Here is a 288358-nt window from a genome sequence, read left to right on the forward strand (position 1 = left end):
TAATTATTATTATTAATACTACTATTATAATTATTATCATGATAAAGATTACTAATAATGAATAATAAAAATAATAATTTATTACTATTATTATTAGGTCCCAATCACTGAAAGTGCAGAAGCCCTATTGTTCTTCTAAGGATTATTATTATTACGGGGCCAAGGACTGAAGGTGCAGGAACCCTATTGTTTCATTAGGATTTTCTTCTTCTTATTTATTTATATTTCTACCCTAAAAGCGAATAGGAAGCAAAGATCATAAGTCATAGAGACACCAAACTTGGCAGGATGGTTCTGAATCCTCACCGCTACTCTAGGTGGTGCCAATAAACACTTTTACATTTTGGCTAATATCTCCACCACTGTAAGGGCTAAAATAAAAAAATAAAAAATTCCTCTGATTCCTTGAGTCAAGGCCATTTCTGTCTATTTCTGTCTATAAATATTTTCTGCCATTTTGAATTTTTTGGAAAAAAAATAATTTTTTGAACTCCTAGCACGTTCGTCTGATTGGCATGGAATTTGGTATACATCATCTACAGACCCCCCTGACAAAAAGTTGTTGAAAAAATTTCAATAAAAATAATAATAATAATAAGACATTAGTGAAAAAGTTCCTTCGGCTGAATGCGATTTGAGTAATTGATCAATATACAAACTTTCTAAAGTAGTCAGCAGGACATTTTGAAGATGTATGCAAAGTTTCTTACAATTGCGCCACTAGGGAGTGTTACAACAAAAAACTGTCATAACTTCACAGCCGTTTGATTGACAATGTTAAAATTAAATATGCATTTTCTTTGGTTCAAGTACTAAGATTTTAAAAATCAATCCAACAAATAAGAAAAATATGGCCGCAAGCAGCCAATAAAATTTCAGCACCTAATAACTCATATGGGGAATAGCCAACGGTCATGACACTTTCTGTTCACAAGCAGGGTGACTACATGAAGCGAATAAATTGTGACAATCAGCCATGAAGTGGTGCTATAATAAGCAAATTCGAATTTTTGCTAATATCTCCAGAACGATATTGGCTAGAATAAAATACTAAAGCTTTTCTGAATCCATCAGTGCCCCCAAATGATATGGTCACATGAATTTCCATTTCCACAACAAACATATTCTATGACTTTGATTTGTTTGAAAAACCTACTTTTTGGAACTCATCCTAGGCTGTTTGACCGATTTGCATGAAACTTGGTATACATCAACTACAGACCCTCCTGACAAAAAGTTGTTTACATTTCGAGACGTCAAATCATTCTGAAGATATAAATAAATATTTGGAGCGTGGCATGTGATGACTAATTAGCTTGTATCTTCTGATTGCAATTTTCTAAATTAACAAAACATTCTGAGGTAACATGCCAAGTTTCATACATTTTTGATTCTAGGAGGCGCTGTACCTTAAGACCTTATTTTTTTTTTTTCAAGGTTTCAGGGCTTTTGGAGCACTTAACATGCTCAAAAACTCGCTTCAGAGACGTCGGCCATTAGGACTTGACAAAAGTTCATACATGGACATGTAGAAGGGGCTCTGCAGCACCATCTAGAAGATGGGCATGTTCGGGGAGCTCTGTAGCACATTTCTTTTTAGCTACAGTTACCAACCTTTGTACATATATAGATCTCATCAAGCCGGACAACATTCGTGTTGACAGTCATAAGCTCCCCCAACAGGAAGTCATTTTGAATTGTTTGAAAAATGCATGCTCTGGAATTTGAAATACTCCTCCTAGGGGATTGATGTTACAGGTACCAAATGTGGGCAACATCATGACAACACATTGATGATGCTAAATTACAAACACATTTCTGATATATTGAGCAGTGTTGTCATGGTGATGCAATACATTAACATAAAAAAACAAGAAGTGTCTTATATCTTCTGTGTGCATCGTGTGATTTACATAAAAATTAAGCTGTCTGTTTGGCCTTGTGGGCTGATCACCATGATGTGGCTATTGTGGGTCACGGTCGTAGTGCCACCAACTGGCGGAAGGAAGTGTGGCACATTTAACAGATGTTGAAATATTCCTCTTATGTTTACCTGAACTGAATAATGTCAAGACAGTTCAGATTTAAAATTCTGTAGGGATTTTTGATATCTTACACTGTGTTGCCATGGCAACGTATTAAATGTCATGATTACTTTTTATTTCTATTCACATGTTTTTGAGGTACTTGGTATGCTTGAAGTTTCATGATATTTTGCACACACATCAGATTTGTCGGCCATTAGGCCTGGACAAAAGTTAACACATGGGCATGGCTGGGAGCGCTTTCCTTTTGAAAAGTGGTGGAGTCAGTACACTGGTGCCGAAACCCGGGACTTTAAAGGAAGCTCAACTTTCGGCACCAGTGTAATGCTTCCCACACGAAGGAGGACAGAAAACAGGTCTTCACCACAAGGTAAGCTTTTAATTTCCGTTGTTTCTTACAACACCGCTATCACACATGATACAACACAATATCAGCGCACTGAGCTTGCTTGTCATCTCTCTCCCCCTGGAGGCCCTCTCGCTGCCTTTTTATGCCGCTCTCCCCGTGCTCACTGAAATTAGAGACAGGTGTTAGACATAATTTAGCTCAGGTGTAAGCGCCCTTACCGCTTTTCTCTCCCGGACGGGCGCTTGACCACGCCCCCGCTGCCACAGTCACCAAACTTAAAATCTTTTAAATACTCCTCCTAGGGGATTCATGAGGCTGTCACCACATTTAGATAATATTATGCCAAGACATTGAAGATGCTAAATTGTGAACAGTTTTTGATACATCGAACGGTGCTGCCATGGTGAGGGATTAAATAGCGGGAAATGGGAAACAGGAAGTGTCTCATATGTTCTATGTGTAATGTAAGATTTAGATCAAAATTTAGATGTATATTTAGTCTTGGGGGCTAATCACATGGATGTGACTATTTTGAGTCCTCTTATATTTACCCAATATTGCTTATAAATTGTTCAGAATAATTTCAAACGCCAAATGCATGTGTCCACCTTACACCTTTTTCCGAAAACCACTGGGTGGAAATGGACCCATGGTGCTTGGGCCCCTCATTGCTGCTTGCAGCTATATTTATTATTATTATTATTCCACCAGTACACCCTCAAAAATGCATTGCTAAATCATATTGCTAACATAATCTTATTACAAACAAACATGAAACAAAGCACTTTGATTATTAATTTATAAGGCATTCAGATTATAAAGATTAATTGTTGGACATTGTAATTTGATTGTATCATTGTAATTTAAAATCTACAGATGGATTGTATGGGATGTAAACTGTTGAGTCTCAGTCAAAGCAGAACACTAAACAACATTCTGCTAGTGTCAGATGAGCAGAGCACTGATGCAGAGGCACAATATTACTCCTATAATAACAAACCAATGGTCCTGAATGGGCATGATGTAAAGCATTATTTCAGCTAAGCACAAAACCTCTGTTGACTCATTTCAGATTGGAGCCAAAAGGAAGATTTAATGGTTTAATAATGTGAGATGGAGATTTCCCATGTGTTCTTCTTTGTGTGTTCACTCCAGTGCTGCTCATCTGCTTGGAGGTTGGGGACATAGATTAAGCCAAAAAATTATCTCTAAATGACTGTCTTAATGCTCATGTCCCCTTATTTACATAATGCTAATGTTCCACTGTGATAATAACAATAGAGCAATGCAACAAATGTTTAATACATAAGTGTTATAAACAAAGAGGCATTAGTGGAAGACTTAAATGCAATTACCGGTACTGCATGCAATAATTTTACAATACATTGGTTACAAATTTTGAAAGTCCATAAAGACACATCACCATAACTTAACCTTCATATCACACATACTGTATAACAATAACACTGTAGCTCAATCTTCATTCATCTGAAATCATTGGCCATGCAAGTGTACATCATCTGTTTACATAAAACAAATATACACATGGATAAAATATACACATGGATAAAATATACACATGGATAAAAAATGTTAGTACAAATTTGCAAACACAATGCAAAATAAAATCAAGTAAAATATAACAAATTGTTCTGCCTTAATTATACAATAATGAACATGCCATGGTTTAATTTTACACCCTCAGGATCAATACATTGTCCTTTTTTGCGAGTGATGCGTTTATGCCTGTGTAATTTAGCATAACACCGAAGCCCTGTGAAAGAGCAAGGAACAGTTTAAAAGATGGTTTCCACTTTGTCAATATGAGTAACGATCAAACTTCAATATCCCCAGGGGGAAAATTATCGCTCACCTTCTTCACACATGCAGCTGTCATAGCACTTGTTATTGAGGCCACGGTTGTGAAGCTCACATACATGATTTCTGAGATTGCAGCAGGAACCTGAGACAGTTAAGGAAATAAATGTTGTGATCATTTATTTGACAACTAGTCTTGTGCTAACTAAAATACTAATAGAGTATACAATGCTCATTGTTGTAAAAGAGATGACCTGGCAGACAATCCAAGTGATGTTTGCAGTTCTCATCTGGTGGAAGTGTCACATTTCCACTGCTGGTGCTCTTTGTGGGCTGGATGTCAGAGCATGGATTACACTTAGCTGGATGGAAAAAGAGTGATGCTTGAGTAAAATTAATAAATAAAGTGTAACTCATTAACAGTAAAACTGTTTATGACAAGTATGTGAATGTTTATTGCCTTATATATATTTTTGATATTATGAATGTTTATTGTCTGATTGTACACTAGTATATTAATGTTTATTGCCTGATTTAGTTCTCCAGTACCTCACACTGTACCAATCACTTATTTATTTCTCTGATCCTTCTTGCATCAGGCAGATATCATATATGTACTGTATATTATGTACTTTGTATATTGAAACGCATCCTACAAATGCCACTCCAACAGACTGTTCAAGTATCTAATTTTGCACACTGTGTTATATGTGTATTATTGTGTATATATTGCATATAATGTGTGTTTAATATGGACATTGTGTAATACTGTGAATAGTGAGTATATTATAAATGGCAGAGGTTATTTGCACTAAGTGTAAATAGCAACAAAAATCATCTTTTTTGCACTATAAGTGCAAATAGTGCAGGTGCTCTGATCACTGCAGTTTATTGAGTTTATTGAGTTTATTTAGAGTCCCACAGACACCCTACACCAATCCCTTCCTCTAAACATAACTCTAACCTTACTTTTCCAAAATTTCCCATGATTTTACTATAGTAAACATAGTATCATCATAGTAAACTCATAGAAACCACAAAATTAAACATGGTTACTATATTAACACTATATTACTGTAGTAACACCATGGTCAATTGCATAAAAACTATGGCTTCAGCCAAAAATAAATAACATTTATATACATTTTTATTAATTATTATTAGTATTATAAATCACTTCCATAAGGTCTTAACACACTACACCAATGCAGCAACACGGGTTGCAGTTTGTCTTTATTTCTTTGATACCACAAGACTATATAAGTGCAAATAGCCATGTTGTGCAGGTGCTATTTACACCTAGTGCAAAGTCATTCTGATTATATACGTATACCGTACATCTTGTGTAACTGTCACTTTCATACTGCAATGTTGATTTGATTCGATTTGTTTATGCACAGTCACTTACATATCAAATTTAAATAGATTTGACCACATTTAATTTTCACATTTAGTGGCATTTTACATTATTTATGAAACAGCTGATTTGTGGGAAAACCCAGGGGTCAAAGCAAAAAGATGATGTGGTCCTGAATGTAAAGAAGTTCACAACATCATTCTCGTAACCAATGTAACACATTCTACAAAATATAAACAAAAAAGAAGCTTTCACCATTTCAAAATAACAAGCAAGTTGAAAACTAAAAAAACACATTTGTATGTGAAATATTTGTCAACCTCTCTTCTTAAAAGATTGCTGTTTGTGTGTAGGCCTCATATCTCCATAATCAGTCCAGTCAAAGAATGCCATATTTAAAGTGGGCGTCACATCCCCAGCTGAATTACTTCTGACCTGGGGTAAAACAAACAGTACATTTTAGTATTCATCATTATGTGTGGTATTGAAAGTTACATTTAAGCTGCTTTTGCATGATGCGTTTTTCCAAACTGATCTTAATAATGAAATTAAAGTGAAAATGGCAACATTTATACAAACCAAAATGACATGCTTCATTACACTTTCGCTGCATTTTCACAGTGAAATGTCCAGCAGAAGGCACCAAAAGCGAGTTAAATTATGTTGTTATCAGACGAGGTTAATTAGACAAGGTGAATTTTAGATAGATGTTTTAATGAGTAAAACTTACCCCCCTAACCTAAAACTTGAACCTGAACCTAATTAATAGTTTCCTAGAAGATAAAAGAGAGGTGAACAAAACATACATCCTTACCCTAAACCAACACCTAAACTTTACCGATAGTGTTTTAAAAGCAAATTCGACATGAAAAGCACATTTACTGAAGCAACCATTTTATTTTGTGTTGCTGCTATGGCAATTTTGCTTAGTTTTCACTTTAGTTTTTTAGAGTTCTGGGCTGGGCTTGAGGCTCGGTCCTCCGAGTCCAAAGTCCAACACTCAAACACTCCATCAAGTCCATCAGGTAAGCTACCACGTAAGATAATCACAAGTGTGTAAATGCAGGTGAATCTTTAATACAAGGTTTAAAATGTATCGTTTTTCTAATGATGCACTACAGTAAAAGTGTTTTGCTATAATAGCATACCAGGATGTGAGTAACAGAGCAAAAAATTAAGTCATAAACAGCGATAGTACCTGTTTTCTGTGTCAGAAGTGAATAAAACACCGTTTTCCTAGCGCCTCTAATGTTAATTTCATCAAGAAACTGCAGCAAAACGTGACAAGCAGCACATAAATGTCAGTTTGCAAAATTTTTTGGTAAAGTTCATTCTATGAGACTATGAGTTTTTCCATGTGAAGTGGGATAATTCATGCAAAAATGTCATTCTAAACCATATGACTTCTTTCCTTTTGGAACACAAAAGATGTTTGGCAGAAAGCTAGGAACTGAAAGCCTCTCATTCTTCACATGTATTTTCTTCACAAAAGAAAGTTGTGCAGGTTTAGAATTACATGAGGTGAATAAATGATGACTGAATTTTTATTTTGGGGTGAACTAACCCTTTGATCACATTTGGCATCTTTTAGATTAATAATTTTCTGTTTAATGGACAATTGTGTTGATCTGCAGTATAGCTTTTGAACCTATAAACAAGAAATAGTTTTATATGAGGATTTCTAGCTGAATGGATGTCATGAACCTATTATCACAGATAATATGGCATAGTGACAATTGCATTTTACGAGACCTGTTACTGACAGATGAGAAGCTGAGATATTTTTTAATCAGCATGACTGAGGACTGAAGACTGAAGCTAGATGATTGGTACCTGTGGTTTAATGGTGGGGGTTGGCTGTGTAAAGGATTTCCCACTGACAGCAGCAGCTACTGGTGATATGAAGGAGGCAATAGTGGCTGCAAGGAATACAGGCTCTGTGGGAGTCCCAAAGGAGTTTTGCCAAGAAGATAATTAAAATGGCAGCACATCCATAAGGGAGATTCAATTATGAAAATTAAAAGTTTATTTTTACCTTTATCATGTAGTCTCTTGCGACCAGTGGGATGTCTCATTACCTTCTCTGGAATCTCAGCACCAGGAGAGCTATTCATTTGCTCTGGAATTAAGGAATCAACCCCCATGAAGGTCCTCTTTCTCAGACTCATCACTCGTCTTTTATCTTTTGGCTCCATCTCTAAGCGGACAGGACTGAGACCCTCCAGCTCTGGCCCTTCATTTTGGGTGTGGACCACAGTAATGTGAGGCCTCTTTCTAAGCTGACCCACTACCATCCTCTCCTTTTGACCTCTGTACTTCCTGTGATGACTGTGTTGATGTATGTATGCCTCTGGCCTGGGAGGGATAATGGCTTTATCACTGAAGATTTCAATGGCTACATTCTGCACTGTCTCAGTGCTCAATGTCATGGTCACCAAGTCAATGAGGAGAAATGGGCAAAAATACCAATATAAAGATGTCATTCTGGGAGTGGAAAAGATTAAACACAAATTATACAATACAGTAATAAGCAATAAAGCATTAGTAATCAAATTCTATCAAAAAATCCTGAACTACATTTTTACATTACATTTAAAAATATTTCATATTTAGTACTTAATGGGTTTGGAACATGAGGGAGAGCGATTGAGGACAAAATGTAAATTTTGGGGTGAATTATCTCTTTATCTTTAAGAAACTACTTCTCATCACTACTATTTGTACTGCATAACACATAGGGACAAATCATCTCTTGAAATAAAAAGGCAAAGCTGCTTGACAGACCATTTGTTACATAGCTCTTCTTTCTGCAAATATTTGTAAAACAAGCTTCGAGAGTAATGCCAGGTGCTACAGTTGGCCTTTGATCTTGGCACCACTGGACAGCACTGAATATAGAGCTGGTTTGTCTATGTTGGGCAATGTTTCTGCATCAGCAATGATGTTTGAGGGAATTTGGAATTTTTATATTCCGTATTTGACTTATTAAAATGAGAAATTCAGACACAGACATGTAAGCACATTTGCTGTCATTTTTGTAAGCATCTTAGAGATGAGGATGAAGCAAACTGATATAAGCCAAGGGACATTTATTCACATAAAATGGATTACACACTCAATGAGCAGATGACTGTGACTAATTAATCAAGTGGACTTGGCTTTCATGCACAGACAGACTAATGTTGTGACAAATCCAGCATTCCCTGATCGCTGCTGCATGAACATATATATAATGACAAATGTCTTTGAAATAACAAGCAGGCTGAATTGCATTGATTTAAAAAATAAACCCATTGCATTAACAGTGCTTGCATTTTTTGGCGATGCAATTTCATATGGTTATTTATTTAAGCTGTGAATATTTCAAATGAAAACATTTTGCACACAAAAAGTAATCATTATAAATTCAATAATAAATATTCACCTTCCAAAATTCAATTCTTAAATTCCATCTTTATAATTCAACAGGTAATATTCTGTCCATTACATTTCCTTTTGCAAATTTGTGTCTAAATTTCAGTAGGAAATTCCACCTTGTACATCCTGGACTTGCAGGAAAAGCAGTAGAGTTCAGATGCACAATCTTCACTCTCTGCTACTTGGCTTCACCACTAGGTGGTGCAATCGAATTTTAACCACTGAATTATTAGAGGCGAATTTGCAAAGCGAAATATAATGAATCAAATATAACCTGTTGAATAATAAAGATGAAATATAAAAAATATGACTTTTTTAGAACTTTTGGAATTTGGAATTTTAATGATGAAATTTTGTGTGAAATGTTTTCAATTGAAATGTTCAAAGCTTAAATATACAACCATATAAAATTTCATCCACAAAAAAAAAAAAAAAAACCCAATTAGTCCAATTCAGTGTGCTTTTTTGTTTCAAAGACATTTGTCATTAATATACTTCCATGCAAAACTTGGAGATTTAATCTTATGAGTTGGATGCTTTAGATGCTATATATCAAAGGGGACACACAAGTCCTGAAAGAGATTTAGTTTAGTTACATTTATTTGCTTAAAACCAACATGAATGCAAGTCTTTCGTAAACTATTGCATTTATTTATGTTTTTGAAATGTATGGATTTCAATGTATATGTTGCAAACTTGTAGAAGCATTGAAACACTTTTAAAGTTGCCAATTAGAAACCCCTCCTATATGGATCCTTGATGAAGCCCAATAAGAGACAAATAGTTTAAATAAAAAACTAGACCAAACAAATAAGCACTTTTTCTTTAGTAGCTGAACATTTGATTGCTTCAAAGCATATAAAAGCATATAAAAAATTATAAAAGCAATAACACATCTATATGCAACACAGCATATTCCTAATTTACGACAAAAGTGAATCCACCAAAGTTTCTCATTGTTTACTTCTCAATGAATTATTCCAATTCTGCAAATGCAACTGATCATGTTAGTATATCTTCATTAATTTCACGACCCCATACTGTGCAAGCCAATGCTTAAAATATCAAAGCTTCAGCCTTTTCTCTCATTATTCTATATATATAGCGACATGATTAATTCAGTAGAGAAGCTGGTCTTGTGTTCTTTCTTATATAAGAGACCATTGTCTATTTATGTATCACAAAAACTATTCACTTTAATAGCTGTAATGTGAAAATCATTTTATATAATTCGTTTGCAGAAATATATGAACGATTGTTGCACTAATGAGTAGGCTACCATTATGTTAAGCATAATAATTATAGCCTTGCTAACTCTTTAATACAGCTAAACAACAAGCATGAATTAACACCAACACATCTGATAATTTAAACACATCAAATGTATTACAAAGATAGCCATGTTTCTCAAAGGACTCAATAATAGAACATTCACATACTTTCATAACGAAAGTTCATGGCAACATAATTAGTAAATGTATTACCTGTTTTTCGCAGTGGGAGCCGTTTTTTCTGGTTGCAGTCCACAATGAGCGCGTGTGAGTTCTTGAGGAGAGTACGCGCGTCTGTGCAGCACCAGTCTCGAGCGCTCAGAGTGTGATGACTGCGAGTCACGTGCGTCACCTAACCTACATACCTGAACAAAAGAAGCGCACTGAGCGAACGGTGTAGGTGTGACACTTTCTAAAGGAACAATGCCAAATGGTTTGACTAATGTTTAGTATTTTTTCCCCAGAGAAAAAAAGGCAATATTCACTCTGGCATTGTTTACATGTCTGCAAAGTGAATGTATGGGCTCTATATACAGTATTTTGTTTATCTGCTTGAAATTAGATTGCAATTTTTAGGAAACGTTTTGTGTTACATTACAAGTATTAATTGTAATTTTTTGTATGTATTTATTTTACAAGTATTAATTATTTGGGAAGACTAACACGTTACAGTAAGGTTGTAATCGTTAACAATTTTCAGCTGCAATAGCTAACATCAACTAACAATGAACAATACATTTATAGCACTTATTAATATCGGTCAATTCATTTACATTTACATTTACATTTATTCATTTTGCAGACGCTTTTATCCAGAGATGGGACCAAGTCACACATGTGCAAGTCTCAAGTAAGTCTCAAAACTTAACCTTCAAGTCTCAAGTAAGTCCCAAGTATTTTTTTCTTGGGCAAGTCAAGTCAAGTCAAGTCACAGGCTATGTCAAGTCAAGTCAAGTCACAGGCTATGTCAAGTCAAGTCCAAGTCAAGTCACCTTATTATTGTAATTTTACCTGCAGAATCTGATCATAATAAAGTGAAAAGACAAGATATAAGTAACTGTCAGTAAATTACAATACTCATGTTCAGTAAAATACATCATGGAATCAAACAAAATTGTAACTTCATAAAATTATTTATTTTTCACTTCTGCCAACAGTGTTTGAAATGTTTTAAATTTTCAACATTGAGTCCATAAAACAAATAACAGCTTAACATCCAACAGACTCTCTCAAACACAGTTACGTACATTAAACTTTGTTACATTTCTCCTCTCTCTCTCACACACACTCTCTCTCTCACACACTCTCTCTCTCACACACTCTCTCTAACACACACTCTCTCTCACACACACACTCTCTCTCCCACACTCCCACACCCACACTCACTCACTCACTCACTCACTCTCGCTCACACACACACACTCACTCTCGCGCTCTCACACTCCCACACCCACACTCACTCACTCACCACTCACACAGATCCATAAGCCTATTTTTGCAATGTCTGTGAGTGGGAAACGTTGAGGTACCAGCGCGCGTGAACGTCATGGCAACGTACAAAACAAAGTACCTCGCGCGGGAAACACTTAACGTAAATGCGCGTAACTAACGTAAATCAAGCAGGCTAGTATGCAGCATAAGCCACCAAGTGTTGGCGAAATAAAAAATTAATGGACAGATTTTTTTTTTCCAGAAAACTTCTTGCACAAAATAAATTCAAGCACTTTCAAGGACCTGTATCTATGTATGTTTATTTTCAAGAACTTTCCAGGGCCTTGAATTTTATTTTTCAGATTCACAAACTTTCAAGGATTTCAAGGACCTGTGGGAACCCTGCTATTATTACATTAGCTAACTACCAACTAACCAGATAAAATTAACAAATTGACAAGCACTTACTGGGCAGAATGGCTCTTCAAATGGCGGACGAAATTGGAGATTGTCGTCTGGCTGTCCGCGATCTTAACGTTGCATGTCTTGCAAAGCGCTGTTTGTCTTTTGCCATCTTGATAATAATTTTTGAAGCCGAAAGCGATGACCCTCGGTAACGTTACCCCTCCGGCTGACATGTTGATGTGTTATCTGATCTAAGTGGGCGTGGTGTGCGTAAGGTACGAGAGGGCATGGCTGATGATAGCCTGTAGTGTCGTGATCCAGTCATGACAAAACTATTCTCAGCCTGCGCTCCAGCTGGATCAATTTTATTTTTTTAAATAATTTATATATTTTATATTCAAACTGAAATCATGATGTGATTAACACTCAAGTCATTCAAGTCTTCGTGTCTCAAGTCAAGTCAAGTCCCGAGTCTTTAACTTCCAAGTCCGAGTCAAGTCTCAAGTATTTTATTTTTTGTCAAGTCAAGTCACAAGTCATAAAAATAGCGACTCGAGTCGACTCGAGTCCAAGTCACCAAGTCACAAGTCCCCATGTCTGCTTTTATCCAAAGCGACTTACAAAAGAGGAAGAACATCAGCGAATCATCTTAGGGAGACAGTGGTACAAAAGTGCCATATTACAAAGTTTCACTATCATCATAATAGTATACAAAACAGATTTAAGTGCAACAAGAAATGTAAATATTTTTTTTAATTTTTTTTTATTTTATTTTTTAGTGACCGGTTAAGTGCTTTTGGAAAAGATGTGTTTTTAGCCGTTTTTTGAAGATAGAGAGTGAGTTAGCTTCCCGGATTGAGTTGGGAAGGTCATTCCACCACCGTGGTATGATGAAACTGAAAGTCCTGGAAAGTGTTTTGGTACCTCTTTGTTTTGGTACAACAAGGCGACCTTCCTTAGCCGACCGCAGGCTTCTGGTAGGAACGTAGCTCTGCATAAATGTTTTTAGGTATGCTGGAGCAGACCCAGTGACTGTTTTATATGCCAGCATCAGGTCCTTGAATTTAATACGTGCATGAACCGGCAGCCAGTGGAGAGAGACAAAGAGTGGTGTAACATGTGCTCTCTTAGGTTCATTAAAGACCAGACGTGCTGCTGCATTCTGGATCATTTGGAGAGGTCTAATAGCACATGCAGGAAGGCCTGCAATGAGAGCGTTACAGTAGTCCAGTCTAGTTATGACAAGGGACTGAACGAGCAGTTGTGTGGCATGTACAGAGAGGAAGGGTCTTATCTTCCTGATATTGTAGAGTGTAAATCTACATGATCTTGCAGTTTTTGAAATGTGGTCTGTGAAATTTAGCTCATCATCAATGGTTACCCCTAGATTTCTGACCGTTTTGGAAGGCGAAACTGTAGTTGGACCCAGCTGCACGGTGATGTTGTGTTCAACAGCCGGGTTGGCTGGAAAGACAAGGAGTTTGGTCTTGGCAGGGTTGAGTTGAAGGTGGTGTTCCTTCATCCAGGCTGAGATGTCTGCCAGACAGGCAGCGATTCGAGCGGTCACTGTGGTGTCGTTGGGCTGGAAAGACAAGTAGAGTTGCGTGTCATCAGCGTAGCAGTGGTAAGAGAAACCATGTGACTGGATGATGGGTCCCAGTGATGTTGTGTATATGGAGAAGAGAAGTGGCCCAAGCACTGGATACTTCCCCTCTCCATGCTACCTCAAAGGACCTTTCTTAGAGATAAGAGTTGAACCAGTCAAGCACAGTTCCAGTGATACCCAGTTTAGAGAGGGTGGAGAGAAGGATCTGATGGTTGACTGTGTCAAAGGCAGCAGAAAGGTCCAGCAGAATCAGAACGGATGATCTCGATTCAGCTTTCACCTGTCTCAGCGACTCAATGACAGACAGCAGGGTAGTCTCAGTGGAGTGTCCACTTTTGAAGCCTGACTGATTGTCATCCAGCAGCTTGTTCTGTGAGAGATAGGCGGAGATCTGATTGAAAACTGCCCTTTCAAGTGTTTTTGCCATGAAAGGGATGAGAGAGACTGGTCTGTAGTGTTCTATCTGTGTGGGGTTAAGTGCAGGTTTTTTCAGCAGTGGGGTTACTCGAGCCTGCTTAAATGTCGTGGGAAAAGTGCCTGCAAGAAGGGATGTGTTAATTATGTGTGTAAGTGCCGGTAGGATGGACGGAGAGATGGCCTGGAGAAGGTGTGATGGAATGGGGTCAAGGGAACAGGTTGTGGGGTGGTTGGAGAGGAGGAGTTTAGAGACCTCAGTGTCAGTTAAAGGAGAGAACATAGGGAAAGAAGGGTTGCATACAGGAGCCAGGTGTTTGACAGGGTGTGGTGCTGTGAATGTATTGCTGATGGCTGTAACCTTATCAGTAAAAAATGTGGCGAATATATCTGCTGTCAGTGATGTGTCAGGTGGTGGAGGGGGAGGGCAGAGAAGTGTGTTAAATGTTCTAAACAACAAATACCCTAATAATATTTTGTTTTACATCAAATGTTGTTGTATACGTTAACCTTGCTAAATGCTTCATGAACTAACAATGAACAATCTTGTTGATTAATCTTGGTTCATGTTAATTTATGAACATACAGTTGTTCGTTGTTAGTTCATGATACTAAATGCATTTACTAGTGTTAACATACAGAACCTTATTTTAAAGTGTTATCATTAGATGCTATATTATGATTATTGATTAAAATTCCTACAATAGGCCTAATTATTTATAGCAACATGTACAATGTGTAATGTTGACACTGGTAAAGTGTTACCGTTAACATTGAAAACGTCTAATAATGACATATAAATTACGCTCACCATTGAACTGTGAAGTTTAAATGTAGCCATTATGTCCTCTTGGCCCCCCCAAAAGGTTTTATTTCCTGCAAGTTAATTATAACACTGTAAGACCCTGACAAATAATGTCAATGTGCAGTCATGCATTAAAAGATAGTTCTGAACTACATACTACTGTTCTGCTCTGACACGTTGCGTTCTTGTAAGTTTGATTAAACTGGGAGGGGTTATTCCCTGTACATCTCCCAGGGGTTTTATCACATCAAGAAACCAGGCCAGAAGCTTAGAGAGTGATTGGTGGATGACAGCAGTAATGTGGAGGTGGTGGTTTTGGGGGTCCAGTGGAACAGCAGTGGAATTAGTTGCCCATGTCTTCTGGGGAATGCTGGTGGGCTGCCCCAGAAAAGGAGGCAATAAATCAACCAAGCACACTGCTGAGATGTACCAATTTAAATTTGAAACACCTTGGAACACAATGATTTGTTGAGCTTGTCGCAGTGTATAAATCTTAGAATATTAAGCTATAAGGATTTCAAGTGAAAATTAGATTTACTTCAAGTCATTTAAAGCTATCACTGTTGTAAGTTATGTGTTTTATTATAAAAGAAAGTTTTCAAATTTTCATGCAGTCAGTCACAATGCATTTTTTGATAAGTCGCCCTGATCAAATGAATAACAAAAATAACAAAAAGTGTAAAGTCACTCAGTACAAAAACTTTGTTACTGTACTTAAGTAGCAAGCGCAAGTTCAGACACGCATGTGCTCACTGAATCTGTGTCAGACGAGGTGTGTTTTATGAAGTACTATTTAGAAGGTCTGAACTTAAATAAGCCTAAACACTTTTCCAAACACTTTCAAACTCACAGATAAGATGCAGTTTACCATAGCTGTGTAAAAACCTGACGGTCTGAATGTATTCATCACTGTTTATAAGCCACAGAATACAAGGAACATAGAAACCATGGAGGACTCTATTAAGATGTTGTAGAATAATGACAGAAGGTGTTTGTGACAGGGCGGATGGCGGGGCCACTGGAAAGGAGGAGGACAATATAAATAATATTTTAATAAAGAACTTAAACAAAAAGACAAACACACAAAGGTGTCGGACAGCTGCCCGTAAATCTCTCTCTCTGTCCCACTGCAGTCTCCAGTCGGCCTTTATCCCTCTCTGAGGCTTATTTAGCCTGATTAGGGGCCGTGTGTGTAGACCTGGCCCCGCCCTCTACCCTGTCACAGTGTTTTTTTTAACCGCATGATTTTTGCTTTTTCAAGAATGATGAATGATTATGAATGGAAAACTGGGTGCCACATGCTTATAGGGTGAGGTTGGCCTTTACGAATATGGAATCAGTTAGTGGGGAGCACAAATTTGGCAGGGAGTCAGATTTCTGGACCTGTGCACTGTTTGGCTTACAGTCGGCTGATTTCAAACTCTCACATGTGTGCGTACATCTGTGTGTGCTGTAAAGAGTGCTCATGTCAAGTTGCCACCCATCCATGATTTCCTAGGATCGTCCCGATTTTTAGCCGTCTCTTCTGTAAAAAATAAAATTCTATTTGCAAAATTTCTCAGAATTCAAACATTTTCCTGACACGTTCACCCATTTGAGCACTTGTTTATGTGCACACTATTCAGGAAGAAGATACTGATCAAATGTGCTCTCCTAAACTGCTCTCTCATATGAATATTTAGAAAGTCTGAATCATTTTAGTGAATCTGTTCGTTTGGTCGATTTATGTTTATGAAGAAAAACCGTCCTCTCCCTCTCATATGAAACGTTGGGAAGTTTGAATAATCTGAGTAAATCGTTTTTTCCCCCCCAGAAGATTTGTGTACATTAACCATATGAAAGGATGATTTATTTGGGTTTTACGCAAAATACCATACGCATTATTTCACATCTTCTTATTTCTTGCTGAATATTTAGTAAAATGCTGCTGTTCACCACTGTTTCAGTTCACTTATTTACATAGATGTGTTTAAATGCTGTTTAATACTGATGGTTAAATATTATGTAATAAAGATAATACATTAGTTAAACCTTATTGTGGTTAAATAGCTTGTAGTGTATCTAACATTTAAAAAAACTTCAACACAGAATTGCTCAGGCCCAGAATAAGTAAAAATGCTACACTTTAAAATAATACAATTATTGATATTATTGTTTGAATTAATTATATTCTGTTCATGTTCATTTCTATGAACTGTAGCTTATTTTCTGAATAAAATGCCCTGTGCTTATCTACTTGCACCCAGCTTTACTCATTGTACTGAACCATCACTTATTGTATCACATTTGACCTATGTGAGACTCAATTAAATGGTTTTTAAAAAATAACAGCATGAATGGATAGCATTTTATAGGATAAACAGATTTAAATTTGCAGTATTTACTTTTACTCTTGATACTTAAGTATTTTTTTTAAAACTGTTACTTTTACGTAAGTATTATTTTAATGGATTCATTTTACTTTTACTTTAGTAATAAATTGGTGTGATATCTGTACTTGTATTTAAGTGTAGAAAATGAGTACTTTTCCCCCCACTGGATATAACATGAATGGACTCCCAAATTCAGTTCAAATGATGCAAGTCATTGTATTGACTTTTGGGACCTCTAGATGGCACTACAGAACAGCTTGTGTTACAACGTCTATATACACACTGATCAGCCACAACATTAAAAACACTGACAGGTGAAGTGAACAACATTTATTATCTTGTTACAATGGCACCTGTCAAGGGGTGGGATATATTAGGCAGCAAGTGAACGGTCAGTTCTTGAATTTCATGTGTTGGAAGCAGAAAAACTGGGCAAGCGTAAGGATCTGAGTGACTTTGACAAAGGCCAAATTGTGATGGCTAGACGACTGGGTCAGAACATCTCCAAAACAGCAGGTCTTGTGGGGTGTTCCTGGTATGTAGTAGTTAGTACCTATAAAAAGTAGTCCAAGGAAGGACAACTGGTGAACTGGCGACAGGGTCTTGGGCGCCCAAGGCTCATTGATGCACGTGGTGAGCAAAGGCTAGCCTGTCTGGCACAATCTCACAGAAGAGCTACTGTAGCACAAATTGCTGAAAAACTTAATGCTGGCCATGATATAATTTTTTCAGAACACACAGTGCATTGCAGCTTGTTGAGTATGGGGCTGCGTAGCCGCAGACTGGTCAGAGTGCCCGTGCTGACCCCTGCCCACCGTCGAAAGCACCTACAATGTGCACGTGGGCGTCAGTTTGGACCATGGAGCTATGGAAGAAGATGGCCTGGTCTGATGAATCATGTTTTCTTTTAGATCATGTGGATGGCCGGGTGCGTGTGCATCGTTTACAGGGAAGATGGCAGCAGCGGAGGCAGTGCGATGCTGAGGGCAATGTTCTGCTGGGAAACATTGGGTCCTGGCATTCATGTGGATTTTACTTTGACACGTACCACTTACCGAAAGATTATTGCTGACCACGTAAACCCCTTCATAGCAACGGTATTCCCTGATTCAAGTGGCTTATTTCAGCAGGATAATGCACTCTGCCACAGTCATAAATTGTTCAGAAATAGTTTGAGGAACATGACAAAGAGTTCAAGGTTTTGACTTGGCCTCCAAATTCCCCAGATGTCAATCCGATTGAGCATCAATGGGATGTGCTGGACCAACAAGTACGATCCAACTTACAGGATCTGCTGCTAACGTGTTGGTGCCAGATAACACAGGACACCTTCAGAGATCTTGTGAAGTCCATGCCTCGACAGGTCAGAGCTGTTTTGGTGGCACGAGGGGGACTTACACGATATTAGGCAGGTGGTTTTAATGTAGCTGAACACACAGATTATTAAATCAATGCAGCATGGCCATGCCACAACTAATTATTGCCAGCAAAAATCCAAGTCTTTAACTTTTTCCCGCAAGTATGCTAAAAATGGTCTCTATAAAGTTGTGTTTGTAGTGAGATATTAAGTTTAGTATGTTTTGATTATGTCCCACGAAGTTAATATTGTATTTGTTGTATAATAGGCCTAATATACAATATAAAAATATGAGCAGGAAGCAAATAATAAACATGAAATGGAAATACTTTAAATCAAGAAAGCTTTTTATTTTCTTTCACTCACATAAATCAATAAAACAATATGATTAATAAATGTGTTTCAGTCTCTATTCTAAGTAATCGACATTGACTTTAACACAGGCATTGCATAAACAGCATACACAATATTCCTTTTTAGAAAGGAATTTAGTCTTAATTTAAAATGTATCATTTAACATTATGTCCACACATTCACCTGCTGAATATCTTTTTTCTCTGTATTGCATTAAGGCAATTACGTGCAATTGTTGTTACAACACTTTCTCTTAGGGTACCATTAATTTCTGCTCAAATTCTGTCTTTACAAAAGACCTTTCAATATTAAAATGCGTCTGGAAGAAATAAAATATAAAAATAGGAGAATAATGCCTCCATTTCAAGCACACACAGTCCAGTTCAGCACTTCAGACAGATCTCGCAGATCTAGATTTGGCAAATTTTACTATTCAGCAGCTCTTCAATGACACTGGTTCTCACTGGAGAGATTATTGCTGAATACACAGAGGAGCCACATCTTCCTCTGGTGCTGGGAATAGACGAAGGGTATCCCTTGAATACTTGGAGTATCCATTGTGGAATATCAAGGTTTTCCTTGGGGTGAAGAAAGAGACAGTCTTTTCCCAAAAGTCAGTGGGAGAGACACCATTGTGCAGTCGGTGCTCCAGAACACCTTTAAGCTGCTCTACACCATCTGAGCATTTCCTGTCCAACCTCATAATTTTACACCTAAAAACAAGAGAACGTTCACTTGAGAATCATGTTAAGAATATGTTTGTAAAATGTTAAACTATAAGAATGCATTATAAGAATGTACAATAACGTTTTACCACTGTTTTACTTACATCTTCTGGAGATCTCTCATGGTAAGGGACTGTGTCGTGTCTCTGTGTGCAGTGATGATATGCATTGACTCTTCTCTAAATTTATACACATGAGATGTACGTTCTCACACTTTTTAGCCAATCAGGAAGCCACAGTTTGACAATGGTGTAAGGGTGGATTGTTTAATAAATAATGCAAAGACTCTGAGAACCAAACGAGCAGGTGGGAGGGAGTATGTTTTTATTTTGTCTGTCATTCAAGCGATTGAGACATTGCTGAAAGAGCATCAATGAGCATTTGAACTGGTATTGACCTCATTCCTGTTGTCCTCAGCCAATAATATATGGTGGGAATGTGCACTTAAACATCTGTCCAAAAATATTCCAAGAGGATGATCTAGAAACTGCATAAAAGTTGACAAAATAATACCCTGGAGGAAATAACCAAATGAATGCTTTAAAGATCAATGCATTCATAGTTCCTTTGGATAACACAAATATAAGATGTTGGACAAACTCTTGATCGTGCCGTAATATGTTCATATGTCATATGTTCATAGTTGTCGCACTGTTAAGTTGTCACAAGTGCTATATCTTAATAATTATAAGGTATTAAACCAAAAGTCCAATTACACAAATCTATGTTTCTCTAGCAGTGGTTTTGTATTTTGATTTTATACATCTTTTTCAAAACCCTCTTAAATAAGAATAATTTTTGTGAATTCTAACCATTTTCATCATATTTTTGCTATAGTTGTTTGATAAACAAGTGGACACAATTTACCCACACTATGGAATGAAGGTAGATTTTAATTGTAGGGGCATGTAGTCACAAATTCAACATATCTTCGATGAACTGTATCTTCTTTCCTGAACAATAACGTGGACAATAGTGGAAATGTTCAATCACTTTTTTTGTAGCCAAGACTTTAAGTATGTGTCTGCCTATACAGAGACTGACTTTTGAAAGTAAACCTTGAGAAATGTTCACTGGATTAAAAAGTGGGACAAATTCCTTTGGTCTACCCTACATAATGATAACCAATTAGTCTTATCATCCTGATCATAGACCTAAGTTAAGGCAAACCTGATGCATACTAACAGGCCCAGATCTAGAATGGTTAGATTAGGGGGCAATAATATATATGGTTATGTGCGTGTCTTCAGTTTATCTTGGTTGTGTCTTCAGTACTGCTAAATTTACAATTTCTGACCTTGCAATAACAGTCACATTTTAATTATATAACAGCAGTCAATAAATGCATAAAACTATGATAACTATTATCAGTGCATATGAGATTAAATGGTATGAAATTATAACATTATATCAAAAACATGTCAGGAAAGCATGTTATCTGATATGGCCTGTGTAGTCAACAATAGAGCTGGGATGGTGTTGTTAATGGGTAATAATTGAATGAAACCTCCAGATGGTTGGCCTGGCTGCCTGTGACCTGCTGTGAGGACAGCAAGAGCTGGGAAATGGGAGGCAGGGTCACTTTGACTTTGTGTAATGGGCCACGCTTCTTTTATCTGGTGGATCAGTGTCATTAATGAATAAGTGTGGGAAGACTTGCTGCATCACTGCTCCTAGATTCTCACTGCTGAGAGTGGAGCGTGTGACCGAGAGCCAGCCAGCAGACAGCAAGCAGACAGCTGTGTGTGTTTCGTAAGTATGTGTGTGAGGAGAGCGTACAACGTGTGTGCCAAGAGAAAGTGTGCTGCTCAGACCTCATAAAGCGGAAAGGCAAGAAGCCTGCACATACTACACTGTAAAAAATGGGAACCTGCAACTGTTACCTTAAAGAGCTATTTCCCTTCAAATGAGTTTTGTTGTTATAACCTAATGTATTCCTAAAATTTGTTAATTTACATTTTGTGGGTTAGGATTTTGTTTAGTGTAGTGTTGCTCTCACACTTCATAAAATGGTTTAATAAGCAACTATTGAAGAACATAATAATTATTATCAAAATTATTATTATCAATAAAATGCTGTATTTTTCTTTTATTATTTATTTATTGTACTGTTATGTTTTCTATGTATCATATTCTATGTTTATATATATATTTATATATGTGTGTATGTATGCGCCTATTGTTAAGTGCTTTGGCTCAACTTCAGTTGTTTTTATGCTTTAAAAATAAAAATGACTTGATTTGATGATTGGCGTTATCAGGGCACTTCTTTGCTCAGCATAGCTTGCACAGAACAACTAACAAGTTTGTTATATATTTTCTGTATCATCCAACAGGATGACTATATGAATAATATGTGACACCAATTACCTTAAATACCTTTAATTGTAAGTAACAAAAATATTTTAAATAGAAATTTGTGGGGGAAAAAACATCTTGTTAATTAGAATAATTTGCAAATCATATAGTATACACTGTGGGGCTAGTTTCTAACCCTCAAGAGACAACAGGACAATTTTGGACCTTGTGTGAGAAAAACAATAAACTGTGCTTTAAAGACTCAAGAGGATTATCATTGTGCAGTCACTTAGATCATTTTACAAGGTCACAAATTTCCCACATTCAAAGGCCACTAGCTGAATCAGTTTTCATCCCTCTTAAAACACCCCTCCACCTGCTCCCTAGAGATGTGCTCATTGTGTTCAGAGCAACAAGGGCTTCACCAGCCATGTGGCTGCCCACACAACCATTGGCTGCAGACTGTGAGAACCTGCAGAAACTCCAAACTCACACATTCATATGGAAATTTGGGAGTATAAATAGAGGAGAGAGTGAAGAGAGTCCAGCACAGATCAGATCTGATCTTCAAAGAGAACTGAACAGAAGAAACACAGCCATGGCACCTACAATCAGTGGACCATTGATTTACACTAGAGAACAAGTTTCATTGACAAATAAGGTAAATGTTTTATCTAATTTATATATAATTTAGTCCAGATTTGATGATATATAAAATATATGATTGATTGAAAAGTGTTTCTAAATATCTGTTTTTAATCTTTCCTCAGCTGAGAAAGCCAGTCGTGGAGAAGGTCCGCAGAGAACGTATCAGCAGCAGCATTGAGAAGTTCAAGTCTCTTCTGGGTCAAGAGTTCCTGATGCAACAGCCCGACTCCAGACAGGAGAAAGCTGATATCCTGGAGATGATGGTTGATTTCTTGAGACGAAAGCAACAGAATCCCTCCACCTGCTCCACTGCAGCTCATGAGGGCTACTCCAGATGTGTACAGGAGGCCGTCAACTTCTTGTCTCAGTGTCAAGTGCAGACTCAGTCCCATACAAGACTGCTGAAGCACTTCTTCAACATGCAGCCTTCCACAGAGAACAGCACAATTGTCCTTTCTCAGCTCAATTCACCAGCCTGCCAGACCAGCAGCAAAGAGCAAACTCCAGTCTGCAGTGGACTCTGGAGACCCTGGTAGAGTCTCAAGGACACCTTATGATTTATGAAACAGAATTCAAAATGCCAGTCTGAGATTGGCATGGAGTGAAATTCTAATGTAGGAATTTATTTCCACTTCTGTTGCATTTGCAGAATGCTTTAACTACTTTCAGAGAAAGTATGTCATTTTTTAAACTGTGTGACCTAAAATATTTGGTCAGAATGTATAGAATAATTTGCCATGTAAAATTATTATTACATTCTTGAAAAATGTGGTACAAAGTATTTGGTCATATTCTGGTCATAGTCATAGTTTGATTCAGACGTTTAAGCTCTTGTAGAGGCCTTTCACCTATATTGGGTTTTTACTTTCAGCATCTGAAGTATGTTTAAACTGCTTCTGTTTACTGAAAGCATGTGATATATATATAGATATTTATATTCTTTGAAACTTCCAATGCTTCTCTTATTATATAAGAAATATTTCTTCTTTGAAGATATTTTACTCTGTGTGAAAAGCACAAATGCTTGACGTTACTGTTTGCATGTGTTTACAAAAATTCTGACTTTTCCTCTGTAAAGTCTTGTTGTTCACTCACTGTTTTACAAGCAGTCAATTTCTTAACTTTTTTGAAGGTGCCTTCTCTGTTTAATAAAGTACAACATGAAAATAAATGTGAAGAACTCAATCTGTAAAGTGTCTTTGAATTCTTCAATCAAATGAACTCACAAATAAACCACAACGCATTCTTCCTTATTGCTGTTTTATCAGTCTGAACATCGTGATGTGGTTCACACCAGTTTTGTACTGGTTGTGTGTTTTTTTTAGCGTGCAAATATTGAAGACATCCCTATAGATAGATTTTTCTTTTCAGATTCATAATCAGGTTTATAGTCTCTCTATTTAGGTCTAATTTGTACTTAATTCATATTAGAATTTATTATTGACCTTTTAGTAAGACTTAATTAATTTATTTAATATAAAATATCCGTTGAGCAATTAACCTCTCTAGTATCACTCAGATCTGAACTTTACCAAGCACACAAATAACAGTATGATATGCACAGAGAATAAATAAAGACCCTTAAGTTACTCAGGGCAAGTAAAAGTTAAATATCCTGGACAGCAGCAACTACAGAATCCTTTTGCTCTATATCTTCTTAATTGCAGCAAATCTGGTTATTCCAGATGTGAACAGAAGACTATCAACAAGTGTCCAGTATGACACTACTGGGCCAATCCCTCAACAAGTCTTCACTCTGTAATAAGGCAGATATATCTTATATATTTTCAGTGATGGTGTTTTCATAGTCTCATGGACTCACCTTCAAAAGAGCACTAATTCTCCAAGGTACACCTGGACACAGTTTTTCTTGGTTGTTGGCAGATAGGACTTCTTGGAGAATCAATTGCTTCTGACTTCATGTAATCCCAGACTGACTTGATGTTCAGTGGGGGGATCTGTGGGGGCCATGCTATCTGTTACAGAGCTCCCTGTTCTTCTATTCTATTCTATTTGCAAAAGGAATATTTGGGAGTGTAAAATTCATATTTCCTATTGACACACTAAAGCTGAAGATATAAATAACTGTTTTGTGAAGCATCTTATGTGCCAAAGACCTTTGCACAGTACTGTATATATATGATAATATGAGTTAATATGATGTTAATATGATTGATGAAGAATCCAAAGACAGTATTTAGATGATATTTTCACATTTATTTTCACATTATGTTTCAAATATGAAGCATTGCATAGAGTATACCTTCAAAGAAGGTGATAACTTGAGTCTCCTTGGGACAGATAAATCTAGATCACTAACTGTGAGTATAAAACTGCCCTGTACAGGGGCAAAGTCCAATACATTCATCTAAATACATGCAAACATAATAAAGAAAATAAAGACATTTTTGCTTTTCACAGATAATAAAACATCTTTCAAATGAAGACATATTTCTTATATAATAAGATAAATAATATATTTCAAACAAAAGAAACAAACTTTGCTAATAAAAGATACAATTCATTTCACTCAGTGAGTAGATATACTGCCCTTTACAGGGAGAAAGTACATTTCATGTAAACACATGCAAACACTAACATGAAGCATTTGTGTGTTTAACACAGAATAAAATATCTTTCAAATAAAGAAATATTTCTTATATGATAAGACAAGCATTGGATACATTTCAAACAATAGAAATATGTATAAAATGCTTTCAGTAGACGAAAGCAGATTAAACATCCTTTAGATGCAGAGAGTAAAAACCCAATATGGGTGAAATACTTGCAAGAGCTAAAATGTCTAAATCAGACTTTAACTTTTCTATGAACAAATACTTTGTATTATATTGTTTGTGAATGTAATAATAATTTTACATGACAAATTATTCTATACATTCTGACAAAATATTATAGGTCACACAGTTTAAAAAATGACATACTTTCTCTGAAAGTAGTTAAAGCATTCTGCAAATGCAACAGAAGTGGAAATAAATTCCTACATTAGAATTTCACTCCATGCCAATCTCAGACTGGCATTTTGAATTCTGTTTCATAAATCATAAGGTGTCCTTGAGACTCTACCAGGGTCTCCAGAGTCCACTGCAGACTGGAGTTTGCTCTTTGCTGCTGGTCTGGCAGGCTGGTGAATTGAGCTGAGGCAGGACAATTGTGCTGTTCTCTGTGGAAGGCTGCATGTTGAAGAAGTGCTTCAGCAGTCTTGTATGGGACTGAGTCTGCACTTGACACTGAGACAAGAAGTTGACGGCCTCCTGTACACATCTGGAGTAGCCCTCATGAGCTGCAGTGGAGCAGGTGGAGGGATTCTGTTGCTTTCGTCTCAAGAAATCAACCATCATCTCCAGGATATCAGCTTTCTCCTGTCTGGAGTCGGGCTGTTGCATCAGGAACTCTTGACCCAGAAGAGACTTGAACTTCTCAATGCTGCTGCTGATACGTTCTCTGCGGACCTTCTCCACGACTGGCTTTCTCAGCTGAGGAAAGATTAAAAACAGATATTTAGAAACACTTTTCAATCAATCATATATTTTATATATCATCAAATCTGGACTAAATTATATATAAATTAGATAAAACATTAACCTTAATTGTCAATGAAACTTGTTCTCTAGTGTAAATCAATGGTCCACTGATTGTAGGTGCCATGGCTGTGTTTCTTCTGTTCAGTTCTCTTTGAAGATCAGATCTGATCTGTGCTGGACTCGCTTTACTCTCTCATCTATTTATACTCCCAAATCTCCATATGAATGTGTGAGTCAAGCGTTTGCTGGAGGTTCTCACAGTCTGCAGCCAATGGCAAAAGACTAAATACACAAGGAACAGAGGCCTGCCACATGCTAAATGACGTGCTTATTGCTCAGAAATCAATGAACACATCTCTAGGGAGCAGGTGGAGGGGTGGGTGTTGGGGATAGAGAGTGTGTGAGAACGTGGAGAACCTTCATTTAAAGCTTTGTTTGTTGTCTGACACTGGGGTCAATTATAGACAAACCACGTGCCTTTCATACTGGAAAATTCCCATGGCCACAATATGCATATCTCAGCATATTTCATATCCTTTTAATTATTTACCATAACTTAAAATTTTACATAGGGTAACCACTTGGATTAACTTCTATAATAAATATTTTGCCATATATTTGAACACCATGAAACTGGTCACTGTGCAGGAATTTGACTGTTTCCACTTAACCAATTCTGTTTTGATTTGTTTCTGCATGGATTTACAGATCGAGTCACTTTTTTCATAAATGTAAAAATGAAATAACTTGCTAGTAAATTTTAAGAACAATATCAACACATTATGCAGAAATGTGATGTTTGGCTGACTACTGTTATTAGTTGTTCACCTTTGAACAGTAATTTCCAAATACTCTAAATACATCTTAATTAAGTATAATGCAACAGATTCCTTTAAAATCTCGCTTGGGGGCTCTGCTGGAATCTTGGGACCATGTGCTGAATTGCTCTTAATGAAGCACAATGAAGTTCAGTTTCCTTTGTATGAAGGAGCAGAGTGTGGGAATGCTCCAGGGAATGGAGTCTCAGTACAACTCTAATCTATCATCCAAGGCTTTATTTAGACAGAATCCTCTACCAAAGTATTTTTTTCCTATATGATAGTTTTTTATCTTACAAAGACAAGGTCTTGTATAAAATAGGCTGTGCACTATACTTTGTGTGATCTCTGTTTATAAACATGACATTTGTTCACTGTGAAGATTTGAGCTTTTGGCCCAAGTTAGCTGGGTTAGCCTCCAGCACCCTCCGCAACCCTACATAGGATAAACAGGTATAGAGGATGGATGGATGGATGGATGGATGTGAAGATAGGAGTTGTCAGCATGATCACATGGGAAATCAACATGTTGCTTTTGAACGTCATGTCCGTGATATCGACCATATTCTTCCAAGTTACTGAAAAGCTCCATTCCCTATTAGACATTTTTGCATCAATTAAAAAGTGACAAACTTGCCTCTGCTTCTACGGACAGCGCACTGCACGAGCAATCTACAAGACATGGGTTCTGGTCCCGTGGAAACCAGGAAGTAATTGCTTTCAAATAATCAATGATGAGTGTAATTTGAAAGTTGCATTTTCCCTCTAAAATTACACTTTTACTCCACTAATGTTTAGGTTTAGGTTTGGGGTGTAGGGTTAATAAAATATGCATTCCTGTTGGCATCATTTACAACTAAAATACAACTAGCTTTTGGCACCACTCTGTGGACATTTCATTTGGAATCTGGAGCTCAAACGTGCCCATATGTTCATCAACGCTTCCGGGTTTGGCCACTGGTGGCAGTAATTTTAATTTCGGTGTGCACAGAATGATTTCAGCAGCAGAACTTTCAACATACTGTTGCTGAATTCATAGTTTGATCATTGTGTATACTACTATTTGAGTAGTACATGCACAGAAAAATTATATTCTGTGGGGACATCTGTTTTCAAGTGGACAGCACTAAATACCAGTGTAAAAAGGGTCCAAAACATTTTGTTATCCAATCGTTCAAACCACAATAGTCAGAAATGCATGTATCCATTTGTAATTGGATCACCCAAGAAGTATTTTAATTCCCAGTATAAACAGGCAATGAGACCTATTTTATTTTAACATCTGTACTTGTCAAAATCTTAAGTTTAAAATATCTGAAGAGAATGTTTTTATCCAATTATCAAGCAAATTATTGAATTGTAACAACCATAGAAATGCTGATAATTGTACCTTTTAACCACTGTCACATGAAATGATGACTTCATGTTACTATTTATCAGCTTGTATTTGTAATTAACAACAGACCTCTTCTGTCCACTTTTTTTCCTAATCTCAAATTTCACTTTTCACTCTGTTTTCAGGTTCATTCTTGGTAGTCTTACTGAAGTTTGGGAGTTATTTAAAAGGCTACTAGCAAGTTTTTTTATGAGACTGAGATACTTTAGTTGTTAAAAAGAAGTAATTTGCATTCATTGCCTTAAGAAGCTATTTCTACCTGCCCTAACCCTTAAAATTATTTTTGTTGGTGTACCCTAATGTATCCAAGCTGATTTATACATTTTAAATAATATTTTTGACTTTGATAAATCAAACCAGTTAATTAATTTCATTGTAACAAATGAAATACAATTATAGTTAAAAATATTTTAGTGTGTGGTAATAAGAAACATCTTAAATAAAACACAATGAACCCGGACATTGATTGTACAATTTATTTGTAGTAATATGATTGCTGTTCTTCACACATGAGAGAATCTAATAATGAACACAAGCAAACATTCAAGTGTCTCAGAGTAACAAAGCAGCAACATCAGTAACATAGTGGCTTACATTCTACATGTAAATACATGTTTTTACCATCATTCAAGTATATTTGTACTTCCCTTGAACTGAGAAGAATGTCACAGACATTTAACATTCAATTAAGAAGCAATGCAAACACAAATGTACCTTCACTGAAAGCAAGATATTGCTTATTACAAACAAAATCCAAATCACTAACAGCGAGTGAGCATTATACAACTGCCCTTTACAGGGGAAATGTCCAGTTCATGTAAACGCATGCAAATATTAAAATAATTGGTGCTATTCATGCATAGTTCGAATTACAGGGGGTACTGGGGGGTACTATACCCCCCAATGAAGACCCAGTACCCCCCAAAGGGACAGAAATATCAGTATTGGGGGGGTCAGATAATTTTTCTGATATTGTGAAAAAATATATTTACGGTTACAATATAAGTCAACTCCTATTTTCACTGTAGGAACATTTTAATGTAAAGCTGATTTCAGACACCCCTATTGTGGACCGTACCATTTTTAACCACCGTGGCGGCTAGAAGCAATGGAGATAGAGAACGGTTTGCTGCTGACGTGCATGGATAATTATAAGTTGCTAGCTGACGTCTAGCTTGTTGATTTTACAACCTTCATTTATTAACGTGTTTTGTTCTTTCATAGCTCATGTCACGTCTTCATACATTGAATTACCGGCTACTTACCTGTAGGGATGGGACGATTACCGGTTTCACTATAAACCACTATAAAATGTATTGACTACATATGGTTACACGTTGGCCTTGTTGACATGCCCTGCTTTTAACCTTTAGTGACACATCTTACTGGAAACAACAACAGTTTACTTTGCTCACCCAACAACAAAACGAGTCATCGCCCATATTTCTGCTTGCATCATCTGATTGTGGAGAACTATGTCGTGGTTTTCTCTCTTCAGGTATGTTTCCACTAAAAAAAAAATTTCTCTTGACCTTTTTTATGCTCAAAGCGCACATAACAAAACAGTTGGAATGTAAGGGCTGGCATATTGAGGTAAACTCATAACAATGTTACCGTGAATAAGACCCTCGGTCATTGTCCATATTAAAACAGAACATGTAAAGAATAACCTCCATGTGTTGACTGAGCAAATATAAATGTCCTTAAAGGAATAGTTCACCCAAAAATTACAATTCTCACATCATTTACTCACTCACTTTGAAGGAAAATCTTCATTTGAGCTCAACAGAAGAAAGTCATGTACATGCACAGCTCTGTAGGTCCATACAATGCAAATGAATTGGTACCAAAAAGTTGAAGCTCAATAAAGCAAAAAAGGTAGCATAATAGTAATCCATACGATATGAAAGGTGTACGTGAGAAACAGATCAATATTGCAGTTGCTTTTTACTATAAATATCCTCCCTGGCCAGTAGGTGGCATTATGCATGAAGAATTTGAATCGGCAAAAACAAAAGAAGAAAAAAGTGAAAGTGGAGATTTATAGTAAAAAAGGACTTAAATGTTGATCTGTCTCTCACCCACACCTATTATATAACTTTTTTTATCCCTTTTTCTACCAATTTGGAATACCCAGTTCCCACTACTTAGTAGGTCCTCGTGGTGGCGAGGCTACTCACCTCAATCCGTGAGGCGCATGACACCACGGAGACTCACAGCATGTGGAGGCTCATGCTATTCTCCGCGATCCATGCACAATTTACCACTCGCCCCAAAAGAGTGAGAACCACTAATCGTGACCACGAGGAGATTACCCCATGTGGCTGTACCCTCCCTAGCAACCGGACCAATTTGGTTGCTTAAGAAACCTGGCTGGAAGGAGCAGTACCCCCCAATTATGGTGGGGTAATTCGCACTCTGTATTCATGTACAATAAAACATATTTTCAATATAAAAAAATATTTCTCATATAATATAAGAGGGATTGGATGTATTTCAAACAACAGAAATGTATGCACTTTCAGTAAATGAAAGCTGTTTAAGCATCCTTTAGATGCAGAGCGGACAAACCCAATATGGGTGAAATACTTGCAAGAGCTAAAATGTCTAAATCAGACTTTAACTTTTCTATGAACAAATACTTTGTATCTCTTGAGATGGCAAATTATTCTATACATTCTGACAAAATATTATAGGTCACACAGTTTAAAAAATGACATACTTTCTCTGAAAGTAGTTAAAGCATTCTGCAAATGCAACAGAAGTGGAAATAAATTCCTACATTAGAATTTCACTCCATGCCAATCTCAGACTGGCATTTTGAATTCTGTTTCATAAATCATAAGGTGTCCTTGAGACTCTACCAGGGTCTCCAGAGTCCACTGCAGACTGGAGTTTGCTCTTTGCTGCTGGTCTGGCAGGCTGGTGAATTGAGCTGAGGCAGGACAATTGTGCTGTTCTCTGTGGAAGGCTGCATGTTGAAGAAGTGCTTCAGCAGTCTTGTATGGGACTGAGTCTGCACTTGACACTGAGACAAGAAGTTGACGGCCTCCTGTACACATCTGGAGTAGCCCTCATGAGCTGCAGTGGAGCAGGTGGAGGGATTCTGTTGCTTTCGTCTCAAGAAATCAACCATCATCTCCAGGATATCAGCTTTCTCCTGTCTGGAGTCGGGCTGTTGCATCAGGAACTCTTGACCCAGAAGAGACTTGAACTTCTCAATGCTGCTGCTGATACGTTCTCTACGAAAAAAAGAGTGTGTGAGAAAGTGTAAACCCTATATTCAGAGAAGCCCTGTTGTTTGCCACCGGCACTAATTACTATTAACAGCACGTGCTGTTTAAACAGAAGACTTAATGAGATTAAATCATCTCTCACTAGATATACTGTAAATAAATGTTCAAATAATATAAGAAAATAAATATGATAATAACAAATACATTTAATATTTTTATTAAAATAAGGCAGAATAGAATTAAATATTACTTTTCTTAATGGTGTTTTTTAAAAATGTCAAACAGAAATGTATTCATATAGTAGTAGCTGCATTAAGCAATCCATTAAGAAAGAGGCAACAGTAAAGGTTTATTTTTTGGGAGTGTGAATCTGAGCCCAATGAACAAACAAATGCCCATCTCAATTAAGGACAGCGTTCCATAAACATCCCTGTGAGGTTTCTAGATAGTCCCTTGATCACATGCCTAATTGCCTTCAGTAAGGCACACTTCTCTTCTACTCTGTGTGAATAGGCAGACTGTGGGAAAGCTCTGGAAATCAAATCCCAGTCAGGCACTATACAATCAGCCTGCATTTCATTCTAAAAGAGGCCATCTTAACGGAATCTTTAAGTAAACCTGTGGCACCTAACTAACATATCTTAACATATCTGCAGTGAATCTTTCAATTAGAAACTAAGTTACTTTTATTCTTGGCCAATTTACCAATCACTAAGGATAGACTGACTGCCAACTATTTGCTTTTTATCCTTATCCTTTTATCCTCTCCTGACAATTGAACATGCAGTCACAAGAACAATGGTCCTTCTCAGAACAAAATGACTAAAGAACTTGGATCTTTAGTTTGAGTTCAGTGCCAACTGAACACTGAGGGAATAAGCAGGTCAATATGTGACTACTTATCAAAATGTCTGCTAGACAATAACATTGACATTACGCTTCTCCAGGAGACTCGTGCCCTGTTGCAGGAAGATCTACAAAAGAGAGGAAAATCTATGGGTGAATTAATAGAAGCTACTTTCACCATGCGTACAGAGTAGCAACATATGTATGCAATCACATTGAGCAAGCGCCACTTCACTCATTGAATATGGCTAACAACATCCATACTGTTTTGTTATAATGGGAGAAATCAGTATCGTGAACCTACACAAGCCACCAAATAACTTATGGCAACAAGAACATTTATCAGTGTCCGTCCATCCATGTATCTATCATCCATATATATTTTAACAGTCACAACGTACAGTGGAAGTATGCTGAAAATAATGCATGTGGTGAAGGACTTGTAGACTGAGCAGAGCAAGAAAACGTATATCTAGTATTTGACGCTAATGATATAGGCACAATTAAATCAGCTGAATGGAGAAGCTATTATAATCCCAACCTCTGCTTTGTTATATATAATATCAATGGCAAACCACTTCCAACTCAGAAGAGTAATTTATGATTTTCCCAGTTGTCAACATAGACCTGTTTTTATTGTAGATTGGCATCACAGTACCATTAGTCAAATCCTTCTCTTTACCTAGGTTGAATTTCCAAAATAGCTTGTTCAGAAAAATCAGCTGCCTATAATGTTAAGACTATTGGTTTATTCCCGATTCATAGTAATCATGACCGCTTTGTGAAGGTAATCTCGACAGCTAAAAAGTACATTCCCAGGGATTCAGAAAAGCCTATAACCATGACGGAGTCAAGAAAGTGAATGTCTTCATGTTTTTTGAAAGTCGAGATCTGGAAATTGCCAACAACCATTCCCATTGTCTTGATGCAGCCAGAAGACACTGTTGGGCAGAGACGGTTGAAAATGTAGACTTTAATGTAGGAAAGCTTGAGGCTGCTAAGTAGGCTTAGAGGATCTACAACAAACTCAGGGAAGAAGCAAATCTTTCCCAACCAGATTGCCAATTAGATAGTCAGAACCTCAAAAAACTCACATGATAAGAGTTGCACAATTTAGATAAAATTTTAAAAGCAAACTTCGTTTTAGTATTAGAGTACTCATGAACATTTAATGAAGAAATTGACTCAGCACTAAAACTAACCAAATCTGGAAAAGCCCTAGGACTTCAAATCCACCCTGATTTTCTTAGAAATATGGGTAGTGGTAAAGTATACTAAGAAGTTGATGGTCCATTTTCTTTTTAATGTCCAGGCAACTGGTATTCTCCCAAAAGAATTTAAGAAGACAATATAACAGCCATATTTAAGCCTGGCAAAGCAGCTGATCAGCCTCAGAATTATAGGGCAAACTCAGCTAGCCAAATTATTAACCATTATGTAACTGCAACGTAATCTTTTGACCAAACATTTGTCGTGTCAATGTAACTGATTACCTTGCGACAACTAGAGAAGTGAAATTCCTGGATTCATTGCCACAGTGTAACTTTGGATCTGTGACAGTCTGTCATTACGACGTTGTGGCAATGTCGAGGATCAATAGTTGTTTGTTGGTAACCAGTTTGTAACTTTTGCTTTTAATAATTATTCTATGTGCGGACATGCAGTAGTATAACTTAATATATGTCCTAATTTGCCCAACATTAATTTAAAGGCTATTTAAACAGCTGTGCATATGAATAAAAAAAACACAGACTCAAAGTTATTGTACTTAATTTATTTTGACAGAGAACAGAGAAAAATGCAACAATAAAAGAAATTAAGACCTATGGCCACAGAACTGCAACGAAATTACAAGCCTAAGTGACTTTTGTGCTCTTATTAAATAGCACTTACACAAGCTTAAAACCTACTGCTTTGTAGGGCTGAAATGATTACTCTACGTTATCGACAACGTCGACAATAAAAAATTGTTACAAAAATTTTCGTTGTTGAACAGTCATTTGATCCTATATAACGTAATATGAGATCACATTCAATTGTAATGATGATGCGTGAGAGGAGCACTGCAGTTCTCGTCTGACTGAGTAGAGGAAGAATTACACAGATCACAGTCCAGATGCACTCTAAACTTTGAATTTTACAAAAATACCAAATAAGTAAATACAGAAGCACTCTCGTTGTGGAATAAGTGTAGCTGGAGCTCTGAAACAAAACATGCGTGTCGAGCATCTTTAAAGGAAACACTCCGGTGTTACAACTTAAATGCAGTTTTAATTTGTCATAGCTTTATTAAAGTTCAAATAATACAGAAGCAGATCATATAAATAACTACAAACTCTGAAACTGGTATTTCTCAGTGCAGTCCGTGCCTCGATCCTCTATGAGTTGCAAGAATGTTCCGATCTATGTCATTTAGAAATATTTTTTAAAGATTTATTTTTCCACTTTATTGTTAGTAAGCACGTTTAATACAACTTTTAAGTCGGGGCACAAGCTGAAAAAATGTTAAGAGCTAAAGATTAATCGTTGCAATAATCGCCAAAACGTCTAATAATCATTTTAATAATCGGTAGATTAATCGGTTATCAAAATGATCCTTAGTTGCACCCCTAGTGCTTTGAAATACATTTCTTCATTTAATTTAAAGCAATTTTAAGGATATATAAAAATAGTTGACTTCATTACAATAGAATTTTCAGAAGATCTACATATTTTTCAATAAATATGTAAAATTATATTAATGATGTATTAAATATATAAAAAAACTTAAAATTAATCAATTAGTAAGATTATACTGTATTATATTGTATGTATGTATGTATATATATATATATATATATATATATATATATATATATATATATATACAGTTGATGTCAGAGGTTTACGTACACCTTAGCCAAATAAATTTAAACTCAGTTTTTCACAATTCCTGACATTTAATCTTAGAAAACATTCCCTGTATTAGGTCAGTTTTATTTTAAGAATGTGAAATAATAGTAGAAAGAATGATAAATTTCAGCTTTTATTTCTTTCATCACATTCCCAGTGGGTCAGAAGTTTACAAACACTTTGTTAGTATTTGGTAGTATTGCCTTTAAATTGTTTAACTTGGGTCAAATGTTTTGGGTAGCCTTCCACAAACTTCTCACAATAAGTTGCTGGAATGTTGTCCCATTCCTCCAGACAGAACTGGTGATCACAAATGTTCTATCGGATTGAGGTCAGGGCTTTGTGATGGCCACTTCAATACCTTGACTTTATTGCGCTTAAACCATTTTGCCACAACTTTGGAGGTATACTTGGGGTCATTGTCCATTTGGAAGACCCATTTGCAACAAAGCTTTAAATTCCTGGCTGATGTTTTGAGATGTTGCTTCAATATGTCCACAATTTTCCTTCCTCATGATGCTATCTATTTTGTGAAGTGCACCAGTCCCTCCTGCAGCACAGCACCCCCACACAGCACTACCTGCAACCCTACATAGAACAAGCAGCTATGGAAGATGGATGGATGAATCTTAGTATTCTTAATCACAAAACATTGAGACTCCTAAGCTTAGAATATAAAAAGATTCATAACAACCCACAACTTCCAATTCGTGAAGACATCCCAACTCCAAGACTTGAAAGTTATGGGTATCTCTCAAAAGAATCAGTATCGGACATCGTAAATTCTCTACATAAGTGGAGAAAAACACCTTCTCCAAAGTGTGACTCTTGTACACCAAACCAAAAAATGTATCACATTGCTAATGAAAGTCGGAGGCAGCGCCATCTACGTTAAAATGGATCAAGCAATTGGCTATTGAAATATGATCATTATAACTATTTTGTGTATTGCATTGCTCATCATATTTGCACGTTTTAGTTTCTACTTTGAATCTTATATACTTATACATGCCATATTTTGGATTTTGTGTTTATACAATGTAATACACATCTTATACTGCATGTTAAGCCATACGGTACTGTAAACAAATACTTAATTGTAAATAAATACCTTAATTGTTAAAATATTGTTTTTATTTTAAACATAATCTACATGTCTTTTGGAACATAGACTGAACTGATTTATCAGGTATAAGAGGAAATTTATGGTATTTGAAAATAACACTCTAAATTACACAGAAAATGTTCTTCCATTCTCTCCCAACTTGGAATGCCCAATTCCCACTAATTAGTAGTTCCTCATGGTGGCACGGTTACTCAACTCAATCCGGGTGGTGGAGGACAAGTCTCAGTTGCCTCCGCTTCTGAGACTGTCAATCCGTGCATTTTAACACGTGGCACATCTTGCATGCCACCACAGAGACTCACAGCATGTGAAGGCTCATGCCACTCTTTGTGATCCATGCACAACCTACCACGCCCCCCAATGAGAGCGAGAACCACTAATCACGACCACAAGGAGGTTACCCCATGTGACTATAGCAAACGGGCCAATTTGGTTGCTTAGGAGATGTTGCTGGAGTCACTCAGCACACTGTGGATTCAAACTCGCGACTCCAGGAGTGGTAGTCAGGATCAGCCACAACATTAAAACTACACACATAACAGCGTGTAGGTCCCCCACGTGCCGCTAAAATCAGCGAATACCCTTGCCATGAAGGGGTGTACGTGGTCTGCAACAATCTTTAGGTAGATGGTACATGTCAAATTAACATCCACATGAATGCCAGGACCCAATGTTTCCCAGCAGAACATTGCCCAGAGCATCCCAATGCCTCCGCCGGCCTGCCTCCTTCCCATGGTGCATCCTGCAGCCATATCTTCCCGAGGTAAATGACCCACACACACCCAGCCATCCACATGATCTAAAAGAAAACGTGATTCATCAGACCAGGCCATCTTTTTCCATTGCTTCATGGTCCCATTTTGACGCGCATGTGCCCATTGTAGGCACTTTTGGCAGGGAACACAGGTCAGCATGGGCACTCTGACTGGTCTGCAATTACGCAGCCCCATACGCCTGAAGTTGCGATGCACTGTATGTTCCGACACCTTTTTATCATGCCCAGAATCTTCTGTGGGATTGGGCCAGACGGGCTAGCCTTCACTCTCCACACACATCAATGAGCCTTGGGTGCCCATGACCCTTTTGCTAGTTTACCAGTTGTCCTTCCTTGGACCACTTTTGGTAGGTACTAACCACTACATACTGGGAACACCCCACAATACCTACCATTTTGGAGATGTTCTGACCCAGTCGTCTAGCCATCACAATTTGGCATTTGTCAAAGTCGCTCAGATCCTTACACTTGCTCATTTTTCCTGCTTTCAACACATGAAATTCAAGACTGACCATTCACTTGCTGCCTAATATATCCCAACCCTTGAGAGGTGCAATTGTAATGAGATAATAAATGTTATTCACTTTACCTGTCAGTGGTTTTAATTTTGTGGTTGGTCAGTGTATATACATTGGAGTACAAAATTCAGAGATCACATTGGAAATCTGGGATTTATTTATTTTTATTTAAACTTTAAATACTACTGTATATTCATAAAGAATAGTTCACGCTCTCTTACTTGATTTCAACCCATGTTTCTTAACATCTGATCAGACTTCAAATGGTGTCTCAACTTTCTCACAAACTTCCTCTCCATTTCTTGTGCAATAAATGCCTCACTGATCATGTGACAACCCTCTGGTCCTTTGAGTCTTTCAGGCACAACCATTGGCTGCAGGCTGTGAGAACCTCCAGCTAACTCTAAACTCAAGCATTCAAATGGAAATTTGGGAGTATAAATAGGGAGTGAGTGATTTGATCGTCAAAGAGAAATTAACAGAAGACACACGGTCATGGCACCTAAAATCAGTGGACTCTTGATTTACACTAAAGAACACTTTTCATTGAGAAATAAAGGTAAATATTAACCTCTTATTTAATTGTACAGTTGAATACATTAGTCTAGTTGTTTTACATTTTAATTTAATTAATTGTCACACATTATACATACATTTCTGCATATACATGGTGAAATTATTTATTTTTCACATATCCCAGCTAAGCTAAGCTAAGCTGGGGTCAGAGTGCAGGGTCAGCCATGATACAGCACTCCTGGAGCAGATAGGTTCAAGGGCCTTGCTCAAGGGCCCAACAGTGGTGTCGGGGCTTGAACCCCTGACCTTCTGATCAGTAACCCAAAGCCTTAACCGCTAAGCCACCACTGCCACTAAATATGATTTATGAATCTTTCCTCTTCTGCTGAGAAAGCCAGTAGTGGAGAAGATCTGCAGAGAACGTATCAACAACAGCATTGAGAAGTTCAAGTCTCTTTTGGGTCAAGAGTCCCTGATGCAACAGCCCGACTCCAGACAGGAGAAATCTGATATCCTGGAGATGACGGTTGATTTCTTGAGATAAAAGCAACAGAATCCCTCCACCTGCTCCACTGCATTTCATGAGGGCTACTCCAGATGTGTGCAGGAGGCCGTCAACTTCCTGTCTCAGTATCAAGTGTAGACTCAGTCCCAGACAGGGGCCATTCTAATTCACTCAAAAAGAAAACAACATGAACACCCATGACTCTGTTATTAGAGTACATTAAGATTCTAGGTCTACTTCTTGCAAGAAAGGTCAATTACTAGAATTCCTTCACTAGGAATTCCCTGTATTTTCACCATGTGCAAATCATACTTCTATAGCTCCAAAGAGAGCTTTTGAAAATCTATGCTATGTTAGGAATACTGCAGTTATTAGAAATCTCATACTGAGATGCAATATTATTTTATAAGTATATTCTTTGTTTCCAAATAGATCCAATGGATCTCGCAATATCTATTAATTTGTTCTTGTTTGAACATATTTTTGTTGGTGTTGTAGATTTTGTATAATCAATTCTGACTGTCAAATTCTTTTATAAAAGACTATTACGTAAATGTATTTTAAACAAGCGAGAGATGTGATCGAAGTGGTGGTACATAACACTGTATAGTATTGAATCAAGATGCTGGATGTGTGAACATCATTTACTTATATTCATTTAGCAGATTTTTGTAAAGCAGAGATTTATAAAGACAATAAACATTAATTTGCACCGATAAGCTAAAACAAGTTCAAAATGGTAGAGATGCAACTAACTATTTAATGACATCAGTTTATTTTATCAATTTCATAATAACAAATATATATTTCCTTTGTTATCTCCTGGCAGCATGCATAGGCCAATTAAAAACAGTTGTATACCTGTCACTAGAAAAACAGCAGTAGTGATGGCATGGTCAGACCCACATTTTACCTTAGAAGTGCAGTCTACAAAACTGTACACATCCTCAAGATTCACAAATTCAATTGCAGAATTTATATTGTTAACTCGTTAAAATTGTCTAAGACAATGACAAAATATGCAAAAATGTTATGCTTATTAGGTATGCCACTGTTCGTCTTTAAACAGAAGAGTACAGATGGTAAAAAAGCCTAATGTAAAATGAATGCAAACACACTTTTATTTATTATATTTGAATGATGTGATCAGCGATTGGAGCATGTTGATGGCCTGAACCAATCATATCAGGGCTGGACTGGTAATCTGGCATACCAGGCATTTTCCTGGGTGGGCCGACGCACTTTGGGGCTGATCAGGGCCGGTGGGTCGGCCACAAAATGGCCGAATGGGACTCAATAAGCTAAAATGAGCCACAACGTTATGCAGAACAGACCACAAAACAGCACTGCCCCCCATAGTGTTGCCATGTAAACTCCCATGCCGATTTCCCTTTCCAGTCCAGCCCTGACCGTCATACTCTCCATGCTAAAGCAAAATGTGCTTATACGTTTAAAGTAAAATGCCAGAGTTCACTACAAGTTGAGCTCAATTGACAGCATTTGTGGCATATTGTTGATTACCACATAAATACATTTTGACGTGTTCCTCCTTTACTTTACAAAAGCAAAACTCAAGCCAGAAAAACCAGAAAGACAGTGAAAGCCAGTGAAACCAGAAAAAACTTCCAAGTAGCTTATTTTTAATTCTTTTTCATGCACAAGTTAAAAATAAATTGGTAAATATTGGTAAAATTTTCCATTGTAAATATTCATTGTAGCTGTATACAAAGCACCACCCACACTGCCAAACTAAGCAACTTCATAATGGTCAACGAGGCAAAGTCACTGGTCGAAGTTCACCAAACTTGAACTCTATGCAAAATCCACAAGGGGAAATAATTCCCCACCAGAAGTCGATCGCGCAGATTTCCGTTGAGATGACTGTATTTTGTCCATGAACTTTCACTGTTCAAAAGGTAAATATGTCTGCACTTACATTAGACTACTTACTCACTGTTTAAAAAGTAGAGCCAAAAAAAGAAGGGACATGTCGAAAATATATTTTTGTAGTAATCAACACTATGCCACAAATGCTTTCAATTTAACTTGACTTGTATTGAATACGGAATTTTCCTTTAACATAAACAACAATCCTAGATCAATAAGACCCCTATATGAGAATAGGGCTAGACTAGATTTATTTTCACAAAAATCAGACAAATGAACAAAATTGCTTTCAAAATGAGTTTGTGTTATGCTATGGTTTAAATCTTACATAAAATGTTTTTATCCCTTTAGACCAAGAAACAAACTATTTTTTTAATCAGACAACTACAAGATTACACCTAACACTACTCATTTTGATTTTCTAGTTTAGTTTTTAACCAATTCAGTAAGAAGGTGGTTCTGTCTTGCTGAGTCTTGGGAACATCCTAAAGTGTTAATATGTGTCTAAACTCTCCACGTCCAGATGGTCTTGCTATGACTAAGGTCCCCCCTAATAAAGAGGGATCAAACACCATGACTAATGTGATGTGTAACAAGACACACTTCTTTTGTTTCCTCGCTGTGGCCAGTCAATGAACAGACTGTGGGAAAGGAAGACTAGCCTCTCATACACAATGCATGGGAACCTCAGTAAAACCCTAGTGCCTCATGTCACATAAGCCTTATGTCTGTGTCTTGAGGTCTGCTACAGGTGGTTCAGCATTTAAAATGCAATTTAACTCACACATATTTTCTATACGGCAACAATAAAATACTCCATAATAGAAAACACACTATTTTTTAATTTATAAACTAGTGTTAAATGTTGTTTTGGAAAAAGACAATTTTGTGTAAAGTCTTCAAAAGGGAGTCTTCTGCACATTATTACACAAAACCTAGCTTGATTTTCCACAAGCTTGTCTATAACACTGAATGACTGTTTGTTTTACAACAAAGATGCAATTAACATTCTCAATGGACCAATTAGTGCATTGTTTTACCTTTAGCGTCACTCATTATATTAAAGCACCCAAGATGGTGGGAATGTACGCAAACACAAACTCACAGTATTACCATATTATGCGAATATACAAGCAGATACAAACGCACATTGGTGTTCTGGGTGAGCTTTATGAGGTCCTTACTGGCTCTCAAGTAAAGCTTGAGTCCCTCCTTCAGTATAAATAGCAATAGTAAATATATAGTAGCTGCATGCAGCGATGAGGGGCCCAAGCACCATGGGTCCATTTCCACCCCGTGGCTTTCGGAAAACAATGCAAGGTGGACACATGCATTTGGCATTTGACATTATTCGAAACAATTTTGAAGCAATTTGGGTAAATATAAGAGTACTATGACACAAAGTCGTCATGACGGACTGGCACCGTTCCAAAGTTATGTTGAGACAATGAATCACTTTTCCAGTTTTGACAACGAAATCTGTTACGTTGCCATGGTGAAAATTTGGTCATCAAATTACGCTGCAGTTATGTGATTTGTGATTGGTGATTTGACTAGCTGGGATTACAAAATTGATTTTTCTGTGGCTTTTCTCAAATTTTGTCATGTAATTTGCTGCATTTTTTGCCATGTTTTGCAATGAAAACTCACAAATCATTATTATTTACCTCTTTAATTGTGTTAATTATATTGTAAATGCAAAAATACCATATATTTAGGTGAAACCTGTGGGCATTGGAATACCCTTAGTTATTTTTTATTATTAAAAAATGTCTATGTTTAAATTAGACGTACATTAAAACTGTAAACTAAAAACACTAATGAGGATTCAAAAATTAGGCCTGTTGCCATTATTACATTGTCTGATATTTAAATCTAGCGTATGGATATGAACAAATACAAATAGGGTTCATATATTTTAGTATTTGAATTACACAAGCATTTAAAAAAATATTTGTCCTTTTTCATATTGTCATATACTGTATATTGCATATATATATATAATTGACCTATTTATAACAGTAAAAACATTATGAACACTCTGAAAAAGTGTTCAGCATATATTGACATTTTCAGATTCGTAGCTTACTGTATTAATAGCATCTCAAATTCTAATCCCATTTTATTACACCACTAATGGGGATTTTAAGTGAATTTGAGGTATTCCTTGTATAAATGCGAGTTCTTGTGTCTCATTTGCAGCATGCAGGTGACGATTAAATGCTAGCTGTGAAGTATTTGTACTGTCATCTTGAAAGTATTATAAATAAAATTTGAAGCAATTCAAGAAAACATAAGAGGGATATTTCAAAGTCTGTTAAACATGCCACACTTCCTTACGCCAGTTGGTGGCACTACAAACATGACCCAAAATAACCATATCAATATGATCAGCCCACAAGATCAAACATTTGGCAAAATATTTATTTAAATCGCACATTGCATGCAAAAGATAGACACGCTTTCTTTTTCCCATTTTCTGACATTACTTTATCACGTCGCCATGGCAACACCATTCAATAGAAGAACAATAAAGCCTCCGCACTTTCAGTGATTGGGCCCTAATAATAATAATCCTTAGAAAAACAATAGGGTCTCTGCACTTTCTGTGCTTGGGCCCTAATATTCCTTAGAAGAACAGTAGGGTCTCCTCAACTTTCAGTGCTTGGACCCATAATCCTTAGAAGAACAATAGGGTCTCCTCAACTTTCAGTGCTTGGACCCATAATCCTTAGAAGAACAATAGGGTCTCCACACTTTCAGAGCTTGGGCACTAGATATTTTGCCTTAGCAAGCAGCAGTAATTCAATCACATATCCATTATGCTGCAGTCAATTTTATGTTTCATAAAACTTATTTTATTATTTATTTCTGTTGATTTTTTGTTTGACAGCTATTCACGTGCTTGCATGACACAGACAGCGTGTATGTGGCATTCAAACACTTGAGGCAATGGAAAGCATCAGTCAAGCATTTACTAATACATGAGACTCAGAACTTCTCTTCTGCTGGCCGTGTGAGAGGGGCAACAAAGCCACAACGGGCCGCACAAAACTCCAACTGATCTACAAACACGAGCCCCTGGCGGGCACAAAGCGACAAATTACTCAAAACTTCCAAGTATTATTTTCCGTCATAAAAATTATTTCGTGACAGAGTAGCTGGCGAGCATACAATCCCAAGGCAGATCTTGAATTCCCCTAAAGGCAAATTTGGAAAACGTTTTATTAATTTAATATTCACGCGTGCCTTCAACCAGTAGTTTCACATCGACACGATAATTTCCGTAATCTGGCACGTGAAAGTGACAGGATCGCCTAACGTCAGTAAAGTTGACAGTCATGTTAATTATCAAAGGCGAACAATTGTGGGAACAGCCCAAATCTGTGTTTGCAACGGTGTCTTTCTGATGCTTTTGATGTCGGTATTTTTACCACGTGCCATTGTCGCAAGTAGGTGTTTGTCACGCTCCTGAAACATTTGCCTTGGTAATCTTGTTAGTAAAAAAAAACCCATTTAGCACTGCTATGGGCTTTCTGTAATATATTTTGTTCACACAAAGTATAAATTAGACGTATGCAAAAACATATAAATAAAGTTTCTTTTTGAGCACTGCATAATTTTTGCAATCTACACTATTGCAATATATTTTGGTTCCACAAAGTAAGTTTCAGATGTATGCACAAACATCAATTGAGTGTTTTCATGGTTTGTCAAATCTAATTGAATTTAGCTTTAGAAATTTAAATAAAAACAGGATGTGCATGCATTCTTTTTCAGCACTGCAGTTTTTGCAATCTAGTGTCTTTGCAATGTATTTTGGTTGCACAAAGTATGAATAAGATGCATGCACAAACACATTAATATGGTTAATCAAATAGCTATTGAATTTTATCAAATGTATTCAAAGGCATTTTTTTATGAAAATGTCCACATTGTACATTCACTTTAACAATGCTTTAAAATATGAAATCCTATTATATTATTCTAATTGTCTGAAAGTCCCCAAAACTTTCACTAAACTTTCAAGATAATCCCTATAATAAAAGTGGCGTCCCTCTGATACCTTGGGAAACATTCCTTTAGTGGAAGACGAGCAGCCAGTTAACCATAAAATTAATGTCCTCTATTGTTATGATGAGCCAGACAAATTGTCTGAAAGTGTGGGAACAGTAACACAGCACAGGCTGCATGGCTTTGTAATGGTAATGCTACAGTATAAATACAGGGGGCTGCTCCTAAAAGAGGCTCACAACTTTTTTTGCTGCAAAGGAAACACAAGCTGCTCCAGCAAGAACATGGCACCGCAATCAGTTACACTTGCCTCTTTTGACCATCTTCATATCAGCGATAAAGACAAAATTAAGGTATGTTTAAATTTCAGATTTTCCAAAGTGTTTAATCAAAACTTTGTTCTGTATACAGCATTAAACATGTTTTCCAATGTTTTACCAATGTTCCCATTTGATTTCAGCTGAGGAAACCAATTGTTGAGAAGATGCGGAGAGATCGCATCAACAGTTGCATTGACCAGCTCAAAAGTCTGTTAGAGAAGGAATTCCACAGCCATGACCCTAACACCAAACTCGAGAAGGCCGATATCCTGGAGATGACTGTCAGCTTTTTAAAACAGCAGCTGCAGCTCCCAGAAGCTCTGGCTCAGAAGGATTATGATGAAGGTCATTCTCATTGCTGGAGGGAGTCTGTACATTTCCTCAATCTTCATTCCACCAGAGGTGGAGGATCTGGCCGGGAGCTCCAGCATCTGTACAACACTCAAGGATCAAGCTCAACTATCAGCTCCATTACACCAGCACACTCCTCTAAACTGAGCACAGCCATTATACAGCAGCCTGATAGGAGGCCCATCTGGAGACCTTGGTAGAGATGCTAAACCGTCAGTTGTAAACCTGAGGGACAGTTGCGTAAATGTCTCTCATATGAGTAGGAGATATTCATTTCCAAAGTTAAAGTTTGTTATGTCTTGTCATCATATTGATTGACAAAAACTTTAGATGAACATGTGTTTGTCAGTGGTTCTGTATCAATAGCTCTTAATGTGATTTTTACCAGACACATATATCATAATTTTTGCAAATGTTATTACATTGTAAATGGCTTTTTATATTTTGATGTATGCATATTTAATTTAGGTAAATACTCCAGTGGAGTTTGTGGCTTATTTATCAGTTTCTTCAGAGTTTATTTCTGTTTGTGCTGAGAATTTTACATTGTTGCTTGTTGTACCTTTGATAAAGGGACAGGTTATTGTCTTAATTGATTATGTGTTTTTATTGTATGTTTTGCAAATATTAGCTCTTATGTCCATTTTGTTTTCTGTTAATAAAATTATACCAGTTAAAATAATTGTTTGCATGTGTCAGACTCTTTTTTTGCTCAATTCACTGTCCAAATATGACCCTTGCTATTTGAACTACTTAAGAAATTGGAACAATATGTGCATGTTCTTTTCAGTTATTTGTAAAAAAAAAGAAAATGCTATTACAAAGGAATTTTAACTATAAAGTGACTGTTAACAAGTAAAAATGTTTAACTACATAGAGGACTGATTCTCTTTTCAGATAATATTTCAGTTTTCCACCGACGAAACATTGAACATTTTAATTTAGTAGACAAAAACCTCGAGAAAAGGAGTTGAAGAAAATTACATCTCAGAGTTTATAAAGCTTTATCCAGTGCATGCCATTGAAGAGATGGCAAGTTCATCCCTCACAGTCTCATTATTATTTATGTAAAAAAATCAAAGATGGCGCTAATGTGAATAAGGTCTATTGTGGTTAAACTGAGCTGTAGGTAAATAGAACTCAAGTCTAGTTAGCTTCATTGTCTTGTGACTTTACAAGTCCTATACTTTGAGATAGTTTTATGATGCAGTTACATAAAAATAAGGAATAAGGAAATGTGCTTAAAACCTTAAAACTCCATAATTTGAGCCTGTTAAATGGCAAGACAAACTTTATAAATATTGTTTTGGTAGAAGAATGAGAGAGTGTGTAAGATAAATTCTGTTTATGTTTTGTGATTTAGAATAGTTGAGTCAAAAAGAGTCAAATAATCCAAATTGTATATAATATGCTTTTAATGTTTTATTTCCTAGAGCAATAGTATAATTTGAACTCAAAGAACTCTAGACTATGTCTATATTAGTTATATACCAACACAGATGCTGCTTTGGATAATGCCAGTGAATAGAATTTCACAGCTTCCCCTCTACAGGCACACTTCTATTGTTCCTTCCTCCTGAGAATATCACACGCACAATGGGAAAGTAGTGTGGGAAACACTTTCACACACCCAACTCACACGTTCCAGAGTCAATGGAGATGACCTCTCTAACAACAGCAATCCTTTTATCCATCTTCTTTTCCCAGGGACTGATGTGAGTGTGTGTCAATGAACACAAGTGAATTAGAAGAGGGGTGGGTACAGTGGGGTTTAAAAGTCTGAGACCACTAGTGAAAATGTTTCTATTTTTCTAATGTTACATTTAAAAATCTACTTAACTTCATTACATAATATTGATTAAAGTGAGCAAGTAAGTTAAATGTTTATAACTTAAATATTTCAATAAATACTTACTTTTACTTACAAATCTGATGTACATGGTACTTAAATAAACCTAAATAAATTTAAATGTTATATATTTTGAACTTTCCTTATAAACACATTTCATCGTGTACCACAGGGGTGCCCACAATCTACCAGTCCATCGCAAAGGCACAAAACGCAAATATGCTTCAGTTTAATTTTTATAAAAATAAATATAATGTCTTTCCTTCTTTTAGTTTCTGTCTGACTAAAGTAGATTTTGAGCAGGCGAGATTTTAGTTTATTCAGTTGCCATAAAAAACAGGTTTGCGCCTTCCAATGGCTTCACAGAACATAGCGCGAAATTGCGAAGCTAGCAGTTTTTGGTAGCTTACACAAATGACCTTCATCCGCAAACCATAAATCTAAAATAAATTCAAACCATCTGAAAATGAGTGCGGTACCCAGGGCCGGCCCGACCCAATAAACAACCTAAACATTTGTTAAGGGCCCCGTGATTGGTTCGGGGCCCCACCCACCACCCCCATTTATTTTATTTTTTGCCCATCAATTACTCTAATCAACAAAACACACAACCATATCAATGAAACTTAGTATGTTTAATTTCGTATATTTTTTCTAAATTAACTAGAATTTTCTAGAAACCTGTAGGGCCCCATACACTATTTTTGTTTAGGGCCCCCAAAACCCTAGGTCCGGCCCTGGCGGTATCAAGCAAAAAGCCAAAAACTGCAGTTACTCACTTCTAAGCTGCAGCGCCACGAATTAGGGAACTTCCAAAACATTGCATCTGAGCTGCATAAGAAAGGAAAGTAGCCTGCACAACTTGACGGTGAGCGCTACATTGAGCAAATTGAAAAGGTCAGGTCATTCTTTGACAAGCGTTTTCAAGACATTGCTTTACTTGAGCCAATCGCTACATTCATGTGCGATTTCATGCTCATTTGGAGATGAGCATGAGGTTGATTCCCAGGCCTCAGACATGGGAAAGCTGTTTCAGATGAACCCATCAGCATTGGAGGAGGAGATTTTAGCACTGCAGACTGACATGAAGGTGAGGCCATCTTATGGACAGTTTTGGAACTTTCTTGCAGAAGAAAAGTATAACGTCCTTTCAGAAAATGTTCCACTGCACTGTTTGGCTCAACTTATTTATGTGAATCAGCCTTTTCTCTCATGAAGATTTTTAAATCAAAACACCGGTCTACCATGACTAATGACAATTTGGAGGCCTGTTTAATGGCACTTTTCCACTGCATGTTATGGTTCGACTCGCCTCAACTCTACTCCTGATTCTACACACCCCGTCCCTTATCAGGCTAATCATGCTCAAATGAATGAAATTACATAAAGATTTGTTCATTTTCCAAACGAGACTTAAAGATCCAAGTCAGTAAAATGATCCAATCCTCCCATCACTACAAAACACTCTGAAGTGTGCTGCACATATAGACTATGTTTTAAAAGAAAGATATATATATATATATATATACATTACATCTCTAAAGGGATTAATAATCCCACTGGGCTATGTAGTGTACTTCTTATCTGGAGGTGAGAATCTACCATCAAAAACACACACGTGTGTATTTTTACTTAAATATCACACTTGTTGGGCACATAAATTGTCCTGGAAATGCCCTGGAAAATTGTGCCTTGAAAAGATTGGGAACACTGTTTAAAATTGATGTTTCCAAAACTATTATTCTTGCAATCCAGCAAGATGACATATTTAAATCATCACAAGTTTAAATTTATCACAGCAAACTTAATATTTTAGCTTGCAAGTCATAAAAACACATGTGCTTAAAGGGATAGTTCACCCAAAAATAAAAATGCACACATTAATTACTAACCCTCATGTCATCCCAGATGTGTATGACTTTCTTATACAGCCGTGGCTAAAAGTATTGGCAGTGACATACATATTGTGTTTTGCAAAGTTTGCTGTTTCAGTAATTGTGGATTATTTTTTCACATGTTCTTTCTTTCTTTCTTTCTTTATTGTATTTATATATCACAATTTATTGCAACTACAGTTGCACCAATGTGCTTTCCAGCGATAACAAATAGAGAGTAAATACATAGACATCACAAAGAAAAAAGAAACAACATAGAACAACAATAGAGGATTTAGCCTCAACGCTCAGTGGAATTAAAAGCCTGAGTTAAAAGGTGGGTTTTTAATAATGATTTAAAACTGGAAATAGTCTGAGCCAATCTAATGTGAACGGGTAACAGATTCCAAAGTTTCGGGGCAGCGATCGAGAAAGCACGATCCCCCCTATGTTTAAGTCTGGATCTAGGGATCGTTAAGAGAGACTGATCAGAGGACAGTAGGGATCTATTTGATGTATAACGTTTCACTAAAGAATCAAAGTATATGGGTGCCAGACCATTTAAGGATTTAAAAACAAACATTAAAAGTTTATATTCTATACGGAAACGGATCGGCAACCATTGAAGAGAGTACAAAATTGGAGTAATGTGCTCACGCTTTTTTGTACCTGTCAGTAGCCTAGCGGCCGCATTTTGGACTGTCTGCAAACGCGCCAACGCTGTCTGGCTAACTCCTGTGTAGAGAGTGTTACAATAATCGAGTCGTGAAAAAATAAAAGCATGAATCACTTTCTCAAGGTCATTAAAAGAGAGAAAGCTCTTTACCTTGGATAGAAGTCTAAGATTAAAAAGCAAGATTTAACTACATTATTTATTTGCTTATCGAATTTGAGGTCTTTATCAAATAGTACGCCTAAGTTCTTCACAAGTGGCTTATTGTACATAGCCAAGGGACCAAGATTGTAACTTAGAGAAACAGTTTTTTCATTTAGTCCAAATAAAATTATTTCTGTCTTATTATCATTTAGTTTCAGATAATTTAAAGCCATCCAGCTTTTCACGTCATTTAGACAGTCCAAAAGCAGATTTAAAGCATTCTTGTTGAATGGCAAATAAATCTGCGTGTCGTCGGCACAACAGTGAAAAGAAACACCATGTTTATTGAAAATAGAACCCAATGGGAGCATATATAACAAAAACAAAAGAGGAGCAAGAATGGACCCCTGCGGTACACCACAGGTAAGTGGAGCTAACGTTGACAAACATTCGCCAAGTTTAACTGCAAAACTACGATTTGTTAGATAGGACTTAAACCACTGAAGGGCCATTCCTCGCACTCCAACATGGTGTTCCAAACGAGAGACCAAGATGTTATGATCCACTGTATCAAATACTGCACTAAGATCCAATAACACCAAAATTGTTGAGGATCCTGAATCGGCACTTAATAGAATATCATTATGAACCTTTAAAAGAGCAGATTCTGTGCTGTGTTTTTCCCTAAATCCAGATTGAAAGGTTTCAAACATAGAATTCTTCTCTAAAAAAGATTGTAATTGACTAAAAACTACCTTCTCTAAAACCTTTGAGAGAAACGGTAGTTTTGAAATTGGTCTAAAATTAGATAAATCTGTCGGATCCAAGTTCGATTTTTTAATTAAAGGTTGCACTATAGCGTGTTTTAGATAGGCTGGCACGGAACCCGTAGCCAGACAGCAATTTACTAGGATCAAGATACTAGGGCCAATGTTTCTATGGTATATTGGCATTTCATAAGTTTTAAAGGCTTTTATTGTCAAAAACATTCAATATATGCAAAGAATCAATATTTACAATGTTGGCCCTTGTTCTTTATAACCTCTGCAATTCGCTCTGGCATGCTGGATATCAGCTTCTGGGCCAAATCCTGAATGATGGCGATCCATTCTTGCCTTTGGTCATTTAGGACACACTTAAAAATATATGAATTTCAAACGAAATATTAAACCAAGTGGCATCTGCAAACAAAGTATTATTTTTTTGAGAACTAACTTTTTACAGCCATGTTTCAATTAAATTTAAGTACATTTAACTGCTCCCAATATCATTGTATATATCTTGTTGCATAGAAGTAACCACATCTATGGTTAACTTAACTAAGGACATATTCCACTAATATTCCACTTGCTTGAAAAGTGTTCCACTAAAGCGACCCATTATTTTGATTGCTTCTTGACCTCGACAGAATAAAAACAAAAAAGACTCATATACCTGAAGAGTGCCCAGTCACACATGCCATGCCAACAGTAAAGCTGATAATGAAGAGGGGCTGTTTGAGGAGGCAGCCGATGTGCAAGGGTCTGCTGAAGTGGCACAGCGTGCTGCTGGAGGCCATGGTAAGAGACGCCAGCATCAGAAGACAGGTCTTCCCTCTGGCTGACTTCACCACAGGGGTACTGAGGTTGAACAGAAAAATGAGAGCTGTGCTCAAGGTGAGAAACAGGGTTACAGCTAGGTATATGAGCAGGGCTTTAGAGAGCAGAGCATCCCATGACAGGTAGATCTCTGTTCCCTTTTGATACACCTCATTCTCTGGTTCAGACCACTCATCTAAGACACACGGTTGGTAGCTAGTGTATCCTAGGAGGAAACAACAGCCAGGTTAGAATGACAAATTTCTATAATGTGAAATAAAAATACAAATAAGCATAACTGGTATGCATGGTTTTCTCAATGCATAGTGGGGCTACATTAAAGGTGCACTCAGTATTTTTTGTTTATGTTGTGTTGACCAATATGGCAGTCGTCTTTGGACTTGGAGCGTTTTGGAGATAGAATAGGGAGTATTTGTCTGGTCATGTGAGTTCCATGTAAAATATAACTACAAATGTCATTAGACACAACTGGCTGTCAAACACAAATTGAGCTACACAAAACACATAAGTTTTTTCAGGAACGTTTTAGTCATAAATTAAAAACTGCCTGCTGATGGCCAAAAGTCCACCAAAACCAGGCGAACGTGAGCTAAAAAGGCCTGAAACGAGTCCATAAAATCTGCTCTGTTGAGTGTCAACCATCTTGAGAACAAAGAAAGTTCTGTGGACGCACTAAGACCCTCCTCGGACATCCATGTTGTAAATCAGAAATGTCCTAGTTGTTAATGGCCATCACATGACTGGCCATTCGCTGAGGGACAACTCCTCTATGAAACACTTGGAAATCCTTTGTTCTTCGATATAACCAATATATACATAAAAAATAGACTAAGGGAGCACGAGACATTTCCTGTGGAATGCCTGGCCATCATATGCATAAAACTCACCCAAAACAAAAGGAGCTTGAAGACTCGAAGAAAGCAGGCTTTCTTTGAAATGATCCCTTTGTATTATCTTTCTAGCAGGACAGAAAACAAATGCTTTGCTCATAACTTCAAATGTACAGATTAATTTTTCAAGTGTATACACATATCAGGACATCTAATCATAATCCAGGAACTTTGACACAATCGCAAAATTTATTGTAATTTTATCTTGCACATAATCTGCCAAAGTGCCTAAAACACTTAATCAAGGTTTAACCTGATAATAACCCTGGCAATTATGTTTGACATAATGTGTAATTTATTAATCATAATTCCCGTATTAAGGAAATTAATTACATATAATTTATGAGCAGATACAACAAGACAGTTGTATTACATATTTAATGGTGGAGAATTTTATTCAGATCTGATAATTTGTAATTTATCCTTCTTATAATGGTGGTCGAACGTGACCAAGATTCCTAAACTAATTCCATTATACATTTTCCTACATATTATTGGTGGAGTTATGAGGGCACGTTAATCCATACCATGTGCATACTACCAAATTTCCTTACAATGCACAATTTATATAGTTTCACAGTAGTACACCCAAATGACAAAAGCAAAGTCAAACTGTTCATGTGTTACACTGGCTATAGTTTACTTCCACTTAGATTTTTTATGCAAATGTAAATCATGTCAATCACTGAAACATTGCTGCCATCTTAGTAAGAAAAATAATGTATAATATGTATGTGTACACGCATATGGGATACTGATAATTCACCATTGTCACACAGAAAATCGATGAAATACTGTAGTAATCATTTGTTTGAATATAGTACTAATTTTTCTTGTAATAAACAAACAAATATACATTAACTGAGCACTTTATTAAGAACACTATGGTTCTAATAAAGGGCCCAACGAGGTCTTCAGCTGTTGTAGACCATCCACCTCAAGGTTCGACGTATTGTGCATTCTGAGATGCTTTTCTGCTCACCACAATTGTACAGAGTGTTTATCTGAGTTACCATAGCCTTTCTGTCAGCTCAATCTGGTCTGGCCATTCTATGTTGGCCTCTCTCATCAACAAAGCATTTCTGTTTTTTGTTTTTGACACCATTTTGAGTAAACTCTAGAGATTATTGTGCGTGAAAATCCCAGGGGATCAGCAGTTACAGAAATACTCAAACCAGCCCGTCTGGCACCAACAATCATGCCATCATCGTAATCACTCATATCAAATTTTTTTCCCCATTCTGATGGATGATGAGAACATTAACTAAGCTCCTGACCCATATCTGCCTGATTTTATGTATTGCACTGCTGCCACATGATAGGCTGATCAGATAATCACATGAATAAGAAGGTTTACAGGTGTTTCTAATAAAGTGCTCAGTGAGTTTATATCCTGTGATAGATATGTAATAAAAATATTTTTTTGGTTTTGTTTTGTTTTATTGTTGTTGTTGTTACATTATTAAGAAGAGAAAGGTTGAGAAATACTAACGAGGTGTGAGCATAACTCCAAAAAAGGGATGAGGTACAGGGAGTGGTATGATGTCCCTGGTTACTAAAGACTCAAGGTATGCATTGAAGGGTTAAACAAGATCAATTTATTCTTGAGGGGGTAAAACAAAAAGTAATTACTGAGTGCACCTTTAAGGAATTTTTTCTTAATTAAAAAGTTTAACTCCTAAAGACATGAATTGTAATTTAGCTAAATATGTAGGAAATCATGAGCACTCACATTAAAATGAAGACTCATTTTAACCTTATAAAAGCTGTTTTATCTACATGGAGAGGGTCCGCAAATGGTGGCTGCCATGACAGAATCACATGAACAGCCGAATACTTAATCTCAGTTATCCGCTTGTTATCTGACACTTTCAGTCATTGATTAAAGTAATACTGGCTGACTATGAAAACTACATTTCTGCAATGGCTTCTGAAACAGAAAACTATTGATTTTAAATGATGCAGCATCCAAGCAGTCAGGTGTCAGTCTCAAGTCCAAGATGACACAAAGACAAAAGTTACTGAGTGCACCTTTAAGGAGATAAAGAGCACAAGTGACTGATCAATGACTAAATGATGTGCGCCATCTGCTGGACATACTGAGAGCAACAGCTTATGTGGTCATTCTGCTTTATGCACTTAAATAATAATATGAGTTAGGTGTGTATTTTACCATTTTTGTTGAGAAAGGCAGCAGCAGGGCATGCTATGCAGTTAAAGCAGCACCTGTGATGTCCAGTTTGGAGCTTTATGTGTCCATACGGACACTCTGGAGAGCACAGGCAAAAAAATGTTGGTCAATTTTGAAACTTGAATTCCAGCACTTCTCATTTTATTGTCTCCCTGCGAATTGCATGTGTTTTAAGATTTCTCATTTGTAAGATGCTTCCAATAAAAGCAGCTATTAAATGAAGACATGCAGATGTAAATGTTCCATTCAGATGGAAAACTACTTGGAATTTTGATTGTATCTTTTTTTTTAACAAACATATAATTTGCCTGGAAATGGTAATGATGAATAAAGGATGAGATTCAGACTTACCTTAGTCACAGGGGACACCTGCCCTGTCCATTGAATCTGAGAGGTGTTTAACTGAAGATTAATGGGATCTGGAATGAAACTTCCCACCACATTAAATGATCACTTTTAAGACTAGTGGCATCTACAAATACAAACAGATGATCATAGACCTATTCTCAGAACTAATGTAACTTTTCTGAGCCATTTTTGCAGTTACTTCTAACTGACTGGTCTTAAAAGGTGCATTGTTAGTGGACATATGAAGTCAGTTTCCCTAATGTTTACACAGGTGTCCTCGCAAAGTAACCACACGTACTGTATGGCTCAACACATTAATTATACTCCAAAAGATTGACAAACAGGAAGTGTCCAAATACTGAATGTTTTTTGTAACACAATTCACAACACATTGCATTTCTGGTGTATTATTTTGGTCATTTGACACTGAAAGCACATACCTGCCATGGTTCTACCTTAGATTTCTGACATTCTCCAGAGCCACAGTTCAGGATCTGGTGTAGACCATGAGCCACTGCATACACAGCCTTGTACATATTGAAGGAGAATACAATGTCTTACTGTTCCAATGAAAAGCCTTTAGTTGCCATTTCATACAGGTCTGTATTTTGCAGACATGGTACACTGAAGTTGAACAGACTGTTTGAAGGTCCAACGTCTATAAGCCAGGGCACAGAATGCCTTTCAAAATCTTCAGACCCACTGAATTCAGTATATTTGACTGAAACCCCTAGTACAGTCCCTATCGTACTGATCCCTGGGATACTATGCACTATTGATGCCACCGAACAATCCTCTGTCCAAATCCACACCTTACCTGTCACGTTTTGTTCAATTACAAAAGGAAAGAAGCCAGCAGCCCGCCTCTTGTTGGAGAAGACAACAATAGTGTTGATTTTGGATTTGATGATGTTTCTGACCATGTCTCTGATGTATTGTGTTGTCTTTGTTGGTTACACCTGGTATAACACCTTGGTATGCATTACATACACTACCGTTCAAAAGTTTAGGGTCACTTATTCATTCTTTATTGTTATTTTATTTTTTCACATTTTAGAATAATAGTAAAGTCATCACAACTATGGAATAATAGAAATGGAAATATGGGAATTATATTGTGACTAAACAAAATCCAAAATAAATAAAACTATGTTATATTTTAGCATCTTCAAAGTAGTCACACTTTGCCTAGAATTTGCAGACATGTACTCTTGACATTATCTCAAACAACTTCTTGAGGTATCACACTGGGATGCTTTTTAAACAGTATTGAAGGAGTTCTCATCTATGTTGGGCACTTATTGGCTGCTTTTCTTTATTATTTGGTCCAAGTCATCAATTTAAAAAAAAATGTTTATTTAAATTTTAGTTTTGTAGTTGCTCGCTGGGATAGGGTTTGCATTCCTTGCAAGCCATATGAATTGTCATTACCAAGAAGGGCGATCCAGGTCCAGTTAAATCAGACAAGAATCAGAATCAATGCATTGACTTGGTTCTTGTCACTTGGGATGGTGCAGAAAAAAGATGGATAGTCAATCTTATTGCTTAGCAATTCATTTGAGGCCTTGTAAGAGATCTACAAATAACTACTTTAAAAACTGTATGTTTTGGTCTAGATCAGGCACTTAAACTTGTTTAAGTTATTTACATAATGGCAAGAAAATTAACAGGATGCCAACCATGAAACCTAACAATAGATGTTTAGATTTACAGTATATTTTATGGGTGTGACAAAGTGAGACAAACCAGCTTGTACTACAAAAAAAATCACAAAATTCATTAAATCCATTGTTTATTATCACATCCTGGAACAAGCTTTTATAAATTATTAATACTACAAAAGTCAAAGTGATATTGGGGATATAGGAAAAAACTATTAATCAAATACAAATTGTAAATTAAATTAAAAGGGAAACAAGTTTTATTTGAAACATTTTGATTAGAGAAAGGAATAAAATGAAGAAACACCAAAATATTTCATAATAAATGGCGTTCAGCATTTCTTCAGATAGTGCAGGACAACATCAAACCATTTATTTAAAATTCACTTAATTCAGCCAGCGTTCACTTAATTTTGAAAGCACTGTATGTTAAAAGAAAACTAAGAAATATGATTCCCATTTTCAAAAATTGTGAGTTATATTTGATCAAATATATTAAGACAAAAATTTACATAATGGGGAGATGAAAAATCCTGCAAAATAGGAATGACACAAACCAGTACACCTACAATATAACCATTATTAAAGATCTTTTTTATTATTTAGAACATAATAATATGGCTCTATATAGAACAGTCTTCCTCTAACTATCAGATCCTCGCCAACTATAGTGACTTTTCAATTTCGTCAAAGGTTTATTTCGGGTTCATTACAAGTTTAACTAAATTGACAGCATTTGTGGTATAATATGAATTACTACAAAAATTAACTTTGACTTGCCCCTCATTTTCTTAAAAACAAATAAATAAATTCTGTGTTCCAGTGAGGCACTTACGATGGAAGTCAATGGGTCCATTTCATAAACGTTAAAATACTCACTATTTCAAATATATAGCCACAAGACATAAAAATATGTGTAATATGTGAAATACATTATTTCTGGGTAAAGTTATAGCAAATTTTACAACTTCATTGCCATGATGATGTAGTCAACAAACCCTAAAACAACTGTACAAATGATGATTTGAACAACTTTACGGCTCAAATAATACAAAAGTTTTAACTGAAGAATTAATTTATGTGCTTTTATAAAATTATAAGCTTCATATTTCTGTCTTTGAACCATCCAAGAATTGTCCCCATTCACTTCCATTGTAGGAGCCTCATTGTAACCCAGATTTTTGCTTCTTCTTCTTCTTCTCTTTTTTTTTTAAAGAACAGGAGGGACAAGTCAAAATAATCTATTTTGTGGTATATTACCTTTATTTAACCAGAAAGAAAACTCATTGAGATTAAAAATCACTTTTCCAAGAGCATCCTGGCCAAGACAGGAAGCAGCACAATTAACAAGGTTGCAGAAATGTAAAAACATATAACATATAAATTGAATTGAGAAATCTTTAAAAAATATAAACTCTAAATATTTTATGTTTTATTAATTTAATTGAGTTAAATATGACACAATTCAATTTGATGGAATTTTTGTTAACACTTTTTATGAAGCCCATATTTAAAATGCACTGTAAAGGATTAAAATGCAATATAATGCATTCATAATGTCTCATAATACACCTTATAATAAATTATAACTTCTCATAAATAATTATAACTACAGTTATAATACATTATAAGACTTCCATTATTCATAGTTATACTTGAGTGTGTAATGCATTATAACACAAGCAATATCCAATTTCCAATATCCAACACAGCAGAAGTTAATAAAGTTATCCTATAAGTGCTGTCATGCAAAATCAACTTAGTGTAAAGAGTGAAAAGGCTTTCATAATATTTCAAACTTTGCACTGAATGTGTGTTATTTCATATTTTGTGTAATGTATATAACTTACAGCGTAACTTGTAATGTCTTATAACCACTTAAAAATATCTTATGCTTAAGCAATATCGTATTGCTTTTGGCACTTTATTTTAAGCATACATATACATATATATATATATATATATATATATATATATATATATATATATATATATATATATATATATATACATTATATGTTCTGCAGATAAAATGAAACGTTTCTTGGGTTAAAATGCGTTATACTCTAAGGCAGTGGTTCTCAACTTTTTTTTTTTTTTTATGAACGTCCACCATACCCCAATCCCGTACCCCAACCCAAAATAAAAACACAATTTATAAACAATAAACGCAAAATATAAATATATATAAGTTGTAACAAAAATCAATTATATATGATACAAGAAATATTCCCTCACTCATGTAGCCTATGACAAATGTAATAGAGCTGAAGTAATTATAATATTTATTTTCAATCTATTTGTGTCTAAAGTAGCTACAGTTCAACTTCAAGTGTGGTGATGTAGAATCTGTGTTGAGTTCAAATGGTTTTTGCTTCTCACTTAGAGCTCGAGCTTTAAGAGCTTTGCGCTCGCGCTGCTCTGTTCATTGAGCCGTATCCTCACAGATTGCATACAAGGCTGTAGACAAATGACAGATGACCACTTAATATTCTTCTTAGTCTGGGTGTCTGCAACATTTTCAGAATTTAATAAAAAAGGACCAAATTATTATTTTTTTTTTTTACATTTTTTTATTTTATAAAATGTAATTCTAATCAAGAAAGCAGACAACTAACACCATTTCCCCCTTTTTTGTTTTGGAAAAGTGATTGAACTTCATTCATATCTAACAAGATAATCAGCATTTTCTTTAAAAGGCTCAAACCCCTCTAGAAATATTTTGTACCTTTTATGAGTGGATTTGGATTTGCCTCTCTCTCTCTGCAGCTTTATCCCACAGCTCTAATCTAAACAACAGAACAGCTTTTATTGCTCTTCTAGACTGACATTGTACACTTAGTCTCTACCCAAGCAACTGGCAAATTTATGTAAAATATGTGAACATTGCTCAATCATGCAAAACTCACAATGAAAAATAATGATACAGGCCAATAGACATTAGCAATACAAAGACCATACATTTAGACTAGTTAACAACAGAAAGTCATTTTTGCAGATTTTTAGCTTTATTTTGAATGGAAAAGCCACTCCTGAGGACACAAACTGACAGCCAGCACTGGGCACTACTACCGGTAACTTTATTTCTTGCTGTCAGACTAAGCATACTGCTTATACTTACCAAACACAATGGTGGTAATCAAAAAAGCTTTCTAAAATAATTTGAAATGTACTGTTCTGACCATTACAGCATGTCATTATAAGAGATTTTCATGTGACACTTCATTAGAGATAACCTCTTTTGTGTGCAATACGGTGACTCTCACCTCTTCAGTCACCTTTTAAGAAGGATTTTGGTTGAAAACATACTCATCAAACATGATAAGGCAAAAATTTGTTTTATTTAAAACCAGACTACAATTACATTAAACTTGCATAGTCCTCCAGATTTCCCATAAAACAATCTCACATCCAAACCTTTTTCAACATGCTGTTTTCAGCACAACATCAATTGAGCAACTGATTTCTTTAGTATACAGCACAAACTATATTTAAAACGGCCCACATTTAAGGAAAGAAATGTTAACTAATGACAATACCAACATAAAACATAATAGAGGATAATAAAAAAGTATAAAATTAAATTTCTAATTTAAAAAGGCAATAATTGCAAACCGCTACTTCATCACCCAGATAGGCCTACTGTTTTTCAGCAATCAATCATTCTATGTAATTAAAAAAATTTAATTAAGTCATAAAAATGTAATCAATAAAAGTAATTAGTCCCAAAACTTATTTGCACACTGTACAGTCCAAAATAAATAAACAATATTTATATTTTCCAGGCACTCTATTGAATAATAAGCCATATATACACAACCAGCCAAAAGTTTTGAAACACTTGCCTGAATAGTTTCTCATGATCTTAAAAATTATTTTTATTTTGATCTGAAGGTGAATGCTTAAATGTTTGAAATTAGTTTTGTAGGCAAAAATATAATTGTGCCAACATATTAATTTATTTCATTATAAAACTCAAATTTAATAAAAAAAAAAAAAAAGTTTTTTAAATTGATGACCAAATAATAAAGAAAAGCAGCCAATAAGTGCCCAACATAGATGGGAACTCCTTCAATACTGTTTAAAAAGCATCCCAGTGTGATACCTCAAGAAGTTGTTTGAGATAATGTCAAGAGTACATGTCTGCAAAATCTAGGCAAAGTGTGACTACTTTGAAGATGCTAAAATATAACATATTTTTATTTAGTTTAGATTTTGTTTAGTCACAACATAATTCCCATATTTCCATTTCTATTATGCCATAGTTGTGATGACTTTACTATTATTCTAAAATGTGAATTAAAAAAAAAAAAAATGATATATATATAAAATAAAGAATGAGTGTTTCAAAACTTTTAACCGGTTGTGAATATATATATTGGGGTGGAGGGTGGGGCTGTATGTGTAACTAAATTGCAAATAATTAAAAAAACTTTTGTAGTTTGGCCAAACCATTCAAAACCTGAGGACAGATATTTGTATGGCTTCCACATCTTGAGATCTTCCACAAAACAGATCTCATTTCCACCATTTAATATTTTAGACATTTTTGGTTGTCTATTTGTAGGAAGGATACGATGATTCATATCTGATTGAATGGTTTACAACAAAGCCAAGCAGGTACTTTTTTTTTTTTCTAGAGAAAAAATATAAGGCAACTGAGAGACTGTATACAGCATATTTGTAGGCACATGAGTTTGAGTTTTACTGCTGTTTTGACATCTGCTACTCTCCAAACACTGAAAGCACTTGCTCTAAACAAAGAAACTGCACTTAATGTAATGTTAGTCCAGGTTAGATTATTGCATAGATCTTAGTGCACAGTAGTTTAGTTGAGTGACAGTCGTACATTGTGGAAACATCTGAATGGACACAGTGCACAGATATTTTCATGAAGCATAAACTGTATAGCTGATTAACAGACTAATATGTGATGTTCATTTAAAATGTGATGTTAAATGTCTGAACTTATTCCAGAGCTTGATGTAGAGTAACACTTTTCTCTATACTGTATTTTAAACATATTGATATTTAAAGTCAACTTGAAATCTGAATGCATATTTCTGTTCTTATTGTGAATGATTCATTGTTGCACATTATTCCAAATATTATAATTTTTTGCCTTTGAAATATTTAATAAAAAAAGTAATAAATTACTCTTTCTCTGAAGTGACTTTCCTTTTCTGCTGATGCCACTTAAGTCTTGCTGACTTAATTTAAAGGGATAGTTCACCCAAAAATGAAAATTCTCATTTACTCGCCCTCATGTGTATGACTTTCTTCTGCTGAACACAAACAAAATTTTATAGAAGAATATTTCAGCTCTGTAGGTGCATACAATGCAAGTGAATGGTGACCAGAACTTCAAGCTCCAAAAAAGGCAGCATAAAAGTAATCCATACTCCAGTGGTTAAACCCAGTGGTTAAACTTCAGAAGCAAATTAATAGGTGCGGGGAGAAACAGATCAATAATGAAGTCCTATTTTACAATAAATCTCCACTTTCTCTTTCAAATTCTATAAGTGAAAGTACAAATTTATAGTAAAAAAGGACTGAAGTATTGATCTGTTTCCTACCCCAAGTGATTGCATCACTTCAGAAGAAATATATTAAACCACTGGAGATATATGGATACTTTTTTAATGCTGCCTTTATGTGCTTTTTGGAGCTTGAAAGGTCTGGTCACCATTCACTTGCATTGAAAGGACCTACAGAGCTGAGCTATTCTTCTAAAAATCTTTGTTTATGTTCTGCAAAAGAAAGAAAGTCATACACATCTTGGAATGCATGAAAGTGAGTAAATGATGAGAGAATCTCCATTTTTGGGTGAACTATCTCTTTAACCAACAGCCAAATAGCTATTAGGGCATTGTCACTTTCAGGTCTGGCTACATTCTGGTATGGCCACTTTTTACAACCCAGTCAGTTCCAAGTGGATACAAGTTTTCAAGTTGACATTAAACTGATTGTTTGCATATATCTTGTATAAAATATATTTTTATAAATCAGTAGAGCTATTACTTCAGGCTTCAATTTAAAAACAACCTGCCTTTTAGATTCATGTAAACAAGTGAGCAAGATAACAGAATTTATGCACTTAATAAATAATGATATCGTATTAGCAAATGTGTCATGTTTTCCATCACAATGTAAAGAGTGTGAAAACCTGTTAGAGTTTGTTGTGAATGCAACTGAAGCAACTATGGAGCAATGTCTTGGCAGTGCTGATAAAGAGGGAACAGCTTCAGTTTGGCTGGTCCCACTCTAAGACAACATATGAAGCACCAATACTTGCTCTTTGGGAATCTGAAACTCCATTCTCATCCATACTATGTAAGAAAAAGTGACCAGAGAGTTCACAAAGGGAGAACTCTGAAAGAGAAGCTGAATAAAACAGATAATGAAGGGCTGATCATCATCTAACTTCCCAATTTATCTCCAGTTGCCACTTCTTTCTCTCCATCTTTCTCTCCATCTTTCACATCATCTTTCACACCATCATGCTCCAGCTCATCCTGGATGTCATCTGTGTTTCCTGAATCACTGCTGGCCACAGAGCTGGGAGATGGGGATTGTCTGTAGCAGACAGAACACAGCACATAAACATAAATCATTAGAATCATCAGCATTGGCATTTCTATCACAATCTAGCTAACCCCCTGCAATTCCATCACAAACCACATGGGATCTCGAACTCCCAGTTGTGAAACCCTATTGTTGTTCAAACAAAGTGAATATCAACGAATTTAGACTTCAGTGAACATAGAGAAACATGGTAAAACGAACCTGTCGGTGGTGGCTGTGCTTTGTATGAGCCTCCGGCAGGTCTCCATCTGTACGTCCAGGCCTCTCTTCATACTGCACATCTCCATGTACTCATGCAGGTGTCTGTTCATGTCATTCTTAGCCGTGGCCAGTTCCAGCTGTGGGAGGGAGATAGCATATATCCAACAAAGAACCAAATAAATATGCGATACTGAAATAAACAGTATAATTCACAAACATGCTCTCACCTCTATCTGTCCGATGGTGTCCTGGTACTCCTGCTCTCTGGTGTTAAAGAGAGACTCAGTCTCATGTATGAGGCTTCCTAGACTTTGATCCTGCAAGGATTAACATATGTATTAAAGTAAGTTCTATGCTTTTAAATACATTTAGAAATGTTATTATTAGTTCTGCCAGATGATTCATTTTGTTAATTGTTTTGTATTTAATCACGATTAATTGCAGATTTTGAAAGAGCTGAAATGTGACTATGGATATAAATAAATTATTTTCCTGACAAAATGCATTTATTTCCTTCTTAGGAAAGAAAACTAAATAATATGCAACAATATAACGCTTTATTAACATTTTCCAAACAAAGCCTTCCACAGTACAAAGATAGAAATTCACATTATCATCATGTTTTGTGTCATAACGTCAATGCCAGCGTCAAGCCCCGGCTGGAACTCCACATAAGTTTGAACTCCGCATTAAAAGCGCTTGAAGACAAAAAGTCTCATTCTGCGTTTTGGTGATAGTTAAGAATTAATTGAATTAAACTGCCAATTAAAATGGCCAAATTCTAAGGCAGCATCGCATGTGTCCTTTACAGGAAAGACAATCTCAAAATGCATTGCAAAAAGTAGACTTTTATCCAAGATGTTGGGCAGAGTCAAGGGGATTCAATGCAGTTTTGAAAATAGCTATATTTTATTAAGTTCTGAAAAGCAGTTATAGAAAATAGTTACATGTAATTTACTAAATATTTATTTGTGCTATGTATATTTATGCTATTTTAGAGTATTACAGTGTTAGCTTTACGGCTGGGTATCGAGTTCAATACATTTTAGGCACTGACCGAATTGCCTCTAAACAATCGAGTATCGTAAAATGTCTTGTCGTTCGGCACCAAACTTCGATACCTAAGGGGTTAATCTAGTCAACGTCAGTGATAAGCATGTAGCATGCTAGTTGTACCCAAATCTAAAAGTGCTGGTGATTGGCTGTGTTTAGGCATCAAGGAAAAACACTAGTTTACGCTGGTTACACCCAGAGACGCGGCTCACACGTGAGGCTGTAGCATCCCAACCCCCATAGATGGAAAAGATGTGGAAAAGATCAAAAGTGAGGCTACATTTCACCAGGCTCGATGCCAACAGCCGGCAACATGACAAATCTGATAAAGCACTTGACAGTGCACGGAATAAATGTAAGAGCAGAAAGTTGCTCCGTCTTCGACTGCAAGAAAACCGAGCCGGTGCAGTCATCCTCTCAGCGTCCTGCCACAGATCCTCCTTCAAAACTACAGATGAATGCAGTGGCACTATGACTGGGACAACGAGAGGTAAGGTTAAAGTTTAAACCAACAAACAAAATCGGCTAACTTGTAGTGGTACATGCTTGTGTACATGTTAAATTAACATTTCTGTGTGTGGTGACATAGTCCTATAAACTGGGACCTACATAATGTTAGATATTGTTTGGATGTATGGCTATAGATAGCGAGCTAAATCAATGCTAAAAATGCTTTAAGGTTGACAGTAACTGATCAAGTTTAATGTACATTAAATTAGTTATCTTGTTGAACTGTACTTATCCTTAGGTTTGGCTGAATTAACAGTTCAGCTTTCTTGTTTTTTTTCCTCTTCACATTAATGTTATAGCCTCTGCCCCTGCCGACCCAGGCATGAGGAGACCACAAGGCTCAGGAGAAGAGTCTTTGAGTCCGTAAAAAAAGTCAACAAACTGAAGAAATAAAACCAAAGTTTTTTTGAGGTAATGATTCTAATCTTGTTAAAATGGATTTCATAAAATTGGTATCGGAAAAAGTATAGTTTAGGAACCGGTATCGAAGTCAAGGTATCGGCATTGATATCTAATTTTTTTGAACGATACCCAGCCCTAGTTAGCTTAGCAACACTGTCTTAATACGAAACACTGTTGTTGATTTAATGGTGACCTGGTGACACACCTGCTCATGGGTTTCTCCGAGTGAGTCGGAGGTGCAGGTCATGGTTGAGATTGCACTAGCAGCAGCTGTGGTGTTCGGGGTGGTGGTGAGGTTCAAGCTGCTGTAGTTAGAAAAATCCTCCCAGAGCAGTAGAGTTTCTCCAGTCTCTTCCCAAGCAAGACTGTCACAGTCATCGTCAAACTCAAATGTTTCACGCCTGCCAACAAACCAATCAGCTGAGCAAACTCTGCACACATGGGAGTCAGCAGACATAGCAGGTAGGACAAGAGGGAAAAGAGAAGACAGAGGAAGAAGGAAAGAAAAGGAAAACCAACAGATCCAATGCCACATTCAAGAGGGTTTAAAACAAAAGACAATAACTCAAGAAATGAGAACGAATATACGGCAGTGAACATAGGAAAAACATGCTAATATTCAGATTCAGTGTATATTATTAAAGTAAGAGCAGTTGTATGAATAAGATTAATGAATTATGTTTTTAAAGGGACAGTTCACTCCAACATAAAAAAATTCTGTCATCATTTATTCACCCTCATGTTGTTCCAAACCTATATGACTTGCTTTATTTCATGTCATACACAAGCAAGAGATGTTAGGCAGAACGTTAGCCTCAGTCACCATTCTCTTTCATTGTATGTAAAAACGTTGCAATGAAAGTTAATGGTGACTGAGGCTAACATTCTGCCTAACATCTTCTGCTTTTGTATTACATGGAAGAAAGTAAATTATATGGGTTTGAAACAACAAGAGGGTAAATAAATGTTGACAGAATTCAATTGTTTTGGGTGAACTATCTCTTTAAATGGTAAAACACAGAACAAAAACAATTTTCACCATATAAACACGAGGTGGCAGTGAGAGACCATATAACAAGCCAATTTAAGTGGGCCATATTCTGTGCTTTTTCCCCCCAAAAAAGTCCACATATACTGTTAGTCAATGTAGTTTTAAATGACCACTTCCTATCCTTTCTCTCTATCTCTCTGTGTGTATGTGAGCAATTTGTTTATACCAGTAGCATAATTTATTAATCGATTTTCAAGTTCAGGACCTCCCATATGTCCCCAAAGGGATGTTCTGAAACATTAACTACCTTTCACACTCACACACACGCACGCACGCACGCGCACACGCGCATGAGAACACACTCTCTAGTAGCTGTGAGCAGACAGACTCACAGCTTGTTGAGCATGCGCTTCATCTCATCAGTAATGTTGAGAGATCCAGGCACCTCCTCTTCAAATTGACCAGAATCAAGATCAGTTTCCAATCGCTCCTGCTCTGATTCACCTTTACACTCCTTCTTCCTGCATGTCACCATCCCCTGCAAAACATACATATTCTCAGATTGCAAAAAGATTCAAACTCCACAACAACAATCAAAGGTTGAAATGGAAAGACTTTACAGTTCAATGTTGTATTGTTAAATCAATTATCAGAAGTTGTGTACTCAAGCGTTATTCAAGTACAATGGAAGGTATAAGCTGACTCTATTGTGAGTGTAATTTTCCATACCAATTTCTGCTCTGGAGGAGCTCTGGAAGGGGTACCCTTCAATATCTTGGTCATATCTTCTGAGTTCCTCTGCTGTGCCACATCACACAGCTTGGCTGTGATGTCGATGCGTCTACAGATGTCCATATCAACCTTCATGGCTTTCTCATGGATTTTAGTGTCCAAGTCAGACACTTCCTGTACAAATGCAATCATGGTAAGAATGTGAGTAAAAGGAAAAGACATTTCGGTCATGCATTGATTCAACAGAGAGACACAAGTAGATTGTGATCCATCCTATGAAAGCTGACAACCTGGCTGGACAATATTAAAAATATGCTCAATATCAGTTGAGCTACTGTACAGTCAACAGTGAAATGCTTAACACTTTACTAGGCATCAATCAAATGTGTTGCAATAGGCACTAATAATTAAACTACAACAGGAATGAATTAGGAATTAATAGAATTAAGAAAAACAAAAATAAAATTAAAAAAAGTTTTTTTTTTACTGTAATAACATTTTTATCATCATAAATATATCAGGCCCCATTATTTGCAATCTTGTATTAACCACAAACTAATACTGGGTAGTTGACAAATAACATGGACATTAAAGGAATATTCTGGGTTCAGTACAAGTTAGTCAATCGATAGCAGTTGTGGTATAATATTGATTATCACAAAAATTTATTTGGACCCTTTTCTTAAAAAAACAAAACAAAAGAAGCATAAATTTGGGTTATAGTGAGGCACTTACAATGGAAGTGAATGGGGCCAATCTGCAAACATTAAAATACTCACTGTTAAAACAATATGCATTTTAACATGATGTTAGTGGGATAAAATCACTAACTCACCTTTTCTAAGTAAAGTTATATCCAATTGTACGACTTCAATAACATGTTGACGTAACGCCGCTAACCCTCAAACGACCGTAAAAACATCACATTCCTGCTTTTAAGCCATCCAAAAATTGGCCTCATTCACTTCCATTGTAAGTGACTCACTGTTAGCGCCATGTTTCCTTTTTTTTTTTTTTTTTTTAAGAAAAGATGGGACAGGTTGAAATAATTTTTTGTGGTAATCAACACAATGGCACAAATGCTGTTGATTGAGCTTAACTTGTATGACATAGCAGACCAAATTAATTTATATTGATGGATGAATACACAACACTACACAGCTTGTTTACAGGTTAGTAAGCCTCGAAAACACCCAACAGGCAGATAAAATACTACCAACAGATGGTACAGCCTTCATTTGAAATTCATTGCAACAGTGTTCATTCAGTGATGAACATATCCAGGGAGACAGCACTCAGCTGTAGTTTATTACTGGGCCTGAGCAAAGTCTGCTCAACATGAGAGAACAATATGCATCTGTTCAGGGGCCAGAAGCCTGACAACCCCACTGCTTATTTGTTCACACAGATCTATGGGCAAATATTCAGTCTAATGCTAAATAAATTGACATTAGAGTTCAGCTTCATTTCCCTGAAAGAGTAAATTATGTAATCTTTATTGAAGGCAATTTAGGGTGAATTGATTATCTCACAGCTGCAGTCAACTGATACTGTTGTTTCACATAAGTGTACTTATGTCACTTGTGTAACTGAATATTTGTATGTTTTACATGCTGAAACTGGTAGTGACAGAATAAACAGCTGATGAACACGAAACTTACCTCATAAGACATGAGGCTTTTGAAGACCACCAACTCTGATTTAAGCCGGTCCATATTCTCAGTCATTTCTGCTTGAATAGCTTCAGATGACTGAACACTCTGTACGGACACAATCAAAAAGTTTTGGAATTTTCATACATGCACTAATACAGCATTTTAATATAGTTTAAAGTGTGATGCACAGCAATCCACCTGGAGAGTGCCAGAGCATATGACCAAGCAAAAAATGGTAATTTACATTTTTGGGTGAACTACCCCTTTAAGGATCCTATTTACCACGTCCAACTTCTTGCTTGTTGTAAAAAATTTGATTATCTTCCATAAGCAAAAGGTTTTTACCAAAATAGAAGTAATGGAGAATGATGCTAAATTCATGAAATAAAAATGTAAAATATAAATAAATACAATTTAAAAATGAAATCAGAGAGAATTGGAACACAACACATGGCTTGAATTGAACTGTAAGAATTACAATGTGACCCTCGCTGATGTAAGAGATTATCGTGATTAAAATTAGATAAACCTCCAGTACATAAAGAATCAGATGCGACATGCACATCTAACATTTACCTCAATGGAAGATTTCCCATCATGAATTTATTTTAGATGTTTAATTACTTTAATTACATGTCAAATATGTAGAATATTTCTCACATTAAGCCTCCAAAATGAAAATATGATGAACAAAACCACAATGGGTTTTTTTCTTACGATTATTTGTTGTTGTGAGATTTACACATTAAGACACAGTAAGGTGCTACGAATAGCACAATAACCTGTGCTGTTTGTCACAAATATTCTAGAAAAAAAAGCTACTGTACATAATTAAATTGTCATAAAACCAAAAATATTTTTAATAAACATAATGCTAAATACAATGTCAAGGCCTGAAAGAAATATTTATGGCAATTACATTTTCACAGTTTACATTTTTCATGCCATTGGCAGGTGGCCTACTGTCTAATACTATTAAGAAAAACCCTGCACTTAGATTACATAACAGCTAGACATGCATCAATGCAGCTGTATGGATCTCAACATCAACAATATAACAATATAAGAGGCATCAGCTTTCACCTCTTGTAAGGTCTCCACCAAGGACTCCATCTGCTGACATTTGGACACCTCCTCCTCCCATCTGGAACACAAAATGAATGTGTATTTGGAATGGCCAGAGTTAGTTCAAGAGTCTGTTCAATGACAATTCAATACAACTTGTTCAGTTGCAGAATTGAGATAAAACCATTCTGTATCCACTGCCAATGGCCACTGAGGAATTCATTAAAACTTCTAAGGCTCATTTAACACACTAATAAGCTTCCTTAAAATCACTATGTGTCATGCTGGGGGAAATACAGGACCCAAACACAGAGGTAAAGCTCACAAATATTTAATTGGACAGTCAACACAAAAGCGCTTCAGTGCCAGATCGATCGAGCTCAATAAGGAAGCCACTAGGGAGAGGACATGTGTTCGAGTGACCCCACTGAAGGGCATGCGTTTGAACTGATCACGAAACAAACCGCTTACATGCTGGGCATATGACGGGCAACGTGGTATTACATAACGCGGTGCAGACTTTAGCCTCCACCTCCCAGGACGCCATGCCCTCCACTGGAGAAGCAGGGAGGATGGTGTCCGCTGGGGCAGTGGAGGTCTTGATTTCGAAACATTGAGAAAGGGAATCGAGCTTGACATTTTTGGAGCCTGGAAGACATGAGAGAGTGAAATCACAAGACTGAACAGGGGAGACAGCAGAGTTTAGACAGTGTGAAGAACAGAAAGAGCTCCAAGACAAAACAGTGCTGGTTGCCCAATCAATGTGAGGGTTGTGTGTTACCAACCATGGCTGTCCAAGAACACCTGGGATAGCGGGAGATCATTTGAGGAGGAATGTGACAGCTGTTCAGTGTGATTCCCGGAAACCATGGTAACAGAACAGGCTTGATAGAGTGGGTGATGACAGAGAGGGGCGTTCCACTAAGCATGTGTGAAATGGTAGGTTTGTTCAGATGGAATCGGGGAAGCCGGCATTTTAGGGCTAATTCTGTGTCAAAGAAATGTCCCTTGGTGCCGGAATCCACCAGAGCCGAGATAGCGTTACAGCTAATCAGATTTTGCAGGGGGGCTGGTAGCTCAGCAAGTATTGATGCTGACTACCACCCCTGGAGTCGTGAGTTCGAATCCAGGGTGTGCTGAGTGACTCCAGCCAGGTCTCCTAAGCAACCAAATTGGCCCGATTGCTATTGAGGGTAGAGTTACATAGGGTAACCTCCTCCTGGTCGCGATTAGTGGTTCTCGCTCTCAATGGGGCGCGTGGTGAGTTATGCATGGATCACGGAGTGTAGCTTGAGCCTCCACATGCGAAGTCTCCGCGGTGCCATGCACGACTAGCCACATGATAAAATGTGTGGATTGACGGTCTCAGAAGCGGAGGCAGCTGAGACTTGTCCTCAGCCATTCAGATTGAGGTGAGTAACCATGCCACCATAAGGACCTACTAAGTAGTGAGAACTGGGCATTCCAAATTGGGAGAAAAGGGGATACAAATTATTTAAAAAAATTATTATAAAATTAAATAAAAATACCACTCAATACAACCGTAAGGAGATTGCGATGTCCGGGGGCTTTGTCTAGGGGGTGTTGTGCTGACGACCGGGGTCCTTTAAACAAACATGCAGCTCAGATGTGACCAGACCGGCCACAAGTAAAACACAAGCCCCTTGAGGAGCCGACGTTGCCTCCCTCTACGTGAAACTGCGAGCCTGCCCACCTGCATGGCCTCAGGAGAAGGATGAGGCTAGAGGGTAGGCCTCGGCGGTCCGAGCGCACAAGTAGCGGCATCGGCGAAGTTCTTAGCATTGAGCCATGAGCTGATTGACTCGAATGGATCCACTAATTCTTCAAATCGAGCAGAAAATGATCCCACATAGCATTCCATTCACTGGAGGCAGCCAGCGTGCAAAACATAATCGCAAAGTCCACTACTGGCTGGCTTCCCTGGGAAAGTCCAGACAACACTCTCCCTGCCTCCCGGCCTTGAGCGGTGTGATCGAAAACCCGGCGGAGCTCAGTAGAAAATGCCTCATAGGACGAGCAGCAGGCATAGCAAAATATGCAATTTGCTTATTGGATCTCACTTTCTTTGATAAAGGATTTCCCTGCCTAATTCTGTGTCCAGTAATACAGTGAGATTCCTTATCAAATGTCAAGTTCATGTGCTTGATAAGCTCTCTAACTCTTTTATTTCTCAAATGCTCATGAACATCATTTGTCTTGCACATTTGTCCTAACAGTCTTTCTGGGTCTAGGCATTAAGACACCTGCCAAGGGCTGTGAAGACATGTGCTGACTCAACAATACAAGATACAGATGGGATGACTTGGTCAGCAGACAATGAGTTGTACATGCTATGTTAAGCTGACCTGTTGGCCAGGCATGAAAAGCATACAGAGGGAGTCATTTTTCAGGGAAACAAAGAGAAAAAAAAGATTTAACACTTATAATGTGAAGCACATTAAATAAGCATTACTACACATTTTCTGCTCTTGAATAACTTTCTAATATAACTTTTAAGGCTGCGCATTGCTCAATACATTTTAATTCTTGCTTTTTACCTTATATTTTAGCTCTTAAAGGTTTACTAAGTGCTTTTTTTTTCATAAATCTTTTTTTACCCCTAAAGAAATTTATATTACTTTATTTATTAATTTATATTTATATGCAAAACTCACATAAGAAAAAAACTCTATAAACTCTATAAACTGTAAGGTGCCAAGAAAAAGCTACCATTTTAGGATGACATGAACATTTTGTTCTTATGAGGGGTTTCTTACGAGGAGTTGTGAACAGTGATTTTAATATTTTTAATGCTGGTTTTAGACTGACAATTTTGAACTTGCACCACCTATTGTACTAGCATAAATTTGATGAGGACAAGTATTCGCTATGTTTTTGGTGTGAAAGGGCTATATCTCAGCAATTTGTCTTGCTTTCTCTCATTGCATTTTGTTTGAAAGGACCTTAAAGGAATAGTTCACCCAAAAATGAAAATTCTTTCATCATTTCATCATATACATCTGGGAAGGCATGAGGGTGAGTAAATGATGAGTGTAACATTTTTGGGTGGACTATTACTACCTTTAATAATACTCATACTTATCTTGGTGACCCCCCACTATTAGATACTTTTGGTTGTAAAACACATAAATCATGGTTAACTGTGAATAGCACATTTCAATAATGAAAATCAGAAACCGAATACTAACTGCTGAAGCGTGATACTATATCCACACAGCTAGGTGTCAGTATAAATCCGACCACTGTCATGTCGATTGTTTATGAAGTGATCAGTTGCGAGAGACATTACAATTAATGACGTTGGGCAGTTGTGATTTGAGAGCTATGGTTCCTTGTACAAAGCTATTGAATGGCTTCAGAAGTGGGGAATAATGACTCTTGGACTAATAAGGTATATTTATGTCCATTTTGGTGCTGGTGGTCACCACTGGAATAACATGATAGTAAATAAATTATTGTTTTGGGTGAAAAAAACTTTGGTGCACTTTTCCATTAACAAATAGAATTTCCTATAGAAACCACAGGTTGACTGGACAGTCAGAACTCTAAAAGAAAGTAATCATTATAAGGTAAACACACATGTTTGGAAATATGTCATAGATCTGGCTGTTCAGACAGTGCTGAGACAGTGTGGAATTATCTGAATGTCACTGAGATCTAGTGAAGCTGACTTGACAACAGCCCAAGGTCATGAGAATTAGACTCCTCTCATTTCCTCTGCTCACAGACTCCCAAAGCAAAACTGCATATGCAAGCTTTCATTTAACAATTTCATTCCTTTTAAAAGGCTTTGGATACAAACTGAAACTCTCACTATGAAAGTGTAATGTGAACAATGGACGAATGTAGAAGAATACTGCACATATTTCTGCTGGGGGGAAAAAATCAATAAATAAAACAAACAAGCCTAAGTTGGTTTGCAGGTCTTAGCTGGTTTAGCAGCAAATTAGTTTAGGCTGGATAGCTTTCTTTTCAGTAGTGTTGTCAAATATAGGCACTGGCTTAAAACTAGTTAGTGAACTGTCTGCTATAATAGCTGCTTTGGGAAAAGAAATATAACAGACACCACAGGAAACAGTTTCTTTGTTCTCCACCATAAGCCATTACTGTACACACTGCTTTGACTTCTGCCATTGTTAGAGCTAGAACCGATCAATTTAAAGAGACATAATTCAGCATAGGAGAGAGTTCAAATGACATTTGCTGCCAAAGTTCCAAAGAGCTATTGTGAAGAAAAGTAGGACATGTATAGGCACAGCTGTTATCAGTCAAATGTCCTGTCTGTGACATTGTTATCATAAACCGCATCAAAAGGGCAGAACTGAATAGGGCAAAAAGAGATCAAGCAAGGTGGCTGTGAAGGCCTGTGAAAGAGATCCAAATCAAGCCACACCCGCAGTCTAAACTGAAATTCCTGCCGTGCAAAGACATGTTAACTTATATTTACTCTCAAAACAGGAGCTCAGAGTGTGATGTTCACAATGATCAAATAAGACATCTGAATATAGAGAAAACTGAGCCAAAACAGACTCCTGATGGGCACTAGCAATGATATTGAAGGCTACATTTTGATCAGCCTTAAATACATAATTTACTGAGCACATGGCAGTTCTGCCCACTGTGAAATCTTATTATGTTTCTGCCATTAACCATTTTCATTTCAGCCAGCACATCCTCAATAATTAAGCATGTGACATCTACAGAGCTCCTGCTGTGTAATTGGTGTTTTTATTTTAACAAAGCAATGACACCTACACTTATTAATCATTTATGCAAATGACAATCGCACAATGATTAATTATGGCTCTTTGTTTAGAGTTCTACAGAGCACCACTGTTTACTTCTCTTGAATGTTGATCAAATTCTTTTTACTAAATGACAGTGATTAACATACAGTGTGCTATATAATATACATTTACTGAAAACTTAATTAGGAACATTATGGTCATAATAAAGTGCCAGATGTGGTCTCCTGCTGTTATAGCCCATCCGACTCAAGGTTCGTGTGGCAAGTCAACTAGAAGGTCGAAAATTGCCCTGTGGCCTAAAACCTATAATACGCGGTTGCCTCCATAACATACTTTGCAGACAAAAATGATGGCAAAAGGCAGAATGGTTGCTTAAGCAATAATGAATTCTCATGCAGTATGTTAGGTATATGAAAGACCTTTTTAACTCCAAAAAGGGACAGATTTGCCACTCTAACTGTGCCTACAGATGCTTTTTGAAATTTCTGGAATAGAGCTGGACTAATTTTTATTTTATTTTTTTGTAAATAAATGAATAATTTAGGGCTAGGAAATTTAACACATTAAGTTCTGCGATTAATAGTTGACTGTTCAATGCGTTAAAACATTTATGTAATTAATGCAGTATCCATTTGCCTTCCTGAAACTTCAATAATGTTTTTCCCCTATTCCTAAAATTGGCATAAATAAATTTCCATGAGGTACACGCTCTACTTGAAGGCACATCCTTCCACAGAAATTGACTGTGTAGAACTGTGAACGCTTATTCATTGTGCCTGACGCATGTCCCAGGCATAATAAACACAGGAGCATTTTACTGTACAGAGAATGGGGAAGCTGTCTATCTCTTCGCATCTCCTGAAAACGCTCACTCACTGTCATATGAAGTAGTTTCAAAAGCGAAACCGCACCAGAGAAACTCAGCGTATGTGCTATAGAGACTGAACGGCAGCCATAATAACAATAACTTTGAGATTTTAAACTTCCGCAAATTAAACTTTAGCAATTAATTTGCTTTATAACTGTATTTATAGTGTCTAATAATGCATTGGCAGTGTTCACTTATCTTGCTAATAAATATTGATATGAATTAAATCTGCCCATCCTTGATCCTATTATTAAAAAATTAACTGGAAAACTCCATAAGAACTTTTAATTGGGTAGCATGTCCAATGATTTGATTGAAGTATATATACACTTGTATCAAAGATTTAACTGTACAAATGTGTCTAATTAACTAAATGATGACTAACCAATTTCTTGCAAGTTCTTTGAGACAAAGTATAAATACTGCATATTTATGATATTTAAATGTTTGTATTAATGTAACATGCACCACGATTAATCACAGAAAACTGCGATTAATTCTTTTTAAAAATGTAATCGGTTCACAGACCTAAAATAAATAAATAAATAATAGCTACTTGAGTTGTCTTAGAACACTCTTTCTCACAAAGGGATTCTCTGTGTCTGATCTTGAACAAATAAGCACCAACACTTTCAAGAAAAATGTGTAGAAAGTGAGAGGGTTGAGATGTTTTTTTTTAAATCATGAGTTCAGTGGTATGTTAGGCATTTAAATGACTACCCTTGCTTTCTATATATGTCTTGGCATAGACTGCAGAATTTGCAGAATTTGCCACTTTCTGTTCATGCTCAAGCACATTTCTTCCACTCTCACTTGAGACAATAATCTATAAACTCTGCTTTGACTTTTTTCAGACTCAGTAGAAGTGTTCAAGTGTTTGATAAAAGAGGTTTACTAACCATTTTAAAACAATGGACTGCAGTGGAACTGCTACAGTTCAATAAATCAATAAAATGACTGAAACGACGTGATCTGGTTAGCACTGGGTGATGAGTCAAATGAAATAACAACAAAAATACTATTATACAAATGGATAGATAGAAAAAAATACTTGGATTTGTGTTGCCTAAGATTTTCAAATCAAAAGCCTTGCAATGGCATTAAAACAAGGGGATAGAATCATTAAATATTGATGTGAAGGCATGTGCTTTCTTTTTCTTTTAGCGTGGAACCATGCCAGGTCTATGTTTGGTCCCACAAGATATATGATGGGCTCATTAATCCCAATACATGGGGGTCAGCAGCAGGATACTGATTCACAAAAACAGAGCCAGAACTGTGAAGATTTCCTGTAAATTGTACTCCCTTTCATTTCACTGAGAGAACATTAATGATAACAGCTGCAGACGGAAAGAAGTCTGTCCTGTACCAAAACCAGCTCTTGGCAACCTCCTGTTTTTTTTATATGAAACATATATAGCTAGATACAAGGTTAGAGACAAAGACTGAATTTGTATTTCTCTACTATTTTTACATCTCAGTTTTTCTTTATCAGACAAATTAGCAATAAGGACCTATTACCCTTTTACTTCTTAGGTTAGACTTTGAGAAAAGGGGATACAGTAGTTTGTCACGACTGAATACTGAATACTGACATGAACAATGAACAATGAATGACAGACATAACTATCTCCAAGGCCATAAATACTGTTATTGATTAATCAGTCTTCTCCAGAACATTTATAATTTACCAGAAATAAGTACCACTGTGGACATCAATACCATCATTAGCTTTGTGAAGTCAAAGATATTACTTGAATTTGCTAATGATTATTTGGCTAATAGGTCAAGCATTTATTCAGTTATAAACACATTTTAAGAGAAAATCCTGAAACACTGTGCACAGTCGATCTAATCACAGACAGTCTCCTATAGGTCTTCAGCAGTGCACATCTGTTTCTGCACTCAGACACCAGGAGACAAGGGAGCTGCATTTCAGATCAATATTCAGACAAGCTCAAGAATCATACACACACATATGAAGATACAGACCCAAACCCCTCCTTATTGTGGTACAGACTTCAATAGACATACAGACAGGTAGAAAAAATTCAGATCAAACAGCAGCCGAGCCAGAAAGACAGGGCATATACAAAAGTATGAATAATTACAGCCATGCATTGATTAAAGCTTTTGCATCACAGGGGCTTTTGAAGGTTCATAATGTCACGGATGCATACATCCACAGCTCCACCACTCTGCACGTCAAGGCTGCTCATTTACAAGGCAAAACAATAAAAACAAACATACAGATATGCATCTATTTACCACATAACTGACTGCCTTGGACCAGCTCAATCTTTTTATCTATCTGACGTAAATAAAGAGTTTTGAGGAAAATTGATCATGTTTATCACTGTGAAATAATTTGCTTGATCACAAAGGCAGAATAGTATCTTTCAGGAAAATTGGCCAGCCTGAATAATTAGTGAGTCATTGGTGTGAAACAACGTGCAAACCACTCTGTGATAACACTGTATAGTGTGTACATGCAAAACATGGCTAAAAGTGACACCTGAACACAACACCTATAGTGTGGACACTATAGTATATTTTCAATATTCTAGTATGTTTTTATATATCAAAATACATATATGAGTTTCCAGGCCTTTGTGTGACCCAGGAGAGAAGAGAGCATGTGAGGTTACTAAAAGTGTTGATGCTGCAGAGAACACAAAGAATGGTATATAACCTTGAAAAACAGGTGGATGAGCTAACAAAAACAAAATATGTATTTCTTCAAAGACAAAATGTGTTTCTGTTGGTCGGCAGTGTTCTGGCATGTACCCTTGATGATATCTCTTATCTCTTATTCTTTTAAACAGTTATTATATGAATGGTGTCTTGTTCTAATAAGCTGAATGTATGATATCGTTGCAGCTGGTGTTTTGCTTTTTCTGTTAATCAGCAGTATTCTAACATATATCCTTGACAATATCTCTTATATGATATGTTTTTGCCATGGTGTTTTGTCTTGATGTGTTAAATATCTTTGCAGCTGGTGTTTTCTTTCATTAGTCAAATGATAATGTGTATGAGCAAACAAGGCCGCCTCATAGGGATATCCCGATACCACTTTTTCCACTTCCGATCCAATTCCGATATCGGAAATCTCAGTACTGGCCGATACCGATACCGATCCCGATCCGATACAGTGTTGTTTTTTTACATAATCAGTTTATAATATCTTTACAGTATTGTGTGGAAATAATTGGGTGTACTCTTTAATAGGCTATGTAAAGAAAAACAAACTGTTAACTACACATTATTTCAATATAAATGTATAGCTTAAGAAACACTTTATTATTAACTAGCATACTGGCACTCCCTGAGTTCTGATTACACGCACCTGCATATCATTAGTGGCTAATCAATGACTGCATAAATAAATACCCCGCTTTCGCACGCGCTCACACACACACACACACATACTCTCTCTCTCTCTCTCTCTCTCTCTCTACACACACACACACACACACACACACACACACACACACACACACACACACACACACTCACACTCACTCACTCACTCACTTTCTCACTCTGTGCCTGTTCTCATCGATAGTATTTCTGAGACTCCAGAACTTTCTACTATGTCAATCATGTGTCTTCATTATTGCCTGCATGTATCATAAAATTGTTTTGAGTTATCTCTTTCATCATATCTATACACTGTCTGGATATTACTTACCTGCTGTTTGCCACTCTGCTTAACTGAATTTACTCACAATATTTACATCACTGTTTCAATCCTCTGCTCAATAAACCCTGCAGAGTTCATATCTCTGCCTCTCCGTGAGTCTCCCGTGACAGCTTTAACTTTTAAACCCTCACCCATTTTATTCACAGTTTAATTCGCTTCTTAATTAAATTCTGGTTAAATGCACCTCCAGTGCCTTTCTAAGTCCATATTATAAGTGAACCGAACTGCTGAGCATCTACATCTGAGATGTTCGTTTGTAGCGCACAAATATTGTGCACGGGTGAAGGCTATAAATAGCCGTGCGCGTGTGTGTAAAAGCACCATTCACTACCGCGCTGAAGCTGCGCGTGCAAGAACATATATGTTTACTTATTAAACACAGCCTATTGCAATTCACAGAGCTATCACGTGGCTTCAAGTGGCTTTGAATAAAATGCACTAGTCATATGAACCGCTTTAATGGTGTTTTAACAGTTATTTTATGTCATTTTTTAAGCTTGACAGTAACGAACATGACTAACACAGAGTATCGGATTTGGGTCGGGCTCGTCGGACCGATACCCGATCCGTCTAAAAACGTCAGTATCGATGCGATACCGATCTAGGTATCGGATCGGGACATCCCTAGTTTTAATATAAAAATAATTAACAGATATAGCAATCAACCACTGTAAATAATGAGTGTTTTTTTATGGAAATAAAGGAGAGAGAGAAGGATAAAAAGAGGAAAGCAAAAGGAGGGGCAGAAGTAACAGGTTTGTTTTAGTATAATATTTTTTGAGAGCTCTGTGTTTATAAAGGCCTTGTGTTTGTAAAAAGTGTGAAAGTTTCTGTGTTTGTGAGAGTATCTGTGTTTGAAATTATGGGAAGTATCACTGAAGTGTGATTGCGTATGGATGTGTATATGAGCCCTATAAATAAAGGGACACAGAGTGTATGTTGTATGAGCCCTATAAATATCCATCCAGATAGAGAGGTTGATCATTTGCTGCATAACTAATGAGGAGTATGTATGCAATTTACATAAAAGAAAGTCTAATTAGACTATTTTCATCAATATAAGAGGCAGAAGAGATCTGATGATTAAAAACAAAGAGGGCACTTAATAAATATTATGATTGTAGAATGAAAACCAATGATAAAAATATATGTGTATGTCTGTGAAAATGTGTGTGTGTGTGTGTGTGTGTGTGTATAAGGATAAATATAATACAGTATAAACAAACAAATAGCTGTAAAAGAAAAATGTGCATGAAATCAAAAGTTAACTCTTAGTGGACTGGACAATGTTTATTCTTGGTCTGTTCTTTTCATGCCATGAAGGAAGCCTGATGTAAGATTAACTAAACTGAAAGGGAGCAGCTGTTGAATGAACATGTGTCAGATCATAACTCCTTTTATGTCAAAGTGATGAGTAAGAATATTTAGATTATAAAAAAGTGATAACTTTAAAGTGATTGAATTGTATTTGGGAAATCACATTATCTGGACAAACAATAAAGCTTTGAATCTAGTGTATTGCGCTAAACTAAAGTCAAATAAGTTATTGAATTTTAAACCAAGGTTGTATTTAAGATAAGTGTTGTTATATTAAAGCAAATGGCAAAAGAGAGCAAATGATATGATAAAATATCTAATAAGAAAATTATATTTTGTATCTTATGCAGTTAAACCTTAAATGTGAAAACTTCACATTCATGTGTCTGTTTTATGTTCTGTCTGGTCCAGTTTATGAGAGAATACTATTTTAACATTATTAAATTAAACTATTAGATTTTTCTATGATTTAAAAAAATGTCTGGAGAACAATTTAAATGTGAGTGCAGCGTTGTCGGTGTAAACTTGATCAACCAACAAAAGATAGGCAGAGATTTTTTATTTTTGTTAGGGACTGTCTGGTGAAGGGATTGAGGATGACTTTGAGAGGAAACAGGCCTCTCTTGATGTCTTCAGACAGACAGAAAGGGGCCCCGACTTTAGAAAAAGATAGAAAGCAGATAGATAGCTATTTTATTTTTATTTTATTTATTTTTTGTTTGGTATACACATAATAGGTCTTGGTTGATCATGGGTACACTGAGAAGCTGCATTTGAGAATAAAATTAAAGGAAAATAAATTTAAGAATGATTTGGATCATTTAAAAATTAGTCTTTGGGGCAGGTGAAGCCCATGGAGAAAGGTTAAGATTAAATTGAACATCATAACTTCCTCATATATGAATGTTAATAAGTTCATATTCATGTGTCTATTCTGTGTTTCTTTTGTCATAATTATGTATGTTGTTTCACTCACTCATTCTGGAACTAGTTTCTCACCATTGCAGATGGCTGAGAAAGATGATTTTATAGAAGTTACTAATGCTGCAGGAGGAAATCCGGAGACAAAGAAGAATGAAAATGATGTGATTGATCTGATATATCCTCCTGCGCTCATTACTGCTGGTAATCATTATTGATTTGCCATTTATAATGTGGATTCAAATTTCTCTGGAAAAGTTGATTTCAGTCTTATACGATCACTTTCTGATTTTCCAGAATGCCATCAATGGGGTTCAATGCCCGTGTCTAAATTGTTCTGAGGGTCTAAATTTAAATCCAGCAGCTAACCACTGATTTATTGATTTGAAGAGTAAATATTACAAACATGTGGCAAAGTTATAGAGTTACCTATTGGATTGGTTACTCCCCCAAATTTTCCAGAGAGTACCCTCATAATAAAGAAAAAAAAAAAAGGAGGTTAGTGTGTGCTACAAAGTGCTGATTGAGTGTCTATTTCTATTACTACTATTTCCATTTGCCATAGTTAATACATGAAAGTGTAATTTTAGAGGTATAATAGTGATAACTGTTAAAAGATGATGAAACATTTGGATAAAAAAAAAAATAATGTAAGAGTCATGAGAAATTAAAAGTACGTAGTGTATCTTACTGAGCAATTATTTCAAAACACAAGAAAAGAGATATGTTTTTAGATATGTTTGTCTTTAAGACTTTATTCTGTTTAATCTTTTACTTTTCTGTTAGTTTAAAAACTTGATTTATATTATTTTATTAGATAGAATGGAAGTTCCTTCACCTGAGAAAGTGTAAGAAATGGAGAAAGTAGTAATAATAAATTATTACTTAATAATAAAAAAGGGATTATAATATATTAATAATAAGATAGGTGTTGTAAATGTAAAGCTCTGCATGAACAGAAGGCTAGAAATAAGTTGTATTGATTATATAGAGAATGTCGAAAAAGACATTGTGTTCTGTTTTATTAAAGATTAGAAAGGTTATTTGTGTGTTGTTTGAACAGACAGATGTAAGTAAGTTGAGAGTAGTTTTTTGTTGGTGTGCAATGAGAAAGTTTGAAAGGAGTTACTATAATCAGTTATTATAAATATAATTTTCTACTGTTGAAGAATAAATTAAATATATTATTGTGAGATTGTAAAATGAAAAAATAAGAAATAGCTGTAATGAGATTAGAAACAGTGTGAGGGAGAGGAATGCCCCCTTCTTACTCTCAGTCTAAAATTGATAAGTGTCTGCTTGAAACAGAAACACAAGAGCAGAATTTGAAGAAATATTCATAAGTGTTTTATTTCATTTTATTTTGGTTTGATTTTATTTTTATTTGTAAAATGATGTGCCTTGACACTAATGTTAGATAGAGTGATATGAAGGAGTTCAAACAGCTCTCCTCATCAATGATTAAAGGTTGTATATATTCAGAGGGCAATCTAAAGTTAAGGGTTTATACTAAAGAAAACAGATTAAGTTGAAAATTCATCTAAAAGAATAAGTGTAGTTTCAAAAACTATCTAGAGACTATTATTGAATTAAGGTGATGTTTTTAATTAAGCTTCTTAGAAGCTTGACAGGGCTTTGATCTGATGTTAGTCCCCACCATGATACATAGTTTTGTGTAACATTTGCTGAAGTAGCAGAAATAAAACCTGAATGGAAATTAATTATCTATAAATGAGTTCAATTTTAGCATATTTTACTTTTACTTTGGACAATTTTAATAGATTGATGAATTTTTAATAATGCTTTTTTGAATTTAACCATGTTTTGAATTGTCTCCATATTTAAGCATTTGTAGATGTTCCATTGGCTGTGTCGGTTCTCTGGTAACACAAGGTCAAGATATGAGAGGCTACCAAAGATACATGTTTCTTTTTCTTTTTAACAGATAGGCGAGGGATCTCCCACCAATATTTAATTAATGAAGGAGATAAAACATATTGGTGGCGAGGGAAAGAAACAAGGCAGTGACCTTGTTAGTCAGAGATAGTGGGTAACAAGATAACAAAAAGGTATATAAACTGAGAACTTAGGATAATGAGTCAGAACGGACAGCTGGCCGATCTCATGTTTGTTGGTGTTCAATAAACTACAACTTTGGCATCTGGAACTCAAGACTCCGAGAGTTTTCTTACAACTTAGAGAGATTCATCGCAATATTCCACGACAACACCTGAACACAACACCTTATACAGTATGTGCTTGTTGAACATTTGGTTTCATAAAAATAGCCATTAATAGGGAGTTGCTGGGAAGGCTTTCCATTAGATGTTGGAACATGGATGTGGAAATCTGGTCCTTCAGACACAAGAGCATCAGTGAGTTTCTTTCTAAACCTTGCTTTGTACATGGACATTGTCATATTAGAACATAAAAAGGGCCCCCTCCAAACTGTTGCAACAAAGTTGTAAGCTAAGCAAAAAATTCTGTAGAATGTCATTGTTTGCTGTATTATGAGATATTACTGAAAGAGTCATCTAGTGTTCTCAGATTACTTGGGTTAGTTCCATCCTTAACCATACAAGTGTAACTTGTTCATCTTCCAGCGAAGTCTAAAACAATGTAACTAACAAACACGGATGTGTATTAGTACTTTTGGCCATGTAGTACGTTTTCCAAGTAATAGATCATTAGTCTACAACCTGTTTCTACTCTCAGATAATTGTAACAAATTCATTAATAGGGTGATTCTCATGAAAGATGTCATGGTCATATTTAACCCCAAATCAAACAAAAAATATTAAACTATATTTTGCTTAAATTATGTTTTACATAAAGAAAACAAAGCCTACATTTAGGACCATTTTTTGTAGTGTGACTAAGGCTGTCACAATTATGAAATTTGCCTGATGATTAATTATCAAACAATAATTGCATACTTCTTAAGGTGTACATGTGTTTCATATACCTAAAGAAGTCATTTATTCATATTTAAATTGGAATCATAATAAAATAATATATATTATTTATTTTAAGGCTTTAAAAACTTTAAACTTTTAAATAAATACAATTTTAAAAATCTAAATATTTCCAAATACTTAAAATAGTCTCTCTTTTTGGTCAACTTTAGTATTGGTCCATTTTACATTTAAACTGTTGTTTTTGAAACACAGTCAACCTGAATAGCCATTACAATATATTACATTATACAATAGTAAAATATTTCTGTCCAATGATCTTTACTTTCACATGTTATTTTAAGTGTCAGAATCACAACCATTATTTTTTCGCATGAAGACTTTTGAGATTGTGTGTGAATATTTTTCATCTTCATTATCTATCAGTTATCGCTCATCTCGATACTGTGTCATTAACACAGCGTTTATAAACCCACGATGACCAAGAGAACAGTTACCTTTATGCAATCGTTTAACTTAAGTTAAACCTGAGCGATTTGCGTTCACTATATAAACCCTTCTTTATATTTTCGCGGGAGTTTGGCACGAACCTCCGCAGACTGCGTGTGCGTCACAGCGCTTCAGAAGCGGTTAAAGATGCGTACACACTGCCAGCGACATCGCGCGCGACAGCGACTCAATACTATTCATTTTCAATGCGAGCACAGCGACTTCCGGCGACACGAGCTGTCGCGACCGTTGGCGCTAGATATGGCGTGTCCAGCGATGCGACAAAGTTGAGAAAAGTTCAACTTTATTCAAATGAAGAGCGACTAACGGAAGCGACAGCCAATAGGAGAGAAGACGGGAGAGCTCACGTGATCCTTTCTCTCTCTCTCAGCTCCTGCAGTAACGGAAAGATGGATGAAAGGCTAATTCTTGCTGTTCTAAATTTTCCAGTGCTCTATGATATGTCTCTTCCCACGTACAAGGACATTTTTAAGAAAAATACTGCGTGGAAAGGTGTATCTGAGATCGCGGGGATTTTATGGACCCAGACAGACCGACTTTTTTACTTTCGCTGTGGCATTTTCGCCACAGATAAACAGCCGCTATGGCAAACAGCACGCCTTCTTCTTTGCATCTTTTTTTCAATACAATGAAAGAGAGTCTAACATTCTGCCTAACATCTCCTTTTGTGTTCCAAAGAAAGAAGAAATTCACAAAGGTTTGGAACAACATAAGGTTGAGTAAATTATGACAGAATGTATTATTTTTGGGTGAACAATCCCTTTAATGATAAACTGAATGCTATATTGATTGTGCTTGATGAAGGAAGCATGCTTTATTAAAAAAAAAAAAAAAACACCCATTGATCAAGATTTTTCTGAAGACACTTATTTTAATGCACGCTAATAACTATGGAGTTATATATGTGCCACAATTCTGTACACCAAAATTGTTCTGTGCATGCATGATATTTTGAGCGCACAAAAAGTTATTTAGCACGTGCTTGAACTCAGTTTTGTAACGCAATGTATCTTCTTGCAAAGATTAATACATTTTTTGCATGTGCAAAAACTCCCTCGCTCACTCTCCTCATATGTGTGCTCTGAACTTTTGACTGCTGGCTTGATTTTAAACCGTCTTCAGACAAGCCCACCTCCTACGTCAGGACTGGCTATTAGGAGCTGCTTAAAAGCCCTCTGTGATTGGACAGTTGAGGTAGCTACAGCAACCATGAACATCTCAGTGTAAATATTGCAGAAGAGCCAACAGGCACAATTCTACAAGTTCAGTACACAATTTATATACTTGTAACACTTAAAGATGGAAAAGGAGGAAGCTGGGACTGGCTTGACAAACACACAGACATTTAATAACACTTTTCAGCATACAAAGAAACAAAAGCATGCACTGCTTTTCAGCCAGCTGCGTCAAAACATAGCAACACTGAAACACGTGGAAAAGCTTCGTATATCTCTCTCCCATCTGCCTCTGTCTCTTCTCCTTAAATACTCCCACCTGTTCTCGCTGGAGCTCGGCTCCACCCTGCTCACAATAATACTGTTTGCAGTTACCATTAAAAAATATCTTTACCCCGTGGATTATAGACATATCAGGAATACTGTAAGGCTTAACATACTGTAATGTAAGTTTTTCAAAATATAGTAGCCTGGGATCATGCAATGCTTCCCTTCCCAATGCTTCCCCTAGGTCCTTGATCATTATGATGCAGTTATACACATGGGAGATATTATATTAATATAATTTCACATAAAAGTGGTAGCTAACATGGCTAAGCTTGTAGTAAATGTAACTTGGTAACCTAGATAACAAATACTAGCCAAGAGAAAGTACTAATATAGACCAAACTAAAAGAGCTAGACGGATATCTAGCTAGTAAGCCTATTGTCAGTGTACACACTAAAAATATATATTTCATAAAGGTTAAAAAAAAAGAGAGTTAAGTCAACAAAAGAACTGCTTTCTTGTGGTTATAGTGTGTAATACATTTCCTTTCTTGACAACAAACTATCCCCTTCTCCTCTTCCTCCTGTATTGATTAGCAGTTTGATCTGTGATCTAGCCAGCCAATCAAAATTTACCACCTCATCTCCGATTGGCTGAAATTCTGGCACATTATAATGCTGTAAACCTCTTGAGCAAGTAAGTGGTCAAATAGGAGCACACGCAGAGTGGGTAGTTGGAGAGAGCAAGTGAGATCTTGCACACGCAAAAAACAGTGGAGTTAAATTTTGATTGAAGCAAAAAATAGATTTTTGTTTGCTCAAAATGAATTCATCTTTGCAAGAAGATACATTACTTTACAAAACTGATTTCACAAGTGTACAAAATACCTTTTAATGCACTCAAAATATAATCTTGCGCACATAGAAAATGTATGCGCGCTCAAAATACAATTTTGTGCACACGGAATTGTGGCACATATATTAATCCGTAGATAACAGCTGTTTATCATATCTGTACAACTGTGCACACTTCTAGAAATGTTTGAGTTCCCATGATCATAGATCCCCAGCTTGCCTGGGGGGACATAACTAATTTCCTGCCCAGTGAGGCAGCACCACTGAATCATTCCCTAGAGAGATGAACACATTCTGCTGTAGGCTTTACCTCCTGTCCACAACATTGATCCCCCACAAACATCACCTCAGATGTGGTGACTGCCAACATCCCTGACCAGACCTGGACAGACATCTTTAGGTCAGCAGAGAGGGTCTGCTGGGGTTATAAAACATCTTCCAGAAGTGTGTGTTCTTCAGAAGTTGGCATCTGCAGAATGCTAGGCTTTTGTGATAGGAAAGGTTTATTGCTTGATTGTTGATCATACAAAGAAATGCATGGCAGCTCTGCTGTCACTGGTGTGTGAATGTGTGTGTGAATGGGTGAATGAGTCACAGTGTAAAGCGCTTTGAATAACGTTAAGGTTAAAAAGACGCTATATAATTGCAGACCATTTACCATTTACAAACGAAATAGAAAGAGAATCCTAGTGTTTTCAGGTTACTTGGGTTAGTTCCTTCTTAACAACACAAGAGAAGCTAATTCATCTTCCAGCGAAGTCTAAAACAATGTAATAAACCTGAATGTGTTTCAAAGCCATTGGAATTCTAACAAAGGATTAATCAGCCTGACAAGCATTCCACATGGCTCAAAGAGTGGGAGGATGGGCGAAGAACACACACACACGGTTGTACAACACTCCAAGGGTGGGATAGAAAGACTCCATAGTCTAGAAACATCAAACGAAGAGTTCATTCAAACATTATACATTTGTCAAAATTAAGTCGTTATTTTTTTTGTTAAAACAAATCCATCTTCCAAACCATGTCTTAACCAAATACACTTTGATAAACCTATAATAATCATATTATATTATAAATATTTTAGAGCTGTCAGGACGGATTTCACAGGAAATTGCATATATCCGTACACAGAGAAAATAAGATCTGGCTACTGCAGCACATGTATGGTGTGAGAGTAGCTAAAGCTGAAAGTTTGTTGTCACGCATCTGTGTGTGTGCATTGAAATACAATAATTATACTGTAATCGTGGCAGAACTTTTCACTTGCTAGCACACGTGTGTATTTTTCTTTATAATGGCAATCGTTTATATAAATTAATCCTTTAGTCCTAGGCTTGCATATGACATGTGAGTCTTGAAATGATGTTGACCACTGGTTGGTAACAATGACAATCTATAAATTAGTTACTACCGTGGTCTATTTGGCCAAAATATCCTGCAGTTATAAAAACTTTACAATGTTTGACCTTATTAAACTAGCCTAGTGTCCCTAGTGTCACTACATCGACACAACGTCTTGTACCCTCCATCAGGGAATGGAGGTTACGAAAGTAACCAGGACGTTCTAATGACCGATTCAAGCACTCAAATAAATATTTCACACAATATGGTAATTTCATCTCTACATCTGCCACTATCAGTCTTGGGATATTGTTAGTCTGTAGATCAATTCATAGATCAGCACTTTGATTAAGATAATGACTGATTGATCTAGTGGTAACTTTTTAGAGGTTCAGTGTACTAATATGACCAATTATAACTTTTTATTTTAATAAACCAGGATTGCATCTGTATGTCAGTGGATTGGTGTTACACTTTAAAATTAAAATTAAATAAAAGATGCGGGAGACGAGAGTAGCAGAAATACAGACACATTTATTGACCGTTCTCTATATGAAAAAACAAAAACAGCGAACTCTGACAGCGACAACCACAAACTCTCCGCACCAGCAGCGGTAATCTGGAAAAAAGTCAATGTGCACCTGAGCACCCATGAACGAGATGACAGCTCACACAGTGTGCCCCATCAACAATTAGCACCTGGTTACCCCACACTTGAGAGGGATTAAGAGAGAGGGAGAGAAAGAGTAAAAGACAACACACACTCTTCATACACACAAACAATCCAGCCAAGAAGGCCATCACAATGGTTGACACGGAAAAGTGCAGGAGGGGTGGAAAAAATGCTAACACTAAGGACACTGATAACAGCCACAACAAACACTTATAATTTACAATAACACATTCCAGCACCGGATCGCCAGTCAAAACACACACAGATGAAATAGAAACTCTTACTCCAGAACTGGAGTCTTTTCAATGGGATTATACACATATCTGACGAAAGCTATTTAAAAAAGTGGTGAGGACACATCTCGCTCATCTCAACCCATAACTGTCAGAGATGTATCTAAAAATCATTCAGTGAATATTTGGAAACAACTGAGAAATTATTATTTTACCTCTTTTTTCCATGTATTTCTTCATGTGGTCATTGTTGTAGTTGTTGAGAAAATAAAAAGAAATAGCTAAATATTGCAATAGCAAGTACACGATTGGTCAGATGCTGTGATTGGCTGTTGCTGTAATCAATAACACAACTGGCCACTGCTGTATTTGAGTCTGGTATGGGTCGGTGTAGTCATTTGTGCGTTATAATGATTTTCGATACTTATGCTGGGGTGGCAGATAGGCATTTGCCACCCTATGCCACCCCGGTAGATCCACCCCTGCATTCCATTTGTGCATCATATTCAAAGTAATTTGAGGGCATACAACAGGTTTTGGTGAGAATTTTATTTTATTTTATTTTTTCAAGTAAAAATCTGGACGTCTGTTGCACATTCACGAGTGCATGAGAGAAGCTAATTTATAGTGCACATTTTTAGCACTAAACAAAGCAAGTTCTCGTGTGGTAAGTAATATGCGCTTGTACATTATATATCTGTCTGAACAGAGTTATATGTCAGTGGGAAACCCACCTATTACAGCACAATTCTGCTGCAGGTCATGATAGAAAGTAAAGGAAACAAACACAGCAACAACTCAGGAATATCTGGAAGTAAAGTGAAGCACCTGGAAATAAAAAAGTGAAGTCTTCTTTGGATACCATGTTTATCACGGGGAAATTACATTGTTTTTGAGGAAGCCACTTACTTAGCGAGCTGCATGTATACAAGAGTAATGAGAACGCTGCTTATACATTGCATGTAAACCGTAAACTCACTTTCTCACAATACGCCGCAGGGCTTGACATTAAGGATTGTCATATGCATGTCCTTTGGAGTAACCAAGCCAGGAGAAGTGAGAAATGTAAATGAAATACAAAAGACAGAATGTTAGCCCCAGTCACAATTCACTTTCATTCATATTTTTTTCTATTCAATGAAAGTGACTATCAATCTGCATAACATCTCCTTTTGTAAAGAATGAATATCATATGGGTTTGCGATACATTAGGTGAGTAAGTTATGACAATATTAAAATTTTTGGGTCAATCTCTTTAAAAGTCACCAGACTAAAGTTGACAAACTGCACTGTAAATTAACAGATGAAATCCTAGCAGGGAACCTTGCTATTAAATCAGTTATGATGTTAATGAAATAAATAAATAAATATTTCAAAATAACTCAACACACAGCCATTAATGTCTAAACCGCTGGCAACAAAAGTGAGTACACCCCTAAATGAAAATGTCCAAATTGGGCACAAAGTGTCAATATTTTGTGTGGCCACCATTATTTTCCAGCACTGCTTTAACCCTCTTGGGCAAGGAGTTCACCAGAGCTTCACAGGTTGCCACTGGAGTCCTCTTCCACTCCTCCATGATGACATCACGGAGCTGGTGGATGTTAGAGACCTTGCGCTCCTCCACCTTCTGTTTGCCCCACAGATGCTCAATAGGGTTTAGGTCTGGAGACATGCTTGGCCAGTCCATAACCTTCACCCTCAGCTAATTGGGCCCAATTAGCCATTTTCCCTCCCCGGTGTCATGTGACTAGTTAGTGTTACAAGGTCTCAGGTGTGAATGGGGAGCAGGTGTGTTAAATTTGGTGTCATCGCTCAAACTGGTCACTGGAAGTTCAACATGACACCTCATGGCAAAGAACTCTCTGAGGATCTGAAAAAAAGAATTGTTGCTCTACATAAAGATGGCCTAGGCTATAAGAAGATTGCCAAGACCCTGACACTGAGCTGCAGCACGGTGGCCAAGACCATACAGCGGTTTAACAGGACAGGTTCCACTCAGAACAGGCCTCGCCATGGTCGACCAAAGAAGTTGAGTAGTGAGGAGTACAAAGACAAGTGTGTCTTGCCTACAGTCAAGCATGGTGGTAGGAGTGTCATGGTCTGGGGCTGCATGAGTGCTGCCGGCTCTGGGGAGCTACAGTTTATTGAGGGAACCATGAATGCCAACATATACTGTGACATACTGAAGCAGAGCATGATCCCCTCCCTTCGGAGACTGGGCCGCAGGGCAGTATTCCAGCATGATAAAGACCCTAACCTCCAAGACAACCACTGCCTTGCTAAAGAAGCTGGGGGTGAAGGTGATGGACTGGCCAAGCATGTCTCCAGACCTAAACCCTATTGAGCATCTATGGGCATCCTCAAATGGAAGGTGGAGGAGCACAAGGTCTCTAACATCCACCAGCTCCGTGATGTCGTCATGGAGGAGTGGAACAGGACTCCAGTGGACACCAGGACTCCAAATTATTGCCAAATGTATAGGACAGTTGTACCAAGGTATTACTTAAACATAAGTCATAGGGGTTTGTAATGATATGAAGGTAAGATAATTATGACAGAATTTTCATTTTGTGGAAATTATTCCTTAAAGCTCTGTAAAATGTTCTGTTAGTCAGTGTAGTGATGATTTGCTTGTTTTATGCTTATTTGATTGTCCTATAATCTCTGAATGGCTGGCTGCATAATAGTTCTTAGCATGCTATGCTCAAGCCAGGAACAGAATTCTTCACTACAGACAGTGTTTCCCATTAATTACCTAGTTTCATAGTGAACCGAAAATATGTGTGTGAAAATATGGGCTGTACGTGTGCATGCACTCTCGCACTCTCGCACACACACAATCTATCGTTAACTTTATGACCAGCGGCTCTAACAAAGTAACTATTTTCAGCATCTGAAGAGCAAGTTCAACACAGGTAACCACTTTTGCTTAATTTCTTTGATGGCTCACAGGGCTTGACATTAACGCTTGTCCGGGACAAGTGGATTTTTGAAGGGGCAAATGAAAGAGAATTTTATATGCCCGTTTAAAATGTCAATAACAACAAATACCAGATATATTTGTGATAGACAGGGCCTGTGTCACTTATTAGAAAGTTCATATTCTTATTCTGATATTAAAAGTAATCCAGCGCACATAATTTTATAATTCGCAAGCGATCTAGTAACAGCTGTGCCCTGTTTGATTGACAGGAGGATATGTGTGTGTGCTGAACATGCGCGTGTTCCCGAAAATGCTCAAGCTAATGCACACCTGAGCGGTCAATTACATTTAAAAATTCCGTATTAAATGTCTGTCTTGGTGAGGTATTTATGTAAACACAGAAAGTGATGTCTAAAGTGAACGTAAACAGCGGAGAAAAAAGCGGATTTGTATTAAAATGTCGGACTTGTAAGTTAAAATGTAAGCTAATAGACCTGCTGCTGTCTAGTGTGTCATTATAATAATCAAACAACCATAACAAGAAAATGAAAACCTCTCGCTGCTCTTGACTGTGTAACTTTAGTAGCTGTGAAGACCAGAAATGGTTTTATGTTGCATTTCATTCTGAATGTTTACTTGAATACTTGAAATGGCTGTTAAAAACGTTTTTCTTTTGCTATTTTATTACTGATTATTACTGATTACTATATAATAATATACAACATAAACTTTGACTTGGTCATGTAACTTTTTTACTCGGACAAGTAAATGACCAATTTACATGCACATGACAATGCTAAATGTCAAGCCCTGTCTCAAATGTATGCTCGAGTCGATTTTGTGTTTTGACCATTTGTGAGCTGCGTTAAAAATCTGTCTAGTTTATGCTTTGTGGGTGTGACTTTTTATATCTATACAACCAATGTATTATGATTAAATTACTACTAGAGCACAAAATTGTTTACAAGAGCACTATGTTCTTCATAGATCTAGCCTAATAATTTTGCTCTCAAAGTGCACCAGATTGATGCACTTAATTTTAAAATGTTCAAAATTAGGGTCCGAGGTCCACCCACCACAGTCTCACAAATTCCTGTGGGAGAAACTGCTTCAACAATGGCATTCTGACCCAAGTCTGAAAATAGCCTATTTTAAAATGGGCTAATGCCAGTACATTAACAAACTGCTATTAAGGAAATGTGTACATTAGAGCAGATGTTGTTTCTATATGAAGCTCCTATTTTGGCACCATACTCTTAGTTTCTAATAGGGGGTATGAGGAAGAGTTTCTCACCCAATATTGTTATCATTTATAATAGTTGGGTCTGTTTTGAGTATGTGGGACACATGACTTAGTTCAAATTTCTGTGATCTTTAAGTCAGCCTGGCCTAAATCCAACATAGTCGCAGAACAAGATGACTTCGTGATAATTCATAATATATTAATCTCACTTTTCTTCTGTAAAAAAACAAACAAACAACAAAACTGCTAATATTAATAGTGAACATTGTCTTGAGATGCAGAAGAAGAAAATAAAGTCATATGTTGTTCATGCTGTTATTTAGCACATTTTGAAGTGTGTGTATCATTGTATTGCCAGATTAAGGGAAGGAAAAGGGTTAATCCCACTGATATATATATATATATATATATATATATATATATATATATATATATATATATATATATATATATGTATATATACATATAATAGAACTGGATTGATTATGACATCATAACAGTGAAGCCACTGTGCCACCATACTGCTATGCCCAAACATTCCAATGTCCCTATTGACTTAATAGGAAATCATCTCATTTCAGCGAGTAAACACAGCGATTCAATCACCGATTTTTTTTTTTATCTGAAATCTGCATGTACAATGCAAAAGTCCTTCACATGTAATTATTTATTTTTCTTGTTTCTTGAAAGCCCGAGCGAGTCATGTATATCTATATCAAACAGTATCCACCTCTAACAAACTTAACTGGCGAACAGATCGGCTGAATGTAAACAAGTTAACTGAAACTGAGGTATGATATCAGCAGACGTTTTCAGACTTATTTATTGTGAACAGTGTTTGTTCATAGTTACTTGTTTTATGTTTTGATCAAAAATGGCCTTGTTCTCGCGGTCACTTGAATAAGAGCACGTGCTCTCTCTCTCTCAATCACACACAACACCTGAGGGAGACACGCAAAGCAAAGCAAAGCTGGTTAAAATTAAACTGATACGGGTTTGACAGGAGGACAATGAATTAAACTGACTACAAAGAGCACTTAAATGTGAAAACATGCAAATCCCGGGGATTTAAGGCCATTTAGAAATCCCGGTCTGCCTTTTTTAAAGTCCTTTCGGGGAGAAGGACGTGTTGTCACTGTAAAAAAGCAGATATTACAGCTTTTCCTACTTGCATAACAATTTGTGGACATTTTTAATATTATATTCAACATTCTCAGATAACACTTTTTCTGCAGATTAGCTACAAACACATACACACACACACGCTCACTAACACACGCGCTCTCTCTCACAAACACACAAACAAACACACACGCTCTCTAACACACTCTTTCACACACACACACACAGTCAAACACACACACACTCTCTAACACACACTCTAACACACTCACACAAACACACACTCTCACACACACAGTCAAACACACACTCTCTCACACATAGTCAAACACACACTCTCTAACACACTCACACAAACACACACTCTCTCACACACTCACACAAACACACACTCTCACACACACAGTCAAACACACACTCTCTCACACATAGTCAAACACAGACTCTCTAACACACTCACACAAACACACACTCTCTCACACACTCACACAAACACAAACTCTCTCAGACACAGTCACACAAACACACACTCTCTCACACACAGTCAAACACACACAGTCAAACACACACTCACACAAACACACACTCTCTCAGACAGTCAAACACACACTCACACAAACACACACTCTCTCACACACAGTCAAACACACACTCTCTCACACATAGTCAAACACACACACAAACACACACTCTCTAACACACTCACACAAACTCTCTCAGACTCAGTCAAACACACACACTCTCTAACACACTCACACAAACACACACTCTCTCACACACACTCTCTAACACACTCACACAAACACACACTCTCTAACACACTCACACAAACACACACTCTCTCACACACACTCTCTAACACACTCACACAAACACACACTCTCTAACACACTCACACAAACTCTCTCAGACTCAGTCAAACACACACACTCTCTAACACACTCACACAAACACACACTCTCTCACACACACTCACACAAACACACACTCTCTCACACACACTCTCTAACACACTCACACAAACACACACTCACACATAGTCAAACACACACTCTCTCACACATAGTCAAACACACACTCTCTAACACACACACTCTCTCTCACACACACTCTCTAACACACTCACACAAACACACACTCTCTCACACATAGTCAAACACACACTCTCTCACACACAGTCAAACACACACAGTCAAACACACACTCTCTAACACACTCACACACACACTCTCTAACACACTCACACAAACACACACTCTCTCACACACAGTCAAACACACACTCTCTAACACACACACACAAACACACACACTCTCTCACACATAGTCAAACACACACTCACACAAACACACACTCTCTCACACACAGTCAAACACACACTCTCTCTCACACACACACACTCTCTCAGACACAGTCAAACACACACTCACACAAACTCTCTCACACACAGTCAAACACACACAGCCAAACACACACTCACACAAACACACACTCTCTCACACACAGTCAAACACACACTCTCTAACACACTCACACAAACACACACTCTCTCACACACAGTCAAACACACACTCACACAAACACACTCTCTCATACACACACACACACTCTAACACACTCACACAAACACACACTCTCTAACACAGTAAAACACACACACAAACACACACTCTCTAACACACTCACACAAACACACACTCTCTAACACCTGCAAACACACACACACTCACTCACACAGTAAAACACACACTATTTAACACACTCACACAAACACACACTCTCTAACAGAGTAAAACACACAAACACACACTCTTTAACACATACAAACACACACACACTCACACAGTAAAACACACACACATAAACACACTATTTAATAAACACACAAACACACACTCACTCACACAGTAAAACACACACACACATACACACTCACTCACACAGTAATACACACACACACACACACACACAGTAAAACACACACTCACTCACACAGTATTTAATACACTCACACAAACTCTCTAACACATGCAAACACACACTCACACAGTAAAACACACACACTCTCTAATACTTGCAAACACACACACTCACACAAACACACACTCTCTAACACACTCACACAAACACACACACACACTCTCTAACACACTCACACAAACACACACTCTCTAACACCTGCAAACACACACACACTCACTCATAAAGTAAAACACACACTATTTAATACACTCACACAAACACACACAAACACACACACACTCACACAGTAAAACACACACTATTTAATACACTCACACAAACACACACTCTCTAACACATGCAAACACACACACACTCACTCACACAGTAAAACACACACTATTTAATACGCTCACACAAACACACACTCTCTAACACATGCAAACACACACACACTCACTCACACAGTAAAACACACACTATTTAATACGCTCACACAAACACACACTCTCTAACACATGCAAACACACACACACTCACTCACACAGTAAAACACACACTATTTAATACGCTCACACAAACACACACTCTCTAACACATGCAAACACACACACACTCACTCACACAGTAAAACACACACTATTTAATACGCTCACACAAACACACACTCTCTAACACATGCAAACACACACACACTCACTCACACAGTAAAACACACACACAGACACACACACACACACTATTTAATACACTCACACAAACACACACACACACACACACACTCTCTTTCTCTCTCACACACACTCACATACACTCTCCTTCCTGTGTCCTATATTCTCTATTGACTCAAGGATGTATCTCAGATATAGCCCAATTATAACAACATGACTATTGTAAGTACAGAATAATCAAAGGATACAGACGCTCAATAGTGTAACTACTTGCTATAGTGAAGTTTCCAGCCCACTCAAGACCTGGAAATGCATCATTGTGTGGCTCATTAGTCTGCTTCTTCTCACAGACAGTCAAGTTCTGTTCAGGCAGCCAAGAAAACCATCTATGGACGACATCTAGACTACTTTTGTGAGGCCAAAATAAGACCATCTATAATCAGACGATTACATTAGTATTAACTACAACCAAGTCAGTTTCACAATCTCAGAAACGATACGGTCATGTCTGGGGAATCACAAAGGCAATTCTTGTGGGTATTGTGGGTTTTTCTCCAAATATAGTCCTGATTAATTCACTCCATGTCTATTAGCTGTTGTAGCAGTGTAAGCAAATGCCTCAGCGTCCTTCATGAGTCTGGGGTTTCTAGAGGGCCGGAAATGCCTTAAAGTTACAGTAACTCTTTTGAGTCACGCAATGAATGTGTGCTAGTCAGAAACATGGAATTTGGCACAATGATTTATGAATCACTATACCAGCAGTAGACATTTAAATCAAGCATCCTTTAGCAACAAGAACTGGGAATTCACACTGACACATAAATAAAACATGGTTCAACCAATTCATCAAATGACATATTAAAACAGAACCCAGAGGGGGAAATTCCCTTCCCACTTATACATGGGTGGAAATGTATAACATGAAGTAATAACAACAGATGTTGGTCCCCATGGAGAAAAAGTGAAATGATGTAAAGAGATTCTGCAGAAGTCATAGACCAGTTCCCAGTGATTCCTATTCAATGTGAGGGCTTTGCACTCCGGGGCTCTTGGTTTTACAGTTTCCCATTTGAAGAAGAGAAAAAGTGAATGGTTTCTGCCACATAAATATCACTTCTGCTTTCTTAGGTTTCAGGTCTGTATGCTTTGTAATAAGACACCGGAGAACATCTGGGGTTACAGATTATAGAGCCCTACTGTAAAGACACTATGAAGAAACATAACCCAGGGAAAACCACATATAAAAGAAAGGAAACGCACACTTTTGTTTACTATGAATACACAAGGGACAAGGATCAACTAACTTCTTTGGAACATACATTAGATATTTGCAATCCAAGGGGCCTTAAAGGTATATTCCGGGTTCAATAGAAGTTAAGCTCAATCGACAGCATCTGTGGCATGATGTTGATTACAACAAAAAAAATTTGACTCGTCCCTTCTTTTCTTCGAGGTTACAGTGAGGCAATTACAATGGAAGTGAATGGGGACCATTTTTGTAGGGTTTAAAGACAGAAATATGAAGCTTATAATTTTATAAAAGCACATAAATTGTTTCTTCTGTTAAAACTCATGTATTATTTTAGTTTAAAAGTTATTTTTTTACATTCATTATTCATATGGTTTGTTGACATTACATCATCATGGCAATGAAGTTGTAAAATTGGCTAAAACTTCACAGAAAAGGTTAGTAAGTGATTTTATAACACTAAAATCATGTTAACACATATTGTTTACTGTTTTTTGTAACCAATGCATATTGTAACCAAGTTATTAGCTTTTTTTTTTTTTAAAGAAGAGGAGGGGCAAGACAGAATACTTTTTTGTGGTAAACAACATTATGCCACAAATGCTGTCGATTGATCTTAACTTGAACTGAACCGGGAATATGTCATTATGAAACCCTTCCTTTACAAAAATATACCATAGTAACTATAGTTTTGACAAAGTACCACAATCACTTGAGTTATTGTTGCTACTGTAAAACCAGCAAAAATCATTTGGGACCTTCAAACAGCTTTCACAATATTCTGTCACTTTGTTATACCTGGTTGGTGACAGTGGCAACTAATACCAAATCACCACAGTGTTGTTGTAGTAACAATAGCAAGTATGACATTTTGGCTTTGTAACCATTTTTGTCAGGATTGATTAAGCAAATAATAATGATAAAAATAATTTAAAAAAACAACAATTCAAAAACAAAAAACACAACACTTCCCAAACATGACTGTAGTGTTTATAATATTTCAGTTGTTTAATTACTGTTAATAAAGAAACAAACTACTTGGCTCTCTGTTTGCGGACACAAGAGTATTATCAGATGAGGACATTTCCAAGAAATGAACTTGAGCTGAACTTACTTTCTTCTGTACTCGTCTCTGTCGCGCTTGACTTTGGCCAAAACATTGTACAGGGCCCTGAGTTCAGGTGTGATGGTGTCAATCTGAACCCCGACACCATCAGGATGAGTCCAGGACACTCCGGGCCCCTGATGAGTCTCGAACCTTTCTCCATATCTGGCGGTGTGTGAGAAACTCCAGATTTGACCGGGAAGTCTGGAATGACACAGGGTGTTTGCATAAGGCAGCTCGAGGTTCGTCTGAACCGCTTTCTCTCGGGAAAACAGCAATCGGTACCGGGACTTCTCCTGCGCGTGCTGCAGCTGGATCTCCAATAACCTGTTTCTGCGCTCTAATTCGTGCACTTTTGAAAGGAAACAGCGGAAGCGGAGATTCAGTGTTTTCAGCACATGAATGTTGGAGCCCAAATCGTTTCTCAGTGCGCTGGATGCCGTAGCGCCGGACCCGGTCCTAGAAGCTACACCGATTCCGTGGGATGCCGCGGTCTCATTGAAGACTATCGGGTTGAGCACCGGGTCCGGAAAACAACGAGGCAAATCCATTTTTCCCTCGAGTAATGTCTCCTTTCATTAAACTACAGATGCTGTAAAGCAGCATACGTCACCCCCATGCTCGCGGAGCCAAGATGCACTCGCTTTATCTAATGTCACACAAATAATAGGCCATACGCGTGCTTCTGTCGGCCAGATAAAACGCAGTGACTGGCCCACATTTCATGAACTCACGACTGCCCTTCTACCATCCGCTGGTGGACGCGGCCAGCGTTTCATCTACTGATGCAACGGGCTGGTTACTAGTGTCAACTTGCGGTAAAGACTCAGATTTCAGCCCAATCTAAGTACCGTACATCCACCCACAAAAGAGAAAACGGGTGGAGATGAAGACATGTCTGCTCCGCCCCTAATCCTTTAAAAATAATAAAAAAAAACGCTTTACTATATTACAGCTTTTTCTGTTGAAGCATAATTTTCCGTAAAGCTGCTTTAAAATTATGTGTGTTGTGAAAAGCGCTATAGGCCTACATATAAAATTACTTGACTTGAAAAAAATTGTACAACAGTAGCATTAGGCACTGTGCCTTTAAGACACGCCCTCTTGGTTATTAGATGTTTCTGATAGATCCTTTGGATTCAGTGCTGTCTTTAAGACGCCCTTTAAATTGAGATATTTAACATTTTGAGTTAGTACTCAGCACTTCATTAAGGGGACTATTATTATATGTTGAGATAACAACATATTAACAACAAAATCTTTAAAAAGTTCATTAACAGACAGTTCAGACATTCTGGCTGTATCATTCCTTAACTTATATTTATTTTCACCAGGCTCTTAATTATTGAATTAGAACTGAATATATTTACAGAGGAGAAAATATCTAGCTTTGTCCAGGCTTTAAAGCTCTTGGAAAAGGGATAGTTGACCCCAAAATGAAAATTCTCGCATCATTTACTCACCCTCATGCCATCCCAAATGTGTATGAATTTCTTCTGCTGAACACAAACACATATTTGGAAGAATATTTCAGCTCTGTAGGTCCTCACAATTCAAGGTACTAAATGTAATCCATAATGCCGAGTTTACTCTACACGATTTTAAGCAGACAGTTTTGTGGATATCGCCGAGAAAAGACAGAAATCATGGGCAAATCAGAGCTCGCTCCCGTGAGTGACGATCGCAATGTATGAATTATCAAAGATGTGATTTGAGAGAATTGCCGACGCGTCGCCGATGTCAGCAAGATATCTAGCATGTTAAAAACTGGACCTGTCTGCGATTCCAAATCGTGCAATGTGAAATATGTTTTTACTGAATACAACTGCAGCGTTGACATACAGCCAATGAGAGAGCAAGAAACGGGGCACGGGAAATTTCAGTGTGAGTCCTGATGTACCTGCAACAGGCTGCGGTATCGAGAAAGTCACATTGGACCAAAGCAATGGAGGAAAAATTTGTGGAACATTGGCAGGAGCACCAGATTTGATGTTTCATCTGAACTGTACCACAACCGGGTGGATAAAGAGAAGATTTGGATAGAAATTGTCAATTCTCTTCAGGACAGACAGGTAAGCAAATAGGTAGATTTTTCAGTATGAGGTACTTCATCATAAGATACATTTATGATAAGTTTAGGTGAGAAACAGACATCCTTTTCTACTATCAGTCCCAACTTTGCCTTTCACATTCACCTTCTTCGTGCATATTGCCATCTACTGGTCAGGGAGGACAATTTATAGTAAAAAAAGGCCTTAAATATTGATCTGTTTCTCACCCACACCAACAGATTGCTTCAGAAGAATGGATTTCAGTTAAGCTGCCTTAATATGCTTTTTTGGAGCTTTAAAATCACTTGCATTTCACAGATTCACTTGCATTATATGGACCTACAGAGCTGAGGTATTCTTCTAAAAATCTTTGTGTTCAGAATCAGGAGAAGAAAGAAAGTCATACACATCTGGGATGGCATGAGGGTGAGTTAATGAAGAGAGAATTTTATTTTTTGGTGAATTATCCCTTTAAATTCTTATTTGTACTTGACCTCATGGCGATTTACCACACTTCTTGCATAGTATCCAGAATTGAACTATTGTATTACTAAAATCAAGGTAATCCCAAGTAAAAACATACTCCCCATTACCAGATGTAATTATGGTTTCTAAAAAACAAATGATAGAATCTGTAATGAAAGACCATGTAAAATGCATAAATATATATATATATATATTTTGTTTCCCATGCGCAGCAGTAAATGGCAGTACTATAGGGCAATTTTGTAGTTGTATGGGTGGGAAAAATCGGTCGCAAAATCCGACCATTTAGTCACATGAGCCCACTACGCGACTGACCGGCCCACTGGGAAAAATCCAGATGCTCCTGATGGCCAGTACATCCCTGAAGTCCTCAACTAGTCCCAGTCTGTGTACACCCACCCACAGAAGTGAAAATGGAAGGAGTGGAAGACATGTCCGGGTACTGCTGTGCCTTTAAGCACCCTCTTGATTTACATATATGATGGGCATCTGTATGTGTGGCCCCACCCTCCTGTGTCATTCACATCGAGCGCCGTCATTAAGAAACTATCCTTTAAGTTATTTCTGAAATATTTTGTGTTTGTATGCAAAGTTTCATTAGAAAATATAACATTTGCTTATATTAAGTCTTGGAAATTTTGACAAAGGGTTAGATGCTGGAAATCCTTTCCACAAAACATATGTACAACAGGATTTTTATAAACTAATATAAACCATTGCAAGAAGGGATCTTCTATAATATATGCAAACATTTCTTTCCTTTGCTGTTGTATTACATCTTACATGACAAATTGAGTCAGATGTGGTATTTCTTACACCTTTATTAAGTTGAGTCCATTAAAAAAGCAGACATTCAGCAACTGTTGAACATTGTAGCAGCGAGAATAGTCCAATTAACACTAACTGTTTTTTTTTTTTTTTAAACAAATGTCACACCATGCATTCAGCTCAAGAATCCCCTATCGCAGGTGTGTTTATATTGTTAGAATAAACGTAAAATCACTTCTGTGGCACAGCTTGCTCTGGGAAAATGTTTATTCTGCTAAGTATTATTTTGTGAATTACAGTCACATGGAAGACAAAACAAAACATTTATTTTATATTGTGACTTCTGATAAAACAAAAACCCAAACAAACAGAAAAACAAAGTGGGGAAAAAGGCTACCAAAATAAATATGCAGACCATTTATTCTGTTTATCTTTGTTTTTCATTGTTGATACAGGTAAAACCTTTTACAAATTAGAAAGTATTTCCATTTCACAGGAGTAACACAAAAGTAACAAGCTTTCATCTCACTCTTTTACCATTTACACAAAAAAAAAAAAAACAATCTTCACACATTTGCATCACATCACACAATCAGTGTCAGGCCTTGCCTTTCTTACAAACTGCAATCAATTCATAGAACACCACAACAACAAAATAAAATGTCCAGAAATATAGAACATGAAAATGAGAGATTAGTTCTCATTTCAGTGAAGCTGTAACTTTATTTTTTGCCAATTTAGAACTTGACCAAAAAAAAAAAAAGGGGAAAAATAAAAGCCATCAGATTGTTTGTGAAATAAGATTCTCAAACAGATCACCTGCAACATGTTGGATCAAAACAGCATTTTGTGTTTGTGTAGTAGGTGTTACAAAACCATTTAGAATAAATGTTCATTAACTCAGGCTACACGTCACTTTCTGGTTTAGGAGAATTATAATGTAATAAACCCAAGGCAGATATCAGGAGCAGAAGAAGAGGTGAATGAGTGTGGGTGAGCCGATAGAAGTTTGGGAGCTTGGGTCCCGATTGAAAGATGTCCCTTTGGAGTTAGTCAGTATCTGGGTCCAGGTAGCAGATGGACTTCGTTGCAAGGAACACCTGCGTTGGACAAAGCGGTCTCAAGTCCAAAAGTGAGATGCATAAATGTGTTATCAGGGCACAGAGTTCAACAGATCCTGCATGAAGGCATCAGGGTCTGGGATGTCTGACAGAAGTCCTGGAGAAAGATACAGCAAAGCAGAGTCAGTTCAAGAGAAAAACTTTGATTGTGGGTTTTCAATATCCACGAATCAAAGTGATCAATATACAGCAACATTATTTTCCACAGGGTGCTGCAAATACAGTAGATAAAGCTTAACTTTTATTGAACCTGGAACATTTCTTTACTTAAACCTAGAACATATGACAAGTTGTAATCTATCCATTTGCCAACTGTGTGTTTAGTACATGGCAGAGAAGTTTGTAAACATTTCTCACCTACGACATCCAGGAACTCTGAGAAGGATTCAGCAGGCATGAGCTCATCCTGGAAGGCCCTCAACACCCTTTCTGAAGCCTCATAGATGGGCATATCATTGTGCCTTATGTACTCTGCGAGTGAGAATGACCAGCCTCCCTCTGTGTTGCTGGTGGGCACTTTCTGAAGTGGGAACATGTACAACAGGATTTTTATAAACTATAATATAAACCATTGCAAGAAAGGATCTTCTATAATATATGCAAACATTTCCTTCATTGACAAATTGAGTCAGATGTGGTATTCTTACACCTTTATTAAGTGGAGTCCATTAAAAAAAGCAGACATTCAGCAACAGTTGAACATCGAGCATCGGTGAATAAACACTAACTGGGTTTTTTTTTTATTTATTTTTTTAAAACAAACATCACACAATGCATTCAGCTCCAGAATCTCCTATCGCAATGTAAAATTACAGAGACACTTCTCAGTGGCACAGCTTGCTCTGGGAAAATTTTTATTCTGCTTAGTCAAACAGAAAAGGCTATCAAAATATATATGCAGACCCTTTATTCTGTTTATCTTTGTGTTTCATTGTTGATGCAGTTAAAACACTTTACAAATTAGAAAGTATTTCCATTTCAACTCATGAAACCCAAACTCATGAAAATAGTGACTTAAATAATGCACTCAAATAAAACATTTCAAACATGTTTAAATCAACATAAATGAATGAGAGATGATGAGAGGATATTTTCCTACCCTGTACATGTCATAGATGAGGTCCACCAGACCCCAGAAGAGAAGTGGTGAGCGGTAAACAGCATACTCCTTCACTGCTTTGTCTGCGAGTCTGAAATGATAAATCAAATCTGTAATTAAATCTCCACATTAATTTAATTTATCATTTTTTTTTCAAAAACATTCTTCGAAAACATTTTATAACTGCACTTTTAACTAAATAAAAAATGTATACAAATTACAGTAAACATCATCATTCAACAGTGTATATGGCCACAAACAATACTACTAACTAAGCAGTTCTAAGACCTAATGCAATCTAACAAAACCAGGCCTAACCACTGCCTCTAGAAAATTAAGCATGATCTTCAAGGCACACTATGATCCTGCTTAATGCCAACATAAGCTGCTTGAGACAAAACACCGGCCGAAACCAAAAATAGAAACCCTAAACAAACACAATGTTTAGCACATTTAAATGTTCTAGCTCTGATATGAGTGGAGTAAAGGTGAAATAATTCATTCCTTTTTTTGATGCATCGATTGATTCCCAATCCTGCTAGTTCATATGTATCAATTGCGAAATAAGATTTTTGAATCGAGAAACGTTAGTGTTGGTCAATACTTTATATCAAATTCTACAAATCTTAAGAAATTGCAATTCATGTAGCTCATTCCAACGGGCCTCCAAAGTGCACATTGTCCTCACAGCTCTTCCCTCATAGACACGTGCTGCACTCTTCTATTGCCCTTCACAGGATTGTGCCATCCGTAACTGTCATTCAGACTTTTTCTGAGCAGCTTTTTGAGGCTTTCAAGCACCTCATGTCAGATCTCTCCTCATGGCAGCCACTGACTATCACATGAGCAAGCCATTTATACAGACACCAACTCATTTTGTGGCCACTACTGAAATAAAATGCTTTCGCTGCAGTGGAACTGTTATTTTCCATAAGATAAAATAGTGCCATTTTACTGGTATCATTTGGGGACTTGCAGACAATATTTAAGGTAAATTCATCTTAAGTAGTTGATATTTCTTTTCTCTTTATTTGCATATGAGGCGTTGAGGAAACTGAATTTAGTCAGATAATGTTACTTTAGTGTTGTACTATTTGGATTAGTTTACGGTTCCCACCATGCCTGTCAACATTTGGGTACCCAATACTATAAATGCATTTTCAGACATACAGATTTGCATTGTTAATATAATAGAATTTCATTGTTTTTGAATAAAATATTTTATTTTAAATAAATCTTTGAATTAAAAACCTATGAATCGTGAATTAGCTTTCAGTCATGCAGAGTCATGCATTGGTCGCTTACTTGTTAGCACCCCCTGGTGAGACCTTACGAGCATGAGCGGTGACCAGCAGCCTGCGCAGGATGTCAACACGTGTAGCCATCCAGCGTTCAGGTGGTAGGATATGCATGGCCAATATGGTGAAGTAGTGCGGCCCGTCCACCTCATAAGAAGTCTCCATCCATTTCTCACAAGGCTGTTCCAAGAAGCTCTGTAGATTCTTCTCCTCCCGTGATGTTGCCCTTGTTCTGAAGTGCAAAAATAAAATACCAAATCCATCAGTAACATATCAAACAGCACTGGAATGGGCCAATAGTAATTTGTGGAATTCAAAACAGTTAATGCAAAAGGTAAAAGCTCAAGTTGGGGCATTCCAAGCATGCCCATAATTAAACAGAGACACCAAGTTAAGTTGTGGCAGAGTCACCATGATTTTTCCAGGCAAGATATTAATCAACATATCCTGGAACAAAATATTTGTCAAAGTAGTCCTACCCTTACTAGAACTGAAGTAGTAACAAAGGAAAAGCGGAGATACGCACGTGTTAAGAACATAGAGAACTGTGTGAATGATGTAGGGGATGAGGTGGATGTTGCTCTCGCGGCCTCCTCCCCCTGTGTCCACACTGAAGGATTGCTCCATGGCAAATCGTAGGAACAGCAGCTTGGTATCATGAATGTTAAGCTGGTATGTGGGTTCCCTCTGGCCTGTGCACTCCTGCAGATATGTGTTGTGCCTGTAAAACAGTACCAAAACAGGATTACAATACAGAATGCTACATTTATATTTATACTGGAATACTTGATTCTGATTGGTCAGTTGCAGCATTCTGTGGTCAAATATTTTTGTACAATGACCACTAATCTGCAAAACTAACTGTTGTCCCAGGCAAACAATTAACAAAGCTAATTTCATGTCTCTTGAAGAACTCTGTGGTCTCTTTCTTATGACATAATTTCAGATCAAATAATGTCCATTTATTAATTCAGTAATTAGGCATGCAATAAGTGGCATATTGAACAATCAGCTGGTCATAATCGCAAAATAAAATCCTTCAGGATGATACAAGACCCGATCACCCTGTGGGGGTCTATTTCGTGATTATGACCGGCTGACTGTATATTATTCCTAATACAATCAGTTACTTGCGCAGGACAACATCTTTGTACTCATTCACTTCAAAATGCAAGCAGGGCATACCTTGCCAGACAGGTGGCAAAGGCAGATTCGGGTACATGTGGCCCCCATACTGGTAGAAGCCCATTGCACTTTGTATTGGCATTTTGTAGTGCGGCACTCTCCCATTCCTCGCGCCCTCTAGCAAGCCTGATCCAGACATAAAAAGATAAATATAAGACACCATGGGGGCTATAAACGTTTCTTGATCAAATCCAATGTATTCACAAAGATACATGCCAATTTCACTCACCTGACAGCAGCAAGGTGACAGTCATAGTGGACTATGTTAAAGTGTGAGACAGTGCTGTAGCCCTGCTGTTTGCGCGGTTTGTTCTCAGACTCCTCAAGGGCTACACGCTTCGTAAATGTATAGATGCCTAGTACTTTGGTAGGCTGTGGGGGTGCAGAATATGTGCAAACATTAGACAGCAAAGAAGAAATCATAACACAATGGCACAACAGATTATGGGACCTACAGTAAAATCAAATGCAAACAATAAGCATACATACCAGGGCTGTCAAATTAAAATGTGAATATTAGTTGAATTTAAGAAAACAAATGCATATTCGAATGCTAAAACTGTGCATTCTTATTTTGGATGTGTGCCAAGCACTGACGATGACTTCAGATCGATCGCATTCTTGCACTAAAAAGGCTAGACACAGCGCAACATATACAGTTTAACAGAAAGTAGGTATCTTGACATGCTTTTTTAAAGTTCTTTTAGATTCGACACAGAATCTACAAAACAGTGCTGCTGCTCAAGACGCTGAATAAACAAGAACATAGCGAAACAAAGATGTTCTCTCTAACATTCGTTTGGTATCTCACTATGGGAATTCGCCTCAGGATTATCCAATACTGGAAGCAATGACATCATATTGGTCAACTGACAGACCAATCACAGCAGTGATAAGGTAGCCCTACCTCCCTATATAACACACCAGCACAGGTCTCTGGTATTTCTCGTTCTCTTCCCCATGAAGATAATTGGAAGCTATCCTCAGCAGAGTGGTTGCTATACAGTTGTTAGACGAGCCATTCAGGTACATCGCAGAGCGCTGCTTTTTTCTTTTGCGAATATATTCACTGTTGAAGCAAATGTGTCAATATTGCTTCACTGGGCATAAACCAGTACGTCAGGACTTTTACGTATTTTTCCAGTAGAGTTATAGCGGTTATAGCTTCCACCCTCTCCTGCAGTTCATAGTGGTGGCTGATTGGCTGGCCTTAACACATTAAGGAGAGATCTGGGGTTTCACACAGAATTGAGTGCCACGTTGTGGTGAACTGGCTCTGTGTTCTTGAGCTCAGTTTTCTGTAATGGCGGTGGAGCAAAGGGGAAGGATCCCTCCCATCAGTGCACGTGTGGATATATGACCTTGCCCAAGGATTCCTACCTGCTCTGCATCACCTTTCTCAGGATCAGACATGAGCAGGCTGCACTCGCTAATCCCGTGTGTTGCCCGCACTATTCCTGGTTCGTACGGTGAGTTTTGTAGGGTACGGGTTGCGGCATCAAACAGTGGGTATCCTTGTTTTTCCTCCATCGCCAGTGGAAAGGGATCCCCACCCCAGCTGCACGAACAGCGCAGCTGGGGCGATTTAATGGACGAAGTTTCCACCAATCTGCCTCCCCTTTTTGAATCTGCCCCTTTGGTGGGGGACAGGGAAGAGGGGGAAGAGGATTGCGAAGATGATCACCTTTTGGATGACGATGGCGAGGAGGATGAGGATGATACTATTATCCCTGCTTTTTCTCGGCCGGGCAGGGCAATGGGCGTGTCCCCCTCTCCTGTCCAGGGAGAGCTGGACCTTGTTGAAATGTGTAGATGGGTGGCAGCCAAACTCTCCATCGACTGGCCGACACAGCAGGTGGGCAAGGGTGCAGAGAGTGACCTGTATGACAGTAAATGGCTGTCATCTCTTGCTGCCCCAATAAAACAATTGATTCCTGCCATCCCAGCGTGCGTCGCAGAGATGCAACATTTTTGGGACAAGCCATTTTCTCACAGAGTGCCGTTAAAGGTTTCTCTAGGCTGGATGTGCATGGGATGGATGATCTGGGGACGTCCAGCCCCCCTCCGGTCGAGGCATCAGCGGTGAATCACCTTCACCTTAATCATTGGGCAGCCTTTTCGTCCACTCCTCCATTGCTGGGACTGACTGAGAGATGGTCTGCCTCCATTTATCAAAAGATCTACCGATCTTCAGCCTTAGTCATGAGGGCACTTAATGCCACCTTGCTCCTCACAGCGAATCAGGTCGAAATAAGGGAGGAAATGTTGTGAAAAATTGATACCGGGGCGCTGGATGCAGCGTTGTTGGAGATCTGTGTCATTGTGGATCTCAACCTGCAGATGTCAAGAGGAGCTGTCCAGAGCGGAGACGGACAGAGACGGTCTTCATGGACACCCTAGTGGAACCAAAAGCCCTTTTTTTTTTTTCATTTGAAACTTGCCTTCGCTGAAAACTCACTGCTTGAGTTCTGCTGCAGTCACATTCTGGGTTCCAGAACTCAGAGGAAGAAGAAAAGGTGGCAACCTAACCAGTGTTCTGGTTCGGGACATGGAGTGGGTGAACAGCACTCACGGAGTCTCCGTTCCACTACTTCCTCAAAAAGAGAGTTTGTGGGAAAATAAACACAAAAATCTCCCAAATAATGACCAATTTAGAGCTGCAATCCCCAGCTCTGCCGCTTGATGGTGCCTTAGCACCATCAGTGAGTCGGGGTTTTTACTCCTGGTATTTCATCACCCCCAAGAAAGGGGAAGGTCTCAGTCCCATTCTGGATTTGCAGAACCTCAACAAACACCTCAGAATGTACAAATTCAAAATGCTCATGCTTAAAACGCTCTCTCAATTTGTTTGTCCCAGAGACTGCTTTATGTCAGTCGATCAGAAAGACGCATATTTTCACATTGGCATTTACCGTCACACAGAAAATTCCAAAAGGTATGGCTCATCAGGGATTAGTTTACGAATTTCTGACAGTGCCTTTCGTTCAGCATTTGAACAGGGTGTCAAAACCGCTAGTTTAGTAATGAGATCTGCCTGTGGTTCTGAACGCGCTTTCTCAGCCTCCCTTTGAGCCAGTTGAAAGTATGGAATTGAAGCTCCTTTCGCTAAAGGTAGTTTTGTTACTGGCTCTGATGACCACAAAGCGAGTAAGTGAACCCAATGCTTTGTTGGTACATCACTCTTGTATACACTTTGTGGTGGATTTGTTTAGTGACTCTTAAAACAAATCCAGCCTTTGTGCCCAAGGAGAGTGACTCCACGCTCAGCTGTAAGCCAGTGAACTTGCTGGCTTTTTACCCGCCACTGTTTTCCTCATCGGAGGACTAGCGGCTTAATTGTCTGTCAATATAGAAGTTATTTTAGTCTGGGGTTGTGACCTCCAGAGAGCTTGAGAGCTCATTCTGACAGATGTGGTTTCATTGCTTCTAGTGTCAGATACGCCTGAGGCTAATTCTCATAGTGAGATACCTCACTCCTGTTAATAAAGAACCGGGGTTATGGGAGTAACCTAAAATTCACCTAGCTCACATGGTTTCGCAGAAAAACAAAAGGATGCTTGCAAAACTGTTCTGAGTGAACAGCCCCTTACAGTAGGTGGAGGTACTTGATAAGTGTTTCCAGATTAAGCAATGAGTTTTTTTAAATGCTTGGTCAGGAAAGATGTTCAACTTGGAAATGTGTGTCTCAAGATCCTCACATTCGGTTTCATTCTGTTGTGTTCCATCTGTTTGAACAGCCCCTGACCTGATAATCTGAGCCGCTTCACCACCGAGTTGAGCTGAATAACACTGCTATCTGGGAATATTGCTACCCTACATAAAACATTGTGCTATTTCGCCGTTATTTAAATGTTTTCCCCCCTCATTTTAATTTTGACTTAACATTTGAATATACTAAATGTGACTAAAACATTTTATTTATTTATTATATGCACATTAGTTGAACAGCCAAGAAAGTTATTTGCAACAATATAATGGTGCTGTATGGTTCATGTATTTAATGCGCCCTCTTGTGGCCCTAATGCATACCTGGAACTTGTAGCCCTCTCTACAAATACAGCAGGTCAACCCAGGTTCTTCAATGAGCTCTTCCATCTGTTTAAGCAGGGACGTCTTAGTCACCACCTGACCCTTCTCATTGGTCTGAAAGCAAACAATCAAAATATTGACCTTGCAGTGACAGTATAATAAAACTGGGGACAAATAAGTCACAAAACACAAGTGATATAAGACAAAGGGGTTGTTCATGAAAACCACAATGAAAACGAAGTTAAATTGTTTGTTAAAAGTGCTAACATAATTGGAAAAACACAAATAATGATCACTCATTATAATGAAGACTCCAATCACATCAGTAACCTTATAAAAGCTGTTTTATTCTACATGGAGAGCGTCCGCACATGGGGGCTGCCATGTTAGAATCACATGACCTGCCCAGTACTACTCGCTTAATCTCAGTAACAGTCCTGTTATTTGACACTTTCACTCATTGATTAAAGTAATCATGACTGACTGTGAATACTAAATTTCTACAATGGCATCTGAAACTAAAAACCATAGATTTGAAATGATGCTACATCCAAGCCACTAGGTGTTCTTATACTAGGTAAGTACAAGATGACACAAAGACAAGTCACTGAATGCACCTTTAAAAATGTGATTGTTTGTGATTTGATGCCACACCAGGCCCCATGGCTTTTTTACATAGCTAAAACCAAGTTAAAATGTAATAAAAGGCATACAGATTAAAAGCCCATAAAAGCTTTTTAAAATCTACTTTTGATTAAAAACTCAAAATCTGGTTTGATAAAAAAAAAAAAAAAAAAAGGGTTTGGTTATTAACTACATTAACAAATGTTTAATAATTGCAGTAAACATTATATTGTTAATTGTTTGTTCATGATACCTAATGCATTAACAAATGGAACCTTTTTGTAAAGTGTTACCCAATTTGCTTATTGAATTAAAACCACCATTATCCAATAAAATATGCTTCAGAGACAGTGGACTCTGGTATGAGGCAGATTATGGGGGAATACAAATAAAGAAATTAAATATAAATAAACAAATGTAAATACATTAATAAGGCCCTGATACAAGATTAAAGATCTGTAGACAAAGCAGTTCTCTTCAACTGGTCTATACATCAAGTTTCTAAACTGACAGTAACAACTCACTGTCATTCCCAGAGTGCCGAGAGCTTTCTGCCTCATTGCCATGGCCATGCGTTTCTTCTCTGCTCGAGTTTCCCTTCGAGCAGCATCAATCTTCAGGTTAACATCTGCATGCTCCCTAAGTGCCTCCAGAAGATTCTCTGCTAAAGTGCCGATACCCTCGTCACTGGACACCTGCTCCAGCTTGTGCAAATTGGTTATTGAATCTGTTCCGATTATCATCTATCAGGTACAAACAGAGAAGAGGGTAAGGGACAGTTAGGTTCATACTACATTGTGGATGAGGAAATATTAAGAAATATTTCATGCTAGTTAAAACCATTACCTGTGTAGGAGGGTGCTGGGTGGCCAAACCACGCAGCAGTCTAAGGATGAAAGGGAGGGCTGGTCGAGCAAGGAACTTCTTCCAAACATCTGCATCCAGACTAAAAAACAAAACAAAAAAACTTTTATAGTCAGGGCAATCACTCTTTAAACAGTTTGTTTATACAAGTCATTTTTCTGGAGAGTGATGGAGTGATATGGAATTTTATTATAGTATCAGTGGTAATGGCCTAAAATACAGTTTGACTAAACATTTTAAATTTTAGTATGAAGACACATCATACTTCTTAGCACAGGGGATATGTTTCTTCATGTAGTCCAGAGATCTCTGGGTGATGCCCTTCTGTAGGATGAGGTCTTTCAGTTGATGACCATTGCTGTTGTTCTTGATTCCTGCAGCTATTTTACAGAAGCAGTCCAAGAAGACCTTGTCATCTGCACTGTGCTCCTCATCATACCTTCATGAGAAAAAGAAAGTGGTGTAAAAAGCTGCAAATATTCTCCATTCCTGCAGGGGGAAGTCAAAGAGTTTGCAGTAATAACTTAAATTTTGCCATGCTGAGATGAATACTTGTCAATACTCCATACTTGTCAAAGTTGCAGCAGGGTTTGAAGCGCTCAACCAGGATGTGCATCTTCTCCAGTTCTCCAAAGGACAGGTAGGGGATGATGCGCAACAGTCCCTGCAATACACTGGGATTGGAGCGCACAAACAACGTGTTGATCTGGTCCAGAAGCATCACCAGCTGGTCCTTATCTCCTGTCAGCAGCAGGTTACCCTGAAGGAGCAAAACAATGGAGAGATCTGAATAAAACTGACTAATTTAAAAATTTTTCTAGTTCATAAAGTTGTAACATTAATTGCATTGCTTAAATTATCTTGCTGACCTTGTCTTCAGATACTGTCTCAGCATTGGCCTCGTCCAGGATTATCTCCATAATACTAAGAACCTGCTCTGCTATCGATGCTCCTCCACTGTCTTTGCTCTCCTGCTCTGCAACCAGTGCCTGAAACACAATATTGGACTTCACTTACAACATCCAATCACCAATTTTCTCTTAAATATTGAATTCCACAAGGAAAGGCTCTAGCGATGATCCTCAAGGTATGTTTCTTACCAGATTCAGTGTGCCCAACATAACATTCAGGGTGTTCATCTCTGGTTTCACCAGCTGCTGTCTGTTGATCTTCACTTTCACACAGTAGCTAAACAACTTAAGAAGAACCTTCAAAGTGATGGTAAAAACAACTATTAGTGTTTTCTGGTGGTATTCAACCAAACCTTCAATATGTTAATGTAATGTGAAATCTATACTCACTGTGAGAAGATGCCTGCCCTGTTTGAAATCTTTGATTCCAGAGAGCCTGTTCAGCATGCATTCCAGCCCTCCACACTGTGCCATCACTCCGGCCATTTTATAGACCTCCTCATCATCCTCCTCTTCATCTGCAAGAGAAAGAATATAAATACAATTATAAAAAAGAAATATGAGGTAAACTAGAAGACATACAACAATGTTAAGAAAAATAGGTGCAATAGAACAACAAGAGATACCTGTAGTTGAGTCCAAAGATTCAATGAACTCCTCTGTTGCATCTCCAAGAAGCCCCCTCATTCTGTAGATGATCCTCATTGGCTCACCCTTGTTTTGCAATATACAGTGTGGTTAAAGCATAAGTGATAATATAAAAAAGATGAAAGAAGGTTTTTTTGTTGTTGTCATTTTTGACTCACCTCATTGGTGGGGCACCAGACTTTCTTATAGACCTCAGCAACTGACAGATCCAGACTAATAATCTTGTTATTCACAAGGAGCTACAAAGAAAGGCAAAAGGGAAAAGGCATTACTAATCCCTTTAAAAATGTTATAGATGTCATTGTAAATTGGTTTACATGTAAACCCATAACACATTAGAGTCTCAGAAGTTGTACCTCCATGCCGCTGTCGTCCTCCAGCAGTGCCACAAGATCACAATCTTGGCAGATCTTGTTCTTGATATCCCTCATGAGAGGGCCAATGCCTGGTTCATTACTGCTATATGGGTTTCCTGGCATACGCCCCTGCAGGAAGTCCTCCTGCTGAGGGTCTTTCTCCAGCGTAACAAAGAACTCCGTCACCTCATTCTCCTCCTTCACAGAGAGGAAAATCAGCTTGAGTTTTGAGAAGGCTATTTTTCAAAAGCTATGACAGCTCAAGAGCTAGTAAAAGGAGTACTCACAGGATAAATTATGCTACACAGCCTCTCGAAGATGAAGACAGGGGTGCGATAATCATCCAGGTCATACCGTTTGGCAGTTTCAATACACACAGCCATGAATGCTTTGGTCTCAGACTCTGTCCCTAAAAGAGAAGAGAAAGCATTGAGACATGTTTCTCTCTAATAAGACAGCAAGTATGAGACTTCTGAAGGTGAAGGCTGGAACCTGTAGTCATATCCTCCAGCATCTCCAGCAGCATATCTTGAGTCTCATCGATCAGTTTGGTTCTCTGCACTACCAGCTTCCTCAGACACAGGTAGCCATTCAGCACGGTGCCAACCAGCCGACTCTTAAAGTGACGCTTAATGGACTCCACCTCCACGAAAGAGGACAGCAGCCCTGTGAGAGAAAAAAATACTTTTACATCACATCCTTTCTCAGTTCCTGAGAAATTCCTTTACAGCATTATTGGCAGCTAACGTAACATTCTAGACCAAAGAAGAAAAAAAAACTTAAATGTATTTACCAGTTAGGCTCTTGAGGGCATATCCTTGCTGTAAATCTGTGCTCAGTGTTGCCTCTTCAAGGGCAAGGAGATGAGCAATTTCCTAAAAAAGAGAAAGACAATTAATTGAGTGTTGGCTAAAGAAAATTACATCTCATCAAACCAAATATTATATTATCTCATGTTTCTAACTGTACCTTGGTGATGAGGTTGCCAATGTATGGCAGGACACCACGGGCAACCAGGTAAACCTTCCAGTGTGCAGGCTTAATGAGCTTCTGATACAGAGCCAGATATTCAGCAGCACACTCTCCTGCAATGCTCAGCTCATCCAGATAACTGCGGAACACACATCAAAAACTTCAGTACAGTGATAATGACTCCTAAATCACTGACTTGAGTCTGGTGTAGAAAAATATTATCAATATTGATGTGTCTCAATCCAAGTAATATGTACCTTGTTAGAAGGTCCAGAACTTGCTGCTTGCGGCTGGGGATTGTTGTTAGAGCTTCAACAATGGTGCAGGCTGCCTGCCTTGCTGCCTGTGTGGCCGGGGTGAAGAGCACCTATGATAGGGGACAGATAGGAGCATATTACAAAAAAACTTGGGATTGTATATTTCAGAGACCTGAGAGGTTGTAGCAGAGGCAATAAGTACTTGTCTCAGCCAGTTGTTGTGGCCCAGTTTGAGCAGGCGAGGGAACAGCCCCTCCGTTCTGAACTTCATGAACTGCTTCCACTTCCATACATACTTCTCCATCAGGTACTGCTTCCTGATATCTGCCTTGTTCAAGGGCTTAGAGACAGTTTCCTGACCTTTGAAAAACAATGGTGCACAATTCCAAAATATAAGTAGGAAAGAGATTATACACAAATGGGCAAAGCTTTGGAAATTTGAATTTGAATATTTACATCTCGCAGGAAGGCACTTTTTCCAGGCTTCATAAGATGCCTTGGGGTCTTTTTTGAGCCAGAGCTGAGCCTGTGCGTGGATTTCATTGTTATATGGCTTGACTGTAGTCAGTGATTCAACGGCAGCATCCTGATAAAGACAAAATATCAAAAAGTGAGTAAAGTAAATGCAGAATATTAATCCATATTGCTCAATTCAATACAATAATATACAGGTACATCAGTACTACAATTGAGTCTGTAGTACCTTGTTCTTCTTGCTTGTTGGGGCAGGGGGTTTGATGAGTTTCTGCAAGATCCTCAGGCACATCAGTGTAATGTTCTCCACCACCACAGGAGTCTTAATATTCACTGCCATTAAGAACAGACTCAGGGCTGAAAATGAATGGAGAATGATTATATTGCTGTGGTAACTTCATAATAATGTATTTTCTGAGTCGTTAAAGGATACATTAATGTGTAGACTCTTAGACTAATACACAGCAGGACTCACCACAGCGGAGTCGGAGCTCCCAGCACCCTCCCTCCTTCGCAATGGAGTCTGTGAGAAGCAGCATCTCATACTGCAAACTGCTGACCTGGATGAAAGGAGACCAAAACTGTGAGCAGCCAAATTCTAATATAGCTTATTCCTAAAAATCTTTAAAAGCTACTATGTAAGACGTACCAGATCAGGGTTGGCCCAGTGTCCTTTCAAGGCAGCTGACACCTTGGCAATAATGAGGTCATTCATCTGCTGAGTGGCCTCTGGTTGATCTCTAAAAAAACAAATTGATAAAAAATAATTAATTAAACTAATACAGATATTGGTCAGGGTAAAGCCTCGAAATGGAAACCACAGTTTTTGACCAACTCTTTTTTTCATGGGTTTTCGAGTTAAGTGATCAGTGGATAAGGATTTTTTTTATTTAAATATTTTTTTTTTCATGTAGATATATTTGTGAAGCAGTTCACTGAGAAGTACCAACTCAAAAGAACAACAACTCGCTCACAACTGTTTGTAATTTAATAAGTTTTACACACAATAAGTTTTGCAAGTTTGACTGTACCAAAGATGAATATTTAGCCAATAAAATATTTTAGAGTGAAAACACTATTTTACAATTCGTTGATACTTCCAGGTTTTCCATGGCTGTGGGAACACTGCCATCAGCTATCCTGTTCAAAACTTCCTCATTCAGTTTGTTTGTATGTAAATATACCTGGTGAGTAAACAGACAAGCTGGCGGACTTCCTCCCTCATGGCTCCAGTTCCACGGCGCAGGTTGTACTCAAACAGATCTCGGATGAGTCCCTGCAATACCAGGATCTGCCTGATGGCAGTGTTAGTCGCCAGAGCACGCAAAAGAGTTATACAGTGACCCGTGACTGCAGACGCACAGCCGTAGCACTTGGTTGAGGACCTATGTCCGCAGCCCAGGACAGACAGGGCTCGGTATTGGCTGGCTGTGAAGGTGGGCTGGTTCGAGGTGCGGGAAGATTTGGTAGCTGCTTCTCGCTGCTGCAGGTCATATTCTAGCAGCTCTTTACGAGATGCAAGCACTTTCTGAATAAGAAATCAAACCAAAACTAGAGATTAAGCAACCAAAATAGTATTTGGGAATCAAAGTGAGTGCATGTACACTGAAATGCTGTTCTTTAACCTGGATGATTTTGGAGAGCTCATCAAATGAAGTTTTGCAGTCTCCACTGTACTCCTGAGCCAGCTGTTGAATGTACCGGTTGACACAAGCAGTGGAGGTGGCCAAACCGCCTCCTGCTCCTGTATCATCCTGATAAGAACCACGAAAACATGAATGCCACACCCAAAACTGGCAATGTGTGTTCAGTAACACCATATCTGAGGATTATCTGACCACTGTTCAAATGAATGGTGCCTTAAACAGAACTTTTCAAAAGTTCACCATCAGTTTATAAAGTACTAAATCCAAGAGCTCTTTGTGGGTATCGATCCGTCTCAAAGTTTTATCTGACAGTACAACAGTTGACCGTAACTGACCTGTGGTTTCTCAGGTGCAGCCTCGTTCACTTTGGACAGCAGACTCTCTAGTTGTGGCCGGTGGCCCATGAGCTGGTGGTAAACACGGTCAGCCTTGTCCAACAAAGTGTTGATGTTGGTCACAGCCTGAACACAATGTAAAAAAGTTTTAGTAATGGGACTAATGGTGTGAAGGTGTTTATGATAACAATGAATGTTTTTTAAATATTATTGTGTATGGTTACCCATGAGCTATTTAGAACTTTAAATTGAGACCCAATTAAATATTCCCAATTTAGACAATATTCCCAAATACCAACAGATTTCTTTCCGGAAACCAAAATTGTATAACTGACACATTTTGTATTGTTATTAAACATTACCTTTTTCCTGTCTTCTTCATTTTCTATGGGATCAACAGCACAACAGGGTTTTGCATACAGCATGAAGTCAAAGCGTGCATATTTACAGAAACCACAGGCATTGCACAGGAATGGGTCCTTCTCATCATAATTAATGGATCTGGAAATCAAAAGTCAATTTCAACAAAATTGCAAGTCTATGTTTGTTTCTTAGGAATTAATTTTGTAATTTAAGATTAACCAGATCTCAAAATCCAATCTCTGCTTTACCTGCACTTGTGGCACTGATAGACATTCTCTCCACAGTTGCCACACACTCCTGGGTTGGCAGGAACAGATGCACTGCAGCGAGGGCACTGCAGTGTCTCTGTAGAAGCCTGGTAGTTCTCATAGAAATCAGAGAATTCAATCATCAGGTTGGAGGCCACAATGGGTAGAGGAAGATCAATCTTTACTTCAGTTTGTCCAGGGGTCAACTGCACCTTCTTTGCTTTGTGCCAGCGAGCAGGTCTATAAAAATAACATTAAAAGCATTAAAAGCAATTCTGCAAGCATAATCAGTTTTAAGGGAATTGGAACTTCTGAATCAAATTCCAACAAGTCTAGAAAAAATAGGCTCACTTGTTCTTCAGCTCTACGATGGCCTGTACAGTCCTGTTATTATAGTAGAGGTTGATTGTGCGAACCATCTTGGTTCTCTTGAGATCACCGATCTTCACAGTGACTTTGCTAATAGTGTGGCTGCCAATTAGCTTTACCACTTGCTGAGTGGTAGTGTAACGGGTGTCCACTTTGATAGATGACAGTTTGATGTTCTAGTAGCACAGAAAATAAAGTAGGCCAACATTAAAAACCACAACAAGACAAGCATTTATAAGTATTTTCTGACTGACATATTATGATCACTCACAGAGAAGGGCACTTCAGGATTGTTGCACACCAAGCAGGGATCGCTTTCCAAGTAAAAGCCATCAAACTCCACCAGCCCAGACAGGGTGCTAAGATGACAAGAGAAAATGAAATTAAAATGTTTAAACTTGCTGATTTTCACAGCACGTTTTGCATGTTGGGAACACTTACTTGTATATGTTTGAATTGGGATGATTGGTCAGGATGTGGTTCTGTGCCCTCAGGATTTCTACAGCCTTTTGAGAGTATTCCTTCAGCTGGGAACGTAGAACAAAGTCAGTGCAAAGAAAAAATGAACTACAATTTTCATAAAATTACATATAGCAGTCATGCCAGTATCTTATTTTGGCTCCAGAGTAAATGTTCTGATAAGGCATTGTGAGAGTACCTTCTTTTCTGTCTGGGGTGTTTTGAGGGAGAAGTATCCAAGCAGGTCCACAAACTGAGCTGCTTTGCGTCCGTAAGAAGGGAGTTCTGGCCAAATGGCCCACATTAGGTCCAGCAGCAAGTCCTGCTGGGACTTGTTTGAATTCCTGAAAGGTAAACATTTTGTATGAATTAACAATATGGGAATGAAAAAATAACTGATAAAATACTCTGGACTTTTGGATTATGCACAAAGCACTAGACGTGAAGTAGTGTGCTTACAGAATGTGCTATATCTGAGAATGCATGCACCATGATAGTTGATGTATATCATGTCCTATGAACTACTTGGTTAATCAACATCAAGATATGAATGTATAAGGAAAAGTGTGTATTGTAAAAGCTGTATCACCATTTTGATTAACCTTTTTGCCTTAACTGATTGAGAATAAGCAATATGTTGTTCAAAATAGTTTTTAAGAAGCATAACATGCCAGACCACAGGACATGACAACATAAGTATTTCATGTCATCTATCCACCTGTAGATATGCAGGGAGAGGCAGTGGGCTTGCCAGCGCACAGATGAAGAGTTGGACTCAAGTAGGAAGCAACGCAGGAACTGAATAAGCGTCTCCTTATCTGCAAATTTGTTGAGCTGACTGACCAGGGCAGCACAGAGCTGATCTTCCTGACTTCCAGCTCCATCACCTGCAACCAACACCACAAAACATTCAGAAAACTGCCATGAAGTGCTGTTTTTAAACTAAATTAAAAACAGTGTGATGTTCAATGATCAAAGATGCTGAAATATGACTGAATAAACACCAAAACACAGTCTAACCTTCTTTGTCTTTTTCCTTGTCCTCTTTCTTGCTCTTCTTGCTGGAGGATTTGCTCTGAGTGGGCTGAGATGTTCCTGAACCTCCACCAGAGGCTCCAGAGGCGGCAGCAGCAATGACTTTACTGCCACACAGAGCGCAGGACAGCAGCTGCAGCAGTACAGGAGAAACTCCCTCATCCACCAGGAAACTCACCTGCAGCAGGAAGTACAGCACCGCTCCACAAAGAAAGAGACAACTCAATTAGTATCACTAAGTATTTAGAAAATACTAAATACTAGGATTAAATTTAGCTTAAATGTTATATGGGTGATGTAACGTTTGTGAATAAAACACAATGTGAATACATTTCATGCTTGTCATAATTGTCATTTTTAACTTGGATATTCATGCTTGAGTGATCAATTACTTGTTTAAGAGTACTCGACTATAAAATTCCTCAAAATGCCCATCTATATTAAATAATCACATTTGTGTACACTTACAGTCATCCTTCATGCAGAACTTCTGCCAGTTGATTGTTCTCTGGGTGGCAATTTCAGCACATGCCTTAAGATGCTCCATCTGTGTAAAAGGAAAACATTTAATGCAAATTTGAGCAACAAGAAGTGTAAAAACAGATTCAAACGTAGGGTAAGGCTTCAAATGGGCCTGTTACTCACCAAACTAATGAGTGTGTCATACTGTAGAGCTGAGCCGGATGTTGCAGTGACAATTCCACCCCTCAGGAAGATGCCCTGCTCCTCCAAAAGTTTCTTGATGCCACGCACGTGGGAGTCGAGCGTGTGCAGGTCTCGGAGTTGGCGGTATTTCTCTTTGGAGCCGCAAATGAAAAGCAGCAGCTTCCTCACCTGCCGCCTCACAAATGGTGTCTGCTGGATCATCAGATACTGGAAGATGAAGATGCATGATAATTCATTAGAGTTGGGAACATAGAACCAATTCTTGTCAGAGAATTGGAGAGAACTCTTTTTTCCAAGTACTAAAAGCACCATTAATTACATCTTTACATTCCAGAATTAAGTGGATTAGAACAAATAAATTGCTAGCATAAAATGTAAATCAATGTATTGATTTCATCATCATATTATTGATGTCCAAAAAAGAAGCATGTGCATTACCTCTGACAGAAAATAAAACCAGGAGTGATCAAAGATTGGTGGTGGGATACGGGGGTTGGCATCTGCGATTTTCTTGATTTGGTACGGCAGCCGCAGGACCATCTCAGTTAGTAGCTGAGAGTAAGCTTCAAACACATCAGCAGCATGGCCCTGAGGAACACACATAACACAATTTAATGACAATGACAATTCCTCATCCAACATATTTGCTTTTTCAAAGCATGGGCCCATACCTTGACATACTGGCGCAGAAAGAAGGGGCTCATATCTGGGGGAGAGGAAGAGGTGTGGGGTTTAAGAAGCTGACTGGTAGCTGTTGGCTCCTCCTCACCCTGTTGGGTCTTCCAGAACTCCAGCAGGGATTTGAGCACATGCAGGCAGTAGTCTATCGCTCCCATACTGAGAAGAGCAGTGGCTGTTGTGTTGGAGATGAGAGAAGACGACTGGAGAGAAAATGTAGATGACAGAGCCGAAATTAGATAATTTAACAGTTTTTAGGCTTGCCGCTCTGGGATCTAAAATCTGGAAGTAGAATAAAAACAATATTATAGATAAATAAGTGAATGAAGGTGATGGTTACCTCAGAGGAGGATTTAGAGCCAGACTTTGTACGAGACATGAAGACACTGAGGAGTCTCATGATGACCAGGTGCACCTCGTTTATGGAACTACGCTCATTCTTCTTTGAAACATCCTGGAAGCCAAACATTAGATACCAATATTAGTGGTTAAACAATATGGGTTTTTCCAATGGCCAATGAAGATGCTATAACTAATTAGTAGATCTGTCGAAATTAATGCATGGAATGAAATTAACACGTACATTTTTTTAACGTGATTAACACATTTACAAATAGATTCTGCCATTTTATTCAGCTCCCAGATGGGACTTTGTGGCCTTTGTATGGCGGAATTTAATTACCACAGAAGATGGTCACCTAAAAGTCAAACACTGTAGATGGCACTGATGAGGGACCACAGTGGCTAGGTCTCCTCCGTGGAAAGTCTTTCGACAATCACACACTTGCTGGAGTGAAACATCTGTGCTTGCCCCGCATTTGTCAAGCAGTGCTTAAAGTTCAAACTATTTCAGATTTGACCTCGTTGCTGTTGAACTTTCAAAGTGTCAGCCTTACCGGACTATTCAGATGAAGTATCATTGCATGGGCAGTGCCAGAACAAGATGTTCTCTGCAGTTCATCTGGAGTTCAAAGTGGCGCAAATCATGTGAATGCAGCTTCACGATTGCTGTAGCAAAAGTGAATAGTCACAGCCTCCCTAACAATTAATATTGTGGAGGATGAGTGTTTTAAGAAATGTAAAATCACCATTGCAATGAACACACAACCTATGGGAGTTTTCTTTCAATTAGTTATCCTCCCACTTGAATGTTGAAAGTTACTTGAATTGGTGATATTTTAGTGCATTTCTACCTTTATACTGTGAGAGGAATTGTTTGGAAAATGTAAAAAAACAGTATTGTTTTAAACTTTGCTTTCTTTTCTAAGGAACTAAATGTATTTGACCAGGAAAATAAGTATATATAGAGTAACATTTCAGCACTTTCAAAATCTGTGAGAAATAATGCGATTAATCAAGAATAAATCTTTTAAATCGACTAATTAGTATATCACTAATTCAAATACGGATTAGAAAGATCAGGGCCATCCACACTGAAAGCATTTTTTTCCTCCACATGCATTGTTTTTCTATGTAAATATATGCTAGACGGATGTCTTTGCCACGTTTGCCATTTTTCAGCATCTCGCTCGAAAGAGTTAGAAAGAACTTTCAAAAAATGCTGCGGGTGTGCTCTTACCTTCTTGTGCATGCAGAGTTCTGCGATGAGTTGGGCCAGCAGGTCGTCTAGTGCTCCCTTGTCCTTCTCATCCTCTCCATCCAGATCTGTGGTCAGCATGAGGATGACCTGCATGTAGGGTATGGCTTGAACTCCACCCACAGTGTGGAGCTGAGACAGGTTCTGTAAGAGACGCTCCAAAAGCATAAGACGAACCATGTGCAACCTGGAGAGAGGAGAATAACACACACTGTGAGACACATAAACAAGTAAAAGAGCCAAATCTGTACAGAAAATGTTTAATGCCACACAGTCTGTTCAGTTTGTAGTCCTAAAACAAAGATAATTGTTATTTTCAAGCCATGGGAATTTGTCTGAAACTTCAAATGGGATTTTAGAATAAAGGATTTCGATTAATGAGCACAGTAAGGTCTGTGGTTAACATTATTTGACATTGAGATTTCCCAATTTGTTCTACAATAAATTACACACAGTAAAATGGGAATTTTGAAACTGTTGCGCTTTAAAAAATAAATAGCTACCCAAGATCTATAAAGTTTGTCCATGGCATTAGACATCAATTAAATAAATGAAATGTTAATAAGTTTGTAATTCTTATGTAGCAACTCATAAGTCGTCATTTTAAAGCCTTTAGAGATTTATATAAGCCTTCCGGGTTGGCCTATAAATTTACATCATGACTGAACAGCTTTATTGTCAAACTATTTTATTCTGCTTCTTAAAGCATGATAGGAGATCTTTGCACCTCATGCAGACAGACCTGTTGCTGGTGTGAATGTCCCCCTCTGTCTCCCCCTCCCCCTCAGATCCATCTCCTTCATGTTGGGCAGTGGTGGTGCTGATAGCTCCTGTGCTCGAGCTCACACTTCCTGGACCAGCAGTGTGACCTTCAACAGCTGTGTCACCATAAGCACTGCTGCGGCCAGACACTGAAACAAAAGTAATTGAAAACTCTTAAACAAACCCAGACATTTCAATATGATATTTTAGGATTTAAATTAAGACACTAACAACTGCATGCGTTTTACCATTGTGTTCTCCCGCAACCGAATCAATGGCACTTCCTCCACTCTCAGATCCCACACTGCCTCCGTGCTCGGCAGGAGAGGTGCGCAGTGTGGAGCCGTCTGTGGCTGCTGTGCTCCCCTCATCATCCGAGGCTGGGGCTGAAAGCATAACCAGAGCTGTTACAGGAAATAAACAGCACGCTTTGCTAAGGGGGGGGGGGGGGGGGGGGATGGGGGGTGTTCTGAAAAGGTTCATACAAGATAAATACAATTGAAGTAAAAATTTTACATACACCGTAGCCAAATAAACGTTAACAATTCCTGACATTTAATCATAGAAAACATTCCCTGTTTTAGGTCAGTTAGGATCACTATATTTTAAGAATGTGAAATGTCAAATAATAGTATAAAGAACTATTTATTTCAGCTTTTATTTCATCACATTTCCAGTGGGTCAAAAGTTTACATACACTTTGTTAGTATTTGGTAGCATTGCCTTTAAATTGTTTAACTTGGGTCAAACGTTTTGGGTAGCTACCACAAGATTCTCACAATAAGTTGCTGGAATTTTGGCAAATTCCTCAATACAAAATTGGTATAACCGAGTCAGGTTTTTAGGCCTCCTTGCTCGCACATGCTTTTTCAGAACTGCCCACACATTTTCTCTCAGATTGAGACTCGAGTACCTTGACTTTCTGTTCTAAAGCCATTTTGCCACAACTTTGGAGGTAAGCTCAGGGCCGTAGCTAGTGGGGTAAAAGGTGGACACAATTCTAGGGGCCCAAAGGTCCAGGGGGGCCAAATTCAAAACTGTATTTATTAACAGGTAAGGAGCAGAGTAATTTACAATAAGGAGGCCCAGAATTCCTTGCAATGGCCCTGGGTATGCTCGGGGTACAATGTCCATTTGGAAGACCCATTTTCGACCAAGGTTTAACTTCCTGGTTGATATCTTGAGATGTTGCTTCAATATATCCACATAATTTACCTTCTTCATGATGCCATCTATTTTGTGAAGTGCACCAGTCCCTCTTGCAGCAAAGCAACCACAAAACATGATGGTGCTACCCCTTTTGCTTCACGGTTGGGATGGTGTTCTTCGACTTGCAAGCCTCACACATTTCCTCCAAACATAACGATGATCATTATGGCAAAACAGTTAAATTTTTCTTTCATTATACCAGAGGACATCCAAAAAGTAAGATATTTGTCACCATGTGCACTTGCAAATTGTAGTATGGCTTTTTATGGCAGTTTTGGGGCAGTGGCTTCTTCCGTGTGGAGCAGTCTTTTAGATTATGTCGATATAGGACTTTTTACTGTGGATATTGATACTTGTCTACCTTCCTAAAAGGTAATTTGCTGTTGTTCTGGGATTGATTTGCACTTTACACACCAAACTACGTTCATCTCTAGGAAATAGAATGTGTCTCCTTTCTGAGTGGTATGATGGCTGCGTGGTCTCATGGTGTTTATACTTGTGTACTAAGATGAATGTGGTACCTTCAGACATTTAGAAATTGCTCCCAAGGATGAACCAGACTTGTGGAGGTCCACAATTTTTTTTTCTGAGGCCTTGGGTGATTTCTATTGATTTTCCCATGATGTCAAGCAAAGAGGCACTGAAGTTGAAGGTAGGCCTTACAATACATCACGGGTGCAACTACAATTGACTCCAATTAGCCTATCAGAGGCTAATTGACTAACTGCCTTAAGGAAATGACATCTAAGGCTGCCCCAACCAAAGATTTTCCTAGTCGACTAGTAGTCATTAGTTTATGATATTAATTTAACTACTTAAATATATATATTTTGGAGGGCCTCAGAAAATGTTTTGAGTTCCAGGGCTGAGAAAGACTGTTATAAGTAACATTGCTAACACTGTTCTACATTACAGAGAAATACTAAACTGTAATAATGTGCCTTTAAAATATAAATTTCACAAGCACACGCACGAAGCGAGCCGCAGCGACGCCGGCAAAAGCAGTAATGATTCTGAATGTGTCGGAAAAACCAGCAAGGAGACTGTCTGAACATTTTGTTAATTTATAGAAAGAAATGCACATTAGGGTTATGAAGACAGACAATTTCTGGGATGGATGGTCAGAGCGATCGCCAATAGCTTATGTCTTTTACGATGTCAAGACAATACAGTTTACAGACTAAAAGAAAATGACTTGAGTCATTGGCTCCTAAACTGAAACATTAAGGAGCCAAATTTTTAGTTGCTAAATCACAGAACTGCTCGATTTAGATTGCTGTTCAGATACAAGATAGAAAGCAGAAGACAGCTGATAACCCATTGATAGGAGGTTTAATAAGCAGTATACAGTAAATTAAGAAAAGTTTGCATTCCCTTTTGTCTCATATATGTTTAACCCCCCCCCATAATTTATACAAATATAAGAGAGAAAATATGTTTTTTTACTTAATATTGCTCTGCACAATCAATGTTACAGATAAAGTATAGTATGCATATAGTAGTGTGTTGTCTTCTTGAGGATCAATGCATGTTTACACCTTGTGTAATAGTTGTAAACAACTCCCTCAATTATCCTAAGTTTCAAAAGCTTGATCTCATATATACACACGCACGCACGCACGCAAGCGAGCGATATGGGACCTTTAATTATAAAGAAACCCGAAATACACATGGGACTCTTATTTTGAAAAGTCTGAACCATCTTTGGAGCAGGTTTTCATTAAGGATGTCTCTCTCTACATTGCTGCATTGATCTTTCCCTCGATCCTGACTAGTCTACCAGTTCCTGCCACTGAAAAACATAACCACAGCATGATGCTGCCACCTCCATGCTTCACTGTAAGGATGGTATTGGCCAGGTGATGAGCGGTGCCTGGTTTCCTCCAGACATGACACTTGCCATTCAGTCCAAAGAGTTCAATGTTTGTTTCATCAGACCAGAGAATTTAGTTTATGGTCTGAGAATCCTTCAGGTACCTATTGGCAAACTCCAGGCAGGCTGTCATGTGTCTTTTACTGAGGAGTGGCTTCCATCTGGCCACTCTTCCATACAGGCCTGATTGGTGGAGTGCTGCAGAGATGGTTGTTCTTCTGGAAGGTTCTCCTCTCTCCACAGAGAAACGCTGGAGCTCTGTCAGAGTGACCATCGGGTTCTTGGTCACCTCCCTGACTAAGGCCCTTCTCCCCCGATCGCTCAGTTTGGCATGGCGGCCAGCTCTAGGAAGAGTCCTGGTGGTTCCATACTTCTTCCATTTATGGATGATGGAGGCCACTGTGCTCATTGGGACCTTCAATGATGCAGAAATGTTTCTGTACCCTTGCCCAGACCTGTGCCTCAATTCAATCCTGCCTCAGAGGTCTACAGACAATTCCTTGGACTTCATGGCTTGGTTTGTGCTCTGACATGCACTGTTAACTGAGGGACCTTAAATAGACAGATGTGTGCATTTCCAAATCATGTCAAATCAACTGAATTTACCACAGGTGGACTCCAATCAAGTTGTAGAAACATCACAAGGATGATCAGAGGAAACAGGATGTACCCAAGCTAAATTTTGAGTGTCATGGCAAAGGCTGTGAATACTTATGTACATGCAATTTGTTTTGTTTTTTATTTTTTATATATTTTCAAAGATTTCAAACAAACTTCTTTCACATTGTCATTATGGGGTATTGTTCTGACCTCTCTGAAGTAAATTATTTTTTTTTACATAATTGTGTGTGAAACAGTGCCCTCTTTTGGCTAACCAGCAGCAGTAGCTTTAGTTTAAGTTTCACTTTCTGAGGTAAATTTCCATCAACAGTTAGTTGAGTGTACTGCAGAGCAGAGTGCCAGTGCTGTTTTCTCCTGCTGCATTTTTCCTTTTACATTGTTGCCTTGGATACTATTTGTCCGTAAGTACTGTACATATTACTAAAGTTTCTGGAGAACTTTACACTGTTAGGTAACTGTCGAGCTTTGAAGAAGCAACTCATTGCAAGGACAGTAAAGGTATTGTTTGTAGAATTGTGAGGAAAATAATGAGTTTAATCCATTTTGGAATAAGGTTGTAACATAACAAAATGTGGAAAAAGTGAAGCGCTGTGAATACTTTCCGGATGCACTGTATATATAGTGGAGGGAACAAAATAAATGTATTTCACACACGACATCTTTCCAGACAACGAAATACCCGACCGGTAGAGAATGCACATATAATTAAGGGTCCCTCCTTTGGGACTACTGCAAATGAGAGAGTTTTAACACTGGATTGCAGCACAAGCGCTTATGTTCCTTGTCGTCACTTAAATTAGCGTGCTCGCTCTCCATCACAGGAAAATTTCCTTCACGTGGAACCTCTTTGGTCTCTGAGGAAAGTGTTGACAACAGACGAGTCACTCACAAGTTGGGTCGGGGTGTGCGAAGGCAGAATAGTGAATACTGTCACTACAGTATGTGCGCATACACCTTCTGGAGTTACTGACATTGTTTCTAGCATTGAAACACTTTGTACAGTTCTTCAAGGCCACCATGTCCTAGTCAGATCAGACAACATGACAATAGTGGCAGTTAAAAGTATAAAATTAAAGCTCCATTTGCTAAAGGCAGCTTTATTATTGGCCTTAACATAACATCTGTGAAGCGGCTTAGTGAACAACATGCTTTGTCAGTACATTACTCTTGTATGCACTTTGCTGTGGATATATCTAGAGAGTTTCTTAAAACGAATCCATCCTTTGTGCCTAAAGTGAGCAATCCGCACTCAACTGTAAGCTGGTGGATTTGCTAACTTTTCACCCACAGCCTTTTTCCTTGCTAGAGTACGAGCAGCTTCACTGTGTGTGTCCAGTTCGTACTCTACTCCAGCTCATTCTACCAGAGGCATGGCTACCTCGCAGGCAAAGTTTAGGGACATTTCAGTCCAGGACATTTGTACGGCTGTGCGTTGGAGTGTTGCATCACACTTTTGTCTGATTTTATAGACAATGATGGATTTACAGATCCATCATTGGCTCATTCAGTTCTTGGTGTGGGTGCGCAGACTGCCAATGTGTAAAAAATAAATAAAAAAATAAAGTGTGCCTTTTGTCTTTCCAATTCATTCTTTTAGAATTTGTTGTGTTCTTCCATTTTGGAAACCACAAGCCTGGTCTGCTTAGGACAACATATCTGGTCTGCTTCGGACAACATATCTGCAATATGCAAGTTATCCCATACTGAGTTACAGAAAGAATGTCAGAAAGAGAACTCTTCCCTCCTTGCAGTTGAACAGAGAACAGATATGTGGAGAATGAAGAAGGCACCTATGACAGTGGTTTATATTAGGGAGGTGGGACTCCATCACTGTTGTGATTGGTCTGCCAACTGACTGGTGCTTCAAGGATTGGCCATGCCCGAAGCATTTACCCATAGTGATCTACCTCACTCATATTACCAGAGAACCGGGGTTACGTGAGTAACCTAACGTTTTTGCTTTTATGCTACAATGCTGATGATTGAGCATATCTTGTATTGAATATTCCTTTAAATGTATATTAAAAACCAAATGTATGTTTTTTTTTCTCGGTCTCATTTATTTTGGTTTCGATTTGGTCACCTTGTGCAGTATTTCGCTTTACGAATGATTTAACCCTCCGAACTGGGTTAACACCTTTTAAACAAAGAATTTCCATGACTTTTTCACTCGTTCATGATTACTGGATAATGTTTCATCATTTATATAGTCCGCACTCACAAAAGAGCAATTTCGAGCCAATTATATATTTTAGCGCCTCAAGTAAAACTTAATACACTTTGTAGTTTTTATAGTTCTATATTCATTATCACATGCATTTTCAGGTCTGGAAATATTTTATATACCCTGATGTTCCAAGGTTTTCCATAACCAGGTTGTTGCATTATGCCTGGTTAGAACATTATTTAAGAGGTAGATGGCAACCACATGAGCATGCAATTATGACAGAAATAATATGTTGTGGAGAGATGGGTGCAGTTACCTGATGCAGTGGTGTCTGATAGTGTCCCTGCATCCAAAGATGAAGAGCTGGGAGCCTGACCAGACAGACCCAGACTCTGCAGACCCAGAGCACTGCTGCTGCTGCCTGCAGGATAAACAAACAATCACATCAGAGACCTGCACTTGCACTAACGCCACATAAACCCCATATTAGTAATACAATGTTTTTGAATTAGATTATAACATCTATTTTTCAGTGCATAAAGAAAAATAGTTACCTTGCTGGTCTTGTTGCAGACTGAGAGCAATAGCGAGTTCCACCATGGTCTCATCATCAGCATCTGGGGGGATGTCCAGCATGGGTGGAAAGCCTTCTGCCCCAGCCAGTAGAGCTTCCAGAGGAGAGGGATTCCCATTGTTTACATTCTCTGCCGTCTCCAGAACCATGGACTCAGACTACACATCAAATAGACACACATTCTTTAAAACAAGTCTGCTTCTCGTTTACTGTGTCTAAAGTAACAACATCCACTGCTTTTGATAAATATTCCTTAAACATTAGGCTATTACCCTATTAACACTTTGGCAAAACTCACCACCATCTCAAAGTCTCCATGGTCCACTTCGATTTGCTCTTGACTCTCCTGTCTGCCACCTTCCCCTCCGGTCATGTTGGAGGGCTGCATCTTCTCATCAGCATCGTCATCATCATCATCATCTTTATCTCCTAGAACATCGAACCACAGCGAATCAGAATGCATCTTTTGTTTTTCTAGACTTAAGCCTGAACATATGATTAAGCCAATAAGCTAAATACTGAAAGGTGCCGCTTGTACCCATGGGTGTGTTGGAGCGTGGTGGTGAAGGCAGGGTCACATGTCTGCGTTTGTTTCTGGGTCTCAAAACTCTAATCAGAGCCTGTTTACAAGCAAAGCTCACAGAGGTGTCCTGTAGAGACCAGATGGATGTGAGACTACAAAGACACTGACAGCATATAAAAAGTAAAATGTATTTCTTGCAAAGACAAAAGGACACATACAGGGCAAAGCAGCATCTGCATGTAGATTTTGGAAGCCACATTGATGTAGTCCAGCTCACAGGTGCAGTAGCCATGAATGATATCAACCAGTGCATTGACCGTGGCTTCAATGTGTGTTAGACCTTAGAGATAAAAGAATTGTCAGTTTCTTGAAACAATTAACGTATGAACTCTGAATGTAGCTCAAATAAAAGAAACTCGGCTGGGGTTAGGGTCTTGGCTGTGTACCTGGCAAACAGGCAGGTGCAAGAAAAGCATTCTTGGGTTTAAGAGCATGAAGCTTCCAGAAGTTAGTGACCAGCTGCATGATGAAGCTACAGCTCTCAGTATCGGCTTGTTTTAGCCCGTCCTTCCCATCATCACCAACATCTTAACATAAAATACAATAAAATTAAGTACATACAGTAAGTGAATGGGAACCACTATGTAGAAATAGATCATGCTTTTTGGCTAACTTTGCATATAGATGTTAAGTGTACCAATGTCTGATTGAGGAAGCCTGAACTCGGTGAAGTGCACAAGGTTGTTGGGTCTCATGATGGCGATGGAGCGGGCTGTGATCACCAGTCTCTGGAAAACATCAGGGTCCAACTCCTTTCCTTCTTTACTGCTGATGTTCAGACAGTGCACTGCATTGCTCAGCAGAGACTGATCCTGCACACATTCAGCAACATTTAGAAATTGAAAGGGTTCATGTTTAGCACAGGATCAGACCTAATTTGCAGCACTGGATTGCATGTGTACCTTGTGGTTGTGGTAGGCTGTGCGGCTGGTGTGCAAGCTTGCCAGAAGTCCTTTGGTCTGCTGCTGTACTCCAGCAGGAGTGGGGATGGACAAGAGGAGAGTGGCCAACTCTAGAGCCGCAGCTTTATTTTTCTCCTGTAATTGTAAATTTCACCTTAAAAATTTACATTTTTATAGACAAAAAAGAAAATTGCAGAATGTATGATAATGACAGCAAAAAAGTAGGGTTGTCACAATGCCAACATTTTGAGTCTACATTAGTCAATCCCAATACAAGTGAAATTTGATGATCACTAAGCCAATTTTGATACCAAAGCTTAAAATGAAATGACATTCAACACTACTTTTCCTTTATTTAGAAAGTTTGTATGAATATAAACCAATTGAACTACTGCTCACCACATTTTCCTAGTGTGCTTCCTTCTCTCATCATTTATTCATCCTAATGTCGTCTCAAACACGTATGACTTTCTTCTGTGGAACACAATTGAAGATATATTAATGCTCTGTTTGTCCATACAATGCAAGAGAATGTTGTACACATTTTTAAGCTTTAAAAAGTATATAAAAAGGCAGCATAAAAGGTAATTCCTAATACTCCAGTTGTTTAATCCATGCCTTCTGAAGCAATCCGATTGGCTTTGGGTGAGAACAGACCAAAATGTAACTCCTTTTTCATTGTACATCTTGCCAAACAAGTCTCTAGGAACAATCATGATTTCAAGCTCGATTGCACTTTCTAGCTCTTGTCGAATCTGTAGAGCCCTAGATGGCTCTACAGGAAGTGTACGGTAACTGAGCTTGAAATTATGATTGCCAAGGAGACTGCAGATGTCAAGATTTATATTGAAAATGTAGTTATATTTTGGTCTGTTCTCATCCAAAAACAATTGGATCACTTCAGAAGGCAGATTAAACCACAGGAGTCATATGGATTTTATACTGACTTTGTCCTTTTTAGAGCTTGAAAATTTGGTTACCATTCACTTGCATTGTATGGACAAACATACATCAAATCTCCATTAAAATATCTTAAGTTTGTGTTCTGTGAAAGAAAGTCATATGTGTTTGAGACAACATAAGTGTAAGTAAATGAGAAAATCATAATTTCTGAAACAACTCCTTTAAGTCACGTTCAAACAGTAGGCCTTCATTACTTGCTGTAAGGCAGATGTTAATAAGTGGGCACTTGTCATAATTTCCAAATCCTAATGTGGATTCACCATAATAAGGTTTTTAATTTTACTTGTGAACCAAATTGAGACATGAACCAAACTGAGACTAATGATACTAATTATACCAAATAATTATTTTGTAATTTTTAGATCGACATGGTACCCAAGCACCGGCACCTTTGCAAACCCATCATGAAGCACCCAAGCATTTACTTGCCTTTTCACCAGGGGAACCCAGAGCAAAGCAGCTCTCTAGAGCTTCTAATGAGCTGACCACCAACCTACAGATCAAACAACAGTTAGATCAAGAAAACAATGCATATTATATTAAAAATCATATCATTCCATATTAAAACAAATCAGTTCTAAACCATTCTCCAAGCATTGTCATTATCAATCCATAACATTTTCAAACATTAAGAATGTTAAACACATATGTGATTAATTAGTTCTTTATAAAAGCTGTAATTTGTCCTGCATGTTTTACATAAGAGCAAGCTGAGTGTGACTGCTGTCTTTCGCACATACATGTACACACGCACGAGCAAACCACCATGCACACAAGCAGAGAAAGGGCGGTTACTAACCGGTCCAAGGCTGATAAGGACTCAGTTTCACAACTTTTTATATTGTTTAGGGAGCAAAGAAAAAGAAAAATGTGTGAGGATCACAGAAAAGAAACGTGTAAAAATGATTTTTATGTGAAACACAGGAAATAAAAGCATGCAAGCATGAGGTCATTACAATGGCAGCCATGCATTGACCCCCCACTTCTCATTCCTCTTTTCAATTACATTAATTGATATCAATTACTACAATGAAACAGTTTTTTGTGAAAATAATACACATTTAACGTAGTATATAAATGGTGAAATGAAGACAAAGACAAAAATGTGACAGAACTAGTGCTTGTAATCAAGTAATAGGTCAAAGAATAGGAGAGCACACAGGGTTAAGAGACAGGTCTACCTCTCCAATACAGTGCCACTGGTTGCAATGGGGCTGGTGACATCACTTTCTCCAGTGCCGTTGCTCTGGTTGAGGTTGGGGCTGCACACGTTGTTGACTCCAGCTGAAGGGAAGTCCTCCGGGGGCTCGTCTGGCCAGCCAAACTGCTCTTTGGTTTTGCCGTAGATTTTTATGGAGTCCAGCATGGTGACGCCAGCTGGGTCAACTGAAGCACCAACTGAAATACAAGACAAAATATAAACCAGTTAGTTACTCCATGAGGTAGAGCAAAGTTTCTTAGAAAGTGGTCATGCTTAGGAAGCTTAAAATGGCTTAGAATATTCAGAAACAGAAAACTAGCATACTGCACATAATACTGCCTACAATTTTTTTAAATACAGAATATTTGGATATGTTACATACAGTAGTAGTAGTAAACATAACGTGGCAGCATGCCATCTTAACATAGCCTGTTTATTGGGCTCTTACTGAAAATTGAGAGCTTCTTGTCAGCCTGCAGGGCTTCCTCACGTGTGAAGGGAAAGTCAAACCAGCGGGAGCGTGTCAGGTTCAACTGCATGGTGCGTCCAAAGATCTCAATGTAAGAAGGAGCGCGCTCAATGGCCTGAGTGCCAACTTGTACCCTCATTCCAGTCATCACCATTGAGTTGTTGTTATTCACTACTTCCACTGTAAAACCTCCAGGCTGTCGGCAAGAACCAAGACAAATGTCTCAAAAAAGGTAGGAAAAAAGTGGCTTAAAGATTTTACAAACCTGCGTACTGTCAATTATGTTATGGCTGCAAATATTTTTTATACCTTTGTGTTGGCCACATACATCCCTGTAGAGTTTAGACGGTGTTTGATCTGTTGGCCGTTGTAGACCTGTAGCAGGTCATTGCCTCCAAATTCCACCTCCGTCAGCTGTTGGTTGTGCTCGAAAAAGTCCACAGGGAAAGTGACCTGACTGGATGTGCGTGTGGCTGATAAGATGAGGGAAAGCACAGAGCCACATCAATTATTAATATCCCACAATTGATAATAAACATGTTACCGTAATTTCTGGACTATAAGCCGCAACTTTTTTCCCACGCTTTGAACCTCGCGGCTTATACAATGACGCGGCTAATATATGGATTTTTCCCGGTTTCAAATTTTATAAAAAAAAATAAAATAAATAATAATAAAAAAACATTCTGTGACGTGCTCAGTTTTTTGGCGGCGTGAAGCTTTCATTAGACCAATGAAATTGCCGAACGGGTTAAGGTCAAAACAACTTTTTTTGTTTACTGTTTAGATTAAATAGAGCGCGCTCAAACTTCCCATCATTCTGATTACGGTAGTAATTTTGTCACCCTCACCATGGCAAAGACATGGAGAAACGCATATGATGCTGCTTTCAAGTTGAAGGCGATTGATCTGGCTGCTGCATGGGAGCTTGGTCTTAATGAGTCGATGATAAGATGCTGGAAACAGCAGCGTGAGGAATACAACTAAATCTGAGGCTATTCAACTCAGACACCGAAGGAGATGACTTCAGTGGTTTCATATGCACAAGAGGAGGAAGATAGTGACCAATGACTTTCTTGGTAGGCTGCTGTTTACTGCAAATGTTTTATTACAAGCCATGTGTGGCAGCGGGGGCGTGGTCAAGCGCCCGTCCGGGAGAGAAAAGCTGTAAGGGCGCTTACACCTGCGCTTAAATTATGTCTAACACCGGTGTCTAATTTCAAGTGCCCTGCTTCACGTGTCCTTCTTGGGAAAACTGTCACACGGGCACCAGTTCCAGGTAAGGCTTTTAATGGCCACAGCAATGTTTACAATCAATTTTATAAAGTTTCTCAATTCTTCTATGCGCCAACACTAGACTGACTTGTGTCACTTTCTCAGTTCAGTGGCTGCTGCCTTTTTATGCCGCTCTCCCCATGCTTACTGAAATTAGACACCGGTGTTAGACATAATTTAGCTCAGGTGTAAGCGCCTTTACCGCTTTTCTCTCCCGGACGGGCGCTTGACTACGCCCCCGCTGCCACACCGTGTTTCGTTAAAGCCTATTTATTTTTGTTACAAGCAGTGTTTCGTTAAAGCCTGAGTAAAGTTAATTTGTTTCAATGTACCGGTAGGCACCTGCGGCTTATAGACGGGTGCGGCTTATTTATGTTCAAAATATTTTACTTAAAAATCAGTGGGTGCGGCTTATATTCAGGTGCGCTCAATAGTCCGGAAATTACGGTATGATGAATTAAAATAAATGTGGTGTGACTCACTGGCAGTGGCCGTCTTGCGTTTGCGGACAGGTTTCATGATACTGATCACACTGCTGGGCTGCAGGGAAGGCTGGAGCCAATAGGATGTATTCTCTACATTGGCCATGTAGATGCGCAGGCTGCCGTCTTCACAGAGCAGGATCATGGTGGTGCGTTGCTGCTCGTTGCTGGCAGTGTGACGGATCGCAACCATGTCCTGAATCTGGAGGAGAATAACTTAAATGTCAGTCTGTTTCTCACACAAAGCTTTGTCATGGCTTCAGAAGACATGGAATATAGCACACAATTAGAATGGATCACTTATGATACACTATGTGGCCAAAAGTTTGCAGACACCATGTGTGCTTTATGAACATAATATAAAAACCACAGGAATCAATTCCCCCTTTGCTGCAATAGCAGCTTTCACTCTACTAGGGAAGACTTTCCACTATACTGTAATAAAGTTGTGGCAGGTATTTGCTACCATTCAGGCACAAGAACATCAGTGAGGTCAGGCACTGATGTTGGGTGATAGGGCTTGGCTCACACATCCAATTCACCCCAAATATGTTCAATGAGGTTTAGTTCTGGAATGTGTGTAGGCCAGTCAAGTTCTTCCACACCAGACGCAGCAAACCATTTCTTTATGGAACTCGCTTTGTGCACATGGACATTGTCATGCTGGAATAGAAAAGGGTTCTCCATACACTGTTGACACATAGTTGAAAGCACACAATGTCCTAGACTGCCATTTTATTGAGTGTTTTGTCTTCACTGGAATTAATGGAGTATCCAAAATCATTGATTAGAAGAGGTGTCCACATACTTTTAGCAATAAAGAGAAATTTGTTGGTGCAATATGATTAAGAAGAAAATCATATTGGTATAGAACGATATGAGGGTGAGTAAATTTTAATTTGTTTTTGTTATTGTTGGGTGAATTATTCTTTTAACTTGGCACTGTAAAACCCTGGTAACTGACCTTAGCTTTTGCAGGCAGAGTTTTGATTTCCTGAATGAGGAACGTGTCCGGCTTTACCATGATGACCAGAGGGATTCCTGTGGTCTGCTGCACACAGCACACCAGACCTGGGTGGTTCATCACTTCTGACCACTGACAGAGTGCTGGAGATGTCTTACTGCCTCCATTAGAACTGCATATGCACAAGAATCACAAACAGAAAAACTTCCATAAATATAAAAACACTTTAGTGAGGGTTACAATATGAATACCATTAGTGTACTTTTTCAGTACAAAATGTAGAAAGAAGCCCTACCCTTTGACATTGATGTTGAAGAGCCTCTGTGTTTCCAAGTTGCCACGGCTCACTGTGGCAGCAAATGACTTGCCCTGAATGTAGCTGAAGAAGAGCATCTGCAGGACGTGGGAGTAATACACTGAGACTCCACCTCCAGCAACCTGCCCATTACTGTCCTGCAGAGAACACACAACACACTCAGCATGGCGTCACACTCAAAACAATTTTTTTAGTAAATCAATTTCTATAACTGGGTGTATGGAGAAAGGAAATGTATCAACTGAACACCTTTAAGTCCTCGTGGTTGATCTCCAGAACGTTGGTAACGTAGAAGGGGCCATGCTGGGCACTGCTGGACTCATCCATCACCTGAGTGTACATGTAGCCAGCTGAAGACATTATGACAATGATGCTTTTGCCTTCCTCGTTGAACAATAATGTGGCATCTCTAATTTTTGAACTTGGTAGCAGGAAGTAGTACATGGGGCTCAGGGAATCCACAGATAAGTCATAAATCTACAAATAAAAAAAATAAACAACTTATGAGACATTACTTTTAATAGAATTAATTAACACATGGTAATTTATGTCATTTTCACTTTTGAGCCTAAATGTTATCTTAATATGAACAGTGAGAACTAGTGGCTGACCAATATGGGGTTTCCAATGAATGACCAGTGCTGATATTTAAAGAGCACTGTGTCTGATGGAGATTCTTTGTTGATGTTGGTGCTCACAGACTTCTGTTAAAGCAATAGTTCACCCAAAAATGATAATTCATTTAAAAATGAAAAATTTGCCTCACGTTTATGTAATCTCTAACTCATGTGATTTTCTTTATTAAGCAGAACACAAAGATATTTTAATGGAGATATTATGTCTGTCATTCCTTAAAATGCAAGTGAATGGGGACCAAATCTCCAAGCTCCATAAAGGACAGGCAAAATAAAAGGTAATACTCCAGTGGTTTAATCCATGTCTTCTGAATCGATCCAATCGGTTTTGGGACCAAAATGTAACTTCTTTTACACTGTACATCTTGACATTGCCATAACTAGGCAGGATCTTGATTTCATTTCCTAGCCCTTGATGCATATGCAGAGCACTAGATGGTGCTATGAAGTGTAATCAAGCATGAAATCATGATCGCCAAGAAGATTACAGATGTCAAGATTTATAGTGAAAAAGGAGTTGGAACATCTTCATAAAAATATCTTTGTTTGTATTGCAAGGTAGAAGGAAAGTCATGAGTTTGAGACGACATAAGGGTGAGTAAATGAGAGAATTATAATTTTTGGGTGAACTATTCCTTAAATCAGCTATGATGATGAAGACACATCAATGAGAATGGCCAAATATCAGCCAGACCAACAAATCGGTCTACCAGTAGTGACAACTACCGAAATATGAAATGCAAGCTGTTCTACAACAAGCACAACCTTGACAAAATCAGCAGTTATGATGGCCAGTTCGGTCTGAGAGCCAGGCAGCCATATGGCCTTGATGATGAAGTTTCCAGTAGCAAGTTGAGGGTGCAGGACCAGGTGATCTGACACAGAGCCTGTGCTACTGAATGTCAAAACATGACAGTCCTGTGGATGAGGCACAGAGAAGAAATCATTTCAAAATCTCTTCACCAAATCTTTTTCTAAAATGTACCGTGAAGCACTGAAAGATAAACAAGCTTTGTTTGTGTTTGTTACCTTGAGTCCACAAACTGCTAGATAGTCCTCATTACAGGGGTTTCCCGTGAGACTGAGAACAGTGAAGGGAACAGGAGCAGAGGCCAGTCGAGTCAGAGTCAGTTTCCTCTTACTGGAGTCTGCCTGCTTCAAAAGCGCAGACAACTGCAAGACTGTGATCTGCAAAGAAACAACCAAAAGGTTTATAATTAACATAATATAGATTTACAATTTTTTAGATAATCATTAGTTGTGAATCTATTGTTATTTGAATGGGATATTCTGCTAAATTAAACTAGTGCAATGTAATTATTAAAAACAACCAAGATAAAAAGCTAGAGATTAATTGGATAATTCACCCAAAAATGTTCTATTATCATTTACTCACCCTTATGTAGTACCAAACCCCTTTAACTTTTTCCATGGAAGACAAAAGGAAAAGTTGGGCAGAATGCCTCTACCATCCTTTTTTTCATACAATAAAAGGTAAGGATGACTAATGGATGAATAATACTTACGCATCAAACCTATGCTATGCGTCAGGATGAGAATGACGCTATTCTCCCTGCTCATTCTTGGCCTGGCAGCGTGATGGAATCATCCCCCTCTCCTGTCAAGGGAGAGCTGGACCTGGTTGAAATGTGCAGACAGGCAGCAGCCAAACTCTCCATATACTGGCCATCACAGCAGGAGGGCCAGGGGGCCTTTTTGTCCGCTACCCCTTCATTGCCGGGACGGACTGAGAGATTGTCGGCCTCCATTTATCAGAAGATCTACCGATCTAATAAGCCCATAAGGGCTCTTAGTGACATCTTGCTCCTCACAGCGTATCAGGCCAAGCTGATGAGGAACATGGGCGGCAAATTGACGTCAAGGTGCCGAACGCAGCATTGTGGGAGGAGATCAGTCTCATTGTGGATCTCAACCTGTGCAAGTCAAGAGGAGCCATCTAGAGCTGCGGCCGCAGCCTGGGTATTGCTGTCTCGTTTGTCTGAGAGAGAGGACTTCCTGGATGCCCAGGCGGAACCGAAAGCCCTTTTCGGGGCTACAGTTTCAACGAAGTAGCAACAATGTGATTCGAGGAGGAAAGATGAGGTGTTTGAAACTTGCCTTCCCCAAAAATCCCCTCCTCGCGCGCCACAGCCGTCATGTTCTGGGTGATTTTAAAGGTGGGCAATCTGGATTCAAGACCCAGTCCAGGCTCCCCCAGAACCAGCAGTCAATGCAGAGAGGGGCACAGCCATGCCATGTGTGTGTATATGTATAATAGGCCAAAGCATAACCAAGATACAGCCTTGTTTGTCATGCACACAGTCAAATTAGTTGATGATTGGCCAAATGGTGGCCATGTTCGTACACACACACACAAAAATAAATAAATATATATATATTTATTTTTGTATTCGTTCATGCCATTTTACAACATATTGTTTTATTTCCATGAACGAAAAAAAGGAACAGGAGGAAGAAAGAATCTTGTAATACCTGTCCCTATTTGTGCACAGTAAAAGAAACAGGAAAAAAAACAAAAAAAAACAGCTGCTTTATGAATGGATCAATCCCAATCCTCACCTCAATCACCAAACATTTTCAGTAATACCTATCTATACACTTAATTATCATAATTTTCCTTGTAACATTCCTGTATTTTTTTCTTGTACAAATTCTTAAATTTACACACACTTTTGCAACACTTCAGTTCATAGTCCAAGGTGTTCCACAGTTTAACTCCGTAAATAGACAAACACATCTGTTTTTGTGTAGTACGTGCAAAAGGAGTTTTAAAATGATATTGCCTTCTATGGCCATCTTCCTCTGATACGAGAGCGAATACATTTTGTAAATCCCTAGGCAGAACTCTCTGCTTTGCTTTCCACATACAAATCAAAATCTTCAAATCAACCAAATCTTTGAATTTTAGAAGTCCAGAATTTACAAATAAACTGTTTGTGTGTTCTCTGTAGCCTATCTTGTTGATTATCCTTAATGCTTCTTTCTGTAACAAAAACAGAGGTTTTGTGTTACTAGGGTGTGTATTACCCCAGACCTCTGTGCAGTAACCAAAGTATGGAAGTATTAGGGAATTGTACAGCATATGCAACGAAGAATAGTCTAAAACCTCAACTTTATACAAGACCCCAATACTTTTACAAACTTTACTCTTAATATAAACTATGTGAGCTTTCCAATTCAATTTATCATCCAAAATAACACCTAAGAATTTTATCCCATTAACTCTTTCAATATCAGTTCCTTCAATTACTATTCTTACATTTTCATTCTTTTTACGATTACCAAAGATCATGTATTTTGTTTTCACCCAATTTAAACATAATTTGTTTTTGTCAAACCATTCCTTAATTTTTACCACTTCTGAACTTATATTTTCTGTAATTTCTGACAGATTATTTCCAGAGTAAAAAAACTGTAATACTTTAGACACTTCACAGAGGTCATTAATAAACAAAATAAAAAGTAATGGACCTAAAACGGACCCTTGTGGAACTCCACATATTATGTCTTTTAACTCAGATTTTTGACCATTAATTTGAACAAACTGCTGTCGATTACACTAAGATAACTTTTGAGCCATTGATGAGCTGGACCCCTAATGCCACAATTGAATGATTTTGACAATAGCAAACTGTGATTTATGGTATCGAATGCTTTGCTTAAGTCGATGAAGACCCCCACTGTGTATTGCTTATTCTCAGTTGCAGATGTAATTTTTTCTATGAGTTCAATTAATGCCAAGGCTGTCGATCTTTTTTCTCTAAAGCCATATTGTTTTTCAGTAATTAATTTATATATTTTTTAAAAAGTATTTAATTTGAGCAAACCATTTTCAAGGATTTTAGAAAACTGAGAAAGCAATGACACAGGTCTATAATTGTTAAAGTGGTGTACATCTCCATTTTTAAAAAGTGGAACGACTTTAGCAACCTTCATCTTCTCAGGAAAGACACCCGACTGTAAAGTCATTGGTTTAATAATACAGTCAATAGTCCTTTTTACAATGGTCATGTCAAGTCCATCACTATCAGTAGATGTTTTATTTTCACATTTGCTAACAATGGACAAAACTTCCTTTTCCTGAACCTCACCCAGGAACATGGACTGCATTATTCTACAGGTGGCATTTTGACTATGGTTAAATTTATCAATTGATTTGGCAATATTTTCCCCAATATTAATAAAAAATTAATTAAATTCATTGGCCACATCTGTACTATTGTTCATAACAGTTTAATTGTACACAAAATATTCAGGTAACCTTATATGTTGTGAGTTTGGTTTAATTATATTATTTAATATTTTCCATGTAGTTTTCAAATTTCCTTTATTATCAATTGTTCATTGTAATAATCCCTTTTAGTTTCTCTTAAAATTGTCGTCAACTTATTTTTGTATGCTTTGCATTTGGCCTCACAATTGGGTGTCCTATTTTTTACAAAGTCTTTATACAATCTATTTTTCTTTTTGCATGCTTTAATTAATCCTGACGTCATCCAAGGTTTAACACTTTTAGGGGGTTTCCTTGACAACTTTAATGGGCAGCATTTATCATAGCTAGATATATAAATGTTTAAAAAGGTTTCATATGCTGCATTCACATCAGTCACATAGACACCTGACCAGTTCTGTTGTAAAAGCTCACTCCTAAAGTCATTTATTGTTTTCTCAGTTCTCACTCTAAAGTATGTACACGTAGGCTGATGTGAACTCTTATATATCTCAGGTTGCATGTCATATATGGTAAAAACAGGCAAGTGATCGCTTAAGTCATTTATCAGTAATCCACTTTGAACAATTTTTTGGACATCATTTGTGACAATATTGTCAATTAATGTGGCACACGAGCTAGTGATTCTGCTAGGCTGTGTGATTAAAGTAAAAAGAGATCTTGTATACAATGCATCTAAGAAATCTGAAGTAAACTTACATTTAGATTGATTGAGAAAATCAATATTGAAATCACCACTTATTAAAAATGTTTTGTAGTTATTCTGCTTATCAAGTAGTTGTTCAAATTTGTCCTGAAAAACATCTATTTTGGATCCTTGAGCTCTGTAAATGCAAGCAGCAATCACATTCCTGTTTTTCCCGATGTCGATTTCAACAGCTACACAATCAAAAATTCCCTCGATTGCAATAGACATTTTTTCAACAAGTTTGCATTTCAGATGACTATCAACATACAACGCCACACCACCTCCTCTTTTTTCTGGTCTGTTGATGTAGTATAGCTTATATCTTCTATTTCAAAGTCTACACCCTTTTCATTGCTAATCCATGTTTCAGAGTGAGATATTATTTTGAAACGACTTGTAAATGTAGTAAATGATGTAAATGAAATTTGCATAAAGACTTCTGATGTTGAAATGAACAAGTGACAGACTGTCCCTTGAATTAACATTTAAATTAAACTCATAGTCAGTATAATATTTAGAGGTGTCACATATTTCATTCAACCAATGGCTATCAGGGTCCAGGTCCTTATCAAAATCATGCATGCTTTGCTCTCTAATATCAACTCTTGTCAGTGTTATACATCTAGTTTTAAATAATAATAACTAAAAATCTCCATATATCCACAGATGTATTCAAAAGACAGGTAGAATGCAAAATATTGGTGATTGAACATTCCCTTCCCACCCATTCCCCCACCTCCCACCTCCCACCTCCCATTCATAAAATAAATCAGCGCTCATAATAGTTCCACTCTCCCGGGAATTTTAATCAAAGTGACAGTCATTGTAACGAACTAAGAAAAAAAAAAATCATCAAAAGTTAATAAGTTCAAAAAAACTATAATAATGCCTCACAGCAGCCTCACCACGCTGGAGTTACTTTAGTCCTCTATAGCTGAAATGAAGAGCTCAGCCTTACTTGCATCTTGAAATAAATGCTTGTCAATCCCCTTGGTAAACTTTATTGTCGCGGGGTACAAAAGGAAAGCCTGAAACCCCTTTGTACGGGCTTCATGCATCACCTTGTAGCATAATTTACGACGCTTTAAAGTGGCCTCGCTGTAGTCCGCGGCAAACTGAAGTTGAATATTAGCCACTTCTGGGAGATTTTTCCTGGATTCTTTGAGAATACGATCCCTGTCGGTGTCCCGGAGTCATCTGACGATCAGCGGCCGTGGTCTCCGCGGCTTACTCCCGGTGCCTGGCTCGGGCAGACGTCCAAGCCGGTGACATCGCATCAGTTCCGGACAGGTGTCAGCGAAAACAGGGAACCACTTGGGAAGGTGTTCTCGCAGGTAATCCAGAGCATTTACACCTTCAACTCCTTCTTTTAGATTGAATATAAGCAGATTGTCTCTCCGCGTGCGATCCTCCATTTCTGTGAGTTTTGCTTGATATTTGTGCATTGTTTCCACACACTGTGAGACAGTTTGTTCAGCCTCACTCATGCGCTCTTTTAACTGGGTTGTATCTGAGCGTATTATCCGTATTTCCTCCGTATGCTTGGATAAAGTTGAATGCATACTATCAATGCGTTTCTCCAGCCTGTTGATGCGTGATTCGGCTTTCACGTCAGCCTCTTTAAAATATTTGGCCATTAAATCATCAATGGCCTGAGTCAGGGCCGCATTGTTTTCACCCAGCTGCTTATTTACTTCAGTCATCATGTGTTGTTTGGCTGCAAACGACTGTCTTGTTTCTTGCATTGACAAGATATAGGTTTAAGCTGGAATTGTCCTTCTTTACATAACAATCTTGTCACACGCACCAGGGTTTATTTGAGCGTTTTGGGAAAGTGTTGCGCCGAGTCTCAGCAGGCAGCCGCCATTTTCGAATTTTCTATATATATGCGAGTGTCCTCCCGGTCAATTATGGCAACTCACACAAAGACACTGCAAGCATATTTTGAAGTCAATCAGACCAACGGTTCCATAGTTAGACACTTTCACATTGTTTCCTGTTATAGTGCTACCAAATGGCCAAGCCCCATAACTTTGTGTTCTCAGATTGACCTCTTAAACAAGTGTCAAATTTGGTGAAAATCTCTCATTCCATTTAGGTGTTATATCCATATTCATAAAAGGTATGTTGGGCTGTTAAGGTCTGTACGACACGACACTTACATTTTTGGAAAGGTGCACGTCAGGTTACGCTGGTGTAACCGCCATAGCTACATTTAGCCTACGCTGTAGGTACGATGCAGAAGTGTAAATCAGCCTTAAAATTGTCATATTACCTAATTTCTCCTTTTGTGTTCCATGGGATAAAGTCGAATGGGTTTGGTACAACATGAGTAAAGTGCAACGTACAACGTGAGTAAAAGATGACAGAATGTTTATATTTGAGTAAATTATCCTTTTAAGCTTTCTGGATTACCTTGCCCTTCTCATGGCTGACGGCGAGGTGTTGCCTACGTCCTTGAGGGGAGGATAACACACACATAGCCACTCGACGCAGCACATGAGCACTGATGAGCTGGCGAATGGTCTGGCCCTGATCTCCACTGTAGTTCATTCTGACGTTCTCAAAAGCTCCCTCCTGTGAGCCCAGTGTGGGAACCTTAAGTATAAAAAAAGGGTTTGTTTAGGGTCAGCAATTATAATCCAGAAGATTGAAGAGAACAATAAGAATCAATCTTCAGGTTTGAATCATTTGGTTCATACCATGAGCTGGTCAGTCATCTCCACAGTCTTGTCCTGAGTGTGTAATTCGTTGAGAGCGTGCTGAGCTCGACTGCTGCTGCCCACTGCTGATGCCTGCTGGAAGTTGGTCTGAATGGCATCCATTAGGAATATGAGCAACTCCAGCACTAGGGCTGCTGTGGAGGAGCTTGCCTACAAAAAAGGGCAATAGAAGTGAGAATAATTAAAAAATGTTTTTATTTTGTAAAGTAATTCTTACATAGGCCCAATTTATATGTCTTAAAACTTTTTTTAAGCATTTAAGCATGAGTCTTTGGATCAAAAGGTCTATAAGATCATATGAAACATAAATTCAGTCAAGTGCGCACAGACTTATGACTGGTAGTTTAAATCAACAAGCAGTTCTTGAGCCTCTTGAGTTCTTACCACTTGGATAAGAAGGTCCTCTCTGCAGCCCTCAATGTTTTTACATATGCTGCTCTTCTTAGGTTTTTCATCGTCGCTGCTTTTGCCATCACAGATGGTGACTTTACCCTTGTCTGCAGGTGAGGAGTTCTGGTGACGAATGGCACTCTCTGGCATGCGCAGCTCGCTCTGGAATGCAGAGGACTCCTTCATGGTGGAGCTTATTCCACTGCTGGGACTTCTTTTCACTAGAGCCTATAACAGAAGTATAGAGATACAAAATAGTATCAGAGATGTGTGATGCATTGCATTACTTAAACTAAATTACAAAGAATGTTTATGCCAGGGAGCACCACAGGGAAGAGGGAATCAAATTTGATTGTGTTACATGCTTTGAGTTTCCATCAAGGAGACATGCATGAGTGAATATGGATATGTTCTCACCCTCATGTTGTTCCAAAACCATATGCCTTTCTTATATGGAACACAAAATAAATGTAAGGCAGAATGTTAGCCTCAGCACAATTCACTTTCATTCCTTTAATCTTTTTTTCCATATTTATTTTTTTCATTTTTTTTCAATGACAGTCAACAGTGACTGAGACAGTTTAATTTTCACAGAAGTCAGTCATTCAGGTCTGAACCGACATTGAGGGTGAGAAAATAATGATAAAATTTTTCATTTGTGGGTGAACTACCCATTTAATAATGGTCTATTCACTGCAAGCAATATTGCAACCAAATAATGGTGGATTTTCTTTTTAATGACAAAGGGAATCATGGCAAAGAAATGTAGCCAAGGGTGTAGATTTAGCTTGAACATTGGAGGGTTACAGTATGAAGAATTTACATGTTTCCACTGATCATGGTATAAATATTGGGGTGTTTTCACAGTTTTCAGGGACGCTGGAATCTACGCCCCTGAATGTAGCAAACCCTGATGAATTGAGGGAGAACTGAAATGAGCTAATGGCAGAATGATAAATGATTTGCAAGCCAAAGTTACCGCAGTTGCTCTTTTCCCATGATGACCTGAAGTATTCGGTCTCACCTGGCAGCTGCCATCCTCCTTGGCACCACAGTCACAGAAGAAAGAACCATATTTGGCATAGGAGATCTCATGGTCTTTGTGACAGACCTTGGCACACACTGTGCACACACCTACCCCATCCACCATTTTACAAGTGTGACAGTGATACCTGTACAGGGGAGAGCAGGAGTTTAAGAATGAGCACTTAGATTTAGAATGCTTCTGTGTTTTATAGGAAAGGAGGACCAAGAGGATCTATTACCAGTGCTGATTCATGAACTCCTTTTGTGTGATGGTGAAGGTGCATAACTTGTTGCAGAGTGAATCCTCGTCCTAAAACATAAGACACTCATGAGTGGCCACATTGAAGAACATAGATTTATGTTGCCAGCTTCTTGAATGGAACATGTTCTTGCATTCATTCATAATTTGTTGGTCTATGTAAAAAGACACTGTCAAATTAAAAACAGTTAAACATTTGTTATGCATCAATGTCAGTATTAAAATGCTAACAATAAGAAAACAAAAGCAACTGTAACAGTTGTCGGCTACATTGTATCATGAATGTCTTAATTATGAATAATAGGCAACAAATGTGGGCATTTAAAGTCAACGAAACAGTGTTTGCACCAATTGTACTTGTGTTTTTATTTCTAAATGAAACAGAACATTTTAAAAATGGAAGTCGGAATTTTATTCATTAGAAATTTATTGGTAACAATAAAAAAAGGAATTTGTATTATGTTAATAGGGTACATTTTTATTTCATGTTAAAATTATCCACATAACCCCTCCATTCAGTGTTATGAACACGTTCTGTGTGTAAGTCACCTTACTATTTCCAACAAGTATAAAAACATAAATCCTATCACGAATCAAAAGCACAGAGAAAACAGCCCACTTACAGAGTCTTCAGCCTGAGAGTCTTCCTCCTCCACAGCCAGCTCCTCAACCCAGTCTGAGTCAACTTCAATGGCCTTCTCCTCTCCCTCCATCAGGAGCTGGGAAGAGCCTTGGCCACTGTTCTGCCTCAAAGCGTTCATTACATCTGCCAGGTAGGAGATGATGTGGCAGGCGCACTCAAGCATGCTGGCATGCTACAAACAGATTAGAGTTTCACTCACAGTCCCACCATAATCAAATCAATGACATGTGAATGTTACCCTATGCATAAGCAACACTTACCTTGCCTTGAGAGACATTGGCGGTAACCTTTTCTACAACATTCTTCTGATACAAATATTTTTTACTGCAAGAAAAAATAAATGTAAAAAGGGTCAGGTTTTGCTCAAAATAGATGTTTTGACTAGACCATGAAATAAAAATAATAAAGTTTTATGGCTGTTAGTCCATGTGTATTAGCATTGAGATCATATATATGCTAGTACTCCTAAAAGTTCACAACTTTCAAAACTAAATTGAAGCAGATATATACACATACACACACCTATATATACACACACACACGTATATATACACACACACAAAAAAAATGTATTTGATCCCCTGCTGATTTTGTACGTTTGCCAACTGAAAAATAAATGATCAGTCTATAATTTTAATCGTAGGTTAATTTGAACAGTGAGAGACAGAATAACAACAACAAAAAATCCAGAAAAACGCATGTCAAAAATGTTATAAACTGAATTGATTGAGAGGGGGTCGAATACTTATTTCCCTCATTAAAATGCAGATATTTCTGGCTCCCAGGTGTCTTTTATACAGGTCTTAAAAGGGAGTGCTCCTAATCTCAGTTTGTTACCTGTATAAAAGACACCTGTTCACAGAAGCAATCAATCAATCAGATTCCAAACTCTCCACCATGGCCAAGACCAAAGAGCTGTCCAAGGATGTCAGGGACAAGATTGTAAATCTAAACAAGGCTGGAATGGGCTACAAGACCATCGCCAAGCAGCTTGGTGAGAAGGTGACAACAGTTGGTGCAATTATTCGCAAATGGAAGAAACACAAAAGAACTGTCTATCTCCCTCTGTCTGGGGCTCCATGCAGGATCTCACCACATGGAGTTGCAATGATCACGAGAACGGTGAGGAATCAGCCCAGAGCTACACGGGAGGAGCTTGTCAATGATCTCAAGGCAGCTGGGACCATAGTCACCAAGAAAACAATTGGTAACACACTACGCCATGAAGGACTGAAATCCTGCAGCGACGCAAGGTCCCCCTGCTCAAGAAAGCATAACAATGACCGAAAACACACGGCCAAGGCAACAAAGGAGTGGCTCAAGAAGAAGCACATTAAGGTCCTGGAGTGGCCTAGCCAGTCTCCAGACCTTAATCCCATAGAAAATGTGTGAAGTGAGCTGAAGGTTCGAGTTGCCAAACATCAGCCTCGAAAACCTTAATGACTTGGAGAAGATCTTCAAAGAGGAATGGGACAAAATCCCTACTGAGATATGTGCAAACCTAGTGGCCAACTACAAGAAACATCTGACCTCAGCCCTAATATATATATATATATATATATATTTTTTTTTTTTTCGGGAATATGGACCAAAATTATTGTTGAATAATCCTTCACTCACAGGCGTTTCCAAATTACTATGCAATCAAATGCTCTCTTGATGCATTGGGGAATTTAAACAAATAATTTAGCAGATCATTGTTCTGTTACTCTTAGATGACACTCACCATCTTGTGAGCCAGTCAATAGCAGCTCTGTGAAGCTGTAGATGTCCCGCTCCTTGCCCTGCACTCGCTAGAGTGGCCATGATGATCATGAGTTCGGGAAAACCTGCCCCATCTCCACTGCACAACATCTCTGTCGCCATGGGGATGAGGGTGCTGAGAAGCACAGTGCAGACACCTTCGCCAACCTGGCTGTTATCTCGGACAATGTAGGAGGTGAGGAGTTGCAGGAGCTGCCTGTTCTCCTGCACAGTGTCCAGCTGGTCTGAGTCTTTAGGGGGAGAGGCCGTCATACGCCTCAGCCAGGCCTGCAGCCTCGTGGGCTCCACACAAGCCAGCTGGGCAAATGAGCCGCACAGGCACAGAAGGCTGGGATTGGGGCTCTTCTCCGCTGAGGGATAAACACAGATGGGAAGTGTGAGACAGAAGAACAGATAGCACGTTTACTAGACCAGTGGTTCTCAATTTTGTGTCAAGTATACCTTCATTGACAATGAACACATATCCTAGCTAACATCAAGCATAATCATTAATACAATTTAAAGGTGAAGAGTATAATTTTTTTTTTGTCAAAATGTGTTCTACTATCCCAGTTTATTGTTCATTGTCAACCATAAGGCATTCCCCCAAATATTGCGGTTTATTTTTGAGTGGCCCGCGCAGTCCCGTCCATCGCTTTTTAGCTCAATTTATGATGTGTGTTTGGGGCGTGGCTACTTGTTCTGCCGGGGGAATATGAAAAATCATGGCAGATGTGTACAGAGGAAAAGTTAGCATCACATACAGAGAGAAAGGAGTAAAACCAACAGAGAGAAAGGAGTAAAACCAGAGTGAGCATTGGTGTCACATTTACAAGGTGGAACACACATGCACCACAAATTATGAGATTGATCTGGCAAACGGGAGCTGCAATAACAAGATTGCCGTGCAAGTAGCTAATACACCAACAGTGATCAACAAAAGTGATCTTATCTAGGGCTCCAACATGGTCAACAATGGTGCTGATGTTACGCTTACTAGTTACAAAATCTTACCTCATGTGCTGGATATCCCGCAACGTACACCCAGCTGCCAATCAATCCGGCAATGTTTTCGGACAAGCCAATTCTTGTGCCATGTTTTCCGTGCGGTGGGTGTTATAATGTTCTTGTTAATTACGATGTTAAACATTTATCAGCTTTCATTTAGTATTTGTCATAGGGAATCAGAGTGAAAGGCCGTGATGAGTCTAAGGGGTGTTGGTAAAGATTGTTTGAAAACACTTATTTTTGTAATTCTGTTTGGTGCCACTAGGAGTGCAGAAATTACACATTTCACCTTTAACACAAATACTCACTTCAACACAAAAAACGAACACACTTTATCGTAGGTGTCTTTAACTTTTATGTACTTAAAGCATTTGACACAATGCACTTATACATACGTGTTGTTACATTGTACTTACATTTAAATTACCTGTATTAAATTACATCTGTAGTAGTAACCTGTTATGTTTCATTCCTCCTGACTGCCAGAGTTGGTGCTTAAGCACTAGTGGATTATCACAGCTCCAGCCAGATAGGTTGAGAGAATATACCAACAAAGCCACATGGTGACATAGTCAGAGCTCTGAGGATGATAAGCCACAGTGGCTCAGCATTCAGTCTCTTTTGCTTTCTAGCAATTATTATTTTTCAGCATCACACCGGCAAGTGCAGCTCACTAGGAGCAGCGAAGCTTCGTCCTCTCAAGCTGTGCCTGTGCGCTCTTCTACGTTTTTGGGACCGTTTATACTACTGTTGTGAAGTTATTCATTGATTGGTATGGGGTTTTTTTTCCTCATTTGTGTAGGATTGTTCCATGTGTCGGTAATACTCTGAGCCTCACGGTACTATCAGGGGGTTGGTTCCCCGTTACTGAATTATTTATCTGCTGATTGATGAATTCTACAAGCAATCATGGTAGATCAGTAACAATATAAGCCTCGCGGTGCAATCCGGCAGCATGCGTTTTGTTAATTGGTGGATATTATCCTCTTATTCCAACCTTTCAGTTCTATCCTAAGGGGTTGAGGGCATATTAATTTGATTATGGCTAACAGAGATCTTGCTACCGGCTTTCTACTGAGCTGTAGGATGTGTCTGAATGTCCTCATTCATGACGTTGGGCATGATATCTGCCCATAGGACATGGCTTGGGAGTTCAGCATTTAAACAATGCTCTCACAGACTGTGTTTGCACTGCAGTTTGATGCCCATGTACAAGAGATGGCTCTGTCTAGCCAAGTTGGATCCTAACTCATCCGTTACACTCATGCAGCGCGAGCCAACTCCACCGCGTGCTCAGAATCGTTGTGCAACTGCAGCAGCCAGCATTTTTTTTTTTTGTTTTTTTTTTTTTAAACGAACTGAAGAAATTTAGATTAATCTTGATTTGGAATTTTAATCTATTGACAGCCCTAATGTTTTCAGTCAGTTTCTGTTTTACAGATTTAACAAAGCTAAATTAAAATCTAAGTACCCCTAGGACCTGCTTAAGGAATCACTATGATAAACCATCAGAAATGACCCCAGGCTACTTACTGAGTTGAAACAGCTTCGTGAAGAATTTTAGAACGCGGTTGCAGAACTTTGCCGACAGATTCTCATTGGCAGTGGCCATCATGATCTGCACCAGTTCTCCACTACAAGACAAGGGATAAAATGCATTAAATTCATGCAAGTATGCAAAAGATTTTCTAGTGATGTCTATGAATATTTGTTAATATTAGGCAAGAATGTACCTGAATGAAAAAAATTCCTCCATGGCTTTACGGACTTGACTGCTTTCCAGCTGTTTCTCCAGGTACTGTAGACACTCTTCAAGAATGGACTCATTCAGACCACTGCTCACAAACATATGACAACAATATTATTATAAGGTTCTTTCAGAGTACAGAAACAATTCTTAAAATGCTAAAACTCTTGCAGTTTAAACAACTGGGGTCTAAGTAATAAATCAAACCCATGCAAAACTTCTCACCACAATGCTAGGGGGTTGTGGATTATTGCCAGAGCATTACTGTGCAGTTACTTGCAGGTGCCCTAAGTGTTTTTTAATGTGATGAAAACTATGATTTCTAGTCCTCAGACCCCCTTTCTTCAATGCAAATCTACGGAGTGTTGTGGCTTGGTTTATCATCTGCCAGGAAAAATCTTAATCCGCACAATTTGAGGTATATCACTCATGCCCATAGCACAAATGTGCAAGACAAGTTATGCTCAGAGGTTTAATACTTAGCAGGGCTCCACAGACAAAAGAAAATGACTTCAGAGCTATTGGCTCCTAAACTGAAACATTAAGGAGCCAAATGGCTGTTTATAGTAGCCAAATCACAGATTTTCTTGATTTAGATTGCTGTTCAGAAAAAAGATAGAAAGCCAAAGATAAGTCAGCTGGTAACCCATTCATCAAAGGTTTAATAAAAAGTATATATAGTTGACAAGAAAAGTTTGCATTCTCTTGTCTAATAATGGTTCACACCCCTTTCATAATTTAAACAAATATAATTTGGTATAACATTATTTAGTACTTCCCTTCAGAATCTACATAACAGATATTTACATATAGTAGTGTGTCGTCTTCTTGAGCATTAATGAATGTTTGCACCTTGTCAAATAGTTGTGTATAAGTCCCTCAATTCAAAAGAGATCTGAGACCTGTCTGAGACAGTCAATCCATACGTCTCATCACTTGGCTTGTTGAGTGCGTTACCGTGGAGACGTAGCACATGTGGAGGCCCATGCCATTCTCCACGGCATCCACACACAACTCACCACGCACCCCACCGAGAGCTAGAACCACACATTAAAGCGACCATGAGGTGGTTACCCCATGTGACCCAATTTGGTTGCTTAAGAGACCTGGCTGGAGTCACTCAGCACGGTGATCACCCTGGATTTGAACTTGCAACTCCTGGGTTGGTAGTCAGCGTCAACACTCGCCGAGCTATCCAGGCCCCCAAATCTTAATGGTTTTAAAATATTGCCTTAGTCTTTCTATAACTTTACTGGATGGCCCCAGACACAGACAACAAGAGTGCAAATTTAATGAAATTCCAGATGCAGTTAATGTGCTACTCCAATCCCAATCAATAATTACCAGAAGAAAAAAAAAAGTGGTACACAGTATGGGACTTTTAACTATAAAGAAGCCCAAAATGCATACGCATACAACAACCTGACAACCAAGTGGCAACTAGATTTTAAATTATTGTTGCAATTATTTTTAGCAGTAGTAATAGTGATGCATGCCTTAGGAACATCACTATTCATGACAATAATTATTTTGTAATGTCTTAGGTTTCACCTGTTGGGGTCAGAGTGGTTTGCGATGATGTTGTAGCAGCCGGTGATGAGGCGCTCGTAGACAAGGGCCAGGAAAGTATCGGACTCAGCAGGGCCGAGGATCCTTTCCAGAGAGGTGCTACAGATCTCTCCCACACTCTCGGTGCTGCTTTCCAACATGAGGGGCAGCAGTGTGCAAATCACCTGAGAACTGTTCTGCTCCTCTGTGCTACAGCTAAACATAAACAATCTTTAGCATTTACTTTTATTTCTTAAATATTAAATCTGTCAGTTAACAATACTTTGTTTCAACTGTAGTTGAGGACTTACACAATGAGGTCTCCAGTAAGGCGCACCAATGAAAGCAGAGTGTGTTTGAGAGAGGATGCTAAAGGCAGCGATTGGTTGCTGAGGGTCCCGATGTGGGCAGCTTGGATTGCGCTGATGTAACTTTCGGATGGGATGGTGTCATTGGCAAAGGCATTTCGCTGTGAAGAGAGAAAGTGTATGGCTCAGTGGATATTGAAGTACTGAGAGATTAGGTTTAAGCTAAGAGCTGTAGGACAAGAACAATCACCCATGAGCCGATGTTAGGAAACTCATTAGTGTGAATGTTGTTCCATGTTTCACAAAGTGTCTGAACGGCCGATGGCAGATTCTGCATCACAGTCGGACCTGAAAGAAGAATACCAGAGATACAGCAATATCTATATGTGCAATGTACAGCACAACAATGAACTAGACATTTATTCATATGTTATAATGAAACATATTTGTACATTTCTTTGAATGTGTAGTTGTCGTTGAACCATGTCATAATAGTTTTATATTAACTACACTTAGTGGAATAAACAATTCTTTAAGGCTCTCATAATCACTTGAAAAAAATACTTTATTACAAAAATTGCAGAATCGACCAATCGAAAATAAGACATGAAATGCTATTTGTGGTGCTGTGTCCGGATGTGGGAGAAAAGTTGAGCCCTTCGTTGCCACGCTGGACACACTGAACTCGGCAAAAAACACACCGAAATGCACCCTAAACAGATTTATCTACATAATCATTTGCAATATAGGCTTTTTTGAAGAAACATAAAACAATGTCATGAAAATTTACGTCTGACTTGATTAAAGTTACACACGCAATGACGGATGCACAAAAGCTTTCAAATACAGCCGACTGAATCCAGACAACCTAAGAAGGTTATTTTCAGCAAATTGTGGTTTGGGTTCTGTTTAAATGAATGACCCTTTAAATAAACATGCAATCCTTTCTCTCATGTAAATTAGATTTCATAATGATTACATTTATATTATTTCGCATTGCAACAAATCTGAAACATAATTTATAGTTTATGGCCATTATCAAAGGTAAAACTCCACGAAGAAACCCAGAGAAATGTATTTACTGAATAAAGCCGCAGGTCTGTATGCTGCGAGTCAGATTCAATGTGAGCTCAGGGTTGGGGAGTAACGGAATACATGTAACAGGGTTTTGTATTTGAAATACAAAATATAAGTAGCTGTATTCCAATACAATAATAATTTAAATCTTTGATAATTAGAATACAGTTACATTCAAAAATGATTTTGATTACTGAAGAGATTATTGATTATTTATTGTCATTTGTTTCCTTTAATATTTTGTCCTTTCAGATGAAAACATTTACACATATAAATGATGTGATCCAAAGTGCATTTGAACAGCGGTGAAACACTTTCTTATGATGTGTTACATTCATACGAGCAGACAGGAGTTTGGAGCACAAGATATAGAAATAAACCTTCTGTAAATTGTCAGTTTTACGCTAAGCTAAAATGCTATTTCTAGTCATTTTACATACACATTACCAGGCACTATCATATTTTATTAAGAAAATTCACGTTGGATCATAATCTCTTTTTTTCTAGTAAGACCATCGATATTAGGGCAAAAATCATATACTTCATAATTTTTGTATTGTTTTCTTGTAAAAATATCTAAAAATCCTTAAAACAAGATAAATCAAACTGAGCTTGTTTTAAGTGAAAAAATCTACCAGTGCTGAAGAAGTAATCAAAGTATTTAGTATACATTACTGACCTTGTGTAATCTAATGGAATACATTACAAATGACATTTTACAGCAAATATTCTGTAATCTATAGTGGAATACATTTCAGAAGTAACCCTCCCAGCCCTGTGTGAGCTTCATGTTAAAGCCACAAGGATGTGCATCTCTGTGCCCACATACAACATAAAAGGGATGAGTTGTTGTTTGTAAGGTGAGCACTGAAGAAAGCTATGAATCATCTGTTTTAACTCATTGCAACTTTATCACTATGAAAGTCTAAAATAAAAAAATATATATTTTTGATATACCTTCTTGGTCTGTTCTTCATTCAGTGTGCGGACAGCATCTGTTGCGGATTTTGGATTAAAATAAATGTTTTCCCTCTACGCACCTGAGGATATACGAGTCCTATTTGAACGCCACAATTCTAATTCTCTCTAATTTGCTTTCGAAAAGATAAAATATTTTATTTCCATATTTGTGTTCTAAACTGAAATTGGAAGAACAATGTTTTATTTTTTTTATATTATAGATCTGCTTTGGGTGTCTGTTGGCTTTATATATTGTTTGCACAATTTTGCTGTTGTTTAAAATTTGACATAATGAAAGCATTTAAGACAGATGTGACTCGACAAAATTATGCAATCGGTGTTAAATCATTTTTCAGATTACTCTATTAAATCATCAGTGACAGCCCTACAATTCTTACCAAGCAAATTGGCTTTGCATCGTGTGGATCCAATAGACAACACGGCAGCATAGCCCTGCAGTTTAGCTTCAGTGGGCTTGTTTTCTCCATCCTCAGGCAGACTCATCAACAGGTATGACCTGAGCAAACATAGGATCAACATATTCAAACACCAGTTTCATTCAAACACCAGGTTTTGTAATGTTCATTTGAGGACATTAAACTGGCAACAAACCTGGTGAAGGCAGTGTAGACTTCAGTAAGCTGCAGCGTGGCGGGCAGCAGGTTTTTGGTGATCTCAGAGGATTTGTGTGGGTCTGTATCAGCAGCTACTTTGGATAAATGCTCATCTAAAGACACCTGCACTTTAGAAATCACAGCATCCAATGTGTAGATGGTTTGTAGAGAGGGGACTTGGTGAAGAGGCAGGATACTGGTAGGGTCCACACAGCAGAATGATGAAATCTTTGGAGAAATTTATGAAATCATATATTAGGCATGCTATATCAGGAGTGCTGCAGACAAAACCTTAAATGGCTACTTTGACAGTGTACCTGTCTGGCGATGTATTCCTCTGCAAGCTCCACATCATATTTCACTGCACTACATTTGGCAGAGGCCACTTCGATCAGAGATGTGGCGTGATCTGCTTTCATTCCCTGCTTCACTAAGTGTTCCTGGTGAGATAGACGTGAGATGAATTTGAAACTTAGACCTTGAAAGATTGAGGCAACTTTTGTCCATTTGAGTTACAAACCAAAGTCAGGGCTAACTGGGTAAACAAAACTGACCTTGATCCAGTTGACGTAAGTGCTGACTCGTAACCTTGAGGACCACCTGAGGGTGTGTAAGATGTCGCTCTCACTTGGGTCACTGTTGCTGCTCTTCAGCTGCTCAATGTAGGCCTTAGAGGGTGGCAGAACACCCAGGATCTTCCACAATACCAGGAAGTAGTACTGCAAGGAGCATGCTTCCTGCCACAGAGATAACAGCAAAATTTAGGGCAAAGCCAACCAGTCAGAACAAGGGAAACATTTTCAACACAGGTGATTGTGAAAATCACTGAGTAAAAGTAACTCACTACTGGGGTGATGGGCTTGTTCTCCTGCCTTCTTGCTGTGTCAAAGCAGGAGCCTGCAGTCAGCAGGGAGATCAGGGAGGAGTACAAGTCGTCATACTTCACCACACTGTTGAACAGCACTTGGAAGACCTGTAACAACAGTTAATAAAGAACACACTGACTTTCTTCAAGCAGGTGCACTGAAGCATCATTACTCAAATATTGTGTAGTGATGTGTGGCTTCACCTTGGCATCAAGTCGACTCCGGTCATCCTCTGATGCTTCAGGGGACAGAACGCAGTAGAACTTTGGTTGCACTGTAGAATCTAAATAAAAGCAAATGCGGACATCAATAACAAATGGAAACACAGCTTGCATTGGATTAGTCAACTTTAAACTGTTATTGATTGTGTACTGTAATATAATATCGATTATAAAGAGCAAAACGGAGAGAAATACCAAAAGTTTGACTTACTCCTACCTGGCGAGCAGTGCTTAGCCCAGTTCTCCTCCACCTCCTTCAAACCATAATAAAGTGGGACAGCACCTCTCTTTCCCCCTTCCTGTCCCGAACTGGCCCCGGATGCAAGTGGAGTCAGAAGATTGTACTGGATCTGAGTATACAAATAAAAGTTTATCAAATGTCACATACTGGCATATTCACCAAATGTGAAACACAAGGGTGTCCCAAAATTTGTTTTATTTTTTATTAAAGCATTAGACAAAAATACCCTGTTTTATTGTTGTGCGAACTATTAGATTTGTTGGATAAACTATAGCACGAAAAGTAGCAGGTTTTAAACTTATGTCTGTATCCCCCCTCCTTAAAATGGGCAATTTGGCCTGTATTTTGGCCACCTCAGAGATCTTTACCTTCGACTGTATTCATAAATTAAAATCAAACAGAATTAAAATGATATTCAAATAATTGTTTTAAAATTCAATTAAATAATTTTAATTTATATATATATATATATATATATATATATATATATACATATACACACACTACACACCTAAAGGATTATTAGGAACACCATACTAATACTGTGTTTGACCCCTTTCAGCCTTCAGAACTGCCTAAATTCTACGTGGCATTGATTCAACAAGGTGCTGAAAGCATTCTTTAGAAATGTTGGCCCATATTGATAGGATAGCATCTTGCAGTTGATGGAGAATTGTGGGATGCACATCCAGGGCACGAAGCTCCTGTTCCACCACATCCCAAAGATGCTCTATTGGGTTGAGATCTGGTGACTATGGGGGCCATTTTAGTACAGTGACCTCATTGTCATGTTCAAGAAACCAATTTGAAATGATTCGAGCTTTGTGACATGGTGCATTATCCTGCTGGAAGTAGCCATCAGAGGATAGGTACATGGTGGCCATAAAGGGATGGACATGGTCAGAAACAATGCTCAGGTAGGCCGTGGCATTTAAACAATTCCCAATTGGCACTAAGGGGCCTAAAGTGTGCCAAGAAAACATCCCCCACACCATTACACCACCACCACCAGCCTGCACAGTGGTAACAAGGCATGATGGATCCATGTTCTCATTCTGTTTACGCCAAATTCTGACTCTACCATCTGAATGTCTCAACAGAAATCGAGACTCATCAGACCAGGCAACATTTTTCCAGTCTTCAACTATCCAATTTTGGTGAGCTCTTGCAAATTGTAGCCTCTTTTTCCTATTTGAGATGAGTGGTACCCGGTGGGGTCTTCTGCTGTTGTAGCCCATCCGCCTCAAGGTTGTGCGTGTTGTGGCTTCACAAATGCTTTGCTGCATACCTCGGTTGTAACGAGTGGTTATTTCAGGCAAAGTTGCTCTTCTATCAGCTTGAATCAGTCGGCCAATTCTCCTCTGACCTCTAGCATCAACAAGGCATTTTCGCCCACAGGACTGCCGCATACTGGATGTTTTTCCCCTTTTCACACCATTCTTTGTAAACCCTAGAAATGGTTGTGCGTGAAAATCCCAGTAACTGAGCAGATTGTGAAATACTCAGACAGGCCCGTCTGGCACCAACAACCATGCCACGCTCAAAATTGCTTAAATCACCTTTCTTTCCCATTCTGACATTCAGTTTGGAGTTCAGGAGATTGTCTTGACCAGGACCACACCCCTAAATGCATTGAAGCAACTGCCATGTGATTGGTTGATTAGAAAATTGCACTAATGAGAAATTGAACAGATGTTCCTAATAATCCTTTAGGTGAGTATAATATATGTATATATATATATATATATATATATATATATATATATATATATATATATATATATATATATCCCATATAACTCCATTGCAAACAAATTTAACAATCTTTATACGTATTAACTCAACTTTTACAAATATTGTCAGGAGGGGGGAAATCCTTTGTTTTTAAAGAGTTTCAAGCTCTATTTTGCACCCTATTCGTGAAGAATGCCAACTAGTCACACAGTGTAATGTCTCAAAGACAAAAATAAAATACTGCTTTTCTGTCTGGGTTTACTTTTATCTGAAAGAAAAGCTATTTCCTTACCTGCTCGAACAAGTACATGGGAGCTTTTGAGTATTGGTGCAGCAGGTAGTCGAACACAAGCAGGATGCGGGCCAGGTTGAGGGGTACAGCCTGAAGCTGGGAATCCACGTGCGCTGCGACCTCAGCGATGGCCTGCATGCTGAGGTTGAGAACATTGCAGCGGCCATTCTCTGAGAAGTTGTGGAAGATGAGCAGAAGCAGCTGGAGGTGTTCAACGTTGAGGTCCTCCTCGCTAGGCATGGATCCCTGCAACGTGTTCTGCTTCAGAGTGCCTACAAACCTAAAACATATTCAAAGTGATGACTTAATGCCTGTTGTGCTAGAAGCAGGTGTTTAGAAGTCAAATTACTTGTACTTTATTACTGCTCAACCTTATTTAAGTAAGATGTAATAATACAAGTTTTTTCTTGTTATACAGTGAAGAAACCAAGGCATCAGGGTTTTGCTTATGAACAAAGCCACTACTGGTAAATATCAAAACTACACGACTATGCAGGCAAAAATTATCATTCTCCATTTGTCATCTGTCATTCAAAAGTATTTTTGTATTCTGACTAAATACTATTTTTGGCAAATAACTTATTAAATTGCAAATAATTATATTATAGGGGATGTGCAGTGACCTCTTAACAGTGTAGTTGAATTTTCCCTGTCTGCTGCAAATAGTTAAAATTTAAATGCTCAGCTGATTGCCACCCAAAAAGAAATGGAACTTAAGTGTCCATGAAGCAAAGACGGCTGCAAACGTCAGCTGAGCAACTGCTTTTGAGATAACTGGGAAAGCTTCCCGATAACTCTCTATAGGTATTATAGACCTGGTTTGAAGAAATCAATGCTTACTATCACTAACAAGGCACGATTTTTCATTGCTTTGAACTGAGCACATCTTTAGAACCTTCAGAATTGTCCTCATTTCAGTTCATGAAAGGCTAGTGGAGATAACGGTCTTACCTCTCCCAGACCTTCATGCACTCAGGCACATCAGGCTCCCCTTGCTGGTTAGCTTTATGCTGCCAGATCAGCAGTAACCTGGAGAGCACTGAGAGGGACTGAGGATGAATGTACATGGGCCATGGACCCTCTGAGAATGGGGCAACACCCAATTGCTGTAGAAGAGTGTTCTAAAAAATAAATTCAGAATACAAAGAATCAAATACCTGCTGTCAGTCGCTATTTGTTTAAATGAATGTTTAGATGCATTGAGTGGATTATTGTATTGAAAAAAGCACATTAAGGCATTTCATCGTCTACCTGTAGGGTTGGAGAGGGCAGGTCTGATGTTACTAGAGAATGATTAAAGTGATACAGGGCTGAAGAAAACTCTTCATCAGAGGAACCTGGAGAAGAAAAAAAATGACTTAAGCTCAAGTTAAACTTTAAGAACATAACTACATTTAAACATAGAATTGACAATATAGGGATGAAGCCAAAGGCTTGTTAGTACCAAGAAGCCAAGCTCTGTTCTGACCTTTGACATCCTTGTCCACATCTTTGATGATGCTGGCAAGGGTGGCCATGTGCTGCTCTGTTAGGGACACACTCAGGTAGTTGCGAATAAAGTTGTTTCTGGACTTCAGCATGGAGGTGGTGATGAAGTTTAAAATGCCTGAGGCCAGACTTAAGAACTGGGAAAACAAACATTTAAAAAAAAAAATGATTAGTATTTTTTCACTGCTTTTGAGCAGTTAAATCCTGAATATTCTGTATTTGAATTTGGGATATTTAGTCTTTATTTAAGAGAAAAGCAGAGACAGGTAGAAAAGTGGGGGGAGCGAAAGGGGGAACGGGGTCAGAACGTGACCCAAAACTGGATTTGAACCTGGGTCCCCTTGAGTCCCCTTAAAGGGGTCACGACTTGGAGGAATAAAATATTCCTTGATCTTCTGACATGTAAGAGTTCATTGTACTATAAAAACATACTGCGAGATATAGAATTTAAAACTCCTCAATACAAATTAATTTAAACCAAGCTGCAAATCATTTGAAATGGTCCTATTTTGTGGCATTACACAGATAATAAATACATCAGCACATGACTGCATCTACAGCAAGACATCAATAGCAACTTTTACATCACACCCTTGGCCCGCCCACTGGCGCTCAGTGAGAATGGTGAAGAGGAGAGAACAAGACAGATGGACCTAATATTCCTGCACACCAAAGGGGAATAACACATGACACCTTCTTGTGCCCATCTTGTCTATTCTTAAAGTTTTTCCACATAAACATGCAATAGACAAACTGATTAAATCTTTATTGATATGCATATCTCTTGGCTCTTTTAAAAGATGCAATGTCAGGTTATATCTCTTAAAAGGAGACCCCCAGTCTTGCACTTTTGAGTTTAAATGCAGTCTATAATTGTGCAAACATATTGTGTTAAAACGTTTTCACAACATAATTCCCAGTTCCATTTATGTTATTACATAGTTTAGATGACTTTACTATTATTCTAAAATGTGAAAAAATTCTTTATTAAAAAAAAATTAAGTGACTCTAAACTTTTGACCGGTAGTGTATATAAAAAATAAAAGTATGTCATGACCCTTTAAATATAAATACTTTGTGTAACAGCTCTAACAAATCCTGTTCTATTTTTAAAATAAAGTCTATGCACTGAATCTGTGGCATGCCGATTATGATTAAGACTTTCCTTTAGGTGCATTAACAATACAGGGCTCCACACTAAAAACATTACTTAGGAGCCAAATGGCTGTTTCTAGCCACCAAATCACAGAATAGCTTGAATAAGATTGCTGTTCAGAAACAAGATAGAAAGCTGAAGTAAAACTGATGACAATAACCCAGTCATCTGAGGTTTAATATACAGTATGTATAGTTAAGTTTGGATTCCCTTTTGTCTCATAAATGTTCACACCCCTTTATAATTTATACAAATATAAGAGATAAATGTTTTTATTTAGTACTGCCCTTCAGAATATACATGAAGTATAGTATGCATATAGTAGTGCGTTGTCTTCATGAGCATCTATGAATTTTTGCACCTTGTGTAATAGTTGTGTACAAGTCCCTCAATTGTCCTAAGTGTCAACATCTTGATCTCATATATAATTGAATTGTAATTTAAATAGTTTAAAACTATTGCCTTAGTTGTTCTTTACTGCTACCGATGGACCAGACACAAACTACAAGAGTGCAAATTTAATAAAATACCAGATGCAGTTTATTGTGCTTCTCAAATCCCAATCAATAATTACCATAAGAAGAAAAAGGGGTACATAATGCAGGACTTTAATTATAAAGAAGCCCAAAAAACACATGGGACTCTCATTTTGAAAAGTCTGCACACTACGGCTGCCCCCTAATAGCTGACCAAAGGTTAGTAGATGAGAAGAGTCTTGGTCGGCTGGTCGCAGGAAAAAAAACTATTTTTACAGACAAACACCGGTATTAATGCCGGTTGGTTGCTAGGAGGTACTATGGGGTAATTTTCATTAAGCAGGGTTAGTGTTAAGCCTACACAATAAATCAAGACAGTTTGATTTCAAACTTAGAACTTTATTTTTTATTTATTTTAACTAAAAATTTAAATGTGGGTTGTTCAACTTTTTGAAAGATGGTCTTGCAACAGTTGTCCACATCTTTGTGGCAAAGAACTTCATCCGTGCACTCTCTACCATTTGAGTACTTAGTTATCCGGGAAAATACATCACGTGTGTGAATTAATTAGTTTTGTTCCGTCCTTAACGAGATTATATATATATATATATATATATATACACATACACACACATTGCAATATCCAATTACATTGGCAACCCCTGGGCTGAGGGATCGGTGAATATTCTTTTTTGCATTGAAAATTACATTTATTTAAAAAAGGAAAAACTTAAATCAAATACATTTCTAAATTCAAATTACACTACAAACGAAACGAAAAAAGCAATTAAAATAATTAAGTGATAAATATATATACAGTGCATCCAGAAAGTATTCACAGCGCTTCACTTTTTCCACATTTTGTTATGTTACAACCTTATTCCAAAATGAATTAAATTCATTATTTTCCTCAAAATTCTACAAACAATACCCCATAATGACAACGTGAAAGAAGTTTGTTTGAAATCTTTGCAAATTTATAAAAAAAAAAAAGAAAAAGAAAAAACAAAAAACAAAAAAAAACAAAATCACATGTACATAAGTATTCACAGCCTTTGCTCAATACATTGGTGCCAAAGGTGCTTCAACAGTTACAGCCTCAAGTCTTTGTGTATGCTGCTACAAGCTTTGCACACCTTTTTTTGGGCAGTTTCTCCCGTTCTTCTTTGCAGGACCTCTCAAGCTCCATCTGGTTGGATGGGGGGCGTCGGAGCACAGCCATTTTCAGATCTCTCCAGAGATGTTCAAGTCTGGGCTCTGGCTGGGCCACTCAAGGACATTCACAGAGTTGTCCCAGTGCCACTCCTTTGTTATCTTGGCTGTGTGCTTAGGGTCATTGTCATGTTGGAAGATTAACCTACGCTCCAGTCTGAGGTCCAGAGCGCTCTGGAGCAGGTTTTCATCAAGGATGTCTCTGTACATTGCTGCATTCATCTTTCACTCGATCCTGACTAGTCTCCTAATTCCTGCCATTGAAAAACATCCCCACAGCATGATGCTGCCACCTCCATGCTTCACTGTAAGGATGGTATTGGACAGGTGATGAGAGGTGCCTTGTTTCCTCCAGACATAACACTTGCCATTCAGGCCAGAGAGTTCAATCTTTTGTTTCTCATGATCTGAGAGGTCTTCAGGTGCCTTTTTGCAAATTCCAGGCAGGCTGTCATGTGTCCATTACTGAGGAATGGCTTCCGTCTGGCTACTCTTCCATAAAGGCATGATTGGTGGAGTGCGGCAGAGATGGTTGTTCTTCTGGAAGGTTCTCCTCTTTCCATAGAGAAATGCTGGAGCTCTGTCAGAGTGACCATCGGATTCTTGGTCACCTCAATGACTAAGGCCCTTCTCCCCCGATCGCTCAGTTTGGCCGGGCGGCCAGCTCTAGGAAGAGTCCTGGTGATTCCAAACTTCTTCCATTTACGGATGATGGAGGCCACTGTGCTCATTGGGACCTTTAATGCTGCAGACATTTTTATATACCCTTCCCCAGATCTGTGCCTTGATACAATCCTGACTCGGAGGTCTACAGACAATTTCTTGGACTTCATGGCTTGGTTTGTGCTCTGACATGCACTGTTAACTGTGGGACCTTATATAGACCGGTATGTGCCTTTCCAAATCATGTCCAATCAACTGAACTGAAAGTTGTAGAAACATCGAGGATGATCAGTGGAAATAAGATGCACCTGAGCTCAATTTTGAGTGTCATGGCACAGGCTGTGAAGACTTATGTACATGCGATTTTTTTTTTCCGTTTTTTATTTTTTAATGAATTTGCAAAGATTTCAAACAAACTTCTTTCACATTGTCATTATGGGGTATTGATTGTAGAATTTAAGAAAATAATGAATTTAATCAATTTTGGAATAAGGCTGTAACATAACAAAATGTGGAAAATACTTTCCGAATGCACTGTGTATGCATGTATGTATGTACACTCACCTAAAGGATTATTAGGAACATCTGTTCAATTTCTCATTAATGCAATTATCTAATCAACCAATCACATGGCAGTTGCTTCAATGCATTTAGGGGTGTGGTCCTGGTCAAGACAATCTCCTGAACTCCAAACTGAATGTCAGAATGGGAAAAAAAGGTGATTTAAGCAATTTTGAGCGTGGCATGGTTGTTGGTGCCAGACGGGCCGGTCTGAGTATTTCACAATCTGCTCAGTTACTGGGATTTTCACGCACAACCATTTCTAGGGTTTACAAAGAATGGTGTGAAAAGGGAAAAACATCCAGTATGCGGCAGTCCTGTGGGCGAAAATGCCGACTGATTCAATTCTTATTTCAAGAGCAACTTTGCCTGAAATAACCACTCGTTACAACCGAGGTATGCAACAAAGCATTTGTGAAGCCACAACACGCACAACCTTGAGGCAGATGGGCTACAACAGCAGAAGACCCCACCGGGTACCACTCATCTCCACTACAAATAGGAAAAAGAGGCTACAATTTGCAAGAGCTCACCAAAATTGGACAGTTGAAGACTGGAAAAATGTTGCCTGGTCTGATGAGTCTCGATTTCTGTTGAGACACTCAGATGGTAGAGTCAGAATTTGGCGTAAACAGAATGAGAACATGGATCCATCATGCCTTGTTACCACTGTGCAGGCTGCTGGTGGTGGTGTAATGGTGTGGGGGATGTTTTCTTGGCACACTTTAGGCCCCTTAGTGCCAATTGGGCATCGTTTAAATGCCACGGCCTACCTGAGCATTGTTTCTGACCATGTCCATCCCTTTATGGCCACCATGTACCTATCCTCTGATGGCTACTTCCAGCAGGATAATGCACCATGTCACAAAGCTTGAATCATTTCAAATTGGTTTCTTGAACATGACAATGAGTTCACTGTACTAAAATGGCCCCCACAGTCACCAGATCTCAACCCAATAGAGCATCTTTGGGATGTGGTCGAAAGGGAGCTTCGTGCCCTGGATGTGAATACCACAAATCTCCATCAACTGCAAGATGCTATCCTATCAATATGGGCCAACATTTCTAAAGAATGCTTTCAGCACCTTGTTGAATCAATGCCACGTAGAATTAAGGCAGTTCTGAAGGCGAAAGGGGGTCAAACACAGTATTAGTATGGTGTTCCTAATAATCCTTTAGGTGAGTGTATATAATTAGGGCTGTCAATCGCTTAATTTTAATCAAATTAATTACATGGTGTCCCAATATACAATAATCCAATCATTGGCATACAGTTCACAGCAATCTATTTCACAAGTGAATTTGTCAATCAGTTTAAGATTATGAGGGCTTGTTTAAGGACCCGTCAATGTACACCTGTGTCAGACATTTTTATTTTTAGAAACAAGCCAGGGGTATACATATTACACAATACTACAGATATATTTTACAATAATGCCAAGACATTATATTAATTAAATGGTTTTCAATGCTTTGGAGTTGTTGGAGGTACAAAGAGTATTTAAATAATATTTCAAGTCTTTACAAAAAAAGTGCAAATAGGGGCTTTATAGACATAAATTTACACTTACGTATAAAAAAAACTTGGCAAGAAAAATAAACAGATTAATCAGAAAATATTAACTTAAGTTATCAAAACTGTGAATACCAAATAAAACGTCTTTATAAAGCAAAGAAAAACTAGTTAAAATAGGAGGTATGTACAAACAAAATTCTCCAAAATACTACAGCGTGGACACATTCCCAAAAAATGTTAGAGGCAGATTCATCTACAGCATTACAGAAGGAGCAAAGTGGATCTATTTCAGGGAGCATGTTTCTTAAATAAAGATTGACTGGGTAAAAACGGTGTAACAGTTTAAAGGACAGCTGGTAATTAAATATTTGTGAAGAAAGACCATACGACCTGTGTCAGACATGCTTGTCGCGTCTTGGGTGTGTTGCGTCATTAAAGTAAAATGTTTAGGTCACATTGTCAAGTTAAATATAGTTTAATACTCAATCTTAAAACACATCTTGAGATCCCTTGGTTCGCATTTGCGCTCCTTCAAGTGTTTTGAACGTAACGCATGTGTCCACTGAAGTGTTGTTAATGTTTTGTTCACTGTAATAAACTGTGTTGCTCACAAAGCTGAAATTTCACTTACTGCCCTCTGGAGTAAACCGGTAGTACTACAAGCTTCAATTTCTCAGGAATGAAATTGCGATTAAATGCGGTAATTAACGAATTTTGTAAAATTTATTTTGATTAAAATCACACGTTATTAATGCGTTAAATCAACAGCCCATATATATATATATATATATATATATATATATATTTTTTTTTTTTAGGGCTGTCGATTTAACGCGTTAATTCGGTGCAATTAATTTTACAAAAAAATTACGCAATTAATCGCATGCTCACGGACCATAAAGATTCCTGAGAAATGCAAGCTCGTAGTACCACCCGTTTACTCCAGAGGGCAGTAAGTGAAATTTCAGCTGTATGAGCAACGCGCAGAATATAAAGTGAAGAAAACACTTCAGTAGGCAGAACACCACCAACATGCATTACGTTCTTGCGTTCAAAACACTCGGAGCGCAAATGCTACATAAGGGATCTCAAGATGTGTTTAAAGATTGAGTATTAAACTATATTTAACTTGACACAGTGACCGAAACATTTTATGTTTATGAGGCAACACACCAGAGATGTCTGACGCAGGTGTACATTGACATGCCCTTAAACAAGCCCTCATAATAAATCTTAAACTGATTGACAAATTCACTTGTGAAATGGATTGCTGTGAACTGTGTGCCAATGATTGACTTACGATCAATAATAAGGTAGTAAACAATACATTGTATTCTAAAGCCGCTTTTTGTATCGTCTTATCAATGATTAACTCTTCTGACAAGAATGCATTTAAATTATCTGAATGTATATGTATATGTATATATATATATATATATATATATATATATATATATATATATATATATATATATGAGAACCATGCGTGTATTCCACGAGATTGCACACCTCGTATCAGCGTCACACATGCCCATAGACGGCTTTTGTCATCTGTTCTTAATAATATAATAATTGTTTCTTCAAGCGAGTGTCTACAGGCAAATTATTTGTAATATTAATTTGATTTAGTAGCCTAATAATAATTTTATACATGGGAAAACAAGCCAAATATCGTTTTGACATCGTCAAAGGGATCAGCTATTGGCGATCACTCTGACCATCGTCGATCCCAGAGATCTGTCTGTCGGCACAATCCTAATGTGCATTTCCCTCTATAAATATTCAGACAGACTCCATGCTGGTTTTGCTGACACATTCAGAATCATTACCACTTTTGCTGGTTTCACTGTGGCTTGCTTAATGCGTGCGCTTGTAAAATTAATATTTCAAAGGCTCATTATTATTACGGTTTAGTATTTCTCTGTAATGTAGAACAGGGTTAGCAATGTTACTTATACCATTCTTTCTCAGCCCTGAAACTCAAACCATTTTCTGATGCCCCCCCCAAATATATTCAGGTAATTAAATTTATATCATATACATGCGACTAGATGACAAATGGCTTAAAATAACTCCTAGTCGACTAGGAAAGTCTTTGGTCGGGGCAGCCCTACTGCGCTCCTAGTTGTGAACTCACTGACAATACAGCGGATTCACTGAGAAAGTGACTGAGCTCCAGATTTCAAACCCTCAGTTATTTTCAGACGATTCATGAAAAAGACCCAGTTCAAAAGAGTAATTTGATCACGACTCTCATGCTAGGTTTGTTGTTGTTGCGTGCGGTGCAGCGATCTCCTCATCACAACAGAAAGGGTGAAATGGAGCATGAGACACACTGGCATTAAAAATATGTATTCAATAACATCTGATGAAACTACATATGAACGCACACAACCCGACTGTCGCCAATGTCGACTAGATTTGTAATTATTGTCGCAATAAATTATTCTGGTCGCATTTACGACCATTTTAGTCGCAGTCTGGAGCCCTGCAATACTAATTTCCATCCATTGTGGCAGAATGAGTGTGTACAGGAAATGTTGACCTAAATAAACAGTATCAACATTTCACTTTTCAGTTTGCCTCACCAACTCTGGGTCCTTGCGGCTAGCTAGGATGTTGCCGTTTTCCACAGTGTTCAGCTTGCTGGGGCTCTTGAGTCTTGGGGATGTTTCCAGAGGGGGTGGAGGAGGGGGAGGTGGAGGTGCAACCTTCTCTTTACTGGGAGAAATGGTCTCCTCAAACCACAGTCCCAGAATGGGCTCACTGTCATCATCTAAAAACACAGCAAAAGCCACATTCAGAAGCACAATTAAGTCATTGTACTGTATACAGACAGAGATGCTGTTTCCATTAGACATGGAAATAAATCTACTTAAGATCTTTACAGCACAATGAATAGAAACATAGAAAGTTACTAAGAATCTGACCTAATACAGAGATCTGCTGACCTGAGATACAAGCTGCCCTTGTCCTCTCCTGTCTTCTCTCTGCTGAAATAATGAACACTGTCACTAGCTGTAAAGGCTGGCATATCGGCGCAGTAAGCGGAGCATGCTTAGCGTGCCACAGTGCTCCGTAGCGGAAGTAAACTGACCTGCCTCTGAGCTCTGGAGAGGCCTGACAGCTGTCCTTATAATACGGCATGCAGTCCTCGGGAACTGCCTGAGAATGTCCCTGAATCTCCTCAGCCCTGACACTAGCTCAGTAAAGCACAAGCAAACCCTGAACTCAACTGTATAGAAAATGACTTGTTCTCAAAAGCAAATAAGACAGCTGGATCAATCTACTAGGACTGGCAAGAAAGATACAGGTCATATTTTACCCCAAAATAAATAACTTTTTGCTCGAAAAGTTACTGAAGTTGTAAAAGTTAAATTGTAAGTAAACATACAGTACATCTTCGTTAATTTTGTTGTGCTGAATTTAAATTTATGGAAAATTAATTTAACAAAATTCACTGTATCCAGACAATGATTTCACTGATTATAGCAGTGACAATATATTTGTCATATTACAGTTATTAAATATGTGCGTATCAGTGTGGGGGATTTGGGGGGGAATGTGGTTAAATATCATTGAATAATGTCACAATGTACTGAAAAACAGCTTTTTCTTTAAACAAACGATCATTTCTTATTTTTAATTTGGGGTGATATGTGACCCTGACATTTCTTTGTGAGATTTACCTGGCTAGATATTAACCTAACTTGCAGAATGAGCAATTTTACTGGCAAAAGCAACTACTGTTTAACAACTGACAATTCAATTGTTTTTTTCCTGACTTTAAGTTGCAGGATCATCTTTCATTTCTGAACTCACTGTGGCTTGCTTTAATGAGGTTAAATAAGATATTTTCAGTGTTCGTTACCTTGACTGCTGTCCTCCTCCGTGCTGCTGAAGTCATCTTCATAATAAGTGTTGGAGTCAGTGGAGGCACTGGCATCACTGCTGACTGAACCTTTTCTCTGCCGCTGTAGCACGCATGCCTGAATGAGGTAGAAACGGAGATCCCACATTCATGAACCACTGCAGGCCACTTCCTCATAGCAACCATAATGAAGACATGTGATCACATACCTTTTTATAAGAGGTGGAGAGAAGCGTGAAAAGCAGGTTGGTGAGAGGAACAGAGTCAATGAGCCTCTGTACTCTCTGGATGGATGTGCTCTGGGCCATGATGTTCAGCTCTGCTGGAGGCCCATCACTGGCCCAGCCCTGGAGAAGAAGAAAAAATGCTTCACTCGTATTTGCAATGTAAAATTGTCATGTAGTTCAAAACCAGGATATTGTGTTTGCTCTTACCCTGTGTAGAGCCTCAACTTGTAAGTCCTGGAACAGTGATGTAAGCAGTTTTATTGCATGATTGGCCAGGATGACTGATAGAACCCCAAATCCTTGGTGCCTGATGGGAACAACTAAATTAGTTTAAGCAAGTTCTTTAGAAGCTTAAAAGCAATACTTAAATCAGAGGTTGTCAACTTTATAAGTGTCTGGGACCACATTTAAATGCACTTAAGAAAACCGTTTACTTCAGGGTTTTTGTATAGAACGCAGATTTCCTTATTCTATTTAAGGGATTAAGAGAAAGTGGTTTACCACACCTGGGTTTCTCCTGAAGAACCCGGCTTATATGGCCATGTAAATGCATAAGTGCCGATCAAAAAGGTTTTTGAAGAGTGCGCTTGTGCTTGAACAGACCTGACAGCAAACGTCATGGGATGGAACCCAACAACAATTCAATACAGCACAAAATATTCAACATTACTGGGAGTACAGTGGGAAAAGCAAATACACTAAACTCTACCCATTTATACACACCACTTTAAAATATTGACTACCCCTCACATTCACATATATGTGCTCGTACATTGGGGGAATCCCAGAGTTTTATGTAAGAGAAAAAACCCACTATTGCAGTGCAACTCCATTGCAGGTTGCCAAAGAAAGTTAAGGAAACTTAACTGCAACAACTTTGAAATATTTGGAAATAAAACAAAGCAACAGAGAATAAAATAGCGTGTGATAAAATAGCGAAGTCTTCTTCGGATGCCATGTTTGTTATTTACACAAGCATCGCGGGAAATTACGTTGCTGTGGAGAAACCTGCTTACAAACCATGCTGCATGCATACATGAGTAAAGATAGAGTGGTGGTGGCATAGTGGGCTAAAGCACATGACTGGTAATCAGAAGGTTGTTGGTTCGATATCCACAGCCACCACCATTGTGTCCTTGAGCAAGGCACTTAACTCCAGGTTGCTCAGGGGGGATTGTCCCTGTAATAAGTGCACTGTAAGTCGCTTCGGATAAAACCGTCTGCCAAATGCATAAATGTAAATGTTATGCCGCTTATACAGGATATGTAAACGGGTACATCCATTTCTCACAATAAGCTGTTTTTTGGTGTCCTTGTAAATGTATTCAGGGACCCTTAACTAGACCATCTCCTCTGACCCCATCTTTCTTGGTTACTACTACTGTATACAAACTTTCATGAATAATGTTAACAAATATTATTACATTGACAAATTATTGTTGAGCCAGTTTCTCAATTAACAACATATATCTTTTGAGATATACTGGGATTTCATCGCACCACTGTATTGTCCAACAGAGTGATTTACATTTGGTTTAGTCTTTATAAAAGCAACCAAATAAACCCTTATGATGTAAGAGGTTGCTTCTTTTGATTAAGAAAAGCTATAGAACAAAAGAACATAAATATATATTTTTTTAAATATAACAAATATTTTAGGACATTTCTACTTGTTTTGCATAACCTCCACAGACCCATGGCTGTAAACCCTGGCATTAGACCGTCAATTCAAGAAGGTCTTACCCTTTCCCTGGGCCAAGTTTAGGTGATCCTGCTCCATCCTTGGTTCGTGTGGTGATGTCTCGGACACGTAGTGCTGCCAGAGGATCTTTCTCCTTTCCCTTATCAGCCAGGGCTGTGGGGCTCAGGTTCAGAATCAGATACAGGCTGTTCAACAGGCACCAGGCACCCAAGAGCTGGAAGTTCTGATAATGCTGTTGAAACAGAGCACAATGTCAGATGTTGGCCGTTTAATGATGGCATAGGCTCCGTAACAAGGGTACAGTGTAATTGTACATCTACCTCCCCTCCAGCTCTTCGAGAGTTACTGATAGCTTGTCCGATCATGTCATAGATTTCCAGCTGTTGAAGGATGAGTACCAAACACAATTACATGACCTCTGCTCTTGACACTTGCTTCCAGAGCAAAAATAATAAATAAAGAACAATTTTGAATTAACTAACAGAATTGAAAATGTATTCCACCCACACATTTCTGCACAATGGTAGCAGCATCATTTTCATAGTCTTCCTCCTTGGAGCCAGTGGAGGCTGCACGAAGCGGCAAGCCACTGCCCACCTGGAGTATGGTCATACAAGTTGCCACACTTACACCTGAGAAGAAAAAAAAAAAAAATACCTGAAGCTCTTTGCATACATATACATGAATCTTCTAAAGGAGATTTAAAAAAAAAAAATAAACTCACCTGCATAGAGGCAGCTTAGTGCTAACACAGTCACATCAAGTAGTCTCCCAGGGGTCAAAGGCTCCAGTACAGGCAAGGAAAGAGTGTCCAAGGCCATGGTCACATCAATCACCAGGGAGTGAAAACTAAAAATGGGACGGACGTCAGTGCACTCATACCTACATATCCACCTTTGGATTTAATTCAATACTCTACAGCAGTGAGCTGCTCTGACTGAATGTGTCTGAGTTACCCATTTCGGACAGCAGTGGCATCTGCCACAGTGGCCGGCATGATAAAGAACGAGTTGGCCGATACCGCATCCTGAAAGCGGTTGATATAACGTAGGAAGTAGGGAAGGTTGAGGCACACACGGAGCAACTTCTCTGAGCCCCCTGTAGACGACATGAGGTATCATCGAAGGCTTACTATGCAATCAAAAGAAGTGTCATGTTTAAGCTGACATGATAGACCAACTCACCTAATTCTTGTAAACTGGACACATTTTGAGAGATGAAGGCATTCTTCATTTTGGCCTGCGTTGCCTGATCTGTCGTTGTCTGGTCATCACACTCATTCTCACCCTGTAAATGCATGACATGATTGGTTTCTCATAACACAACAACTCCCTAAAAATATCAAACTTGCAGTAATATTTTTTTTCTGAACAAAGAGTGGTCAAAAATGGTTGACCAACGTGGGTTTTTAAATGGACGATGCTAGACAGTAAAGTGGCCTATGGCTAATAAAATGCAGATATTTACATAACGTTATGGTGGCAAATTAAAAGTAAAAAAAAAAAATTGCTGAAATTAAATAAACCAGGGCTCTAGACTAAAATTACTTGGGAGCCATTGGATCCTTAACTGATACATTCAAGGAGCCAAATGGCTGTTTTTAATCGCCAAATCATATCATTGTGTAGCATGTTGCCTTCTTGATCATCAATTAATTTTTGCACCTTGTGTAATAGTGGTGTACGAGTCCCTCAATTGTCCCACACACACACACACACACACACACACACACACACACACACTATACTATATAGTGGTGTGGGAGTTTTAATTATACAGCAGCCCAAAATACACATGGGACTTCTATTTTGAAATGTCTGTGCTCCCCGTTGTGAACACACTGATGGATGATTCACTGAGAAAGTGATTCAAACTGCTAACCTGAACTCCTAAGTTCAAACCCTCAGTTCTTTTCAGGTGATTCATGAAAAAGACCGGTCCAAAAGAGTCATTTGGCCACAACTCTCTCGCAATGGGTTTGTTGTTGTTGCGTACGGTGCAGTGAGCTCATCACAACAGAACGGGTGAAAAGCCTCTAGACATACTGGTGGGTGAGCGCTAGGGCTGCACAATTAATCGAAAAATGAAATTCCGATTACGTTTACGGCTGCCACAATTATGTAATCATGAAAATTGACGATTACAGCATTCTATTTAAGTCTGCTCCAGTTGCGTCAATGGTTTCCATTTACAATGTGTTTTTGCAGCGGTTGAGTGTTCTAACCAATCACTAAATTCATCTAAATTCCCAGATGCTTGCTTTATGTTCTAGCTCTGTTTGCATGGCACACGAAAATTAATAATGAATAATGAAGAAACATCACCTGACACTTGAAAAGAAGCTGTAGAACAAGAGTGAAAAGAAATTTGTAATTATTATGGATTGCATATTGCACCGTTCGCTTTGAACGTAGGTGTTAAATACACTGCAAATGAGAAACACGACAAAACTAAAACCATCCCGTTCTAATCAAGGCACAGACGCGGTGTAAATAATTGATTTATTATGCCGATTAGACAGCTTTGTTTTTAATGAGAGCATTCGTAAGAGGGCAGAACATTGTGCGGAGCGTCACTGAGCTTGCGTTGAAATGCAGGTCTCAAAGAGTGTAAACCTGCAGTGAGTGACGACATTGTAATGGGAGAGTCTGTCGTGTTGCTCGATTTCTGTGTACAATTTATTAAAAATGTAATAAGAGTTTAGTTTTGTCATGTTAATAAGTAGGCCAATGTGAATTTGATTTGAGCAAAATAGTAAAAAAGTAATTCGGCTGAACTGTTCTAAGTGTGTTTTGGAGGTGTAGCCAACGTAAAGAATATGGCATGAATAGCATATTTCAGGAATCACCCTCATTGTTATCACGTCTTGTCTTATAAAGACCCATTTGCCAAGCATCTGGTATTGGTAGATTTAACATTTTCACAAATCGCGCAAACTCCGAAAGCAAAAGTTTTTAATTTCCAAAGTGCAACAACTGAGGCCAAAAATTATCTAACGATGATCTTACATGAACAAGATCGCCATTGAAGATCTAACGGTATGAATGTTCCCGTCTCTCAATGAAAGGTCTTACTGAACACAGTAACTTGGTCGATTTAAATCAACTGTTAATAAGTTTGAATATGCCATATTATTTACCATACATGAACTAATAATTTAAGCAGTAATTTAGTAATAATTACATTTATTCTATACAATAGATATCAATTTACAATAATTTTAATTTGCTTTACCTTAAACATTATTTCAATATAAAATACAAAATAATGCTTAAAAGAAACTGGAGCGCAGCTCATATCCACCATTGAAATAAGCTACTCTGAAGAACCACATGGTTGCTTACTTTATGACGTCACGGTAATTACAAATTTGAAATCAACATTAATTACAATATCAAGAGCAAGAATCAACAATTATGATTTTTGCAATAATTGTACAGCCCTAGTGTGCACTCTAAATATGTATTCAATAACTCACAAGATGACATCTGATGAAACTGCATATGAACACACAACCATACTGTTGCCAACAGCAACTAGATTTTTAATTATTGTTGCAATGAATTATTTTTAGTCGCATTTGCAACCATTTTAGTCGCAGTCTGGAGCCCTGTAAACACATAACTTCAAAGTATTTACTCAAAAAACACATGAAAACTGAATATGTGCATTATCAAGGGCAAATTTGGAACCGTTTTAGAGGTGAAAAATCACTTCAATGTGGATAATCTCAAAAAGGCAAAAATATTGTCTGATTAATCACTTTTACTAGAAGTCATATTGATGTAAACTCAAAGCAAAGGCTAATCCTTGATCATTGACACTATCCCATTCACTGACCTGCATGTGAGCGGAAGGAGAGGCCAAAAATGTTATGTCAGGGTTAAAAACTGAGGTCAACTGATTGAAAAAGTTAATTTGGACTTCTTTATGTCTGAGGTCAGGGTTAACAGCAGAGGGCTGCTCCTTCTGGTCCTCCACTGGAAAACAAGAGCACAGGATGAGAATGTGGAATTCAAACAGAATCTTTGAAAGCACCAATCTGGAAACAGTAGACAGAGGAAAGAGAACAAAGCTTTCTTTCTGCAAGCCTCGCACTCACATAAGAAAAAATAAAAAGGTTAATTCACTATGAAAAAATTATACATCGTCTGGTCTCAACTACAACTGGAATGAGTTTACTAGTCACTTGCCAGCCTGTGCCATGAGGGACATTAACTTTGGATAAACAGACATTCATGACTTAATTGTAAGGGCTGTGAATCAATAATAAAACAAATACCTAAATAAAAAATAAAATTTAACTAACAGTTTTCTGTGATTAATCACAATAAATTAAGTTAAAGGGTACATTACAAAAAACATAAAATAAATATAATAATTTACTGTATACATTGTCTCAAAGAACATGCAAAAAAATTGGATAGTCATTTATTTAAATATCTAAAAAAAAAATATCTTTTTTTGCACAGTGTTAATTAGACATTTTTACAGGTATACATCTTTGATACAAGTATATGTATACATGCCATAAAATCAGTGGACATAATTTAAAGTTTAGAAAAATTCTGGTGTTTTCCAGTGGACTTTTTAATAATAGGATCAAATGGGCAGATTCAATTTATAACAAGCTTTATTTGCAAGAGAAAAAGTACATTGCCAATGCACTAATATATATATATATATATATATATATATATATATATATATATATTCATTCTTTGGTTGCCGTTCCGTCTCTATCATGCACACGCTGCATCACTCTTGCATGGTACTGGTTCAGATGAAAGTGAGCGTTTTTGGGCAATGCAAAGAGATACAGTAGCTTGCCATTATCTCTACCAGACCTGGCTCACCACTTACTGGTGAGGTGTCCATTCTCCATACCTTGTGGAAATGTATATATGGCAATTTTAGCCACAGGAGAGGGGAACAAAATTAGTGAAGTTACAGGAAGTGAAAAAAATGGCCACAGTAGTGAAATGAGCAGCATAACAGACAAAAAAGGAATTAAGATGATAATGCTCCATTCATTTTCAAGTACAGTGCATAAAAGCTGAAAAGGGCATATATATTGTTCCTTGCCTGAGCTGCATCAGCATTATGTGACATTGATTTTTAATTTAGCAACTGCAAGGCAAATGTGACAAGTCTAAAAATCAAAATCAACTTCACCAGCTGAATTTTGTGAAATTACAAGGAAGAGCTTCATAATTCATGCACCGAACACTACTGCATTCATGCACCAAACACTACTGCACAATTTCTCCATCCTGAACCACCAAGTTTATATCCAATAACAGGAACAAAATAAGTCATAACACCAGGCCCGACTTCAATCTTCAGCACCACAAATCTTATGTCTTTATTACATGAGCCAGAGAGCTTATTTACAGGGTTACCGTAACATTAGGGTGGCCAGACATCCCGTTTTTACTGGGACAGTCCTGTATTTAAACTCTCTTTTTCTAGTGTACAGACTTATTCTGGAAAAAAAAAAGTTGTCCCGTATTTCCCCTCTCCTAAAATTTCTCTATCGCCTATGCAGCCTTCTCAGTCAGGCGAGTTTTCTAATCAAAAGATAGCCAAGGATACAGCATGTAAAACCAATAAAATCACAACATGTTTTTTGAAGTACATTATTGGATTTAACCATCCAATCACAATCCCCTAACAATAGACATCTAGTTAGTGAACTGATTAAAGAGTCAGTTTGAAAGAGCACACAGATGAAATTGCGGCTGTAAATATGTCAAGAAATCTTGCAGGCCAGGCTGGAGGAATAATTCATACCCTCTGACATGAAAAATAATTTGGATGCCCTGCTTGAAGCTGGTGATATGAGAGCAGATTATTTCTTTTGTGCAGTTAGAAACTTTTATTCAGTATCAGTGGATTACCCCCAAAATTGGAGCCGCTCATTGGAGAAGAGAGAAAAACTTGAGTGGGCCCTACAGAGAGACATCCCAGAGTGGAAAGACATTCAGAGCAGCCTCGAACGCTTCTAGATTCCTTGGTCTCAGTCTGATTGACAAAAACCACGCTCTTTGATGAGTGGGCTTACACAAAAAAAAAAATTGTCACTCGTCACACATTGTGAAACATGAACAAGACAGAAAGATGTTTTTCTAAGACAAGGTTGTGGAATTTGTTTTAAGCCTGCCTGGGACATCTGAATCTATGGAGTGTGTGTTCCCATTAATGAACGCAGCATGGACACAGGATAAATCTCGACTCAGTGTAACAGTCATGAAGGCAATGCTTTCCATACATCTTAATTTTGGACTGGACTGCTCTGCATTTTACGATAAAAGTGGACACTTGAGAAAAATTGCTGCCAGCGAAAAGCACAAGGTGACAACAGTTACAGATGCGGATACATATTCTACTTTGCATTGATCTGCTAGGTAAGGATACATAAATTACATTTTTGCTGGGAGGGGGCTGTCCCATTTTCCACAAGCAGAAATATAGTTACCCTACATAACACAAAGCTGGGACAATCTGAAACAAACAGCCCTCACCATCAGAAAGGGTCTTGACAGTTTGGGGAAGTTTGGCAGACTTCATCATCGCTGTGAAGGTGATGATCTCTGTCCGGTCTAGTCGACTGCAGCCGGTACAAAGGCCTTTTATTAAGAGGATCAGGTGCTTCTGTGGAGCCAAAAGAGAAAGGAATGTTAGCCTACAAGGAAAATAATTTTGTCATTAACATTTTTTTATTGATACTATACACGCACACCAACAATATATATATATAAGAACAATTACATTGGATAATTTATCCATATTATTTTTAATGATTCTGTATAAACTTCTAGTAAAACTGGAGCCAATTCTGTAGCATAAGGTCTCAAATTCAGCGGCAAAGCCATCTGGCCCCAGAGCCTTACCTGTAGGCAAGGCCTCAATTACCTTGCCAAGCTCCTCCAAGTTTATCTCAGAATCAAGATAATTCTTTTGCTCAGTAGTCAGTTTAGGAAGTTCTAATGGTTCCATAAAGTTTCTAATTTCGTCATCAGTAGTAATGAAGATGTGGCACCATGGAGATCAAGATAGAATTCTTTAAAAGCATTATTATCAGCTGAGGTAAATATTTCACCAACAGCAGATTTCGCTGAGAGAATGTTAGAAAAACACTCTGTTTTATATATCTAGACAGAAGCTTCCCTGCTTCGTCCCCACACTCAAAATATGACAGTCTTGCCATGAATAGTCAGAACTTCACTTTCTGTGTCAAAATTGGATATTAACCTGATTGAAATACAGATAGAATACAGAGGCCATTAGACAGAATACGGAGGCCATTAGACAACATTCGGCGCTTCAGCTCTGCCTCTGCACTTTCAATATTCCCTTCCTATTCCACAAGTTCTTGTGCTTTGAATTCTTTGGTGAATAAGGCATACTGTATGATCCGGCCACTAAGAACAGTCTTAAGTGCCACACAAGCTATACCCACAGAGAATACAGAGGACCAGTTGGGCTCCGTGAAGACATTGACTTCAGCCTTTAGCATTTGTTTGAATTCAGGATTTTGCAACAGGGATACATTAAAGTGCCAACTATATGATTTCTTTTTGCCATATGTGGCAACACCTCTAGACACAGCAGGGTGTGATCTGAGACAAAAATATTTCCAATGGAGCAATAAACATCAGATGAAATGGGGGACTTGGATATATTAAAAAAAATATATATTCTAGAGTAAATCTCATGGACTGATGAAAAAACATAGTCCCTCCCAGATGGGTTAAAAAGTCTCCAAATATCTGTAAGACCAAGAATTTTACACATCCTGTGAAGTGTCAATGCTGCTCTAGGGGGCTTGCACAAATTTGCTTCACTATGATCAAGGACTGAGTCCATCAAAGTCTCCTGCCAATATTATATCATGAGGGGTACCAGCGGCTTGCAACATCCATTCGAGATCTACAAAAAAAGCCCAGATCATCAACGTTAGGTGCATAGATATTAGCCAAAAAAAGACTTTGCCCCTGAGTTTCAGCTACAACAATAATGACTCTTCCTAATTAATCTTTAATCTGTTTGAGACATTTGAACTGTAGATGTTTACTTGGTATAATGCCTCCCCTGCTCTTACTTGAGCAAGCAATATAAAAAAACATGCCCACCACATATCCTCCCAAATTTTTCAGCATCCTGGAGAAAGTAGAGTTTCTTGAAGAAACACAATATCATATTTCTCTAAAGAGAAATAACCTTCCTTCTTTTTATGGGGTGCCCCAATCCATACACATTCCACGGGGAGAGACAATCCACTTATATTAACATTTTATATTTTGACCAAAAAAATAGATTGACACAAAAACAAAATTATAAAAGACCACATTCCAACATTAGTGCAACCATCAAAACCAGAACATCCCCCAGAACAAAACAAACCGCGCACGACAGCGCCAACTGGTGTCCATTCCTCCGAACTCAAACAGTCAATGCCGCCTACAAGTATCCCCGTGACAACCTTGCTATCGAATTGCTAGTTTCTATACAAATTTTGTGAAACAGAATTTCACAGCAAAAGATAAAGAAAAACTCCAGCCAATAGGCAGAATAAGCACAAAGAGTGTGTTCATCCATAAAACTGTCCTGAAGGTGTGACACTCTACAAAATAAACTCCAGCCACTAGGCGGAACCAGCACAGAAAGAGATTCTTCAAACAGTTAAGCGAATGTTCAGAAAGCCGGTCCATTCGGCTACAACGTGAGTACAACAAGATGACTTACTCCATTGACTTTATGAAGGGCATCACTTGCTGTTGACATGTGAATGTTTTACGGCCATCCTTAGCATCTATTTCTCAATTTGGCTGAGAATATCAGTGCAAAAGTCTGGGAACAAGAAAATGCTGTGAAAATTCTTCCAAGAAAGACTTGCTTTACTCCTCGCATAACACAAGATCTTTATCAGATGAACTCAGAAATTTGGCCAGAATTTATTGTGGCCTGTCTCCCTATGTGGATCACCCAGCAGGAACCCCGTGAGCTCACTCGATTTCCAGCTTATGGCCTGCTATGTCTAGCAGATTCTGAAAGAATCCATTCAGGAATTTCACCAGATCCTTCCTCTACTCCCTCCAGCTACAGTTATCCATGTTCTCCAACTTCTCCCAGACATGCTCCAAATCCACCTTGGTCAATTCTCTCTCCGATGACTCCAAGTAATCAATTTGTTTCTCGACATTCCCCACTCTTGTAACCACATCAGTGAACTTCGCCTCCATGGCAGTGATCGATCGACGCATCACAGCAAGATCCTCCAAGTCCGCAACGACCTTCGTCAGCATTGCAGACATGTTCAGCATCTCATTTCCCGCACCTCCCCGACCAAATCGAATCCCAGGCTTGCTGCCTGCTCAGAGAATCAGCTTCAGCATGCAAGTGTCTTTTAATGTCTCCAGAGCCCGATGATTTTGAATTCTTTGACATATTGTCCTCCTAGAATGGTTATGGAACAGAGTGTATCGAATCTCACCAGTTTATTTCATAAAAAGTATTAAAACTGCAAAGTGCGCAGAGCTTGCCATTCACACGTCTGATCCTTGCATGGCATCACGTGACCCCGAAAAGCATTTATGATTAATCAAACAGACAGGTTGGCATATACCAGGGGTTCTCAATGGGGACGGTACCCTGCACCAGTGGGCATTCAAAGAATGCCAGGAGGGGCACTGACAGCAAATTAGTAGAGAGGGGGGCATTAGGTTACATATGTCAGTCATGTTATTCAACTCTATCGTCAAGTTCCTGTTAGCATTAAAATGATTATCTAGACTCCATTATACGTGTTGGTATGAATTTGTACCAAGGTTCATCCGATCCTGAAGTCTAGCGTTGCATCGGAATTATCTGGTTTAGTAGCATCAAAAAGACCTCCGCTATTGCACCTGTATGGCTCTGTAGGTGCGTTTTCACTCACAGTCTGGCCTTGAGTTCTTACACACACACCTCTGATCATTGCAGAACCAGTGAGAAACACGGTGTAAGAGGCGGAAACCATTTGAACTAGGCACAGAATTCTATTTCACCATGCTTGAATTTACTCTAGTAACACGAACAGTAATAGATACAGATTATCATTTCACTAATTCAGCTCTATTAAATGTGTCATAAGCTACATAAGGGATTGAGGTAACATAATACATTTTTGTTACAAGTTTTAAATGTTTATATTTTGCATTTATTGTTTTCACATGTGTTTAGAGTAGGCCTACTATTTGTAATTACAAAAATGCCATAATTTGTTTTATAGAAATCATGTTACATCTAACCACGGTAGTGAAGAGGATCCATGCACTTACTATGGTCTTGTTACAAATACCACTGTTAAAACTATTAAAAGTAAATAAATAAAAAAAATTTAAAAAATCTAATTCAAATGCTAAATATTTTTTTATAGATGAAATAGAAATGCATAAATCATAAAAAATAGGCTAAAATATTTGTGTATAAGTGTAAGAAAATATAACAGATTTTGTTTGCCTTCAGAATTCCAAGAGATTACTCATTTGAATCAATAAGGACCTAATGAAAGAGTTCCAACTCAGTCACACTGTTAGAATAATTTAGTCTATGAATTGTGTTAACTTTTTATAGATGTTATAGATAAACTTACTGTTCATTGTATAGACCCCAGTTATAGCACTTTATCTGCTTAAATTTAAGAAATGCAAGGTTTGGTCTCACGTTCATGATGCATAAGCCTGCTGAATTAACTAACAAAACTTTAAAATTATACAAAGCATCAAAATTGCATTGAGCAAATGAAGCAAATAACACAAATACTGAGTTTTGTGGGGGGAGGGGGGATTGCTTGTTTGTTTGATTTCTTTTTTTGTACAACAAGGGAGGGAATGAAGTAGGGGGGAGTTCATCAAAAAAAAGGTTGAGAACCACTGAGTTACACAATGTCTTACCTGTGAGACTGCACATGCTTCATCAGGGTTCTCCAGACGCAGCAATGAGAATTCAATCAATACTTTACAGGCTGCAACTACCGACAGCAACTGATTTCTGTGGACTAAAGAGGGTCAGAAAATGACAGTTAAAATAAAAAGGTAAAACCAAAAAAAAAAAAAGGAACACTTTGGTAATTATGAGGAAATTATAGTTTTTTTTTTTTTTTTATATAAAATAAAAACTTGAAACGTTACATACTTTGTCCACAAACTGTGGTGATGTAATGTGCAGATAGTGCCACAAAGGAGGAGTAGAATGGCTCATACTGTTTGTCATGATGAAGAATCTCAGATTCACTTAAAAAAAAAAAAAAGGCAACAGTTAAGCATTCCCAACAGCAAAGTACACTTCAAGAGCACAAAATGCATTACAAAAATGTTTGTGTATGTGATATGGCGTAATTTTTAGATCACCACTTTCATTTGAAAAAGCCTACAAATTCATGATCTTGAAAGACTGTAATTTGATGTTATCGAAAAATGTTGCTGTTAATCTTAAATATTTGAAAACATTTTGTTTGAATTCACCTAAAGAAAATTCAGGTTGTGAAATTTTTAATTATTCAAGTGGCGGATTTCAGAGCAAACGAGCGTTGATGTAATCCATCTCTCTCTTGGACAATCGCAAAGCGATGGAAACAGCAAAGTTATTTTAAACAACAACGTGAAATAAAAAAAAATAAACAACACACATTAGTAGTCGATAAATATTAAATAAATCTAAAAATAAATAAAAAAATAAAAGATATATTTCTATACGTCTGTTAAACGGTTGCGAGATCAAAAACAGTTGAACGTTTAGATCTAATACACACACACACACACACACACACACTTTATTGTTGTTGTAATTTTTATGTTATTTTTCACATAAGATTGATCTTATGATGATCTGATCAATAATGCAACATGATGCAAGCTGCAGACAGCGGGGGGGTGAGAGACGAGCGTCTCAGTGTTAAGGGTGCACATCAGCAGGCGGAACTTTAAATCTCTCCCGGTTTCGACTCCCACTCAGATTGTGTCTCTTCCGCTACTGGTTGAAGCAGCTTTGACCGCACAGAGAATGACAGTTTTGGAGTTTGTGCTTATTTATGTCACGCTCCCATATTATATTAACTTTAATTATTCATTAAATAAAGATATAATCGCCAAGCTGTGATCAGTTTGTTTTATTTTTTCTGGCCACCAGTTCAGTGGCGGTCTGCTCGGCATCCATCTTCACCTGATTTCCACGCTGCACACCGGAAACACACATGACCACACGTGCCACTCCCTAACCTAAGACTGACTGGTCATCATTTTATTAGCAGTGTAGAAAATGGGCAAACAGCTCTCAGAGAGAACGGGCCGTCACGTCCACACATGCACTTATTTATTTAATAAAATCGCAGCATTTGACATCATACAATCGCACAGGCTGACATCGCGATTGCGATATGATTAATCGTGCAGCACTAATACACACAACCGTTCAAAAGTTTAGGGTCACTTATTTTTTTCACATTTTTGAATAATAGAAATGGAACTATGGGAATTATGTTGTGACTAAAAAAAGTAGTCACCCTTTGCCTAGAATTTGCAGGAATGTACTCTTGGCATTATCTCAACCAAATTCTTGAGGTATTATCCTAGGATGCTTTTTAAACATTCTATACCTAATTGTTTACATTACATAATTTACATCTGTATTGCTTGAGTTAGCATTCCATCTCGCTTTTTAATATTTGTATCAAAATTCTGGATAGTCTAAACTCGTATGTATTTGTAGACTACTGAGGATTTGCCAGTGTCTTATTGTTTATTTTTCAAGCAGACCAAGTTACCTTCATGATAATACAAATTGTACCCCTTACTAAAATCAGACAGCAGTATTCCATTATAGTTTAACTTGTCTTGCATGTAATGCATAGATCAAAATAGAAAAGTGATTACACGAGTCATTTAACCTTAAATGTCAGAATATTTGTTCCTTACATTTTAGGTATTAACAAATCCCACACACACACACGAGGGCGCACATACAACATATCTTATGTTGCTTCAATATATCCACATAACTTTCCTTCCTCATGATGCCATTTATTTTGTGAAGTGCACCAGTCCCTCCTGCAGCAAAGCACCCCCCACAACATGATGCTGCCACCAACATGCTTCACGGTTGGGATGGTGTTCTTCGGCTTGCAAGCCTTACCCTTCTTCCTCTAAATATAACGACTGTCATTATAGCCAAACAGTTAAAAAAAATTTCATAAGACCAGAGGACATTTCTCCAAAAAGTAAGATCTTTGTCCCCATGTGCACTTGCAAACTGTATTCTGTTTTTTTAAATGGCTTGCAGAGTAGCCTTTCAGGTTATGTCGATATAGGACTTGTTTTAGTGTGGACATAGATACTTGTCTACCGGTTTCCTACATCTTCATCAGGCCCTTTGCTGTTGTTCTGGGATTGATTTGCACTTTTCGCACCATCAACGTTCATCTCTAGGAGACAGAATGCATCTGCTTCCTGAGTGGTATGACGGCTGTGTCGTCCCATGGTGTTTATACTTGCGTACTATTGTTTGTACAGGTGAATGTGGTACCTTCAGACCACATTCAGACCACAGTTCACCTGTACAACCCACAGTTTGGAAACTGCTCAAATTATGAACCAGATTTGAGGAGGTCCACAGCTTTCTTTTGATTTTACGATGATGTCAAGCAAAGATGCATAGAGTTTGAAGGTAGGCCATAAAATACTTCCACAGGTACACCTCCAATTCAGTACACCTGTCAGAAGCTAATTGGTTAATTGTCAAGGCATGACAATTTTCTGGAATTTTCCCAGCTGCTTATAAGCACAGTTAACTTAGTATATGTGAACTTCTGATCCACTGGAATTGTGACAGTCAATTAAAAGTGAAACAATCTGTCTGTAAACAATTGTTGGAAAAATTACTCATGTCATGCAAAAAGTAGATGTCCTAAATTTGGATGGATGACTGGATGGACGGACGGATGTTGGTGGCCAAAAGTTTGGAAAAATTTACAGATTTTGTTGCTTCGGAAGGATACTGGTACTTTAATTCACCAAATTGGCATTTAACTGGTCACAAAGTATAGTCAGGACATTACTGATGTTATATATAAAAAAAAAAAAAAATTAGACAACAGATAATTGGGAAAGAGTGTTATAGATCTTAACCCCATTGAGCTTTTGGGATCAGCTAGACTGTATGGTGTGTGAGAAGTTCCTGACAAGACAGCCAGATCTATGGAAAGTGCTACAGGAAGCGTGAGGTGAAAAGTCACCCAAGTATCTGCACAAACTGACAGCTAGAATGCCAAGAGTCTGTAAAGCTGTCATTGCTGCACGTTTAGGATTTTTTTGATGAGAAATCTTTGTAGTTTAAGTAGTTCTGAAAAAAAAACAAAAAAAACAAATCAAATTGTAATAGTAATTTTTCACGTTATTAATGTGCTGACTATACATTGTGATCAGTTGAATGCCACTTTTGTGAATAACAGTATAGCAATTTCTTTCCATAAGAGCAAAATCTGTAAATTTTTCCAAACTTTTGGCAGCCTGTGTATGTTTATCCAATCCAATGAAGGATGTTTAATCAGGCTGTTTAACAATTATCTTGCAAGATTGTTTATGAGAAAAAGTTTACATGCTCTTGAAAATTTAGTTTTTTGGAGATATGTGTTTTTCATCAGGCAACGACACACACACACACACAATTACTTTTGAGCTGTTTCCATCGCTTTGCAATTGTCCAAGAGATAGATGGATTACATCAATGCTGGTTTGCTCTTCCTTGCATTCCTGGAAATCATCCTTGAATTTTGCCACTTGAATTTCTCAACCCGTATTCAACAACCTGAATATTGAGACCTGAATTTCATGACCTGAAATCCACCACTTGAATAATTAAAACTTGAATATATATTATGAAACGGTCTTGTAAAATTCTGTCAGCGATTGTAACTGAAATCCAATTACAAAGCTCCTAAACTTCACTGTAACTGATTTTTGTAATTTGAACAGTATTTTACTGTAAAATATATGGTCATTACTGTAATTCTACAGTAATTCTTCTGTACTGTAAATCCATTTACAGTAGTGAACCTGCCCACAAAAAAAACTGACCAATGGCAAGAGAGATTTAATTTCAAATGTTTTTTTCCATGCTATTTGGTGAAAGTGAGATAAAGGACAACTGGGAATGACATTTTTACAAAGGATTCATCAAAAAGGTTAGTATATTGTTTGTATTATTATATAAAACAGACATTTTAAAATGTATTGATTTGTAATGTTAACAGCATACGTCACCTGATTAAGGAAAGTTTTATTAACAGTAACTTTTTGTCTTTTGGCGCTCATTTTTTTTGTGGCTGTTGGCTAGGAGTTGTCGGTGATTGCCGACATAACGGTGATATTATCAACAGGTGAATATGTTAATATCAATTAAATTAGCTAAAGAAACCATTAGTTAAACAGAGAAACACAACATTTGTGTGTTCCTCTGCCGCTTTAACGTTAGCTAACCAGGAGGAGTGTTTAACGCAACGCAAATAGCTAATGTGAAATACTAAAGAGTGTTAGGCAACACCGATGTTCAAACGGAGTTTATTATTATTATTTTATGAGACAGTGTTTTCAAGTGCATCTTTTTTTTTTTTTCAAGGTTGTAGTCTGGATCGTGTTCGAGTCCCAGATTGGAGGTGTCTTTTGTCTTCTGGTGTTTCCGTCATAACGGTAAGTAAAACAAAAAGATAAAGAAACTGGTGCTTAAACCAATGTATTTGACTTTAATATTAAAACGTTGCCATTTAATCAGCAGCCTCACATAACATTGTTTCATGGTTGATATTTATCGAGCAACAAGTTTGTGGTTACAGTAAAAATGACCATGCGATTTGTGTGCAAACAATGTAATTTTACCTGTGTGAACGCTTTCCTGGTTTTACCGCCATATCAAAATATGAACCTGAATAATTCTAGATTTGTCAACTTGACCTTGCAGTTTTCATCTATGATTACCACAATGACGTACTTCAGAGAGAGGGAGGATTCACTCTTTCTTTTGGCTGACGTAAGTATTAATGCTAATTTGAACAGCTGTTTCTAGAGAATATTGATTGTAATTAGGATCATAGTTTGACATTTCAAAGACTATTCCTGTTTTGTATACATGTGTCATGCAACTGAGGGTCCATTTTATTTGCATCATTCAAAAATCAAAGCAAGATACAGTAAGCAGGCATACTTGAGCTGGTAAAGGGGTTGTATCACAAGATATAACACATAGTGACATATAAGCATAACCTCAGAGGAGCCTATTAGAAAGTATTGTAAAGAAAGACATAAGTATGTTCTCTATATATTTAATGAATTTCTTCCTACTTTTTGTTAATTGCTGCACTTAGGTCACTGCAACTCCAGCAGATGTAGAGAGAAGCTTCACTGTTCCCAGAATCCCAAGGTGAATTGCACTTGGTAAGGCTATGAAAATAATTGTATTAATTGATACTATGGCTGAGATTAGGATCAGATGGTGGGTCTGTACAACACCAGCTTTAAGATCTTACGCATAGGCTGAACAATACTAAAAGGTTGCTGTGATGGTGTTTGTTACAGGAGATTCTGTTCTCCAAGCAAAAACATGGATGCTAACTATGGAGGGCTGCGTCATCATCCAGCCGCAGGAGCTAACAGATTTTTCATCAGCATTAGCTGTCCTGTTTGGCTGCTACTATGTATTCAATGTGCAGTACCAGGAAGAGGCGGACAGTACACTGGAGTTTATTCAGAGGTTCGTACATCATTAAATACTTCAAAAGCAGCATAACAACAATTGTTAAATGACAGTGTGACAACAAATTGCGCAGAATTTATATTCCTAATTTGGGTTAAGGTCAATTCACTTTGATATATATTTTATTGATAAAATATTAATCCTGTGTAAGCACATTGAGAGCAATGAAAATAACAGTGGTCAAATTTACAAAGTATGTATACAAATACTTGGCCATTAAAGTTGATTCTGATTCTCATTTTGATATTAACCATCACTATAGTAGATGAGGGATGTGAAGTGTATTGGTGGGAAAATGGACAGTGATTTTGTTGTAATGCCAACCTGTCTAGGCTGAAAAAGGGCAGCTTAGTGGTAAGAATTGTTGCCTCGAAGTAAGAACATCCTGCGTATGCATGTGCTGGCCAGCTAGGGCCTTTCTTTGGGTTTCCTCCCATTGCTATACTTTTTCCCACATGTATGTTAGGCTAATTAGGGAGTCTATAAATCTTTTTATATATTTTTTAAATTGATTTTTTTTTTTTCAAATGAGGGTTGCAGCATAAGTTAACCCAAAATATATTTTGTTGTAATGGTGATTTGAATGTCATGGATCATCAACTAATTATGCACTTTACCTGTAGGTATTCAGTACATATTGCTTTTATTGGCCCCAAAGTGCATACATTACGGAGTTATGACAGCTGGAGAAACACTGGTATGAGAAATAATTGATTTTTTCTTGTGCTTCCAGGTTCATTCTGAGAATCAACCCTGATGGCACCAAATAGCAATCAAAGTCACACATCAGCCAAAAATCTGGATAGAGGATGTAAAGAAAAATCATCAGTCTGAATCTCCCAGTGGCATCTCTCATCAGAGAGGTTGTTGACTTTTATTGGCAAAATTACTAAAAAGTAACAACAAACTGATTTTTTTTATTGCATTTTATTTTGGCTTGTATCACTTTGAAAATGTGTAAGTTTTAGCTAGGTTACATTACAGATACATTGGAACTTGTTTTACTAAGTAAATGTTCAACAAAGACAATAAATTTAAAATCTGCATGAGTAATTGTGATTTTTTGGGGTTGGGGGGTGTTGCTACAATTAGATTTTCTTACAGGTGGAAAATATTAATAAAAAAAACTAAATAACATTTAAATTAAATTAATTGTAAATGTAAATACAGTAATATTACTGTAAATAATTTTACATTAACTTACTGGCATCCAGCTGCCAGTAAGTTACTGTAAAAATTACAGCAAACTTTTTACAGTGTTCCTAAGGGAACAAGATAAAGATAAAGCTGGTAAACAAAGAATAGCATGGAATGCATTTATCTGACAGGCTAAATAATTGGCTTAAATCAGGGGTCTGCAACCCAGGGCACGCCTGCCAGCATTGGCACGCGGAGGGGGAATCACTGGCATGCCAGCAATGGTGAGAGAGGAGTAGACCATTTTATTTGTATAAATTCCACACCAGCATTCCGAACTACATCTTGATGTAATCCTTATGATCACGCAGCATGTTTTCATCAGCTGTATGGGAGACTAAACACTATTAAAATGTGACGAGACTAGCGCTGCGGGTGTAAGCCATTCACGCTTCACATTTGGTTAATCGTGCAAGTTAAAACGTGCCCACGTTGCTTCGGTCAGGCTGCGCGGATGACAGCCTACATTCCGTGGTTCATTTGTTACTTTTTGCTTTCAGAACAATACGTGATGTAAAAAGGAAACACCAATAGTAATCCTTGAGATCTGCAAGAGAAAACAAACCCACATCGTGGTCTATTCAAAATATAAATTAAACTTGGAAATAAAGTTTTAGGATTTTCCAGGTGCGATTCACAAAAAAGGGCTAAGTAGTTGATCGGCATTGCGATGCGCGAATGGCTTGAATGCAGCAGCGTGAGTCTCATCGCACTTTAATAGGGTTTCGTCTCCCATTCAGCTGATGAAAACACAGCGTGATCATGAGGAAGGGTTAAATCAAGAAGTAGATTGGAATGAAGGTGTGAAAAACCTTATATAAATAAAATAGCCTGATTCTCTCTCACTATTGCCTGCATCCTAGTGATTACCCCTCAGTGTGATTTTGAAAAATGTATGGCATTATAGAAGAAATATTTAACCCTGTGCGTCAAATTAAAAATGTTACTCAGAGGGCAAAAATGTCCACGTCAAAAAACTGCCACAATAATATTAAATATTAATATAAGTTTTTAACAAACATCATAACTACCAAATATTCATTCATTTTCAGGATTTTAACTCTTTAAATGTCAGTCTGTTTACATAATGCCAATGTTGCTTTTTACACACACACACACACACACACACACACACACACACACACACACACACACACACACACACACACATACTTTTAGCTACATAATTTATTCAATTGGCCTGCAGTGCTCTAAAATACAGAAAATAGGAAAAAAAGCATGTATTTGCTCCATAGGCTAAACGTGAGAAATGGCGCCATCTAGTGAAAAATATATGAAAATGAAAGCATAATATCATAGAATTCGTGATTTTATGTTTTAATGGCACTGGGATTAAATATTGCAGTTTTAATGGGTTTCAATGGGGGACATTTTTGTGCTTAAGGTCCTGAGTGTATCCATTTTGTGTACACAGTGTATTATAGATGTTTTATAGGAACTGAGGTTGAAAAGTCAAAAATACACACATTTATGCCACTGGCATTAACACAGCCGAAAAAACAAATTAAAAAGACAAAAAAGTCCCAAAGGTCACACAAGGTTTAAGATTCCACACTATTTAATGATCTGTAATCAAATAAGCAAATTTGTGACATTAACTGTTAACTCGTTTTGTACAAAAGGACAGGTTTTCTTTCATGAAAGCACTTTCACAAGATGCTCTTTCAAAATGCACATGCATTTTTAAATCATAATCTTCGGGGTTTGCACAAATTGTTAAACTGTTATGCTTGCAATATAATTTGTAATGAAAAATAAATGATTAAAATTAGAAAAATGTACTCAAACTTTTTATCAGCATAGCCACTGACCAGGAGAATAAAAACAATGGCACTCCATGTCAAAAAGGTTGCCGACCCCTGGCTTAAAGCATATCAAGAAGTGTCCAGTTTGTGTGTAGCAACAACAAAATGCAAATGCTATTTTAAACACTGCATAAGCTTCAAAGTTTTTAAGGAGGAATTTTATGGACAATTCAAAAAAATCTCCTTCAAAAATGTATGTCACATTTGTAGCATTTTAAAACAACTAAAAGCTATTCTAAGGATAAATACAGAACTTTAAGTTGCCCTTGGGGGTAAAGTTCACTCCACAGGATTACAGCACACAAGTCAGGGAACAAAACAGATATGAATCATGCAAAATTCATCTAAAACAAATTTAGAGGACATATGAGAAATGGATAACAATTTTCTGCTTTTTGGATATAAAAATAAAATCGATTTAAATGTATAATTCTTAAAATAATAACAGGGGTCAAATCCACAGTGGCAATTCAACTCATCAGCTATGTAACTTTCCTTTTTTACATTGAGTAGACTTTTAGAGTTCATGGATGCCAATAAGGAATATATATCATTTGTTTTAGCAGAGATTCAAAAGGTACATATTATGCATTTACAGCTGAGACGGTTGTTTGCCAGGTGAAAATCATATCTAGGTAGATAGTTGACAGTGACAGAAATGTGTTTGCTATCCGTTTCGGCAAAAACGAAACTTTGCTGGCAGTGCACATATATTTACAGACAGACAAACACACTGTCAAATGTGTGAACCCAACATCAAACTAATACGGGATTCGACGCTTGTTTTGTTAACGAAAGAAGGCTAAATGACCATTAGCAAACAATCATCAACAACCCTAACACTTGCTGCTAAGTCATAGCTGGCTAGTTAGCCGACACACCTCCCTATCTGGCATAAACCAGACTATGATTAATAAAATAAGTTATGATGACCAATGTAGCTGTCACTGACTGACAGGACGCTTATATGCTTGACTTGACAGTGGCTAACCCAAGTAGGCGAACGAGATTTGGTTTAACCGAGGGAGGCTAACAAGCTCATTCGGTGTCATTTAATACACTTCCAACACAGATATATAATCTCTTTATTAAGAACTGGGTGTCGTGAGTTACTGTACTTCCATTTTAAGCTAGCTGCGTTGTTACAACTGTCAATATGGCTGTTTATATGCATGTAATTTAATGTCTACCTGGCCTGATGATGAAGCAGAATCTGATGTATCTGCTACTGTAAATACACAGTAACACTCCGGTTGTGTCAACACCTAGCGAGCTGCCTACCTAGACCGCATTTGGGATGTCAGGAACACGTTTGGAACTTATGAACGAATTTTCTTGACTATGGAAACATTTTTAAACATTAGTTTTAGACATCATAGGCCGTTTGGAACGTCCCAAGCGTGTATATGATGTCCACAAATACTTCCAATGTAGACAGCACACTAGGTTTTGAGACACCGCCTCAGTGCTGCCATAGCATCAAAGCTAATGCAGAGTCACTCAGCACGTTATTTCACCCCTGCGCGGAGCAATTCAACAAACAAGCCCTCGTCTGACCTGTTGACGATGGATCCTATAAGCTGAGGTAGCTCCTTCGTTTCGAAAGCCGTGTAGGACGCTGATAAAAGTGGCCGTACGGCTGCGGTCCACTCAGGTTCTCCATCTCCTCCACTCGACGCCATCTTGAGATCCTCTTTTAGAATCTAAAAACGGAAATGAGGTTAATCATCAGACGCAAAATAACAGGATGTGTCGTTAGAGATAACATTCAAGTGCATTACGTCATGTTAGAACGTCGTAACCTTTTAAAATTACACACGATGCCAAACTGCGGTAGGGCTGTTTGATTCCAGAAATGTTGGAGTCGACTCGTTTTTTTCGATTCTTTTTCGATCCTATTCTAAAAGGGAAGTTAAAGTTTAGTATATAAACTGCTCGATTTAAAGCGTCCTTTTCACCATTTAGGATATAATGAATGGCATTTACTATTTATAGGTCAATTCTAGTATTCAATTTGATGCACATCTCAAAGTGCAACGCTGCAATCCAGATACATTTGAGGGAACATTTATGTACATTGAAATTGCCTGTTATCACCCATCAGTTTATCTAGTTATAAAGAGGTTTATATTAGTATGCAGTTGTCCACTACCTTCTGTACACTAAATAAAAATGTCCAAACATACACTTTAGTTTTATAAAAAAAATCCAGGTTTTGTACTTGTTTATTTAATATAATATTACAATATTTTTCTTAATGCATATTCATAGAATAATTTAAATGTAAAAATTGTGTAAAACTAATAAAAACAAGTGTGCAAAACGTTTTATTAATATTTTTAATTAAGTTTTTGTTAATATTGAGAATGAATAGAGAAGAGTTAGACTCCTGCTTTTATGAGTGCAGTCCATTCATCGTTTAAACTATAAACTACGTATATATTGATGTGAACTGGGAAGCTAACTCTCCATCACTTGATCCTCCTCTGTCATCTCCTGGTTGCAGACAGGTGTTGTAACATCGGTGAAGTTGTTACTATACAACAGGGACATATGCAAGGATCCTTTTTGTGGACATCCCTTCACTTTCAGCACCATCATCCCAGCTATTCTCTGGACTAAATTAAACCAGCTGTTGGTTCCCACCTCTGTCTGTCAGTGGATCACTATCTTTCTGACCGATAGGCTGCAGTAAGTGGGACTGGGTAAATTAACTTAAAGCATCTGTATGATCAGCACTGGTGCCCCCCAGGGATGTGTGCTCTCCCCACTACATCTTCTCCCTGTACACAAATGACTGCTCCACCAAGGACCCCCCCTGTCAAGCTCCAAAAGTTTGCAAAATTTACTGTCATCAGACTCAACCAGGATGATGATGAGTCTGCATACAGAAGGGAGGTGGAACAGCTGGCTGTCTGGTGCACTCAAAACAACCTGGAGCTGAACTCTCTCAAAACAGTGGAGATGATAGTGGACTTTAGGTGGATCACCCCAACATTGACCCGCTCACCATTCTGAACCGCACTGTGGCAGCAGTGGAGTTATTCAGGTTTCTGGGCTCTACAATTTCACAAAACTCTAAGTGGGAGACCCATATTGACTCCATTGTGAAAAAGGCCCAGCAGAGGTTGGCCTTCCTTCACCAGTTGAGGAAGTTCAATCTGCCACAGGAGCTGCTGACACAGTTTTACTCAGCAGTCATTGATTTTGTCCTCTGCACTTTAATAACTGTTTGGTTTGGTTCAGCTATGAAATCGGACATCAGAAGACTACAAAGGACAGTTCGCACTGCTGAGTGGATTATTGGTTGTCCCCTGCCCTCCCTTCAAGAACTGTTCACTTCCAGAGTGAGGAAGAGGGCTGGAAATATCACTCTGGGCACCACTCACCCAGCCCACTATCTCTCTGAACTGTTGCCTTCTGGCCGGTGCCAGTGCAGCAGAAGAGTCAAGCACAAGAACAGTTTTTTCCCTCAAGCTATCCATCTCATGAACAGTTAAAACTGCGCAATTAAGCAATAATTTTGTGCAATACACCGCTTAATCTATTTATATTCATCCAACATATCCTACCTCTTCTGTTTTGTACATCCATAACCTTGCCAAAAATATTGGCACCTTTGGTAAATATGAGCAAAGAAGGCTGTGGAAAAAAAATCTGCATTGTTCACCCAAGATATGAACAGAGAACAGAGGCTTACTCATGGTTAGTGAGAAAGTTAGCCGTGGACTACCATGGATAGTGTCCGTAACATTACAGCTCATAATGATATCATTATATAAGACTCTTGAGATCGACCACGACAAACAATCTGCATAATTCTACACAATTGTAGGTAAAAGTGGACCCACAGCTATTTGAACTCTTGGTAGCAGATAAATAAACAAATAATCAAACATACATACAGGTTGTGATCCTGAAGTACCAGATTGTCCTAACAAAGTCGGAACTGCACCATCTTTCAGGGGTAACTGACTTGAAAATCTGGCATTGGTTGTGGTTGTACTGCTAAATAATTCAAATACATTTTAACCACTGATTCTTCAATGCGTCTGCCTTTGGAAGTCCAAACAAAGAGGTTTTACTTTTTTAGTGAAGAAAACAGCATCTTCTCAACATAGCAACTGCACTAACCAAACTCATCCTGGCCGCTCCTATAACAACGGTTGTTTGAGGGCAGGCCAAATTAGCCCTTAGGGCCTTTATGCAAATTTATAACATAGTGACATAGATACTTTACGGAAGAAATGGCTGGACTACAATCCTGCCATTTCTTGTAGCTCTTGAGAAGTGTTTTCTGTGGGAGAGAATATCTCCCTTTTGCGTGGACTTTGTGCTTTGTAATTTTGCAGACATTTTACATCCACAAACAGCTATATTACACAATAAAGAAATGTAAAATCCCAAAAAGCATAATAGGGCCTCTTTAAAATAATGTTTATTCTGTTGATTCCTGTTTTCCATGTCTCTTATTTTGAAAAGTTCATGTCATGTGTTTCCCTAGTCATGTGATGTTCTGTTTTATGTCATGTTTATTCTGTTGGTTCCTGTTTTTTATGTCTCTTATTTTGAAAAGTTAATGTCATGTGTTTCCCTAGTCATGTGATGTTCTGTTTTATGTCATGTTTATTCTGTTGGTTCCTGTTTTTCATAAACTTTTCAAAATAAGAGACATGAAAATATGACAGATATGGTGAAATTTATGGATGGGCTCATTCCGAGTCTGCTCAACATAACAGGTCATAAGCTGGAAATCGAGCGAGCTCACAGGGTTCTGGCTCAGAGATCCGCTGAGGGAGACAGGTCCTGATCAATTCTGGTCAAATTATCCAATAAAGATCTTGTGTTATGTGAGGTGAGGTCTAAAGGAAGTTGAAAAAACCACAGCATTTTCTTGTTCCCAGACTTTGTGAATACGGCAAGAGAGAAACATGATCGATTCAAGGAATCCAAGAAACTCTTACATCAATGGAAGGTCACTTTTGCACTGCTATTCCCGGCCAAATTGAGAATAGATGCTAAGGATGGCCGCAAAATATTTACATGCCCACATGTCCTTCATAAAGTCATTGGAGTGAGTAAGTCATTGTGTGCTACTTATGTACTCACTGAACATTCACTTTACTGTTCGAGAAACTAAGCACCTTTTTTGTTTCATTTTGTGCTGGTTCCGCCTAGTGGCTGGAGTTTGTTTTGTGGAATAACACTCCTTCCGGACAGTTTGTGGATGAATCTGCATGTTCTTTGTGCTTTTGCTTCCTATTGGCTGGAGTTTGTTTTGTGCAATACTTCTTGCAGGACATTGGAATGATTAGATAATTTGTTGCACTCAAGTAACAGCTGAATGAGCCGGCTCATCGAACATTCATTTGACTGCCTGAGGAATCTGAACGGCTTTTTTCTTTTTTTTTCTTTGTGGTGGTTCCGCTAGCAGGTGGAGCTTGTTTTGTGGAGGAACACAACTTTGGGACAGTTATGTGGATGAATCTACATAATCTTTGTGCTTATGCCTCCTATTGGCTGGAGTTTGTTTTATTGATTATTTTCTGTTGAGTAATTCTGTCTCAAAAAGTTGTAAAGAAGCACCAGACTTGAGCAATCCAACAGCAAAGTTGTCCCGGGGGCTCTCATAGGCATACATGGACAGTTTGTGTTTAGAGGGATGGATGCCAGTTGGCGCTGTCGTGGGTTAATATGCATGTTTTTTTGTTTTTTCTGGGGGAAGTTCGGGGGTTGATAGTTGCACTAATGTTGGAATATGGTCGTTTTAATTAAATTTTTTGACACACAATCTATTTTTCTAATATGTCAAAATGTGTAATGTTAATATGAGCGGATTGCCTCTCTCCATGTGGAATGTGAATGGGTTGGGGCACCCCATAAAAAGAAGGAAGGTTATTTCTTTTCTTAAACGTAAGAAATATTATATAATATTTCTTCAAGAAATGCATTTTTCCCTCAGGAAGCTGAAAAATCTGGAAATATATTGGGTGGACATGTTTTCTTTAGTGCTGACTCAAGTAAGAGCAGGGGAGTCATTACATTGATAAGTAAGCATCTACAATTCAAATGTCTCAAACAGATTAAAGATAAACTAGGAAGATTCATTGTTGTTTTAGCAGAAACTCAGGGGCAAAGGTTCATTTTGGTAAATTTGTACGCATCTAACGCTGATGATCAGGGCTTTTTTATAGATCTTGAGGGGAAGTTGCAAGCCACTGGCACCCCTCATGATATAATATTGGGAGGAGACTATAATCTTTTGATGGATTCAGTCCTTGATCATAGTGAAGCAAAAGTGTGTAAGCCCCCTAGAGCAACAGTGACACTTCAAAGGATGTGTAAAAGCCTTGGAGACTTTTGAACCATATTTCTGGTAGGGACAATAATTTTTTATCAGTCCATAAGATTTATTATAGACACGATTTAACATTTCATTTGATGTTGATTGCTCATTTGGAAACATCTTAGTCTCAGATACACCCTGGTAAGTTTAGATGTGTTGCCATATAAGGAGAAAAAGAAATCATATAGTTGTCGCTTTAATGTGTCCGTTTTGCTAAATCCTGAATTTCAACAGATGTTAAAGACCAAAATCAATGTTTATGTGGAGACCAACTGGTCCTCGGAATCCTCTGTGGGTGTGGTTTGGGAGGCACTTAAGGTGGTTCTTAGGGGTCGGATCATACAGTATGCCTCATTCATCAAAAAATCAAAGCACGAGAACTCGTGGAGTTGGAAGGGAATATTAAAAGTGCAGAGGCAGAGCTGAAGTGTGCCAAATGTCGTCTGATGGCCTCAGAACTGATCTGATTGAAATGCAGATATAATACTATTTTGTCACAAAAGGTGGATTTTTGGCTATTCAGGGCAAGACAGTCATACTTTGAGTCACAGGACAAAGCAGGGAAGCTTTTGGCTAGATATATAAAGCAGAGAGAGTCTTTTTCTACCATTCCCTCAGTGAAATCTGCTGGTGGTGAAATATCTACCTCAGCCATTAACATCGCTTTTAAAGAATTCTATATTGATCTCTATAGTTCTACGTCTTTGTCTACTGATGAAGATAAGTTTGTGGAACTATTAGAACTCCCTAAACTGATGACTGAGCAAAAAAATCTCTTGATTCTGAGATAAACTTGGAGGAGCTTGATGAGGTAATTAAGGACTTGCCTACAGGCAAGCAAGGCTGGACCGGTAATCTGGCATACCAGGCATTTTCCCAGTAGGCCGACGCACTTTGTGGCCGATCATGGGCAGACTGGCCATCAAGAGAACCGAGTGGGCCGACCGCGAAATGTGCCGAATGCATAACGGACAACAAAACGGCGCTACGATATGTAGAAAAGAACAGCGAACTCCCTGTTCCAGCTAGACAAAAAAATTATCAAACATTTTGGCTAACCGATTAAGCAAAGTCATGACATCTCTATACATATAGATCAGGTGGGGGTTATTGGGGGCCTCAGCTCTTCTGATAACATTAGGAGTTTCATCAATATCATGTGGTCAGTGGCGAACGATCAGTCTCTGCCTTCTCACTTGAAGCCAAAAAGGCATTTGATCTGGATGAATGTGATTAATTTTTACGATTTTGGAAATGTACAATACTTTTATTGGTTCGATTAAGTTACTTTATAGACACCGGTATGCGGTATCGGTGGAACAAACATATTCTGTGTAAGTGGTGATTACTGCTTTTGAGAAAGGTCATGAGGCATTAGTGCAATACTCCCTGCTAATTCAGAGTCTGGGGGATGGAACTTCTGTCAAGAGATTATGGGAGAAAAATTTAAACTTGGTGTTGCAAGATGGAGTGTGGGCTAGGATTCTAAAACACATCAAGTCTGCATCTAGAGATGCAAAGGTTTGCCTTATGCAATTCAAGATTTTACATCAATTCTATTGGACCTCCTCTAGATTGTATAGGCTTGGTCTTAAAGACACACCCACCTGCTGGCGAATCTAATCAGAAGATGGAGACAAAACCCATGTTTTTTGGTGGTGTGTTAAGATCCAAGAATTTTGGTTGAGGGTTCAGAGTTTTGTGTAACATATTGGGTACTCAAATTTCATTGTGCCCCAGACTCTGTATTTTAGGCGATGGGGCGGTCATTAATATAGGGCAGGGGTTCTCAACCTTTTGCAAGCTGGGCCCCCTCAAAGCTGGTTCATTGCAGTTGGGGCCCCAGTGCCCCCCGCCCCGCCCCATGCTTTATTGTTGTTATTATTATTATTATTGTAATTGGCAGTAGCACCAGACTTCTAATGTGAGCTTGCAGGCATTATTATTATTATTATGAGTAGTAGTAGGCCTATCATCATTACTAGGCTATTGCTATATAATTATATGAGGTTACATGCTTTATTGTTATTATTATTATTATCATCATCAGTAGGCCTATTATCATTACTAGGCTATTGCTATAATTGGGAATTGGCACCAGACCTCTGATATTAATTTATGCTTTATTATTGTTATTATTACTAGGCCTAATAGTAGGCATCGTCTGCATTATTTACAGAAGCTTGCTGGTAGGTGATGTTAATGTGAGACCTGAGCCTGCTTTGCCTTGCAAAGATCCTCAATTCTTGACTCAATGTTTGATAAACATAGCCTCAAATCATCCTCGATTTGTGCACGATTGCGGTATTTCGTTTTGAGTGCAGTCATTTTTGAGAATCCTGCCTCACACAAATATGTCGACGCGAAAGGAAGGAGAATCTTCAAGGCGACGTCACAGAGTTCAGGGTATTCCTGCATCAATGCTGCCCAGAATGACGAAAGAGGGCAGGAGCTAAAGAGTTCCTTCACTCTACTGTCACTCTTCAGCTCAATAAGCTGTTCCTGCATATCAATTGATAGCTTGTTTGCTGTGCACACAAACGGATCTCGAACCCACGCAAAAGAGCGATAATCCTCTTTAAAGTACGTCGCAAATTGTTTTCTCATTGCTGACAGGTGCTCAGATGCTAATTGAAATAGGAAGGAGAAATCGTGTGACGTGCCTGCATCAGTGATAAAGTCTGCAAGGCTGGGGAACATGTCGCAGTTCCCTCGACTGATGCGGCCATGCCAGAGGTCTAGTTTTTGTGTGAAGGCGTGCACTTTGTCTGCAAGGAGCAAAATATGAGTTTCGCGGCCTTGCAAAGACAGGTTGAGGCCATTCAAGCGGTCAAATATATCCACCAAATAGGACAGAGACGCAAGCCACATAGTGTCATCCGGATGCTTCGCCAGATCTGATTTGATTTCTGTCAAAAACCACTTCACCTCCTTTTCGCAGCTCATACAACCGCTGTAACACCCGCCCGCCTCCTGGAGAGCCAGCGAACTTCAGTGTGCAGAAGCAGCTGTTGGTGCCATGACCCCATCTCCTGGCAGAGGACACCAAACAAGCGAGAGTTTAGTGGCCGTGATTTGATGAGATTTATTATTTTCACGGATTGATTCAGCACGAAGTCAAAGAGAACCATAAATTTTTTAGCAGCTAGTGCTTCGCGATGGACTATGCAATGTGTCCATTTCACAAGTGGAGCTACTTGCTGAACGCGAGCAGCTAGGCCACGCTCACGCCCCGTCATTGCCTGAGCACCATCCGTGCATAGGCCAACGCATCGGTCCCAAGCCAAACCATTTTCACGGATAAAAATATCAAGGACATTGAAAATGGCTTCTCCTGTAGTGTGCGACTGAAGAGGCCGGCAAAACAGGACATCCTCCTCAATCGCCTTGTCCCGCAGATACCTGACATAGGTGAGGAGCTGTGCCTGCCCAGCAATATCAGTGGATTCGTCCAGCTGCAGCGCGTAGTAAGGACTCTTTTTTACGAACTCTATCAGTTGCTCTCTGATATCATTGGACATGTCTACAATTCTCCTAGCGACTGTGTCATTGGACAGTGGTACTGCACCGAGTTTGGCTGCTGCACTATCGCCTATCATTATTCTGCATGTCTTGCGCTGCCGGCAAAATGAATTACCCAGTTTACCGATCCTTTTGGCATCTACATACGATGCCTCCAAACACTGTTTAGACACAGTGCTGCGCACTGAAATGGTTGCCTGTTGCTGATGGAGGCCATCAAGCTTTCTTTTAAAATATTCAGCTGGTTTATTTTTAATGCCAGCATGCTTTGTTTCGAGGTGCCTTTTTAATTTGCAGGGCTTCATACTGTCATTTGCCAGCACCTCAGCACACACGACACACTGAGGTCTCAGATCAGCCGTGACTGTAAACCCAAATTGAAGGTATGCTTCATCGTAGCTTCGAAGTTTTTTTGCAGCTGGTGGTGCGTCGGTTGGCTTGTTGGTCCTCACAAGAAATTTCTCCATTTTGATGTGTTTTCAATAAAGTTTAGGCAATATGTAACTGTGTGTGTGGTGTATGTTGAGAGACGTATCAGGGGCTAATCAGTCGGGACTTAGGCACAATCTTTAATTAAACGAACAAAATAATTATTTTGCAGACAATTCAGATTTTATTTTAATAATTAATGATTGTACTCCTCGTCAGTTTGTGTGTGTGTCTTAGTCGTGTGGGTAGTTTTAGCTAAGTGTAGCTACTGCCTAGCAGTTAAAAAAAAAAATACTGGCTAGGGCTGAGATTTGATCTAATCTTAAAAAAGAATGTTTGTGGGTTTAGTCTTTAAAAAGACTGTTGGGGTTTTGTTGTAAAGGCCTATGTAAATCGAGATTGATAAGACTAGCGAGAGCTGGCACAGCTTTTTGTGTGAGAGTGAGTGAACGTTTACATTTATACCCCGCTCTTTAAGCCAGGGCGGGAACGGCAGCGGCCATGCGCGATTCATTTGCAGCCTGGACGCGGAGGGGTGTGTGTCTCCTCTCTGCTCTGACTGCTGCGCGAGGCTACTGAGAGACTGACCGCCTGTGAGTGCTTTTGGACGGGAGAGGGGCTCACGGCAGCACCCGCTGTTCGTTGAGCACAGCAGGCCTAACTGCAGAGTGATTCGTGCTTTCGAGTCTCCAAACGCCACAAAAGTCTCCAAAAACACCAGTAAAAGTCTCTGGATTTGTCGCTTTTGACAAAAAAAAAAAAAGCCGCTAGGAGGATGATTTGTTTGTGTTATAATCAGTGCTTGAAGTGGGGGGAAAAGGTGGCGGCACTCTCTTTGCATTGGCAAATCATGACATTTTTACAGTGAAAAACAAAACTTGGAGATATTGCTGTTACAACAATGTATTGTTATTTATTTAGCATAGCACATCTCACAGCAATACTCAATCGTGTTTTGAATGATTCAGTGTTGTGAACGAATCGGTTGAGTCAAAGATTCAATGACCCATTCACAAACATCTGTCTCATTCTTGATGAATCGGCCGTTTGAACGAATCGTTTGAATGAACGACTCAATGACTCGCTTAATGAAACCGCTTCACCTGCATTTGCGCTCACTATCGACAAACCAATCAAATTTGTTCAAAACTTTGTCCAAACACATTTTAATTTTTATTCAGGAGTTATGTATATACAAAACTATAACTTTTTATGACAGTAGTTTAGTGATAAAAAAAATTTGCCCCCAAAACATTTTTTTCCAGTTTTTTTTCCCTTCCATCGTAGCCTACTCGCGCCCCCCCACCGGTTGAGAACCACTGGGGGAATAAACACGTTAAAAAATTGGTCCAGTGTCTTTATTGCCAGACAAGTGATTTTAAGTTTTTAAGAAGTCAGCTGGAGTGCCCACATTTCAGTAGTGGTACTCAGAGTTTGGGAGGGTGGCAGCTTTTGATGAAGGGGCATATAGAAGACAGGGGAATTTGGATTTGTTTGTTGGGAAATGGGGCAGATTCTTGCCGTTCTTGCAGGGTTCTCTGAGTGGAGCAGTCGAGAGAGAGGGGTAGTTGTTAATGTGTCTGATTATTATAAATATATTTTTTGTGTTGTGTTGATTTTCTTTTCTTTTCTATTGTGTGTGTATGTGCTCATGTGAGTCTATATTGTCTCCACACACAGTGAGGAGGATGGTTCAAGTGGCCAAAGAATTTCCAAGGCTCACAGCTGAATGATCACAGAAATTAGTTGGGTCTTTGGGGTCAAAAAGTCTAAAAAAAATATAGCATACATCACAAGTTGTTTGGGAGGTTTTCAGGAACAAAAAGCCTGTGCTCTCATCCAACAACAAACTCAAGCATCTTCAGTTTGCCAGACACTACCGGAACTTCAAATGCGACTGGGTTCTATAGTCAGATGAAAAAAAAAAAAAGAGCTTTTTGGCAGCAAACACCAGAGATGGGTTTGGCGCACACAGAAATGATGAAGTACCCAATGCCCATGGTCAAATGTGGTGCTGGAACTTTAATGTTGTGGGCTCATTTTATGTCAGAGGTCCTGGGCATCTTGTTTGGATAAATGGCATCACACACTCATTTAAAAAAACCAACAGATAAAAAAAAAATTAAAACCAGGCTGCCTCTGCTAGAGGGCCCTGGTTGGATATTCCAGCAGAATAACAAACATCAAAATCAACACAAAAATGGTTCACTGACCACAAAATCAAGGTTCTGCCATGGCCATCCTAGTCCCCTGATGTGAACCCCATAGACAATTTGTGGGGTGAACTGAATACCATCAATGGACCTCTGAATTTGAAGGATCTGTAGAGATTCTGAATGGAGGAATGGTCTCAGATCCCTTGCCAGGTGTTCTCCAACCTAATTAGGCATTATAATAAAGACTCAGAGCTGTAATCTTGGCAAAGGGAGGTTGGGGGGGGGGGGTCAATGTGTCAAATTTTCCTATTGACACACACAGTCATCAATTAGGAAGGAGAGAAAACTTTTATTAGTGATTAACAGGGGAACAAGAACACATTGTATGTGTTTTTTTTTTTTTTTTTTAAAACATTAGGTTTGACACCAATTTAATGATCTACCCTTGTGTTACAAATATAATTAAAATGAAATTTGTTCTGACATAATTTAATTTGCAGCAGAGGGCATGCTTTCAAAAAATGTTAAGTACAATCAATGAGAAGTAGTGGAAACATTTTACATAATAGAAAAATCACAAGGATTTGTAACAAGTCAAAATTGAAGAATGATATGGCATATTAGGATCTTGCTAATAAATAGATCAATAAAGAACATGGCTCCAGACCATCCAGTGCATTTGACATAACATAAAATAACTACAAAAAGATTATTCATATGGTTTAGTTTAATCTATGCAGCACCTGCTACCACTAATGTCCAGGAGAAAACAATCCAAATGTCTTGACTCTTGAAAAATTCACAGTTCTCATTTGCATTAGCTTTTGTCCATTCAAATCCATATTGAATAATCCTGAACAGGAACTCAAAATATTCTCAAAAACATTATCAGATATACATAAATAATGACTCAAATTATTATTTCAAAACCCAATCTTACATCTTTTTTAATTTAAATTGATAAGGGTCTCTTTGCAACATCCCTCATTAATATTCAATTTGAAAGTGCACATAACCTATTCTTCAATCTCCATGACATTGTTGAATGAAATGTGTAAAAAAAAAAAAAAAAAAAAACAAGAGGATGCAAGGGAGCATCCAATAAAAAAAACAAATGGGAAGGCTATTTTTTATTTGGGTTATATCTAATTTAAATCATGTTAAAATACCCCGAAAGGCACCATAAATAAAGAAATTAGAATGTGATCTCTTAAATGCTGGGCAAAATAATAATACCTACATTAATTATGTCTCTCTGAAAAGGGAAAAACTACCATGGCTGTCAATGCACTTACTATCAAAATGCCACAAGATCCCCGACACAGCTGGTAGTAAAAAAGAAAAGAAAAAGAAAAGAAAACTTATCAAAAGATCTTGCGGTCTTGACATGGTCACCAGCTGTGTCCTGCCATCAATGTGTCAACCACATAGCAGTGCGGGTGAGAGAGAAGTCAACAGGCCATTAGGATGTCTTATCGCCATGCCCTGTTGAGCAGTTTGACTTCTGCTAGACGTTTGCTGATCATGGTAGCAAAGAAGAGACCAAAGAGTACACTGCTGATAAGTACATAATCATAGTCATCCTTAAGGACATCAAATTGTTTGGAGGGGAACACTCTGGTCTGGTAGATGTCAAGACCATACGCAACCACCTATAGGGTAAAGAAAGTAATTTTAACTGAGCCAGATGTTATGTATTAATAGTATGTTCAGAGCTGCCAGACTGAGAAATTACGCATATTATAAATCAGAGCTCCAATTAAGACTGCCAACAAGAAGTTATTTAATGCTCTGTATTGAAAATTGCATTGACATTATAACGCTTACCAAACAAGTAGACTCCAAGCCAGAGGGGGCAGTGTAGATACCTCTTACACTTGATACAGTTTGGTTGTAGTTTATAAACCATTCTGTTCGAATGGGCATTTCTGGAGCATAGGGTATGAGATTTTCCTCCCTAAATATTGAAATAATTTCTTAAATCAAACGGATTAAATTATTTGTATAATTTGCAACAACATTGTAATTATTATTTGAGAACTTACCGACTCTGTTCCGAGACCACCTCTGGTCTCCGTGGGTCCAGGAACATCTTTGGTAAAGATAAAATGCTTCCTGATGGCAGCCCCACTATAAGGGAAAATGTGACATCCAGAATATTAGAATGGAAAATTCTTCTAATCTTTATAAAGATAGTGACGCACCAATAGGAATACACAGTACTAACCAAGAAGGTGTCGGCTGGTGATGCCTTTTTCTGTAAGTGTGGCCTCCAAAGTGCTAATAGGAGCAGGGAAGATGTATGACTGCTGTAGCACCTGAGGTGGATGTGGTCTGTCCAGAGAGCTGAAGACTGTGCTGTTATAGAGCTCTGCTCCCTCAAAGAGCTCTAATACAGAAAACTCATTCCTACGAAACTTGGAGTTCCAATACACATACTAGAGGGAACAACACAAAACAGAATTGATGCATCAAGTACTAGCATAATGTGATTACATCAGGAGTATTTTATTTTTTTAATGCAGAAATAATATGATAAACAATCCTGTTTACTTACCACCACCCAGTTTTCTGAGTGCACAAAGTGAACAGGTCCTCTGGCCTTCCGCTGCACTGCCTCATGCACAATACGTCCAGTCACTCCATCAATGAGGATGATTCCCACAAAGCTACGCTCCTGATGGGTGTCTGTACTCTCAGTTACAACAGCCAGCAGATTAGGGTTCAGGTACTGATGAGAAACAAAACAATTGAAGGATAAGAAAAAGATATGATTGGTTCAGCCCAATAATATCAGCAATAGAGGTCAGTAGTACTTTGTAGAGCACACTACGGTCTCCCATTACTCTGCCCTGGGAATGAACATGTTCATTTGCACGTTGTCCTTTGACAGCCACTATCTTCTGTACTTCAGTAGGGATGACCACCTCCCAGATAATCTCCGTTGACAAATCCTGTAGTAAAAAAAACAAAGCAATTATCAAAATGCAGCACTAAGAGTGCTATACATGTTTCTGTGTGTGTGTGTGGCAAGAAAAATGAACGCTAACCTTGCGTAGACGGAAACCAGACAGTTTGCCCTGGCTGGAGTCCACTAAGTAGAAGAATATGGAGGATGCTGTGTCCTGAAGCTGCTGGAGAACATTCTTAGTTGATGGAAAAGCTGTGACCTGAATGAGAAATACGAAAGATGCATTCATATTCTCCAACAAACATAGAAGATTTGTCAGAAAAACAGAGACCCACCTTGTACTGATCATCAACGAGGAGGAGAACTTTAGCATAGTCCTGGTCTATGAGTGGCAACAGCAGGGACTGAAGGATAGGTCTGGGTAAGGCAGGGATGCTAATATGACTCCTCTTACCAAAAATGGGATTGAATACATGGAGGCTTCCAAGACCTGTGTCCTGTAAACACAATGCAAGTGTTTTCAATATGTTCCAAAGGGACGGATGGATGATTGATGGATGGCATCTCAACCTTACCTTATCTTTAATTAGAAGTGTGCACTGTGGTGGATGAGGAAAGTGAGCTGTGGTCCTCTGAACCATTAGTTTGAAAACTGAGTTGGGATTGATGTTTTCTAAATAGTGTTTCCACATAACAGTTCCTGATTTACTCTCGATGCCAAAGAGCTGGGTAGGAAAACAAGGTATGTGTTATTCAACAACAAAAAACGGCAGCAACAAAACAACAACTGTCTCCTAAAAACTTACTTTCCCAGAGGCAGTCACCATCACCATCATCTTCTGGAGGTTAAACTCATCCCGGGACAGGGTGTCTATAGTGACCTCATTCTTCACGCTGCTCCGAGGCTTCCGGGCATCATAGAAGAGTTTCCAGAGATGGGTCAACCAAGCCTGCAGTAGGATGAACTGGGAAGAGAGGCGCTTCAAAACCATTGGTAACAGCCCATCTGCAGATAACAAGAGAACACAACAATGAGTGTCTAAATTAAGGGAACCTTTCCTTTCACAACACAAAATATGAGGTAAAAAAACTACTTTGAACTTAAATTAACATTAGTTACTTACAGTCTTAGTCTCTGATTGGATTCAAATGTATTAGATTCTGACAAAGACATTACATACGCTTATTAAAAACAGAAGCAAATTAGAGGAGGCTGCCAACTTTACCTTGAATGGCTGGGTCCGGGCAGCAGAAAGGCAAAAGAAGACACATAAGGAAATAAATACAGAAAGAAAGTGCAGGAAAGCCATGGACAACAGGACAGCTTATTGAGACAAGTTTATGCTTAGCAAGCAGAAGCACTCTATGCATCAACAGCAATACAGCACAAAAGAAAGGAAACTTAAGTATATACAGCTGAAATTAGAAGTTTACATACACTTGCAGTCATTAAAACAAAACAAATTTTAACCACTCCACAGATTTAATATTAGCAAACTATAGTTTTGGCAAGTCGTTTAGGACATCTACCTGACTTGAGTAATCTTTCCAACAATTGTTTACAGACAGATTGTTTCAATTTTAATTGATTAAATTGCAATTCCAGTGGGTCAGAAGTTTACATTCACCAAGTTAACTGTGCCTTTAAACAGCTTGGAAAATTCCAGAAAATTATGTCAAGCCTTTAGAAAGTTAGCCAGTTAGCTTCTGATAGGAAGTGTACTGAATTGGAGGTGTACCTGTGGATGTATTTTATGGCCTACCTTTAAACTCTGTGCCTCTTTGCTTGACATCATTAGAAAATCAAAAAGAAATCAGCTAAGACATCAGAAAAATAATTGTGGACCTCCAAAAGTCTGGTTCATCTTTAGGAGCAATTTCCAAATGCCTGAAGGTACCACGTTCATCTGTACAAACACTAGTACGCAAGTATAAACACCATGGGACCACAAAGCCATCATACCACGCAGGAAGGAAATGCATTCTGTCTCCTAGCTATAAAAAGAGTTTTGGAGCAAAATTTGCAAATCAATCCCAGAACAACAAGGACATTGTGAAGATGCTGAGGAAACAGGTAGACAATTATCCATATACACAGTAAAACGAGTTCTATATCGACATAACCTGAAAGGCTGCTCAGCAAGAAGAAGCCACTGCTCCAAAACCGCCATAAAAAAGGCAGACTACAGTTGGCAAGAGCACAATGGGACAAAGAAAAAAAAAAACATACTTTTTGGAGAAATATCCTCTTGTCTGATGAAACAAAAATTGAGCTGTTAGGCCATAATGACCATAGTTATATTTGGAGGAAAAAGGGTGAGGTTTGCAAGCCGAAGAACACCACCTCAACCGTGAAGCATGGGGGTGGCAGCATCATGTTGTGGGGGTGCTTTGCTGCAGAAGGGACTGGTGCACTTCACAAAATAGATTGCATTATGAGGAAGGAAAATTATGTGGATATATTGAAGCAACATTCAAGACATCAACCAGGAAGTTAAAGCTTGGTTGCAAATGGGTCTTCCAAAAGGACAATGACCCCAAGCATACCTCCAAAGTTGTGGCAAAATGGCTTAAGGACAACAAAGTCAAGGTACTGGAGTGGCCATCACAAAGCCCTGACTTCAATCTGATAGAAAATTTGTGGGAGCAACCAAAAAAGCATGTGCAAACAAGGAGGCCTACAAACCTGACTCGGTTGCACCAGTTCTGTCTGGAGAAATGGGCCAACTTACATTGCAACTTACATTGAGAAGCTTGTGGAAAGCTACCCAAAACATCTGACAGGCAATGCTACCAAATACTAACAAAGTGTATGTAAACATCTGACCCACTGGGAATGTGATGAAAGACATAAAAGCTTAAATAAATCCTTCTCACTACTACTAATCTGACATTTCACATTCTTAAAATAAAGTAGTGATCCTAACTGACCTAAGACAGGGAATAGTTTCTTTGATTATAAATAAATAAATAAATAAAATATAAATATATATTCTATACTCTTTATGGTTTATGTAAAACATTTTAGCCTAAATAATCTTTCATATGTGTGACTTTATATGTCAAATGGACTGATGCAAATGACAAGGAAGAAATAGACATATCAACAAAGGATGCAATAATACAAAAAAATACAAGGACAGGTTAAAAAATGACTCCCGTTTATGTTGCACTTTACCAGCTTTCTTTCCAAACTCTCCCTCCAGTTCAGCCTGTGCTCCAGTGAGTGGCAGATCAACCATTTCCATGGTGACCACATCAGCCAGGGCCTCCTCCCTCGTCCAGACAACCCTACCTACAGTGGAACACAAAAATCAAGCGGATATCTTTTCCTTATAAAGAACACACATTCTAGCAATGTCTAATTTATATTTATTATTCATTTGAAAAACAGCTATAGTTTAATTTTACTTCACACTGTGTCCTTTAAGTGTAGTTCATACCAGGTTGTTGTAAAAACGTGAGGGTAAGATCTTCCGTCTGCACCATGACTCTGTAGCCTACAGAGTCATCTTTCTTCAGAAAGGCATGGACATACAACTAAAGAACATTCAAATCATGTTAACCTCCGAAAACAACTGGCTAACAAATGTACAGGCTTTAATACTTCAGCCATCTGCACTCACTCTGTTTGGCTTTCCTCCATTAGGGTCCATGTGGTAGATAATGGTGGTGTCCAGGTGTCTCCGGCCTGTGTCAGCACTGAACAGGTTGATGCTGCAGGCCTTTTGTAAGAATTACAAGCATTCAAGATACAAGCACATAACTAGATAAACTAGAGAAATGCTTCAGTAAATGTTTTCACAAGGTGACTTACAGTGTCATTCTTTGGTGACATCACAGCAGCAACTGTCTTCTCTCCAGTTGTGGCAAATGCAACCAGATAAGACTGAAATACAAAGAACATCACACTTAGAATTTCTAGAGATGGGAATCGCAATAAATATTACTTGTCTTAACTTTGTACTAAATAAAACTACTAAACAAAAACAATGCTATTTTTATTATTTTATCTTTCTGGTTCTGAATTATTTATTATTGTGCAATTGCTTGTTATGTTTTTATCTGATTGACAATTATTTTATTGATTCACCTATTGAACACAGAAAAACAATACATATAGTCACAGAATCAACCATTAAACCCTGCTATCACCCCTCCCCATCCTGGCCCCCAACAACAACCCAGTGGTCATACATGATTATAGACACACACAAAAATAAACAATAATAATCACATCCAGCAACATCAGATATCCACCAACAAATTAAATTTATTTAGTCTTCTAAATGACCCTTCTTCAAAAGGCAGCCACCCTCTCCATCTCCGAGCACCACTCCTGAAATTAGGGCGCTCCATGTGACCTCCAACCTCTTAAAAGAATCTGTCTGGCGATCTTGACACTGGTTAGGACCCAACTCTATGTGTTTATTCTCAACATCGATGACCGCCACATCGCCCAAAATACAGAGTCTGGGGCATAATGAAACCCGAGTGCCCAATACATAACACACAAAACTGAACCTTCAACTAAAACTCCTGGATCTTAACACACCCCCAAAAGACATGGATTATGTTGCCATCCTCTGATTGGCATCGCCAGCAGGTGGGTGTGCCTTTAAGACCAACCCTATACAATCTAGAGGGGGTCCAACAGAATCAATGTAAAATCTGTTGCGTCTCTAGATGCAGACTTGACATTTTTTAGAATCCTAGCCCACTCTCCCTCCTCCAATACCAAGTTTAAATCTTTCTCCCATAATATCTTGAGTTGAAGCTCCGTCCCGCAGACTCCAAATTAGCAGGGAGTAATACACTGATGCCTCATGACCTTTTCCAAAAGCAGTAATCACCACTCCCAGAGTATCTGCCACTTTAGGAGGGTGAATGCTACTCCCAAAAATATTACAGAGCAGGTTGTGCAACTGTAAATATCTAAATAACAGAGATCTGGGAATCCCAAAATTTTGAATCAAATTTTTAAAGGATCTCAACACTCCACTCTCATATAGATCACAGCGTGTAGTAAATAAAGAGATAACGGGGTGTAATTTAACTTCTCTGGTTAGTTTGATAGAAAGGCTTTGCAATGACGAAATAGGGGCAAGAACTTCCTATTCAATACAAAACCAGGGAGGGGCTCTCTCAGGTGGAAGCGACCAATGAGCCAAATGTCTGAGACAGAACACATAATAATAAAACAAAATCTTATGTAGGCCTAGCCCACCATTTTCAATCAGTCTATTCAGCTTACTGAAATGTAATCTGGGACGTTTCCCATTCCAAATAAAGGACTTCGCTATGCTATCAAATTGCTTGAAATAAGAGGGGGGGCATCTATAGGGAGAAACTGTAGAGGTAGTTGAATTCTGGAATACAATTCATTTTAATAACATTAACCTTCCCAATCATTGATAAATGTAATGTAGCTCACCTGCCCACATCGCTTAAAAACCTTTTTTATTAAAGGATCAAAATTAACAAACTGAATCACACAAATTTGCTGGGAATAAAATACCCAAATACTTAATGCCCTGTTTGGGACACTGAAAGGCACCTGGCTGAAAAGCCGTTATCAAGCAGTACATTGTCAGAGCCAAAACTTTGCATTTAGACCCATTAACTCTGTATCCTGAGAACTTAGAAAACAAATGAATAATTCTGTGGAGGCAAGGCATAGATCTAGAAGGGTCAGAGACGAATAATAAAATATCTGTGTAAAGCAGAAGCTTATGCACCTTACCTTTCATCATCACCCCTGGAAAATCAGAATCAAGATTTTTTTTTGCTCATTCGTCAATTTAGAGAGTTCTAATGGTTCCACAAAGTTTCTAATGTCTTCATCAGTAGACGAAGACGTGGAACAATATAAATATTTCACCACCAGCAGATTTCACTGAGGGAAAGGTAAAAAAAAAAAAAAAGACTCCCTTCTTTTTCTCCGTATGTGGCAACACCTCTAAACTCAACAGGGTGTGATCAGAGACTAAAATGTTTCCAATTGAACAATCTACAACAGATGAAATGAGGGACTTATGGGGCTTTTCCACTGCACGGTACAACACGACTCTGCTCGCCATTTGGAGGTTTTAGACTGTGGATAGCACTTTTTTTTTTTAACCACCTCCAAGTGAGCAGAGTTGAAACTCAATGTGACGTCAAAAACCTGCAGATCCATGATTGGTCAGAGAGAATAGTCACTACCAGCGTCACTGGATTTGGATTTGCGACACAGGACATAAACCCGCTAGTTTTAAAGTTAGCTACAGGGATAGCAGTATCATTTGTTCATGCGACTTTCGAATTGTAAAAAGAAATTACCATGCCGTGGTCAATAAACGAGGTGCAGATGTTCCTCTCGTTAGCAACGAACAAAAAGACGTGAAATGAAAAAGACTTTCAGGAAGTGTCTCAGCTGTTGGCCACACACTGCTACCACCAGACCTACCAACAATGTAGGGAAAAGTAAAAAAAAAAAAAAAAAAAAAAATTCTAGAATAAATCTTATGGACTGATGAAAAACTATTTATAGTCCCTACCAGATGGGTACAAAAGTCTCCAAATATCTGTAAGACCAAGATTTTTAAACATCCTGTGAAGTGTCACTGTATCATATTTCTTACGTTTAAGAAAAGAATAACCTTCCTTCTTATTATGGGGTGCCCCAACCCATTCACATTCCACGTGGAGAGAGACACAATCCACTCAAATTAACATTTTACATAGTAGAAAAAATATATTGTGTCAAAACAAAATGATAAAGATTACATTCTAACATTAGAGTAACAAACAAACAAAATTTGCACATTAACCCTGCGCACGACAGCGCCAACTGGCCTCCATCCCTCTAAATTCAAACAGTACATGCACGCCTACGAGAGCCACATGACAAATTTGCCGTTGGATTGTTTAAGTCCGGTGTTTCTATACAAATTTCTTGAGACAGAATTACACAACAGAAAATAATCTATAAAACAAACTCCAGCCAATATGAGGCATAAGCACCAAGAGTGTGTAGATTTATCCACATAACTGTCCCTAAGGTGTGTTCCTCCAAACAAATGTTCAGTGAGCCGACCCATTCGGCTGTTACAGGTGTAACACATGCCCTAATAACTCTAATGATTTTCAAGAAATATTCCACAAAACAAACTCCATCAAACAGGAGGCATAAGCACAAAGAATGTGCAGATACATCCACAAACTGTACCGAAGGAGAGTTATTCCACAAAACAAACTCCAGCCGCTAGGTGGAACCAGCACAAAACAAAAGTAAAGAAACTAAAAAGGCCCCCGGTTTCCCCAGACAGTCAAGTGAATGTTCAGTAAATCAGGTCCACTCGGCTGCATCGAGAGCATCACACAATGACTTACTCAGTCCATTGACTTTATGAAGGTCATCGCTTGATGTGGGCATGTAAATATTTTTCCGACCATCCTTAGTATCTATTCCCAATTTGGCCAGGAACATGAGAGCAAAAGCGACCTTCCATTGATGTAAGAGTTTCTTGCATTCCTTGAATCGATCACATTTATCTATTGTCAAATTCACAAAGTCTGGGAACAAGAAAATGTTGTGGTTCTTTCAAGAAAGACGTCCTTTACTCCTCACCGCATGTAACACAAGATCTTTATTGGATGATCTCAGAAATGTGGCCAGAACTGATCAGGGCCTGGCTCCCTCCACGGATCTCCATGCCCGAACGCTTGATCTTTCATCTCGCTTGATTTCCAGGTTATGGCCTGTTATGTCGAGCAGACTCAGGAAGAAGTTCGTCTTGGAATTTCACCATATCTCTGCCATTAATAGATAAATTTCGCGACGTCCCCCCTCTTGTAACCAACTCAGAGAATTTCGTCTCCATGGCAGTGATCGATCGATGTATTACAGCAAGATCCTCTAAGTCAGCAACGACCTTTGCCAGCATTGCCGACATGCTCGACAGCTGAATCTCTCCCACCGCACCGTCCAAACTTAGTCCCCAGTCTGCAACCTTTTCAGGGGTATCAGCTTGAGCATGCAAGTGTTTTTAATGTCTCCAGAGCCAGAGGATTTTGAATTATTTTACTTAATGTCTTCATAGAACAGGAAAAAGTATTAAAAAATAGCAAAGTACGCAGAGCTCGCCATTCACACGTCTGACCCTTGCATGGCGCCCTGGCGAGACCAACAATGCTATTATTGATTAAAAAAAAATTAATAAAACTGAAGTACAATTTACAAACAACAAAACCCTGAAGTTCTGAATGTGAATCTTTAGCTACACATTGACCAGTCAGCAATTTTACTGATTTTAGTCTTGTGATCCTTAAAAGGAACATTCACCCACAAATGAAAAGTCTCTCATAATTTACTCACCCTCATGTCTTCCCAGATATGCATGACATTCTTCTGCAAACACAAATGAAGGTTTTTAGAAAAATACCTCAGCTCTGTAGGTCCATTCAATGCAAGTGAATGGGGTCACTTTCAAGATCCATAAATCAGAGAAAAGTAATCAATGTCTTCTGAAGTAATCCAATTGGTTTTGGGTAATAATGGACCAAAAATGTAACTCATTTATCACTATAAATCTTGACTGCAGTGTCCTTGGTGATCATTTCATAATGGATTGCACTTTAGTACATCATACAAAAAGCACTAGGAGGTGTAATCGAGCTTGAAATAATTAACTTGCATATATTGTAGACTGCAATGACAAGATGTGCAGTACAAATGAGTCAAATTTTGGTTAGTTCATGCAAAAAAAAAAACAATTGGATTGCTTCAGAAGTCATGCATTAAACCACTGGAGTTTTATAGATTACTTTTATGCTGCTTTAATATGCTTTTTGTACCTTCAAAGTTCTGGCCACCATTCACCTACATTGTATGGATCTACAGAGCGGAGATATTCATCTAAAATATATTTGTGTTCTGCAGAAGAAAGTTATACACATCTGGGATGGCATGATGGCATGTAAATGATGAGATAATTTTCATTTTTGTGTGAATTATCCCTTTAAGTATACATGACACCGTAACTGTTTTTAGTGGGTACGTAAAGAACCGCTTCGATTTATCTGGTAAGATAATAAATTGTTAGGAAGATTTACATGAAAACTCATGAGTTCAAGGCAAATTCTTGAGTCTTTTGACAGATTTTTTTTTTAAGGTCAATCGGAATACATTAGTCACACTATATGTTTGATGTTACATTCAACCTCTTCATTTCATTACTTTGGTGTGTGTGTGTGTGTGGTATTCTTTCTTACTGGATTGAAGTCTCGGAGTGGAGCAATGAGGCCATCTTTGAGCTGCAGCAGGATGTGATGATCTGGACTGAGCTGCAGGAAGAACTCCGAGAGAGGAGGCTGCGCAGGGTTGGGCTGAGTGGATCTCAGAGCAGGCTGGAATCCAGACGCCACCTCCAAGTCCAGAGACTTTGAAAATAAGAGCCACCCATTATATTGCAGACAGGGATAAACGACTGCGGTAGTAACACAGTATGTTAATGACAAATGTGGTAATATCTGCACCTGGAGGTGGATCTGTTTAATTTCTGTCTGTTCTGTAGACTGCAGTGGCAGTGTGTACAAGGACTGTGTGATCTGATCCACACACAAGAGGATCCCTAAGCTGATGACTGCACAGCTGCTCTCCAAGCTTGACATCCATGGTGCCTCAACTGATTTCTGAGAGCAACAAATATGTGATGGAAATTGAATTACTTTTGGTAGTGACGTGTAATCGGACTCATTTAATCTCTCGCCACAATGGATTTACATTTATGCAAACAGACAATCTCACATTACACAATATGGAGAGAAATAAATCAATTTTCCAAGAAATAATGTTCTGTCAGCCATCTTCATTGCAAAATAAACCACAACAGGGTGATCAAGACAAATCCTTTCTTGTATCATTCAGAAGGGGTTTATTATGCAGTAATGACTGGCTTACTGTACATTATTGTGCTTATTACAAAACTACTAGCAATGTAGAAGACATAGTGTTGACAGGAACAATGACAGCAGAATGCAGTAATTGATCAATCGGAAGAGATTATTCCAGAGATCTGTATAATAAAACGCTATAAACTCCAGACTAAATGCAGTACCTTATTCATGATGTCTCCATCTTCAATTTTGTATTCAACAATAACAATATGGGAGTTTGGGACGACTCCCAGAACAAACACCACTCCATTCCCTCCAGAATAAATGGTTTGATACTGAACAGTGTCGCTGTAGGATGCAAGGAGATGGGATTAAAGAAAATAAATCTCTAACAAAGAGTTTCAGCAATAAGAATATATATTTTTTTAATTATAGTAATAATGCACAAGCCATGAAATTTAAATTATGCTGATTACAAGATTTCACTTCACCTGTCAGGCAGATTTTCCACCCATATCTGGCTACCACTGGAAAGGTCATGGAAGGAGATTGCAGTTTTCTTAAGTACAGCCACATACTTCACAAAGTCTTGGACTCCAATTAAGGCAGCTGCCTGAAAGCTAAGAACATCAACATCAGTTAAGCCTTTTCAAAAATCTAAATCATTAAATCTGTACCAGCAACAATTTACAACCTTCCAGTATCAAGCACTGTCTCCCACTTCAAGCCACCGACTGTGGTCTCCCAGGAGCGAAGCAGACGGCCATTCCCAATAACAACAACAGCATCTAAATGACAAGTTCAGTTTCAGATGCGAAAACAAAGCCCAATTTCTCATTAAACACACAATTTACATTGCATTCTCACCTTGTCCATACATAAGAAGTGAATCAATATGGCCCTCTGGTCCAGTCTTATCCACATGGCGCCAGACTGCAAGAATCAAATGCACAAATTAACAGCTTTAAAGGTGACATATTTTTGGAAAACAACATTTTCCTTATAAAAATGTATCTTCTGGCTGACTGTAACTGATTAAAGCCTTTAGCTATAAGTTTTAGAAAAATAATCTGATAAGAATTAAAACTTACATAGGTCACCAGTCCTAGAATTGAGGGAAGCAAACACGTTTTTGTCAGTTGCCACAAGGAGTTTTTTGGAGGCTTGAGAATGAGTATCAAACGAGGCAAAGCGCACTTTGCCGACAAACTGTTGCCTCCTAAAAGGAAACGTAGTGAGTTCAGTGACTGAATAATAAAAAACATAAATCAATGCTACAAGAACATACAGTGAGGAAAATAAGTATTTGAACACCCTGCTATTTTGCAAGTTCTCCCAATAGGAAATCATGGAGGGGTCTGAAATTGTCATCGTAGGTTCATGTCCACTGTGAGAGACATAATCTAAAAAAAAAAATCCAAAAATCACAATGTATGATTTTTTAACTATTTATTTGTATGATACAGCTGCAAATAAGTATTTGAACACCTGTCTATCAGCTAGAATTCTGACCCTCAAAGACCTGTTAGTCTGCCTTTAAAATGTCCACCTCCACTCCATTTATTATCCTAAATTAGATGCACCTGTTTGAGGTTGTTAGCTGCATAAAGACACCTGTCCACCCCATACAATCAGTAAGAATCCAACTACTAACATGGCCAAGACCAAAGAGCTGTCCAAAGACACTAGAGACAAAATTGTACACCTCCACAAGGCTGGAAAGGGCTACGGGAAATTGCCAAGCAGCTTGGTGAAAAAAGGTCCACTGTTGGAGCAATCATTAGAAAATGGAAGAAACTAAACATGACTGTCAATCTCCCTCGGACTGGGGCCCCATGCAAGATCTCACCTCGTGGGGTCTCAATGATCCTAAGAAAGGTGAGAAATCAGCCCAGAACTACACGGGAGGAGCTGGTCAATGACCTGAAAAGAGCTGGGACCACCGTTTCCAAGGTTACTGTTGGTAATACACTAAGACGTCATGGTTTGAAATCATGCATGGCACGGAATGTTCCCCTGCTTAAACCAGCACATGTCAAGGCCCGTCTTAAGTTTGCCAATGACCATTTGGATGATCCAGAGGAGTCATGGGAGAAAGTCATGTGGTCAGATGAGACCAAAATAGAACTTTTTGCTCATAATTCCACTAACCGTGTTTGGAGGAAGAAGAATGATGAGTACCATCCCAAGAACACCATCCCTACTGTGAAGCATGGGGGTGGTAGCATCATGCTTTAGGGGTGTTTTTCTGCACATGGGACAGGGCGACTGCACTGTATTAAGGAGAGGATGACTGGGGCCATGTATTGCGAGATTTTGGGGAACAACCTCCTTCCCTCAGTTAGAGCATTGAAGATGGGTCGAGGCTTGGTCTTCCAACATGACAATGACCCGAAGCACACAGCCAGGATAACCAAGGAGTGGCTCTGTAAGAAGCATATCAAGGTTCTGGCGTGGCCTAGCCAGTCTCCAGACCTATACCCAATAGAGAATCTTTGGAGGGAGCTCAAACTCCGTGTTTCTCAGCGACAGCCCAGAAACCTGACTGATCTAGAGAAGATCTGTGTGGAGGAGTGGGCCAAAATCCCTCCTGCAGTGTGTGCAAACCTGGTGAAAAACTACAGGAAACGTTTGACCTCTGTAATTGCAAACAAAGGCTACTGTACCAAATATTAACATTGATTTTCTCAGGTGTTCAAATACTTATTTGCAGCTGTATCATACAAATAAATAGTTAAAAAATCATACATTGTGATTTCTGGATTTTTTTTTTTAGATTATGTCTCTCACAGTGGACATGCACCTACGATGACAATTTCAGACCCCTCCATGATTTCTAAGTGGGAGAACTTGCAAAATAGCAGGGTGTTCAAATACTTATTTTCCTCACTGTAGAACAGGTATTTGTAGTCACATTAATAACATCACTAACATTTAGGGATGCGCTGAAGTATCAACTGCCGATATATTTACAGGCCAATTATTGACCAAATTAAAACCATTGGCATAGTTTGAAGTATGAACATGCTGATATGAAAAAAGGATGGCTTATTTATAATTAATTAGCAACACACTTTGTAAAACCTCTGAAATAATAATAGCCACAATATGTAGAAGGGTTGGCACTCCTATTTAATTCTCTTGTTCTCACTCTAATGCTGAAAAACTGCCAAAATCAGAGGAGACAGCTTTGAAAGTGGCACTCAAGTACACATGTATTGGCTACATGATGAGGGATACCTTCCAAAACGCTTTAAAACCAGCAGACATTGACTCCTGATACATTGATATGATATCCATTAATGTGGCATGATTGCAAATCAGTCATCATGTTAACATATTTAGTTATTATTATTATTCATTATGACTCTCTATACATTTTGGCCTGTCATGTGTTTAACAGTTCCAATCCATGTTCAATGGAAATGACATATTGTTAGAACATTAAACAAGCATTTTTCTATATTTGTATATTTTCAAAAGCATAATTCCGGAGTAAAACAGTGATCAGATGACAAAATAAAGTAGGCCTAAGTGGCAAAATATCGGTATCAGCCTACAGTTTTTTGTTGGAATCGGTAACAGCCAGAAATTATCATATCAGTGCATCACTACTTACACTGCCAGAAAAAATAATTGTACATAAATTGCAAAGCCTGAACGACATGACATGTTTACAGTGTAAAAAAAACAAACAAACAAACAAAAAAAACAAAGGCCAATGTCATTTAAAAAACGTGGAAAATTTGGTTTACAAATAACACATATACTGCGCGCGCTCACGTGTGTATTATATATATATATATATATATATATATATATATATATATATATGCTATTTCCCAATATGATTGAAACCAAACAATATACTTTCTTTACATTTCAAAATATCACCTTTAAAATAATAAAAAAATCACATCACATACACAAATTCTCAACACACTTCATAATTTTCTCTCAATATAAAATTACCAAATCTTTCCAAAATAATCTTGCATAAATAAAAAGGTAAAACAATGGAAGAATTGTTTCTTTCTCCAATCCCCATAATGCAAAAGTTTATGAAATCTTCTGTTTAGATCTTAACACATGATGACCTGCATGAATATCAGCCGGTGTAACTGACATCAGTCAGCAATCTGCTTTAAGTGCAGGCTACACATGAAACCAACACGCAGCTATGAAGGCCATTTACATACCAATCAAACTTTCCGACTTGATCTTCAAATACCGCTGATGAAGTATATAATAAAGATACAGATAGTGCTAATCTCACTAAAAGCCAAGCCATTGCTGCAGAGGAACCGTTCCCACACTGCATTGGGATGGACCCAAACAGTTGACGGATTATAACAAATAAAAATAAATATATGTATTCTATCCATCCTTTATTAGTTTAATTTTATTTATTTATTAAAGATAAAAATAAATAAATAATAAACAAGTATTTTTAAACTAAACATATTTACTCTGCCCCAATAGAATTACATCAGGCATTCCCGTGAGCTACCTATTGACTAAATTCAAAATCAACCTGTTCTTGTATTGCATATGACATATTCATCAGAAGTACGTAAATGTCATGTGTACTCTTTATTTACCATTGTATACATATTCACATAAAATACATGTCATGTTTGAAAATGTTTGGGGCTTACAATTTACAGTTAAACTTGTCCAGTGTTGTGAAGTGCGGTTAATGCCGTTAGGTGGCAGCACAACATAAATATATTTTCCAAAATGAAGCACTGTCAGGAGCTTGTCAGTTTGTACCTTCATGCAAGTGTTAATCTCCATGCAAGTGTTCATCTCCATGCAAGTGTTCATCCAATGCTTGTTTTTTGGAGTAAATGTTCATTACTTTTTATACAGATGATTTAATATTCATTGAGTTTAATTGATTTATAGGGATAATTTAACCTGTATAAACAGTACTGAACATTTACTCACCAAACCAAGTATTGTGCTATATAATTAATAATATACTGAGTGTTTTACAGTTAATTTCATGTCTCTAGGCCAAACAGTCAACGAGTGTAATAGATGTATAGGGATACAAATATATATATATATATATATATATATATATATATATATATATATATATATATATATATATATATATATAAACAGCTTTGTTCTAAGCAAAAACACAAAGAAAAACAACAACAAAAAAATATATATTCACGAATTTCCAAGTTGGTTTGTCTTGAAAATGTTATAGGCACAGAGAGTTTAACGGGTATTGTCAAAGATTGTCAAAAGTATGTCAAATATAAAACTAACTTTACCGCACTAAATGAGAGTGAAAAATTATTTGCTACTGGACAAAATTCATTAACTTTTATTGAGAGAGATGGACAAAGAACGTGGATTGTTTATAATTATCAAAGATATATTTTATCTGTTATAACACGTCAATCGTATCTACACGCCTGCTCCGTATACAACAAGGTAGCCTACTCTATATGTAAGTGTGTGTAAACACTCAGCTGAAGTACAGTACCTATGGCAAGCCGTTTTAACATTTAATCATTTTAACCTACTAGTCTCTATTTTCAGGCTACTAGTGCTTATTTTTTAGATACTAGTATCTATTCCATTAAGTACTAGTACTTATTCATTAGCTACTAGTGCTTATTCTTTAGGTACTAGTGCCTTTTCTTTAGATACTAGTGCTTATTCTTTAGGTACTAGTGCCTTTTCTTTAGATACTAGTACTTATTCATTAGATACTAGTCCTTATTTATTAGATACTAGTGCTTATTCCAATAGTGTCTAGTATTTAATTATACCCAACTTGTTAAGAAAAAATAGAACTAGTGCTTATTTTTTAGTTACTAGTAACATTTTAGATCAAAGATATCCTTACCTTAATAGATACTAGTACTATTTAAATAATCAGTATGCAAATAATATGTTGAATATTAATGAACCAACTGCATATTAAGGGGAGATGACAGGAAACGGAAGGAGAAGAGGAGAAAGAATTAAGGTGCAACATATGGCAAGCCGTTTTAACATTTAATCATTTTAACCTACTAGTCTCTATTTTCAGGCTTGTAGCGAATCAGCTCTATATTCTTCCACCATTAGGTAGCGAATCAGCTCTATGAAATATTAATAATCAATCATAACTTGTTATAATCAATTATGAATATTTGGATCAGTTAATCGGGTTAACTTGATGTAGCTACATTAACATTACAACCAAATACTCAGTTCATCCCGTGAACACTCAATTTTGGTTATTAATTAATTAATTAATTAATAGAAATGTACATTTCCGGGGCAAGGGAAATGTCTTTCTTACTAAGTATTAAGAGCAAGTAGTCAAAATCTATGATTAGTGACTTTAGATATGAGCTTGAGACACAGACAACTTTACATGTGACATGAACAAGACTTTATTAACTAGACTAAACATTTAAACTACTCTAACATACATATACATACATTCATACAGTTTACCAAGGGAAAGAGGGCTGAAGCAGAATACAGGAAGGCAAGAAGTTATAGCATTGTTTGAAGTTCAGCAGATCAACAGCCTGAGCAAACCATCATATTAGTTCTGACACGCCCTTTTTAGAAAGGGGTAAGGATACTTAATGTATCAAATAATGAGACTAAGTTTGATACTTGCATGTCCCATTTGAATTAAACTGTCCTGATGCAATTTGTTGAGGCTCCAGTTGATCTTTGATGATGTTGTCTTGATATCTTTGGTGAATGGAAAGACAAGGCCGTACGTAGCCTGGCGCACGCTTGGGAGTCCTTGGGGCCTACTAGTTTGGCATCATTCAGCGAGAGAGTGAGAGAGCACAAGGCTCAGAGGGCAAGAGATAAGCGACAAGAGAGAGGGCTAAGAGCGCTAAGAGAGAGAGGGCTAGAGAAAGTGGGCGCAGCAATTTTATACCCTCAGGAAACAGGTCCCACCTCTCATTGGCTCGACCAATAAGAAGGGTTTGAGTTCTAGGCGGGAATTTGGTTTATTGCTCTTTGTTGTAAAATTGCCCATTGCATGTGCAAGAAAGAAAATAGGAAATATACTTTTAATACTAATATGTTGTTGTTATCGACATATCATGTACACAGTCATTTCGATCTTCAAAATACCAAGTTATAGAGACCAAATATGCCACACATATGATTTTGGTTAACCATAGTATGCAAAGTCTGAAACATTAACCCATTAGTTTGCAAGAAAACATAGATCAAGCACATTTAAGGGAAAATGTGAGATGGCACATTAGATACATGTCAATATTTATCACATGGATATATAGAATATATATATAGGATTAACAGGGTTCATTTCTCTTTCTCAGTAAGAGAATGAAGGGAGGGTCAGCACTTCTCTGAACATTCCTTTGGAGGTCGTAAAGGCCTCCATTACTCTGGGCAGGAGAATGATTCCTTTGTCAAAGCTCATTTGCATGTTTATGACAGTAAGAGATTTTGGGCTGAATGACTCAAAAGATAGTAAAACATCGCGTAATATCATTCTACAGAGATCTTATATTCGAATTCAGCTCGGACAAATCGTAAGGTTTAATTTGATACCAAGAAAGGTATATTTAGTACACTTAATAAGGGAATATACACTGAGGCTATTAAATATGAGGCCTCAGAGTTTAAAACACACAACGAAACAGTTCTAACGAGTTTGATATACCTCAGAAATACACAACATACAGGGATTACACGTATTTCATTAGCAATATGCAGTTCTGTGTTTAACTGAAAAACACACACACATTTTTACGTTCAAAGTTTCCCCCTTCCTGTCCACACGATAAGCACGTGGTGAGCATGCAGATGTCACATGCGATTCTCTGTCAATAGTTCATTGTCTCTTTGTCAATACATTTATTGTGCTTGTGGAGACTGGTTGGCGCTATTTCAGTAATTAGGGGAGTTTTTAAACAGTAAGTTCTTGTTTGTTCGTGAATCTGTTAAAGCCACTGATCCTCCGCCATACCTTACAGTCCCCCTTTTTCGCCAGGTGGTGTCCCTGTTGGAGACATCATCGGACGACAATCATCACAATGGCGGATGGCAGGTGAATCATGAGGGTTTTGTAGAAGGTGGTTGTTCCACGGTGGGTGATGTAGACAGTAGCCACATCCAGGTCTCTGCAGCAGGTGCAGAGGCAGCAGGTGCCTTGACAGTGTGTCACCTGTCATTATGAAGTCAGTTCGTTTGAGGCAGGTGCTTGTTTGTGGCTGCAGGGAGTGGTTATGGGCATTGTGTAGTGTGGAGAGAGTTTCAGACTGACCTAGTACTGGTAGCAAAAGGGCAGCAGGTGGCCGTTCAGCCCTTGGTTCGGCACCTAGTCACCAGGTGTCTGAAGTCTGCAGTGTTACTCTGCTCTGGCAGCAGTGCTGACTTGAGCTTGCCTGAGTGGTGTTGGGCAAGAGTCAGAGGTTTGTTCTTCCCAGTACTCCTCAGGGGAGTTCTGTTCCAGGAGCTCTTTTGCTAGTGCTAGCAGCTCTTGTAACTCAGAAACAGGCGTTTCTAGCTGTCTTTGTGCAGCCTCTGTTTGGCACCTGTTTGAAAGGTGTACAGGAGGATGTTGTTGTAGACTGCTGTGGGACGTCCTGTGGTGTTTGCTGGGTGAGGCCTTGTGTTTGTTAAAGGCCTTCTGTGTCAGGTCACGCAGTTGTTGGATAGGCATTGTGTGGGGGCAGGCCATAATGCCTAAATGGTGACTTACCATAGGATGGAGGTTTCGGAGGAAAAGGCTCTTGAAGCTGGTGTCCTCCTCCATCCCAGGTTTGTTGCGAGCTCCGAGTAAGCTCGTCTGAGTCTGTGGTAGTAAACATAGGGAGTTTCATGCCGACCCTGTTTGGTGTCTAGGGCAGCGATCAGTCCATTGTTAGACTCTGAGAATTCCCTTATGATGGCTTGTTTCAGCTGCTGGTAGTTAGACTGGATGTTTTCTGGCTGTCGAGCCAGAAAGCGTCGCAACTCTGGGCTGGACGTGATCCAGATCAGATGGAGTCTATCTTGATGGTTTACACTCATCAAAGACTGCAGGTGAAAGTCAATGTCTCGCAGGTAAGCGTGGACGTCGTGGTCTCCTGCAAGCTCTGGTGTAAATGCAGGGATGTGTCTGGCCATTCGGTTGAGGTCTTTGAGTGTCGCTACACATGTCGTTTCAAGATTCGTCTGAATCAATCCTTTTCCTTCCGCGGCTGCAGAAGTTTTAAGGAAACTGTCCAATGACGTGTTAAGCAGAGGGGTTTGTCTCCTCCCTTTGTAAATCTGTGCTTGGCTGGGGGAGGTTTCTCTGCTGATTGCAAGTGGGGGAGTGAGATGTCTCTCCTGCTGTGGTTCCTTTTGCAGCAGGTAAGAGTGTCTCAGTTCTCGTTGGACCATGTCAAGTTCATCTTTGGTGTTGTCCAGCTGCTGAGTCAGCACTTTAACTTCAGCTCTGGACACATTCAGTTGACCTTCACAGGCCATGATTCTGGCATCTTTGTCCAAGAGTTCAGAATTTGCTGTTTTTAACAGTGAATCTTTGTGAAAAAGTACCTTTTCCAGGTGCTCTCTAGCTGTCTTTTCCAACTGCTCTTGTTGTTTAGCAGCTGTCAGAGCCATTTGAAGTCTGTGGATTACCTCCTGTGACTCCCTTCTGCCAGGGTCCTTGTGTCTGTCCTGAGCCTCCATCTCTAGCTGGTCTATGCGGCTTTTAGCATGTGTCAGCTCCGTTTGGGACTCAGTGATCTGGCGTTTGAGGTTGTTTACCTCCTGTTTCAAACCTGTGAGGTTGTGGGCCAGGACGATAACCTCAGTCAGATATTCGTGCTCATACCTCTGGTTTGAGTCGTCTGTCATTAGTTCTTTTCCCTCGTTTTCCAGTTGCTTTTTGTTCTGTTGCTGAAGGTCGTCAGCAGTCATGGATAAAAGGGTGTTCCTCAAAACACCTAGCCAGTCCTTTTGGCCTGCCATCTGGGCAGTTAGGCTAAGCATCTGCAACATTTTGGCACACTTCTGGTGAGAGTAAGGGCAAGAGACTAATGCAAGATCAAACAGAATTTGGAGCTAAAGGCAAAGTGAGACAGCAAGGTGTATAATGTACAGCTAGGTTTTGCTAGGTGTGGTTAACAATTGAAATGTGTTCCTGATTATTACTATCTTAGCTGCAAATAGCAGGGTGCTCAGATTTGTGTGGATCTGAGTGGCTTTGCTAAAAGAGCGTAAGCCTAGATTTAATAAATGACTTAAGATGTTTCTTTGGGTCAATTTATTTATCAGCACTTACTGATAGCATACAACAGGCTTGATCTTTGAACACATGAAGAGGAGAAAGAAAGAGGAAGAAAAGAGCTTTCCTATTAGATTGTGTCTATTAGTGGTGCTCAAAATTATGCCATAGAAATCGTCTAGATTACTAGTGTAGCTGGCTCATAAAATTTAAGCAACTTGTTGCAAATAAACACAAAATCGAGAAGAAAAGTATGTCTAGTTACTTTTGCAGTTTTATGGGGAAATAAAACCACACTAGACCAAGAGGGTTAAATGGGAAAATGAATAGCTGACTTCTATTATTAGTAAAAATAATAAAAAGACTTGAAGAAGTGATTAAAATAGCAGAATAACCTTGTATTGGGAATAATCAATAGCACTTATGATCAACAATTAGATTTGCTTTGGGCATCATTCTATAGTTGGTCACAGCTGTTGCGTGTTCCAGACCACACAATTTGTTTGTCCCTCTATAAAGTTTAGTCAACGTGCCATTGAAAGTTCCCAATAACTATAAAATTATTCTCTATCTAAACAGTTTACATGTAATTAAGTTTTTAGATTTAATTAACAAAGTAACTGCAAATTTAGCTGAACAGCGTTCAGTAAGGGATGCACCTGAAAGGTGCAGGTGAAGTTAGATGAGAAGAATTAAAGTTAAGGAAAGAGAAAGTGAAAATTCAGAAACCAGAAATGGGGTTAAAGGAAAATGGTTTAGATCACTTCACTCTGCATGCACACAAGCTGTAGATAAATGCTTCATGTAAATTATGCTAGCAGCTAACTGTTGAAGCTATTAGTTAGCTTAGCCTAAGCTAAGGGGCTGCTAAGTTGGGTTAGCTTAGCCACCTAGGCTGGTTTGTTTACAAAATGGCGTCGGAAGGAAACACATGTGCTATCTGGAGTGAGCACTTCCTGTGACAAGTCGTTGTCATGGGAACCAATGCACTTCAGAGTTTCAGTGAGTGAAACACAGTTTTGATCACCAGGAAGCTAAGCTTTTAGATGCACAGATAAAGTTTAGATGAAGGACATCAATCTAACTATAATTTGTAAGGCCTTTATACTGTGAAAAGGGGAGCATCGCCCAAATCTACATTTATATAACACTGTACTGAGATTTCTTCATCAGAAACAGGTTAAGCACTCAATTCTGGTACAGTTTACATGCAGCTGAGCTGAGATTCCTTCATCAAAACAGACTTACACTTTAATACTGAAATTAGGGTTTCTCCGCTAAAATCATATTACTCGTACACTGATACCTTTTGAAAATATGCTTAAATGTGTTAAGACTCTTTCAATTACAGTAGAGATGTCAATTCAAGCCATCACTTTATCCGCATCCAAACAAGCCAGCAACTAGTGAAGCAAATGCCGTTTCAGCATGTCGTGTCCTATTCTGACCGGAATTATTCAATGCACACTTTTAGGTTGACAGTGGTTCAAGCTCATAACCTTTGTTTAATCATGCCCGCATTCTCCACCATTATGTAGCGAATCAGCTCTATATTCCTCCACCATTAGGTAGCGAATCAGCTCTATGAAATATTAATAATCAATCATAACTTGTTATAATCAATTATGAATATTTGGATCAGTTAATCGGGTTAACTTGATGTAGCTACATTAACATTACAACCAAATACTCGGTTCATCCCGTGAACACTCAATTTTGGTTATTAATTAATTAATTAATAGAAATGTACATTTCGGGGCAAGGGAAATGTCTTTCTTACTAAGTATTAAGAGCAAGTAGTCAAAATCTATGATTAGTGACTTTAGATATGAGCTTGAGACACAGACAACTTTACATGTGACATGAACAAGACTTTATTAACTAGACTAAACATTTAAACTACTCTAACATACATATACATACATTCATACAGTTTACCAAGGGAAAGAGGGCTGAAGCAGAATACAGGAAGGCAAGAAGTTATAGCATTGTTTGAAGTTCAGCAGATCAACAGCCTGAGCAAACCATCATATTAGTTCTGACACGCCCTTTTTAGAAAGGGGTAAGGATACTTAATGTATCAAATAATGAGACTAAGTTTGATACTTGCATGTCCCATTTGAATTAAACTGTCCTGATGCAATTTGTTGAGGCTCCAGTTGATCTTTGATGATGTTGTCTTGATATCTTTGGTGAATGGAAAGACAAGGCCGTACGTAGTCTGGCGCACGCTTGGGAGTCCTTGGGGCCTACTAGTTTGGCATCATTCAACGAGAGAGTGAGAGAGCACAAGGCTCAGAGGGCAAGAGATAAGCGACAAGAGAGAGGGCTAAGAGCTAAGAGAGAGAGGGCTAGAGAAAGTGGGCGCAGCAATTTTATACCCTCAGGAAACAGGTCCCACCTCTCATTGGCTCGACCAATAAGAAGGGTTTGAGTTCTAGGCGGAATTTGGTTTATTGCTCTTTGTTGTAAAATTGCCCATTGCATGTGCAAGAAAGAAAATAGGAAATATACTTTTAATACTAATATGTTGTTGTTATCGACATATCATGTACACAGTCATTTCGATCTTCAAAATACCAAGTTATAGAGACCAAATATGCCACACATATGATTTTGGTTAACCATAGTATGCAAAGTCTGAAACATTAACCCATTAGTTTGCAAGAAAACATAGATCAAGCACATTTAAGGGAAAATGTGAGATGGCACATTAGATACATGTCAATATTTATCACATGGATATATAGAATATATATGTAGGATTAACAGGGTTCATTTCTCTTTCTCAGTAAGAGAATGAAGGGAGGGTCAGCACTTCTCTGAACATTCCTTTGGAGGTCGTAAAGGCCTCCATTACTCTGGGCAGGAGAATGATTCCTTTGTCAAAGCTCATTTGCATGTTTATGACAGTAAGAGATTTTGGGCTGAATGACTCAAAAGATAGTAAAACATCGCGTAATATCATTCTACAGAGATCTTATATTCGAATTCAGCTCGGACAAATCGTAAGGTTTAATTTGATACCAAGAAAGGTATATTTAGTACACTTAATAAGGGAATATACACTGAGGCTATTAAATATGAGGCCTCAGAGTTTAAAACACACAACGAAACAGTTCTAACGAGTTTGATATACCTCAGAAATACACAACATACAGGGATTACACGTATTTCATTAGCAATATGCAGTTCTGTGTTTAACTGAAAAACACACACACATTTTTACGTTCAAAGTTTCCCCCTTCCTGTCCACACGATAAGCACGTGGTGAGCATGCGGATGTCAGATGCGATTCTCTGTCAATAGTTCATTGTCTCTTTGTCAATACATTTATTGTGCTTGTGGAGACTGGTTGGCGCTATTTCAGTAATTAGGGGAGTTTTTAAACAGTAAGTTCTTGTTTGTTCGTGAATCTGTTAAAGCCACTGATCCTCCGCCATACCTTACAGGCTACTAGTGCTTATTTTTTTAGATACTAGTATCTATTCCATTAAGTACTAGTACTTATTCATTAGCTACTAGTGCTTATTCATTAGATACTAGTACTTATTCATTAGATACTAGTACCTATTAAATAGATACTAGTACTTATTCATTAGATACTAGTACTTATTCATTAGATACTAGTACTTATTTCGATAGTCACTAGTAACTATTCTTTTGTTACAAGTAACAAAAAATTTTTTTTGCCATTGACTTCTATGGGGATCTGTCATTTAGATATCAACTATTCAGTTCTGACTAGTATCTATTCCAATTGTGACTAGTACATATATATTAGATACTGGTAGTTATTCTTTAGGTACTAGTACTTATTTTTTAGATACTAGTACTTATTCATTAGCTACTAGTACTTATTCAATAGATACTAGTACTTACTCATTAGATACTAGTACTTATTCATTAGATACTAGTACCTATTAATTAGATACTAGTACTTATCAATTAGCTACTAGTACTCATTCAATAGATACTAGTACTTATTCATTAGATACTAGTACTTATTCATTAGATACTAGTACCTATTAATTAGATACTAGTACTTATCAATTAGCTACTAGTACTCATTCAATAGATACTAGTACTTATTCATTAGATACTAGTACTTATTCATTAGTTACTAGTACTTATTCATTAGATACTAGTACCTATTAAATAGATACTAGTACTTATTCATTAGTTACTAGTACTTATTCATTAGATACTAGTACTTATTTCAATAGTGACTAGTAACTATTCTTTTGTTACTAGTAAAATTTATTTATTTTTTGCCATTGACTTCTATGGGGATCTGTCATTTAGATATCAACTATTCAGTTCTGACTAGTATCTATTCCAATTGTGACTAGTACATATATATTAGATACTAGTACTTATTCAATAGATACTAGTACTTATTCATTAGAAACTAGTTCTTATTCAATAGATAAGAGTACTTATTCATTAGAAACTAGTTCTTATTCAATAGATACTAGTACTTATTCATTAGATACTAGTACTTATTCATTAGATACTATTAACTATTAATTAGATACTAGTACTTATTAATTAGCTACTAGTACTTATTCAATAGATACTAGTACCTATTTATTAGACACTATCCTTTCCTCTGATTTATCAGCCGAAGATCAAATTGTTCCTTCATCAGTTCCGCACAGCAGAATAAAAGTCCTCCGCGGCTGCATTTGTACGGATTCTTAACGCCTTTATTGCAACTATATTTAATCTTTTTCTCATCAAACAACCAGACATAATCCGTACCGGGGAACAGTAGACAGGGATTTTCTTCTGTGTAGAGACCATAGGCTGGTATAGACCAGCAGTTCTCAAGTGCAGGGGGGTGTGTGAAATAATTTGATAACTGCCTATACTGTATTTTCCGGACTGTAAACTAAAGTCACTTTTTTTTATAGGTTAATGAAACATGCTGTGATTTATTCCAAAGTGACTTAGGCCAATATAATGCATTTAACTTCGTTCAAATAATCTAAATGTTGACTTTCAGAAGTATAGACACGCCAAGAAGGCGTTTATTGCTGTATTTTGGTTAATTTTTGGTGTGCGCCAGAAAGATGTTCAAAGAGACCGAGACGCGCAAAAAGCATGTTTTCTTTATTTTTCAAAGGCATGACATGATTTGTAGTCATTTTGAATGTACAGAAATAAAAATATACATTTTACTCTTTCGAATGATGTCATATTATCTGTATGACTAATGACAGTGTATTAAGTTATTTCCCTGAGGAACAAATCCAGTGATGGCGCCGCGCCGCACGCTCACACAATATTATCAGTTCACTTCTGGCATGGCATTGCAACACGATGTCGAAAGTGCGTAGACTATCTATACCACGACTTTAATTTCTTGTGCTATGTATAGGTCTACGCCAAAATAGTTTTTTTATTTTTTTTTTGTGTGTGCATATGCTACGCACTGCAGATCTCTTGGGATTAGGGATGTGGAGTGCGTGCATAGGCTGTATTACAGTAGCCATATCATATGCACGCGAAAACTGCGTATCATATAGCTAGGCCTACATGCAAAAACTCTTTTTGGTGTATAAATGGCACGATAAATTAAATTTGTGGTATAGTTACGCACTTTCATGAGACCACATAAAACAGTCAACAAAACATAAAAAGTTGCTTAATTTAATTTGTCAGCCTAAAATATAAAGGCTGTGCCGGTTAGTCAAACTCATATCCCTTGATGTGAAGTTGCGGATTTAGCCTATGTTGGGACTCGACTTTATATTAATAGATGCAAATGTTACATTGCAAATATGGAAACTTTTGGACCGAATGAGAGATGCGCTGAACCCAACGTGCGTACAATTTCAGTTTCGATACAAATAAATTCGTTTAGCCTTGGCGTTTAAATAGGCTAAATGTTGTTTGTAATAAAGAGCACAAAAGGCTTTAGGCTACTGTATATTTTTTATTATAGCCAACATGGCTACTTATTTTTTTAAATCTTGTTTTCTGAATACCATTTATTGAAGGATTTGTCATAAAGTAAGGGGAAGTAAAATTTGCATAGCCTACATGTTTATTGTGTTTACAATGTTAAGGTTGTATTTTATTTACCGGCCTTTTACACTATTGCTGAATAGGCTAATAAAAAAACGTATTGGAACTGTGAACTAGTAACTCAGTCACCTTATGAAATCTTACCAAATCTGTCATGAAATAACCCAAGCAGACCAAAATGACAAGTTATTACCTTTATGAAAATCTTGTTACAGACCTGTGTGCGAGTGAGCAGTATAAAAAATATAATAATGAATAGGCATGTAGCCTAATATAGTGCATGCTACTTTCATTTTGACATTCAATCGCATATCAGACGCAGACTATCCAAATTTTTTTATGTGAATTATGAATGCTCTCCAAAAGTCACAATCTCTGGATTGTGGTTGTTTGGCTGGTAATTATGAACCGGTTGTTTGAATTTTATTATTGGCAGTTAAGTCTTTAGTATGGACTATATGTAAAAGTCATATTAAACGCATCTTTTCTCCCCTTAACCAATCAGCTTCTTCTATTGCCGTAGTTTAGCCTGCATTACCATATGAACTCTGATTGGATGGCTGAGAGTACTCATGTTTATGTAATAATCTGCTTGAAAGAAGATATCTCCTAATATTTCCTTACTAGTTCCTTATGAGGTTGAAGATATCTGCAAATTAATAGTTCTCTTACGAGAGGTTCTCTTGTATTGCGTAAGCTAGCTTACGCTACGGGAAAGATTAATCTTTTCTGAGATATTGAAGCCAAAAAATTATCCTTAATTTTGTATCCATTGTCAACGCAGTGCGGCAGCTGCAGACCTTGAGCGGGCTAGCTAGCGAGCTCATTGGTTGCTCTGCGGCAACTGCTGCAGCCTATAGACGAGCTTGGGCGAACTCGCATCCAATGAGAAGCGTCCGGCGCTCACTGCATCAAAGCCCGCCAAAAGGGCATGACTAGAGTGCATATAAGCGTAGTTAGTAGGCTGGAACCCTGATTTTCATCTCTTCAGCGAAGCTCTTCGCATCTCTGAACTGGAAGCCGCGTCGCCGTTCGAGGGGCATCTAGCAAGCGTGGACAGCGCTCGAAGAAGCCGGCCGTCTTCGCCACCTTCAGCCATCCTACGAGCTCGCCATCCGGCGGCGTATCCTTTTAGAGCAAGCTAAGTTCCTCAGCGAACTTCACAAAAGAGTATCGGCGTCTTTTTAAAGATGCCTGCGCACTTCCTGCGGCTCATGCGCGCTCCTCTCAGCGCCGGAGACCGACACATCATCTGCGCTCTCTGCCTGGGACTGGGGCAGGCAGAGCTGCGCCCTCGCTGGCGGCGGATGCGACCTCTGCGAGGAGCTTCGATGTCGACCCTGCGGGCTCGACTCGAGTATGCAAAACCGAGCTGCCGCGCGCCTTCTGTTCGCCAGCGCCGAAGAAGCGCCGCTCCCAAAGGCTGCGGAACCGGTTTTAGAAGCGACTGTCTCACCAGAGCCCCTCCCTCGAGCATCGCGTTCACCCTCCCCGCCCCGGGGCGTGCAGTTGCCGGCGGCGGCCGCACTGCTGCCACCTCGGAGAGCGAGGCGGAGGACAAAGGCTGCTGTTCCATCATGGCTTCGGACAGCGAGAGTGGTCACAAGCCTCCTCAGCGGCCCAGGAATCCAGCAGGACCCAAGCCGAGTCGAAGGGGAACTGATACGCCTCCTCACACAGGCCGTCGACCGCCTCGGGCTCGAGTGGTCACTGCCCCTGAGCAGGCTCCCAACAGACTCGGCGGCTGTTTTCTTCAAAGCCGTCACCGCGCGGCGCCAGCGGCCGGACGCTCCCTTCCTGCGGAACTCCACGCCGAGCTCTCTAAATCGTGGAGCAGCGCTCTCTCGGCCAGGACTTCGATCCCACGTCTCCACCGCTCTGCTTCAGTGGGCGGCGCCGCCGAGAAGGGCTACTCTTCCATCCCCGGTCGAGGATTCGGTAGCAGCACACCTTTGCCAGCCCTCCGCGAGATGGCGGTCTAAACCAGTGCTCCCGTCTAAGGCCTGCAGAACTACTTCCGCCTGTGTTGGCGCGCCTATTCCGCCGCCCGGCCATGCGCATCTGCTCTGCATTCCATGGCCGTCTTGCAGATCCTCCAAGCGGACCTTCTTCGGGAGTGGGATAAGAGAGGCAGGCACCCAGAGGCTGTTACAGATCTAAGGAGCGCGACGGACCTCGCCCTTCGCGCCACCAAAGCTGCAGCCCAAGCTATAGGGAAGTGCATGGCCTCGCTGACTGTAACAGAGAGACACCTGTGGCTAACGCTAGCCGACATGGGAGAAACTGAGCGCTCCACGTTCCTCAACGCGCCGCTCTCTCCGTCCGGTCTCTTCGGGTCCGCGGTAAGTGGCATTGTTGACCGTTTTTCGGAAGTCCAGAAAGCCACCCATGCCATGACTCTCTTCCTGCCTCGCCGCGCTAGCTCCTCTGCAGGCCGCCCACGTAACCAGCCTCTTGCACGAGCATCTTCACAGCGCCCAGCTCAACAAAGCCAGACTTCCCAGCGCCGACAGGGCGGCCGCCCCAGATCGCGCTCAGACAGCCGCCGTAGACCACCGCCCCCCCGCGGGCCTCGGCCTAAGATTGCGCTGAAACCTGAACAACCGAAGTCCTCCTAGCTTTGTTGAACAAATGACGGCTCAGTCCCGCCGCGGCCGGACCACCATCAAAGCTTCGCCCCCTGTCAGTCCCCTTCTCTCAGGCTACTGCAGTGGTGAATTTAGCAGCCAACAAGCCGGTGACACTGCCCGCTTGCCTGCACTCAAGCGCCGTTTTCACGGCGACCCAAATAAATCTTGTAAAGAGCAAACATGTCTTATGTGTAGAAAATGTGCCCACAACCCTGTGTTAGCCCCTACACAAAAGCATAACACATCCGTGCCCCTATCAGAGCGCGCTCTCATAAAGCGATTCACGAACCGCTCGGCGTCAAGTCAATGAAGGTGCCCACAAATGCGTCGCGCGCCCATTCTCTGGCGGCTCTGTCACACGACCAGCCCTATGTGTAGAAAGCGTGCCCACAATCCAGTGTTCACTTCTGCACACAAGCACTGCATGTCTCGTGTCCCCACCAGAGCACGCTCACATAAAGCGATTACTGAACCGCTCGGCGCTAGAGTCAATAAATCGCCCACGAATACGTCGTGGCGCCCATTCTCTGCCGGCTCTGTTACACGGCCAGCAAACATTCCTCTGTGTGTAAGTCCGTGCCCATGACTATGCTTGCGCATCACGTAACAGATGTGACTCTTTCCCCATTCATTCCAATCGGAAGTCACTCACAAAACAGCCTGTTCATGCTGTCTGCGAGCAATCATGCATAAACAAACTAAGCGCGCTAACACATTTTGTTCAGCGCTCTGTGTGCGGCAATCAGAGCGAATTGGCCATTCACCCTCTAGCGTTACGCTTCAAAGTGTGGGAAGCTATTCAGGGATATCCAAGTGGGTGTTAAGCACAATACAACAGGGCTATTTGCTACAGTTCGATCGCCGCCCTCCTCGCTTCAGAGCGTGGCTCGAAACCACTGTGAACACGGAAGCTTAGCGTGCATGCTTCGTTCAGAAATAGCAAGCCTTCTGTGCAAAAGGGCCATAGAAAGTGCCACCCTCTCTGAGCGAGTCGGGGCTTTACAGCCGTTATTTTCTTGTTCCCAAGAAAGACGGCGGCCTCAGACCCATATTAGATCTCAGGGTTTTGAACAAGGTGCTTGCAAAAGACCGTTCAAAATGCTTACAATCAGGAAACTCCTCGCGCATGTGCGCCAGGGGACTGGTTTATTTCTCTCGATCTGAAAGATGCATACTTTCAGATTCAGATAAATCCCGTCACAGGCCATTCTTGAGATTACGCCGATGGCCAGGTTTATCAATACACCGTCCTTCCGTTCGGCCTGTCCTTAGCACCCGTACTTTCACGAAGTGCACGGATCGCGGCTTCGCACCCCTCGTGAGTCAGGGTTTGCGAATTCTGAACTATTTGGACGACTGGCTGATTATGGCTCAGTCACATATGGAGCTTATGTCTCACAGAGCAGTTCTCCTCAGCCATCTGAACAGTTTGGGTCTTGCAATCAATTGGACCAAGAGCTCACTACAGCCCAGTCAGACAATTTCCTTCCTTGGGATAGAACTAGACTCCGTGGCAATGACGGCTAGCTTATGTACACAGCGCGCGCGCCGTGTTCAGCGACTAGCCGCATATTTTCAGATGAACAGCCTCACGCCTCTGAAGAAATTCCAGAGAGTGCTAGGTTACATGGCCTCAGCCGCAGCAGTACTTCAGCTGGGTTTACTGCACATGTGCCCGCTTCAGCATTGGCTAAGCACCCGCGCGTCTCGCCGGGCTTGGGCCACAGGCCGCCAGCCCATCAAGGTGACTCAGACCTGTATTTCAGCTCTGCAGCCTTGGACAGTGGCCGAGTGGTATCAGTGAGGAGTGACAATGGGAGCTGTATCTCGCCCGAAAAGTCATCTCGACAGGCAGCGTCCAACACGGGTTGGGGCGCGGTCTCGCGAGGGCTCTCCGGTTTTAGGCCTATGGTCAGTTCAGGAAAAGCTCCTTCACGTAAATTGTCTGGAAATGATTGCGGTCGATGCGCGCTCGTGCGCTTTCTCCCGGTCATTCAGGGTCACCACGTCCTGGTCCGTTCGGACAACAGATCTGTGGTATCCTACCTAAACCGTCAGGGCGGTGTCAGATCCAGGAACCTTTTCCATCTGGCCGGAATGCATACTGAGTTGGTCCCAGTGCCACCTGGCGCTACGCTGAGAATATTGTCCAGAGACAATATTCCCCAGGGAATGGTCCCTGCACGCTCAAACATTCCAGGCGTTATGGCACCTATTCGGCAGAGCAGAGATAGACCTCTTTGCGTCAGAAGAGAACTCTCACTGCCCGATATTTTTCTCAGCGAGGGCAGCTGGCCCAGGACTGGCACAGACGCCCGGCTTACGCCTTCCCCTGTCTCGCTATTGCCACAGGTAATGCAGAGGATCAGGAAGCAGCGTCACTCGGTGCTCCTCATAGCCCGCGTTGGGAGAATCAGACATGGTTCCGGAGCTTACGCAGCTGTCACTGACAGCGCCGTGGCCCATCCCAGTGAGGCAGATCCCTCTCTCAAGCTCGCGGCACAATCTGGCATCCCCACCCAGAGCTGGAGCTGCATGCGTGGGTGATCAGCGACTACCGTCGCTCTGCCAGAAGGAGTAATAAATACCATTATACACGCTAGAGCCCCTTCCACAAGAAGACTCTATGCGTCAAAATGGTCTGTGTTCTCAAAATGGTGCACTGACAGAGACCTGGACCCGCGGACATGTGGGGTGTCAGTCAGCTGCTCGTATTTCTACAAGAGCTGCTGGATAAGGGCAGATCCCCATCCACGCTCAAAGTGTATGTGGCAGCTGTTGCGGCATTCGCTGAACCCCTGCACGGCCAGTCATGGGGAAAAAGCGAGCTGGTCATCCGCTTCCTTAGGGGAGCTAGAAGGATGAACCCCGCGCCCCCATCGGTTCCTATCTGGGATCTTTCTATAGTTCTCGAAACTATGAAAGCCCCCTTTCGAACCACTTCAATCCGTGGATTTGAAATACCTTTCACTCAAAACCGTTTTCTGACTGCCCTGTCATCAGTCAAGCGTGTGGGAGACCTTCAAGCTGTCTGTCAGCACTGCGTGTCTTGAGTTTGGACCAAGTGACTCCAAGGTCATTTTAAAACCTAGACACGGCTATGTTCCCAAGGTGATCGGTACTCCTTTCAGAGCACAGGTCATTTCCCTATCGGCGCTACCAGCATCCGATAGCGAGCGCGACGCCAATCTCCTTTGCCCAGTCAGAGCACTGAGATTGTATACCGCGCGCTCCGCCGCTTTCAGACTCTCTGAGCAGCTTTTCGTTTAGTTCGAGGGCGCACCAAAGGTCTCGCGCCTCGAAACAGACACTATCTAGATGGATAGTGGGCGCTATTGCTGCTGCATACGGCGTCAAAAGACCTGCCATGCCCGTTGGACATTAGGGCTCACTCCACTAGAGGCATGGCATCCTCGTGGGCATGGTCCAGCGGGATTCCCATTCACGACATATGTGTGGCAGCGGGATGGACTTCCCCTCCACATTTGTCAGATTTTACAATATGGAAGTGCCCGCTCTGCAGGCAAAACTACTAGCGGTTTAATACGCTACAGCTCCCCTGGTGAGCTGCACTGATGGGACACATTCCACACAGACCGGCACCGCCGCTCTGTCGTTCCCTTCCCACTATGTGCTTATATATTACACAAACACTGACCCGCATTCTTGCCGGCCAAATCTTATTTCCCCACTCATAAGGGCTCCCGGGTTCCCCTTAATTCCCTGGGGCTCATACAGTGGATGCTTGGTGCGCACAGCGTTGACAATGGGTTCCGTGAGCGTAAGCTAGCTTACGTATCACGAGAGAACCTCTCGTAAGAGAACGTGATCGGTTACCTAACGTAACCTCGGTTCTCTCTAGATGAGGGAACGAGTATTGCGTAGCCGGCCGTGCTTAGCGCCACGGCGACTTTTCGCTTCAGTCAATGAAAACCAGGGTTCCAGCCTACGAACTACGCTTATATGCACTCTAGTCACGCCCTTTTGGCGGGCTTTGATGCAGTGAGCGCGGACGCCTCTCATTGGATGCGAGTTCGCCCAAGCTCGTCTATAGGCTGCAGCAGTTGCCGCAGAGCAACCAATGAGCTCGCTAGCTAGCCCGCTCAAGGTCTGCAGCTGCCGCACTGCGTTGACAATGGATACAAAATTAAGGATAATTTTTTGGCTTCAATATCTCAGAAAAGATGAATCTTTCCCGTAGCGTAAGCTAGCTTACGCAATACTCATTCCCTCATCTAGAGAGAACCGAGGTTACGTTAGGTAACCGATACGATACTAGTAGCTATTCTGTTTTGATATCATCTATTAATTTATGACTAGTAAGTATTCCAATTTTGACTAGTATCTTTTTAAATATCACTAGTACTTATTCATTAGATACTAGTACTTATTCATTAGATACTAGTACCTATTAATTAGATACTAGTGCTTATTAATTAGCTACTAGTACTTATTCAATAGATACTAGTTCCTATTAATTAGATACTAGTATTTATTCCAGATGTTACTAGTAACTATTCTTATCTTACTAGTCACAACTGCTTTTTTACTAGTCTTATGTTATGACTAGTCAGAACGGCCACTGTATAGTTCAATTAAAAATCTTACTAGTAAAATAAAAAATCTTACTAGTAACATTTGGAATAAATACTAGTATCTAATGAATAAGTACTAGTATCTAATGAATAAGTACTAGTAACTAATGAATAAGTACTAGTATCTATTGAATAAGTACTAGTAGCTTATTGATAAGCACTAGTATCTAATAAATAAGGAGTAGTATCTAATGAATAAGTAGTAGTATCTAATAAATAAGGACTAGTATCTAATGAATAAGTACTAGTATCTATTGAATAAGTACTAGTACCTAAAGAATAAGCACTAGTATCTGTTGAATAAGCACTAGTACTTAATGGAATAGATACTAGTATCTAAAAAATAAGTACTAGTAGCCTGAAAATAGAGACTAGTAGGTTAAAATGATTAAATGTTAAAACGGCTTGCCATACAGTACCAGGCATGTGGATAATGCTCATCTGTTTTACAGTTTACCGATGAAATAGCTTGAACACATGCAGGATTCAGTTTGATCTGAATGCAGTGTTGTCAGGTTCTGGGACATGGATGTACATGCAGTGATGTTAATATTCCTGCTTACAGAGATCTGTTCGTCGTGCAGTCTCCGAGCTCTGCAGCCTTTTATGTAAGTAGCATGGTGAGATAAGAAATGACATTTCACCAATGTGTGTTTTTTTGTTGTTGTATGATTCTTTTTGTTGTATTGACTGCATGATGATTGTGTGCACAGATTTTTTTGTTGCATAAAACAACACCATATAACGCATATTTATTCAAATAAATATGAGCAATTTACTCAATAGAAAACCTACATCTTAAACGTCCATCACATTATAAAAGTCAAGTATATGAAAATATACAAAAAGTTTCAAAGTATTTTCAAACTGTGTAAGTTTCAAAGTACACAGTTTTATGTTCCAGTTTGTTATATGATACTTAAATCTTTGTTTAGTTTTAATATGCATTAACAACCCAAAATGTGATAAGAACCTCATCACTTAAAGGGACAGTTCACCCAAAAGGAAAATTCTCTCATCGTTTACTCACCCTCATGCCATGCCAGATGAGTATGACTTTCTTTATTCTGCAGAACACACACACACACACACACACACACACACACACACACACACACACACACACACACACACACACACACACACATAATATATATATATATATATATATATATATATATATATATATATATATATATATATATATATATTTAAATATCTCTGCTCTGTAGGTCCATACAATGCAAGTAAATGGTGGCCAGAACTTTGAAGATCCAAAAGAGTATACATCACACACACACACACATAATAATATATATATATATATATATATATATATATATATATATATATATTTTAAATATCTCTGCTCTGTAGGTCCATACAATGCAAGTAAATGGTGGCCAGAACTTTGAAGATCCAAAAGAGTATACATCACACACACACACACAATAATATATATATATATATATATATATATATATATATATATATATATATATATTTTAAATATCTCTGCTCTGTAGGTCCATACAATGCAAGTAAATGGTGGCCAGAACTTTGAAGATCCAAAAAGAGTATACATCACACACACACACACAATATATATATATATATATATATATATATATATATATATATATATATATATATATTTTAAATATCTCTGCTCTGTAGGTCCATACAATGCAAGTAAATGGTGGCCAGAACTTTGAAGATCCAAAAAGAATATAAAGGCAACTTAAAAGTAATCCATATGACTCCAGTGGTAAACGCTGCCTTCATGTGCTATTGGAATTATCGTAAATACGAGTTTGCACATGAACGACCCCTCAAGTCATAATTATGACTGAGAAACTCAAAGATCATTTTTATACCCAAGTTTCCAAGATGGGAGGAGTCCTATACTTTCAACATGGTGGAGGAGAGTGTGGTTTCTGTAGTGAATGGCAGGTTTTATTTATTTTTCTAAATACAGCTAATTGCTTACCATTTTGGCCATATTCATTTATGTATATCAGCAACCATTTGATGCATGTTGTACATTTTTACACCATGGAAATATCTTGTATTTGACCAAAATTCCATTATCGTCAGCAAACTGAGTAATATTTTTATGGTGTTAAAATAAAAGTTCCTCAAGAAATATATATGAATTAATCTTTTTTTCCCCTGACAACAAAGCAATTGAATGCGACATACTCATAATTACCACTTCAGAAGTGGGAAGTAGGATACTGATAGCACATGAAGGAAGCACTTTCACATTCTTTTTTGTTTTTGGCAATTCACATTCTTTGAGCATATTGCCACCCACAGGGCAGGGAAGAAAATATATAGTAAAAAAGCACTTAAATATTGATCTGTTTTTACCCACACCTATCATATAGTTTCTGAAGATATGGATTTAACCATTGGAGTCATATGGATTACTTTTATGCTGCCTTTATTTACTTTTTATAGTTTCAAATTTTTGGGATCCAGTCACATTCCATTATTTATGGACCTACAGAGCTGAGATATTCTTCTTAAAATATCTGTGTTCAAAAGAAAGAAAGTCATTCACATCTGGGATGGTATGAGGGTTAGTAAATGATGAGAGAATTTTAATTTTTTGGTGAACTATTTCTTTAAAGTGAACTTGATTATTTTATTCCATTTTGCTCAGGGCAAATGTCTGCTCAGAAACACAGAGAATTGTCACAGCTGAGAAACAGCCTTGTGTACAGGCTTTTACTCGTATGGTAAAGGTTTGGATGCAATACTGCACAGGTCATTCTTGGTGTATGGGCTATGAGAGGAGGTATGTATTCATTTGACAGTTTGAATAACCAGCTGAATTACTGTATGGTCTAATATAACTACAATTAATAATATTTCCTACAAAAAATATACTTCCTCTACTCACAGCCATAGAAGGCGTAGTTGCCCCCCCCCCCACACACACACACACTTTTTTTGACCCACTGACGCGCCAAGACACATCTATAGGTTTGTAAAATTATTCACACCTCAGGTGTTCCCCATATTAACCTCAGATATTTACGACAACATTTTAGTGAATATTTTTATTTTATTTTACATGTTGTAGCTTTACAAATCTGTGTTCCTAGTCCTTAAAGATTTCCCTCTATCTTGGAACACATAGTCAAGGCCTCTATCAATAGTCCTTTTACCCATCCAGCCATTTCGCATTGGCACACCTTTCAGAGCTAGCCAACCTGTTTTGATAAGGGGCAGAGGGCTAAAGAAAGACAGCAGTTAGAAACTGATCCCTTTGTTGATAGACAATGTAATTATAGGTCTCAGATGGTTCAGGAATAAAAAGGAAGCTCAAGACTCTCAGAGCCATCAACCCCCTCTGTAATCATGGAAGATTGTTGAAAGCCCTCATGAAACAGGCATTGTACTGGCTAAATTTTGCCATTGCACTGAACAAATACTGAACTAATTAGGGTTTAGGGCAATCAGCTTTTTTCAGGAGCCTTTTTCAGATTCTTTCTATTACGAAATGTCTACAGGTAGTAGTATAACTGGATCTCTTGTATTTGTGTAGTTGTTTATTGTGTATTATGTGTAGAATGTTTACAGATTGGTCTTAATGTACATTGTGTTTCATTGATATCAGTCACTACACCACTGCATTGTAGTTGAGCATGCACACAAGATGTTTACCCACACTGATGCTGTTTATATTTTTATTTTTATTTTATAGCTAGAAGTTTAATAGAGTTATATTTTATGGCATTCTTGGTAGTTTAGTCATCATTCCAAAGCTCCTTTCATTATATACTGTGTTAAACTCATTGGCCATTTACCTGTATTAATGACAGCTCTATGTTATTTGCTTGAAGGTGTTTTTGAACTAATTTTACAGTAATCATATCATCTGTTGTCTTGTTGTAGGACTGCCTACTACACAGACTACAGACAAGTGTACAGACAAGACTTCAAGACTACATACAAATGCTGCTCCGGGTGGTCTCAGCTCAATGGAGAGGCAGGCTGCCTCTATCGTAAATGTTTCCACTTTCATTTTTGTCAAAGCTGTGATCAGACATCCACAACATGAAATAACAAGAATAGGCATTAAAAGGGGGCCTGTGTAGCACAGCAGGTATTGACGCTGAATACCACCCCTGGAGTCACAAGTTTGAATACAGGGCATGCTGAGTGACTCCAGCCTGGTCTCCTAAGCAACCAAATTGTCCCAGTTGCTAGGGAGAGAAGAGTCACACGGGGTAACCTCCTCGTGGTTGCTATAATGTGTGGTTCTCGGTGGTGCGCATGGTGAGTTGTGTGTGGATGCCTCAGAGAATAGCGCTCCACACATGCTACGTCTCCACGGTAACACACTCTACAAGCCATGTGATAAGATGTGGGGATTGATGGTCTCAGACGCGGAGGCAACTGAGATTTGTCCTTCACCACCCAGTGTCAGAATCACTACACCACCACGAGGACTTAGAGTGGATTGTAAATTGGGCATTCCAAAATGGGGAGAAAAGGGGAGAAAAAAATATGCCTTAAAATAAAAGTGGTAAAGTGACATTTATCTTTGAGAACACCAGCACTGTTTAGTCTGATCACCTGCAAGGGAGTGGTTAACAGTTCCTAAACTGTAGTGCAGTGAATGACTGGCTTACATTATGATTAATGAGATCCATGTTCATTCATTTACATTTACATTTATGCACTTGGCAGATGCTTTTATCCAAAGCGACTTACAGAGCCCTTAATACAGGGACAATCCCCCCTGGAGCAACCTTCAGGTGTGCCTTGCTCAAGGACACAATGGTGGTGACTGTGGGGATCGAACCAATGCCAGCTTCTCTGGGGATTTCGTGAGAGGGATTGTGGCTTTGTTGCCATTGTCAATCATATACATAAACTTTTCATCATCACATCACATTTTGGGGACCAGAAAAATGTCAGTAGACTCTTTTTTTGTTTTTTGTCAGGATGTTACAGGACTGCTGTTAGGCACAATGGAACTATATGTTCTCCAACAGTCCAATTGTAAATCATTATGTCTCGGATTCAGCCTCTGTGGTGTTGAAATGGGAATAGTCAAAAATACAATATGCAGTTGTTTTCTTTTTGAGATATTCAAGGCGTGTGTATGCCATTTTGTGATTTTCATTAAGCAAGTGTAAAGTAATTAACAAAAATTGTGCCAACAACTTGTAGTGGTTCTTTTACCATACCCAAATTGTTTGGTATGTTTTCAAGGACACTGGAGAGTGCTTCTACAACACTGAATTATTCTCAAATTCTGTAACTGTCAAACCTGTAACTGTCCCTGTAACTGTCAAAAAAACTGTCCCTGTAACTGTCAAAATTATTTAAAGATGGCAATTGTAATAAAACTTGGATTGGCTGTACTGGTTTTTGACCTAAGCAGTCAATAACTCACTACTTGAATCCATTGCTTTCAGCTGCAAATCAAGAAACAACCTCTGATCAAGAACTTGGATCATATAAGTTTCTTAATACAGTTTGCACTTTGATATGCAGATATCCACTTTGAACTTATTCAAATCAATGCAATCTGAATTTGTGGAAGTGTGTATATAGAGCTTGGGGTTGCTCATCAAAAATGTTCAGTTCTTCAAATAATGTATTGTCCTAACAAACAGGGTGTCACATGTAATTAAGATAATAGTCACTGACACTGCTAGGTGAAATAAACAACAAAACACGATCAGTTAGATAATTAGATTCATTTTTCAACCAACTTTGAAACTTTTCTGTGAAAAGTTCATTGGAGGATCAGTCTAATTGTCTGTGTCTACAGATACTGTTACATCATACATTGGGCATGTGCATCCCTACTGGGACATTTTTATCATTCAACAAATATAAACCATGGTTCACAGGAAAACTCAGACAGATTCGTCATGCCAAAGAGGATGCATACAGGGGTGGGGATAAAGTCTTGTATAATCAGGCCAGGAACACACTGAATAAGGAAATCAGAGTGGCTAAAAGAAGTGTGGCAGGGCGGAGGGCGGGGCCGGGTCGTGATCCTACACACCCAGTCCTGTATTAGGCTAATCAAGCCTTCGAGAGGGATAAAGGTCGACTGCAGAGGATCGTGCAGGAGAGAGAGATAGTTTACAGACATGTCCGTCGTGTGTGTGTGTTTGTCTTTTGTTTAAGTTTTATATTAAACTATTATTTATATTGTTCTCGCCTCCTCCTTTCCATTGATCCCTTTACAAGAAGATACTCTGAGAAGCTGAAAAACAAGTTTTCAGCTAACGACCCTGCATCAGTGTGGAGTGGCCTGAAACAACTTACTAATTACAGGACTCCTACCCCAACCCTGTGGTGGACCAATGACTGGCTGACGACCTGAATGTGTTCTACTGCAGATTCGAAAGGCCCAATTTCACATCCCACACACACTCGGACCTTCATTTCACACAAACATTAACACCTCCTGCAACCCCCCTCCTCCCCCCCCCTCCTGCTACACAACGTGCACTCAAGATCTGTGAAGACGATGTGTGCCATGTGTTTCGGAAGCAAAGGTCAAGGAAGGCTTTAGGCCCAGATGGCGTCTCACCAGCGTGCCTTTGTTCCTGTGCTAACCAACTGGTCCCCATCTTCACACAGATCTTCAATTGATCACTGGAGCAGTGTGAAGTCCCATGCTGCTTCAAACACTCGATTATTATCCCTGTCCCTAAGAAACCAAAAATCACAGGACTTAATGTCTACAGACCCGTTGCCCTGACATCTGTGGTCATGAAGTAATTTTAGAGACTGGTGTTGGCCCACCTGAAGGATATCACTGGACCCTTTCTGGATCCCCTTCAATTTGCTTATCGAGCAAACAGGTCTGTGGATGATGCAGTCAACATGGGATTGCATCATGTCCTGCAACATCTGGACAGACTGGGGACATACGCAAGGATCCTTTTTGTGGACTTCAGCTCGGCTTTCAACTCAATCATACCAGTTATTCTCCAGACTAAGTTAAACCAACTCCCTGTTCCCATGTCTACCTGTCAGTGGATTACCAGCTTTCTGACGGACAGGTAGCTGCTTGTGAGGCAGGGAAAATTCACTTCCACCACCTGTACCATCAGCACCGGTGCCCCCCAGGGATGTGTGCTCTCCCCACTACTCTTCTCCCTCTACACCAATGACTGCACCACCAAGGATCCCTCTGTCAAGCTCCTGAAGTTTGCAGACGACACCACTGTCATCTGCCTCATCCAAGATGACGAAGAGTCTGCATATAGAAAGGAGGTTGAAAGGCTGGCTGTCTGGTGCATTCAAAACAACCTGGAGCTGAACACGCTCAAAACAGTGGAGATGATTGTGGACTTTAGGAGGAACACCCCAACATTGTCCCCCCTCACCATTCTAAACAGCACTGTGGCAGCAGTGGAGTCATTCAGGTTACTGGGCACTACAATCTCACAGGACCTGGAAGTGGGAGACCCACATTGACTCCACTGTGAAAAATGCCCAGCAGAGGTTGTACTTCCTTCGCCAGCTGAGGAAGTTCAATCTGCCACAGGCGCTGCTGATACAGTTCTACACAGAAGTCATTGAGTCTGTCCTCTGCACTTCAATAACTGTCTGGTTTGGTGCAGCTATGTAATCAGACATCAGAAGACTACAGAGGACAGTTCAGACTGCTGAGAGGATTATTGGCTGCCCACTGCAACCCCTTCAAGAACTATACACTTCCAGAGTGAGGAAAAAGGCTGGTTAAATCAATCTTGGCCCCACTCACCCTGCCCAATACCTTTTTGAACTGTTGCCTTCTGGCCGACGCTTCAGAGCTCTGAGCACCAGAACCGTCAGGCACAGGCACAGTTTTTTCCCTCAGGCTATCCATCTCATGAACAGTTAAATTGCTCCATTGAGCAATAATTATGTGCAATACACAGTTAATTCTATTTATATTATCCAACATATCCACTTCTGCCATTACATACTGTTATGAACGAGCAGCGAAGGCAGACGAGGAGATGCGGATCCAGTTGCAGTTCAACTTTATTTCATAAACAAACAGGCAAAACACAAAGGAAAACCCTCAATGGGGAAATAAACATAAAACTAGAAAACACGGGCAGGGAACACACACCAGGCTAACAACATTCAACGAACGACAAGGAGTGAACAAAAAGCAGGGCTTAAATACACAGTGAGTGATGACTGAATGAGACACAGGTGAAAACAATGAACAAAATGGCAGTGATGATGGCAGGTGGATTCTGGGAAGTGTAGTTCTAAACAATGACAAGTGAACACGAAGGCTAACCAAAAGACAAAAGTGAAAACTAAGGAATGCAAAGGTGGCAGACAAAGGGCAACAGAGAAACAAGACAAGGAATTCCTAACATAGCCCCCCCCCCCAAGGATCGGATTCCAGACGATCAACATAAAACAAAAAATGTCCATTGACTGGGGGGGGGGAGCTTGTGGTGGGCAGACAGACCAAGGGGGGCAACGACGGTCAGACAGGCAGTCCAGGGGGCAACGAAGGGTAGACAGGAAGTCCAAGGGGGCACAGAAGGCAGGCAGGAAGTCCAAGGGGGCACAAAGGGCAGGCAGGAAGTCCAAGGGGGCACAGATGGCAGGTAGGAAGTTCAAGGGGGCACAAAGGGCAAGGACAGGTTCAGGTGGTCTGGGAGCTGGCCACCGGGCAAGGACAGGTTTGGGGAACCTGGGAGGAGGCCACTGGACAGGGACTGGGTCAGGAGGCCTGGGAGGAGGCCACAGGAGGCCACAAAGGCGGTGACCTGGAAGGCTCTGGCGGCGGAGCCGCAGGAGGCTCGGGAGGCTCTGAGGGCGGAGCCGAGGGAGGCTCAGCTGAGGGAGGCTCTGGAGGCGGAGCTGAGGGAGGCTCTGGAGGCTCAGAGGCCTCAGGGGGCGGAGCCGTGGGAGGCTCAGGAGGCAGAGCCGAGGGAGGAGGAACCATGGAAAGCTTGGGAGGCTCAGGGGGCGGAGCTGAGGGAGGCTCAGAGGCCTCAGGGGGCGGAGCCGTGGGAGGCTCAGGAGGCAGAGCTGAGGGAGGAGGAACCATGGAAAGCTCGGGAGGCTCAGGGGGCAGAGCCGTGGGAGGCTCAGGAGGCAGAGCAGAGGGAGGCTCGAGAGGCGGAGCCCTGGGAATCTCGGGAGGAGGAGCCCTGGGAGGCTCGGGAGTCTTGAGAGGCAGAGCCCTGGAAGGCTCGAGAGGCTTGAGAGGCGGAGCCCTGGAAGGCTCAAGAGACTTGAGGGGTGGAGCCCTGGGAGGCTCAAGAGACTTGAGGGGTGGAGCCCTGGGAGGCTCAAGAGACTTGAGGGGTGGAGCCCTGGGAGGCTCGAGAGGCGGAGCACTGGGAGGTTCGAGAGGAGCCCTGGGAGGCTCGGGAGACTTGAGAGGCGGAGCCCTGGGAGGCTCGGGAGACTTGAGAGGCGGAGCCCTGGGATGCTCAAGAGGAGCCCTGGAAGACTCGAGAGGCGGAGCCCTGGGAGACTCGAGAGGCTGGAGAGGCGGAGGCTGGAGAGGCGGAGCCCTGGGAGGCTGGAGAGGCGGAGCCCTGGGAGGCTCGAGAGGCAGAGCCCTGGGAGGCTCGAGAGGCAGAGCTCTGGGAAGCTCGGGAGGCGGAGCTCTGGGAAGCGGAGCTCTGGGAAGCTCGGAAGGCGGAGCTCTGGAAAGCTCGGGAGGCTCGGAAGGCGGAGCTCTGGAAAGCTCGGGAGGCTCGGAAGGCGGAGCTCTAGGAAGCTCGGGAGGCGGAGCTCTGGAAAGCTCGGGAAGCTCGGAAGGTGGAGCTCTGGAAAGCTCTGGAAAGCTCGGGAGGCGGAGCTCTGGAAAGCTCTGGAAAGCTCGGGAGGCGGAGCTCTGGAAAGCTCGGGAGGCGGAGCTCTGGAAAGCTCGGGAGGCGGAGCTCTGGAAAGCTCGGGAGGCTCGGAAGGCGGAGCTCTGGAAAGCTCGGGAGGCAGAGCTCTGGAAAGCTCGGGAGGCTCGAGGGGCGCAGGCTCTAGGACGGGCATGACCATTGGCGCTGGCTTTTGGTCAGTCCTGGCTATTGGCGTTGGCCCGGGAACGGTCGAGGCTACAGGCGCTGGCTCAGGGACGGTCGAGGCTACAGGCGCTGGCTCAGGGACGGTCGAGGCTACAGGCGCTGGCTCAGGGACGGTCGAGGCTACAGGCGCTGGCTCAGGGACCTCTGAGGCTACAGGCGCTGGCTCACTGACTGTGGTATGCGCTGGCTTGGGTTCGCTGACCGTGGCTGACGAAGGCTCTGGCTCGCAGACCGGGGCAAGCGAGGGCTCTGGCTCGCTGACCGTAGCTGACGAGGGCTCTGGCTCGCTGACCGGGGCAGGCGAGGGCTCTGGCTCGCAGACCGGGGCAGGTGAGGGCTCTGGCTCGCAGACCGGGGCAGGCGAGGGCTGTGGCTCGCAGACCGGGGCAGGCGAGGGCTCTGGCTCGCTGGCCGGGGCAGGCGAGGGCTCTGGCTCGCTGGCCGGGGCAGGCGAGGGCTCTGGCTCGCTGGCCGTGGCAGGCGTGGGCTCTGGCTCGCTGGCCGTGGGCAGGCGAGGGCTCTGGCTCGCTGGCCGGGGCAGGCGAGGGCTGGATTACCAGCTTTCTGACGGACAGGTAGCTGCTTGTGAGGCAAGGAAAATTCACTTCCACCACCTGTACCATCAGCACCGGTGCCCCCCAGGGATGTGTGCTCTCCCCACTACTCTTCTCCCTCTACACCAATGACTGCACCACCAAGGATCCCTCTGTCAAGCTCCTGAAGTTTGCAGACGACACCACTGTCATCTGCCTCATCCAAGATGACGAAGAGTCTGCATATAGAAAGGAGGTTGAAAGGCTGGCTGTCTGGTGCATTCAAAACAACCTGGAGCTCCACCTCTCCGGCCAGCGAGCCGGAGAGGCGGAGCCCTGGAAGGCTCAAGAGACTTGAGGGGTGGAGCCCTGGGAGGCTCAAGAGACTTGAGGGGTGGAGCCCTGGGAGGCTGAGCACTGGGAGGTTCGAGAGGAGCCCTGGGAGGCTCAGGAGACTTGAGAGGCGGAGCCCTGGGAGGCTCGGGAGACTTGAGAGGCGGAGCCCTGGGATGCTCAAGAGGAGCCCTGGAAGACTCGAGAGGTGGAGCCCTGGGAGGCTCGAGAGGCTGGAGAGGCGGAGGCTGGAGAGGCGGAGCCCTGGGAGGCTGGAGAGGCGGAGCCCTGGGAGGCTCGAGAGGCGGAGCCCTGGGAGGCTCAGGAGGCGGAGCTCTGGGAAGCTCGGGAGGCGGAGCTCTGGGAAGCGGAGCTCTGGGAAGCTCGGAAGGCGGAGCTCTGGAAAGCTCGGGAGGCTCGGAAGGCGGAGCTCTGGAAAGCTCTGGAAAGCTCGGGAGGCGGAGCTCTGGAAAGCTCGGGAGGCGGAGCTCTGGAAAGCTCGGGAGGCGGAGCTCTGGAAAGCTCGGGAGGTGGAGCTCTGGAAAGCTCGGGAGGTGGAGCTCTGGAAAGCTCGGGAGGCTCGGAAGGCGGAGCTCTGGAAAGCTCGGGAGGCAGAGCTCTGGAAAGCTCGGGAGGCTCGAGGGGCGCAGGCTCTAGGACGGGCATGACCATTGGCGCTGGCTTTTGGTCAGTCCTGACTATTGGCGTTGGCCCGGGAACAGTCGAGGCTACAGGCGCTGGCTCAGGGACGGTCGAGGCTACAGGCGCTGGCTCAGGGACGGTCGAGGCTGCAGGCGCTGGCTCAGGGACGGTCGAGGCTGCAGGCGCTGGCTCAGGGACGGTCGAGGCTACAGGCGCTGGCTCAGGGACCTCTGAGGCTACAGGCGCTGGCTCAGGGACCTCTGAGGCTACAGGCGCTGGCTCACTGACCTCTGAGGCTACAGGCACTGGCTCACTGACCTCTGAGGCGACAGGCACTGGCTCACTGACCTCTGAGGCGACAGGCACTGGCTCACTGACCTCTGAGGCGACAGGCACTGGCTCACTGACTGTGGTATGCGCTGGCTTGGGTTCGCTGACCGTGGCTGACGAAGGCTCTGGCTCGCAGACCGGGGCAGGCGAGGGCTCTGGCTCGCTGGCCGGGGCAGGCGAGGGCTCTGGCTCGCTGGCCGGGGCAGGCGAGGGCTCTGGCTCGCAGACCGGGGCAGGCGAGGGCTCTGGCTCGCTGGCCGGGGCAGGCGAGGGCTCTGGCTCGCTGGCCGGGGCAGGCGAGGGCTCTGGCTCGCTGGCCGTGGCAGGCGTGGGCTCTGGCTCGCTGGCCGGGGCAGGCGAGGGCTCTGGCTCGCTGGCCGGGGCAGGCGAGGGCTCTGGCTCGCTGGCCGGGGCAGGCGAGGGCTCTGGCTCGCTGGCCGGGGCAGGCGAGGGCTCTGGCTCGCTGGCCGGGGCAGGCGAGGGCTCTGGCTCGCTGGCCGTGGCAGGCGTGGGCTCTGGCTCGCTGGCCGTGGCAGGCGGAGACTGGGGAGCAGAAGCCTTTAATCTTCTCCTCCTCCGCCAGGCAGACGAAGTGGACCGTGCAGGCTCACTGACCAAGGCAGGCGTGAAGGTACGAACCACGGGCGAGTGGAGGGTTATTACTGTGGGAGGAGTGGCAGAGTTCTCCTCGATGGCGCCCACAGTTAACGGCGAACCGCAGGCCAGCAGAGTCTCCTCCACGAACGCGTGGAGCGTCCAGCCGCGCGTTGCCTGTGGCAACCGCTCCTTAAGTGCGGGGTGCAGATTGCGCCTGAAGAAGACCACCAGAGAGGAGTCCGGGAAATCCGAGATACCCGCCAGCTTAAGGAAGTCGCAGATGTGGTCCTCTATAGGGCGGTCCTCTTGCTTCAAGCAGAGCAGGTGGAAGTTTGCTCGTTGAACCGCTGGATCCATAGTGTGGTCGTTCATTCTGTTATGAACGAGCAGCGAAGGCAGACAAGGAGATGCGGATCCAGTTGCAGTTCAACTTTATTTCATAAACAAACAGGCAAAACACAAAGGAAAACCCTCAATGGGGAAATAAACATAAAACTAGAAAACACGGGCAGGGAACACACACCAGGCTAACAACATTCAACGATCGACAAGGAGTGAACAAAAAGCAGGGCTTAAATACACAGTGAGTGATGACTGAATGAGACACAGGTGAAAACAATGAACAAAATGGCAGTGATGATGGCAGGTGGATTCTGGGAAGTGTAGTTCTAAACAATGACAAGTGAACACGAAGGCTAACCAAAAGACAAAAGTGAAAACTAAGGAATGCAAAGGTGGCAGACAAAGGGCAACAGTGAAACAAGACAAGGAATTCCTAACACATACATTGCGCTGTACATAATAGACTGTATTTTTGTTCTTTATATAACAGATTTGTAATAGATTTGCACTACGTGTGTGTATGTGGGTATGTATGAATTTGAGTGTATGTACGTATATGTATAATTATAAATTTGTATTATTCTTTTATTTTTTATTTTTTTATTATCTATGTCTTGCTGCTGTTTTTGTATTGTTTGTATTGTTGTACACTGGAAGCTCCTGTCACCAAGACAAATTCCTTTTATATGTAAGCATACTTAGCAATAAAGCTGATTCTGATTTTATTATAAGTGTTCTATTACTTTAATGATAGCTCTCAACAGAAAGATGAGTTTCCTTCCTTCCTTTGATGCTGCACCAGGGGTGTAAAAAGTACTCAGAAATTATACTTAAAAGTATGTGAAAAGTTTACTTAATTTAAAGTCCAAGTATCTAGCCAAAAACATAAATGAGTGAAAGTAAAAATGTATTCACAGTAAATTATTCTTAAGTATTAAAAATAAAAATAAAAACTTGCTAGAATGAAATGAAGAAAGGAGACTGTGTGAGAGAGGATGTTGTTAAATTCGATTGGTTTGTTAAGTCGTATTTCTCCCCCCATGGCCTTCGCAACCTGGTCATAATATCATTTTACATTTTTGCAAAATTAGTTTTATGCTGTCTGTTGTACATAATACAGCAAGTTCCTGGTGGATGCTAAACACTAGATATGCTAAAAAAAACAATTACTTTTATCCCCTTTCACTGAAATTACGAGTAAAATGGCAGATTATATAAACACTTTTCACTCTGTTCCTCACACAATGATATCTAATGGCATGTAAACACTTTTAAATGAGTGCATGACTCATTTTATCGTTTGCATTACATAACCAACTACATTTACAAACTTGTTCAAGTGTGATCAAATTGCACGGTAGCTCAACTGATAGATTGTTGCACTTGTGATGTAAAGGAGTGGGGTATGTGTCCTGAAGAGCATACAAATTGCGATGTCAGAGCACCCAACCCCTTGAGACAGAGAAAGATAAAACAAATTCAAAATAATCTTTGAAGAAAGTTAGTAATGTTGTTGGTTTTGTGAATTGTTTTCTGAGGTTTTCTACCAAAACTTGCTATTGAGCAGATGGATAAATTCAATAAACCTTTTTTTATTATCATTATTATCCTCATTATCATTGCTGGTTTTATAGATATTATTATAATTAGTTGTTGCCTAACAACAAAAACCAACAATATTAATTCAGCAAATAGGGAGTAGAAATTCATAGATATGATTTAAATATGAAGGCAAGTGCAGAAATAAATGACATGTACATATTTAATTACAAAAGCCTTATATGTATATAAATCAGTGGCAGGCCATGCATTTAAAGTCTAGGCCTTCAGTGTGATTCATGCCATTAAGAAAACACAGTTTCACAATGAATAAGACACCCTATGCCTTTGGGCATCATACATTATGTTGCTGCTAACTAGTAATACCAATTGACATTTTAAAACAGAAAAGCCAAAACATGAAACGACACAATACTCAAGCAAGCCTAATTTTAACAGCAGCATGTCTGTTTTTTTAAACGAACTTTTCCTGAACAGACATTCAAAAATCATAATTTTTCATATGAATCTACCAAAATCGATCTAATAATATTTGCGATTTAAATGTTGCTTGCAATCAATTTCGTTTTGTCAGGGTACACTGTTATGCTGCGTTCAATTCAAGTAGAATGTGTGATTTTCCTACTTGATGACTTGATGACCATAAATGCATTCCATTCCCTGATATTCGAAACTGCAATGCTCCTGTTAGCTTAGCAGGGGTTTGACATCTAGCAACCCAACTGATAAACAATGCTGCAGCACTAGCATTTGTGCTTCAGGTGTATGATTATCAAAAGAGATTATAATTGACCATGTTTTATACACCTGTTTATGCAGGCATTTGTTAAACAAGCTTTAATATCATGTAATATAGAAATTAACTCAATATAAAGTGAATGTTTATCACTTACTTTGTATATTTCCCTGAGTGTCGACATGTTTGTGTGACATCATGTCCCTGCATCTCGGCAAAACTGGATTTGAGAATTTCTGCACAAGCCTACAAGTTGTAAATCTGACTTCAAAATTGCTTCCATTGGGCGAGTCACATGATGCCATGTGAGGAGCAGACGTGTGAGCGACGAGCTCTGCACAATTTGCTAGTTTTTAAATTATTTTCATGTTATAATCCGTTGAGATTCGATACACCCAGTTACATATTTGTTCTTTGAGGCAAACATGGCAAACAGGTCAAAATCCTCTGGCGACATTAAAATGCATTTACGTGCTCAATTTGAAACCTCTGGTGGGCCTTCTGACTGGGTACTCGATTTGGATGGCACGGTGGGAGAACAAATCCAGCGTCAACTGTCCAATGTGTCTGTGATGCTGACGAAGGTTGTTGCTGTCTTGGAGGATGTCGCTGTACATCGATCGATTAAGGCGATGGAAACAAAATTCTCTGAGTTGGTTAAGAGAGTGGCAGATGTTGGGAAACGGATCGATTAGCTGGAGTCATCGGAAAGGGAATTATCTGCTAATCCGCTCGTGACCAAAATAGATGTGGAAAATATTTAGGAAAAAATGGAAGATCTTGAAAACAGGAGCCGAAGAAATAACATACGGATTGTTGGAATTCCTGAGCTTGAAGAAGGCAGCGATATGGTGAAATTCCTAGATGAGCTCTTCCCTGCTCGACATAACAGGCCATAAGATGGAAATCAAGCAAGCTCACAGACTCCCGGCTCACAGATCGGTGAGGAAAATAGGCACGATCAATTCTGGCCAAATTTTTGAGATCATCCGATAAAGATCTTGTGTTGCATGAGGCAAGCTTTCTTGGAAGAATCACAATATTTTCTTGTCCCCGAATGTTGCGAATTCAACAAGAGTGAAATGCGATCGATTCAAGGAGTGAAAGAAACTCTTGTATCAACGGAAGATCGCTTTTGAACTTATGTTTCCGGCCAAACTGAGAATTGCTATGAAGGATGGCCGCAAAGTATTTATGTGTCCCAAACAAGCATTAATACATTGGCGTGAGTAAGCCAATTGGTTTTTCTCATGTGAGTGGATTGTCTCGCTGAATATACACTCGATTGTCTGAGGAAACTGGGCAGCATTTTTGTTTCTGTTGGTTCTGCCTAGCGGCTTGAGTTTGTTTTTTGGAAAAACACTTCTCCTTCAAGAAACTTTTGCATTGACGGAGGATCGCTTTTGCGCTGGGGTTCCTGGACAGAGTAAGAGTGGAAGCTGGGGATGGCTGCAAAATATCTACATGTCCACACAAAGGATGTCTTTTATAAAATTGACGGACTGAGTATGTCATGGTGTATATTTTCATGCAGCCTCCAAATGAATTTGACTCTTGACCATCTGAGGAATCAGGACGTCTGTTTTGTTTCTTTTTATGCTGGTTCCGCCTAGCGGCTGGAGTTTGTTTTGTGGAATAACACTGCTTTGGGACAGTTGTGGATGAATCAGTTAGTTCCTTATGCCTCCTGTTGGCTGGAGTTGATTTTGTGTACTTTTTGTACTTTTTGCAGGACATTGGAATGATTATGTCATCTCCTGCACTCATAAACAGCCGGCTCACTGAACAATGTTTGTCTGTCCAAGGAAATTGAACGGCTTTATTTTGGTTGGAATTTGTTTTGTGGAGGATCACACTTTAAAGACAGGCCTGTGAATGAATCTACACCAGGTTCTTTATGTTTATTCTCCCTATTGGCTGGGGTTTGTTTTACAAAGTATTTTCTGTTATGTAATTTTGCCTTACAAAATGTGTGCAGATTTTGTGTGGACTTTAGCAGTCTGACGGCAAATTGTCACAGGGGCTCTCGTAGGTGTACATGGACCTTTTGAGTTGAGAGCGATTGATGCCAGTTGGCACTGTCGTGCGCTGGGTTAATACTCATATTTATATATTTTTTGTTTGGTTTGGGGGGGTTCGGGGTTTGATTGTTGCACTAATGGGGAATGTGGTCTGTATAATCTTGTTTTTGACACAATTTATATTGTCTATTATATCAAAATGTCAAATGTTTACATGAGAGGGTTATCTTTCTCCACATGGAATGTGAATGGTTTGGGGCACCCCATAAAAAGAAGGAAGGTTATTTATTTTCTTAAGTGTAAGTAATGTGATAAAGTGTTTCTTCAAGAAATGCATCTTTCCCCACAAGAAGCTGAAAAAATTGAGAAGATATGGGGTGGGTATATTTTCTTTAGTGCTGGGTTAAGTAAGAGTGGGGGAGTCTTTACACTGATAAGTAAACATCTACAATTCAAATTTCTCAAACAGAATAAAGATAAATTAGGGAGAATTATTATTGTTTGTATTATTGAAATTCAGGGTCAAAGGTTAGTTTTGGCTAATAATTATGCGCCTTTTTTATTAATATTTAAATGTTGATGATCAGGGCTTTTTTATTGATCTTGAAGGGATTTTGCAAGCCGCTGGCACCCCTCATGATGTAATATGGGTGGAGACTTTAATCTTTTGATGGACTCAATTCTTCATCATAGTGAAACAAACATGTGTAAGCCCCCTAGAGCAACATTGACGCTTCACAAGATGTGTCAAAATCTTGGTCTTGCAGATATTTGGCGACTTTTGAACCCATCTGGTAGGGACTATACATTTTTTTCATCAGTTCATAAGATTTATTCTAGAACAAATTTTTTAAAATATCTAAGTCCCTCATTTCATATATCGTTGATTGCTCAATTGGAAACATCTTAGTCCTGGTGAATTTAGAGCTGTTGCCAAATATGGAGAAAAATAAATCATATAGTTGCCGCTTTAATGTATCCCTGTTGCAAAATCATGATTTCCAACAAATGTTAAAGACTTAAATCAATGTTCATATGCAGACCTACTGGTCCTCAGTAACTTATGTGTGCGTGGCTTGGGAGGCACTTAAGGCAGTTCTTAGGGTTCGGATCATACAGTATGCCTCATTTACCAAAAATAGAAATGTACTTTATTTTAATGGAATGCTTCCACCAACCATGACACAAGCCCAGATCAGCCTTATTCTTAAAAAGGACAATGATACAAGCGAGTGTAAGAGTTACCGTCCAATTTCCCTGATCCAGCTAGACGTAAATTTTTTGTCAAAAAGTCTGGTTTACAGATTAAGTAAAGTTATGACATTTCTTATATATAGAGATCAGGTGGGGTTTATTCAGGGCCGTAGCTCTTCTGATAACATTAGGCATTTCATCAATGTTATGTGGTCAGTAGCGAATGATCAGTCTCTGGTTGCTGCCATCTCACTTTACGCCAGAAAGACATTTGACATGGTAGAATGGGATTATTTTTTTTTTTTTTTTTTGGAAATTTACGTGTTCGCGAGTACATTTAATGGTTGGATTAAGTTATTTTATAGACTCCCTGTACCAGCGGTACAAACAAATTGATTAATTAATTAATATGAATAGGGGCACTCAGCAGGGTTGCCCTCTTTCCCCATTACTTGCCCTGAAACCTTTAGCAGCCACGATAAGTAAGGAGGATGATTTTCCAGGGGTGATGGCAGGAGGTGTGGCGCATAAGCTTCTGCTTTACGCAGATGATATTTTATTATTTGTCTCTGACCCTACTAGATCTATGCCGTGCCTCCACAAAATGATTAATTCCTTTTTCAATTTATCCAGATACAAAGTCAATTGGTCTAAATCTGAATCTTTGTCTCTGACAGCATACTGTCCAGTAACGGCCTTCCAGCCAGGCACATTCCAGTGGCCCAAACAGGGCATTAAGTATTTGGGTATTTTATTCCCAAGTTGACCCTTTAATAAAAAGGTTTTTGAGCGATGTGGACAGGTAGGCTTCATTACATTTATCAATGATTGTGAAGGTTGATGTTATTAAAATTAACTGTATTCCAAAATTCAACTACCTGCTACAGTCACTCCCTATAGATGTCCCCCTCTCTTATTACAAGCAATCTGATAGCATAGAAAAGTCCTTCATTTGGAATGGTAAACTTCCCAGACTACATTAAAATAAATTACATAGGCTGATTGACAAAGGTGGGCAAGGCCTACCCTAGATTTGGCTTTGTTATTATGCTTTTGTCTCAGACAATTGGATCATTTGTCGCTCTTACCTGAAAGAGCCTTTCCCTGGTTTTCTACTGAACAGGAATCCTTGCTCTTATTTTGCCATTGCAAAGCCTTTCTAGCAAACTAATCAGAGAAGTTATGTCACACCCCGTGATTTTACATGTGCCTGTGATTCGGACAAGAGTGGCCAGAGTATTTAATTCAGACATTTCTTTAAATGTGGCCTTGAACATATGGCTGAACCCCAAATTATGTATCACCAAGTCCCCTTTTTGCTGGCCAGAGTGGATTGGGAGGGGGGGTTACTACACTCAGTGACCTATATGAGTGTAGAATGTTGAGATCACTGATCTATATATATAACTGGATAGCTCATGACGTCACAACAGTGAAGCTACTGCGCCGCCATCTTGGTATTCCCTAACGTTCTGTATTCCTATGGGTCTCAATGGGAAATCGTCTGTTTTGGTGAGTAATTTTTACCTATCCAGTCACATTAAAAACAATGTTTTATGTCTGCATACACTGCATCACAATGCAGTCTTCCTAAATATGTAATTCATTATTTATTTAGACTTTCATTTTTCCCCCTGCTTATTCTAAATGTGAGCGTGTTATGTTACTCTTTATTGCAGCAGCATTACGTTCAGCGGCGCACGTGTTACTTCAATAGAAACAAGTTTAAGAAACTGAGGTAAGATATCAGTAGACATTTTCAAACATATTTTTAGCAGGCTTTAAAGTTTTTATTCTGAATACATAATTATGTTTTGTAGCTTTTGTTTACGTTGAACGTGCATTGTGGTTATTTTCTTAGGATAAATGAATATTAGCTATGCAGCTAACGTTAACTTAGGAAAATAACCACAATGAATAACAGTATAACTCACCAAGTTAGCTTTTTTGGTCAAGTTGAATATCTAATTGCAGATCAACACCAGTTACATATGATAAATATAATGTGGGCTTTCATTAATTCTCTGTGTGTGATTTGTACTTTTTGCAGTGCACGCCTGAATACGGTCCAGCTCACGGGCATCATTTATAAAGTGATCAATTGGAATAGACGAGGAGCAGGGCTGGACTGGTAATCTGGCCTACCGGACGTTTTTCCGGTGGACCGACGCACTTAGGGGCCGATCAGTGTGGACTGGCCATCGGGAGAACCGAGCGGGCCGCTGTGTTGTCTGCGATAAGCTAAACGAGCCGCCGCGTTAGCGAATACTCTCCCCCAACAACTTTTGGGCCAGTTATGTAAAATCCCGGGCCGATTTCTCTTTCCAGTCCAGCCCTGACAAGGAGCACATGGATATTGTTGAAGTTAAACAAGGTAAGTTTGCCGTTTGGATTTCAATAAACATCCCACTGAATGTTAGATAAAACTGGAATTGGTTTGCAACAGGAGGAAAAGCTGTATGAGGAGACAGTTGTCAGCCTGGCTTCACTGAAGAGCTGTTTTAACAGAGTAAAAAATATTTTTTATTTGCAATGAGGATACTTTTGCAACATGCAGTATAAGTCTCATAAAATTACTGTGTTTCAGATAGTATAACATATATAACATTTAATATTAATAGAAAAGCTGACCCAGATATGTAAATTCTGTCATCATATACTCAACCTCATGTCCTTCCAAATCCATGTGACTTTCTTTTGCAGAACCCCCAAAAATGTATTTTGTATTCCATATAAGGAAAGTAAATGGTGAGCAAAATAGCTTGTTTTGGTCACCAATGGCATTCATTATATGGATAAATTTTTTTTTTTTAAATGTCATCTTTTGTGTTTCACAGAAAAAGTCATACAGGTTTGGAAGGACATGAGGTTGAGTAAATAGCTGTGTGTAAGGTCTTAAGTTGGGGTATAAAGTTCAAGGCTTCGTAACTACTAGTTAGTTTGCAACTAAGTCGGTGCTTAATTTGGTTGCTCCACCTGTTCTTAAGGCAAGTCTTAACTAGTAAGTCGTAAACTCTCCGTAAAGTGATGCGTAGTCGCATACTATGACGTTTACCTGCATTGATCTATTAAGCAGCGTTCATATTTGTACACAGAAGTATTAAAAATCCATGAACTTTAATTTGATTGTGTTACGGTTGATGTACAAACCTTCACTGCGGATGTCACAAGAGCAGCTCTCTTGAGAAACATATTTTGATAAATAAGATATTATTTTAATTATTTAACATTTTATACTTTTATATTTGACTGTCATTCATGTGATTTTGAAGCCTGAAAAGGAAATCATACCCTTATTTTATTGTATGACTCAAGCTTGTAAAAATCTGTATAAATGAATTAGTGAGTTTGTATGGTAATAAATCATCATATTTATGAAACACCTAAAACAGTCAATTAATTGTCAAAATCACAATTATTTGATTGATGCCTATTATGCAAAACATGAGATTATTGATGTCATAAAATATCAGTCTGCTTTTTTTATTCCATCAGTTACACCTGCTCGGAGTCTTCCGTAAATATTTAGTTTATACGTAGGGTTACGTCGTACTGAAGTTTAATATTTAGTAGTGTGTAAATTGTGACTTCGTGCTCATTTACGCCACAACTAGGCTAAGTTTAAACTTTTGTATAGCTGGTGCAACCGGCCCCTGATCTTTATATCAAACTTTTAATTTTTCTTCTATTTTGCAGTACAAGCTTGCCCAGAGTTTTCTTAAGCCGTTTGGAGTGTGATGCAGCACATGTTTCCTTGGCAATGAAGTGGAGCCTGATGTTTGTGCAGCTTTCTGCAATGCACTGAGTATGAAGATGTGATTGTTGTATGGTTCTAGGTTGAACATGTTTGCCTCAAGTTCCTTGAATGCAGAACCACCATGGAGATGCAGAACCTTTGTGGGGACAGAGATGGGCCTTGTGAGTGTGTGCTGTTGAAGAAATCTCTCAGCTGTCTTGCAGACTTTCAGGACGCTGTCTGACGGTCTTATAAATCCACTTCAGGACTTCATGTCGATCAGTGTGTTCATCTTGGGAAGAGCTCTCGACACTGAGTGCTGATAAACAGGTAGTGCACAGAATCATCTTCATAGTTGTTTTAACTGTATGCTATGTACCCCACCACAGCCTCTTTGAACATGGACAAGCTGGGAAGACATACAGTGATGTTTTTCTCTGTGTCTTCTGTTTCAGGCTGAACGTCACTGCCTGAAATGCCAGCATATCAGAAGATGCTGCCTCCAGTGTCACTGTGATATCCGGTGGAGAACTGTTGCCACTAGCTCTGATGGCATGTCTTGCTACCATTCTTTTGAAAGCTGAATAATGTGGGATTGTTGTTAAATCCATTAGCAGATTTGTTCCCACATATCTGCAAATTTTTATTGTATTGTTCAGTTTAAGTACATTTTTGTATGTACTTGGAAGCTTTTGTTATTGAACAAATAAATATGTATGATTTCCTTGTGCGCATATGTCAATAAACTTATTTCTAATTATGATTTAAAAGATCAGGGGATTGTTGAAATAATTAAATGCTCACAAGCTGATATGTACATATTCCAGAAATGAATGCAAATGGATAATTCCATTAAGTAAAAGTAAATTAATTTATGTGTTTGTGTGTGTGTGTGTGTGTATATATATATGCACACACACACACACTGTATATTAACTTGTGTGTGTGTATACTATACTACATTTTTATATTTGGTTTATATTTATTCTGAAGAGGTACTGTCTAGTTACAATATAACACAAAGCTAGTCGTTTTTATTAACAACTTTACAATGTGTTGATGTGCATGCACCCCCCCCCTAAATTAGTTCACATTTACTATATAATCTAGTCAAAAATGATTAATAATGTTGGCAAATTATGCAGATGTATAATTTGTCAACATTATGAACAAGGAGCATCAACAGATTTAAACTATGAAGGCAGAGAAACATTGCATCCTGTAACAATCTGCAGATGGATAACTTTGCTTTAAAAAGGGGTATTAATACACTTTGGTGTTGTATTTTTACTGTTGATTATTAAAGATTATGATCGTTATGCCCACTCTACATGGGGATAACGACTAATGTGTGTTTAATATGTACATAGTCATAAATTACAACCTGTGGGCTCTTTAGCCTCATCCTTAAGTGAATGTTGTTTCGCGGTTAAACGCTGCACATGCCGCGATGCCCTCTGCCGGTAGGGAATAGTAAGATGGCCGCCAGAGCACTTCCGGTAGCTTCACCTAACTGCTGGCAGTTTAGAATTCTATGAGCAATCCAGTTATATATATAGATCAGTGGTTGAGATCCTTTCAAAGTTTGGTTAAACTTTTTGGTTGTTCTATAAGTATTTACAGCTGCGCCACCAGCTCTGTACTGTTTTTGTGAGTAGTTTACACCCCCTTAAAACAACAGATACTCTGGTAGTGGTGAGAACTGCTTTTGGAAAAGGTCATGAGTCATCGATGTATTACTCCCAGCTAATTCAGAGTCTGGGAGATGGAACTTTAACTTCTCTTAAGAGATTGTGGGAGAGAGATCTAGACTTGGTGTTGGAGGAGGAAGAGTGGGCTACGATTCTAAAAAACATCAAGTCTGCATCTAGAGATGCAAGGGTTCATTTTATGCAATTTAATATTTTACATAGTCTACTGGACCCCACTAGATTGTATAGGCTTGGTCTTAAAGACTAATCCACCTGCTGGCGATGTCAATCAGAAGACACAACGCACGTCTTTTGAGCATGTGTTAAGATTCAATAATTTTGGCTGAGGATTCAGAGTTTTATGTGCTAAGTCATGATGTTCAAATCTGAGTGTTAGATATTGATTCTGTATGTATATGTTTTGCTGTTCTTTATTAAATAAATGAATCAATAAAAATGTTAATCACTAAAAAAACAAAAGATGCATTCCATTGCACTTTTCCTAGTAGGACGTTGTAAAATCCGACTTTCCTACTTGAATGAAACGCAGCACTAACTTGATCCAACACTGAATGCTCAAGCAGCCTAATTTACACTTCGAAAACTCCTGATGTTGCTATAACAATGCAAAAAGCACTTACCAAGTCCTCCTTTCCTGTTAAATAAATAAAGCAATCACACGGTCATGCAAAATATCTTGTGTTTTTATATCCATAAGGATCTCTTACTCAACGGTGATGTGGCAGTGACAGCCGACTTGTCAGGAAGATCTCGTGCTCTTCGCTTTCAAATTACGCACATCAAATTCAAGCGTGATTGCATCACTCAAGGCCAGCTAGAAGGCATTGACTGGGACATATCCTAAAAATCACACCCACCAAAAACAAATTAATCAATCTGATTGGCTTATGAATCTGACAATCTGACTTTAGCTCATTCAATTGCACTGCTGAGGGATTCTGAAGAAATTCTGAAGACCTGAGGGGGTGGAGCTCAGACTCACGTGCTGCTTCTGCTAATGAGCTCAGCTTTTGGCATGTGATTTGTGAAACAGTTGTCACACTTTGCTTGTAAGCATCAAGGAATAAATTCTGACTGGTTAAACTTTTAGTTTTTCCTCTATTTCTTTGTAGAGTTGAAAGTGGCTAAAAATACATTGGCAAAAAGGTGATTGAGAATGAAAGGATGAAAAATATGTAATTATTTGGCATGTTACATCAGCAGAGAAGGCTTTGCTGGCCCTGAGAATTCGCCACTGAGATTATGTATATATATTATATTATGTAAAAATTAGGGCTGGGTATCACCAAAAACATCACGATACGACACACATCACAATACTGAGGCCACGATATGATACATATCGCCATACAAGTTAATTTTGAACTGAATTTCTCCTGAGCATAATTTAGTTTAACAGTTGTTTTACCCTCCTGAGACCCGAGCGTGACTGCAGTGAGCATTTTCCATTTCCCTTTTTTATTTGTGTCTAGTAGCACCTTAATAAATATGCAAAAAACAAATAATAAATTCTAGAACAAATCATTTTCCTAAAAATGTATATCCACATATGTAGACAGTGGGACTAAGTTGTGAAATTGTAAATATTACCAAGCTAGAAATTCAGATCAAATTGTTTGAAAAAAGCACAAATAAAAAACTATACAAATACATTTTGTTTGACTTGATTTTATGTTACAATGTTTTCTGCTACTTTGTCAACAAAATCTCAATGTTCTCTCAATGCACTGTCAAACAAACAAGTGATAGACAGTTCCAAAGCATTTTACTAAACAGAAGTTAGCATAATTAATTCTGAAGAAATAGCCAGCATCGTCCAATCACTGCCAACCATGTTAAAATTAAATTATACATGATATATTCTGAATTTAAATACTGATTACCATTCTCCCATGTCTGCCAAACATGTTGAGTGGTTCAAAAATCATCTGCAGCCCGAAACAGAACTTTTCATAGGAAGTTTGGCTTGAATACGCTTCAACGGACAGATATAGGATGCTCCTTATTTAGTGAATGACTTCCAGTGCGCTGTCTGCACTGGTCTCAGAATTGTTCAAAATACAATGCATTTTCATCCTCACTCCATATAAAGCCTCTGAAAGCATTTTTTTTTCTCAAAGTGATAATGCACAGTAAATATGGGTTTCTCTTGTGCTATTTTTCACATTAGTGTACATTGTGTTTAGCAGTGTTGTGTTTCGCGATAATCGCTCATATTTTAAAAATGGAATATCGGATTAAACAAGGGACTAAAATCTATTGCCTAAAACAGGTTTCAAAGTAAAAGCATAACTCGTTTTCATACCAGATGTAGTTTTGTTGGCCTTTCTCCCAAAGACAAACTCAGCTGTGATCAGCGCCATGTTGTTTTATCACATGATTCACATGACGCATGTGTACGTGAGGTCACACAAGGTTAAAAAAAAAGTCAGATTTCCTTGTATCCATTGAAGCACATAAAATGCTCTTTGGAACATTCTCAAATTATATTGAGATATTATGGTGTAACGACCTCCTCCGAGGGATGACACTTGACACAGCGGCTCAGAGGTGAGGTTCTTTATTCTTGTGAGGTATGGCGGAGGATCAGTGGCCTTAACAGATTCACGAACAAACAAGAACTTACTGTTAAAAACTCCCCTAATTACTGAAATAGCGCCAACCAGTCTCCACAAGCACAATAAATGCATTGACAAAGAGACAATGAACTATTGACAGAGAACCGCATGTGACATCCGCATGCTCACCACGTGCTTATCGTGTGGACAGGAAGGAGGAAACTTTGAACGTAACAATGTGTGTGTGTGTGTTTTTCAGTTAAACACAGAACTGCATATTGCTAATGAAATACGTGTAATCCCTGTATGTTGTGTATTTCTGAGGTATATCAAACTCGTTAGAACTGTTTCAGTTGTGTGTTTTAAACTCTGAGGCCTCATATTTAATAGCCTCAGTGTATATTCCCTTTCTAAGTGTACTAAACACATGTTTCTTGGTATCAAATTAAACCTTACGATTTGTCCGAGCTGAATTCGAATATAAGATCTCTGTAGAATGATATTACGCGATGTTTTACTATCTTTTGAGTCATTCAGCCCAAAATCTCTTACTGTCATAAACATGCAAATGAGCTTTGACAAAGGAACTCTCTCATGCCCAGAGTAAGGAGACTTTTACGACCTCCAAAGGAATGTTCAGAGAAGTGCTGACCCTCACTTCATTCTCTTTCTGAGAAAGAGAAATGAACCCTGTTAATCCTATATATATATTCTATATATCCATGTGATAAATATTGACATGTATCTAATGTGCCATCTCACATTTTCCCTTAAATGTGCTTGATCTATGTTTTCTTGCAAACTAACAGGTTAATGTTTCAGACTTTGCATACTATGGTTAACCAAAATCATATGTGTGGCATATTTGGTCTCTATAACTTGGTATTCTGAAGATTGAAATGACTGTGTACATGATATGTCGATAACAACAACATATTAGTATTACAAGTATGTTTCCTATTTTCTTTCTTGCACATGCAATGGGCAATTTTACAACAAAGAGCAATAAATCAAATTCCCGCCTAGAACTCAAACCCTTCTTATTGGTCGAGCCAATGAGAGGTGGGACCTGTTTCCTGAGGGTATAAAATTGCTGCGCCCACTTCCTCTCTCTCTCTCTCTCTCTCTCCTCTCTCTTGTCGCTTATCTCTTGCTTTCTGGTTCTCTGAGCCTTGTGCTCTCTCACTCTCTCGCTGAATGATGCCAAACTAGAAGGCCCCAAGGACTCCCAAGCGTGTGCCAGGCTACGGCCTTGTCTCTGACTCCCACTGGTTCTCTCTCTCATCAAGACAACATCAACGATCAACTGGAGCCTCAACAAATTGCATCAGGACAGTTTAATTCAAATGGGACATGCAAGTATCAAACTTAGTCTCATTATTTGATACATTAAGTATCCTTAACCCCTTTCTAAAAAGGGCGTGTCAGAACTAATATGATGGTTTGCTCAGGCTGTTGATCTGCTGAACTTCAAACAATGCTATAACTTCTTGCCTTCCTGTATTCTGCTTCAGCCCTCTTTCCCTTGGTAAACTGTATGAATGTATGTATATGTATGTTAGAGTAGTTTAAATGTTTAGTCTAGTTAATAAAGTCTTGTTCATGTCACATGTAAAGTTGTCTGTGTCTCAAGCTCATATCTAAAGTCACTAATCATAGATTTTGACTACTTGCTCTTAATACTTAGTAAGAAAGACATTTCCCTTGCCCCGGAAATGTACATTTCTATTAATTAATTAATTAATAACCAAAATTGAGTGTTCACGGGATGAACTGAGTATTTGGTTGTAATGTTAATGTAGCTACATCAAGTTAACCCGATTAACTGATCCAAATATTCATAATTGATTATAACAAGTTATGATTGATTATTAATATTTCATAGAGCTGATTCGCTACCTAATGGTGGAAGAATATAGAGCTGATTCGCTACATTCTTTTCAATCACAACGTGCACAGAGCACTTTTAAACAGTCAGCGTTTATCACACACAAACACAGTAATTCTTATGTCCCTCTCTCCCTCTCATGGAGGCCCTCTGGCTGCCTTTTATGCCGCTCTCCCCGTGCTCACCGAAATTAGAGACAGGTGTTAGACATAATCTAGCTCAGGTGTAAGCGCCCTTACCGCTTTTCTCTCCCGGACAGGCGCTTGACCACGCCCCCTCTGCCACATATGGATTATCAGGTTTTGAACAAGCTTGTGGAGTCCATGCCAGCTTGAATGTATGCTGTCATTAAAGCAAAAGGGAGACAAACCAAATCTGTAATTCATGTAAAATTTTCAATCCAACTTTCCACTCAAATTGCTATGCTTAGAATATAATTTGTAATATAAAAATGATTTTAGATTAGAAAGGAATGCAAAATAGAAGCAGTTTCACTTCTGTTCTAGACTTTTAAACACCAATATATAAGTAAAAACGTTTGGAGGATCAGATCGGGGAGTTAGAGAATGCACAGCTGCAGTATTCTATCACACTCCTCACACATCATATAGACATTGGTCACACCATATTTGTTAGACTGGAGGGGAGAGTTTTGGCTGAATGTCAACAACAGGGCAAACGAAAATCCCAAGATCCTATTTCTCATGTGTGCTAAGTGCTTAATGCAGATTTATGCTTCTTTTGTGTCTTCTGTTGTCCATTTTTCTTGAAGAAAGTCTTGGGAATTATCTTCAAACTATCATATAACAAAAGCTTTCTTTTAAAGCAGTGGTACCACTATTGTATTGAATCATTCTAGAAGTAACAGTTTCCGTATTAAATAAATTATGCCAGCATAGGGCAAAACCTGTGTGAGCCATGTGATGAGATTTGTCAAGGATTTTCTATTTCCCTTCATTTCAGACCACCAGAGGCAGTGCTGAATGCATTAGTGGAAAAATGTTGCTCTTGCGGTTTGTCAGAGAATCGAATTAGAAAGTTGTCACCCTGTGATGTGTCTTTAGCTATAAAACCCCCTGAACACATCAGCTCGATCTCTTCTTCATTATTGCATGACAGAATCGATTGTGACGATATTTTGTGCAGTTTGTTTTAAAGAGTACTTCAGCTGACATCTGCAAACTGTTTCGTTTATGGATTGAATTACGAGTGGTTTTCTCTGTGAAGTGCTGCTTGCGATCGGGAAGTGCAGTTTACGAGCTGTTTTCTCTGAGATTTTCTGCTCCCGATCGGGAAAAGCTGTGTGTGAGAGGTTTTCTCTAGGATTCACTGCTCACGATCAGTAAGCACTGTTTACAAGTGTTTTTGTAAGCGCTGTTTACACCCGCGAGACGGTCTCGCGCTTGAAGGGTTTCAAACTTCTGATTGCCTGTAAGTTTGTATACATTTGTAAACATAAACTCTGAAGCCCTGGTTGCCTAGGCTTAATGAATGCAGGATCATCTTTGTTTCTTGCTGGACATGAAACTTACGTGAATGTCATTAACAAGTGCTGGATTTATTCTCATTGGTTTGCTCTTAGATGAGTACTGAATCAGTATGGATACACCTAGATGTTCTACATGGCCTAATGTGATGGATATCATGGATGGACATAATTGGTTCCCTGTTTGTCTTGGTGTGGACCATCTAAAAGAGGCCATGTCTGACCCATGCCCTGAGAGCTCCATAATGCCTCTTGCTGTGCGTTGAGCATGACTGGCAAGTCTGAATCCTGTGCAGAGTATTTTCTGCTCTCTTTGAGCATCCCTATGGTTCATCATAAGTGTAAGCAAACACTTCTGCATGACAAAAGGAATAAAAATACTACATCATATTAGCATGCAAAGTGTAACATCTGTCTCCTGCTGTAGAACTTTTACTGCTGCTCCTGGCTTGAGCTCACTGTACCACAGAGGCACAGGACAAAGTGTAGCCTGAATCATGCATGCCATCATCACCATGCATGCAAAACAGGAATTAGATGTCATGTCAGCGGCTGCCTCAGACTCACTTTTTGGCACAAATCCAGCTGCAACCTCAATAATTGGTGAAAGTCTGCCTGCAGCCCAGTCACACCACTCTAACAGTGATAATGTGTCTGAGAAATCTGTAGATTCATCTTCAGTGGTAACGTTTTTGATCTGGACACCCACAACCAGCAGTGGTCTCTGAGAATGTTTTTCTGTGTTGTGCAGAAGATCCTCCTTTATGATGCCATATTGGTGTCCACTTTACAGAGTTCATCAAAGGCCAAATGTCCTGATCAACTGGCCCTTACACTGGCTGTGATTCAGGACCTGGAGGCAGTGGGTGTTGGCAGCAAGCCGCCTGTAGAACCCAGTGTCGCGGCACTCAACGTGTCTCCTGATAAGGCATTCTGCGAGAACCTGCGCTGCTCCTTGAGTGCAACATCATCTGACCCTTTAGTGATGGATTTAGCTGAACTTGCGTTGCAGGTGATGGGTGTCATTGCCAACCATTGTGACACAGCTTTGTGCACTCTAGTGCAAGCACGGTGCCAGGTTTGGTTGGCCCAATTCCTTTTGCCAGAGGTCTGTCGGAACAACTTGAGATGGTTGGCACTAGTACCTGGTCGAATCTTCGGATGAGCGGCAAAGGAAGCTCTGGACTGGCGTGTTTCGTCTCAGAGACTTGTTCCCATTATGTTGGGATAGTTTCAGGCCCCAGGGCACCAAAAGCAACCCCTGTTGCTTGCTATCAGAATGCTGGTGCAAAACCTACATTTAAGCCTCCTCATCAGTTTCGCCGTTGGAGACCCCAAACTCCACCTCCTCTTGCCAGATGTGGTGGCACCTTAATACAGGGGCATTAGTCTCACATGCAACACCAAGGTGTGGCGTGTTTCGTCTCAGAGACTTGTTCCCATTATGTTGGGATAGTTTCAGGCCCCAGGGCACCAAAAGCAACCCCTGTTGCTTGCTATCAGAATGCTGGTGCAAAACATACATTTAAGGCTCCTCGTCAGTTTCGCCGTTGGAGACCCCAAACTCCACCTCCATTAGTTAGGAGCATTAGTCTCACATGCAACACCAAGGTCCCCATAGGGTTCTCCAAATCAGTGGCGACGGGGAAAAAACATTCAACATTACGTCTGGCCAATCGTGAAATTGTATGCAAGTAAGTGGAAGGTGTTCTGTTACTATTGTACTGACCATGCCGCTGATCCACTACATTTTTCTGTAGAATGGATTTTGGAGTTTTTGCAAGATCTTTTTGAGCTTGGACATTCTGTGTCTACACTCAAGGTGTATGTAGCAGCTTAGGCAGCCAACTGTTCTTAGGTAAGCGGTGTCTCAATTAAGTCTTAACCAGTTAGTTGTGGCATTTTAGGGGCTAATCATCTGTGTCCTCCACGAGGTGTTCGAAGCCCAGCGTGGGACTTGAGTGTGGTACTCAATTCTTTATGTCAAGAACCATTTGACCCTATAATGGACTCTGATGTTACATTTCTGTCTTTGAAGACTGCATTTCTCTTGGCCATGACAACAGCAAAACGTGTGCGTGAGCTCCACGCATTATGCTTGGAGCTCACTCACACATTTTGCTGTTGTCATGGCCAAGAGGTATGCAGTCTTCAAAGACAGCCATCTTTCTTTGCTCCCTCTTTGCGATGATTTTCTGATTTCAGTAATGTTTCATCGTGGCCCAATCCAGCATTTTTACCAAAGATATTGTCTCCACAATTTATGAATCAGCCCATTGTCTTGGCTGCTCTGCTGCCAGATCAGGCTAACATGCAGGTTGAGCTATGTCCAGTTAGGTCTTTGAGGGTTTACATCGACAGGACAGCAGCCTGGTGCAAGACTGACCAATTGTTTGCTTGCTTTAGTGATGCACGCAAAGGGACTGTGCTCTATAAGCAAAGACTAGCGCACTGGGTGACACAGGTAATTTCTCATGCATACAAGTCTTCAGGGCGTCCTGTCCACTCATCTATTCACTGTCACTCTACGCTTGCTCTCGCAACATCTTGGGCAGAACTCAGAGGTGTATTGCTCTCTGAAATTTATGCAGAAGCAGCATGGGCTTCAGCTGGCACTTTTTCTCATTTCTACAGCTTGAATGTGACTCCACTTCAAGCAGTATGTGCTGAGGTGCTCTATATCTGCACTGATGCATCGCAAGGTGATTCCTTATGACAGCATAGGTATTCATCTTCTACTAGTGCTTTCAGTGCTGCCTCTGGTGGTCTGGAACGAAAGGAAATAGAATGCTGGTTACGAATTAGGCATGTAACGAAACACAAATTTCACAATAAGATACAATGCAAAGCCTCATGATATGATACAATTACATACAAACAACAGCGCCCACAAATTTTTCAACTCATTCAAGAATTCAACATAAATGTCTTTTATATCATAAATGTCCGACAATGGCAACAAAAAGCAGAGCTCTATAATAAAAGTAACTTAAACAATAGCACTGCATTTACTTTGTTTGATTGTAATGAGACAATGAAAACTAAAAATGTTAGTTATTCTTTAGAAAAGTTTGTCTACACTCAAGTCATTTGTATTTGTAGTTTCAAAGCAGCTTTATAGAAAATCATGTCTTAATGTATTAAAGCCCCCGGTGATAAAGCTAAAGTGATTGTAGCAAGGAAAAAACATCTTTCAGTGTTATTTAGTGGTGGAAAAAAAAAAACTTGAGAGGAACTTGACCTCTGGTTTTACTATATATGTACATAATCCGGTATTATTTAGTGGATTGAGCAATTTGTCGGCACACATAATTTTTTTGGCCTCTTCCCCCTTTTCACTTTGCATGTAAACATTACCGGTGTTATTTTGTTATTAACAATTTTTATTGATTCCAGTAGCAGATTAAATAAACATTACAGAAAATACAGAATCAAATTATATGAACTTAAAACCCTTCCCTCTGAACATTTACACCACCCCACCTGATAAAATCGCGCACCTCAGTGGTTGGATAATAAATTCATAATGACACATAAATAAACAATAAATCAACAGAAAGTATTTAGAAACAAAAAAAAAAAAAAACACAAAAAACCCCAATAAGAATACACACATATGGAGAGCCCTCCAAAAAGTCAAAATAACTGCCCCATTATTTATTAAATAAATCCATGTGGCCCAGCCTTCTATATATCATCCCCTCAAATGCCGCCACCCTGCCCAACTCCTTGCACCACTCCTGAAATGAGGGTGCTCCAGCCGACTTCCATCCCCTAAGGATGAACTGTCTTCCAATAATAATACCAGTCAGGACCCAATTCTTTATGTACACATCCCCTATATTAATAACCGTCCCATCACCTAGAATACAGAGTCTGGGGCTAAATGAAATTTGAGTGCCCAATACATCACACATAAAATTCTGAACCCCCAACCAAAATTATTGGATCTTAACACACCACCAAAAACATGGGTTGTGTCCCTGTCTTCTGATTGGCATCGCCAGAGAGTGGGTGTGTCCTTTGAGACCTAGCCTACTCAATCTAGAGGGGGTCCAATAGATCTCTAGATGTAGACTTGATGTTTTTAAGAATCCTTGCCCACACTCCCTCCTCCAATACCAAGTTTAAATCTTTCTTACATAATCTCTTGAGAGAAGATGAAGCTCTGTCCCCCAGACTCTGAATTAACAGGGAGTAATACACTAATGTCTCATGACCTTTTCCAAAAGCAGTAATCACCACTCCTGCCACTTTAGGGGGGTGTATGCTATTCCCAAAAATAGTACAGAGCAGGTGGTGCAGCTGTAAATAACTAAAGAACTGAGATCTGGGAATCTTAAAATCAAAGTATCTTAACACTCCACTTTCATATAGGTAACCAAGCTTATTAAACTCCCTCACAATCCACTCTGACCAGCAGAAAGGGAACTTATTAATTCATAATTTTAGGTTCAGCCATATGCTCAAGGCAACATTTAAAAATATGTCTGAATTCAACACTCTGGACACTTTCGTCTATACCACGTGCAAATGCGAGATAACGGGGTTTAACTTAACTTCTCTGGTTAGTTTAATAAAAAGTGTAATGAACACAAGTTGAGACAGTCACAATGTCGGGAAAAAACTGCTTTATTAAATAAAAGCAAAGCAGGCAAAAGTACAAAGGGCAAATCCAGAGGGAGAATCGTCGTCGAGGGAAGCGTAGGGTCAAAAGCCGGGGAATCAAAGTATCGTAAGGCCTAAACAGGGGAGCTAGGGGAACAAGAGAGCTGGCAAGCTAAGGGGTAACGAATCAAAGGGGGGTCAAAACTAGACGAGACTAGCGGGGGGTAAAGACACGGGAATCTAAATACAATAACCAACACCCGTGAAACGGAAGTGCTGTGGTATTTATAGTGACGAGTGCAGGTGTAAACAATGAAAGGTGATGAGACGAGTGCAGGTGAAACTAATGTGCAGGAGTGCAGATGACGCGAGTGCAGGTGGTCATAATGTTCTGGGGATTGGGAGCGGGAAGCGAGCGAGGAGGGAGACCTGCTAATGAGCATGGGAGCTCGTAATAGCAAAACGAGTGTGCAATCTCGAACGAGCAAAACGGGCGTGGAAGCCCGAGGGAGGAAAAAGCGAGGGAGCGGGGTTCGTGACAAAAAGGCTTAAAAATGGCAAAATAGGGGCAAGAACTTCCTGTTCAATACAAAACCAGGGAGGGGCTCTCTCTCAGGTGGAAGTGGCCAATGAGCCATATGTCTGAGACCGAATACATAATAATAAAACCAAATCTTGGGTAGGCCTAGCCCACCTTTGTCATTCGGCTAGTAACTTATTGAAATGAAATCTGGGATGCTTACCATTCCAAATGAAGGACTTCGCTATGCTATCAAATTGCTTGAAATAAGAGAGAGGGACATCTACAGGGAGAGATTGTAGCAGATAGCTGAATTCTGGAATACATTTCATCTTAAAAACATTAACCTTCCCAGTCATAGAAAAATGTAATGTAGCCCACCTGTCCACATCACTCGAAAACCTTTTTATTAAGGGGTCAAAATGAACTCTAACTAAATCACACACATTTTCTGGGAATAAAAGGCCCAAATACTTAATGACCTGCTTGGGCCACTGGAAGGTGCCCAGCTGAAAAGCTGTTATTGGGCAGAACGCTATCAGAGCCAAAGTTTGGCATTTAGAACAATTGACTCAGAATTTGAAAAGGAATTAATAATGGTTCCAGGGCAAGACAGAACAATAATGGAGAAACAGGGCAATCCCGCCAGGTGCCCCTATCCAGAGTAAAAATATAATCCCATTCTACCATATCAAATGCCTTTTCAGTGTCAAGTGAGATGGCAGTGACTGGAGTCATTCATTCGATCATTCACCACTGACAACATGAAACTGATTAAATGCCTAATATATATCAGAAGAGCTGCAGCCCCGAATAAACCCTACCTGATCTATATTTAATGTTGTATGACATGAGATGTCTTAACTTTACTTAATTGTTTAGCCAAATTTATTTACAATATTTTTACATCTAGCTAAATCAGGGAAATTGGACGACAACTCGTACACTTGCTTGGATCTTTGTCCTTTTTAAGAATCAGACTGATCCGGGCTGGTGTTATGCTTGGCGGAAGCTTTCCATTCTTTAATGATTCTGTATAAACTTCAGTCAGTTTAGGGAGTTCAAATGGTTACACAAAGTTTCTAATATCTTGATCAGTAGACAAAGATATGGAAGTATAGAGATCAAGATAGAATTCTTTAAAACCGTTTATTAATCAATGCCCGAGGTAAATATTTAAACACCAGCAGATTTCACTGAGGGTAGAAAAATACTCTCTGCTTTATATATCTAGCCAAATGCTTCCCTACTTTGTCCCACGACTCAAAGTATGACTGTCTTGCCCTGAATAGCCAAAACTCCACCATCCATGACAAAATAGTATTATATCTGTATTTCAATCAGGTCAATTCTCTGAGGCCATCAGACAACATACGGCGTGTCAGCTCTGCCTCTGCACTTTTAATATTCTCTTCCAAATCCACTATTTCTCATGCTTTGGTTTTTTTGGTGAATGAGGCGTACTGTATGATCCGACTCCTAAGAACCGGGGTCTATCTCCTGCAGATCGCCAAGCCGGAAGCCTGTGATCTCTCTCGATTTCCAGCTTATGGCCTGTCATGTCTAGCAGACACAGAAAGAGCCCATCCAGGAATTTCATCATATCCTGACATTCTTTGTCCTCAGGAATTCCAACAATTCAGATGCAAATCCTCCAATTTCTCCCAGACGTGCTCCAAATCCACCTTTGTCGATAGTGGATTAGCAGCTAATTCCCTCTCTGATGTCTCCAGATAATGGATCCATTTCTCTACATCCCCCACTCTTGTAACCAATGTCTCCATGGCAGTGATCGATCAACGTATTACAGCAAGATCCTACAAATCAGCAACAAACTTCGTCAGCATTGCCGACAAGTTCAAGAATTCTCAGTGAATTTCCCTCACTTCTCCGGCCAATCGACTCCATGGTGTCGAATACCGGTGTTATTACTGACATAACGTGCACAAGTGTTGTGCTCATTCCCCTTTACATTTCAACATCAAAAGCAGAGAATAATAAGTATCATGTTATCACGGGTTGCTTGTTTTTGTTACTTATGAGCGTCTTGCTCAGTGTCATGCTAATTCGACAAGCTATAACGCTACAATCTACTTGCCGTTTTCCATCGATCTTCTCATCTATGTACTGTAAATATGTTGCTCTGTTTTTCCTGTGAACATTCAGCACCCCCTCACCGAGGAGGAGATTATTTCGCAGCTCTCAGTGTTGTGCTGCTTGGTTTTAATTACACTATAATGTGTTTGTTTATGTAGTATACATATGGTATTGAATCGTGAGCATCGTATCATACAAACGTTTTACAACCCTGTTTCAAATGTAACTGGTTCTGTAGTTCTGACTGAGTGGAAGACTACCAGAGTCTCTGGTCACTCGGAATCTAGAGATCAAGCTGACAGGCTCAGAGTGTTTTATAGCTAACGACACATCATGCATCACTAGATGACAACTTTCTAATTCGATTCTCTGTCAAAGCGTAAGAGTTTTCCAGTAGTGATTTCAGTACTGCCTCTGATGGTCTTACACAGTTACATTCATAACCAGCGTTTTAAGAAATACTTAAAAGCTCACTTTTTGACTTGACCCACATTTTCAGTTACTTTATCTTAATCACTTGTATAAGCCCAATTGTAGCAGTCACTTATTTAATCTTGAATCTATAGTTAGAATTCTAATTTTGAAGAAGTACAATTCAAATGATTTGAAAGCATGAAAATTGTTTTGATAAAGTACAGACAAGGAATGGATTTCAAGACTGAAGCGAATTAGCTGAATTAACCACACTTTTATATTAAGGGAGGGTATCTTTGACCAGCCTCCTCTTTTTGCTCCACACTTTATATTTTAAAAGGATTCACCAGAACTATAGTCAAATATGTACTCTGACCTGATCCAAAAGAAATATTCACTGTAACATGAAATCTGAACGGAACTCTGGAGACTCATTTACAAGCCATTTTCTTTGGAAAACGTTTCCTAAGACCAAATGGTTAGACAGCAGAAGATTGTAGAAAAAGTAAAACAGAAAATGGGAGCTCTTCCACTTTGCAGATCCACCAAAAATTACAACAGTCAAAGGACATTTGGAGAGGTAGCCAGAGTTTAGACTGTAAGGCTAAATGTTAGACTCTTAAATTCTCATCATACTTGTTTGAATACATGGTGTATGACTATTCTACAATTTCAAGAGAAATCACTCACTCCATGACTTTGAGCTGTGAATCCAATGAAGAATTAATGCTTGCTTTTCAAGGGGATGAATGGAAAATAATTGCATTCATTTAATTCTTTCATGTTTTCATCCGTTTTCTCTGAGTCTCTGAGTGTAACCAGTTCAAGCTGAAACACTTTGATATGATACAACATGAGCACACAGAAACAACATAGATTAACAAGCCAATGTGTGGTCCCCAGTGCAATTTAGGTGTAAAGAATTGCATTTAAAGTGAGCCGCGTCAAATTTAATCTTGGCCGAAGTGCCTGGTGTTTTTTAATATGGTGCCCTCAAAGCACGTCATTATAGGCAGATGTATAGAAAAGGCAATGAATCTAATTTTCAGTGTGAATGTGTGATGCACATTCCTGAACTAAAATCTTTGACTCTTTAAGAGAGCTGTTTCTTGGGTGATAATGCCTGGACCAGCAAACTGTTTAAAAAAATAAACATTTACTAGTGGTGCTGCACCCAGATCAGCTTTCTAACTTCTGATTTAAACCTGATCGCTCATACAGATTTGAGAAAACAAGAGGTTACAAGACTTTGCACCCGCTGACCATTGAATACACTCTTTCATGACTGTACTGAAGCAAGCATTCTATGTCAAAGAGCACATTTTTTGTGTATACCAACACCTGGATAAGCATTCTGCATGAGCAAACAACCACAGAAGCCATGTATAAACTGAGACTAATCTCTCAAGACGAACTACACAGTATAAAGAGCAGTGCTTTTGTACACTTTTGCATTACAATGGAACAGACCCTTTGCCTCATTTCTTTTATGAAACCACAGTTGACTTTTTGTGGGCGTTCTATACTTCAGTGATTAGCGCTCTATCAGAAGCAACGCAAACATCCTGTAGGAAGGCTGTCATGCATAAGAGTGTGGCCATTGGCAAGGCTTTCTGAACCACTTCAATATTCCTCCTTATTTACCACTTTAGGTGGCAGCTCCAACTCAACATTTTTAGATAGATCAGGACAGAGAGCTGACTAGGAGATAATTTGAGGAGTTTTATATTATAAAGGCTAAGTATACCTAAGGATACCACTTTAGTTAGAGCCAAACATGACTTGGTAAGTGCTGTGAAAGTGTAAATGCCAGTGAGGTATTTTTTGGTCATTAAACTGATGAGTGCTCAAAGGGATAGTTCACTCAATTATTTGCTCACCCTCATGCCATCTCAGGTGTGTATGACTTTCTTCACCAGAACACATTTGAAGAAAAATAGAAAAATATCATAGCTCAGTAGGTCCTGTGGCAGGGCGCAGGGTGGGCCGGGTCGTGATCCTACACACCCGGTCCCGTATTAGGCTAATTAAGCCTCAGTGAGGGATAAAGGTCGACTGCAGAGGATCGTGCGGGAGAGAGAGATAGTTTACGGACATGTCCGTCATGTGTGTGTTTGTCTTTTGTTTTAGTTTATTCATTAAAATATTATTTATGTTGAAAAGCCGGTTCTCGCCTCGTCCTTTCCATTGATCCCTTTACAGGTCCTTAAAATGCAAGTGGATGGTGATCTATGTAACCTTTGAAGCTCAAAAAAGAACAGAGAGTCAGCATGAACGTCACTGTAAATCTTCGCTTCTGGTCAGCAGCTGTATGCACATTCATGAGAGGGTGGAGTTCACACGGTGTCGTGTGACGTATTCGGGTTGGCATGTTATGAATGTAATCTCAAGTTTTTCTCCCCCTTTTGTGAGTAAACAAACAGATAAAACCAACAAAGCTTCTGTACAATGTTCCTACTACTCAGTTGTAAAAAGCACCTCTCTTCCGAGTGTGTCACACATACCTCTGTTCTCGTCTGAACATACCAACTCGATTATGTCACACAAGCATACTGCTGCTGAATGGAAGCAATGATTTATAGTTAAAAAGTTCTTAAACATTTATATTTTTTGATGAAAAAGCAATCGTTTTGCTTTAGAACACATTTGTTTAACCAGTGGAGTCATATGGATGATGTTTATGCTGACTGCCTGTACATTTTGGAGGTTCAAAGGTTGGATCACCATCCACTATCTGAATCTACATTCTATAGAGGGACTATTGAGAGCATCCTGAGCAGCTACATCACTGCCTGGTTTGGGACTTGCACCGTTTCGGACCGCAAAGCCCTGCAGAGGAAAGTGAGGACAGCTGAGGTCATCGGGGTCTCTCTTCCCTCCATCAAAGACATTTACACCAAACGCTGCATTCGCAAAGCAACCAGCATTGTGGACGACCCCACACACCCCTCACACAAACTCTTCACCCTCCTGCCGTTTGGCAAGAGATACCGAAGCATTTAGTACAGTTTAAACTCATGTGGTTCTGTGTTTGTCCTATGTTGTTTTATGTAGTACCATGGTCCTGGAGTCACATACCTCTCACAATTAGATTACTTAGAGCTGTCTTTGCATAGTAAGCTTAGAATAGATTATTTTATTATAAAAAAGAACAAACTTTTTTACAAACCTTTAAAGGTTTAGTTCACCCCAAAATTTAAATTCTCTCATCATTTACTCACACACATACCATCCCAGATGTGTATGACTTTCTTTCTTCTGTAGATCACAAATATTTTTAGGAGAATATCTCCTAAAATCAAGTGAATGGTGGCTAAAACTTTGAAGTTCCAAAAAGTAGAAAAAGGCAGTGTAAAAGTAAGCCATAAGACAAGGTTTAATCTATGTCTTCTGATTCTCCTCCATTAAAATCGTAATACAATGTCTTGTTGTATCCGTTCACAATTTCTACTGTAAGGAATTAGCTTTAATAAGGGAATTCTGATTAATTCTCTTATTAGAAGAATATTATTCTCATGGCTTATTGAAAATAATATCACACATATTTAGGTACAGCTTTGAAGCTAAATCGTTTAGAAACAGGGATGAGATTATTTATCAAAATTTACCAGAGTCAAATCATCTCTGAATACAGAAATTACTATTCTAAACATAAATCAAATCTAACACATATATACATGAGACAGGTTGGTGAGAAGAGTGACAGAATGTGAAAAAAATTATCAATACAGTGAAAATGAACTTTATGGAGTCCGTTGACAATGCTTTAAGGACCATTTATCTTTATTTGAGTCTACATCGATTTGCTATCGGATTACTCAAAGTATTTAACTAATACACCAGCACTTTGAGCACAATACTGGTGATGTACTTGCGTATAGTGGTGTTTCCTTGCATTCTTTGTGTTGCTTGGTTCTTGGCTCTTGGTCGAAAGTTTATTTTCGTTGATGATTTGGACCTCAGTAAGATCGGATAGGTTTTGTCTGTATGAATGATGAGATTAGCTTTGAAACGAGGCCTTCTCATGGAGGATCCGTGACTCCTGTTGGATGTGTGAACCGTAGAGAGCGACGCTTCCTCAATTTTCCTTGGACCCTACACGGCAACATGCAGTTCCAGAGAGTAGAGTCAGAGAACAGAGTCCAGTCTGTAGCAGCAACAAGAGCCAGAGAAGAGAAGAAGCAGAGAAGAAGAGCAGAGAGTGTGTTCTTCCTGTTTGGAAACATTTGAACTGAAATTGGCCGCATCCTCAAAGGTGTCCTTTGTTTCGGACACTTACAAATGTCCCGCTCAAAAATAGTGCATATTTTATCTTGAAAATGGTATAAGAGACATGATATTCATTGTCGTCAGCTTCCTCTATTCTAACCAAGCAAGCAGTTGCATATCAAATATGACCTTCTTTCATGTATATTATATTTGTAGGTAATAAAACATGTGAAACAATAAATCATACTGGTTTATACAACATGGATAAAACTTTACACACATTTTAAAGAGGTACATCAGGCTATAATAATTAATTTGTCAGTTATACAAGTTACCACAGTTCAAAGCAATTTTCAGAATTACCTAGCAAGACTAGGTATTGTATAAATCGTGGATTTAAATGTATTCTGTACATTTTAGGAGGTTAAATCGGTAAAGTACTGTGACTTTGTGTAAAATGTTCCTGGATTAAGAGGAAATGTTTTAGTATTAGAGTTGTGCAAATCTGATGGTCTTTTGGACACCTTTCAAAGAAAAGTCTGCTTTAGCTCTGTGTGGAAGTTCAGAAGGTCATGCTGAGGAGGCCTTCTGACCAATGACTGTTGATGCCTGGGCCTTTAATTTATGATGTTGAAGAATTCCAGGATTGAGGTTTTTTCTAGATTCAAATCATGTAGCTGCAATTCTTCTGCATGTATAATCCTACACTGTTCTCACCTAAAACCAACTGGATCACTTCGGAAGACACTGATTAAACTACTGGAGTTGTATTCTGGCCACCATTCACTTGCACTGTATGGACCTACAGAGCTGAGATATTCTTTTAAAAATCTGTGGCAGGGCGGAGGGCGGGGCCGGGTCGTGATCATACACACCCGGTCCCGTATTAGGCTAATCAAGCCTCTGAGGTTTAAAGGTCGACTGCAGAGGATCGTGCGGGAGAGAGAGATCGTTAGCGGACATGTCCGTCATGTGTGTGTTTGTGTCTTCTTTTAAGTTTATCATTAAACCATTATTTATATTATCAAGCCGGTTCTCGCCTTCTCCTTTCCGATAGTCAACACAGAAGCGGACCGAGCCATCGCTCTTCGGTACCAGAACTACCGGGCTAGCCCAATCACTGTGCGACTCCTGTATTACACCCATTTCAAGCATTGCCTCTAATTCCTCTGCAGTCGACCTTTAAACCTCAGAGGCTTGATTAGCCTAATACGGGACCGGGTGTGTATGATCACGACCCGGCCCTGCCCTCCGCCCTGCCACAAAATCTTAGTTTGTTTTCAGTAGAAGAAACAAAGTCATCCACATCTGGGATGGCATGAAGTTGAGTAAATGATGAGAGAATTAACATTTTTGGGTGAACTATCCCTTTAAGGATCATTTCATATTGTAATTTGATTTCCACCTTTTGTTTAAAAAAATATGCCCCAGAAACTGTGTTTTTAGTCATCCAGATTGGTTCTTTTTAGTTTTTTTGGTCTCCAGACAATTCAGTGACAAAAAGAGTCATAAAAAGTAGGAAATACTTCAGCAATTGACATATAGCTGAACCTCGGATACAAGACAAACTCTTTGATAAATGTTAGACAATATACCTAACATTTGTTTGCATTCCACAAATTGTTAAAAAATGACACAAAATTATTCTGAAATCATAAGTAGAGCCAGGCATAAGTATTTTTATGGTCTATAATAATTCAGGATCTTATGGCTTATAATAATTTATTTATAATCACAGCTTTCATTATCATACTTTTGAGCACAAATGCTGTTTATCTGATCTAAAAATGTTCTGCTTTCTTTTCTTTAACTTCATCGCTCATACCACACTCTTTGCATTTCAGCATGGAGAGTCTGTAGGATCTATAGTCTATAGTCTATAGGGACCTATTTATGTGGCAGCTACATTAAAACCATGAAGGGCAGAGTTACACAGCTTTGAGTAATGCTGCACAGCAGTATGGGTGATTATTTTTTCCTCCTGTAGTCTCTCTGTGATAGATGCCTTGGAGGGACATTTAATGACCATAAGGACAGGAACTGAAAGTGCTTGTAAAACAGGAACGCTTGACTGATTTTTCTATGATTGTTCTGGAAATGCATTCATATGAATGTGAATATATGCCAATGTGTATCATGTTACTTCATGTGCTCTTTAATGAGTGTATTCCAAACATCAGGTAGGCTGGTGGCTATTTCGGTTTGGCTACAGGATGTGATGTGTTTATGTGAAATATATCTCTAGCCCATAGGCAGCTTAGTTTGTGATATGTTGACATCCTGCTCACTATGCATATTGCAATCTTAATGTTTTTAAAAACATACTAATCATGAACCCATCTTTTTAGAAAAGCGTTTCATTAGGTTGGATAAATCAAGCAGTTTACTGGCTTCTGACTGGTAAATAAATCTTTTAAAGTGAAGTGTGTAATTTATGTGCTGCCAGAACAAGGATTTTTATCAAATATTAAAGATTGTAAATATCAAATGTTAAACTTGAACAATTGGTCATCGGAAAGCCCATATTATTTGACCACTATTCTGAATATTGGGGTGGGCATATCCTTCTCAGTGTATATGGTGGTTATGGCCCTGCAATAGCATGACCAAATAGAGTTGCAAAAATATTATTTTCAAACAGCAACAGTGTTTTTATTTTGGGGGGAAAGAAACCAATGAATGGTTTACTTAGTTTTATTTGCATATTATGTGAAGCCTCCACATATCTTGATACTCTCTGGTGCATTGCAACTCGGTTAAAACTTGTTTTCATGAATTGGAATGCAATGTAATGTATCTCCAGATGCATGCATATAAGTTATATGTACTGACTGAAGATATGTGCAGAGAAAAAACACTGGTATGGAAACATTATTGAACTAGAATACAGTAAAATAGCTTTTTGTGTAATCTTTACTGTCATTAATTGCCGATGTATGAGAGAGGGAAGTATTTTCACTTTCTGAAGTAAAGTGAATGGAACCCTTCTCTTTCCTTAACTTTGCTTGTGCCACTGTCATGATGGGGTATTACAGGGGAAGTCACTTACCTGAGAGGGAATTGTGGCAAGAAATTAAAGGCTCATATTGCTCTGATAATGGCTTATCTGGAGATTGGCATGCAATGCTGGCACTGGGTTTAGTGAAGATAGAGAAAAGGAGACTTTTTTTGCAAGAGAGATTTATCAGAGTGGGAAAAATTTATGTTTTTCTGACATAAACATTTTTATGATTGGTAAAGAATTGCTGTTTTTACCTATTTTGGAGTTTGGAAGATTTTCTTTACAAGTTTATTTGGATATCATCTTACTGTACCCGATATTTTAATTTCACTGAAATTGTAATGTTGCTGACAGAAAAGGCAGAGACGATGATGACGAAGTGAAGATGAACCCAAGTGTAGTTTATTCTTAAAACATGAAACCAGTATCCCTAACTAGCAGCGTGAAAGGAAACAAAACAAGATACCAAGGACCTAACTAATAATGACAGAACTAGACACGACATGGAATAACTATGAAGAAGGCTAAGGCTAGACTGGAAAAAAACTACAAGGGACATGTATTTTGACTGGACTAAACTATGGCTTGACAACAAGGTTACATGTACACAGGCTAGACTAAACTATGGATGAACAACAAGGTTACACGTACAATACCTGACAAATGACAAAGGCAAACATGAGGGTTTAAATACACAAGACATGGGTAACAAGGCCAATATACAAACAGAACTCTAAAACAAGATAAGACAATTAACTAAAACCAATGATAAACTAGAACTGAATCAAAGAAATCAAACAATGAACCAATGAAAACCAGACACAAGAACAAGAAGGGAAAACAGGAAATGACAAGACTAGGAAACAGGAACTTAACA

The 288358-nt window shown here is 39.0% G+C and overlaps 9 protein-coding genes and 1 long non-coding RNA gene across 15 annotated transcripts; 3 read left to right on the forward strand and 7 right to left on the reverse strand.

Moving 5' to 3' along the window:
- Nucleotides 1-3230: 3230 nt before the first annotated feature.
- LOC127618674 (draxin-A-like) lies at nucleotides 3231-10534 on the reverse strand. The gene is made up of 7 exons (XM_052091265.1): nucleotides 10471-10534; nucleotides 7605-8053; nucleotides 7403-7506; nucleotides 5890-6004; nucleotides 4467-4574; nucleotides 4268-4357; nucleotides 3231-4168 (listed from the first exon to the last, which is right to left on the reverse strand). Exons 2-7 carry the CDS (start codon nucleotides 8050-8052, stop codon nucleotides 4056-4058), a joined length of 978 nt encoding a protein of 325 aa, XP_051947225.1. The 5' UTR covers nucleotide 8053; nucleotides 10471-10534; the 3' UTR covers nucleotides 3231-4055.
- A 12040-nt stretch (nucleotides 10535-22574) lies between these two features.
- LOC127618682 (transcription factor HES-5-like) lies at nucleotides 22575-23844 on the forward strand. Its single transcript, XM_052091271.1, has 2 exons — nucleotides 22575-22685; nucleotides 22795-23844. The coding sequence occupies exons 1-2, from the start codon at nucleotides 22623-22625 to the stop codon at nucleotides 23206-23208; spliced, it is 477 nt and encodes a 158-aa protein (XP_051947231.1). The 5' UTR covers nucleotides 22575-22622; the 3' UTR covers nucleotides 23209-23844.
- A 1359-nt stretch (nucleotides 23845-25203) lies between these two features.
- Nucleotides 25204-26386, reverse strand: LOC127618683 (transcription factor HES-5-like). The gene is made up of 2 exons (XM_052091273.1): nucleotides 26276-26386; nucleotides 25204-26166 (listed from the first exon to the last, which is right to left on the reverse strand). Exons 1-2 carry the CDS (start codon nucleotides 26336-26338, stop codon nucleotides 25753-25755), a joined length of 477 nt encoding a protein of 158 aa, XP_051947233.1. The 5' UTR covers nucleotides 26339-26386; the 3' UTR covers nucleotides 25204-25752.
- Nucleotides 26387-31132: 4746 nt separating this feature from the next.
- Nucleotides 31133-38192, reverse strand: LOC127618421 (transcription factor HES-5-like). Its single transcript, XM_052090857.1, has 2 exons — nucleotides 38110-38192; nucleotides 31133-31670 (listed from the first exon to the last, which is right to left on the reverse strand). Exons 1-2 carry the CDS (start codon nucleotides 38190-38192, stop codon nucleotides 31289-31291), a joined length of 465 nt encoding a protein of 154 aa, XP_051946817.1. The 3' UTR covers nucleotides 31133-31288.
- A 6814-nt stretch (nucleotides 38193-45006) lies between these two features.
- On the forward strand, nucleotides 45007-45877 carry her12 (hairy-related 12). The gene is made up of 2 exons (XM_052091269.1): nucleotides 45007-45096; nucleotides 45204-45877. Exons 1-2 carry the CDS (start codon nucleotides 45028-45030, stop codon nucleotides 45612-45614), a joined length of 480 nt encoding a protein of 159 aa, XP_051947229.1. The 5' UTR covers nucleotides 45007-45027; the 3' UTR covers nucleotides 45615-45877.
- A 5503-nt stretch (nucleotides 45878-51380) lies between these two features.
- LOC127618422 (taste receptor type 1 member 1) lies at nucleotides 51381-62960 on the reverse strand. Its single transcript, XM_052090858.1, is given in 7 exon segments — nucleotides 51381-51757; nucleotides 54616-54726; nucleotides 54975-55077; nucleotides 55422-55928; nucleotides 55930-55975; nucleotides 56352-56557; nucleotides 62934-62960. Coding segments are annotated over 7 exon segments (1377 nt in total).
- On the reverse strand, nucleotides 59975-100513 carry iffo2a (intermediate filament family orphan 2a). Of its 2 annotated transcripts, none has more exons than XM_052091262.1 (9): nucleotides 99677-100513; nucleotides 69855-69915; nucleotides 68778-68876; nucleotides 67114-67290; nucleotides 66777-66922; nucleotides 65599-65794; nucleotides 63656-63745; nucleotides 63429-63565; nucleotides 59975-63218 (listed from the first exon to the last, which is right to left on the reverse strand). In XM_052091262.1, the coding sequence occupies exons 1-9, from the start codon at nucleotides 100216-100218 to the stop codon at nucleotides 63062-63064; spliced, it is 1605 nt and encodes a 534-aa protein (XP_051947222.1). In that variant the 5' UTR covers nucleotides 100219-100513; the 3' UTR covers nucleotides 59975-63061. The 2 variants fall into 2 exon arrangements, with proteins under 2 accessions (XP_051947222.1, XP_051947220.1); XM_052091260.1 differs by having other exon boundaries at nucleotides 65599-65824.
- A 2501-nt stretch (nucleotides 100514-103014) lies between these two features.
- On the reverse strand, nucleotides 103015-195904 carry ubr4 (ubiquitin protein ligase E3 component n-recognin 4). Of its 5 annotated transcripts, none has more exons than XM_052091240.1 (105): nucleotides 195780-195904; nucleotides 185593-185690; nucleotides 185352-185455; nucleotides 180939-181068; nucleotides 178255-178394; nucleotides 175599-175701; nucleotides 175371-175512; nucleotides 175139-175263; nucleotides 174922-175046; nucleotides 174735-174794; nucleotides 174456-174646; nucleotides 172920-173019; nucleotides 172695-172832; nucleotides 172486-172603; nucleotides 171203-171390; nucleotides 163011-163167; nucleotides 162794-162879; nucleotides 162494-162663; nucleotides 161543-161822; nucleotides 159493-159625; nucleotides 159258-159337; nucleotides 159033-159161; nucleotides 158743-158925; nucleotides 158506-158628; nucleotides 158187-158416; nucleotides 157973-158091; nucleotides 155788-155885; nucleotides 155541-155698; nucleotides 155233-155445; nucleotides 153668-153769; nucleotides 153468-153568; nucleotides 150910-151297; nucleotides 149444-149507; nucleotides 149164-149355; nucleotides 148521-148591; nucleotides 148280-148427; nucleotides 147250-147483; nucleotides 146845-147015; nucleotides 146558-146740; nucleotides 140232-140390; nucleotides 139968-140120; nucleotides 138817-139044; nucleotides 138547-138704; nucleotides 138252-138423; nucleotides 137288-137489; nucleotides 135840-136003; nucleotides 135510-135726; nucleotides 135042-135258; nucleotides 134660-134692; nucleotides 134290-134353; nucleotides 132898-133032; nucleotides 132633-132807; nucleotides 132382-132522; nucleotides 132154-132275; nucleotides 131951-132062; nucleotides 131711-131841; nucleotides 131393-131570; nucleotides 131155-131259; nucleotides 125217-125354; nucleotides 124949-125117; nucleotides 124189-124393; nucleotides 122950-123063; nucleotides 122603-122812; nucleotides 122370-122519; nucleotides 121911-122138; nucleotides 121734-121812; nucleotides 121251-121466; nucleotides 120949-121117; nucleotides 120430-120574; nucleotides 120213-120298; nucleotides 120043-120130; nucleotides 119754-119947; nucleotides 119403-119642; nucleotides 119154-119292; nucleotides 118792-118917; nucleotides 118436-118564; nucleotides 117995-118338; nucleotides 117460-117550; nucleotides 117286-117370; nucleotides 117040-117167; nucleotides 116793-116922; nucleotides 116539-116696; nucleotides 116337-116446; nucleotides 116077-116218; nucleotides 115901-115982; nucleotides 115600-115773; nucleotides 115395-115516; nucleotides 115108-115305; nucleotides 114910-114990; nucleotides 114730-114817; nucleotides 114494-114621; nucleotides 114293-114400; nucleotides 114062-114181; nucleotides 113762-113952; nucleotides 113458-113631; nucleotides 113175-113274; nucleotides 112853-113071; nucleotides 111705-111818; nucleotides 107905-108047; nucleotides 107676-107801; nucleotides 107017-107211; nucleotides 106498-106722; nucleotides 105193-105283; nucleotides 104451-104613; nucleotides 103015-104190 (listed from the first exon to the last, which is right to left on the reverse strand). In XM_052091240.1, the coding sequence occupies exons 1-105, from the start codon at nucleotides 195902-195904 to the stop codon at nucleotides 104126-104128; spliced, it is 15486 nt and encodes a 5161-aa protein (XP_051947200.1). In that variant the 3' UTR covers nucleotides 103015-104125. The 5 variants fall into 5 exon arrangements, with proteins under 5 accessions (XP_051947200.1, XP_051947198.1, XP_051947196.1 ...); XM_052091238.1 differs by having other exon boundaries at nucleotides 159487-159625; XM_052091236.1 differs by having other exon boundaries at nucleotides 125217-125348; nucleotides 148235-148427; nucleotides 159487-159625.
- Nucleotides 195905-207012: 11108 nt separating this feature from the next.
- On the reverse strand, nucleotides 207013-223776 carry emc1 (ER membrane protein complex subunit 1). The gene is made up of 22 exons (XM_052091254.1): nucleotides 223665-223776; nucleotides 220557-220684; nucleotides 220333-220398; nucleotides 220160-220253; nucleotides 219957-220085; nucleotides 219687-219813; nucleotides 219106-219261; nucleotides 218842-219009; nucleotides 213404-213475; nucleotides 213213-213311; nucleotides 213030-213126; nucleotides 212765-212881; nucleotides 210393-210592; nucleotides 210162-210311; nucleotides 209922-210083; nucleotides 209726-209845; nucleotides 209492-209629; nucleotides 209233-209406; nucleotides 208903-209113; nucleotides 208721-208805; nucleotides 208503-208632; nucleotides 207013-208327 (listed from the first exon to the last, which is right to left on the reverse strand). Exons 1-22 carry the CDS (start codon nucleotides 223754-223756, stop codon nucleotides 208148-208150), a joined length of 2895 nt encoding a protein of 964 aa, XP_051947214.1. The 5' UTR covers nucleotides 223757-223776; the 3' UTR covers nucleotides 207013-208147.
- Nucleotides 223777-263306: 39530 nt separating this feature from the next.
- LOC127618684 (uncharacterized) lies at nucleotides 263307-265665 on the forward strand. The gene is made up of 3 exons (XR_007967484.1): nucleotides 263307-263626; nucleotides 264949-265318; nucleotides 265444-265665. It is a non-coding gene; the product is annotated as an uncharacterized LOC127618684 (long non-coding RNA).
- The last annotated feature ends 22693 nt before the right edge of the window (nucleotides 265666-288358 follow it).

This window comes from Xyrauchen texanus, chromosome 25, assembly GCF_025860055.1.
Source record: "Xyrauchen texanus isolate HMW12.3.18 chromosome 25, RBS_HiC_50CHRs, whole genome shotgun sequence".
Classification (NCBI taxonomy): Eukaryota; Metazoa; Chordata; class Actinopteri; order Cypriniformes; family Catostomidae; genus Xyrauchen; species Xyrauchen texanus.

Excerpts from the sequence above, each read along its gene's own strand:
- LOC127618674 (XM_052091265.1), bottom strand. The coding sequence starts at position 8,052 with ATGACATCTTTATATTGGTATTTTTGCCCATTTCTCCTCATTGACTTG. Across the intron at positions 7,507-7,604 it reads CAAGAGACTACATGATAAAG|AGCCTGTATTCCTTGCAGCC; the intron begins GTAAAAATAAAC and ends GGACTCCCACAG. Across the intron at positions 4,358-4,466 it reads TCACTTGGATTGTCTGCCAG|GTTCCTGCTGCAATCTCAGA; the intron begins GTCATCTCTTTT and ends TAACTGTCTCAG.
- LOC127618682 (XM_052091271.1), top strand. The coding sequence starts at position 22,623 with ATGGCACCTACAATCAGTGGACCATTGATTTACACTAGAGAACAAGTT. Across the intron at positions 22,686-22,794 it reads AAGTTTCATTGACAAATAAG|CTGAGAAAGCCAGTCGTGGA; the intron begins GTAAATGTTTTA and ends ATCTTTCCTCAG.
- LOC127618683 (XM_052091273.1), bottom strand. The coding sequence starts at position 26,338 with ATGGCACCTACAATCAGTGGACCATTGATTTACACTAGAGAACAAGTT. Across the intron at positions 26,167-26,275 it reads AAGTTTCATTGACAATTAAG|CTGAGAAAGCCAGTCGTGGA; the intron begins GTTAATGTTTTA and ends ATCTTTCCTCAG.
- LOC127618421 (XM_052090857.1), bottom strand. The coding sequence starts at position 38,192 with ATGGTTGTGCCTGAAAGACTCAAAGGACCAGAGGGTTGTCACATGATC. Across the intron at positions 31,671-38,109 it reads GCACAAGAAATGGAGAGGAA|AGAACGTATCAGCAGCAGCA; the intron begins GTTTGTGAGAAA and ends TTTTTTTCGTAG.
- her12 (XM_052091269.1), top strand. The coding sequence starts at position 45,028 with ATGGCACCGCAATCAGTTACACTTGCCTCTTTTGACCATCTTCATATC. Across the intron at positions 45,097-45,203 it reads GCGATAAAGACAAAATTAAG|CTGAGGAAACCAATTGTTGA; the intron begins GTATGTTTAAAT and ends ATTTGATTTCAG.
- iffo2a (XM_052091260.1), bottom strand. The coding sequence starts at position 100,218 with ATGGATTTGCCTCGTTGTTTTCCGGACCCGGTGCTCAACCCGATAGTC. Across the intron at positions 68,877-69,854 it reads TGGTGGAGACCTTACAAGAG|AGTGTTCAGTCATCTGAAGC; the intron begins GTGAAAGCTGAT and ends GTGTCCGTACAG. Across the intron at positions 66,923-67,113 it reads CTCCTCCAGAGCAGAAATTG|GGGATGGTGACATGCAGGAA; the intron begins GTATGGAAAATT and ends TATGTTTTGCAG.
- ubr4 (XM_052091235.1), bottom strand. The coding sequence starts at position 195,904 with ATGGCGTCGAGTGGAGGAGATGGAGAACCTGAGTGGACCGCAGCCGTA. Across the intron at positions 175,264-175,370 it reads GCCACTGCTGTCCGAAATGG|TTTTCACTCCCTGGTGATTG; the intron begins GTAACTCAGACA and ends TCCCATTTTTAG. Across the intron at positions 162,880-163,010 it reads TGTGGACAAGGATGTCAAAG|GTTCCTCTGATGAAGAGTTT; the intron begins GTCAGAACAGAG and ends TTTCTTCTCCAG.
- emc1 (XM_052091254.1), bottom strand. The coding sequence starts at position 223,756 with ATGGCTTGGCTTTTAGTGAGATTAGCACTATCTGTATCTTTATTATAT. Across the intron at positions 213,127-213,212 it reads ATGGAGGAAAGCCAAACAGA|TTGTATGTCCATGCCTTTCT; the intron begins GTGAGTGCAGAT and ends AATGTTCTTTAG. Across the intron at positions 210,593-212,764 it reads AGAGTTTGGAAAGAAAGCTG|ATGGGCTGTTACCAATGGTT; the intron begins GTAAAGTGCAAC and ends TGTTATCTGCAG.